Source organism: Neolamprologus brichardi, chromosome 7, assembly GCF_056152115.1.
Source record: "Neolamprologus brichardi isolate AB-2024 chromosome 7, ASM5615211v1, whole genome shotgun sequence".
Taxonomy (NCBI): domain Eukaryota; kingdom Metazoa; phylum Chordata; class Actinopteri; order Cichliformes; family Cichlidae; genus Neolamprologus; species Neolamprologus brichardi.
Genome location: NC_142110.1, coordinates 57,754,906 through 58,043,263, shown reverse-complemented (window position 1 = coordinate 58,043,263; position 288,358 = coordinate 57,754,906). Strand labels below are relative to the sequence as shown.

The following is a 288,358-nucleotide window of genomic DNA, read 5'->3' as shown; positions in this document are numbered from 1 at the left end:
AAGAAGCATACACACATATTTAAGGCGTTATTTTATACAGTTCAAGATCCCCGTGCTGGGCAAACAGGTTTTGAAGCTGTTTGAGCTAAGATTTTCAAGTTATTCACATAATGAAAACCTATACTTTGTTTCGGACGAGTTCCCCATTCAAATGCATGTAATCGTAGGAAACGCACTGTCTTGACGAAAAAAAGCGTTTTTGTACAACTTCATATAAATAGCTGTAAGTTTTGATAGACGACTCAGACACACATATTTAAGGCGTTATCTTATACAGTTCAAGATCCCCGTGCTGGGCAAACAGGATTTGAAGCTGTTTGAGCTAAGATTTTCAAGTTATTCACATAATGAAAACCTATACTTTGTTTCGGGCGAGTTCCCCATTCAAATGCATGTAATCGTAGGAAACGCACTGTCTTGACGAAATAAAGCGTTTTTGTACAACTTCATATAAATAGCTGTAAGTCTTGATAGACGACTCAGACACACATATTTAAGGCGTTATCTTATACAGTTCAAGATCCCCGTGCTGGGCAAACAGGTTTTGAAGCTGTTTGAGCTAAGATTTTCAAGTTATTCACATAATGAAAACCTATACTTTGTTTCGGACGAGTTCCCCATTCAAATGCATGTAATCGTAGGAAACGCACTGTCTTGACGAAATAAAGCGTTTATACAACTTCATATAAATAGCTGTAAGTCTTGATAGAAGAAGCATACACACATATTTACAGCGTTATCTTATACAGTTGAAGATCCCCGTGCTGGGCAAACAGGTTTTGAAGCTGTTTGAGCTAAGATTTTCAAGTTATTCACATAATGAAAACCTATACTTTGTTTCGGACGAGTTCCCCATTCAAATGCATGTAATCGTAGGAAACGCACTGTCTTGACGAAATTAAGCGTTTTTGTACAACTTCTATCAAGACTTAGCTGTAAGTCTTGATAGAAGAAGCATACACACATATTTAAGGCGTTATCTTATACAGTTCAAGATCCCCGTGCTGGGCAAACAGGTTTTGAAGCTGTTTGAGCTAAGATTTTCAAGTTATTCACATAATGAAAACCTATACATTGTTTCGGACGATTTCCCCATTCAAATGCATGTAATCGTAGGAAACGCACTGTCTTGACGAAATAAAGCGTTTATACAACTTCATATAAATAGCTGTAAGTCTTGATAGAAGAAGCATACACACATATTTAAGGCGTTATCTTATACAGTTCAAGATCCCCGTGCTGGGCAAACAGGTTTTGAAGCCGTTTGAGCTAAGATTTTCAAGTTATTCACATAATGAAAACCTATACTTTGTTTCGGGCGAGTTCCCCATTCAAATGCATGTAATCGTAGGAAACGCACTGTCTTGACGAAATAAAGCGTTTTTGTACAACTTCATATAAATAGCTGTAAGTTTTGATAGACGACTCAGACACACATATTTAAGGCGTTATCTTATACAGTTCAAGGTCCCCGTGCTGGGCAAACATGTTTTGAAGCTGTTTGAGCTAAGATTTTCAAGTTATTCACATAATGAAAACCTATACTTTGTTTCGGGCGAGTTCCCCATTCAAATGCATGTAATCGTAGGAAACGCACTGTCTTGACGAAATAAAGCGTTTTTGTACAACTTCATATAAATAGCTGTAAGTCTTGATAGACGACTCAGACACACATATTTAAGGCGTTATCTTATACAGTTCAAGATCCCCGTGCTGGGCAAAGAGGTTTTGAAGCTGTTTGAGCTAAGATTTTCAAGTTATTCACATAATGAAAACCTATACTTTGTTTCGGGCGAGTTCCCCATTCAAATGCATGTAATCATAGGAAACGCACTGTCTTGACGAAATAAAGCGTTTTTGTACAACTTCATATAAATAGCTGTAAGTCTTGATAGAAGAAGCATACACACATATTTAAGGCGTTATCTTATACAGTTCAAGATCCCCGTGCTGGGCAAACAGGTTTTGAAGCTGTTTGAGCTAAGATTTTCAAGTTATTCACATAATGAAAACCTATACTTTGTTTCGGACGAGTTTCCCATTCAAATGCATGTAATCGTAGGAAACGCACTGTCTTGACGAAAAAAAGCGTTTTTGTACAACTTCATATAAATAGCTGTAAGTTTTGATAGACGACTCAGACACACATATTTAAGGCGTTATCTTATACAGTTCAAGATCCCCGTGCTGGGCAAACAGGATTTGAAGCTGTTTGAGCTAAGATTTTCAAGTTATTCACATAATGAAAACCTATACTTTGTTTCGGACGAGTTCCCCATTCAAATGCATGTAATCGTAGGAAACGCACTGTCTTGACGAAATAAAGCTTTTTTGTACAACTTCATATAAATAGCTGTAAGTCTTGATAGAAGAAGCATACACACATATTTAAGGCGTTATCTTATACAGTTCAAGATCCCCGTGCTGGGCAAACAGGTTTTGAAGCTGTTTGAGCTAAGATTTTCAAGTTATTCACATAATGAAAACCTATACTTTGTTTCGGGCGAGTTCCCCATTCAAATGCATGTAATCGTAGGAAACGCACTGTCTTGACGAAATAAAGCGTTTTTGTACAACTTCATATAAATAGCTGTAAGTCTTGATAGACGACTCAGACACACATATTTAAGGCGTTATCTTATACAGTTCAAGATCCCCGTGCTGGGCAAACAGGTTTTGAAGCTGTTTGAGCTAAGATTTTCAAGTTATTCACATAATGAAAACCTATACTTTGTTTCGGACGAGTTCCCCATTCAAATGCATGTAATCGTAGGAAACGCACTGTCTTGACGAAATAAAGCGTTTATACAACTTCATATAAATAGCTGTAAGTCTTGATAGAAGAAGCATACACACATATTTACAGCGTTATCTTATACAGTTGAAGATCCCCGTGCTGGGCAAACAGGTTTTGAAGCTGTTTGAGCTAAGATTTTCAAGTTATTCACATAATGAAAACCTATACTTTGTTTCGGGCGAGTTCCCCATTCAAATGCATGTAATCGTAGGAAACGCACTGTCTTGACGAAATAAAGCGTTTTTGTACAACTTCATATAAATAGCTGTAAGTTTTGATAGACGACTCAGACACATATATTTAAGGCGTTATCTTATACAGTTCAAGATCCCCGTGCTGGGCAAAAAGGTTTTGAAGCTGTTTGAGCTAAGATTTTCAAGTTATTCACATAATGAAAACCTATACTTTGTTTCGGACGAGTTCCCCATTCAAATGCATGTAATCGTAGGAAACGCACTGTCTTGAAGAAATAAAGCGTTTTTGTACAACTTCATAAAAATAGCTGTAAGTCTTGATAGAAGAAGCATACACACATATTTAAGGCGTTATTTTATACAGTTCAAGATCCCCGTGCTGGGCAAACAGGTTTTGAAGCTGTTTGAGCTAAGATTTTCAAGTTATTCACATAATGAAAACCTATACTTTGTTTCGGACGAGTTCCCCATTCAAATGCATGTAATCGTAGGAAACGCACTGTCTTGACGAAATAAAGCGTTTATACAACTTCATATAAATAGCTGTAAGTCTTGATAGAAGAAGCATACACACATATTTACAGCGTTATCTTATACAGTTGAAGATCCCCGTGCTGGGCAAACAGGTTTTGAAGCTGTTTGAGCTAAGATTTTCAAGTTATTCACATAATGAAACCCTATACTTTGTTTCGGACGAGTTCCCCATTCAAATGCATGTAATCGTAGGAAACGCACTGGCTTGACGAAATAAAGCGTTTTTGTACAACTTCATATAAATAGCTGTAAGTCTTGATAGAAGAAGCATACACACATATTTACAGCGTTATCTTATACAGTTGAAGATCCCCGTGCTGGGCAAACAGGTTTTGAAGCTGTTTGAGCTAAGATTTTCAAGTTATTCACATAATGAAAACCTATACTTTGTTTCGGACGAGTTCCCCATTCAAATGCATGTAATCGTAGGAAACGCACTGTCTTGACGAAATTAAGCGTTTTTGTACAACTTCTATCAAGACTTAGCTGTAAGTCTTGATAGAAGAAGCATACACACATATTTACGGCGTTATCTTATACAGTTCAAGATCCCCGTGCTGGGCAAACAGGTTTTGAAGCTGTTTGAGCTAAGATTTTCAAGTTATTCACATAATGAAAACCTATACTTTGTTTCGGGCGAGTTCCCCATTCAAATGCATGTAATCGTAGGAAACGCACTGTCTTGACGAAATAAAGCGTTTTTGTACAACTTCATAAAAATAGCTGTAAGTCTTGATAGAAGAAGCATACACACATATTTAAGGCGTTATCTTATACAGTTCAAGATCCCCGTGCTGGGCAAACAGGTTTTGAAGCTGTTTGAGCTAAGATTTTCAAGTTATTCACATAATGAAAACCTATACTTTGTTTCGGGCGAGTTCCCCATTCAAATGCATGTAATCGTAGGAAACGCACTGTCTTGACGAAATAAAGCGTTTTTTTACAACTTCATATAAATAGCTGTAAGTTTTGATAGACGACTCAGACACACATATTTAAGGCGTTATCTTATACAGTTGAAGATCCCCGTGCTGGGCAAACAGGTTTTGAAGCTGTTTGAGCTAAGATTTTCAAGTTATTCACATAATGAAAACCTATACTTTGTTTCGGGCGAGTTCCCCATTCAAATGCATGTAATCGTAGGAAACGCACTGTCTTGACGAAATAAAGCGTTTATACAACTTCATATAAATAGCTGTAAGTCTTGATAGAAGAAGCATACACACATATTTACAGCGTTATCTTATACAGTTGAAGATCCCCGTGCTGGGCAAACAGGTTTTGAAGCTGTTTGAGCTAAGATTTTCAAGTTATTCACATAATGAAACCCTATACTTTGTTTCGGACGAGTTCCCCATTCAAATGCATGTAATCGTAGGAAACGCACTGGCTTGACGAAATAAAGCGTTTTTGTACAACTTCATATAAATAGCTGTAAGTCTTGATAGAAGAAGCATACACACATATTTACAGCGTTATCTTATACAGTTGAAGATCCCCGTGCTGGGCAAACAGGTTTTGAAGCTGTTTGAGCTAAGATTTTCAAGTTATTCACATAATGAAAACCTATACTTTGTTTCGGACGAGTTCCCCATTCAAATGCATGTAATCGTAGGAAACGCACTGTCTTGACGAAATTAAGCGTTTTTGTACAACTTCTATCAAGACTTAGCTGTAAGTCTTGATAGAAGAAGCATACACACATATTTACGGCGTTATCTTATACAGTTCAAGATCCCCGTGCTGGGCAAACAGGTTTTGAAGCTGTTTGAGCTAAGATTTTCAAGTTATTCACATAATGAAAACCTATACTTTGTTTCGGGCGAGTTCCCCATTCAAATGCATGTAATCGTAGGAAACGCACTGTCTTGACGAAATAAAGCGTTTTTGTACAACTTCATAAAAATAGCTGTAAGTCTTGATAGAAGAAGCATACACACATATTTAAGGCGTTATCTTATACAGTTCAAGATCCCCGTGCTGGGCAAACAGGTTTTGAAGCTGTTTGAGCTAAGATTTTCAAGTTATTCACATAATGAAAACCTATACTTTGTTTCGGGCGAGTTCCCCATTCAAATGCATGTAATCGTAGGAAACGCACTGTCTTGACGAAATAAAGCGTTTTTTTACAACTTCATATAAATAGCTGTAAGTTTTGATAGACGACTCAGACACACATATTTAAGGCGTTATCTTATACAGTTGAAGATCCCCGTGCTGGGCAAACAGGTTTTGAAGCTGTTTGAGCTAAGATTTTCAAGTTATTCACATAATGAAAACCTATACTTTGTTTCGGGCGAGTTCCCCATTCAAATGCATGTAATCGTAGGAAACGCACTGTCTTGACGAAATAAAGCGTTTATACAACTTCATATAAATAGCTGTAAGTCTTGATAGAAGAAGCATACACACATATTTAAGGCGTTATCTTATACAGTTCAAGATCCCCGTGCTGGGCAAACAGGTTTTGAAGCTGTTTGAGCTAAGATTTTCAAGTTATTCACATAATGAAAACCTATACTTTGTTTCGGGCGAGTTCCCCATTCAAATGCATGTAATCGTAGGAAACGCACTGTCTTGATGAAATAAAGCGTTTTTGTACAACTTCATATAAATAGCTGTAAGTTTTGATAGACGACTCAGACACACATATTTAAGGCGTTATCTTATACAGTTCAAGATCCCCGTGCTGGGCAAACAGGTTTTGAAGCTGTTTGAGCTAAGATTTTCAAGTTATTCACATAATAAAAACCTATACTTTGTTTCGGACGAGTTCCCCATTCAAATGCATGTAATCGTAGGAAACGCACTGTCTTGACGAAATAAAGCGTTTATACAACTTCATATAAATAGCTGTAAGTCTTGATAGAAGAAGCATACACACATATTTAAGGCGTTATCTTATACAGTTCAAGATCCCCGTGCTGGGCAAACAGGTTTTGAAGCTGTTTGAGCTAAGATTTTCAAGTTATTCACATAATGAAAACCTATACTTTGTTTCGGACGAGTTCCCCATTCAAATGCATGTAATCGTAGGAAACGCACTGTCTTGACGAAATAAAGCGTTTATACAACTTCATATAAATAGCTGTAAGTCTTGATAGAAGAAGCATACACACATATTTACGGCGTTATCTTATACAGTTCAAGATCCCCGTGCTGGGCAAACAGGTTTTGAAGCTGTTTGAGCTAAGATTTTCAAGTTATTCACATAATGAAAACCTATACTTTGTTTCGGGCGAGTTCCCCATTCAAATGCATGTAATCGTAGGAAACGCACTGTCTTGACGAAATAAAGCGTTTTTGTACAACTTCATATAAATAGCTGTAAGTTTTGATAGACGACTCAGACACACATATTTAAGGCGTTATCTTATACAGTTCAAGATCCCCGTGCTGGGCAAACAGGTTTTGAAGCTGTTTGAGCTAAGATTTTCAAGTTATTCACATAATGAAAACCTATACTTTGTTTCGGGCGAGTTCCCCATTCAAATGCATGTAATCGTAGGAAACGCACTGTCTTGACGAAATAAAGCTTTTTTGAACAACTTCATATAAATAGCTGTAAGTTTTGATAGACGACTCAGACACACATATTTAAGGCGTTATCTTATACAGTTCAAGATCCCCGTGCTGGGCAAACAGGTTTTGAAGCTGTTTGAGCTAAGATTTTCAAGTTATTCACATAATGAAAACCTATACTTTGTTTCGGACGAGTTCCCCATTCAAATGCATGTAATCGTAGGAAACGCACTGTCTTGACGAAATAAAGCGTTTATACAACTTCATATAAATAGCTGTAAGTCTTGATAGAAGAAGCATACACACATATTTACGGCGTTATCTTATACAGTTCAAGATCCCCGTGCTGGGCAAACAGGTTTTGAAGCTGTTTGAGCTAAGATTTTCAAGTTATTCACATAATGAAAACCTATACTTTGTTTCGGACGAGTTCCCCATTCAAATGCATGTAATCGTAGGAAACGCACTGTCTTGACGAAATAAAGCGTTTTTGTACAACTTCATATAAATAGCTGTAAGTCTTGATAGAAGAAGCATACACACATATTTAAGGCGTTATCTTATACAGTTCAAGATCCCCATGCTGGGCAAACAGGTTTTGAAGCTGTTTGAGCTAAGATTTTCAAGTTATTCACATAATGAAAACCTATACTTTGTTTCGGACGAGTTCCCCATTCAAATGCATGTAATCGTAGGAAACGCACTGTCTTGACGAAATAAAGCGCTTATACAACTTCATATAAATAGCTGTAAGTCTTGATAGAGGAAGCATACACACATATTTAAGGCGTTATCTTATACAGTTCAAGATCCCCATGCTGGGCAAACAGGTTTTGAAGCTGTTTGAGCTAAGATTTTCAAGTTATTCACATAATGAAAACCTATACTTTGTTTCGGACGAGTTCCCCATTCAAATGCATGTAATCGTAGGAAACGCACTGTCTTGACGAAATAAAGCGCTTATACAACTTCATATAAATAGCTGTAAGTCTTGATAGAAGAAGCATACACACATATTTAAGGCGTTATCTTATACAGTTCAAGATCCCCGTGCTGGGCAAACAGGTTTTGAAGCTGTTTGAGCTACGATTTTCAAGTTATTCACATAATGAAAACCTATACTTTGTTTCGGACGAGTTCCCCATTCAAATGCATGTAATCGTAGGAAACGCACTGTCTTGACGAAATAAAGCGTTTATACAACTTCATATAAATAGCTGTAAGTCTTGATAGAAGAAGCATACACACATATTTAAGGCGTTATCTTATACAGTTCAAGATCCCCGTGCTGGGCAAACAGGTTTTGAAGCTGTTTGAGCTAAGATTTTCAAGTTATTCACATAATGAAAACCTATACTTTGTTTCGGGCGACTTCCCCATTCAAATGCATGTAATCGTAGGAAACGCACTGTCTTGACGAAATAAAGCGTTTATACAACTTCATATAAATAGCTGTAAGTCTTGATAGAAGAAGCATACACACATATTTAAGGCGTTATCTTATACAGTTCAAGATCCCCGTGCTGGGCAAACAGGTTTTGAAGCTGTTTGAGCTAAGATTTTCAAGTTATTCACATAATGAAAACCTATACTTTGTTTCGGGCGAGTTCCCCATTCAAATGCATGTAATCGTAGGAAACGCACTGTCTTGACGAAATAAAGCGTTTGTACAACTTCATATAAATAGCTGTAAGTTTTGATAGACGACTAAGACACACATATTTAAGGCGTTATCTTATACAGTTCAAGATCCCCGTGCTGGGCAAAAAGGTTTTGAAGCTGTTTGAGCTAAGATTTTCAAGTTATTCACATAATGAAAACCTATACTTTGTTTCGGACGAGTTCCCCATTCAAATGCATGTAATCGTAGGAAACGCACTGTCTTGACGAAATAAAGCGTTTTTGTACAACTTCTATCAAGACTTAGCTGTAAGTCTTGATAGAAGAAGCATACACACATATTTACGGCGTTATCTTATAGAGTTCAAGATCCCCGTGCTGGGCAAACAGGTTTTGAAGCTGTTTGAGCTAAGATTTTCAAGTTATTCACATAATGAAAACCTATACTTTGTTTCGGGCGAGTTCCCCATTCAAATGCATGTAATCGTAGGAAACGCACTGTCTTGACGAAATAAAGCGTTTTTGTACAACTTCATATAAATAGCTGTAAGTTTTGATAGACGACTCAGACACACATATTTAAGGCGTTATCTTATACAGTTCAAGATCCCCGTGCTGGGCAAACAGGTTTTGAAGCTGTTTGAGCTAAGATTTTAAAGTTATTCACATAATGAAAACCTATAAATTGTTTCGGGCGAGTTCCCCATTAAAATGCATGTAATCGTAGGAAACGCACTGTCTTGAAGAAATAAAGCGTTTTTGTACAACTTCATAAAAATAGCTGTAAGTCTTGATAGAAGAAGCATACACACATATTTAAGGCGTTATTTTATACAGTTCAAGATCCCCGTGCTGGGCAAACAGGTTTTGAAGCTGTTTGAGCTAAGATTTTCAAGTTATTCACATAATGAAAACCTATACTTTGTTTCGGCCGAATTCCCCCATTCAAATGCATGTAATCGTAGGAAACGCACTGGCTTGACGAAATAAAGCGTTTTTGTACAACTTCATATAAATAGCTGTAAGTCTTGATAGAAGAAGCATACACACATATTTAAGGCGTTATCTTATACAGTTCAAGATCCCCGTGCTGGGCAAACAGGTTTTGAAGCTGTTTGAGCTAAGATTTTCAAGTTATTCACATAATGAAAACCTATACTTTGTTTCGGACGAGTTCCCCATTCAAATGCATGTAATCGTAGGAAACGCACTGTCTTGACGAAATAAAGCGTTTATACAACTTCATATAAATAGCTGTAAGTCTTGATAGAAGAAGCATACACACATATTTAAGGCGTTATCTTATACAGTTCAAGATCCCCGTGCTGGGCAAACAGGTTTTGAAGCTGTTTGAGCTAAGATTTTCAAGTTATTCACATAATGAAAACCTATACTTTGTTTCGGGCGAGTTCCCCATTCAAATGCATGTAATCGTAGGAAACGCACTGTCTTGACAAAATAAAGCGTTTATACAACTTCATATAAATAGCTGTAAGTTTTGATAGACGACTCAGACACACATATTTAAGGCGTTATCTTATACAGTTCAAGATCCCCGTGCTGGGCAAACAGGTTTTGAAGCTGTTTGAGCTAAGATTTTCAAGTTATTCACATAATGAAAACCTATACTTTGTTTCGGGCGAGTTCCCCATTCAAATGCATGTAATCGTAGGAAACGCACTGTCTTGACGAAATAAAGCGTTTATACAACTTCATATAAATAGCTGTAAGTTTTGATAGACGACTCAGACACACATATTTAAGGCGTTATCTTATACAGTTCAAGATCCCCGTGCTGGGCAAAAAGGTTTTGAAGCTGTTTGAGCTAAGATTTTCAAGTTATTCACATAATGAAAACCTATACTTTGTTTCGGGCGAGTTCCCCATTCAAATGCATGTAATCGTAGGAAACGCACTGTCTTGACGAAATAAAGCGTTTATACAACTTCATATAAATAGCTGTAAGTTTTGATAGACGACTCAGACACACATATTTAAGGCGTTATCTTATACAGTTCAAGATCCCCGTGCTGGGCAAACAGGTTTTGAAGCTGTTTGAGCTAAGATTTTCAAGTTATTCACATAATGAAAACCTATACTTTGTTTCGGGCGAGTTCCCCATTCAAATGCATGTAATCGTAGGAAACGCACTGTCTTGACGAAATAAAGCGTTTTTGTACAACTTCATATAAATAGCTGTAAGTTTTGATAGACGACTCAGACACACATATTTACGGCGTTATCTTATACAGTTCAAGATCCCCGTGCTGGGCAAAAAGGTTTTGAAGCTGTTTGAGCTAAGATTTTCAAGTTATTCACATAATGAAAACCTATACTTTGTTTCGGACGAGTTCCCCATTCAAATGCATGTAATCGTAGGAAACGCACTGTCTTGAAGAAATAAAGCGTTTTTGTACAACTTCATAAAAATAGCTTTAAGTCTTGATAGAAGAAGCATACACACATATTTAAGGCGTTATTTTATACAGTTCAAGATCCCCGTGCTGGGCAAACAGGTTTTGAAGCTGTTTGAGCTAAGATTTTCAAGTTATTCACATAATGAAAACCTATACTTTGTTTCGGACGAGTTCCCCATTCAAATGCATGTAATCGTAGGAAACGCACTGTCTTGACGAAATAAAGCGTTTATACAACTTCATATAAATAGCTGTAAGTCTTGATAGAAGAAGCATACACACATATTTAAGGCGTTATCTTATACAGTTCAAGATCCCCGTGCTGGGCAAACAGGTTTTGAAGCTGTTTGAGCTAAGATTTTCAAGTTATTCACATAATGAAAACCTATACTTTGTTTCGGACGAGTTCCCCATTCAAATGCATGTAATCGTAGGAAACGCACTGTCTTGACGAAATAAAGCGTTTATACAACTTCATATAAATAGCTGTAAGTCTTGATAGAAGAAGCATACACACATATTTACAGCGTTATCTTATACAGTTGAAGATCCCCGTGCTGGGCAAACAGGTTTTGAAGCTGTTTGAGCTAAGATTTTCAAGTTATTCACATAATGAAAACCTATACTTTGTTTCGGGCGAGTTCCCCATTCAAATGCATGTAATCATAGGAAACGCACTGTCTTGACGAAATAAAGCGTTTTTGTACAACTTCATATAAATAGCTGTAAGTCTTGATAGACGACTCAGACACACATATTTAAGGCGTTATCTTATACAGTTCAAGATCCCCGTGCTGGGCAAAAAGGTTTTGAAGCTGTTTGAGCTAAGATTTTAAAGTTATTCACATAATGAAAACCTATACTTTGTTTCGGACGAGTTCCCCATTCAAATGCATGTAATCGTAGGAAACGCACTGTCTTGAAGAAATAAAGCGTTTTTGTACAACTTCATAAAAATAGCTGTAAGTCTTGATAGAAGAAGCATACACACATATTTAAGGCGTTATTTTATACAGTTCAAGATCCCCGTGCTGGGCAAACAGGTTTTGAAGCTGTTTGAGCTAAGATTTTCAAGTTATTCACATAATGAAAACCTATACTTTGTTTCGGACGAGTTCCCCATTCAAATGCATGTAATCGTAGGAAACGCAGTCTTGACGAAATAAAGCGTTTATACAACTTCATATAAATAGCTGTAAGTCTTGATAGAAGAAGCATACACACATATTTACAGCGTTATCTTATACAGTTGAAGATCCCCGTGCTGGGCAAACAGGTTTTGAAGCTGTTTGAGCTAAGATTTTCAAGTTATTCACATAATGAAACCCTATACTTTGTTTCGGACGAGTTCCCCATTCAAATGCATGTAATCGTAGGAAACGCACTGGCTTGACGAAATAAAGCGTTTTTGTACAACTTCATATAAATAGCTGTAAGTCTTGATAGAAGAAGCATACACACATATTTTCAGCGTTATCTTATACAGTTGAAGATCCCCGTGCTGGGCAAACAGGTTTTGAAGCTGTTTGAGCTAAGATTTTCAAGTTATTCACATAATGAAAACCTATACTTTGTTTCGGACGAGTTCCCCATTCAAATGCATGTAATCGTAGGAAACGCACTGTCTTGACGAAATAAAGCGTTTATACAACTTCATATAAATAGCTGTAAGTCTTGATAGAAGAAGCATACACACATATTTAAGGCGTTATCTTATACAGTTCAAGATCCCCGTGCTGGGCAAACAGGTTTTGAAGCTGTTTGAGCTACGATTTTCAAGTTATTCACATAATGAAAACCTATACTTTGTTTCGGACGAGTTCCCCATTCAAATGCATGTAATCGTAGGAAACGCACTGTCTTGACGAAATAAAGCGTTTATACAACTTCATATAAATAGCTGTAAGTCTTGATAGAAGAAGCATACACACATATTTAAGGCGTTATCTTATACAGTTCAAGATCCCCGTGCTGGGCAAACAGGTTTTGAAGCTGTTTGAGCTAAGATTTTCAAGTTATTCACATAATGAAAACCTATACTTTGTTTCGGACGACTTCCCCATTCAAATGCATGTAATCGTAGGAAACGCACTGTCTTGACGAAATAAAGCGTTTATACAACTTCATATAAATAGCTGTAAGTCTTGATAGAAGAAGCATACACACATATTTAAGGCGTTATCTTATACAGTTCAAGATCCCCGTGCTGGGCAAACAGGTTTTGAAGCTGTTTGAGCTAAGATTTTCAAGTTATTCACATAATGAAAACCTATACTTTGTTTCGGGCGAGTTCCCCATTCAAATGCATGTAATCGTAGGAAACGCACTGTCTTGACGAAATAAAGCGTTTGTACAACTTCATATAAATAGCTGTAAGTTTTGATAGACGACTAAGACACACATATTTAAGGCGTTATCTTATACAGTTCAAGATCCCCGTGCTGGGCAAAAAGGTTTTGAAGCTGTTTGAGCTAAGATTTTCAAGTTATTCACATAATGAAAACCTATACTTTGTTTCGGACGAGTTCCCCATTCAAATGCATGTAATCGTAGGAAACGCACTGTCTTGACGAAATAAAGCGTTTTTGTACAACTTCTATCAAGACTTAGCTGTAAGTCTTGATAGAAGAAGCATACACACATATTTACGGCGTTATCTTATAGAGTTCAAGATCCCCGTGCTGGGCAAACAGGTTTTGAAGCTGTTTGAGCTAAGATTTTCAAGTTATTCACATAATGAAAACCTATACTTTGTTTCGGGCGAGTTCCCCATTCAAATGCATGTAATCGTAGGAAACGCACTGTCTTGACGAAATAAAGCGTTTTTGTACAACTTCATATAAATAGCTGTAAGTTTTGATAGACGACTCAGACACACATATTTAAGGCGTTATCTTATACAGTTCAAGATCCCCGTGCTGGGCAAACAGGTTTTGAAGCTGTTTGAGCTAAGATTTTAAAGTTATTCACATAATGAAAACCTATACATTGTTTCGGGCGAGTTCCCCATTAAAATGCATGTAATCGTAGGAAACGCACTGTCTTGAAGAAATAAAGCGTTTTTGTACAACTTCATAAAAATAGCTGTAAGTCTTGATAGAAGAAGCATACACACATATTTAAGGCGTTATTTTATACAGTTCAAGATCCCCGTGCTGGGCAAACAGGTTTTGAAGCTGTTTGAGCTAAGATTTTCAAGTTATTCACATAATGAAAACCTATACTTTGTTTCGGACGAGTTCCCCATTCAAATGCATGTAATCGTAGGAAACGCACTGGCTTGACGAAATAAAGCGTTTTTGTACAACTTCATATAAATAGCTGTAAGTCTTGATAGAAGAAGCATACACACATATTTAAGGCGTTATCTTATACAGTTCAAGATCCCCGTGCTGGGCAAACAGGTTTTGAAGCTGTTTGAGCTAAGATTTTCAAGTTATTCACATAATGAAAACCTATACTTTGTTTCGGGCGAGTTCCCCATTCAAATGCATGTAATCGTAGGAAACGCACTGTCTTGACGAAATAAAGCGTTTGTACAACTTCATATAAATAGCTGTAAGTTTTGATAGACGACTAAGACACACATATTTAAGGCGTTATCTTATACAGTTCAAGATCCCCGTGCTGGGCAAAAAGGTTTTGAAGCTGTTTGAGCTAAGATTTTCAAGTTATTCACATAATGAAAACCTATACTTTGTTTCGGACGAGTTCCCCATTCAAATGCATGTAATCGTAGGAAACGCACTGTCTTGACGAAATAAAGCGTTTTTGTACAACTTCTATCAAGACTTAGCTGTAAGTCTTGATAGAAGAAGCATACACACATATTTACGGCGTTATCTTATAGAGTTCAAGATCCCCGTGCTGGGCAAACAGGTTTTGAAGCTGTTTGAGCTAAGATTTTCAAGTTATTCACATAATGAAAACCTATACTTTGTTTCGGGCGAGTTCCCCATTCAAATGCATGTAATCGTAGGAAACGCACTGTCTTGACGAAATAAAGCGTTTTTGTACAACTTCATATAAATAGCTGTAAGTTTTGATAGACGACTCAGACACACATATTTAAGGCGTTATCTTATACAGTTCAAGATCCCCGTGCTGGGCAAACAGGTTTTGAAGCTGTTTGAGCTAAGATTTTAAAGTTATTCACATAATGAAAACCTATAAATTGTTTCGGGCGAGTTCCCCATTAAAATGCATGTAATCGTAGGAAACGCACTGTCTTGAAGAAATAAAGCGTTTTTGTACAACTTCATAAAAATAGCTGTAAGTCTTGATAGAAGAAGCATACACACATATTTAAGGCGTTATTTTATACAGTTCAAGATCCCCGTGCTGGGCAAACAGGTTTTGAAGCTGTTTGAGCTAAGATTTTCAAGTTATTCACATAATGAAAACCTATACTTTGTTTCGGCCGAATTCCCCCATTCAAATGCATGTAATCGTAGGAAACGCACTGGCTTGACGAAATAAAGCGTTTTTGTACAACTTCATATAAATAGCTGTAAGTCTTGATAGAAGAAGCATACACACATATTTAAGGCGTTATCTTATACAGTTCAAGATCCCCGTGCTGGGCAAACAGGTTTTGAAGCTGTTTGAGCTAAGATTTTCAAGTTATTCACATAATGAAAACCTATACTTTGTTTCGGACGAGTTCCCCATTCAAATGCATGTAATCGTAGGAAACGCACTGTCTTGACGAAATAAAGCGTTTATACAACTTCATATAAATAGCTGTAAGTCTTGATAGAAGAAGCATACACACATATTTAAGGCGTTATCTTATACAGTTCAAGATCCCCGTGCTGGGCAAACAGGTTTTGAAGCTGTTTGAGCTAAGATTTTCAAGTTATTCACATAATGAAAACCTATACTTTGTTTCGGGCGAGTTCCCCATTCAAATGCATGTAATCGTAGGAAACGCACTGTCTTGACAAAATAAAGCGTTTATACAACTTCATATAAATAGCTGTAGGTTTTGATAGACGACTCAGACACACATATTTAAGGCGTTATCTTATACAGTTCAAGATCCCCGTGCTGGGCAAACAGGTTTTGAAGCTGTTTGAGCTAAGATTTTCAAGTTATTCACATAATGAAAACCTATACTTTGTTTCGGGCGAGTTCCCCATTCAAATGCATGTAATCGTAGGAAACGCACTGTCTTGACGAAATAAAGCGTTTATACAACTTCATATAAATAGCTGTAAGTTTTGATAGACGACTCAGACACACATATTTAAGGCGTTATCTTATACAGTTCAAGATCCCCGTGCTGGGCAAAAAGGTTTTGAAGCTGTTTGAGCTAAGATTTTCAAGTTATTCACATAATGAAAACCTATACTTTGTTTCGGGCGAGTTCCCCATTCAAATGCATGTAATCGTAGGAAACGCACTGTCTTGACGAAATAAAGCGTTTATACAACTTCAGATAAATAGCTGTAAGTTTTGATAGACGACTCAGACACACATATTTAAGGCGTTATCTTATACAGTTCAAGATCCCCGTGCTGGGCAAACAGGTTTTGAAGCTGTTTGAGCTAAGATTTTCAAGTTATTCACATAATGAAAACCTATACTTTGTTTCGGGCGAGTTCCCCATTCAAATGCATGTAATCGTAGGAAACGCACTGTCTTGACGAAATAAAGCGTTTTTGTACAACTTCATATAAATAGCTGTAAGTTTTGATAGACGACTCAGACACACATATTTACGGCGTTATCTTATACAGTTCAAGATCCCCGTGCTGGGCAAAAAGGTTTTGAAGCTGTTTGAGCTAAGATTTTCAAGTTATTCACATAATGAAAACCTATACTTTGTTTCGGACGAGTTCCCCATTCAAATGCATGTAATCGTAGGAAACGCACTGTCTTGAAGAAATAAAGCGTTTTTGTACAACTTCATAAAAATAGCTTTAAGTCTTGATAGAAGAAGCATACACACATATTTAAGGCGTTATTTTATACAGTTCAAGATCCCCGTGCTGGGCAAACAGGTTTTGAAGCTGTTTGAGCTAAGATTTTCAAGTTATTCACATAATGAAAACCTATACTTTGTTTCGGACGAGTTCCCCATTCAAATGCATGTAATCGTAGGAAACGCACTGTCTTGACGAAATAAAGCGTTTATACAACTTCATATAAATAGCTGTAAGTCTTGATAGAAGAAGCATACACACATATTTAAGGCGTTATCTTATACAGTTCAAGATCCCCGTGCTGGGCAAACAGGTTTTGAAGCTGTTTGAGCTAAGATTTTCAAGTTATTCACATAATGAAAACCTATACTTTGTTTCGGACGAGTTCCCCATTCAAATGCATGTAATCGTAGGAAACGCACTGTCTTGACGAAATAAAGCGTTTATACAACTTCATATAAATAGCTGTAAGTCTTGATAGAAGAAGCATACACACATATTTACAGCGTTATCTTATACAGTTGAAGATCCCCGTGCTGGGCAAACAGGTTTTGAAGCTGTTTGAGCTAAGATTTTCAAGTTATTCACATAATGAAAACCTATACTTTGTTTCGGGCGAGTTCCCCATTCAAATGCATGTAATCATAGGAAACGCACTGTCTTGACGAAATAAAGCGTTTTTGTACAACTTCATATAAATAGCTGTAAGTCTTGATAGACGACTCAGACACACATATTTAAGGCGTTATCTTATACAGTTCAAGATCCCCGTGCTGGGCAAAAAGGTTTTGAAGCTGTTTGAGCTAAGATTTTAAAGTTATTCACATAATGAAAACCTATACTTTGTTTCGGACGAGTTCCCCATTCAAATGCATGTAATCGTAGGAAACGCACTGTCTTGAAGAAATAAAGCGTTTTTGTACAACTTCATAAAAATAGCTGTAAGTCTTGATAGAAGAAGCATACACACATATTTAAGGCGTTATTTTATACAGTTCAAGATCCCCGTGCTGGGCAAACAGGTTTTGAAGCTGTTTGAGCTAAGATTTTCAAGTTATTCACATAATGAAAACCTATACTTTGTTTCGGACGAGTTCCCCATTCAAATGCATGTAATCGTAGGAAACGCACTGTCTTGACGAAATAAAGCGTTTATACAACTTCATATAAATAGCTGTAAGTCTTGATAGAAGAAGCATACACACATATTTACAGCGTTATCTTATACAGTTGAAGATCCCCGTGCTGGGCAAACAGGTTTTGAAGCTGTTTGAGCTAAGATTTTCAAGTTATTCACATAATGAAACCCTATACTTTGTTTCGGACGAGTTCCCCATTCAAATGCATGTAATCGTAGGAAACGCACTGGCTTGACGAAATAAAGCGTTTTTGTACAACTTCATATAAATAGCTGTAAGTCTTGATAGAAGAAGCATACACACATATTTACAGCGTTATCTTATACAGTTGAAGATCCCCGTGCTGGGCAAACAGGTTTTGAAGCTGTTTGAGCTAAGATTTTCAAGTTATTCACATAATGAAAACCTATACTTTGTTTCGGACGAGTTCCCCATTCAAATGCATGTAATCGTAGGAAACGCACTGTCTTGACGAAATAAAGCGTTTATACAACTTCATATAAATAGCTGTAAGTCTTGATAGAAGAAGCATACACACATATTTAAGGCGTTATCTTATACAGTTCAAGATCCCCGTGCTGGGCAAACAGGTTTTGAAGCTGTTTGAGCTACGATTTTCAAGTTATTCACATAATGAAAACCTATACTTTGTTTCGGACGAGTTCCCCATTCAAATGCATGTAATCGTAGGAAACGCACTGTCTTGACGAAATAAAGCGTTTATACAACTTCATATAAATAGCTGTAAGTCTTGATAGAAGAAGCATACACACATATTTAAGGCGTTATCTTATACAGTTCAAGATCCCCGTGCTGGGCAAACAGGTTTTGAAGCTGTTTGAGCTAAGATTTTCAAGTTATTCACATAATGAAAACCTATACTTTGTTTCGGACGACTTCCCCATTCAAATGCATGTAATCGTAGGAAACGCACTGTCTTGACGAAATAAAGCGTTTATACAACTTCATATAAATAGCTGTAAGTCTTGATAGAAGAAGCATACACACATATTTAAGGCGTTATCTTATACAGTTCAAGATCCCCGTGCTGGGCAAACAGGTTTTGAAGCTGTTTGAGCTAAGATTTTCAAGTTATTCACATAATGAAAACCTATACTTTGTTTCGGGCGAGTTCCCCATTCAAATGCATGTAATCGTAGGAAACGCACTGTCTTGACGAAATAAAGCGTTTGTACAACTTCATATAAATAGCTGTAAGTTTTGATAGACGACTAAGACACACATATTTAAGGCGTTATCTTATACAGTTCAAGATCCCCGTGCTGGGCAAAAAGGTTTTGAAGCTGTTTGAGCTAAGATTTTCAAGTTATTCACATAATGAAAACCTATACTTTGTTTCGGACGAGTTCCCCATTCAAATGCATGTAATCGTAGGAAACGCACTGTCTTGACGAAATAAAGCGTTTTTGTACAACTTCTATCAAGACTTAGCTGTAAGTCTTGATAGAAGAAGCATACACACATATTTACGGCGTTATCTTATAGAGTTCAAGATCCCCGTGCTGGGCAAACAGGTTTTGAAGCTGTTTGAGCTAAGATTTTCAAGTTATTCACATAATGAAAACCTATACTTTGTTTCGGGCGAGTTCCCCATTCAAATGCATGTAATCGTAGGAAACGCACTGTCTTGACGAAATAAAGCGTTTTTGTACAACTTCATATAAATAGCTGTAAGTTTTGATAGACGACTCAGACACACATATTTAAGGCGTTATCTTATACAGTTCAAGATCCCCGTGCTGGGCAAACAGGTTTTGAAGCTGTTTGAGCTAAGATTTTCAAGTTATTCACATAATGAAAACCTATACATTGTTTCGGGCGAGTTCCCCATTAAAATGCATGTAATCGTAGGAAACGCACTGTCTTGAAGAAATAAAGCGTTTTTGTACAACTTCATAAAAATAGCTGTAAGTCTTGATAGAAGAAGCATACACACATATTTAAGGCGTTATTTTATACAGTTCAAGATCCCCGTGCTGGGCAAACAGGTTTTGAAGCTGTTTGAGCTAAGATTTTCAAGTTATTCACATAATGAAAACCTATACTTTGTTTCGGACGAGTTCCCCATTCAAATGCATGTAATCGTAGGAAACGCACTGGCTTGACGAAATAAAGCGTTTTTGTACAACTTCATATAAATAGCTGTAAGTCTTGATAGAAGAAGCATACACACATATTTAAGGCGTTATCTTATACAGTTCAAGATCCCCGTGCTGGGCAAACAGGTTTTGAAGCTGTTTGAGCTAAGATTTTCAAGTTATTCACATAATGAAAACCTATACTTTGTTTCGGACGAGTTCCCCATTCAAATGCATGTAATCGTAGGAAACGCACTGTCTTGACGAAATAAAGCGTTTATACAACTTCATATAAATAGCTGTAAGTCTTGATAGAAGAAGCATACACACATATTTAAGGCGTTATCTTATACAGTTCAAGATCCCCGTGCTGGGCAAACAGGTTTTGAAGCTGTTTGAGCTAAGATTTTCAAGTTATTCACATAATGAAAACCTATACTTTGTTTCGGGCGAGTTCCCCATTCAAATGCATGTAATCGTAGGAAACGCACTGTCTTGACGAAATAAAGCGTTTATACAACTTCATATAAATAGCTGTAAGTTTTGATAGACGACTCAGACACACATATTTAAGGCGTTATCTTATACAGTTCAAGATCCCCGTGCTGGGCAAACAGGTTTTGAAGCTGTTTGAGCTAAGATTTTCAAGTTATTCACATAATGAAAACCTATACTTTGTTTCGGGCGAGTTCCCCATTCAAATGCATGTAATCGTAGGAAACGCACTGTCTTGACGAAATAAAGCGTTTATACAACTTCATATAAATAGCTGTAAGTTTTGATAGACGACTCAGACACACATATTTAAGGCGTTATCTTATACAGTTCAAGATCCCCGTGCTGGGCAAAAAGGTTTTGAAGCTGTTTGAGCTAAGATTTTCAAGTTATTCACATAATGAAAACCTATACTTTGTTTCGGGCGAGTTCCCCATTCAAATGCATGTAATCGTAGGAAACGCACTGTCTTGACGAAATAAAGCGTTTATACAACTTCATATAAATAGCTGTAAGTTTTGATAGACGACTCAGACACACATATTTAAGGCGTTATCTTATACAGTTCAAGATCCCCGTGCTGGGCAAACAGGTTTTGAAGCTGTTTGAGCTAAGATTTTCAAGTTATTCACATAATGAAAACCTATACTTTGTTTCGGGCGAGTTCCCCATTCAAATGCATGTAATCGTAGGAAACGCACTGTCTTGACGAAATAAAGCGTTTTTGTACAACTTCATATAAATAGCTGTAAGTTTTGATAGACGACTCAGACACACATATTTACGGCGTTATCTTATACAGTTCAAGATCCCCGTGCTGGGCAAAAAGGTTTTGAAGCTGTTTGAGCTAAGATTTTCAAGTTATTCACATAATGAAAACCTATACTTTGTTTCGGACGAGTTCCCCATTCAAATGCATGTAATCGTAGGAAACGCACTGTCTTGAAGAAATAAAGCGTTTTTGTACAACTTCATAAAAATAGCTTTAAGTCTTGATAGAAGAAGCATACACACATATTTAAGGCGTTATTTTATACAGTTCAAGATCCCCGTGCTGGGCAAACAGGTTTTGAAGCTGTTTGAGCTAAGATTTTCAAGTTATTCACATAATGAAAACCTATACTTTGTTTCGGACGAGTTCCCCATTCAAATGCATGTAATCGTAGGAAACGCACTGTCTTGACGAAATAAAGCGTTTATACAACTTCATATAAATAGCTGTAAGTCTTGATAGAAGAAGCATACACACATATTTACAGCGTTATCTTATACAGTTGAAGATCCCCGTGCTGGGCAAACAGGTTTTGAAGCTGTTTGAGCTAAGATTTTCAAGTTATTCACATAATGAAAACCTATACTTTGTTTCGGGCGAGTTCCCCATTCAAATGCATGTAATCATAGGAAACGCACTGTCTTGACGAAATAAAGCGTTTTTGTACAACTTCATATAAATAGCTGTAAGTCTTGATAGACGACTCAGACACACATATTTAAGGCGTTATCTTATACAGTTCAAGATCCCCGTGCTGGGCAAAAAGGTTTTGAAGCTGTTTGAGCTAAGATTTTAAAGTTATTCACATAATGAAAACCTATACTTTGTTTCGGACGAGTTCCCCATTCAAATGCATGTAATCGTAGGAAACGCACTGTCTTGAAGAAATAAAGCGTTTTTGTACAACTTCATAAAAATAGCTGTAAGTCTTGATAGAAGAAGCATACACACATATTTAAGGCGTTATTTTATACAGTTCAAGATCCCCGTGCTGGGCAAACAGGTTTTGAAGCTGTTTGAGCTAAGATTTTCAAGTTATTCACATAATGAAAACCTATACTTTGTTTCGGACGAGTTCCCCATTCAAATGCATGTAATCGTAGGAAACGCACTGTCTTGACGAAATAAAGCGTTTATACAACTTCATATAAATAGCTGTAAGTCTTGATAGAAGAAGCATACACACATATTTACAGCGTTATCTTATACAGTTGAAGATCCCCGTGCTGGGCAAACAGGTTTTGAAGCTGTTTGAGCTAAGATTTTCAAGTTATTCACATAATGAAACCCTATACTTTGTTTCGGACGAGTTCCCCATTCAAATGCATGTAATCGTAGGAAACGCACTGGCTTGACGAAATAAAGCGTTTTTGTACAACTTCATATAAATAGCTGTAAGTCTTGATAGAAGAAGCATACACACATATTTACAGCGTTATCTTATACAGTTGAAGATCCCCGTGCTGGGCAAACAGGTTTTGAAGCTGTTTGAGCTAAGATTTTCAAGTTATTCACATAATGAAAACCTATACTTTGTTTCGGACGAGTTCCCCATTCAAATGCATGTAATCGTAGGAAACGCACTGTCTTGACGAAATAAAGCGTTTATACAACTTCATATAAATAGCTGTAAGTCTTGATAGAAGAAGCATACACACATATTTAAGGCGTTATCTTATACAGTTCAAGATCCCCGTGCTGGGCAAACAGGTTTTGAAGCTGTTTGAGCTAAGATTTTCAAGTTATTCACATAATGAAAACCTATACTTTGTTTCGGACGAGTTCCCCATTCAAATGCATGTAATCGTAGGAAACGCACTGTCTTGACGAAATTAAGCGTTTTTGTACAACTTCTATCAAGACTTAGCTGTAAGTCTTGATAGAAGAAGCATACACACATATTTACGGCGTTATCTTATACAGTTGAAGATCCCCGTGCTGGGCAAACAGGTTTTGAAGCTGTTTGAGCTAAGATTTTCAAGTTATTCACATAATGAAAACCTATACTTTGTTTCGGGCGAGTTCCCCATTCAAATGCATGTAATCGTAGGAAACGCACTGTCTTGACGAAATAAAGCGTTTTTGTACAACTTCATAAAAATAGCTGTAAGTCTTGATAGAAGAAGCATACACACATATTTAAGGCGTTATCTTATACAGTTCAAGATCCCCGTGCTGGGCAAACAGGTTTTGAAGCTGTTTGAGCTAAGATTTTCAAGTTATTCTCATAATGAAAACCTATACTTTGTTTCGGGCGAGTTCCCCATTCAAATGCATGTAATCGTAGGAAACGCACTGTCTTGACGAAATAAAGCGTTTTTGTACAACTTCATATAAATAGCTGTAAGTTTTGATAGACGACTCAGACACACATATTTAAGGCGTTATCTTATACAGTTGAAGATCCCCGTGCTGGGCAAACAGGTTTTGAAGCTTTTTGAGCTAAGATTTTCAAGTTATTCACATAATGAAAACCTATACTTTGTTTCGGGCGAGTTCCCCATTCAAATGCATGTAATCGTAGGAAACGCACTGTCTTGACGAAATAAAGCGTTTTTGTACAACTTCATAAAAATAGCTGTAAGTCTTGATAGAAGAAGCATACACACATATTTAAGGCGTTATCTTATACAGTTCAAGATCCCCGTGCTGGGCAAACAGGTTTTGAAGCTGTTTGAGCTAAGATTTTCAAGTTATTCACATAATGAAAACCTATACTTTGTTTCGGGCGAGTTCCCCATTCAAATGCATGTAATCGTAGGAAACGCACTGTCTTGACGAAATAAAGCGTTTTTTTACAACTTCATATAAATAGCTGTAAGTTTTGATAGACGACTCAGACACACATATTTAAGGCGTTATCTTATACAGTTGAAGATCCCCGTGCTGGGCAAACAGGTTTTGAAGCTGTTTGAGCTAAGATTTTCAAGTTATTCACATAATGAAAACCTATACTTTGTTTCGGGCGAGTTCCCCATTCAAATGCATGTAATCGTAGGAAACGCACTGTCTTGACGAAATAAAGCGTTTATACAAGTTCATATAAATAGCTGTAAGTCTTGATAGAAGAAGCATACACACATATTTAAGGCGTTATCTTATACAGTTCAAGATCCCCGTGCTGGGCAAACAGGTTTTGAAGCTGTTTGAGCTAAGATTTTCAAGTTATTCACATAATGAAAACCTATACTTTGTTTCGGGCGAGTTCCCCATTCAAATGCATGTAATCGTAGGAAACGCACTGTCTTGATGAAATAAAGCGTTTTTGTACAACTTCATATAAATAGCTGTAAGTTTTGATAGACGACTCAGACACACATATTTAAGGCGTTATCTTATACAGTTCAAGATCCCCGTGCTGGGCAAACAGGTTTTGAAGCTGTTTGAGCTAAGATTTTCAAGTTATTCACATAATAAAAACCTATACTTTGTTTCGGACGAGTTCCCCATTCAAATGCATGTAATCGTAGGAAACGCACTGTCTTGACGAAATAAAGCGTTTATACAACTTCATATAAATAGCTGTAAGTCTTGATAGAAGAAGCATACACACATATTTAAGGCGTTATCTTATACAGTTCAAGATCCCCGTGCTGGGCAAACAGGTTTTGAAGCTGTTTGAGCTAAGATTTTCAAGTTATTCACATAATGAAAACCTATACTTTGTTTCGGACGAGTTCCCCATTCAAATGCATGTAATCGTAGGAAACGCACTGTCTTGACGAAATAAAGCGTTTATACAACTTCATATAAATAGCTGTAAGTCTTGATAGAAGAAGCATACACACATATTTACGGCGTTATCTTATACAGTTCAAGATCCCCGTGCTGGGCAAACAGGTTTTGAAGCTGTTTGAGCTAAGATTTTCAAGTTATTCACATAATGAAAACCTATACTTTGTTTCGGGCGAGTTCCCCATTCAAATGCATGTAATCGTAGGAAACGCACTGTCTTGACGAAATAAAGCGTTTTTGTACAACTTCATATAAATAGCTGTAAGTTTTGATAGACGACTCAGACACACATATTTAAGGCGTTATCTTATACAGTTCAAGATCCCCGTGCTGGGCAAACAGGTTTTGAAGCTGTTTGAGCTAAGATTTTCAAGTTATTCACATAATGAAAACCTATACTTTGTTTCGGGCGAGTTCCCCATTCAAATGCATGTAATCGTAGGAAACGCACTGTCTTGACGAAATAAAGCGTTTTTGTACAACTTCATATAAATAGCTGTAAGTTTTGATAGACGACTCAGACACACATATGTACGGCGTTATCTTATACAGTTCAAGATCCCCGTGCTGGGCAAACAGGTTTTGAAGCTGTTTGAGCTAAGATTTTCAAGTTATTCACATAATGAAAACCTATACTTTGTTTCGGGCGAGTTCCCCATTCAAATGCATGTAATCGTAGGAAACGCACTGTCTTGACGAAATAAAGCGTTTATACAACTTCATATAAATAGCTGTAAGTCTTGATAGAAGAAGCATACACACATATTTAAGGCGTTATCTTATACAGTTCAAGATCCCCGTGCTGGGCAAACAGGTTTTGAAGCTGTTTGAGCTAAGATTTTCAAGTTATTCACATAATGAAAACCTATACTTTGTTTCGGGCGAGTTCCGCATTCAAATGCATGTAATCGTAGGAAACGCACTGTCTTGACGAAATTAAGCGTTTTTGTACAACTTCTATCAAGACTTAGCTGTAAGTCTTGATAGAAGAAGCATACACACATATTTACGGCGTTATCTTATACAGTTGAAGATCCCCGTGCTGGGCAAACAGGTTTTGAAGCTGTTTGAGCTAAGATTTTCAAGTTATTCACATAATGAAAACCTATACTTTGTTTCGGGCGAGTTCCCCATTCAAATGCATGTAATCGTAGGAAACGCACTGTCTTGACGAAATAAAGCGTTTTTGTACAACTTCATAAAAATAGCTGTAAGTCTTGATAGAAGAAGCATACACACATATTTAAGGCGTTATCTTATACAGTTCAAGATCCCCGTGCTGGGCAAACAGGTTTTGAAGCTGTTTGAGCTAAGATTTTCAAGTTATTCTCATAATGAAAACCTATACTTTGTTTCGGGCGAGTTCCCCATTCAAATGCATGTAATCGTAGGAAACGCACTGTCTTGACGAAATAAAGCGTTTTTGTACAACTTCATATAAATAGCTGTAAGTTTTGATAGACGACTCAGACACACATATTTAAGGCGTTATCTTATACAGTTGAAGATCCCCGTGCTGGGCAAACAGGTTTTGAAGCTTTTTGAGCTAAGATTTTCAAGTTATTCACATAATGAAAACCTATACTTTGTTTCGGGCGAGTTCCCCATTCAAATGCATGTAATCGTAGGAAACGCACTGTCTTGACGAAATAAAGCGTTTTTGTACAACTTCATAAAAATAGCTGTAAGTCTTGATAGAAGAAGCATACACACATATTTAAGGCGTTATCTTATACAGTTCAAGATCCCCGTGCTGGGCAAACAGGTTTTGAAGCTGTTTGAGCTAAGATTTTCAAGTTATTCACATAATGAAAACCTATACTTTGTTTCGGGCGAGTTCCCCATTCAAATGCATGTAATCGTAGGAAACGCACTGTCTTGACGAAATAAAGCGTTTTTTTACAACTTCATATAAATAGCTGTAAGTTTTGATAGACGACTCAGACACACATATTTAAGGCGTTATCTTATACAGTTGAAGATCCCCGTGCTGGGCAAACAGGTTTTGAAGCTGTTTGAGCTAAGATTTTCAAGTTATTCACATAATGAAAACCTATACTTTGTTTCGGGCGAGTTCCCCATTCAAATGCATGTAATCGTAGGAAACGCACTGTCTTGACGAAATAAAGCGTTTATACAAGTTCATATAAATAGCTGTAAGTCTTGATAGAAGAAGCATACACACATATTTAAGGCGTTATCTTATACAGTTCAAGATCCCCGTGCTGGGCAAACAGGTTTTGAAGCTGTTTGAGCTAAGATTTTCAAGTTATTCACATAATGAAAACCTATACTTTGTTTCGGGCGAGTTCCCCATTCAAATGCATGTAATCGTAGGAAACGCACTGTCTTGATGAAATAAAGCGTTTTTGTACAACTTCATATAAATAGCTGTAAGTTTTGATAGACGACTCAGACACACATATTTAAGGCGTTATCTTATACAGTTCAAGATCCCCGTGCTGGGCAAACAGGTTTTGAAGCTGTTTGAGCTAAGATTTTCAAGTTATTCACATAATAAAAACCTATACTTTGTTTCGGACGAGTTCCCCATTCAAATGCATGTAATCGTAGGAAACGCACTGTCTTGACGAAATAAAGCGTTTATACAACTTCATATAAATAGCTGTAAGTCTTGATAGAAGAAGCATACACACATATTTAAGGCGTTATCTTATACAGTTCAAGATCCCCGTGCTGGGCAAACAGGTTTTGAAGCTGTTTGAGCTAAGATTTTCAAGTTATTCACATAATGAAAACCTATACTTTGTTTCGGACGAGTTCCCCATTCAAATGCATGTAATCGTAGGAAACGCACTGTCTTGACGAAATAAAGCGTTTATACAACTTCATATAAATAGCTGTAAGTCTTGATAGAAGAAGCATACACACATATTTACGGCGTTATCTTATACAGTTCAAGATCCCCGTGCTGGGCAAACAGGTTTTGAAGCTGTTTGAGCTAAGATTTTCAAGTTATTCACATAATGAAAACCTATACTTTGTTTCGGGCGAGTTCCCCATTCAAATGCATGTAATCGTAGGAAACGCACTGTCTTGACGAAATAAAGCGTTTTTGTACAACTTCATATAAATAGCTGTAAGTTTTGATAGACGACTCAGACACACATATTTAAGGCGTTATCTTATACAGTTCAAGATCCCCGTGCTGGGCAAACAGGTTTTGAAGCTGTTTGAGCTAAGATTTTCAAGTTATTCACATAATGAAAACCTATACTTTGTTTCGGGCGAGTTCCCCATTCAAATGCATGTAATCGTAGGAAACGCACTGTCTTGACGAAATAAAGCGTTTTTGTACAACTTCATATAAATAGCTGTAAGTTTTGATAGACGACTCAGACACACATATGTACGGCGTTATCTTATACAGTTCAAGATCCCCGTGCTGGGCAAACAGGTTTTGAAGCTGTTTGAGCTAAGATTTTCAAGTTATTCACATAATGAAAACCTATACTTTGTTTCGGGCGAGTTCCCCATTCAAATGCATGTAATCGTAGGAAACGCACTGTCTTGACGAAATAAAGCGTTTATACAACTTCATATAAATAGCTGTAAGTCTTGATAGAAGAAGCATACACACATATTTAAGGCGTTATCTTATACAGTTCAAGATCCCCGTGCTGGGCAAACAGGTTTTGAAGCTGTTTGAGCTAAGATTTTAAAGTTATTCACATAATGAAAACCTAGACTTTGTTTCGGGCGAGTTCCCCATTCAAATGCATGTAATCGTAGGAAACGCACTGTCTTGACGAAATAAAGCGTTTTTGTACAACTTCATAAAAATAGCTGTAAGTCTTGATAGAAGAAGCATACACACATATTTAAGGCGTTATCTTATACAGTTGAAGATCCCCGTGCTGGGCAAACAGGTTTTGAAGCTGTTTGAGCTAAGATTTTCAAGTTATTCACATAATGAAAACCTATACTTTGTTTCGGGCGAGTTCCGCATTCAAATGCATGTAATCGTAGGAAACGCACTGTCTTGACGAAATAAAGCGTTTATACAACTTCATATAAATAGCTGTAAGTCTTGATAGAAGAAGCATACACACATATTTACGGCGTTATCTTATACAGTTCAAGATCCCCGTGCTGGGCAAACAGGTTTTGAAGCTGTTTGAGCTAAGATTTTCAAGTTATTCACATAATGAAAACCTATACTTTGTTTCGGGCGAGTTCCCCATTCAAATGCATGTAATCGTAGGAAACGCACTGTCTTGACGAAATAAAGCTTTTATACAACTTCATATAAATAGCTGTAAGTCTTGATAGAAGAAGCATACACGCATATTTAAGGCGTTATCTTATACAGTTCAAGATCCCCGTGCTGGGCAAACAGGTTTTGAAGCTGTTTGAGCTAAGATTTTCAAGTTATTCACATAATGAAAACCTATACTTTGTTTCGGGCGAGTTCCCCTTTCAAATGCATGTAATCGTAGGAAACGCACTGTCTTGACGAAATAAAGCGTTTTTGTACAACTTCATAAAAATAGCTGTAAGTCTTGATAGAAGAAGCATACACACATATTTAAGGCGTTATCTTATACAGTTGAAGATCCCCGTGCTGGGCAAACAGGTTTTGAAGCTGTTTGAGCTAAGATTTTCAAGTTATTCACATAATGAAAACCTATACTTTGTTTCGGGCGAGTTCCCCATTCAAATGCATGTAATCGTAGGAAACGCACTGTCTTGACGAAATAAAGCGTTTATACAACTTCATATAAATAGCTGTAAGTCTTGATAGAAGAAGCATACACACATATTTAAGGCGTTATCTTATACAGTTCAAGATCCCCGTGCTGGGCAAACAGGTTTTGAAGCTGTTTGAGCTAAGATTTTCAAGTTATTCACATAATGAAAACCTATACTTTGTTTCGGGCGAGTTCCCCATTCAAATGCATGTAATCGTAGGAAACGCACTGTCTTGACGAAATAAAGCGTTTATACAACTTCATATAAATAGCTGTAAGTCTTGATAGAAGAAGCATACACACATATTTAAGGCGTTATCTTATACAGTTCAAGATCCCCGTGCTGGGCAAACAGGTTTTGAAGCTGTTTGAGCTAAGATTTTCAAGTTATTCACATAATGAAAACCTATACTTTGTTTAGGGCGAGTTCCCCATTCAAATGCATGTAATCGTAGGAAACGCACTGTCTTGACGAAATAAAGCGTTTACACAACTTCATATAAATAGCTGTAAGTCTTGATAGAAGAAGCATACACACATATTTAAGGCGTTATCTTATACAGTTCAAGATCCCCGTGCTGGGCAAACAGGTTTTGAAGCTGTTTGAGCTAAGATTTTCAAGTTATTCACATAATGAAAACCTATACTTTGTTTCGGGCGAGTTCCCCATTCAAATGCATGTAATCGTAGGAAACACACTGTCTTGACGAAATAAAGCGTTTTTGTACAACTTCATATAAATAGCTGTAAGTTTTGATAGACGACTCAGACACACATATTTAAGGCGTTATCTTATACAGTTCAAGATCCCCGTGCTGGGCAAACAGGTTTTGAAGCTGTTTGAGCTAAGATTTTCAAGTTATTCACATAATGAAAACCTATACTTTGTTTCGGACGAGTTCCCCATTCAAATGCATGTAATCGTAGGAAACGCACTGTCTTGACGAAATAAAGCGTTTTTGTACAACTTCATATAAATAGCTGTAAGTTTTGATAGAAGAAGCATACACACATATTTAAGGCGTTATCTTATACAGTTCAAGATCCCCGTGCTGGGCAAACAGGTTTTGAAGCTGTTTGAGCTAAGATTTTCAAGTTATTCACATTATGAAAACCTATACTTTGTTTCGGGCGAGTTCCCCATTCAAATGCATGTAATCGTAGGAAACGCACTGTCTTGACGAAATAAAGCGTTTATACAACTTCATATAAATAGCTGTAAGTCTTGATAGAAGAAGCATACACACATATTTAAGGCGTTATCTTATACAGTTGAAGATCCCCGTGCTGGGCAAACAGGTTTTGAAGCTGTTTGAGCTAAGATTTTCAAGTTATTCAAATAATGAAAACCTATACTTTGTTTCGGACGAGTTCCCCATTCAAATGCATGTAATCGTAGGAAACGCACTGTCTTGACGAAATAAAGCGTTTTTGTACAACTTCATAAAAATAGCTGTAAGTCTTGATAGAAGAAGCATACACACATATTTAAGGCGTTATCTTATACAGTTGAAGATCCCCGTGCTGGGCAAACAGGTTTTGAAGCTGTTTGAGCTAAGATTTTCAAGTTATTCACATAATGAAAACCTATACTTTGTTTCGGGCGAGTTCCCCATTCAAATGCATGTAATCGTAGGAAACGCACTGTCTTGACGAAATAAAGCGTTTATACAACTTCATATAAATAGCTGTAAGTCTTGATAGAAGAAGCATACACACATATTTAAGGCGTTATCTTATACAGTTCAAGATCCCCGTGCTGGGCAAACAGGTTTTGAAGCTGTTTGAGCTAAGATTTTCAAGTTATTCACATAATGAAAACCTATACTTTGTTTCGGACGAGTTCCCCATTCAAATGCATGTAATCGTAGGAAACGCACTGTCTTGACGAAATAAAGCGTTTATACAACTTCATAAAAATAGCTGTAAGTCTTGATAGAAGAAGCATACACACATATTTACGGCGTTATCTTATACAATTCAAGATCCCCGTGCTGGGCAAACAGGTTTTGAAGCTGTTTGAGCCAAGATTTTCAAGTTATTCACATAATGAAAACCTATACTTTGTTTCGGCCGATTTCCCCCATTCAAATGCATGTAATCGTAGGACACGCACTGTCTTGACGAAATAAAGCGTTTTGTACAACTTCATAAAAATAGCTGTAAGTCTTGATAGAAGAAGCATACACACATATTTACGGCGTTATCTTATACAGTTCAAGATCCCCGTGCTGGGCAAACAGGTTTTGAAGCTGTTTGAGCCAAGATTTTTTAAGTTATTCACTAAATGAAAACCTAAACTTTGTTTTGGGCGCATTCCCCCATTCAAATGCATGTAATCGTACGAAATGCACTGTCTTGACGAAATAAAGCGTTTTTGTACAACTTCATAAAAATAGCTGTAAGTCTTGAGAGAAGAGTCAGACACACATATTTACGGCGTTATCTTATACAATTCAAGATCCCCGTGCTGGGCAAACAGGTTTTGAAGCTGTTTGAGCCAAGATTTTCAAGTTATTCACATAATGAAAACCTATACTTTGTTTCGGCAAAATTCCCCCATTCAAATGCATGTAATCGTAGGAAACGCACTGTCTTGACGAAATAAAGCGTTTTTGTACAACTTCATAAAAATAGCTGTAAGTCTTCATAGAAGAGTCAGACACACATATTTACAGCGTTATCTTATACAGTTCAAGATCCCCGTGCTGGGCAAACAGGTTTTGAAGCTGTTTGAGCTAAGATTTTCAAGTTATTCACATAATGAAAACCTATACTTTGTTTCGGCAAAATTCCCCCATTCAAATGCATGTAATCGTAGGAAACGCACTGTCTTGACGAAATAAAGCGTTTTTGTACAACTTCATATAAATAGCTGTAAGTCTTGATAGAAGAAGCATACAAACCTATTTGTGGCTTTCTCTGATACAGTTCAAGATCCCTGTGCTGGGCAAACAGGGTTTGAAGCTGTTTGAGCTAAGATTTTCAAGTTATTCACATAATGAAAACCTATACTTTGTTTCGCCAAAATTCCGACATTCAAATGAATGTAATCGTAGAAAACGCACTGGCTTGACGAAATAAAACGTTTTTGTACAACTTCATAGCTGTAAGTCTTGATAGAAGAGTCAGACACACATATTTAAGGCGTTATTTTATACTATTCTAGATCCCCGTGCTGGGCAAACAGGTTTTGAAACTGTTTGAGCTAAGATTTTCAAGTTATTCACATAATGAAAACCTATACTTTGTTTCGGGCGAATTCCCCCATTCAAATGCATGTAATCGTAGGAAACGCAGTCTTGACGAAATAAAGCGTTTTTGTACAACTTCATATAAATAGCTGTAAGTTTTGATAGAAGAAGCATACACACATATTTAAGGCGTTATCTTATACAGTTCAAGATCCCCGTGCTGGGCAAACAGGTTTTCAAGCTGTTTGAGCTAAGATTTTCAAGTTATTCACATAATGAAAACCTATACTTTGTTTCGGCCGAATTCCCCCATTCAAATGCATGTAATCGTAGGAAACGCACTGTCTTGACTAAATAAAGTGTTTTTGTACAACTTCATATAAAGAGCTGTAAGTCTTGATAGAAGAAGCATACACACATATTTGTGGCTTTCTCTAATACAATTAAGATTCCCGTGCTGGGCAAACAGGTTTTGAAGCTGTTTGAGCTAAGATTTTCAAGTTATTCACATAATGAAAACCTATACTTTGTTTCGGCCGAATTCCCCCATTCAAATGCATGTAATCGTAGGAAACGCACTGTCTTGACGAAATAAAGCGTTTTTGTACAACTTCATATAAATAGCTGTAAGTTTTGATTGAAGACTCAGACACACATATTTACGGCGTTATCTTATAGAATTTGTTACGGATTCAAATATTGGGGATGGATACAAGAGGAAAACCAAAAATAACCGCACTGGTCCAGCCGGGTCAAGTCAAACAATGATTTAATGAACACACGCGTGGTGATGGACACCATACAGCAGACAGCATCAGATCTCAAAATGGTGGAGCCTTGATCAAACTCTTATAGCCTCTAGTGGCCCCCACCTAATCATAAAAGCCTAAACATTCACATTCTTTCTCACACAGCGCCTAAGCTACGACCTTGGCTCCCTGTTTATCTGCTCCTGCTGAGATGGGGCAGTATGCTCTGTTCTCTTCTAACCAGACAAATAAGGCGATGACTTTCTGTGAACAGTATTTTCTTATAACTCAGCAGTATAATGCATCATAAAACAATATCATACATTCACAATAAATCAACAGTCTAATGTAATGCAAATCAGTTTACCAAATGTAATAGTTATCACCTTCTTCTAATTCAGGAGCATAATGCAAACTAAAACTACATAATAATTCACAATCTTTAATTAGGGGTCTAACATGGCATAAAATAATATTATAATCCGACAATTCCCCCTGATGAGCTCTTTAGACTTAAAGAGCTCACTTACACCCTGCAATCCAGTGTTGCTGGGTTCATTTCTCCTTACTCCTGAGGCCTTTTGTCCCCCTGTTGGGTGAACCATATGTGAGATGACCTCTGTGTTTGCGCAGTTCAGATGCAAGAAAAACTTTTATTACAACAACAATAGTAGGTACAGATGACACTCCCATCACTCCCCAGTTCTCCCACAGCTTTATTTCGGTGCTACCTTATACCCTCCAAACGTACTCGGACTAGAACCTCTGTCCGAGGAGCTTTTAACCTTTATTTTATTGCTGTAGGCACCAGTGTCTTCCAGTCGGGTGATCCTCTGCTCTTCTTTCTTCAACATCAGGGGTTAGACAACCCTTCAGTCGTTGCACAGATCAGGGGATTATTCTGCCCCGATTTCAAACAATGATCTGTGTATTCTGAGGTTCCCCAGAAAAAGGAACAGAAACGTGTTCCCCTTATGACCAAGAGCCTCTCGAACGTCGTTGGTCTGGTGTTCCTGGATTTCCGCCAACCCCTTCATGGTTATTGCTGTGTTTATGGGATCCATCCTTTTGAGGTGACTTAGCTGGAGCCCAAAATGCCATGACACTTGAACCCAGTTGATGTTTCCGCAGTCACCGTGTCTGTCTCTGCTGCCAAGGATCCTCGTATATCTGTGACCTCGTCTGGTGTCTGTTCCTTTCTCTGTAAGAGACAGAAAACCAAAACACCTCTCTTCCTAGCTCTAACAATCTAATGTTGCTGTCTACTGATCTTTTGGTGGTTCAGAATTTGTTTAGAACATTCAGAATGTCCCAAGGACTTATCCTAATTTAGTGTATGTGTGTGTAAGCGTGTTTGCATTTAGCCTGCTGCACTCAAGGCATTTCCTACACTTTATCAGTCCGGACTATCGCCGAACGAAGCTTATGACCTTCAAAAAACCGAGTGCCAGCTCATTATAAGCACATTTGCAAGGTATGTATAAAAATGATTAAAACCACTCATTCTAATAAAAGACATAAAAAACAAATTAGCCATTTCTAATTCTAACATGTGTCAATTCAACGAAGCTAGAAAATTAAAAGAACAGGTTAGTGACCTCGTATCTTAGAAAGTATCAAACTTTCTCCTATCCAGTGTCGTTGCTCCAATCTTGTTATCCTGTGTTAGGGAATGAAATCAATTTAATTGTCATGTTAGATCTGTTCAACTCCTGGCTCCGCCCAGAGCCTGCGTCTTCACAATCGTCTACAAACAAAACCTGTATTAATATAAACTTCACTTCAACATAAACTTGTTGACTACTTTTAACACCTGTAAATAGAAGATTAACATTAAGTTATAACAATCACTGTAATACAAATATTAATATAATGTCAATAGCTTCAATAAATGTTCAATGGAATGCCTGTTATATGATTCTGATGTAACAATAATGCTGATGCTACAATAACAGTAAAACACCCCCTTTATATCCCGTACTGACCACAGCAGGGGCATCTATATTTTGATTCAGCCATGAATCCAGCTCACCTGATTCATCACTGAGCCCCACCGGCACTGGCATCTGACAGGGTGGTGCTGCATATTCTTCCTTTAATGTCACTATTTTCAATCTGCTAATTAGAGTGCTTAAACATGAAGTAGACTACGTCCACTACAAGTCAATACAACTGTGAATGTGGCCAATTATCAATCTATTACCAATCAATAACAAACGACAGCTTTTATTTTATGCATGCTTTTAGTCAACCACTCACCCAGAGGATCTTCAATCCCAGAAAATTCCTTCTCCTCATTTAATAAGTCTGTCCTCCTTCCATGCCCTGGTAACTGGTCCATCCAGAGCCATATCATCTTGAAATATACATACAACAAGCCAAACCACACCTTGGTCACACCAACCCTTTTCCGCCCTGAAGATGTCCAACGCCATCTTAGTCTGGACTGTCAAAGGTGACTTTAACGCTGACTGTTCCGACAATCCATTCCTGGTCAGATTAGCCAATCCCTGCACACTGGAATAAACATAATCAACATGATCAACATTTTTCCTGTGTGTTATTTCACCATCTTATTGATTCCAACGCTCCATCCTTATGTGGTTTGCTACATTATGTTTATCTAGAACTCCACTCTGTCTCTAAATGTTTGAAGAATTTTTCATATTTGGGGTCAAGTTTTAAGAATTTGACCATACGTGAAATTAATGATGTTATCACCCCCATCGGGGCTTACCTTTCCCACTTCTGATGATATTCCTCCCTATTCTTTGCAAGTACCCCCTTTTGGTGGCGAGAAACTGTTGGTGTGGTCAAGTGGGCGCTGTAAACACAAAAGCTCAGGACAGAACAGTTATCAGTCATGTACTTCATACAAAATTAGCATATATTGAATTTCATATTGATCCTCTGAGTGTAATGGTACATTTTAATTTGAATTTATCAAAGCTAAACACAATAATTTTTCTTTATTTTGCTCTTGTTCTTGTGCAGCACCACATCTCAGCACATGCCCCTGTCAGTTCTATCCTACTTTTCTAAATTATTGACTATTTCAATGAAGAACCTAAATGACGTGGACCAGTGTTTGTCATTACATATCTCTATTTTGAATGTGACAAGTCTATCATTCCCCTGTTATTCATAGACACCAATAGAGTTTTTTGCTTTTTTCTCTATCAAAATTAATTGGCTTTTTTACAGTGGCCTGCTATGGTTAATAATAACATGTTCAGTCTTGAGTGAAATCAAAGCTTCTCTTCACTTTAGCATTTAACATTCCCAACAATATAATATGATGCATTAATCGAAACACAGCTAATAAAACACAATTTTCTTGATGCAAACATCAGTAACTCAAAATTAGCAACCAAAGGGTTAAGTCTGCAGTTCACACTCATGTGAAGCTACAGCCTCCCCCTTTAGTCTCTCTCATCCTTCTACTCCTGCAAAAACAAAACAAAGCGAGACAAAACATCCACCCTTCTTTTACAGGCTGGGTGAATTGTTTGTGGACATTTACTAATCCTAAAGTCGGTACCGTTCTTGTCTCAGTATCAAGTCAGTTAAAACTTTTAGCCGTCAGTCCATCACAGTCCAGTCACATGCATACATTCACACACATTCATACCAGATATTGCTGATAATGGAGTCTCACACGCAACCTATTCGAGGCTCCATCACCAGCAAGATGACGTCATCATTTTAAAGGAAAACAGTTCCTTGTTTTTTGGACTGGATTGACTCGCTGCAATCCTTTTAGGCTCAGGACTTCTCATGTGATCAATGTCCCATATAAGTGAATTTCTCCAGAGCCCATTATAATCATGGAGAAAAATACTTTGCAACTGTTTTCAGTAAGAATGTTTTATAGCGCGAGAAGAGGTTCTGGCAAACCGTCAGGCGTCTCAGGAGGGGAAAGCGGTGCTCTACCTGCACTGTGTATAGTGCTGGCGGAGCGCTGCTGACGTCGACTGAGAAAATTGTCAGGCGGTGGAAGGAATACTTCGAGGACCTCCTTAATCCCACTGACGCGTCTTCCGAGGAGGAAGCAGAGTCTGGGGATGAGGGGAATGACCCGCCAATTTCCGGGGGCGAGGTCACTGAGGCAGTTAAACAACTCCTTGGTGGCAGAGCCCCTGGTGTTGATGAGGTCCGCCCCGAGTTCCTGAAGGCTCTGGACGTTGTAGGGCTGTCCTGGCTGACACGCCTCTGCAATGTTGCGTGGAGATCAGGGGCAGTACCCGTGGATTGGCAGACCGGGGTGGTGGTCTCCATCTTTAAGAAGGGGGACCGGAGGGTGTGTTCCAACTACAGGGGGATCACACTCCTCAGCCTCCCCGGGAAAGTCTATGCCAGGGTGCTGGAAAGGAGAGTTCGTCCGTTAGTCGAACCTCTGATGCAGGAGGAACAATGCGGTTTTCGTCCTGGTCGCGGAACACTGGACCAGCTCTTCATCCTCTCGAGGATACTTGAGGGGGCATGGGAGTTTGCCCAACCAGTCTACATGTGTTTTGTGGACTTGGAGAAGGCATTCGACCGTGTCCCTCGGGGTGTCCTGTGGGAGGTGTTGTGGGAGTATGGGGTGTCTGGCCCATTGCTACGGGCCATTCGATCCCTATACAACCGTTGCAAGAGCTTGGTTCGCATTGCAGTAATGCAGACGCTGCACCGGTCCGTCGTGGTGAAGAGGGAGCTGAGTGTAAAAGCGAAGCTCTCAATTTACCAGTCGATCTACGTCCCTACCCTCACCTATGGCCACGAGCTGTGGGTAGTGACCGAAAGGACGAGATCGCGGATACAAGCGGCGGAAATGAGCTTCCTCCGAAGGATGGCTGGCATCTCCCTTAGAGATAGGGTGAGAAGTTCGGCCATCCGGGAGGGGCTCAGAGTAGAGCCGCTGCTCCTCCACATCGAAAGGAGCCAGCTGAGGTGGTTTGGGCATCTGACAAGGATGCCTCCTGGGCGCCTCCTGGGTGAGGTGTTCCAGGCATGTCCCACCGGGAGGAGGCCCCGGGGCAGACCCAGGACACGCTGGAGAGATTATATCTCTCGGCTGGCCTGGGAACGCCTTGGTGTTCCCCCGGATGAGCTGGAGGAGGTGGCTGGGGAGAGGGAGGTCTGGGCCTCTTTGCTTAGGCTGCTGCCCCCGCGACCCGGCCCTGGATAAAGCGGATGAAGATGGATGGATGGATGGATGGATGTTTTATAGCGCTTTAAAGTTCAATCTCTCAGGCCTGGATTAAAGAGCTGATTTGTTAAATCAGGAACTCACAAAATACCAAAATATCACCACCGGTGGATCACTCCTCTCAGATGTTCTTATTTCAGTGCACTGTAACAAAAGCAAAAACAAACGTAACCAATAAAATACTCATATAATAACAAATACTGGGGCCAATTAGAAACATGTCCAAGCATAAAACCATCTTTCTCTCTCTTAGAGAGAAAACAATCCAAACCTCACTGATAAAATAACCCTAGTGTTAAGCAAAACCCAAAATCAACCAAAACTTCACCAGAAAGTTTTTCTCTTTCCCGGGACAATATTGTGTAGGCATACAGGTACCGTAACTCCTTTTTGCACTGACAAAAAACATGTTGGACTTATTTGATTCAATCGTGGACACTAGTTGCACACAAATGTTTTGCTTTGGTAGAAACTTAAACAACTGAGTTAAATCAACACAACCTTTTCATATTCAGTAAACCTGTGCATTTTGAGTTCATAAAACACGATTGAAACATGTTCTGATGGAGTAAGTTGAGCTCCTGGAATATTTTAATTCTTCACAATTCTGTCATTTTATTTCAACACTATTCAATAACTTTTATCCAAATTCTACTTGGTCCCTTAAATACTACATGTTGTCTTCATATTGCATACGGTTCAACAAAGTCTAAATTCTGGTTACCATAAAAATTGAATGGGTCTACACCAACTACCAGCCTCCTATCTTTATCCTGGTTGCAGGAGGGCTGGGAAATAACCCTGAAGTGATAGGTTACGAGGCAGGGTGCACCCCGAACAGGTCACCAGTCTATCACCTAGAAACAAACAACCATTTACACTTACATTCACGGATAATTTAGAATCATCAATTAACCTAGCTCTAACAGCTGCATGACTTTTCACTGTGGCAGGAAACCAGAATACCCAGAGAGAAACCACTGCAAACTAGCCAGACTGTGGACTTGCACCCAGGACCTTCTTACTGTGGAGCAACAGCACTCACCAGCATGCCAACAATGTAGGAAATACAGGGAAGCTATGATTTCCTGTTGAATTTTGTACAGATCTTTAAAGCCTGAGGCAATTGTGTTAAATACACGTGGGATGCTTACGTAAATCCAAGGGCTGGCCCTCTTTTCTTTTTCTTTTTTTTCATTTATTTATTTTTTAGTGTGTTCCTCCTTCAATTAAATCTCAATCACAAAAATGTGGCGCTCCGAAATAAGGCTCACACCGTTAATTCATCATTTTCACTCTGTACCACTGCTCCTTATCAGGCTGTGTGAAGCACAGTAAACAATTCAGTCGAGGCCTTGAGCCATAAACAGACATCACTCACAGACATTGTTTTCATAACCAAACTGCTTTAGACCCTGTCCCCTAAATCTACACAAATGCCCTCTGGGTGACATGAAATGCATTTAACCAATTAACAATCAATGGCTTCTTGTTGTTGTAACAAATTCTGTATTTGGAGGTTTGTGTGCAGCATTTTGCGTATCAGCATAGCATTTGTTAGTAAAGCATTCTTCATTGCATCAGCGTATGTGTGTATCACTCTTCACTGCACAAACATGTGTATGTGTGTATGTGTGTGTGGATCACTTCTCAGTGAATTGAATCAGCATTTCGATTTGTGTGCGTGTGTGTGTGTCATTTCTCAGTCAATCAACAAGTGCATATGTGTTCATATGTGTGTTTCTCTTGATTCTGAGTCAGTGTATGTAGATGTGTGTGTTTGTGTGTGTGTTTGTGTTCATCACTTTCCTGTTCTGGTGTTCTGGGTAAACCATGGCCTGAAGCGTGCTCTGGGGTCCTGCCTCCCCCTTTTCAGTCCGTTTGGGTCCATTGGTGCTGCTGCCCAAAGTTCTCTCCATACTGGTTCTGGCCCCAATTGAGGCAGTCCTTTTCTCCAGTGTCCTGCATCTTCTCCTTGTCCAGCTCCTCCTGAACTTGACCCTTTTTGCTTCTGTAGGTCCTTCAGGGTTTGCTCCTGTGTTGGAGCTTCTCGTCAGGTTTGGCAACCTCCTGCTCCAGCAAGCTCCGGCCTGATTTCAAGTCTTGTATCTGGGACTCTAAGCCTGACTGATGGGTTCGATTAGCTCCTCCTGAGCCATGCTCAGTTTCTGCTCTGATGTCTTGAGCTCTCACTGAGGGCAGAAACCTCAGAGTCTTTTCCGTACACGTCAGATTGAAGCTTATTGATGTTTTCCTTGCTTTGCTCCACGGCCTTCTGCAGCTCTGCTGTTCGTCTCTTCTCAGAGGTCAGCTCCTGGCTGAGCCCCGACACCTGTGCCTTCAGCTTATGTTCTTCTGCTGCTTTTGTCCAATCTGAGGTGCCTCCTGACCTCAGTTACTCCTCGTGTCTCTGGCACGCCCTTTTTGCTGCCCGATCATCCGTGTTAGTCCGTCACTGTCCTGCACAGTTTTAATGCAGAGTTGTTAAGGTCAGCATTCTTTTGCTCGGCCTCACTTTTCATCCGGGCTTAATAGGCGTCTCGTCACAGCTCTGTCAGCTGAAGCTGTCTGGAAATCTCCCCCGTATAGTGAAACGGGCCTTGGATTTAACGTTCTCCGTCTCCGCTGCATGAGATCTTTTTCCTGCAGCACTGTTGACATTCTCAGGCTGTTGTTGTGAGTCCAGCTGCTGTAGCATTTGGTCAGGGTCACATCAAAGATGGTAGAGGGGAGAGCAGGAGTCCAGGTCAGCCTCGGCTTTCCGGGCCGACAAAGCAGCCTGTAATTAAGCATAAAGAGAAAAAACAAAAACAAAACAAAAACAGACGAACAGGAAAATGATGTTGTTTTGGCTGTGTTACTCAGAGAGGGGCCAGGCCCTGTGTCAGCCTTCTCCCCCCCTTTTTTTTGTTTTTTCTCACTATATAATCAACTCATAACCCACCAAGTTGACAGGACAACACAGGTACACGTTAAAATTCTTAAGATCATGTTTAATAATTCAAAAAAGGAATTTTATTTCATTCAGTAATCACTTATATTAATCAATCAGAAGACAACATGTCACAATTCGACTCTTTTAACCACTAAATTTATTATTTCATCACTGGTTTTGTCATACCAGTGTCTGTCTTTTTGAAGTCAAGTTGTTGTCCTGCAACCCAGAGAGTTTATTTGTTAGTAGTGGATAAACTTTATCATTTAACAACAGGTGTATGTTAAGTTTCGCTGCTTTAACCTTGCTGGAAATCTTCACGTGTTCATGAGTGTAAGCCGTTTCTTCATTGCATGTGTGTGCGTTTGTGGGTGGGTTATTTTAACTTTTTTCTCAAACAAGGCATTTCTCTAATTGTGTGTTTTTAATTTTGTTTCCCAAATTTGGATTTCCCACCTTAAATAACAGCATTCCATGTCTTCAGCCAGGAATTAGAGCTTGCTTGTGAGATTCAGGGACACATGGTGCCAAAAACAATTCAGTGAAAAACTTGCCTGAAAATTTCCAATGACGGTAACCGATAACTGGAGGAGAAGATGTCCTTTAAGCTTCTTTTTCGGGTGGGGACAAAGTGAGAGGTCAAACTGTTAAATTTTGAGCCAGAGCTTGGCCTGTCTGTCGTCCCAATTTTGTTAATCTATCCTTTTGCTGCTGTACTCCAGGTTGAGAGAAATCCACCTGTATTAAGAGACTAAAACATTCATTTACTATTTTTCTTAAAACATCCATTTGGTTCATCTGCCTAGATTTTACTCTCTCTCTTGGTGCATAGTTCACACAGTCAGGCAGTTGCCTTTTATGGGCATGCATATTTCCGGTCACTCACCCCCAGCAGCTGCAACGCCGTCTCTCCTATATCAAAACTCAGCCAAACATTAAACATTCACCGTAGTCATTCAAAACTTTATTTGTAATATTATAATCAGCAAAATCAGCGTTTTAATAACAGGCATGTATCATTGTTTGCAAATCATACTTATAAAACTCAATAACACGCTAAACAGGAAGTCCTCTGTGGGCTTCACAGCAGCCACCTCATTTGCATGTTCACACACTATCTAAAAATAGCTCGCAGCACTGCAGCGCGCTGTCGTCACACACAGCCTCGTTTCACACTCAACTCTCTATTTTATTTTACACAGACGTCTTTTATTTACACTCACTCTCAGGCCTGAAAGTTTTAGCGCCTACACAATTTTGACAAATTTAAGTTAACGGGTCCAACCGAAGAAAGTCCAACTTTTTTGTAATCAATTAACCAGTATCAGACTCTAACTGTATCTGGCCTCATCTCTAAAATCCCTAAGTCAATTTAAAAGTGTCCAACACCCAAGGTCCAACCTTTGCTGCCCAAAAAAGCACAGATAAGGAGCCTCTAACTCCTAGCTTGTTCCAGGATGCCCTGTACCCCACAGTCAAGCCAACTGAACAGACCCTGTTCGCCGACAGGTCAAGGTCGCGCGTCCGCGGCCAGGAGGGAGCGTAACCTCCGGGCTATGCGCTTTTTAACAGTCCAACTGTCGTTCTTAAAAAATTTATAATGATTTGAAACAACAGTCAACACACTAAGACAAGAGTGTGACTGAGGCCGGTCCAACCATGACCAATGGGGACTTTAACCCACTAAATGACCAATTTCCTATCCAACTAAATTATCTCAGCAGTCCAACTGCTATTTATTATCACTCAGCAGTCCAACTGCTATTTATTACCATTATTTCAACTTCAATTCTCATGAGATTTTTCATCAACATCAAAACAGACACTCACCGGCAACTTTTACTGAATAGACATTTAATTTTATCGTCCAATTCAGCACACCGGATAAAATCAACAGGCCTGTGCCTACCTCTTTTATAAAGGCGCCTGTCCACTCAGTTCGATTGCCGGATAATGTCTGCCCGTCTGACCACCTCGGACCGTCCAAGCCTCCAAAACTTCCACCCCAATACCACAGGACGAGCCCCCAAAACTGTTACGGATTCAAATATTGGGGATGGATACAAGAGGAAAACCAAAAATAACCACACTGGTCCGGCCAGGTCAAGTCAAACGATGATTTAATGAACACACGCGTGGGAGATGGACACCATACAGCAGACAGCATCAGATCTCAAAATGGTGGAGCCTTGATCAAACTCTTATAGCCTCTAGTGGCCCCCACCTAATCATAAAAGCCTAAACATTCACATTCTTTCTCACACAGCGCCTAAGCTACGACCTTGGCTCCCTGTTTATCTGCTCCTGCTGAGATGGGGCAGTATGCTCTGTTCTCTTCTAACCAGACAAATAAGGCGATGACTTTCTGTGAACAGTATTTTCTTATAACTCAGCAGTATAATGCATCATAAAACAAAATCATACATTCACAATAAATTAACAGTCTAATGTAATGCAAATCAGTTTACCAAATGTAATAGTTATCACCTTCTTCTAATTCAGGAGCATAATGCAAACTAAAACTACATAATAATTCACAATCTTTAATTAGGGGTCTAACATGGCATAAAATAATATAATAATCCGACTATTCCTGTAAAAAAGCTGTAAGTCTTGATAGAAGAAGCATACACACATATTTGTGGCTTTCTCTTATACAATTCAAGATCCCCGTGCTGGGCAAACAGGTTTTGAAGCTGTTTGAGCTAAGATTTTCAAGTTAATCACAAAATGAAAACTTATAATTTTTTTTCGTGTGAGAAAAGCACTGGCCGTGGTGTAATGTGGATGGTTTTAGCCAGCAGCAAAGGCCCTGGTGTAATGTGGATGGTATCAGCCAGTAACACAGGTCCTGTTGTAATGTGGATGGCCTTAGCTAACACCACTGGCTCTGGTGAAATGTGCATGATATCGGCGCATGTAACAGTGAGAAACGCACTGTCTTGGCGAAAGAAAGCGTTTTTGTACAAGTTCATGAATATACTTGAAACTTTTGATAGAAGTATCAGATACACATATTTATCATCTTATACAGTTCAAGATCCCCGTGCTGGGCAAACAGGTTTTGAAGCTGTTTGAGCTAAGATTTTCAAGTTATTCACATAATGAAAACCTATACTTTGTTTTGGGCGAATTCCCCCATCCAAATGCATGTAATCGTAGGAAACGCACTGTCTTGACGAAATAAAGCGTTTTTGTACAACTTCATATAAATGGCTGTAAGTCTTGATAGAAGAAGCATATACACATATTTGTGGCTTTCTCTTATACAATTCAAGATCCCCGTGCTGGGCAAACAGGTTTTGAAGCTGTTTGAGCTAAGATTTTCAAGTTAATCACAAAATGAAAACTTATAATTTTTTTTCGTGTGAGAAAAGCACTGGCCGTGGTGTAATGTGGATGGAATCAACCAGCAGCAAAGGCCCTGGTGTAATGTGGATGGTATCAGCCAGTAACACAGGTCCTGTTGTAATGTGGATGGCCTTAGCTAACACCACTGGCTCTGGTGAAATGTGCATGTAACAGTGGGAAAAGCACTGTCTTGGCGAAAGAAAGCGTTTTTGTACAAGTTCATGCATATAGTTGTAACTTTTCATAGAAGTATCAGATGCACATATTTATCATCTTATAGAATTCAAGATCCCCGTGTTGAGCAAAAAGGTTTTAAAGCTGTTTGAGCTAAGATTTTCAAGTTAATCACAAAATGAAAACTTATAATTTTTTTTCGTGTGAGAAAAGCACTGCCCGTTGTGAAATGTGGATGGTATCAGCCAGCAACGCAGGCCCTGGTGAAATGTAGTTGGCCTCAGCCAGTAACACAGGTCCTGTTGTAATGTGGATGGCCTCATCTAACAACACTGTCCCTGGTGAAATATGGATGGTATTGGTCAGCACCACACGCCCTGGTGTAATGTGGATGGGCTTAGCTAACACCACTGGCTCTGGTGAAATGTGCATGATATCGGCGCATGTAACAGTGAGAAACGCACTGTCTTGGCGAAAGAAAGCGTTTTTGTACAAGTTCATGAATATACTTGAAACTTTTCATAGAAGTATCAGATACACATATTTATCATCTTATAGAATTCAATATCCCCGTGTTGAGCAAAAAGGTTTTAAAGCTGTTCGAGCTAAGATTTTCAAGTTAATCACAAGATGAAAACGTATCATTTTTTTTCGTGCGAGAAAAGCACTGGCCGTGGTGTAATGTGGATGGTTTTAGCCAGCAGCAAAGGCCCTGGTGTAATGTGGATGGTATCAGCCATTAACACAGGTCCTGTTGTAATGTGGATGGCCTCATCTAACACCACTGGCTCTGGTGAAATGTGGATGGCCTTAGCTAACACCACTGGCTCTGGTGAAATGTGCATGATATCGGCGCATGTAACAGTGACAAAACGCACTGTCTTGGAGAAAGAAAGCGTTTTTGTACAAGTTCATGAATATACTTGAAACTTTTGATAGAAGTATCAGATACACATATTTATCATCTTATAGAATTCAATATCCCCGTGTTGAGCAAAAAGGTTTTAAAGCTGTTCGAGCTAAGATTTTCAAGTTAATCACAAGATGAAAACGTATCATTTTTTCTCGTGTGAGAAAAGCACTGGCCGTGGTGTAATGTGGATGGAATCAGCCAACAGCAAAGGCCCTGGTGAAATGTAGTTGGCCTCAGCCAGCAGCAAAGGCCCTGGTGAAATGTCAATGGCCTTTGCCAAAGTTTTGGTAGATCTCGGGTTTATAATAGCAGCACCATTAACGAGACTGGGCCAGCTCTGTCTTAACGTGGCGACTCTGTTTATTGCCAAGCTGCATGAACCACTGAATTAGTCCTTACCATAACATCCCCCCTTCTGAGTACATTATAAACTATAATGTTTTCTGTATTAATCCACTTTTATGTCAATACTGAAATCACTGCAACTTAACTTTTAACTGAATACTCCAAGGCTGTTACATTAACTCAAATCTGTAACAAATATTTATTGCCTTTGTATATAACTATTATTTTATTTAACTGTGTGAACTTATTCTAACTATGAAGGTTGTTGGTTCAGTCTTGGTCCCTTATAGTGTCATGAGATGGCTCCTGTTTCGACGTAGAAGCCCCCTCGGGGTCTCAACAAGGTAAGACCGTGGCGTATCTGCTCTGCCTGATATAGTCCCATTTGTTTTCATGTCTGTGATCCAAACTTGATTTATGGGTGTAGTCCAGTGAAGTCTTGTGCTCTGTGTCTGTTGTTGAACCATTTCCACTGTTTTTCTCTCTCCTTCCCTTCTCTCTCACTCAGTTTAGTGATGTTTGTCCAACCTGGGTTGAGGAAGGATGGAAGTATGGGAACTGTGGTACGAAGTTTTCTCCCCATCAGAAGCTCTGCAGGGCTATGTCCATTGGCAAGCGGTGTGGTGCGATATGCCATGAGAGCGAGATATGGGTCTGTAGAAGGCTCTTTACTGTTCTCACTGCTCTTTCAGCCTCACTATTGCTCTGAGGGAATCTCGGGCTGGAAGTGGTGTGGGCAAAGCCCCACTCTGTAGCAAACTTTTGGAAGTGTTCTGAGGAGAATTGTGGGCCATTATCCGACCTTAACTTTGTTGGTATGCTGTGGCGTGCGAATATGGACTTTAAGTGGTCAATCACTGCTGCTGATGTGGTACAGGACAGCTTAGCTATTTCTATGTATCGTGAGAAATAGTCCACTGCAACCAAATACTGGCGTTACTCCACTCAAAAAGATCAGCACCAACTAACTCCCACGGCCGTGTAGGAAACTCAGTTGGCGTGAGTGTTTATCTTGGTTTCTTTGTCACCTTTGCACATGACTCACATTCTGCTACCAGTTGTTGTAGTTGAGAGCTCAGTCCTGTCCACCATACCAACTGCTTGGCTCGTTCCCTGGACTTTACAATGCCCTGGTGACCTGTGTGCAGTCGTGTCAAAATATCTTTTTGTAATATCTTTGGAATAACTATACGCATACCTTTTAGGAGAAGTTCATTTTCAACAGTCAGGTCCCCTGCATGCTGGTGGTATGGGAAACATGGACCTGGTATTTTGAGTTTGTCCGGCCAGCCATTCTTGCAGTAGAGTTTGATTTGTTTTAGTGTTTCATCTTTGTCTTGCTGCTCTCTTATTTGTTGTAGTCTTTCCTCTGTTGCAGGAAGGCCTGAAATCACCTCATGTGCATACAGGTCCATTTCGTCTCTTAATGTCTCGTCACCAGGGTTTTAATAGTTTTGCAATTTTCATTAGTTTTTATTTTTATTTAGTTTTGACTTCAGATTTTCAATTTTATATCAGTTTTAATTCGTTTTTTTACCAATTGTTTGCTAGTTTAGTTTAGTTTTGATTAGTTTCAGTTATAGTTTTAGTTGTGTTTGCAATAATTAAGTGTAACAAAATCCCAGGTTCATCATATCAGTCATTCTCTTCTGCTTATCCTTGGGTATGTTGCTATTCCAGCTACCATACCCTGCACCCTGGACAGGTCGCCTGTCTGTCGCAGGGCTAACACGCAGAGACAGACAGCTCACATTCCCACCTATGGGTTCTTTAAATAAATAAATAAAGGCAGATGAACAACCATTGATACCAGGCAACTATAAAATGTATATCTTGGCCCCAATGAGACTATTAACTCTCGCAGCACCGGATGTTCGTAATTTTGGTTCAAGTGAATTGATAAACATTTTGAAGGTAATTGACTCACACAGTTGTGTAGATATCCCCGTCCTGTTGTCTCGGGATGCATCACGCTGCCTTGCCTGGGGTTAGCTTCTGTTTTCTGGGGATGAGGGTTGAGTGTGCTCCCTTACCTTCTCAAGGTAAGCTAGGTTAGCCTTCTTGTGTTAGCTTTTCAAGTGCACTTTAAGGTTTGTGGGATTTTTTTCCCTTTAGAAATGTCCCTCATAATTTGTCTGTTTCCACTACAAGACACTTGCTTTATCCAAAACACAGTCATATTCAAAGTAATCCCAAATTGGACTCTGGCGCTTTCTTCCGACTTTTCCTGACATGATTCTGCGCGTGGACGGAGCAGCAACACAGACGACTCGACTAACGTACTGCCACCTGCTGGCATAATGAGACACAGCAAGAAAAAAATCTGTAAACTAAACTTCATTTTCACCCTTGACTATTGTATGACACGCATACAACAATGAAAACTAAACACATTTTTGCTATAAATTCAGTTAATTTTAGTTAGTTTTGTGAACACTCATTCCAGTTTTAGTTCTGTCTCAACATGGAACTCAATGCCTATAAGAAAATCAGACAATCGCTCACATGCCCAGGTTATGGCTAATGCTTCCTTCTCTATTTGAGCATACCTTTGTTCTGTGGGGGTTAATGCTCCTGAAGCGAAGGCCATTGGCTTGGTTGTGTCATCCTCTTGTTTCTGAAGTAGCACCGCTCCCAGTCCATAGGAGGATGCATCAGCTGATACTGTTGTTTGTGCTTTGGGGTTGTAGAGTGCAAAGTTTGGTGGTTTACTAAGTTCTGACTTAATGTTGTTTAACGCTGTTTGTTGAGCCTCACTCCAACACCACATGTTTTTGGTACTGAGTAGTTCTCTCAACGGCTTTGTTTTCTCTGCTAAGTGGGGAAGGTACTTGCCTAGATGATTAACCATTCCTAGGAATCATCTCACTCCACCCACAATCGGTGGGTGCCTCCATGTTGCTGACCGCTTTCACTTTTTCTGGGTCTGCTTTGACGCCTGTGTCAATGATCTGTCCGAGGAACTTGATTGAGGTCTTTGCAAACTCACATTTCTCACTTTTCAATGTCACCCCTGCTTTTGTGAGCCGTTCGAGGACTGCGACCAGTCTCTTGTCGTGCTGGGCCTGTGTGTCAGCATAAACCAGAATGTCATCCATTTGGCAGACAACTCCGTTCAGCCACTCCAAAAGCTGAGACATTCGTTTTTGAAAATGCTCAGGGGCTGAGGATATGCCGAAACAGAGTCTATTGAAAGAGTACCTTCCGAATGGTGTGATGAAGGTTGTGAGAAGAGCTGACTGCTTGGACAAAGGTATTTGCAAAAACCCTGAGTTAGAATCAAGTTTTGAGAACAACTTTGCGCCCTCTAGCTGTCCTAGGGTGTGCTCAACTGATGAACATGTGTCTTTCTCTTTTCACAGAATTGTTCAGTTTGGTCAAGTCCACGCACACACGCACTTCATCTCTGTTTGGTTTGGGTAGTGGAACCATTCCTGCACACCAGTCAATAGGCTGCTCTACTCTGGAGATTACCCCTAACTCTACCATATGAGCAAGCTCTCTTTTGACTTTGGGCAACAGGGAAAGCAGGGCCCTTCTTGGGGTTGACAGGGCAAATGGTTTAGCGTCTGCTTTAAGCTCAATTTTGTATTCCCCCTCCATTCGGCCTAACCCCCTGAATAGTTTTGGAAACTGCATTTTTACTGCTTCTACTCTGGCCACTAACCCAAGTGCTACACATGCTGAGCGGCTAAGTAACCCTTGCGTCAGGTCTGCTACTACGTACACAGGCTGTACTGTAGTTTTGCTTGGAGTGCTCAGGGTAGCAGTAAATTTCCCTCTAACTGCTAATGGAGACATTCCCGCCCCATACAGTTTCAATAAACCTGTCTGCAGTCTCTCCTGCATGGTGTAATGTGGATGGCCTCAGCCAGCAACACAGGCCCTTTTTTTGTGGATGGCATCAGCCAGCAACACAGGCTCTGTTTAAATATAGTTGGCCTCAGCTAGCAACACAGGCCCTGGTGAAATGTAGATGGTGAAATGTAGTTGGCCTCAGCCAGTAGCACAGGCGCTGGTGTCATGTGGATGGCATCAGCCACCAACACAGGCCCTGGTGAAATGTAGTTGGCCCAATCCAGAAGCACAGGACCTGGTGTGGTGATGATGACCTCAAAGGAAACACTGGCTCTGGTGTAATGTGGATAGCCACAGCCAACACCACCTACATTGTTTCGGGCGAGTTCCCCATTCAAATGCATATAATAGTGAGAAACGCACTGTCATGGCGAAATAAAGCGTTGTACAACTTCATATAAATAGCTGTAATTTTTGATAGAAGAGTCAGACACACATATTTATGGCTTTATCTTATAGAATTCAATATCCCCGTGCTGGGCAAACAGGTTTTGCAGCTGTTTGAGCTAAGATTGTCAAGTTATTCACAAAATTAAAACTCTGACACTGTAACGTTGACATTATAATACAAAATCTGTTCCACTTAGAGCCATGCACACCTCCTGAGTTTTTCCAGCGATTTTACATTGGAGCGGTAAGATCCAAATTTCCTTTGACCATTTCATTCTTTGCAAGCAGTCAGATGAAAATCCACCTGAAACTCTTCAAATAATCAGTATAATGTCCTTAACCATGTAAAATCTGTCATAGGCACCATACAGGGCTTGCTTTGTGGCAGGTGAATCGGCAGTTATCTGGCTGGCATTCAAGCTCTAAAGCTTTTACCCTGGCCTTGCTTCCACCTCAAACTCCCAAGGTCTTAGCCAAAGTTTCCACTTGGAGTACCTCTGGGAGCAGTCTGACCAGGCAGAGGAGGTAGAAGCTCCACATTATCTTAACTGACTTTGATGGCATGAACTTGGTCACCTCATTGTATTTTGTGTGATGCTCAAGCTGTCCAGGCTGATTTCCATCTACATTGGCAGTATACACCTTATAGTAACTTTTTACTAGATGGCCACTGTGCAGCAGTCACACACTGCTCTTTACTTAGTAGCCATCAGTACAGCAAACTAACCTGTTTATCCTGTACTAACCCAGAGGATCTTCCTTTTAAATAATAAAGTCTACCTCAGTCTGCAGCATTTTTCACAAAAACAATGATTGACTTTAACAGATTGATTTAAAAAGAGAACTTATATGTGAGCTTTGCACACTGAGAAATCCAACCTCTCGTCCTCTCATTTGCTGTCTTTCTTATCTTTCTCCATCTCTGAGTTGAGTTAGCATTCTTTCTTTTCTCCCCCAGTGAAATACAGCAGCAGGACTTTTAGTTAACAAAACACTGTGACGAACTGCACATGAACAGTTGTACTGGATGATATTATACAAATTAAAGAGACATACACGTTATGGGAGTGATTTATTCCATGATGCAGGTTGAGTGCACTATGCTTCCTGAAAAGAACACAGTTGTTTTTAATTGCAAAACCAAAAGATCGAACAAACCAGAGAAAAATGAAAGGATAGAATCGTGGTTATAATTACACTGCTGTGTTACACTGTGCCACCATATGTGAAACTCCTTGACTACTACACTGGAACATCATAACTCCCATTTTCCCCTGTGTTTAAGGGGACATTGATACAAAGATGACACATCACTAGAAAACTAAGAACAAAAATATGAGCAGAATATGTACAAAAGATGAATCAAACCAGGAGGAGTGAACACGATCTGCTGCATCAAATACAAGATGGACCAAAGGGTGGTGACAAGGCCGTTCAAAGACCTCTTGACACATCTGTAGACTTGTTCAGCTGCTGTCTGGTGCATTGTGACAGCAACTGCTCACATTAGTTCAATTAAAAAAAAACATAAAATGACTGTCAAAAGGTAACAGAAACACTCATTTGTGTTTTACATGTGCTGGAAAAGAAAAACTGACAGTATATCAAAAATATCCATCTACATTGCTGTCACTGTGTAACTGTGAGCATCTTTATAAGACAAGAAAATTATTTCCAGTTAACAATAAAGACAGTGAAATATCCCTACTCATGACATTATAATGAAAATACCCAAAATGTAAAGCAGGCAATGATGCTGAGGAAAGTGGAAACAGTGAGATGTTGTTCAAACCTGGGAAACTCTGTGGCAGGAAACTCCAGAAAAAGACGGGTAAAAAAAGTGACGTATTTTGGTATTAGTGTAAAACACACACACAAAGGGGATATTTACAAAGAGTAAATCACCGATCATATTTACACATTTAAAATGAACCAAACTTTTAAGGAGACGTGATTCCACCACAAGCTTTGCCTAATATAGGCTGATTCAATAAAATATATCAACTACAGCTTCCCTCCAATGACGGCAACCTTTGTCTCCAGGGGGTCTGCTCTGACCCAGAAAGTGTTAGGACGGGGATGAGGACAAGGAGAAAGGGCTGTACTGTTTCCAGAAATAACTAAATAACAGGAAATGTCACTGAGCAGATCTGCGTCTGCTGTTTCAGGCACCATGGGACAGACAAAGGTGAAACTGATCAGAAACATCACAGACCACACATCTGTAAATTTTGTTACTTTTAAACAGGAACACATGGAGATGAATGTTTTTTTCTTTTTGTTAAATAAACAAAGCTGTGTGTACATACAGTATATTCCAAAGAAGCTGAGCTGTAAGAGTACTTGTCAGTGGAGATTTCAAAAAGTGCAACACTGCCCTCTTGTGTTTGCATGTGTACACCCATCACATGCAAATTCACAAGGGTTTATATCACATCCTACATTCCATTGAGATTATTATTGCCATTGAAGAGAGGAGCAGAATGATAACTGTGTGTGTGTGTGTGTGTGTGTGTGTGTGTGTGGGGGGGGGGGGGGGGGTGCGCAACAATAATGGAGGGGAACAATGCAAACTACGTTTAGTGCTCACAAATCATTTTAGCACACCGGTCTCTGGTGGTTTCAACTATCTCTCTGACTGTCAGTATCAGTGGAAACCAGTCTTGTGAGACATGCTTGCCGATTGTACCTGTGTTATCAGACAGACAGTGTACAGATGAGCCTTCAAACTGAGCCACTGGCCCTTGTGTCCAGGGTCTCCAGGGCTGGCACAAAAAAAGGGGTGAGTCCCAACACCATGGTCAGCCAGTTCCCCAAAATAATTAACACAATACCCAGAAGCAGGAGAGTGGAAGTGTCCATGGAAGAGTGGAGTGACCTGACAGAGGAGGAGGAGAGGGAAAATCTAAAGACGAGAGAAGGAAAAAGGCAGAGTGGAGTCCCTGTGCTCATTAGCCAGCTCGGCTCGCCTCAACTAGCTCTTCAGCATTACCATGGTGGCCATCAGCTGGTCTGCTAACTGTGTAGCTCTCTGCAGTTCATGTTTAGGACCACACCCGAATGAGTGCCTAGTAAAAAAGAGAAAAAAGAAAATGAGAGATGCTAAAGAGACATGAAAAATATACATAAAACACATATGTAAGCCCACTTACAATTATGTAAAAGTGTTATATATGACATAAAGCAATGTATAGTATTAGACGGTGTCCTGTGACATACAGTTCTGACTGTGAGCATAACACCAAAACTTCCAAAATGTACCATTTCACAAAAAAGCAGAAAAAATAGTAAAGCACATAATTATATAATTACAATGTAATTTGCCTTCTTGGATAGTAAACTTGATTTAATGCTATGGTTGATTAATTGTTTGAATAATTCTGGACTTCATTAAGAATTCCAGCATGCTGGCTCAAAATTGGGTATAAAAACACAAATTACGTTTAAGTTTTTCCCTTCAAAAATCATTAGTTGTTCCACATGCTCTAATCAGTAAAGTTCCCATATATATTTCTTTATACTGTTAAATAGAACTCACAGGACCAAGTTGGCCAGTTGCAATTTGCTAATCTCAGTGTCTTTCTTAAGCACTCCTAGTAGACCAAACCCTCACAGGATCTACATGCTGACAGGGATTTTTATACAATTTGCTTTATTACATGAAACAGAGGTAAAAAAAAATAAAAGATTCTAAACTTATATAACAGAACACAATCAGGCTTTAAAATTAAGAATGATTTACTTTTGTCACAATGATAGTCGTGACAAAGATAGTTTAATATGTAGATATACAAAGAATGTACTTATTATTGACAGGAAAGAAAAATGATTACTTTAATAGTGACCGCCATTAACAATCCACTATATCTATGATCACAAAGCAATTCATTACCATCATAACCATAGCCATCATATTGTTTTGTTGTTGCATTGTATTTTATGAAAAACCTTGTCATAAAATTTATAGAAATTATTATATAGAGACATCAGGTCATGTATGATAAAATTAAAAAATTTTTGGCAAGAGTACAAGTATAACTCAGTAACACTAACATTTCAGATTCCTTAGGCATTATGTAGTGCAAAAATTGCTGAATGACATGCAATATGATTAGCTGTGCTTGTTGATGACCATGAAATGCTATGTGACTACTTTAGAAGCAACGATAATAAACCTCAAAGAACTGCAATGGCAGTAAAAATAACAAAAAGGGGGAAGTCCTTCAGTACCTTGGTGTGTGTTAGCTGCTGGTGTTAGTGGCTTGGGTTTAGTAGCAGTGGTTAGTAGTAGTCCTTATTAGGGAACGGAAGGCGGGGCTACCTCCTGCGTTACCTAGAGTCTGTGAGTCCAGGTCGTCATCGATGTACTCCTCACCCTGGATGATTTGCTGAGTGTCCTCACTGTGATTGACAGGGCTGATCATCTCCTGCTCCTTTACACTGTGCATCTGGGCGTAGTTGTGGGTGCATGGAAGCTTCCTGAAAAACAATGGGGGATATGCATCCTCAGGCCTAAGCCAAGGACTGTGGGATTTGTTGTTTTTGTAAGACGGGGCTGTATAGTCTTCCATTGCGTTCTTTAAGTGACTTTTTGTGGATATTTGTGTTAGGGACACAAGGAGGTGCTGCTGGTGGGTTACTGATGTGACAAGAAGCATGCACAATGTGAATTTTCATTCAACTGTTTAGGGTTGGGTGGTATGACTTCAAACATCATGAGGTGTATGCAACCATCAAGGAATATGATATTTTTATTAAAATAGCTGGTGGTAGCTAAAGATACTGGACAGATGGATACATTTTAGTTCATGCACATCATTACAAAATTTCAATATTGTAGCAATCTAACTTAAGGGATGTTTCAATTTGCGTCACTTACTTTGGTATGGAACCTGAACATTTGATGGATTTCCACACTATCCACAATGGATTTTAAATAGTCAGGTTACAATTAAAATTCAGATTTTCAGCTTTAATTGAGGACGTTTAACAGAAGTATTACATTTATTGTGTAGGAGTTAAAGCCATATTTAGACACAGTCCTTCCGTTTTAGAGGCTTAGAAAATCCAGGGTGATTTCACCAGATGCTGTGTGGTGTATCTCTTGAGATACTCCACTTAGACTTTAGCTGCCTTCAGTTACTGCTTGTAAGTGGGTCTCTCTGCATTCAGTTATGTATTCAGTAACTGAAAACACATTCAATTGGGATGAGTTCAGATGACTGAAACGGGCACCTTTTCTTCACCTTGAAAACTTTTCGTGAATTTTTGTAGTATGCTTTGGGTCATTTGTACAGTGAAGCACTGTCTGTTTTGAAGAAAGTAGCCCAGTACACTTCAGAATTCACTCTACTACTTGTACTACTATCGGCAGTCATATCATCAATAAACACTCGGTTCCACTGGCAGCCATACATGACCATGGAGTAACACTGCCGCCATCATAGTTGAGAGATAATGTCGTATGAACTTTACAGGCTCCTTTAGATATTTTTTGGCAAAGTCAAAATGGCTTCACCATTAGTGTGTAACCAGTGGTTTGCACCTTATTGTAAACCTGCTGTATTTCATTCAAGTGTAAAATTTTGTAGACTCTAACAATGATATGCCTAACGAAGAAGGCATGAAGAGGGTTCTTAACCAAGGAAAGAATTCTGTGACTGTCTTCCATAGCCACAACAGTGCTTCTGAGCTGGCCGTTGGATTCTTTCTTTTTCTTCTTTTTTAAGAAATGCACTGCCAAAACTATAGTCTAAGGTTTTAACTCACAGCCACTTCCATGGACATCTCTTTAGAGCCCATTTTGAGAGTTACAGTCAACAGACATGCAAATTCAACACTCGGACTTTATCAGGATTTTTCTGCTTAATTTATCATGGAATAATGAAAGAATAGCCCTCACCTAGCTTGTGAAGCTGAAAGTCTGCATTTCAATTACATCTTAATTGTTTCATTTACAATCCACTGCAGTGGTGCACAGAGGCAATATTACAAATATTATGTTACTGTACAAAACTACTGACTTTAGAGCTAACCTCATGAGTTTTTCTTTCAATGTTTGATTTCCATTCTTTGTCAGGTTTTTTTGTGCCTACGTCGTTAAGGTGACAGCACTGTAAAATACATGACTCACCTTTTGAACTTATAGAGGATAAAGGCGCCAGTAGCAATAAGACCAATGAGGAAAATGACAGCTAGAGTCCAAACACCGGCACTTCCAGCTGCTCCATGGTAGCCTGGATTGATGAGCACACAGTAAAGAATGCATCACATTTCTACAATCAAAGGTCAAAAAGGGCATCAGGTGAAAACACAGCAGAGCACAACACCAACAGGCCCGGATGCAGGAAAAAGAAAGGCCCAGGAGTCAAACCAAAGACTAAGCTGGTGATGCTAAATGCAATTATAGAGAAAGCAGGTATATTATTTATCAACGCACCATTCTCTGCCTCTGTAGCTGTTGAGTCTTTAGTAATATAACCTAGTTCTTGGAAATAAACCAATAGGATGCAATTATCATTTAAAATACTGTATACATTTACAAACTTCACTTAATATGTACTGAAGTGCAAAATACATGTACCAAAATATACCTGCATTTGGGTCAGCTAGCATCACGAGCACCTGTAGGCCTCCTCGTATCACAAAGCTGACGTTGTTGTCGTTGAAGACCTGAATGATGGCTGGAATACGCTAAAGATGAGATTAAGTGTATTAAATGTAACTGATGTTACTTATAAAAAACAAACTTGCTAGTCTGTGTCTCCACAGAGTAAAACATGCCACCACCCGTGTTGAGGCATTGGATATGTTTATTATCATTGATTACATACCTTATCTACAAACAAGCTTCTCTTGGCTGGTTTGGTGTCCAGTGGGAGAACATACAGGTTGGCAGTGGTGGGGAGACCTGGTTTGACCACAGTAACTAGGGAATTCTGAGGTACACCTGTAATCTGGGGCCACAAGTTGAAAATGCCAGTCATGTCTTAAATCTACACTAATCCAATAACTGTATAATTCATATCCTACAGTGTTTAGTGTTAATCAGCAAAGGTTAGCATGCTAACTATGATTATATTATTATTATGTGATTATAACAGACAGACAAGTATTACATTATCTAACAGTAATACTTTTATGTTTTGTATTTTTATAGGAGTACCAGACATTCGACTGGACTGTGCGCTATGAAAAGACAAGAAGTTTTGCGTGACACTACCATCCATTCTCTTTAAAGACCTACCTTAGCCAGTATTTTGGTGACCACCTGGCCAATGTCATCTCTCCACTCTGGGATATTTGGATTGAATCTGTCTAGGTTTCTGCTGAAGCTCAGAGGGATGACTTGGAAGTTATCTGCAGGAGCAGTCAACAAGCATCATGGCTATGATTCAAATTGATCAAATAAAACATAAAATATTATTTTAGCAAATAAATAAAATTAAAAAGAAACTGCAAATACCTACACATTACGCTGTTTGGACTGATGTGTAACACCTTGGTGGGAACATATGTGGTAAAGAAATCAGTCTGCCTATCCATATGTGTATTTTTTTGCATGAACTAATAGAAGTAGTGTAGCTTGTTGAGAAGCAGCATTTCAAATATGTATAAAACTGTGTACAAAAATCACAAAATAATTTGAGCAACATAATGAAACCAAAGCGAAAAGCTAGTTAAAATGTACTTGAGTTCAGACAGTAAAAAAATCAGAGTTAAACTAAAATAAACTCAATATCTTCAAATATTAAAGCTTGCTTATAAATAAAACAAGCACATCTCTTTGTCAAATGAATTCTAACTTGCTAACATTGATACACAAGCAATAAAATCATGAGATCATACAATATTTTCCAAAGATGGAAAAATGTCAATTCAATTTTATTTGTACAGCGCCAAATCTCAACAACAGTCACCTCAAGGCGCTTTATATTGTAAGGCAGACCCTACAATAACAGGCAGCAAATTTGTCCCTGTTTGTCTCAGTGACTCATAGACCAGGAATAGCTTTTATGGTTTGACTTTACTATCCTAACTCTGAAAAATGTAAGAATGTTGAAAGCTCACTCTCAACAGTAGAAGCCAAGATGTGGTTGAAAGCTATGAGAAAAAGCCTACAGTAGGACAAAGATCTGAATTCAATTTTTTTCAGATTTTTCTTAACTACCTTATCCAAAAGAAAGAATGAACATGTGCATTAAATTTAACAGCATTGTTTATGTTAGCAAGAATGAATGACCTCTCTGCACTGAATCATACTTGTTATTACAGTTTTTCTCGATTGCTTAAACACTATCTTTTGAACTCAAATTTCAAAACCATAATGCTATTTTTCAAAAAGCACACCCATTTCCCTGAACTATAAACACAGGGGAATTTAGTGTAGGGGAATACCCTGCTTTAATACATGAGTCAGATTTGGTGAACTGTTACTGGAAAACTGTACACACAAATCCCTTTGATTTTCAGTGCTTACACCATGTGGTCATTTTGAAAGCACTAGCATTCAATGATGTTGACTTAAGTCAGCACAGCTTGAGCTCAATTAGTGGAAACACTAAGAGTCAAAATGTATCACACACCAATCAGAAACTTTAAGGGCCAAAGTCAGCTCATCCAGGTTTGAAAGGTCGAGGAGGCAGAGGAGAAGGAGGTCTACGACAACAGCGACAAGGAAGGGGAAGAGCTAGGGCAAGGAGACAAGCGGTCTTGGATGAATTTCGAGCCACTTTAGTTGACTGTGTCCTTGTTTACGGTATGACTATGAGGGAGGCTGGGCAACGAGTACAGCCAAATTTGAGTCGCTTCACTGTTGCCTCTATCATCAGAACCTTCAGGGAGGAAAACAGGTAGGTGTAAGACTGTTCTGTACAATAACTTCAGTAACTTTTGAGTTACTGAACTCAAGTTTTTTGAGTTTCAGTATGTTTCCATTTTTGTCCTGAAAAAGGATATTTGACAGTTACAGTAAATGAGTGCTTCTATTTTTTTGTAGGACACAGAGGGGACCACCTGGTGGAGGCCGGTTAAATTGTCAGAGGAGCAAGAGAGGGAGCTTGTAAACATGGAAGATGCCACTAATGTAGTCCCCCTGCGAGGAGGAGATTGATTGAGGATGATCATAATTTTCGAGGGATAAATGCCATCAGCCTCTCCATATTGAACACATCCTCCGAAAGAACCAATTCCAGATGAAACTGGCATACATTGGTTCTTTTGAATGATAGTCTGAAAGAGTGAAAAACCAACAAGTGAGTTCTGATATTGTATGAAGTATTGTGTTACATCACAGCATGATAGTTTATGCTGCCATTTGTGCACTCTTAAACTGTGGTTCAGGGTAACTCTATTGTTAGTCAAGTTTTAACCTGACCAAAAGGAGGAGCATTGGTTGTGTCTTTTGTCTTCATCATGTGAAAAGGTTTTTGAGGGGAAGAACCACAAGCAACATGACTTGCCAGTTCTGGAAATATTGTTTTTAATTTATGGCACCAATGTGTAAGACTATGTTGTAGTGTGTGTGTTTGAGGCCTTGTGTGTTATGTCTGTGGGCAAAATTTGGTTTTTCAGCAAGTGAATGGTTTTGAGTGTAGAGCTTCATTTTGACCTGAAAATACGATGTTTGGGAAATTGGGTGAGATGTTATGGATTTGTGTTTACTGTTTTGAGAATACGAGGCATAGTTTCGAGAAATGAAACTACTCGAGAAATAGTGTAATCTCTGGCTCTCTTCCACAACATGTCTTTGATCCTGTCCTCCTTCTCTCTCCCCAACCAATCGTGGCAGATAACCGCCCCACCCTGAGCTTGGTCATATGGGGTTGGGTTTTTCTCTGTATGTATTATTGTAGGGTCACCCTGACAATAGTGCCTTGAAATGACTGTTGTTGTGATTTGCCGCTGTATAAATAAAATTGAATTGAAGAATTGAATTAAAATGAATATTGTAATTCTATTCCTGGCCAACAGACAAATGTAACTTTCTCAGAACCTTTGATATAATAACTTCTTTCTCTTCACCTCTTAGCACATACAAACATACGTTACCGTAAACTCGGACAGTTCTTGTGTCCTGCACCATGGATCGGCTGTTTGTGGCCTGTACCGTGACTGAGACTTTGCCTGTTCCTGGGAAACGAGTCAAAAGGTTGTTCTGCAGAGTCAGGATGGGCTGCAGGAAAAATTCACAGTATTAGTGATAAAAACATCTGGAACACCCGGAAAAACAAAAAAATGGAGGTCTGGAGGTCAGAAATATTCAGAACATTTTTTGGTTTATTTAATAAACCTATGCAATATGAAACTTACTATTACTACTAGACTATTTTAATTCATTGCTATAGTCACTGGTCCACAAATTTGCTCATAGCTTAAATTAAAATTGGTATTGCAATTGTTCCAAGTGAGGAACCCTAACAAGAAACCCCCCATATTGTACTCTGGGTCCAGCAACCAATAGCAAGAAGGCAGTGCACAATGTAACTAGTTAATACTAGTTACATTGTGCTACACAAATTTTGGTCTCTTTATCACTGTAAAAAGTAACTGAAAAGTTTATACATATCAGAACATAATAAAAATCATCTGTTCTTTACCAGGTCTTAAAATTAAATAAATAAAACTTCAGGCAAAGTACAAAACATTTCCTATAATGCTGTGTCATTGTTTATCGAACAAAACCTTATCCAAAATGCACAATCAGAGTGTCAAATTTAAGTACACCCTTACTAGTTCCTTGGGAATTAAAAAGATAAGTAGCTATGGGGGGCTGCTAATTAAATGCATGTCCTTAATTTAATTCGGGAACCCAACCACGGCCACAAAATCAGAATTTTTTGGCAGTTTTCTGGTCTGGAGGAAGAAGTGGAATAAATTCAAGACATTCTTCCTAGTGGTAGAGATCTTGGGAAATTCACCCCAAGGTTACAGTGCAATGCTCAGAGAAAATGCAAAAACCACCAAAACAACCAACCAAGCAAAAAAAACCAATCCAAGAACTACATCTCAGACTCTACAGGCCTCAGCTACCATGTTAAATTCAAGATTTAGAAAAAGACTGAACAAGTACAGTGTGTCTGGAAGGGTTCCCAGGAGAAAGCCTCTTTCTAGAAAGCAGCACTCATTATCTTTGCAAAATTTTATCTGAACAAACTACAACACTTCAGCAACTGTGTTGTTTGGCCATAATGCATAATACATAAAAATCAAACATTTCAGCACAAACACCTCATACCAATTGTCAAGTTGACAATTAGGTGATTCTTTGGGCTCATTATACAGCAACTTGGCTTAGGCACCATGTAGTGTGCTGCTGGTATTATTTATTATTGTTTGCTGGGTTTTTTGTTGTTGCTACGGTATTTATATGTAGAATGGGAGGCAGAGCCTTCAGCTTGCAGGTCCCTCTTCTATGGAACCAGCTCTCAGTTTAGATCTTAATATCAGTCTTAGAGATTTCTTTTTTTTTGATGAAGTTTTAGTTTAGTTTCCTGCATCAGGCCTAAAGTGCTGGGGAGTGCTTCTCATGACACACTGTTTCTTCCTCTTAATCACCACTTTTCACGTTTCTGTTTGTACACCACTCTGTATTCAATCCTTAGTTACTTAGCTGAACTAATGCAATTTTAATGGAATTCCACTTATTTTACAGTTAGAAATGAATTTATAAATGAATGACAATTGAAGTTTTTCTTTTACCTGCATGCTGTCTCCTATCCACCAGTAAAAGACAGTCAGGTTGGCCTCACTGGGAAGGACAGTAGCAGTGAGATTGACCTCATGGTTTCTCCCAGCAATGGGAACCACTTCTAGGTGTACTTCCTGTAGAGGGGCTACAAGAAATGAAATTCTATTTAAATAATAAGAAAAGGTCAGACTCTACAGGCCTCAGCTACCATGTTAAATATTAAAGTTTGTGTCAGTAGAATTAGAACATTACTAACTGACAAATAAGAAGTGAAAAATGAAGTGAGATTCAGAACGGTCTCCAGCATATTTGGCAAAGCTAGACAGATCTGAGAGGAGCGAACCAATTGGCAAAAGATGATTTCGTCACGTTTTTTCCCTGCTAGGTATTAATAGGAATTCAGGACAAATGAGTATGGATGTTTGTGACAGGCAGTGTGAGCTTCAGTGATGAGACATCAGCAAAAACTCCACCTCCAAGAAAAAAAATACATTTTAGAGGCTGTCTAATTAAAAGACAAGGAAGTTCACCAGGAAACCCAACCTGTGACCTGGATGTACATGGTAGCCTCATCGTGTCCAGCCATATTCTCAGCCTTCACTTTGACCTTGTAAATGCCTGGATTTTCATAACGGTGCTGGATGGGTTCATCAGTCACAGTCAGGTTCTGGTAAATTGCCCGTACCCCATCACCAAGATCCACCTGATACTTGGTGCTGCTGGTGTCACCCTGTTAAAGAAAGATAATGTTCAACAAACTGAAACCGAATAAATGAGGAAAAAGCAAAAAGAAAACAACTTTTGTCCTACCTGCTCCTGGTGGACAGTGAATGTGATGTCATCCCCAGGTGCCACAGCCAGCATCTGCCCTTTTATGCCAACTCGTAATCCTTTAGGGGTGAGCAGGGGGCAGTTGTGCTTTTTAGAGCTCTGCTGCTTGTTTGGCTCCCCTTCACATGAGTTAGATATCATCTTCCTGTAGCTGAAACACAGCAGAGGACAGAGTGTGAAGTCAGGCGTGCACTCTTACTGTAAGCAAGATTAGAGAGTGAATAACAATGCTGGTAGGTGTGAACTTGAGACAGACCCAGTGCTGGACATGTAGGTCTGTCCTAGGTGGCAGTCTTCAGGTGGTGAATCTGGATCATACCAGAAGTCAGCAATGCAGCGGTCAGTTTCCATGTGTGATCGCTCGAATCCATAATCACTACAAAGACATTTCAGCATCATAAAAATTAATAACTGTTCACTAAGCAAGAAAGTTATGCTGGTCTGAGCAAATACTTGAAAAAGTAAAGGCCTCAAAGATAACACAGCATGAAGTACAGGGTGGGCCATTTATATGGATACACCGTAATAACATGGGAATGGTTGGTGATACTAAAGTCCTGTTTGTGGCACATTAGTATATGTGAGGGGGCAAACTCCTCAAGATGGGTGGTGACCATGGTGGCCATTTAGACGTCGGCCATCTTGGATACAACTTTTGTTTTTTCAATAGGAAGAGGGCCATGTGACGCATCAAACCATTGACTGTAGAAAACATGGACGACACGACAGCTCCCCAAAAATGAAGCCAAAACGTCTCTATCGCCCCCTGGTGTCTGGCTGCAGTATAGGTCATAAACCCCGCCTCCTCCATGTTAGCGGATGGGACTGGGGTCAGACTAAAATTAATTAATTCTCCTTAGATAATTTTTTTCCAAAGATTTTCTTTTGTTTTTAATAGTTCTCATCACGCTGATTGATGTTCAAGGGGTCTCCTTTCCCATAAGTTTGATTCTAATTCCTACCGCGGTGATGTTAAATTGGGGTGAAACGTCATCATAAGAGCTTTGACTGACAGCTGCAGTCACGGAGAAACTTGCGTATCTCTGTTCACGAATAGCAGATCGAGCGTTGGCTCTGAGAGGACGCCCAGCGTTTATGCTACGAAAACACGACCGAGTGTTTTAACCTGACAGCCTGAGGTGTTCTTCAGTAAACTGGACTATCCGACAGAAGGACCCGAGGCCCCGCTGCACTTTTTCGGTAAGTTAAACGTGTTTGTAAGCTAATCCGTAACTACCGTCCTTAGCTAACTCCTGAGACCTAGCTAGCTAAAATGAGCACTCGACTGTCAGGGTTCGTTTAGCTGTGCAGGTGAATGAATTTACTAAAGAAATCAAGAGAAACGCTCCGGGCTGCTCAAGTCACTAACAGTGTTGGGGAGTAACGGAATACATGTACCGCCGTTACGTATTTAAAATACAAAATATGAGTAACTGTATTCCGTTACAGTTACCGTTTAAAAAGGTGGTATTTAGAATACAGTTACTTTGTTGAAATAAATGGATTACACGGCGGTACTTCCCTGTTTCATATTGTCGCAGGTCAAGACTGTTTGGGTTTTTTTTGACAGCTACGGTCTGTCGTTCCAGGTGGCAGCGTTACGGTTGCCATGGTTACAGGGTGACGCTGTCTCTCTCTCTCTGTGTTTCCTGGGTGCCTTTTTGTTGTTGTTGTGCTAAGCTAATAGGCAGAATGCTACAGGCATAGCTCTAAAGAATGTAGTTTTCCTCCGAAACAATAAGTTCCGTTGGAGCAGCCTTTCAACGCCTCTCTCTGTCTCTCCAAGCAAACTTGACCCAGACAACAAAGTAAAGCTATTTTTCGGCTACGAGACCAACATATTGGTCAGAGGTCCCTTTACTATGGTTCGGAGCCGCGGACCTTCAGTAACAGTAATAAATCACAGCAATAGTACATTCACGTAGTTGTAAACAGCATGATAATATAAAAGTAATCCAAAGTATTCAGAATACGTTACTCTCATTGAGTAACGTAACGGAATACGTTACAGAATACATTTTGGGACATGTATTCTGTAATGGAATACATTTTAAAAGTAACCTTCCCAACACTGGTCACTAATTACTGTTACTGTACTTTTATTACAAGTATTATACTGTAAAAGCAACAGGCTGCACCCTGCTTCAGCTCCTGTGCAGAGCTGAATATTAAATATATGCAAACAACACCATGTTTTCAGTCTCTTGCCACATCTGTAAAGACAGTAACATTTTTTTTTTAAAAGCTTATACTTCAGTAGCTCTTCATTAATCAGGAACTATGGATTAAAGTACTGTAGTGTACTGTAATACTGAAAAAAATGTAAGAGAAGAACTTCAGATCCTGAGTGTGTGAGGACAGAAGAATCAGCTTTATTTCAATATTGAGGGATAAAATTTATATCTGAGTTTGTGATGATCTGTTGTCTTTGTGATTACAGGAGCTGCCCTCAGATTCAGACCTCAGCACCATCGAGTGACAGCAGACAGATCATCCAACATGTTCACATGTTAACTGCAAAATGAACTGATGAAAACAGTACAAAGGTTAAAGTATCACACGTGCTGTAGTGAAAGCTGCAGCTGTTTTATTGATAAAGTTAAAGACAAAAAAACAAAAGGATTAATCACTCATGTAACTGTGTCACTATATATCAGCATTAACAGGACCTCAGTTTGGTGTTTCACAAAGCTGCTGATCTCAGACCTGCACAGCTTCCGTTTTAAACACTTGATGTACTCAGCTGCATGAAGAGCATATGAGATTTTGTCTAACACAATTAAATAAAACCTGATGAAGGTCAAAGGTCGTCACTTGTATGTTGAACTTGTCATCTGGAATTTATTCCGTTTTTTTTTTTTTTTTTTTTTTTTTTTTTTACACAGTGTGTTATTTACCATAAAGTGATTCATTTTATGAGTTATTCATACCAGAGTAACCAGAGAGGATCACATATTTTTAAATATATAACTTTCTACAGGACTGAATATAATATCTTTATGTAAAAGTCCGGAGCCTCTGGGAGTATCTGAGTATTTATAACATTACACAAAGCAAAGGTCTCATCACAGTGTTGATGAAATGCTGGGTTTATCCATCTCCTGGGGCGGGCCTACAGAGGAGTGCTGAAGATTTCCCTGTGAGGGAGCTGCTGGTGAAGATCATGAGTCCTGCTTGATCCATGCCATGAGCTTCAGTCTTCCTGGTGTTTCTTAAATGATGCCTCTTACAGCGGGTCAACAGAACTTATGGCACAGGACAGCTGTGATGAAAGAAAGGGAAGAAGTTTCTCCAAACCTCTGGACCCAGGAAACCCAGCTTGGTCCTGATGGTCTCCCTCACTAGTTTCTCTCCAGGGTGAATGTAGCTGTTGATATAATATGATATACAATTAAAAATATAAATAATAAATAATATATATATTATTTATTTATTTTATTTATTTATTTTATATATAATATACAATTAAAAGAACAAATTAGACTACACTACTGAAACCTGCTGCTGTTTTTAAAGTCTCCATGTTACCAGGCTGTAGAGATTTAAACAGTTTTAGATCCATGACACTCACAGTCTTATGTTAAAATCTCAAAGGACAGCATTATATTTTTGATATTAACAGTAACTCTGGGCCTCTGTAGAGTGTGCAGCTGATCTCATCGCTGTCTAAAAATGGATAAAAAAAAAACATAAGTGTTGAAGACTATAAGAGTAGCAGGTGTGTAGCATCGCTAACTAGCTAGCAACAAGCCTCCAACACAGTGCGTATGCTAGCGGCTAATCTAACTAACGAATTAACAACAGAGTGATTTTAGAACTATAAGATGATAAGCTGTGTGTCTTTTTTATAACAGTGACATGGTTGTATTTACCTTAAATAAACGAGTCGTCAGTCGCGGTAAACCAGCAAAAAACTCGAGCAGCCGGGCTACGTAAAAAGTGTAGAGGGGCGTGTTTGCGGTCACGTCCAGCGGGTGTGTGGGCGGGAGCGTTACACAGTCGCTCCACCTCAAGTCACTACTGCGCAGACTCTGGCTCCAAATTTGCAAGATGGCAGCCTCCACAAGCGGGGTATTTTGGCTTCATTTTTGCACAATGTTAGGAGGTGGGGTCGCGTCGTCCATGTTTTCTACAGTCAATGCATCAAACTTATTGGTAATGTCACAAGAAAAACAATGGTGTGCTTGGTTTCAACGTAACCTTATTCTTTCATGAGTTATTTACAAGTTTCTCTTTGTTCACAGCCATTGACATGTCGAAGAGTTAACACGTGAGGAGCGGATCGAAATTGTGTGGCCGACCTCCAAATGGCCACCATGGTCACCACCCATCTTGAGGAGTTTGCCCCCTCACATATACTAATGTGCCACAAACAGAACTTTAATATCACCAACCATTCCCATGTTATTACGGTGTTTTCCATATAAATGGCCCACCCTGTAATGTGCACAGTGTCCTTTATTTGCATTTATAAACAATACATTTGCTTTTGTTTCCACATGTTATGCATTCTACTTTCAGATACAATAATAGAGGAAATATGATGTAATCTGAAATCAGTTCAGTGCATATTTACCAGTTGTAGTCTTTCTCAGTACACTTTGTTTGTTGGTCAGAGCTGATGTGTAGCTTTTTCCTTTTATGCAGAATGCAGTGTCCTTCCTCTTCCTGAACGTCCGCTCCTGGCCCATAATGCACTTTTCCTCCTAAGGGTGATAAAATCCATGTGCACACTCGGTAGCCACTTATATGTTTGTACAATCTGATACAACCAAACACAGCTCGAGAGCCGTGACCTTAGAAATAGATCATTTCACTTGGAAACTTCAAAAAGCTAGAATCTATAACACAGCTTAAATCATGTGAATGTGCTGCATCTCTGTGTGAGTCCGTGTGCATTACCTTCTGATCTGTAAACTGCCAGGAGTCATAATCAGACTCAGTGCACTGACGGGGAAAAGACTGCCTAAAGTCCACTTTCACCAGCTCCCAGTCTGACCTATAGCTGATGTGGCCAAACACACTGCAAGAAAACACACACACACACACACACGCAGTATAATGAAAAAAGCCTTTTTTTGTCGGCACAAAGGAAAGTCTGAACATCAGGCTTTTTTCATTTTTTAGCATCAACACCTGAATGGTAAAGACAGCATATTTCCTTAATGTTCTGCTTGTTTGATAAAACATTAACAACGTTCTTGCTTCTAGCTGTTTGTTAGATTCTTTCCTCTGTGTTTCCTCAGAGTCACTGAGTTGCACTCACTTACACACCTGACACAAACAGCAGCAACTTCATTAATTATTCTAAGACTGGTAATTCACAACATGTACTTTTCTAAAACACAGAGTGGCAGTTTTAAAATGTAAGTATTTATTTTACAGCATTATTGTGGCATTATTATTGTATGATGCAAGGGGCAACACTGAGATAATCTTTACCTAAACCATCTTGCAGCTTTACAAATGGATTGTATCTCTATTGGGAATGTAGCTCAAGTGATAAAGCCTTTTAGCAAAGTCACAGTTCCCCATCCTTTCCAGTAGATGGTGGTGTTCTACAGGAAATCACAGGTGATGCGCCATATTCCCATTACTAAACTCAGCTGTTTAATCTGTGTGTGTCTGTTAGAACATTTTTAAGCATACTGATGTGACTCAAATCAGTGACTCTGACATATGTTATTGGCTATCACTTTGTTGGAGTGCCGTGCAAGCAAGACTAATGTTGTCTTTACCAGCATCGTTAAAAGGTAGTGACAGATGTCTCGGCTGCAGATTCACATATGCTGATGTTCCACTTTTTACCTCTGTTGTTCTTCTTGCTCTAACTTGTTTGACTTGGTCAAATATGGATTATCCTGCTTCTTAAATTTGGAGGATTTTCAAAGCAATTGTCTGATTTTAAATTATTCCATGCTGTGTGGTACAGACTGTCAAAAAAGTTTGGATTTCAGTTTTGCTAAGGTAAAATTTGAAGTCTTATTTAGTAACAATTAGCAGGATCTGTGCTAATATTAGCTGATAGCTTACGAGATCACCCTCCTGATCAAATATGGTAACCTCTGACTCCAAAATAACGACATGGCAGCTGCCCAAAAATACTTGAGTCTTTAATCTAATAAGTAGCTACATACCATCCATCTTTGTATACAGTCTATGATCACAATACGCCAATTTCAAAATTCTGAAAACCACCTATGGAGGACAAGGAGAAGATCCTGCCTTAGTAATGTGGATGAACGCATGTTTAACATTTCCATCCGTGAGTCTTATCTAGATTTTGTAAACAACATTTTGCTGGGTCACTGCAAACCTTTCAGTGTAATTTATAAAAAAAAATGTTTATTGCTTTATTTGTGCATTAATTCCCACCAGCTGTGGAGTTAATTTAGTTATTTCTTTGTCTACTTTTGAATGGGCGCTCCAGAGCATTAACACTTCTGTTAGTGGACAAACAAGAGTCCAATCAGCTCAGTGAACACAAATCAAAACTCATTAACAGCTCCCTTTGTTAACCAAACAGAGCTAAGTAGGAGAAAACACATGTTTGTACATTGTTTTCAGGAGAGTTTTGTTGCAGAATGTGATTAGATACAAACCAGTGATGTGGTTTTCTATTATGTTTCTTACAAGTGGTTTAGAAGCAGCAGAATGAGGTGATTTCATGATCTCACAAAGCAGTATGTGCAGTAGAAACCCCCCTGTGCTGTCCTGATATTTGACTGGGTGTTATTAGTATGAGTGGTGGACGAGCTCTACTCCCCACCTGTCCTTGGTGCTAAGTCACTGTTCAAAGACTTCATTACGGGATGGCAGCCTCCGCCATCAAAAATCGAAACTCCGTGGCAAGGAAATAGACCCTGGCTAATCTATCAGACATGAGCTGCCCTCAACACCCTTCCTTGGCCGCCGACCCTATCTCGCTGGAGTCAGCTGGATGGCACATATATATATGTGTGTATGTGTGTGTGCGTGTGTGCGTATGAGTGTGCCTCAGCCCAGAGGCTGTGTGCCTGACATATCTGATAATGGTGAGTGAGCTTGAATGTTCGATCTCTCCTCCTCGTGTGTGTGTGCCTGCGCGTGTATCTGTGCGTGTGTGTGACAATCTCTTTGCCCTTCTCAGCAGATTACTGCTAGGAGTGAGTCTTATCTGTGTGCCAAGGTCTGGGGTCTAAGATGATGTGACAAGTGTCACTCCTGCTAACTTAGAGATGGAGAGATTTGGAGAGAGTGAGAGAGAGCGAGAGAGAGAGAGCGAGAGAGAGCAAGAGAAGACAGACTTTACGCCTAAAAAGATATGAACGCCTGACATCTGCACCTAAAGCTACCTGCAGTTGATATTCAGTACTCATAGAGTGAGAAGCCAAAGAAATCAAGAACTGTAGTTGTACCAGTTTTCAAGAACAAAAGAGTTATAGTAATTACAGACTGATGAAGATGATACCGATAAGCTATGAATCTGTTGATGGTAGATGTAATATTTTCTTTGACAGTGCTGATCAGGAAGTACAGAAAAGGTCAGAAGGTTTTGCAAAATGTTTTTGAGGATTTCGAGAAACAATATGATAGGTTGCCAAGAACTATGCTACAGCATTAGGAAGTCAGGATTGGCAGAAAAGTACGTGAGGCTAGGACATGAATGAGGACAGTGAGACAGGTGGAATTACAAACAGGTACTGGCTCTGACCCCCTTCTTGTTTACAACAGTGATAGACAAGCTGACAGATGCAATCAGGCAGGAGTCTTTGTGGATAAAGATGTTCACAGTTAACACTGTGATTGTGTAGGGAGGAGTAGGTGGGAGAGCCTGGAAAGGTGGAGGGATACGTTGGAGAGAAGAGGAGTGAAAGTCAGAAGAAGCAATGTGAATGAGAAAGTCTGACAATACAAGGAGCAGAGGTAGTGAAGATGGACAGTTTCAACTAATATGAGGCTGATGCTCAGATTTTTGTTGGGAGAGACCAAATGGACAGTATTAGAAATTAGTATATTAGAGAGACAGCTCAGGTTGAGTACTTTGAAGACAATGTTAGAGAGGCAAATAATGAGATAGTAAAGAGTTTGGAGAAATAATATATGCATTATATGTATAATATATATATATAATGCTGTATATCAAGCTGCCAGGCAGAAGAAAATAAGAGCGACCACAGAGGAGGTCCATGGACCTAGTGAAGGAGGACAAGCAGAGGGTTAGTGTAAAAGATGAGGATGCAGGGGATGTGGTGAGACAGAGGAAGGTGATTAGGCTGTGTTAAAGTGTAAAGGTTCCAGGCATTGGTTTAGCTCACTGGGATGAGCAGGCGGCCACAGGCCGTTTGGCTGAGAGTGGCAAATCCGAATCTGAAGCCGACCCTTGTTCATACAATACTGTCTTTCAAGCCGTATATAAAGAAATGAGGGCTTATGGCTCAAGACTTATGCACAGCACCGTAGACGCTAACTAAGCTGCCTGTACTGCTGTACTAGTCTAAGCCTGCTCAGGATGTGTTCACAAATACTTAGCAGACTATAGGAGTAATATGTCAGCAGGTGAGTATGTAGGGGTCCTCTGTCCCCATCATTCTCTGCTTTAATGTGAAACTGAAGAGAAACTAGGTGCCCCTCTCCAAAAAGGGGGACTGCTTTATTGGAAAAGAAAAATGAGCTCCTTTAAATGTACTCTATTACCCGGTAGACCTTTCAGACAACTTATTAAAAACGTATACGAGTACAGGAAGAGTTAAGGGTACAATAAAAGGTAAATTGTAGGAGATGTATTTAAATTCTTCTCCACAACGCTGAATAGATATGGAATATGAGAGAATATATTGTCAGCTACATAAATGAAAGTTAGAATTTGTATTTTTTTTTTTTTTTTTTTTTTTTTTTTTTTTTTTTTTAAAAAGGCACCTAAAATTTCAGACCCTTTTCAGTTAATTTAACTGAACAGTGTGTTTTATCTCTGTGAAGGTTCTCAGTCATCCAGGTCATCGTAGTCAAAGGATGAGCGTCAAAGAAAAGCGTCTGGACTTCTTTAAGTTACTTGAAGACGTTTCACCTCTCATCCGAGAAGCTTCTTCAGTTCTAAGGTCAAATGGTGGAGAGTCCCAGATATAAACCTGGTGGGAGTGTCCCCCCACAGAGGGACAAAAGGACCCCCTGATGATCCTCTAATCGCCTGAGCCAAGGTGTGGAACTGGGTGTGGGTCCCAATCAGCTGTCCATCTGCATCTTAAGGATAAAGGACACTCTTTCGAGGATGCCAATGTTCACATTTTGGACAGAGAGGACAGATGGTTTGAAAGAGGAGTGAAAGAAGCCATCTATGTCCACTGTGAGCGACCATCTTTGAACAGAGGCGGTGGTTTACGACACCAACTCTCTGCCATCTATAATCCAGTTTTGAGATCCCTTCCCAGATGCCTTAACGCCCACTCACACCCTGGGCCATCTGACCTCAGGAATTCGCATGATAAGGTGGGGCCAGGTTTCACAATGAACTCACCCGAAACTCTGGCTGATTGGGACCCTCACCCAGTTCCACACCTTGGCTCAGGCGATTAGAGGATCATCAGGGGGTCCTTTTGTCCCTCTGTGGGGGGAGACTCCCACCAGGTTTATATCTGGGACTCCCCACCATTTGACCTTAGAACTGAAGAAGCTTCTCGGATGAGAGGCGAAACGTCTTCAAGTAACTTAAAGAAGTCCAGACGCTTTTCTTTGCAAGCTCCTTTGACCAGTGTGTTTTATCATTCTGGCAGAAGCACTGAAATTGAAATTTTCACTCACGTCATGACCAGGGTCTCATCTCCTGGCTCACTCAGAAGTCCATCGACGAACACAGAGGTGCTTGTAAAGTTGTGAATGTTCCACGTCCGTCCTTCATCAATACTGAACCTGAGGGAAAGGATGAAGTGTTCAGAATCACCAAGACAGAAGCAGAGACTCATGAAACTGTATTCAGATATAACAAAAGAGCCTTGCCCTGATGTCAGCAAATGAAATCTTAAATAACAATCAAAACACTAGAAATCAACATTAGACTTATCATTTGGTACTTCTAATGTTGATTTCATTTGGTACTTAATGAATTTAGATTGTGTTGCCCTTTATACTGTCTGTGCGTGATTAGCACAACTAGCTAAATGCTGAATACCTAGTGGATCACAGAAAACTGGTGTATCCACTTCATGGTGTAAATTCAGTTTATTTTCAGTACAGTTTCTCACATTGTCCCTCTGTTTGGTTCAGAAAGCTATCAGACGTTAAGGTAACTTTTTTAGCTCATAGCTAGCTTGTAGCTATTGTTTGCCATTGTTTACGGGCCTGGAAGACTCACTGAAATTATTAGGTTTTTAAACCAACTGCAATATGGATACAATTATTTATCAGATACTAAATTTTATTTACCGTTAGAATCAATACAGAGCACATGTACTGTTTTATATTTGAAATGTAGCTCTGTTAAAACATTTCTGAATTAAAGTATTATTGTCTTTTGAGATAAAACAACATTACATATGTGTAATTTATTTTTGAAAGTAATCCCATAAAACTTTGGCAAAGCCATGGAAATATGGTTATGATCGACTACCTAACATTCATATTAGTTAAACAATACTTTGTTTGCAGAGTCTTGACATGTTTTCTATGTGGGATAACTGGATACTGCACACATTCTTACCAACAAAATGCTTATTTTATAATGTCTGAAATCTCTTGGACAAGAATTTTGGAATGGCTTAAGAAACACAAGGCAAAAAGTGGATTGCAAAATGTTTGATATTCTAAACATGGGAGCAGCTAGGTGCTTTCCATAGCTATGGTCTTTCACCAGAATTATCTTAGTGAGATAATAAGGTGGCTGTAGCTTAGGAGGCAGAGCAGATCATCTGCTAGTCAGAAGGTTGGTTCTTTAATCCAAGGCTGCCAGACAAGATACTGAATCACACAATGAGTGAGGAGTTTGAACTTTAGATTAAAAAAAAAAACAACCCAAAAGCTTATGCAGTAGAAAACTGTTCAATTTAAAACTGGTTAATATGAGATGAGGGTGTACCTTTTGATTTCCTTCATGTTCACTTCAATTCGATTTTATCTATATAGGGTTATAGACAACAATAGTTGCCTCAAGGCATGCCATGTTGTAAAAACCCTACAATAATAGATACCCCCTCATAAGCAAACTCTTGTGACAGTGGGACAGAAAACGAAATTTTTAACATAATGAAATATACGTTTACAACAGATATTTTTAGTAGGTTAAATGAAACATCATTCGAAAGTCATGGAAATTCATTGGTAAAAATTTGTATAAGAACTGTGTAATTTGTTTTTTAAAACTATGTAGTGCGAAAATGCACATACATAACAAAGTTGGATCACTGAAGTTGTATATACATAGAAAATTGACAAAATACAGCATTCATTGCTAATTAAGTGCTTTTTTTTAAAAATGCTTTTAGTCATAATGAGATCCTTTTTTGTGAAACTCAAGTGTCTGTTATTCAAGTTTTCTTTAGTCCTGTCTAAAATGAGGTTTGTGAAGCAAGCAAGAAGAGCCATCTGCCCAGCTTTATTCACTGTGCCGACAACTCCTGCCGTCAACAGTGGCAGCAGTACTGAATAAGTGTGACTGTGTGATGGAGAGGGATCAATGTTGAATCGAGCAGTGTGTGGCTCGCTCTGCGGGCTGTGTTTTAACGATGTCCTAACAAGGAGTGCAATAAGATAATCACTGGGTAAACAGGCACTGTGAAAGAAAAACAGAATGGATATACAAAGCCATCAAAGCTAGGCCTTGCTAGGCCTTTTTATGCGTCAAACAAAGGGTTCTCTAATCTAACAGTGTTTGAAACCACTTTCCAAAGGCAGAATCAGTTACGTCTTGAGCCTTTGATGAATTGATGAACCAAGGAGTGCTGAGGTGTGAATGTAAGCAGGCTATGAATTTCACTCAGACTCTGTCCCTTCATTTCTACTCACGACTTCTTGTAACATCTGTACAACCAAGCGCAACATCATGAAAGACTTCTGACAGTCCAAGTTTTATTATCTACAGGACAAAGACACTAATGGGCACCACCAAGAGAGTTCTTGGCATTAGAACAAGAAAGCAGAATAAAACTGCCAAGGGGACGGTTCGTCCAAATTCCTTGCCTCCGAGTTTGGTCATTTGGATTAACTATAAAAACATTTGCCCTTCAAAGTGATCAGACAGCAGATCACAGGTAATTCGAGGCATGCTGAGACCCTAAAAGTCTTTCACCAGAATGATTTTGTCATTTATTAGTAATAATGGTATGAGTGATATGGATGAGTGAATAGTAAATGAGGCGCTAAAGGCTCTTTTAGACTTTGGTTCATTTGACCGAGGAAAGAAAAAAGACATTCTTATCTAACAAAACACATAGTTACATAAAATGAGACATAACGCAGTGGCTAGACCAGTTTTAGTGCCATCATCCTGCATGATCAGTACTTATCATAGTAACTAAATATGATATATGCAAATAGCATGAACTGCTTTTTGTCAGCTTTCTATACGTATAAATACAATCCCCTAAAGACCATGGAAACTTTGACCAGATGGCAACTGATGATGGACTCGTTGAGCAATAATGCCTTTTTTTTTTTCTTTTAGAGTTATACTTTATATAATAAAGAGCTTTCATTATATCTGTGTGGCCTGGCTTAACCTCACAGAGACAAAGAAGCAAAGCTGATAAAAAACAATGGGTAGAAAGGAGAAAGACCCTCTACTCTCCTGGCAGAGGTCCGAAAGATCTTCTAGGAATCACTCAACCATCCATATCTGTTGCTCTCTAAGACTCTCAGTGTAAGTTACCACACCACCTTACCCCAGTAAGAAGAAAACCTCTTTTATTGTACAGAAAATCCAGGGTTAACCCTGAAGTTACCCGAATAAGTGAAAATTCTGCTCCCTCATTCACCAAACTAATTAATTAATAACTAATTAATTATCTCGTTTCCATCTTTTAGTAACCAGAGGTTTCCTCCTGTTAAAAGGGAATTTTCCTTTCTACTGTTGCCAAAGTGCTTGCTCATAGGAGGTGATATATTTGGGTTTTTCTCTGTATGTATTATTATAGGGTCCACCTTACAATATAAAGCATCTTGAGGCGACTGTTGTTGTGATTAGCATTGGTTGTAGAGATAATGCTGTAATCAGAGAGATTAGCTAGGCAAACTTATAATTACTTCTTATGTCACACTCCAACGTTTATGCCATTCCTTGAGTGCTATAAAGAAATCAAAATCAAGAGCAGTCATAAATCTTAAATGTACATAACATTCCTATACAGGCAGTGTACTAGGGAGGCATCTCATTTCTCAGCCTGCTGCCTTTTCATAATTAGCTGATATGAATGCCTTGTGAGAGCTACAGAGTGTAAAAAAAAAAAAACTCCTTCAAGTTTGAGTGAGTGTATGAGGAGCTGGGGAATTATCGGAAATGATTTGAGGGAGTGTGTGTGTGTGCAGTCACTTATAAAAGTCGAGATGCACTCTTCAAGTGTCTGTGAAATGGCATGGCTTTGATGCACACAGTTGTAGCTATCTTACTTAGCTTGGGAACATGGTGTAATCATTTTGGAGAGTCAAAGGCACTACAGAATCTGGGAACAAGTCATATTTTCGGGATTTGGAAAGATAGTATGGAGTGTATACATTTGGAGGACTTTGTAAAGAAGCATTTCAGGTCAAGAACAGTTCTTAATATACAAGTACTGACAACCTACCCAGTCCTCCACCTATACTTGTTTACTAATATGTTTTTCCTTTTCTTGCCATTATACACTTTTTTGTCATCTTTGCTTGCTGTGTGTGATAGGTTAAACCAGGCCACAGACTTACTGAAAGCTCTTTAATATAAAAGGAATACATTACCCCTAAAAGAAAAAAACAATCACATTACTTCCCTAATGTGAAGTAAAATAAAATATATTCCAGTTTTTACGACTAATGACTACCTTCTAAAGCAGTTAATAGGTTCACATTAAACTATGAACTCTAATACCAAGGTTCAAAAGAAAACGTACTAAGATTAAAAAAAAAAACAATGGGACTGGACAAAATCATAATGTTGTCTCTCACATGTACACAGAAGAAATACTTATCCTCAAGAGTTTCACTTCTAGGTAAAAAAGGTTAATAATAAATCTTAATAGTGACGCTTATAAATACAACTTACACTTTCCAATACATCACTGTTCAGAATGCCAGATGACATACAAAGTAGAAAAGACACCATTCAAAGGCTGACCACGAACTGCAGTGTCCCAGGTTTTAGGATCATTTTTCAGGGTGCACTGGATATGCAATTTATAGCACAGCAAAGTACTGTGGATATAGAGAAAGGCTGCATACTAATGTATAACGGCTAAAAATGTGTTTTGTGTGTGGTATAAAAATGTTGTCGTTGATAATTCTTCATAATGCAATCAGTAATTTTGTTTATAAAGGGCAGTATTTTCCAACTTTTTGGACCCACAGCACATATTTCACATTAGAAAAACCACACCACCAAACAAAAATGTAACAAAAAACATATTGATAATTTTCTCATGCGCACCAGGTATAGCGGAATTGGCTTGGTTTATCCTCAGTATACCTTTTTACTTTCTTCTGACCACTACTCAAACATTGATATAGGCGTTCTTATATATGCAGCTAGCATGCTGAAAAGGCAAGTGTTTTTAGTTGTCTCTGGGTCTCTGTTCTCCATACCTCATGAACACCTAATATGCATTACATGCATTACACCAAGTCAGCAAAATATTCAGATTCTCCACATTTCCAGGGCATTGAAAAGTGGAATGCTGTCAAAGCTGTTTGCCTTTCTGAATAATGCACAATCACCCCTTTGATATCTGGGTTTAGGCTATAGGAACGTGGGCCTGTCACTCCAAACTCTCCAGATGTTTACACCTGAAAAGAACCCCTTGCTGTCACTTTTAAATACAGTAGCCAACTTTAATTTTCTAACTTGTAGGGTTAATCATTTGCAGGGGCAATATTTTTACTTCAACCACATAACAAAGTATTTTTCAGAGCCTAAACCTAACCAGGTGTAGTGTTACTTGGACTATCAACAAAATATGAATAAAAACCAAAGCAAGCAAAGTTTAAATACACAGCTACAAAAAGGATACAAAATAAGATGTACTGCACTAATCCACTAATGCCAGTGCTGCTTCATCTATTATTCATGCGCACGATATTTCAGCATTCAAGGCACATATGCAAAGGGTATATCTGGCACCTCTTTAAAGACATTCGTATCAGAATGTCAACAGGTTGGCAGTAACTGATGCTTTGGGAGGGATCACCTAAAATAATATAGGAATAAAACCAAACTTTCATGGAAACAAGTCTCAACTACAAAAAAGAAAGGAATAACCTTTAGACCTTTATTATAACATTGCTAGTTAATATGGTTAAGTGGCATGCATTATTTTTCCATTGAAGGTATGATTGATTATAATAAACTAGTTTGCAAAGAGTAAACTTTGTTGACTGTGTTTGTGATTTGGCACTATACCAATAAAACTTAAAATTGGAAAATTGAACAATAATGTTTAGTGTGTGGCTCTCACTCTTAGTACTATTACATAGACGTGAAAGTGAGAATTTTGGGGGGTCATGGAATTCATTTCTGACTCCAGAACAAACTATACAATAGGAGTGAGTTTTGGAAGTAAGAAATATCAGATTACATTATGGTGATTTTACATAATGAAGTGGTAATAATGAACATTCACACTTCTATTACTTAAGAAGTTCCCTTTTTACCCAAGCCAAAGTGAGGGAAGAATGTCAAGGACTCTGTTCCTATCCGAAAAGTCATTTGATTTAAATTTGTGATAAATGCTTTTCTTTTTTTTCCTGAGCACTTTCTTATCTATGCGCCCTCATTATTTGATCCTTATTTATTAAGGTCAGTGAGATATTATCTTGCTGAGGTAGAAACTGTATTTGTGGACTAAGGGGAAGGAGAGAGAATCGTTTTAAAAAATTCAAGGTACCGTACCAGAAATCGAAACTTTTTCAAAATCTACAAGTATGCAATTATACTAAGCAACAATTATATAAGAAATGCACCCAAAACATAATACTTTGGAGGGGATGTTACATTTTCAAAAACAGTATAAACATCTCAATTCAAAGTCTGTATAACAATGATCGCATGGCATTTTGAACATCCACTGACTGACTCTACATTGGAGTTAGTGTTTCTTTACTGTTACTCATTTTTACTTTTGTCTCCCGTTGATTTAACATTTCCTTGATTACTTAGTTTTTTTTCCCATTTTGTCAGTCATGCATATAAAACTAGGGCTACAATTAAAAGCATACTTATTGATTGACTGTCACGGGCTTCTAACGGATGATCACTGCTATCAGTGAATTTCAGAATAAATCATTCCATTAATTTTCATTATATTGATTATAACTGATTTTGGTGACACTAAAAGCCTTTAATAAGAAGCCAATCATGAAAAAAATCCCACTCCATTAAACAATATCTTACAGCAGCAGCAGCAGTAAGCATTACTGTCTTTGTAATCTTACTTGAGTATCTTGAGGGGAATCGAGGTATCTTTGATGGCAACGATGACACCACCGTGGTCCAGATACAGGATATGATGCTCCTCCTCAAACACCTTTCAAAAGCAACATGTTTAGAAATAACAAAAGGCATGACAGTCACAGGCTAATAAACAATTTGAAATGATAGATATAATATACTTTATCCTCTCAGATTCTCCTCAGTGGAAAGCTGAAATGGTGAGGTCAGAATGGGAAGAGTGAAGCAGTATAAAAGAAGAATTAAAAGAGAGGATGTGTACCTGTCTCCACGTCTTTCCGCAGTCTGAAGAGATATACATTTCTTCCTTATACTCTACTAGCTTGGAACCCAGGTTACCTGAAGGCACAATGAGGAATGGAGAATTTTATCAGGCATGAAGTGACCCTTCATGTGGGGCAGGCAACACTAACGGATTCAAACTGTGTTAGGGATGCTAGAAAGGGAATAACTGAAGAGACAAAGTCACAAAGGTTGAGCACTCCTCTTGAGAACTTTTTATTGCTGTGTGTGGTTTTTGTTTGTTTGTTTTTTACATTTGGCCAAAAGGAGAGAATATGTTTGAATTCTGAATCTGCCAAAATTAGCTAAGATATAAAAAATGATTTATCTCTTTCTCTGATCAAAGCTGGAGGGGTATATTTGAATATTGGAATAGATTTTCTGATTTAGTAAAGTTACGCTTTAAACCCAAATATCTTAAGGGTTTAGAGTTTGTACTTCTTTTGTAAATTAAAATGTAGTTACAATGTGTGTGCTTCAGTAACACATCACTAACTTTAATAACTTCTTTGGTAATGTTGTTGCTATAAAGTTTCCAGACAACCAGTGAAGACCCCAACAGGTTATACAGACGTATGATGTATGTCTTGTGAAAAATTAATTTAGCCAATGAAGATGTCACCCACTGGTTTCTGGACTAATTCGGAAGGTTAAAGGTTAGTTTTTGGTTATTTTTTTCAGATATCAGTGGAAGAGTGCTGGAGAAGTGGGCAGCCCTGGTACCTCCTAAATAAGAGTCCACTTATTTAGGAGCCAGGTTAAGGCAGGTACTTAAGGGGCCAGGATGTCTCCTTCTCCAGGCCTCTGTCATCTTCCCCCAACCTATGAGGATCATACACGATTCCAGTAAGGACCCGAGGTGGTATAACGTAGGCTATGGTTGTAGGGCCATACACAGTCCAAAATCAACCAGAATCAGGTTTGCCTCGGGAATTTGGTTGAAGCATGGTGGGTGAGTATTAAGTGTGTGAATGGGAATGTGCAAATGTATCCCATAGTACCACTTAAATTAAATATAAGTGCAAAACAATGACTACAACTATGCCTTCCAGTATGCATCCACTGATTCTAAGTACAGATTGGACAGAATAATAAGTTAGTGGGGCAATATCTGATGGTGTGCTCTGAATGCTGATGTGAGGTCATGTGATACTGTAGAGAGGGACACTTGTGTTGGTGAAGAGAACACCAGTTGCTGGTGGTGAAGAGCTGCTGGGAAATGGCTTTTCAGGCAGCCCATTACAAACCCGTACCTGGCCTGTAAACTATGAAAAGAATAGGCCTGATTTTACTGGCCGGGCATTTGGAGGGATGTGTGCTAGTGTTGCCTATCCTGTCCTGAATGCCAGCTGGTTAATCCAGTGGCTATGCCAAAATCACCTCACCACCTCCTAACCCTCATGGAAGTCCCAGTCAAGTGTATTATTATGAACTTCATGGTGCCATTTCACCAGAGTGCACATTTATATTATTTTGTGCTATTTTTGGTGGATTATGCTACTCCACTATGTTGCTATGAGGGATGTGGCATGGCCACTCACTGTTTCAGGTCATCTTCTGCATCAGAATCAGAGCAGGGTACACTGTTCGTATCACACAAGGTAAGAGCTTTATTACAGGGGACCAAGTCAATTCAAATGAAATTATTCTGCTCTACATAAATAGACAAGAGCCTATTTAGGTCACACATATTCCCAAGTGGGGAATGTTTATTATGAAGTTGTGTGAACTGACAGAGGCAGAGCAACTTAGATTTACCACTTCAACTTCCTAAAAGCATGGAAGAAGGCGAAGCTTGTGTCTCTGGTGAGCTAGGTGAACGTGCTTCCCTGTGATAACCATCTCTCACCGGCTGAGAGTGCATATATAGCTAAGTTGCAACTGAGCTATATCTGATGCGTTTTTTTCTCTGGGGCCAGGTTGCACTAACCTCATAAAGTATATTTTGGTAACTTTCCCAAGGCTGTCAGTTCAGTTACAACCCTATAGGCTGCAAAAACACCAAAGCAAAATGGTTCTCAAAGAATTGAAGGCAATGCTGGAGATGGGGGCATATAAGAGTCACTCAGTTTCTGATATAGTCCCATTGTTCTTGTTGTGGTTGTCTAAGGGTGGTCCTAGCTGGAGAGCATGGCACACCTTGATGCAGCTCAGTGTCCTGCGGTAACTGTGGGCAGGGATAGCTCAGTAGGTAGAGTGGTGGCCCCATGATCGGAAGGTCGGGGGTTCGATTCCCCTGGACAGCTACCCTGAGGTACCCCTGAGCAAGGTACCGTCCCTACACACTGCTCGCCGGGCACCCAATGGCTGCCCACTGCTTCACTGAGTGAATGGGTGAATGCAGAGAGGAATTTCCCCACAGGGATCAATAAAGTACACTTTCTTTCTTTTCTATATAAATAAAATTCAATTCAAAAACTATACTGTGTGTCTTTGTTTCTGTGAGAGTTTTTCTTTTTTTTAAGCAGAAATGGGCTCAAAAGTATGACTTAAATGGCTTGTTTTCTCTTTTTCACAAACAGACACAGGCAGCTTACTCACTGACTTAATTTCATTTTCAAGCCTTTTTTGCTTTCTGTCAGCAATGCCCCCACAAAGACAAATATAGTAAAGTATCCAATAAATAAAATTGCTGGCAGTTCAGTAAACTCCACCTTGTGTAAAAGTCCCCAGGCATGAAGCAGTGTGGCAGCAGTTTTATACTCCACCACTGCACAGACAGAAAGGAGCAGCCAAAGCTTTTCCCTATTTTAGTGTATTTTTTCTCTGGAGGAAAGGGGTTTTCTTGCCTAACCATGCAAACTCTTTACATAAATACTGTGCAAAAATCTTGAGCCACACCTTATTTCTTTATATTTTGATAGGAAAATGGGAAATGTGTTCAGTTGTAACAAACTTTATTCACCTTTATTCTTCAGCACAGCCCGTACTCTCTTAGGCAAGCTTTCTTTTTGTCATTCCTTTAAGTTGTCTTCAGGAATAGTTCTCCTTGATTCTTGAAGGACATTCCAAAGATCCTTTTGAGATAGTGGCTGCTTTTTCTCTGTTCTCTGCTAAGATGACCCCACACTGATTCAATTACATTGAGATCTTAGCACTGGGGAGGCCAATACATGACTGGTAACGTTTCATTGTGGTTTTTTTATAATTAGGTATGTTTTTACTGCATTGGCAGTTTGTTTGGAATCATTGTTACACTGAACAATATAGCCATCTGTGATGGTTTGGTACTGAATTTCAGTCAGTGGTGTTGGAGATCTTGTCAAACCTGATGAACTTATGAATACAGAAAACACTTGTCAGATTTCGATCTGGCTTGCAATATCAAAAGTGCCTGGAAAGCAATTGGCTAATGGCTAATGGCCAATCATTTTTCAGCCCGATAATTATCCCAAACCCACTTCCAATGCTGTAAAAATATACCTGGATAGAAAAACGCACAGTTGAACACTATCACACATGGAACCCAGAACTTAAAATTACTGAAGCAGTGTGGGAAAGGAAAAAAAAGGCAGCTAACATCCTTGGAGAGTTTAGGCTGTGCTGAAGAATAAAGGTGGTCATCTCGAATCTTGACTTTCAAGCTAGACACAATTGTACAAACTCTGGGTTTTGCCTTTTACATTATATTTACATGATATTGTATTTGTACAGGTTTCAACAGATCGCTACATTGGCAAATGAAGACTCAAGACTTTTCCATTGAATGGATGGCATAGATAGACTTTTCCATCTCACTGTATATTAGGGGCTTGCTATTGTACTGCTTCCATGTCACTCTACCCATCCTCCTCATTCACACCAGCCCTTTGCATGACCTCCTTCACAGCATCAGCGAATCTTCTCTTTGATCTTCTTCTCTTCCTCCTGCCTGGCAGACCCATATTTAATATTCTTTGTCCAGTATATCCACTATCCCTCCTCTGCACATGTCCAAACCATCTCAGCCTTGGCTCTCTGTCTTTGTCAACCTGAGCTGTCCCTCTGATACACCGATCTACTCTGATATACCATAAGTTTTGGGCTATAAGGCGCTACTTTTTGCACAAGCTTTGAACCCTGCGGCTTGTAGTCAGGTGCGGCTTTTCTATGGATCATGATTTTTGTGATATTGTAAGACGATTGTTTTGGTTGTTCCGCTGTTGTACAGCACTACGTTGCCTGGCGGAAGGGCATGTGATCAGACACACAAGAGTACAAGGGTACAAGAGTGGTACGCTGGTCACATGTCCGTCCGCCAGGCAACGTAGTGCCGTATGAAGTAGCACGAAAAACAAACTTGATTAGCAAGGCTCTCAGCGAGGGAAATAGAGCTGCTGCACGTACCCTTGGTATAAACGATTCAATGGTGAGACGCTGGAAACGCCAGTGTAACAAACTAGCTCAGTCCAAAAAGACGAAAAAAGCTTTCAGAGGAAATAAGAGCAGATGGCTTAAACTTGAAGACTGTATTAAAGACTGGGTGAACACACAGAGAGCAAACGGGCGAGGTGTTTCAACTGTGCAGATCTGACTAAAAGCCAAAACACTCGCCAACGAAATTAAGATTTCAGAGGAGGGCCATCCTGGTGTCACAGATTTATGAAATGAAAAGGACTGTCCATCAGGGCGACTGTGTGTCAGCAACTCCCTCCCGACTACGCAGAGAAAATAACAAACTTCCGCAAATTCACACTAAGAAATAAAAACAAATGTATTCCATCGGACCGGATGAGATCATAAACATGGATGAAGTGCCGTTGACGTTTGACCTGTTAATAAGCAAGGTGAATCAACCATCACGGTGAGAACCACTGGCCATGAGAGAACAAATTTCATTTGTGTGCTGGTCTGCACAGCATCAGGGTTTAAACTTCTGTCAATGGTGATTTTTAAGTGAATGACTATGCCAATAGAAGAGATCCCGAGCGGCATCTCTGTTAAAGTCAACAAGAAAAGGTGGATGGTGGAAAGCGTAATGAAGGAGTGGCTGCAAGAGTGCTATGGGAAGCGACCTGGAGGATACTTTCGCCAAAAAAAGCGTTGCTTGTTTTGGACAGCATGAGGGCCCATATCACAGATTCTGTGAAAGCAGCCATTAAGAGCACAAACTCGATTCCAGCTGTGATTCCTGGAGGCACAATGAAGCACCTGCAGCCACTCGACACAAGTGTGAATCGTGCGTTCAAAGTAGCACTACGCGTTCAGTGGGAGGCGTGGATGATGAGCGGCGATAAATCATTCACCAAAACTGGTTGCATGCGAAGAGCAAGTTTTGCCCAAGGCTGTCAATGGATTCTGACAGCGTGGAGAAGTGTGAAAACAACCACGATCACCAACAGATTTTGAAGGGCTGGACTGCTGCGTGATGGAGAGGGAAACACCGCCATGGCCCTTCAGAGGGTGTTCAACTCCAACACTGACAACGAGGATTTCTTTGGTTTTGAAAGCGACAACGAAGGAGAGAAGCGGAGAGTGGATGACGAAGCCATCCTAAGCCTGTTCGTTTCCGACACTGGAGAAGAGGACTTTGGTGGTTTTAGTGCGCAGGAAGAAGAGAAAGATGGTGGTGAATGACTGACTCTTCTTCTTGTTAAAGCCGTGTTACTGCACCTGAGCCTAAAAGGTAGGCCGAATCTATTTTTCTGGTGTGCTGTAGGTTATTGTTATACACTACATTTGTTACTCGTTTATAAAGCACAGTACATGTTTCGTACTTGTAATTACCTGTACTTGTATATATACGTAAAAAGTTGTGCAAATATGTACCGGTAACTTGTTTTTCAAAATATTAAGGGATGTGTTCCCAAACAGCCATCTCTTTCCTGACAATCCCCTTTGTGCATATTCTCTTACATATGGTAAGTAAACATTAAAACACCTGTGCCTTTCAGTCAGGTGCGGCTAATGTATGTACAAAACAGAATTTTCCCCTGATTTTAGCTTGTGCGGCTAATATTCAGGTGCGCTTTGTAGTCCGGAAAATACAGTACTCATTTCTAATCTTGTTTATCCTGGTTACTCTCAATGAAAATCTCTTACCTGCTCCCTACTCTCACTATAGATCAAAATGTTGTCTTCAAAAATCGTAGTCCACAGAGACTCCTGCCAGACCCCAACCTGACTCAGACCTCAATCACCACAGAAAACAAGAAGGGGCACACATCTAATCCTGGATTTAATACCACAGCCACCTTGAACCCCTCTGTAATTCCTATGACACATTTTGCCATTGTTTTGCTGTTCTCATACATCTCCTGCACCACCCTCACATACTTCTCTGCAAATCCCAACTTCCTCTCAGCACCCTATACACTTTCTCTAAATCTACAAAGACACAGCCAACCCCTCTAGAAAACTCAAGAAACAAAATAAATAAAGTGAAAACCAGAGGAGGAAGCTCATAAAAAAATACATAAATAAAAATAGGTTTACTTACCAGCACCCATAATAAGACCTGGAGCAGAGTCTTTGGTGTGGACAGTCCCAGACACATAGGGGTTGTCTGCCCAGCGCAAGTGGAGGTGGAGGTGACAGTCCGGCTGCAGAGGAGACACATGTAGAAAGAACTTAGGAAGCACTCAGATCCACCCACCAAAACAATGTTCAATGTCGCCCAAAGTACTTAGAGTAAAATAGTGGGTCTACTGAATACACTCGCTCAGCAATATTTAATGAGTCTTACGACAGAGATACCTGATTATCCCACTGCAAACTCATCTCAGTTCAAAAGGGTTTTAGTTCGGTTAATCAAACTGTATTTGTGACAGATATTTAATGTATGATAATTTATTTCAAATATGAGAATCAGAGTGGAGAGTCACCAGTGCAAACGTTAGGCATTTTATGAATTACATTTCCACTTGTTGCTTCAAACCCTAATGCCAAGGATTTTGACTGCAGTTTCAATAGAAATGTATTGTTTTGCACAAAAGATTGTCATGAACTGTTTCTGATAATATATCAAAAACCAGTGTTTGCAAACAGCTGGAAAGCAAGTTTGATCTATAAGAACCTGAAGACTTGTTGGTTGCATCAGATCATTACTCACCAAGATCCATCTCTGTTTTATGAATTACAAACAGTATATTACATCACTTTGGCTCATTCCAAAATAGGGTTTTCAGTATGTTTTCTCATAGATTTCAAAGCAGTGAAGACAAATTATTGGTTAGGTAGCACAGGACATATTCTTCAGCAGTGTAAGTTAAGTACCATCAGAGGTGTAGTGCTGTTTGTCTAAACACTGTTTTAAAAAAAAACTGTTTTACAACTACTCTTTCAAGAATTTCTGAAATAAAAAGGCGGCTGGCGATTGGCCTATAATTAACTAAAACAGCTAGGTCAAGTGCTGGCTTTTTAAGTAATGGTTTAATTTTTGCCACCTTAAAAGCCTGTGGCATGTAGCATGTTACACTGATCACATTTAAGATCGACGCAATCATTAATGGTAGGAGTTTTATAGGAACGGGGTTTAAGAATGGGAACAAATTAACCTTTTATATCCTATGTAATTTTGCCAGTGTCTGGCTATATGTGCTTTGTGCGGAATTGCTCAATAAATATATAAAAATCTTTTAGCATCTGCACATTTCTTTGTGGTGCTTCATGGAGCACGCAAACTACAACACACCGCATTCCGAAACGATAAACCTCTCCTGTGTATAGAGGTCATTTCTCTTAACCAGTCTCTGTCAGGTAATGGCTACAGCTGACAGCACGTGCCTGTTACACTGACACATAGATAGTAGATGGTACATCTGCTATCTGGCTTTGTCTATCTCTGTGAGTTGTGATGTCAGTGAGGCAATACATGTGATGTCAGCTTTTGAAATAAAGCCGCCTCTCTGACTGATAGATGTAAAAACTGGAATCCAGGCAAGGTAATTCTGTTGAGGTATGGAAGAGGCTAAAGGGAAGAGAGGTCAATATCAGAGCGACCAACCACATGCGTGCATGGCTCAGAGATGGTAAATGAGTCTCAAACTGATATCTGTGTCCTACCTCCAGATGTGTCAGCTGACTGAAGCGATGGTTCAAATAAAAGAACAGACTCACACCCCCTCTATCTCCCTGCGAGGTATGATGTATGGATATCAGACTGCGGGTGACTCATTGCTCTTTGCTGACTAGCCTACCCCTGCAGCAGCAACTTTGACAAGATGGATGGAAAAGCTAGGAGGGCATCTCAAACACATCCTTCAATGTACAACACTCATCCGTCCTTCGCTTACTTTATGCTTACACTCTGAACAACCTAGTCAACAGGTCTGAACAGTCCGATTGATTGCTGCTTGTGCAAGACTGCATCTGCACTTCAGTTTATAGATACAAAGTCTAAACCAAGTGTCTACTACTATGTACAATATGCATGACTATGTGCAGTACTAACGTACTCTGTAAAAATCTGTATTGAGTACAGACTAGTTTGGTTAGAAGGGTGCTTACCGCTTTGCAACTGACGGGTTTGCCATTCATGTCAGTGGTAGGTGGGGCCAAGGGTTCCCAGTCACGTCCTTTGTTGTAAGTTATTACAGTTGCCACTCTTCCATCAATTTTCTGGTTTGCCAAGAAGACTCCTTTGATTCCACGTACCTGACAGAATGAGATAGATTTTTCATAGCTTGGGTTAATTTTGCAAAAAGTTATTTCTGTTGCCCTTTTAAATAAATCTTTGAACATGATGCAAGTCATTTTGAAAAAAAAATGTGGTATATATGTAACTACTGCTTAATCTTCTGTCAGCTGCTCCCTCTAGGGCAGTGGTGGGGAAACTCCAGGCCTCAAGGGCTGGTTCATTACTTGGCCTCTGGAGAACTTCAAGACATGTTGAGGAGGTAATTTAACCATTTAAATTAGCTGTGTTGGGTCAAGGACACATCTAAAACCTGCAGGACACCAGCCGTCGAGGCCTGGAGTTCCCCTACACCTGCTATAGGGGTTACCGCAGCAGATCATCTCATCCTATCCCTAGAAGGTCACCCCGAATGACAATCTTAATATATTCTACCATCTCTATCTCTGCCTCCTGTCTTTTTATTAATGTCATCATCTCCAAAACATACATCATACTAGGTCTCAGTACCCTCTTACAAGTCTTTCCTTTCATTGTGTTGATGCATGCTCAATCATCCAGGTAAGGAAATCCCCCAAAACTGATTCTGGATGATCATGTTTACTGTAAACCAACACATACATATCAGTATGTAAGATTTGATCATTATCATCCACTGGAGCACAAACTGGGTGTCATCAGGGCTATACAACACAGAGTGAACACAATCCCCACGGATACAGCAGCCAGGGAAGCAAGAATCACTTGGATGTGCGAGGAAACATTTTTCCCACTGAAAAATTTACGTCCAGATGAACAGAATCAACTTTATGGGCTTTCCTTTCATTCTTGCTACCTGTCACAGAACAAGAATTTATGTTAACTACTAAAACAAAATGTGACACAGATGCTAAAATAAAGACAAAGTTGTAAATTCAATCAGCTGACTGACAGCAGCTTAACATTGGCTAATACTAAGCTAGAGGTCATGTAAAACAAATTAGGCTGTATTAGCCAAACTCTTGTATGTAGTTCAACAAGCAAAGGGAATGTTCTCTTCCAGCTGAGTCATTCAGTAGAACACATGTAGTATGGGATATCTCGCAGGATCTTTTTGGTGAAGTGGAAGTAGATCTTTTTGCTTCGCTCACTGCCCCTACTTCTCCATAACCATGGTTTTAATAGTTTTGCAATTTTCATTAGTTTTTATTTTTATTTAGTTTTGACTTCAGATTTTCAATTTTATATCAGTTTTAATTAGTTTTTACCAATTGTTTGCTAGTTTAGTTTTTATTTTTTTGAAAATCCTTAGTTTCAGTTTAGTTTTGATTAGTTTCAGTTATAGTTTTAGTTGTGTTTGCAATAATTAAGTGTAACAAAATCCCATTTTCATCATATCAGTCATTCTGCTTATCCTTGGGTATGTTGCTATATCAGCTACCATACTGCACCCTGGACAGGTCGCCTGTCTGTCGCAGGGCTAACAAGCAGAGACAGACAACTCACATTCCCACCTATGGGTTCTTTAAATAAATAAATAAATAAATAAAGGCAGATGAACAACCATTGATACCAGGCAACTATAAAATGTATATCTTGGCCCCAATGAGACTATTAACTCTCGCAGCACCGGGTGTTCGTAATTTTGGTTCAAGTGAATTGATAAACTTTTTGAAGGTAATTGACTCACACAGTTGTGTAGATATCCCCGTCCTGTTGTCTCGGGATGCATCACGCTGCCTTGCCTGGGGTTAGCTTCTGTTTTCTGGGGATGAGGGTTGAGTGTGCTCCCTTACCTTCTCAAGGTAAGCTAGGTTAGCCTTCTTGTGTGAGCTTTTCAAGTGCACTTTAAGGTTTGTGGGATTTTTTTCCCTTTAGAAATGTCCCTCATAATTTGTCTGTTTCCACTACAAGACACTTGCTTTATCCAAAACACAGTCATATTCAAAGTAATCCCAAATTGGACTCTGGCTCCCGACTTTTCCTGACATGATTCTGCGCGTGGACGGAGCAGCTACACAGACGACTCGACTAACGTGCTGCCACCTGCTGGCATAATGAGACACAGCAAGAAAAAAATCTGGAAACTAAACTTCATTTTCACCCTTGACTCTTGTATGACACGCACACATCAATGAAAACTAAACACATTTTTGCTATAAATTCAGTTCATTTTAGTTAGTTTTGTGAACACTCATTATAGTTTTAGTTAGTTTTCCTTTTTTGTTTTTATTTTTATTTCCGTTAACGAAAATGTTTTTTCACTTCTAGTTTTCGTTATTTCGTTAGTTTTCGTTAACGATAATAACCTTGTCCATAACCAACTATTATTGCACTGGATGAATGCGGTAGCGCATGTTCCTTGACATGTTCCTGTATGCCTTTCCCCCAAAGGAAATGATACCAGTAATTCAAGAAAGAGTGTCTCAGCAGTGCCTCTCAGATTCTAGTGGCCCCTTGGTGACCAGCAAAGCTGTAGTATGCAGAGATAATCAGTGTGTTGGCAGTGAGGCCGTCCTCTCTGCAAGACCTCCTCTCTCAGGTCGGAGGGGAGGTGATTCATCCATGCTCAGTACTATGGCAGCTGCATACTTGCCTGTTGAGAGGTCAAACTTGGTAACCAGGTCTTCACCCAAATGTGGTGGCAAAAATTTAGAGTGCTGGGGCTTCATATACTAGAGGCTTGTATGCATACAAACAACAGAACTTTGAGCAATGGAGCCAGAACCGACGCATTCTCCCATTCCAGTGATCTATTGTGGATGTTTTAAAATTCCTGCAGGAACTGCTGGATAAAGGTCTTACCTTTTCTATCATTACATTTTTTTGACATCTATATGTGCTAATCATAATTGCTTTAATGGGGGTCACGGCAGGTATACAGCGCACCAACTGAATCTTTAAGTCTGTATATATGAAGTTCCTTTCATATAAGACCGCGTTGCTTCTTGCTTTGGGTTCTACAAAGCCAGTGGGTGACATTCATGCTTTGCCTTCTTGCACACAGTTTTCTGTTGGCCTCAGAGTTATACTATGTACGAATGTAACATTTACCTAAGGTTATTCCTGTGGCTTGTAGCTCTGTGAAATTTGAGCTTCTGAGTTTTTGCTTCCTTCCTTTGGCTTCTGAGGAGCAGAGGAGGCTGCTTTTCCTCTGTCTGGTGTGAGTACTGAATATATACATTGACTGCACTCAGAATGTGTGTTTATCTGACCAGTTTATTGCCTGTTTTGCTAATCCAGCCAGTAGTAGAGCTCTGTCTAAACAGAAGCTCTCCCAGTGGATTATGAAGCCTTACTGGCATAACGCTCCAAGAGTCTCTCTTTGCCTCGGGGTGTGAGAGCACATTTTATTTATTATTATTGTATTATTTTAGGTATTTATTCTGTTATGTTGCCCGGTCTTATAATAGAATACACCTTGAGGCGACTGATGATTTGGGGCTAAATAAATAACGCTGAATTGAATATGAGGTAATGAATGAGAATTGGGAAATTCAGGAGCTCTTGTTAAAGGGGTCATTGTGGATGATATTTATGCTGCAGCTAGTTGGTCATCACTGCAAACATGTTCAATTCTATCACTTAGAAGTGATCGCTCATTCATTACCTTATTTTGTCCTTTCTGCTTAGTCTACAATGCACTAGGTCCCACTTAGGTCTGGTGGCTGCTTTCCGGGGCTTTATATATTTCCCACACTATATGTGTTGTAGTAAGTAAAATGACTGAAAAGGAACAAAGTGTGATGTCTGTAACTTCTGTTCCCTCAAGGAGCAGAATGAGGTACACTTTCAGGATACTCCTCTGTGTAGCATAGCTCAGTGAAGGGCAGCTACAAAACTGAGGGATGACTGCGATGACAGGGTTGTGCAAGTCTGGGAAGAGCTGTGCATATGTCATCACATCATCTGCCTTAAAGGTGTGAATACAGGTGTCTTTAGCCAGGGCATGCAGGGGTGTGATAACCCACAATATACAGTATGTGTTTTACCTCATTGATGTCCTACAAGGAACAGAAGCTATAGACATTAACACTTTGATTTATTGCTTTTTTATGTGTGCTAGTTCTGTTTTTAATATTACCAGTACTGGTTTTATGTTGTAATCTAGATAAAGGAATCCAAAACTGGAATTTAACGTAACTTTGAATTCCAGAGTCTGAGTCATAATATCAAATAGAATATGCCGTTTAACCATCATTAGGGTTTAAACCACTGGACTGTCAAAGTTTAGTTCTGTCATGGTCCTGGGTCGGTGACCCAGCGCTTTAAGTTTATTATCATCATTTTTCTAGTTTATTCTGATTTTGTATTTGTTCTTAGGGTTTGAGTTGTGTGTTTTTTATCATCCCTACCTGTGTCTCTCCTCTGTGTTCTGTTCGGGTCCCCAGTTGGTAGTGTAAAACAGTCTGTGAGTTTCCTGTTTTACTTTGTAGGTTTGTGTCTCGTTATGTCCATTAGTTCCAGCTGTGTCCCCGCCTGTCTGCCATTTCCTAATTACCTGGTGTGTGTATTTATACTGCGTGTCTGCCTGTGCTCCTCGTCGTGTCGTCTGTGTTCATTCCCTATGTTTCTCTACGTCTCCCTGTTCTGCCATCCTCATCTGCCATCTCTGAGTTTCTCCCGCTGACCTTATGTTCCAGGTTTGTTTGTTAGTTTCACCCAGTTTAGGTTTATGTTCAGTCCTGCCCTCACTTCTGTTATTTTCACTGTAAATAAACCTCCACTCGCATCTCCATCACCGTCTGCATCTTGGGTCCTCATTTATTCATCACACGACTGCTGCCTCAGTCGTGACAAGTTTACAGAAATCAATATCTACTGCTTAGTTTTTGTGGCTGTGATATTGTTAGCTTTAGGTTCTGAAGATAAAATATAAAAGACTGAAACAATAATGAACAAAAACATTTAGACCAAGCCAGGCAGCATGTCAGATATGTCTGCTTCTATAGCCTTCCTCAGCTCTCAGTGGCACTGATGTTCACACAAGAGAAACAAATCGTTTAAATCAAAGTACATAAGCCTGCCTGTATTCTCTTTGTACTTCTGGCTTCCTGTCTGTATTTTATAGTCCTTCTGCTTCAATCTGTCTTTATTCATCCCACATATATTGTTCACCTCTCTATCTATATCTACAGCCTGTGACGAAAGCGCAGCCCAGAGCAAGGGATGACACATGAGAAGGAGGAGATGATCCACTGCCTATTCTTTCCCCTCTAACGCTCCCTCTCTCTTTCTTCCTCCACCCTTTGTGTCACGTCTTCTGTGCCCATTTATCTGGAGAAATTGGCAAAAGACTCAGGACATACACAAATGAACAACTGCATAGCATAGCTGCCTTGTAATGTGAAAGTTTTCCTGGCATGCTTAATGTGGAGAAGAGTAAGGAATTAACGTTTAACTTGGGTTTATATGTCCCCTGATCACTCAATATGGGTTAGAAGTGCTGTCCAGAAAAAATGACCCAGTTTCCTAAGCTTTGTAGCTTTGCCTGCCACCACCATGACCTGGGCTGGAAAACAGTTTGATTAAAAGATCCAAACGGGGTTTGGAAGATTCAGAGTCAAGAAACTGGTGTTTAGTTTAGAAAGGAAACAACAGAGAGACTTTTGAAGTAAGAAACTAATTTGAACACTCGTTTCTCACAACAAAAAGTTAAAGTGCTTCCTAACATTCACATTACTCTTTTCTACTTGAAACTTTGCGCATGTTCAGGTCAATGAACATGCGCAAGGATATGGTTAACAATATTCTCTGTTTTTCTTGTACTGATTGTGTATTATAATCAGAGATGGGCAGTAACGCGATTAACTGTAATCCGATTACTTTTTTCAAGTAACGAGTAAAGTAAGGGATTACTATTGCAAAAACGGTAATTAGATTACCGTTACTTTCCCGTAGGAACGCTGCGTTACTGCGTTACTAAAACCGTGATTTTCTTGCGAGAATGTCTCATGACAGTGACGTAAGCGAGTGTGATGTTCGTGACAACAGCTGTGTGCAGATCAACAATGGATCATATATCGAGTGCAGAGAGAGTATGAGCGTGCAGCGTTTAAAGCGTGGAAGTACTGACCTTATTTTGAGTTTGATTCCGTAAAAAGTGACAAAAACATTAGTGTCCGCTGTGCGTGGGAAGAAAACTTCTTTTTACAGCGAAAAAACCCCTAAACTTCCAAACAAGCACCGAGTAGCTACGACGTAATGAGAAACTCACAGAGAAACTGCGGTATCCTTCCACTGACCGCTGCAGCACACCTGCACCAGGATAAACCTCCGCCTACTCTACTCCTGCTTTACAGGTGAAAGTAGAGCAAAAGGACCGCTAGTCTTTGACTTTATTTATTTTCTGCTGTGTTTTACTTGCATCTGAAAGAGTGAGTGTAAACACAAAAAAATAAATAAATTAAAATATATATTATGTGCTGGAATGTGCAGAAAATAGGTTTAAATGTTAAACTAATTTCTTCAAGTCAGAGAATGGTGCATATAATTAAAATTTTGCTTCATGCATAAAGTTAAAAGATTAAAACTAACAAAACAAGTTTTAAAAAGAGACTTTTCCATTTGATTACATTTTGTATGATGATTATGTAGAAAAAGTAGAATTGGGCTGAAAGATCTATCACTTTATCACCTATTCAGGTTGTAAATCATGTTTTTAAAAAGTAACTAAGTAACTAAGTAATTAATTACTTTTGAAAATAAGTAATCAGTAAAGTAACGGGATTACTTTTTTGGGGAAGTAATCAGTAATTAATTACTGATTACTTTTTTCAAGTAACTTGACCAACACTGATTATAATACAGTTGCTAACAGTGTTGCCCAGGCTTTGGATGTTATTTCATTAGAGAAATAATAGCAATTTGACAAGTAAATCACTTTTAAACTGTTTTGAGTCGTTGTGCCTTAAAATTACCACCCCATCTTACCTCCAGAATGTCAATGAGAACATTCTCCTCTGGCTGCTTGGTGCTGCGAACATTTTCCAGGACGATGGAGTAGTAGACGCCTTCGGGATCTGACTGGTACAGGTTGTGTGTGTCTGACTGGTACCACTCCTGGAGGGCGAGGAAGACCTGGTTCTCATCTGTGCTCACTATCTGAACATCCTAGAGAATGAAACAGAAAAATTAGTGCTCTTGGGAGTGAAACAAGAGAAAAGAAGTGTAAAAGAAGGAAACTGAATAAAGAGAATAAAGGGGATGGAATAACAAAGTAAGCTCAGAGAAAGAAAAGAGAAAATAAGGTAATAATGACAGATAATGAATACAAGAGAAATGACTGACAAAGAAAATGAAAGCAAGTAATGACAGATGGAGAGAAGACAGAAAAAAGAAACTGAATAAAGAAAAGAAAGGAGAGTGAGAATAGATAAATCAGTAACAGAAGCGAGTGTAATTCATAGAACTTTGACAGTGATTTGCAGCAAGCCAGGGAACATAATCGGATAAATACAAATGTAGAGTGAGGAAAAAACTCAATAGAAAACGGGGGAGATGACGAATAAGGGTTCTACCCACTGAACACTGTTTCCTGGAGTGTAGAATACCGTTAGGTGTATCTGACAAAGCTCTTGAGACTCTGATGAAAATGGTTTCATCACTCATGAAAGACTGTAATGAAGGATCAAAGAGCAATTCAGCACTTTCTCTCTATTAGTGATTACATTAACATAACATTTGGAGATGAAGCCAAGAAGGTGTGTCTATAATCACTGACACTCTTCCATCTTGTTTATGAAAAACACTCAAGCTCAATTACCCTTAGATTTATGGTGGTGGTTCCAAGTAATAGCAATATTGAAAGCCATATGCTGATCTTCATATTCATAAAGGTACTCTTTCTGAGTCACTCAGCAGCTTTCTGCAAATTGCCACAATGCTGATTATGGACGGATGCTGTCTGAGGACCCATGGTGACACATTTGAAAGGACTGGGTACCTTTTAGCTTAATTTTTTACTGTGCAGAATTAACATTGTGACCTGAAAACCACTAATGCTTCCCTGAAAGTAAAAAAAGCTGTTCGATTTTTGAATCCAACAGAACTGTGAGCAATAAAAGACTTAACTTAAACACTTGTAAACACAAAGCTTTTAAACAGGACACATGGTATGGTCTTATAAGAGACTTGAGTCTTTTGCCATTTATGGCAATGTCAGCACACCTATTGTACCACAGTGTGAGATTGGTGCAAAAGTGTTAAGCAGCTTATTAAATACAGCCGTATTTGTTACTCTGGGAATGGGAAGAGAATGTTTGTATATAAAGAATTATTCTTCTTTTATTTATTAAGGAACAAAGGTTAGCCAAGCCTACCTGGCCAAGTGTGGAAAATGCAATTGTATTGCATTTGTAAGCAGTGCCTGTCTTGTGAAATCTAAAAATTGATATTAGTTCAAATGTAGCTGTTATGGTTGTTGATATGGCTAGGAGACGCTGCCTGTGGGAGAATGCTGTGTTTTCCCTTTCCCCCTTCCTGTCCCGTCTTTCAGGTTCTGGGTGCCGCAGCTGAGTAGCGTTACGGCTCGTTAGCCACGGGATCAAACTGTGGGCCTTCCAGTGATTGGTTTATGCGCGGTTACACTCTTTTCCCGTGTTCTTCCACTATTCCGAGATAAGGTTGCACCTCTGGCCAGTGGCTACCCCGGGCTAAAGGGGACAGGGCGTAACAGTAGCACAGTGAACACAGTCTCTCTCCTTTCATCTCAAACAGCATTCTGTCCCACAGCCCCTCACCTTTTTGCATCTATCCTTCAAATCACTGCCAACTTGTGGCTGCAGTTGACTATTGACAGTGCAAGCAGTCTCGACTCTGCTTTACTAAGGGGGCATCGGAATCTGTGTTTGGCCAGATTCAGGTGCGTGTCCATATCCCATTAAGAATGGCTTTAACTTTTCAAGTTCAAATGCAAGCAGCGTTTTGTGGCTGTTTGTGCATGGTGGACAAATCTCCCCTCTTTGATGGGGAATTAATGGGAAACAGAGATGATGCCTCTGCTTTCACTGTTCTGAGGGAACAGTGAAAACAGTTACCAGAACAGAACTAGGACTAGCAATTAAACAAGCACACAACGATACCTCAGCTTTCTTTGTACTAACCATCTTGGTCAACATGTGTGATGCAGATGAGTTGGGAGTAGTGTGAAAAGCACATCAGCAAGAAAAGCCTTGATGGTGGAGGGAAACCATCAGCTCCTGCTAAATCCTTCTTTATAAAACAGTCAATTTAAACAAATAAGGGGGTTTCCAAATACAACATCTTGTATTTGTTTACAATTCCATATTCACACTTATCAATGTCACACAATGCTTAAACCTATTAATTCAGATGTCATTTTAAAAATGCTATAAATACATTTATGCTTTTTAAAATTAAGATTTAGGTCTTTTTCTGAGCTAAATAGTGATACCCTACTGAAGCTTAAAGAGAATATAAAGTATTTAAAATGGGCTCAGTTTCAAACTTCTGCAAATAGACTAATGTGACTAATGGGGAATATTTTTCTGCAGGAGTACTTTTACTTTTTGAACCTGAAATCCCAAACTTTTGTGTCTTGAGGTGTTGTCATAATGTTTTCCTACTTTGGCTTGATAAATGGCTCTGAAAGAATTAAACAGGCAACTCATTCCAACTCTAAATTAATGAGGCATACAGCAAAGTACAAGCTCTTTTTTATTGAGACACATAAGATTGGTGTCTGTGTGAAATTGGCTGTGTGTTAGTTGGACAGAGACTATCTACGAAGTGCAACATCAAACGGCACAATACCTAAATATTCAACTGTAACTTCACTTTTTCTGTATACAGCCCATCTCTGCTGGTTCCATCTGTCCCCAGTTACTTCCCCGTGTCCTTTTTAGTCCTGGCTTTGCCTCACAGTCCTCGTCTAGATTTCTGTCATTTGTCTATTGGACTTTGAGTTCTTCTGGACTGTCTTATATGCTTTTTCAGCTCAGTTAGGTTTGTTTTTGTTGTCATTCTTATTCCTGCCAGTGTCTGTTAACTCAAACCAAATTAGTCTTTATTAACATCTACAGACTTCTGGCACTGCTCATGCATTAACATGAGAGACTGCTGCTCAAATTACACAAGACTGTGGCAATGGCAATCAGTAAGTTGAACATTTAACCATCAAACAATGTCAAAATGCCTAATCAGCAAATCAAGTTGCCAACACTCAACCAAAAACCATCAAAGAATATAACTATTATATGATGAAAGTAGAACATCGTTTGTTATGCTGCACGTTCCAGGCAGATATATTGTCATTCCTGTATAACACATTACCATGCAACACTGCCTCTAAATGAAAAAATAAATGAGCAGTCTTCATAATGACACCATCATGTTTCAGTTCAAACACAAATATTCCACCTCATTTACTTCTCCTTGCATCTTCAACTCCATATACCTTTTCTCTCTTTCTTCTTCTATTCCAGTCCTCCATTAAAGCCCTGCGCTGCAGCCTGTTTTTGGCTGACAGTTCATCTGAGGCAGCAGTATGGAGCTTGGGAGGAGTTGGAACTGAAAAATGTCTAAACTTTAGCTTCAGATGCCTTTTTAACATTCAGAGATAGTCCTCCACCTACCAGAGGGACTAAAAAAACAACACAAAAAGAAGAAAAAAACAATCATACAACAACATCAAGGACTGGTGGGGTGACAATGTAAATATATGCAGACAGTATTCATGGAAATGCTTGGGTGGAAGACCTCAATTTAGTGGCCAAAGAGAGTAGGAAGGAAAAGAATATCCTGTGACTCAACTCAGGAATCGGATGTGATAAAGATGGAAAAAAGCACTGTTGTCTCAATATAGGTAATGGTTATTAAAAAGGGAAACACATGAGCATATTTAATGGCCTGAGATACTATGTTCCACATTTCTTTTCATCAATAAATCCTTATTGTAACAAGGATACATGCAATCTTAATTGTCTTTTAAATTTTTAACACAAAAACAAAAAGCAGAATTGGTGAACAAAAAAAAAAAAAAAGCCCAAAAGCCTCTTTTAAAAAAAGAAAAGGAAAAAAAAGATGGTTACGAAACAGATTGTACCAGAGAGGCATCAATTACAATTCTCTTGGATATTCCCATCTCTCCCCCCCCCCCCCCCCCTTTTTTTTTAATGCGAGATCTGCTGATAGAAACAAAAAAATAATTTCTTAAGTATGTAGACGAAAAATGTACATTTTTTCACTGTAAATTTTTAGTTTCATCATAATTAAACTTTGCGATTTTCCCCAAACTACAGTAATTTATAGGATCTTTTTGCAAATAACTGAAAAGAGGAGCAAATACTAAACTGAAAATGTATTGGTGTACATCTACAATTACCTGCAATATTTTACATTCTCTAAATAAGGGGCAGACAGAAATGAGGCAGGTCAAATTTTCTTGCGTTTCACGCATGCGCAGTACTGGAACATAAGCGTTTTTGGTCGTTTCAATGTGGGCACACAACTCTGTGAAAATGATTGAAAACACTAGTGTGGACGCGTAGCGTTTTCAGACGAACGCTGTTTTCAAATCTATCCAGGCTAGTGTGGATGTAGCCTTAGTGGGTTACCATGTGGCTGTGAGTGTCCTTTCTACACTCACATGCTTGATTTGCCTGCCTGATTGTGTGAGGCTGATCTGCCAGTCAACGATCAAGAATTCTGGAAATTGGCAGATTCTGGTCCCTTGTGGTGGGTGAAACTCTTGAAGTGGCAACCACTAGAGCTGAAAAATGAAGCAATTATGGAACTAATAGTTTCTCAGGTTCCCACTTGAGGCTTGTACTCATAGACTCCCATGTAAAAAAAAAAAAAAAAAAAAAAACCCAAAAAACAAAACACAGCCCCCCCCCTCCATTAAAAAAAACATTATCTGCTTAATATGTACAGTAAAACCTCTTTACTCTAAGCTAGTAAAATACCTGAAGATTTTCATGAAATTAAATCTGCCATACGCTATAATATTAAAGTTCATTTGATGATCTGAACATTTTAGAGTAATAAATATGAAACTAGAAGGCAAAAATTTCATGAGAAATTTTAAGTGTGCCTATGCCGCTGCTAATCAGTGTAGTTTGCCATTCATACGGCTACAGAGAGCAAAACTCAGCAGAGCACCCATTCTCCACCATGAACTATGGTAAAAACAAACACCGCTCGCTCCTGACAGATGACAGCTTACAGTTTTGTGTAAAGATGAGGTGACTTCGTACAGCCCCGATTTGCAGACGCTGTGCACAGAGGTTCATGAGCAGAAGTCCCATTGTACCACGGCAGACCCGACAATGTTTGCGTTCATGCAAACATTGTCGGGTCTGCCGTGGTACAATGGGACTTCTGCTTTGAAGCATTACGTTATGGACCACTTTTCACACATGGTTGGTGTACCCACACAGCCGACTGTAGCTTTTCAACTCACAGCCCAACACACACCCAAAAAACAGCCGAGAGAGCACAGACTTTACACCCGCGGGTCCACCTCCCCTGCAGCGGCACTGCAGACCACGCCCCGCCACACACATCAAACACGTAAAATAAATATTTATGCACTTTTGCATTCACTTTTTGTTTTTTGTTATTTTTACACAGTGTTCTGAATGATTAACAATGGTCTACAGCCAATCTTGTGTATTGTTATACAAATTTTGGTTGTAAGATTCAGATAACTATTTAATAAAAGCTAAATATTTTATATGAGAGTAAGAAAGAAAAGTACATCTTTGTGTCCCCCTTTCCCTGTTAATGCCCTACCTGGCCCTCTGGCAAAAACTTTGCTAGATCCGCCCCTGCACAGTTACCAGCTGTTAGCTACACAAAAAAGGAGCTTGGTGTTATTTGTCTCTCAGAAATAGTTCATAACTTCCCTTCAACTCATTAATGTCACCTAAAAGGTAAACCTGTTTCTCCATCACCAGTTCAGCTCTGATGATTCAGTAAGGACATCTCATGGTTAGGACCAGCCCTTTTTTCAGCTGTGGCTCCAGCAAACATCAGCTGATACTAGAAATTAAATCAAATGAATTCTAACAACAGCTGATCAAGCTTAAACATGCTGCTGTTGTTTAGCGATAAACAAACAAGAGAGAAAAGCTGATCATTGATCAGTTTCATGATTGAAGTTTCAACAGGCGAGAGAATGACAGGGGAGGCTGTCATAAAGTTCAACATCAATAACTTAGCACACACACAGCTGTATAGAAACTCTGTCGTGTAACTGATTGTAAAAAGTCCGCACAACAAAAATAAACTACACCTAAACTCGGTTTATATCTGACCCAAATAGAGTGCAGCTCATAACTTCTTACCTGAAATTCAGTTAACCTGACGCAGCTGCCTTGGGTCTGCTTCTCCTGCCTTCAATTCCCCTGATCCATGGCTGCCATCTGTTTGAGCTCTGCGTTAGCCACCACCGGTCGATCGGCGGCTGCCTCGCTGCCTCTTGTGTGTCTTTTTCCCGCATGTCCTTTCTGTCATACACCGGTGGCTAGCTGCCCTTTGTTGGAGCTCCGCGTTAGCCACCACCAAACAACTCAGTTATTTTTCCCACATTGACCAGCATCTGGACAACCATCTTTCACTGTTTATACCGTTACTAAAATGAATAAATGAATCATCGGCCCATATAAACGAAAAATAGACTATTTGTGAACGATGGGGGGTGAAACAATTGTGAGCCGCCTGACTGAAAGCCAAGCTGCGCTAGCCGTGCTAGCTAGCTAGCCGTGCTAGCCAGCTAGCCGTGCTAGCCAGCTAGCCGTGCTAGCCAGCTAGCAGCAACATCGTAAGATAACGGTTGCTAATATGGGATGTCTTGATAAAACGAGCAGATATTAGAAGTTTAGACAGCTACATTCTCGCCTGAAAATATCTTAAAGGTTATTTTTTGACCTAGAAACACGAATAAGAGGAATATAAAAACGAGGTGGCAGCCGCAATTGTTTCACTCGGTAGAGGCATGCTATGAATTGTGGGATATGGAGTTTTCCACCAAGCATACACCCTTTCGCTTACCGTAAGAATTCAATGGTTCACGCAACCTTAAAAATTCCAATGGCTCATGAAAGCAGCGATGCTGTGCGCGCCGTTGATATTGTCGTCATTACGGTAATCCAAATAAGGGTAGACAGGCCGTACCACTCCCGGCATACCACTAGAGAGAGCCAACACACCACAAATGTGTTGTGTTGGCAAAGTGTCCCAATTTGCACTAAAATCTAAATATTTAAAAAACTATAAAAGTCATAAACACCAAAAGTCATAGCATACTAGTACAGATCCAGCCACACAAAATGATATAACATATGTAACCCTTGTCTCAAAACTGTGGGACAGATAAGTGTGGGAAAATTTTCACGAAAATATATTAATATTTAAAAACTATAAAAGTCATAAACACCAAAAATCATAGCACACCATTCCAGATCCAGCCGCACAAGATGTTATAACATATGTGAACCTTGTCTCAAAACTGTGGGGCGAGTTACGCGTTGTAATTTTAGGCGGAAGATTGAGAATAAGAATAATAAATCTGAAGAATAGTAATAAGTGTGCCTCTTGGCATAGGCACACTTAATAATAAATCCGAGGAATAGTAATAAGTGTGCCTCTTGGCATAGGCACACTTAAAAAAGGAAGGAAGAGGGAAAATATTCTTTCACAGCAGTGTATTTCACCGTGTACTTGATCCAAACTCAGCACAGTGCTAATAACACTAGAAAGGCAAAGGCAGAACACTATAATGAGAAGGTGCAGAATGTAAAGCTCAATTTACATTTACATTTACACATGAAAGAAAACTGTCTGGGTGCACATCCTGAAAAATCTACCAACCCTGTGTGGAGCAAAAACAAACCACAAGAATGAGTGAAAATAAGGATCCCCTGACTTTAAATTGCACACACTAGCAGAAGGACGCATAGAATAAAATGAGGAAATTGTAAAAGTGAAAGATGTTTTCGTACATCTTGTTTTACATTTAGGTGAAAGAGACAGCAGGTTTTAATGTTATCAGACAACATTCACTATTAAAGGCATACATACAAGACTGACCATCAATCATCTCACTCTTGCATATCCTAACAGTCCTTTGTTTTGGATTTTCACAGTGACTTATGCATTGTGTGCTCTGACTGCCTTGCTTCAGCCGTGCCTCCTAAAAGTTTTGTTTCCATACGTTGATGTTCACAGTCTATAGTAAAAGTACAGTAACAGAAAAAGAGAAAAAGGTTTAACAGTAATCACTTATAATCATGTAGCCAGGATTGGTGTACAAGCCTGTGACCACAGTGACTACATGGATCACTGAGAACAATAGCTGAGAAGTCTTACAAAGGCAGGACAACCATGTTGGTCATGTTACACTTGCCAAATACGTCATTCCTTGATTTTTTTCCTTGTCTTACCTTTTCAGGCAGCCATTCAGAAACATACAACAGGAGCTCTAAATGGTTACCATTGTGATGAAGTACACTATAGTGCCAAAAGGATTCACTCAAATATCCAAATAATTGAATTCAGGTGTTTCAATCACTGCCATGGCCACAGTTGAATAAAATCAAGCAGCTATGGACTGATTCTTATATAGCGCTTTGCTATTCTCCCAGACTAATCAAAGCGCTCTACACAACGTCCCACATTCACTTTCTTCTAAGCTTTTAGTGCCTCCTAGCTAACATTCATACTCCAATGGATGGATCGGAGAGCAACTTGAGGTTAGTATCTTGCACAAGAATACTTGGCATGGCCTGCTGTACTTCCTGAGCTACAGCCACCCAGCAGCTAGGCATACGCTCAGAAGCGTAGTGGTCACATACAATCACAGAGTGGGGTCAGCAGATGCACAATCCCTCCTCTCACCTCACCTAACACATCTTCCCCCTTTCTTCCTCCTTTCTCTTTGACCAACAGTACCATAGTTTCCACTGGCACCCTGTTGGCCATCAGGGGAGATTTATAAACTTCTATTACTTATGCCAGTTCTCAGTACTCCTGCCGGTGGCTCATGTACAATTATTTCAGACATCTTTCTGACAGATTATACTCCATCACCGTCCCATTTCCTACAGTAACATCACTGAGCCTTGGTCAGAATGGTGCGAGGAACGTCTTGCTCATTTAATTAACGAAAAAAAAAAAAAAAAAGGACAACATCTGATGCCAGATTTCCCCCGGCAGTCAGCTGTGACATAATAGCCTCTTCAGTGGGCTCACCCTCTCTCAGCAGCTTTGAGCTCATTTCCTTTCACACTCTAACAGATCCCATTAATCACATTAAAATCCCCATCATGCCCCGTGGACATTACTGAATTCAGTAAAGAGGTCTTTGATACAGTCGGCCCACACATTTCAGCTTTCTAAAAGATTTAACTGCTTTAAGATCTCATCCAGCTGTCTTACACATACCTCTTAAAGATAAAATCAATTCTTAGTAATTATAAGCACTCACTCAAAATGCTTTCAGGTCAAGCTTTTATTTCCAAATACTGAAAAATTAGCTGTCATGGGTCACAGAGTTTTGACTGTTGTCTGATGTGAAAAAGTCAGATTATTTTTTAAGATATTATTTTTATTATGTACTGCTTCTTCACTGCAGCATTCTGCCTCTGCAGCAGAAGACACCCTTGCAATCCTGAAATGTGGTATCGACAGCCACAAGTGTTTCTTTGGACTTCTGGCTTCACAATGCCATTGACAGCTCCTGAGATTGTTTGATTTTCATTTTATTCAACTCAGCTTGTATCTGGTAATACAGATGCACATAGGATTCTTATACATCCTATTCTGTCCCCTGCGTGCGTGGTTCTGTTACACAAAGTGACAGATAGCTAAACATATGCAGCAGGCACTGAAAGCGTTAAATGATGAGTCAGACGTGGAAGTAAAGTTGAGGGCTGTTTACTTGTTTGTCTTCACCAATGTACATCTTACAGTGCTTTCCCAGAACTTGTGAAACTACAAAAATACAAAAAAGAAATATGCTCAATGAAAATAAAGAATTATGCACAAGCCAAGCCACAGAAAAATTCACTTGACCGTAGTCTCCAAGCTAACCACTAGGAGATGCTAAAATGCTCAATGTGCACATAACATCCCATTTAACAGACTTTAAGTCTCGCACCCTCTCATATCTAAAGACATTAGAGTCATAATAAACTATTCATATATCATATAATGAGAAATTTATAAGAAGAAAAACTGGAATAATGGAGCAGCAGCACAAGGACGTTTAGCCCACAGCTGACCTTGTGTTTGGAATAGGTGGTTCTGACAGTTATTTGTCTAGAAAACCCTATGCTGGCAACAACAGCGTGAACCTTGAACTCATGGACATCACCAGATGCTGGGTTTCCTCCTTTTTTTATGTTCTGCCAGGCCTTTACTGCAGCTACTTTCAGTTGCTCTTTGTTTGTTGGCCTTTCTGTCAGAAGTTTAGTCTTCAACAAGTGAAATACTCAGTTGGGTTGAGATGGGGTGACTGACCTAGCCAATCAAGAAATTTCCACTTCTTTGCTTTAATAAACTCCTGGGATGCTTTGGCCATATATTTTAGGTCATTGTCCATCTGTATTATAAAACACTGCCCAATCAATTTGACTGCACTTAGCTGGATTTGAGCAGACAGTTTGTCTTACCTCAGAATCCACTCCGCTGCTTCTGTCCTGTGTTACATCATCAATAAACACTAGTGTCCCAGTGCCACTGGCAGCCATGCACACCCAAGTCAGCAGACTGCTTCCGTAGGACCTACTAGGCACCAACAAGACATTGTCTGGTCAATGATACACTGATAGTTAAACAAAGTGTTAAAATACCCAGAAACATGATCACATACCGAGTGGCCAGAGGAGATGGAAGCAGAGCAAAAAGGGAAAATTATTACCTGTGATTTCGCACCCCAGAAAGGTGTGTGTGTGTGTGTGGTTGTGTGTGTGTGGTTAATCCATCACTTGGGTCAGGTCTCACAGGGCAGAGTAAAACTGCTTTCTCTGATGGCCTCTGCATTTTTTATCTGCCAACCTTTCAATTATTCACAGTGGAAAAACATGGAAACACTTCCCCTTACTCACACACACACTTTCTCCTCATCTTCCCCCTTCAGTCTCTCTCTCACCATCCCTCTCGCCTGTCTGTTTCTTTGCCCTGACACCCCACCCCATGTCGCTCGACCTAAAAGCTTCGCAAAGCGTGACCTATCTGCTCACCCAAGTAAGAGGACACATGTAGAGAGACAGAGGGAGCGATGAGCATGAGTGTAACTAGGGCATATTTTATCTAAACAGATACTTACACACTTATACACAAACTAATTTATCCACTGGCTTCCCATTACAGCAGATCCCCAGATGTGTGTGTGTGTGTTTGTCTGTGTAATTCAATTCCTTTCACCTTAAGGATCACGGAAATTGTGGAGCTCTTGGTGCTGAAGTAGCCAGACAATTCAGGTTATAAGATTTCTGTAAGTGGTGGGCTTAGTAAAAGTAAATCTGAGAGTATGTGGGGATGTATTTTACGTATTTGTGTTGCTAAACACCTTGCATAAGATTATCAGTGACAGACTAACAATCGCAGTGTCTGGCTAAAAGGGCTTAGTTTAAAGCCAAGAAAAATAAATAAATAAAAACAAAAATCTTGAAAGTTTTCCTCAGGCTTACCATGCAATCAGATGAGTTCAATAGCACTCTGGCAAGTGTCACACTAAAATGGTCCCCTGTGCAGCTGATGCTGACAGCAAAGGCTCCAATACTGGCCTGTATTGAAGTGGAGCTCATTTATCCTCTCTGGCTACATGAGTGACATAAGATGCTGCTGGATCAATGCTGAGGTGTGAATATTTTATGGGGGTTATCATGTATCAGGGCAGTTCCAGGATGAATTTGAGTGCAGGTAGTGTACGAACACTTGAGACCAACAAAGAAGTGGAACATATTGGTACAAGGGGTTTGATTTTAAAAGTTTTGAATCCACAGAGTTAGGAACATGAAATTTCACACTAAACCCTTTGTATGGGGAATGGGACACATTTACAGTATATCATTCTACCATGCCTGCCTGTGTCTGAACAGATAATAACCAGCGTTGGGCAAGTTACTTTAAAATAGTAACTTAGTTACATTACTAGTTACTTCTATCAAAAGTAACTCAGTTACTTCGAGTTACTCGTTACTTTCAAAGTAACTAGTTACTAGGGAAAGTAACTTTGGTTTTACTCAGAATTCTCTTGTAAATGTGTTGCTTCCATAACTTTGCCAGTCTTCTAGCTTGCTTACTTGCCACAAGTACACAGTGCCACCTACCAATAGAAAGGAAAAGATAATGTGCATATTTCCACGAGAGAAATCCCACGCCTGGACCATCACTGACTGCTGCCATGATTCTAGCCTACGTCACAGCGTCATGTGCGCCTTTTACATCCAACACAAAAACTGCAGTCGTGGTGCTTTGATTGTACTCAGAACTCAGAAATTCTGCCTTCTGAATAGGAAGATGTAGGCAACACCAGACTGCAGATGAGCTGCATACAGGGCTGGACTGGGACAGAAAATTGGCCCGGGCATTTTGACTAGAGACCGGCCCACCATTATAGGAAAAATCATAAAGCCTTTGAATGAAAACAAACATTGTTGTGACAGTGATGTACACTGTCTTGATGGTATATATGCATCAATCTATCAATCGTTTGTTGTAAGATTCAGATAATTATTTTTTAAAAGCTAGACATTTTAAATGAGAATAAGAAAGAAAAGTATTTCCTTGTGCCCCCCTTTCCCTGTTAACCCTTTAAGACCGACCATAGAACCAAGTCCGCCAGAGCTTATATTATATTTTTACATGGTGTAGTGCCATTTTTGGGAGCATTTCAAGTTGCTATACATCAATACAACCATTACAGCCTAGATGTTAATAATATGTATGAATTAAGTGCATAGTGATTACATAAATTGCAAAAAAGTGCAATAAACTAAAAAAAATTGAAAATCGTTTTTGTTTTTTTAACATATATTTCTAGTTAGAGAAATTTAAGAGGCTTATCCCTCAAAACTGTAAATACAAAAAAGTTGCACAAAATAGTTTCCCACCACAGGAAATTTATTTTGAGTGCCTTCATAGTTTTATTTTTGAAATACATCAATTTTTATACACTGCAGGAAAAACGAAAATAAATATTATAGTGCAAATTTGCAAAAAAGCAGCATGTGCATCAAAATAAACTATTTCCAGCAGTGCAATATGAGTCCTAAGCATCCCAGAAACGACACAAAGTCATAAAGTCAAACATAACTTTTAAAAACACCAGTATAGGCTCATTGAGGCCCGGACGGTAAAAAACTACATTTCCCGCGAAAATGACGTCACTTCCGGTTTTGGGCAGGTCATGGCGGACATGCGATAGTTCGCGCTGACGTCTAATCCAATGTAGGAAGTGTTATGAACAGCTGATCGGATCGGCAAAGCGTGTTTCTGGAATATTATGTTTTTGTTGCTGCAAGCGCTTTTTATGCAGTTTTTGCAAAGCTATATGTGGAAGGAAACTGTGACCTAGAATAAGCTGATGGCATAAGATGCAAGTACAACTCCTCAGGTTTCATATGCAAAAAAAATTATTGCGCTAGCTCATGTGGTTGCAGAGCTACCGGGATTTAAAAATAGTTACGCAAAACAGAGCGTGCCCGCTCCGACCGGTTTTAAAGGGTTAATGCCCTACCTGGCCCCCCTGGCAAAACTTTGCTAGATCCGCCCCTGCACAGTTACCAGCTGTCAGCTACCTAAAAAAGGATCCTGGTGTTATTTGTCTCTCAGAAACAGTTCATAACTTCCCTTCAACTCATTCATGTCACCTAAAAAGTAAACCTGTTTCTCCATCACCTGTTCAGCTCTGATGATTCAGTAAGGACATCCCCTGGTTTCATCTTCATGTTTCCCTCTCCCCAGATAACCAAACCGATATCATGACCAGCAGGGGGAGAGAATGAGAGAAGAAGAGGCAGCTGTGCAGCAAAGACACAGAATAACTCCAGCTTTGTGTCTTTTTCAATGTAGCTGAATTACGGGACAAACTGTTCCTTTTCACCTCAATAAGAAACGCGTAATATTTTCTCTGAATACCAGACGGGACGATTGGCAACAAAATAAAGTTCAACATCATTAACGTCATAGCACCCACCCAGCTGTATAGAAACTCCGTCATGCTAGCTAGTACGCAGTATGGAAAAAGTCAGAATAACAAAAATAAACTCCACCTAAACTTGGTTTATATCTGACCCAGATAGACTGCAGGTAATGACTTCTTACCTGAAGTTCAGTTCACACTTGAACCGGCGGCCGTCTCGGGTCTCTTTTCCTTCTGTGTCCCCTTTCCCTCATCCACCTGCTGGCCTCCACCACTTGCTAATGTTACTGAATCTGTGGAAGCTCTGCGATAGCCACCACACGAAGTAACGAGTAACGACCCTATCTAAATCCCAGTAACGACTAACGCGTTCCTGATTTTGGCATAATAACTAGTTACCGTGCTTGTTACAATGTCACAATAATAACGTAGTTACTGTAACGCGTTACTTAATAACGCGTTAGTCCCAACACTGATAATAACAGAACTTGGAAATAATGGACCTTCCATGATTCTCAGTTACCTGCAACAGTCTGTGGACTTTCTATTTCAAGGATACACAATGGATTTCAGCAAAAAATCCAAAGAATGTGATGGTTCAAATGCATTGCTTGTCTACTCCGGGCATCAGTGAGAATATTATTAGCTTAGAAATTTAGTACAGCGCAGCATGATACAGACTTGAACATAAATTATACATTAAGATATAAAAAAATAAAAATACACACATATAGTGTTTTGATAGTGAAAAGATTACCAAGCAGTAGATGAGGCCAATGAGACTGACCTAGTTAGTCACATGGCTGTTTTCAAATCCTCAGTTATAGGATAAAACATAGTAACGTATGTGTAATGTGAAAGGGTACTTCAAGAGTACTTCACCAGTAAATCAAGTAATCACACAGCAAATAAGTATAAGTAATGTGGTGTGTACAAGGAGTGGTAGGCCAGTCTGGTCTAATTTAATGAACTCACATAAGTGAGTATCCCAAACTTTTCTGGTACTCTGGTCTTATTTAAATTCATCATTTCCAAGTAAATGTTGTAACCATGTGTGCTGATGCACGGGTATATATGGTGTACGCTAGTCCCTCAAATATTGTACAAGATACAATAACAATAGTGCGGGGCTCTAGCGATGGAGCTGTGTATCATGAAATACTGTTGTGAACCTGGTCACACATGGAATGTGAGCATAAGTGTGCGCAAATATCAGAATACAAACTGCAGTTCACTTAATGGTGTGGGTTTCATCAGTAATGACTTTACAGAACCTACACATTTAATGTCAAAAGTAAAAATAAATCTGATTCCATTGAATTCTTGTAATTATTCTTAGCTAAACAACTATAAATGAAAGTGTTCAAAACACTGATCCCTGAGGGATGCGTGCATAATTCAGACTGAGAAGTCTTTCAGGGAGCAAACTGTGTCAACCTTAAATCAATATTAGCAAAAGATGCACCAATTTTCTCGTCCATTACCTTTGGTAAGGCATACTTAGGAAACCTCATCTGGACAAATTCATTCCGTCGGTAGGACACATAGTGCTTGGTCCGATTGCCTGTGGTGACCTGGGAAATAAGCAAAAACAACAGCAACAGGATGAATAACACAGTCTAACAGTTCTACAGTTATAATATAGTCAAACAGTTTTAAATTTTTTATAGACATACGACCCAGAAGTATATTACTTTAAAGGGAAAGCTGCTGAATGCACTGAGATCAAAAACGAGGCAAGAGTGGAACAGAAAACAATTTGAGTGACACAGCATCAAGAGACATATTAAGGCTGAATTCATCCAGTCATTTAAATATTGTCCTGCAGAAAAACAGAATCAAGTGTTCAACATCTGCAAATGTCCAGCTGACTAATTGTGGAGGTGGAGGTGCACAGTTCACCATCTGTTGCCGGTGACTCACCCTGTGCAGATAGATAAATGCAAAGAAACTCCTGCGCATTGCACAGACCTTGGGATTCAACTCACAAATGGGTAAAAGGCTGAATCATGCCGCCTTCCCGCTGAGTGCTCAGACGATGAGAAAGCTCACATAGCACGAACCAGAATACTCAAACAGGTGATTCTACAGTTTAGCAGAGGAAGTTGGGAGAAAAGAGACCGCACTGGTGACTGACAGTGGATTGGAACAAGAGCTGAATGTGTCATATCCCAAGTGACGGGCTCAGAAACGAGTGAACCATGTTCTGAAACACACTCCCTGCCAGGTGAGCAGCACTGAAACTCCTTTTTTTGTTTGTCTTAAAAAAAAACATTTTTTCTTTTGTCAAAATAAAAAGGAAAGGTTTATAACTTTGCATTCAGTGCTTCTATTTTTGACTTTGCCTTTTTTCCCTTCTTCATGGAGATGTCAGTCTCTGTCATCTGAGTTCAGACTGAGCTGTGATTATTGCCATTGCTTGTGATTAAAAGGAGCAGGTGAGTTCCACTTTTCTTTAATGATAAGCATTGCAGAGGGATCAAACAAAAAAAGCCATTTTTAAAAAATGAGAACTACTGAAGAAAGTGTCATGGACTGAGGTTTCAAAAGGAATCACTTTAAAGGACGGCTGGCAGAGTGGGATGAGAGCTGCATTCTCAGCTCTGACTCTGCATATTTATGTAGTGCCTTAATGTTGGAAAAGTACCCCGAAGATCTGTTTATACCATTAAGATTTTTTTTTTTTTTTGGACAAAATTTATACAAAGAGCCAGAGTTTCTTGTTTTTGTGAAACTTGTGTGAATAGCTTAATGTCAGAGGTTCAGTACTTCATTGCAAATCAATAAACTTGTCCGTTTCAGAAAGAAATGTTTTGGGTGAACCCCCAGCAGCTGAAAGGATTAGGACTGCAGGCTGCCAGTTGTTAAAAACGGCTTCACTTAAAATAACAAACAGGAAACCAGCAAACTAAATGAAACCCAAAATCATAATAAAAGAACCGAGCACAGTAAGGAACATGTAAACAAGAAGTTACTAAACAACAACCAACCAACTGAAGGAAGGGTTAAAACAAACAGGTGAACTTAGTGAACAATGAAGGGCTTTAAAAAACTGAAAACCTCACGGGAAATGTTCACCACATAACAGCACACTGAAAGGAGAAAGAAATCAAAAAAAAAAAAAAAATCAAAAGACTGACAAAGCACAAGAAAAGCTGGCAATGCAAGTGACAAGATGTATTTGGTCTATCATCACCTCCAGTTTTTTTCTTTGTCTATATGTACCTTGTTTTAGTTTCTATACTCAGTATAGAGACTTGTGTTTAGGTATCATAATCCACAACACACTTTTTACATTAATTCTCAAAGTGTGGAGCTCTGAAAACTAATTTTCCAAAAGGTATTCCATTATTTGCTGTTCTGGACACTTTCAAATCTACATAGTTATTCAGTTAGGTTTGAGATTATTCTAATTAGGAACTCATAGATTAAAGGTGACCAGTCAGAGCACTTTGTATTGTACTGTATTGTACTGTATTGTACTTGATGCATGCTCAATCATCCAGGTAAGTCGATCACAAAAGGTTGATTCTGTTCATCTGGACGTAGCGTTTTCAGTGGAAGAAACGTTTCATCATTCATCCAAGTGACTTCTTCAGTCTCAGTTGACTGCAGGTTTCCCCAACCGTATAAACACTACATTTGCACAATAACTGAAACCATCTTTTGCCATCTTACAAAGCTGTGATTGCAGCCATTCCCCAACTCTCTCTGTTAATGGTACTTATGGCCTTTGATCAATGGGCTTTGATCAGTTGTTGATCAATGGTTATGATAATTTTCATATTAATGATCAAGGAACAGACCTCACCTTATAAAGTTGGGGATGAAAGTATCAACAATTACTTTAAAGGGAAAGTGACACATGCAGTAAATGTTCGCACATCTACATCACTCACAGAACTGCCAGGTGTTGGGTTTCATTATAGGTAAACAAGTCAGAACTGCTAGTAAAGATTTTCCCATTTACCATTGACAGCAAGGTATTGTTCTTCAAACCTGATATCTGTATGTAATGCTTGAAATATTAGGAGGATTATCCCTTAAGGACAATGGGCCAGTCTACAGTGACCTGATGAGTTTTCATTCTTCTCACAGATGCAAACACTCATGCACACATAACTTTACACATAGGGGGACAACACCCAGAGAGAGCAACTTTGTCCCACTGTGGAGATTGTCCTCTACCATACCAGCTCATGTCTATTCTCCATGCAAATAGAATTGAACTATTGGCCACTGCAGAGTGTGCAGTACTGTACTGCATGGCAAATCAATTATAGACAAGATTAATTCCGCACACTATCACGAATAGAAATTCTTTTTCCATTTCAAGTGACAGCACTGTATGTTATCTGGGCAGCAAGAGTTTATCAGTAAAACAGACATAAAGCTGCAAATTCAGCTGTAAGCGCAAACACAGCTGCAACTGAATAGATACACTGACAGATACAACATACACAAATGCTGAAAGAGAAATAACTGGGGAGATGCAGGTTTTTGTTTTGTTTTTTAAAAAAAAAAAAACTTGCTCAGCTTTTCCTTACTAGTATTATGTATATAGAACTATCTCATAGTATAAGACTTTAACTTTGTTGTTTATTGCTTTTTTATTGTAGACTGTAGTAATTTTATTCTTTTATTCTGCTGATTTAATGCAACAGTTTCTCTCGTGAGATCATTAAAAGTATCTATCTACAGAGTGCTGGAAAGTAAATGCAACAAAAGCCACAGTATAGGTGCCTCTGCCTCGACCCTTGGAGGCTGCCTAGATTTTGGGTCCACTTTAGAGACGTACAGTACAAAGAATGTATCAGTCAGGTGACAAGTTTTGTTTCTGGCAAAAAAAGAGGAAGAAAATAGAAGTTTTCACTATTTCACTAAGCTCGGGAACAGATCATAATATCAATCATAATTTTTTCCTAAGACCTATGCTTAACCTGAAATCTCCATTTGACTGTAATGCAGACTATGTGATTATAATTCTGATAACACTCTAGCTTAAAATAATGTTTAAGCTTGGCTAAGCTATGCAATTTATCAGTATCACATCTTGAACACCCTGTGATAAGAAAAATACTAGCTTGAGAAAAATGTATTGTTCATTTTTTAATCCATCTATAAAATGATGGCCTCTACGGTTGACTGACCAACGGATAATCCTCCTTTTGAAGTTCAGTTACTGTTTTCTAGCTCACCCCTGCATTTCCTGTCTCATGTTTTCCATATCATATAGCTTAGTGGTCAGGTTGCTGTTTGCATGTTCTTCCCATGTCTTTGTGGGTTCTCTCCAGGTACTCTGGCTTCCTTCCACAGTCCAAAGGGTTATTGAGTGATTCTAAATTGCCCATAAGTGTGAATGTGAATCCACATGGTTGTCTGTCTCTCTGTGTTAGCCCTGAAACCTGTTTGCGGTTGCAGGGCTGGAATAGGGTCCTGAATTCCTGAATTGGACAGGCAGAGGAGAACAGATGGACTATATGATCATGCAAATGCATAGGTGTACACATTTCCTCTCCCACAACACAAATAGTATTTATTAAATGTGTACAAAATGCTGTCTACTGTGTGAAAAGCTGAACGAGTTCAAATAGAACAAAGACAAAACAATAACCTGCAACACGAGACATTAAAATAGAATTTGAAACCATCAGAGGAGCAATTCCTGTCTTCTCATTAATGCAGCAGTCAGATGTAATGTTGAGAATATTAGGTGCTGTGGAATCTAACAAATGCATCAGACAAAATGGAGTGGGTACGTGACAGGATTTAAAATTTAGTTTGAATAGAGTGGCAGTAGTCTGGAATATGAGAGAAGACAAGTGACATTTATATAGCACAGTGTTTCAAAGTGTAAAATAAAAACATTCATGCACATGTATTCCTCTTTTACCTTGACAAATACGTAGTCATCCTGCACCAGCAGCGAGTTGCGATCAATTTTTCCAAGGAACTGTGCCGTCACCATTTTGTCCGAGCAGTTCTGAATGAGGCAGGTGACATACAAGTAGCCTGGAGTGACATGGACAGCAACAGGACAGGAAACAGTGACACAGTCAGGAAACAGGAAGGGATAATTACTGCTGGAAATTTTAAACAAAACACATTGGCATTCTAGAATATCCTGTTAATAATTGCAATGAATCTTTGTAATTTCTGCCCCCACACCCTTGAACAGATCCAGGCAGATCATGGACCCTCTCTGTGCCTTGCTCTGCCTGACGTCTCTTTCTGTTAAAAGTTCTTCCTTCCCACTGTCACAAAGGGCTTGCTTACCAGATGGTTGGTTTTCACTTTTGTTGGCCCATAAAGTCACTCAACTGGACTATTTTGAATACACATTATAAAACTGAATGAAATATAGTGTAAAATATTTTTTATTATGAGGTCTCAGCTAATATTTGATGTGTTTAAATGTGTTGTAAAAATAAAGTAACTTAACTTGAGTAGGTTGAATATTCACAGAGTTTTATGATTATTCAAACAGCATTCACAGTAATGGTACTTGTACTGTACATTGAAGCTAAATACAACTATAGCTTTTAGCTGACATAATAAAAGCGGTGTAATCTATGTTAAGTAGAGAAAGTAAAAGAGAAAAGGCTCAAGAATGGGGAAAAAATAGGATAGAATACAATAGAAACTAGAAAGCGAAAATTTCAGAAGAAATTTTAAGTGTGCCTATGCCGCTGCTAATCATTGTAGTTTGCCATTCATACGGCTACAGAGAGCAAAACTCAGCAGAGCAGCCATTCTCCACCATGAACTATGGTAAAAACAAACACCGCTCGCGCCTCACAGATGGCAGCTTACAGTTTTGTGTAAAGATGAGGTGACTTCGTACAGCCCTGATTTGCAGACGCTGTGCACAGAGGTTCATGAGCAGAAGTCCCATTGTACCACGGCAGACCCGACAATGTTTGCATGAACACGCTTTGTAGCATTACTTTATTGACCACTTTTCACACATGGTTGCTGTACCCACACAGCTGGCTGTAGCTTTTCATCTCACAGCCCGACACACACCAAAAAAAAACCAGCCGAGAGAGCACAGACTTTACGCCCGAGAGGCGTGACTGCATATGCCGCTCAGGTGGGTCCACCTCCCCTGCAGCGGCACTGCAGACCACGCCCTGCCACACACATCAAACACGTAAAATAAATATTTATGCACTTTTGCATTCACTTTTTGTTATTTTTACACAGTGTTCTGAATGATTAACAATGGTCTACAGCCAATCTTGTGTATTATTATACAAACTTTGGTTGTAAGATTCAGATAACTATTTAATAAAAGCTAAATATTTTATATGAGAGTAAGAAAGAAAAGTATTTCTTTGTGTCCCCCTTTCCCTGTTAATGCCCTACCTGGCCCCCTGGCAAAAGCTTTGCTAGATCCGCCCCTGCACAGTTACCAGCTGTCAGCTACACAGAAAAGGATATTAGTGTTATTCATCTCTCAGAAACAGTTCATAACTTCCCTTCAACTCATTCATGTCACCTAAAAGGTAAACCTGTTTCTCCATCACCAGTTCAGCTCTGATGATTCAGTAAGGACATTTCCTGGTTTGGACCAGCCCTTTTTTTCAGCTGTGGCTCCAGCAAACATCAGCTGATACTAGAAATTAAATCAAATGAATTCTAACAACAGCTGATCAACCTTAAACGTGCTGCTGTTGTTTAGCGCAATAAACAAACAAGAGAGAAAAGCCGATCATTGATCAGTTTCATGACTGAAGTTTCAACAAGCGAGTGATTGACAGGAGAGGCTGTCATAAAGTTCAACATCAGTAACTTAGTGTGCACACAGCTGTATAGAAACTCCCTCGTGCTAGATAGCATTCAGTAGAGTTATTGTAAGTGATTATAAAAAGTCAGCACAACGAAAATAAACTACACCTAAACTCGGTTTATATCTGACCCAAATAGAGTGCAGTTCATAACTTCTTACCTGAAATTCAGTTCACCTCACGCTCCTGCCTTTGGTTTCCCCTATCCACAATTGAGCTCCATGTTAGCCACCACCGGTCAATCGGCGGCCGCCTCGCCGCCTCGTATGTCTCTTTCCCCGCATGTTCTTTCTGTCAGGGCTAGCTGCCCTTTTTTGGAGCTCCGCGTTAGCCACCACCAAACAACTCAGTTATTTTTCCCACATCGACCAGCATCTGGACAACCACCTTTCACTGTTTATACCGTTACTAAAATGAATAAATGAATTATCGGCCCATATAAACGAAAAATAAGTCCAGCTGAGAAACAGTCTCTTGCCAAGCGATCGGGTGGTGAAACGAGTGTCAGCCGCCTCACTGTAAGCCAAGCCCGGGTGCTTTTTAGCGAAGAGACGCTAGCCGCGCTAGCCGCAACATCATAAGAGCTCTGTTGCTAATATGGGATGTTTTGACAAAACGAGCAGATATTTGTGGTTTACACACCTACATTCTCGCCTGAAAATATCTTAAAAGTTTATTTTGTGACCTAGAAACAGTAATAAAAGCAATATATTAAACGAAGTGGTGGCCGCCATTGTTTGAGTCGGTAGAGGCGTGCTATGAATTGTGGGATATGGAGCGTTCCACCAAGCATACACCCTTGCAGTTACCGTAACTATCCATCGAACCGCGCAACCTTAAAAATTCCAATGGTTCCTGTAAGCAGCGACGCTGTGCGCGCCATTGATATTGTCGTCATTACGGTAATGCAAATACGGGTAGACAAGCCATACCACTCCCAACATACCACTAGAGAGAGCCAACACACCACAAATGAAGTTTGAACTTTGTTTCAGTGGGACCAAAAGATGGAGCCAACACACCACAAATGAACTTTGTTTCTATGGGGCCAAAAGTTGAATCTTTCTCATGGGCCTAGAAATGGGCCTAAATTTGCACTAAAATCTAAATATTTAAAAAACTATAAAAGTCATAAACACCAAAAGTCATAGCATACTAGTCCAGACCCAGCCGCACAAAATGATATAACATATGTAACCCTTGTCTCAAAACTGTGTGGCACATAAGCGCGGGAAAATTTTCACTAAAATATTAATATTTAAAAAACTATAAAAGTCATAAACACCAAAAGTCATAGCACACCATTCCAGATCCAGCCGCACAAAATTATATAACATATGTGAACCTTAATAAATACGAGGAATAGTAATAAGTGTGCCTCTTGGCACAGGCACACTTGATAATAAATCCGAGGAATAGTAATAAGTGTGCCTCTTGGCACAGGCACACTTAATAATAAATCCGACGAATAGTAATAAGTGCTTGTGTGTGTGTGTGAGTATTTTCTCTATGCCAAGAGGCATAGGCACACTTAATAAATCCGACGAATAGTAATAAGTAATAAGTAATAAGTGTACCTCTTGGCATAGGCACACTTAATAAATCCGAGGAATAGTAATAAGTGTGCCTCTTGGCATAGGCATACTTAATAAGCATAAACTGAAGACTGCAGCTTCTGCTTTTCTGTGGCTGGCTGTTAGAGGGAGTGGAAGAAAATGTATGAGACGAAAAACTAGGCGAAAAGAAAAATGGAGACATCATTTTCCAGACTCTATAAGATATGACAGCTTCCCCATAGACATACAGTCGTTCTAGGATCCAAATGGCCAGGAGGGATTACCCTCACACAGGCACACAGAGAGGCTAGCGCATGGTGCAAAGCTCAACCACTATTGAATTTCAACCAGCAGCTGCATCAGCAGCATCGACTCCTGAAATTCAGCCGCTATGTTCCCCCCAAAGGTGACAAGCTGGCAATAGAGAAAATACTCACACACACACACACAACTTCACACTCTCAAGCCTGCATCCACACATGTGCGAGGTTAGCAGTTCAGATGCACTGGCTGAACCCACATTTATGGTTTGACCTTCAATGGATTACATCAGACACTTGGAAATAAGTTAAAAGTATCAGCTCAGATATAACTTCGAGCTTATCAGCATCTGAAGTGAATTAGACATTCATCAAACTGACCTTGATCTTTCAAAAATACAGCCTCTTACAGGACTCACTGAAACTTCAAATCACCAACTGGCAAACAGAATTTATGCTTACTTCTCACACATTTAACATTAAAAAATAGATGATAGAAAATAGATTCAAAGAATTTCACACATAACTTTGGAGGTACTAACAATTACTACGACCAGATAATGAAACAAAGGTCTTCAAGCTACTTCACGGCAGGCAACTTAAACTGTGTGTCACATATATCAGTGGTGCTTCTGCCCTGCATCAGTGCCTTCTGTTTCAGTTCATCCACCAACCTCCACCAAAGCTCAAGGAGAATCACTCCCTCGTTTCTGCGAGAGGCCTGGGAGCCTGAAGGTCTTGCACAGTATCTTTCCATTTCCCAAGACTGTGCGGTTCTGCACAGATATCTCAGATGTCATTCCTGGAATCTGCTGATCTGCTGGGTCACTGCTCCAAGTGTTCCAGTTACTATGTGGACCAGTGTTGCCTAAACCTTCCAAATTGTCTCTAGCTCCTCTCTCAGCCCTGGTATTTGCATTTTCTTTTCATTCTTCTTGTGTTTCTTGTTCCTGATGTTGCTATCACTTGGTATCGCTACATCTAACACTATGACTGTCTTCCTCTGCTTGTCCACCACTACTATTTCTTGGTTGGTTACCCATCACCCGTTTGTCTGTCTGTATGTGGAAGTTCCACACAATATTACCTTAGTCAAAATGAGATATGCCCTCAAAGGAGGTTGAGAATGACCAATATATATACACACACATATACACACATATACACACACATATACATACATATATATACATATACACACACATATACATACACATATACACACATATACATACATATATATACATATATATATATATATATATATATGACATACATACATACATATATACATACATACATATATACATACATACATATATATACACATATACATACACACATATATATATATATATATATATATATATATATATATATATATATGACAGAGAGAGGACGACTCTTTCTCCATGTCCTTTGCTCAACAGAATGGACTACACAGAATGGATATTAATCTACCTGGTTTACAAATTCATAAAAGACAGTTTTACAGATGTCTGTGTTTTAATGCACCATATCAAGTCACCTTCATTCACATGTGGTACATCCTATCTTCTTTATATTGATGTCTTTTACTACTTCTTTTCTAAAGTATTATCTTAGTAGAATAAAATCAACATACAACTACATAAAAGAAAATTCAAATCAGTTCAGCCTCAGGATGACGCAACTTCATATCACATGACTGAGTCAATTCTTTTCATCAGCACTGTACTTTTCCTCCTCTGCTTTGTCTTTGTTCAGGAGGTGTGTGGTCTAATAAATGGAGTGGCTAATTTATTGAAAAGCCCAGACATTTAATCAAAGCGGCATACGGTGGAGAACTCATTAAAAAACTATTAGATTGGACTAAGTGTTCAATTCCAGCTTGTGGCACACTCATTTCTTCATGCCACTTGCTGTCCTCACATACCTGCAACTACACTCACATGCTGAAATTGGGTGGTATGACGAGGAAAACAGCAACAGGGAAACAGGGCATAGCTAACGGGATATTATTGAGACTGTGGTGCTTATTTAAAAAAATACAGAAAGCAATACATGTGATACTTGTAGAGACATGTACACATTTACAGTACTCCTAACATTACAGCGTCAATATGTGCATGAACAAGATACTCTCATGCTTTCTTGCCCTTCAATCTCCCTAATGACAAACTAATATACAAAGACACACTGCCAGCTAGCATCTCTGTGCACACATGGCTCATCCATCAATCGACCACCCCATCTCCTAGGAGACTTTCCTCCCACCCCTCCAGCCCTTCTCAAACATCAGACAGCAGTCCTGGGAGCTGAGGGCAGGGCCACAGTTCCTCATCTCTCCTGTGTCCTTTTTGGTAGCATGCCACTGTTTAACCTTGGCCATGCTACGCATGACAGGGTTGGAGCAGAGGATTTGGGGGAACAGGGTGAACAGATTGGTTTAGCATGCCTGATCGCTCCAGCCTTCCTCAACTATCTATCTGGGCACAGAAGCAAGGAGAGGAAGAGGGAGGAGAATGAGAAAGATGAGGCCATGTGCCCCAGGAAGAGCTCCCGTAACTGGGCAGTCAGCCCAGACAGACAGCCTCTCATCTTCACTATCCACAAACACAGGGAGCTTTGTTCAGCCCGACAGATTTCACAATGCAGGCAGCATCTTTCTGTGTGTGGGTTAAAAGATTGCTCGTCTCCTCCTCAAGAGGTTCAGATTTTAATGGCCATTTATAAAAGGGAGGTTTATTGAGAATGGAACAGCAAATATAATAAACACATCCTTCATTGCGCCCTTCAGAGTCTGCCACTCCTATCTGACTTTGCCTGCTCAGGTTTATTTAGAGGTTATAGTTTAGAATTTAGGATTATAGTTTGGGAGACTGAGAGAAGATGAAGTCAAGATGTGAATAAAGAATCTGAACATTTGGCACCTTCATTGACAAATGCACAATGTCAAATACACATTTCTATTACCCTCTTGGCCCTGTATGTGGAGGTGTTCGCCTGTCACTCAGGAGATATGATAATCCAAATTCACTGGTGTTGCCCTGAGGGACCCCGAGTATTTAGCTTATCCATTAATTCCCCACTGACCCCTCACACATAAACACTACCAACACTCCCACACCAAGGTCATTCGGTCATCTCTTCTTTTACTTGCTTTTACATTGTAGTGCTAGCGCTGCCTGGATAGGTAAAACACATTATCCTCTACCTCAAGAGTTCTTAAAGAGAAGTTGATCCTCATGTCATAGTTGAACTGAATGAGGCATCAGTCATATCTGGCAAGGATATTTCAAGAAACAAAATTCATTACCATCAATCCGGCATAGGGCCATATTGGCCTGTGCAAATCCAAATCACTCCTTACAGATTTACTAAAAAGGCACAGTGACAGTTTTGCTTTGATTGTCATGTGACCTAAGATTGGTTACGCCTTTGACTTTGAATCCTTAGTTAATATATATATCTGAGTTTGAGTTTCTGTTTAGGTATTTCTGTACTCTATTGCATGAAGTTTTAATTCTTATTTTTTGAGGTTTAGATTTTTGAGGGTTTTTTTTTAGGATCTCTGCCTGGGTTTTATAAGCTTTTCAATTTTCTAATATTATTTCTAGTGCTGTCAATAGATTAAAAATATTTCACTAAATAATCTCACAATTTTCTGTAATTAATCACGATTAATAGCAATTACTTGGTCAATAGCAATAGCAATTCAAAGAGTATTTAAATCATCTTTTAACACAGGTTATTTTCTGTGAAACTTTTTTAAAAACCTACATACTAATAGGTAAGTATACACTAATATATAATATATATTAGTGCTGTCAAACAATTAAAATGTTTAATCAGATTCATCACAGGTTACAGTGTATTAATTTTGATTAATCACAATTGAATATCATTCATTTTTATTCTATATTAATCGCATTTCATTTTGCATGAGCAAACAGACTCGAAAAAAGGGAGAATGTACGCACTTAACATGCTTATTAAAAATCTTGAACATTTCATGTTAACAAAAAACTACAAAAATGTAAACATTTATCCTCTCTCTCTGTCACTCTTGGGGAGGCACTTCAAATCCTTGAAACGAGAAACCAAAGCTATGTAAAGTGCGTGTTCTCAACGATATTAATAGGTCTGCAGTTTGTTGCAATCCACTTGGCAATTGTGTCAGTCAACATGTCTGAGGTAGACTTACTGAGTCCCCGATTCTCCGTGAGTGGTTAGCCAAAGTCCTAGCAGCATCCCCGGCTAACATAGGCTTCACGTCAGTGTGATATTTTAAGCTGGAAGTGCTTCGGTGAAAAGAAAATTCCTTCTTGCACATTTTGCATAATACTTTATGTCGGTTGACTGTTCCGTCTTGTTATTTCTTTAATACTCAAATTTCCATTGAGAGGTCCAATGTGCGTTTATCATCTTCCATATTGAGTTGATTGGTTCAGCTGCCCATATGCGCATGTGCGAAGGTAACTATTTGGACACACTACCCGAAATGCATTGACAGAAACATATCAGGGATTTTGAGTCATTCTGCACTCCAGATGCGTTAATTGCGTTAAAAAACTTTTATCGCGTTGACCGTGATGGCAGATGAATTTGCGTTAACATGTTAATTTTCACAGCACTAATTATTTCCTTTTGGTTTTACCTTAAGGCTATTATTAATTCTGTCCTTCCCTGAATTCAGAGTGAGTTTTCTTGTGCCTTTAGTTGGGTTCTTTGTTATTTTAACAGTTTAAAATTAGTTGTCTCTTGTGTCTTCCTTTAAGCTTTACTTCATCCCCTGTGATTGTCTTGATTACTGTCACCTATGTCTCATTACCCTCCTGTTTCCAGTTAAAGTGTATATATAGTCCTGTGCTTCTCCTTAGTCTTGTCTGTAGTCTTTATCTTCCTCTGTGTGCTCTTAGTTTTGCCTGTTTCCCTGCAAAGACCTTAGAGTTCTGCTTGTATTCGGATTTGGCTGTAGGCATTGCATTCAACCTAATAAAGGTTCACCTTTTTGTTTAAAATCCTGTATTTTGGTCCTCTACCCATCAGCTTGTGATAGTGCCAGTTAATGTATTTTAATAACATGCTTTTAAACCCAAGTAAGAATACACCTGGTAGCATTTCAAATTTCAAGTCTCTTTGCTGATTAGCTGTTTGCTATTAGTAGTATAAAATTGGACCAAAGCTAAACCTTGTGCTTTATTTTACCTCTAGATTTATATCAACTTATAGAAATTCTAATAAAGTTTGATCTTCTTTGACCAAGTGCTAATATTATAACAAGATGAGTGGGCTAGTGGAAGATCACTGCACCTCCACTTGTATCTTGCATCTCCATGTGCACCAGATCAGGATCCACATCCACGCCAGATACAGACCTGGAACACAGAAGACAATCATGTCAGATGTACATCAGACTTCAAGCTTAAAACCACATATGACTAGTCCAAGCAACACTGCAGTAAAGCACAGTCAATACAATATGTTTTTTTAATAATAACAATTTGTCACTTTAATGTTTTTAGAATTTTACTTACATATTTCCTTTTTTTACATTTTCTAATTTTAATATTGGAGCAAGACAGAAAATATGGAGAAATAAAACATGGAACAAATGGCATGACCACACAAATTCGCTGCATTCTGTCAAATGATGTGTGTTTTAGATGTTCACATAACATAGTGAACCCAGGAAAACATTTTTATTCATGACTCAAACCTGTTAGGGTGGTGGATGGACATGGATGTAAATGTAGAAACATTTAAGTTTGAGTGTATCATTTTAAATATGTATCATTTAAATTAAAAATCAAAGGTTAAGAAATGCTTTCCACTGTTTTTATGGAATTACCAATGTTATATGTCTAGGTTTGCAGGGGAAGACCATCTAGAACTAAACCATTCAATCATAATTTTAGACAACATGTACACGTTGATTTCTACGCTAATTTTATTTTAGCCAATCCAGACAAAGCCCCTCCCACTACCCTGAATTTGATAGGCAGAAAATGTATGGCTGGATGGATAACATGTTATAATGTACAGTCACTGTCCACAACCCCTTTTTTCACTGTTCAGCACTTCCTGGAAAATGCACTTATCCTAACTCATGTTAATGTAGTATACTTTAAAACCATCAAAATGTTCATATGCTCCTTTTTAAAAGCACACGGATGTATACAAAAGTGCATTTGCTCTGTCTGCCCTTCAGTGAGTGGTAAACTAAACAGTTCATCTGATTAGAACTGCATAATGTAGTCTGTAAAATATCCCCCTGGCCAGTAAAGACACAGTGGAGATTTAAAACCTTGTTACTTTTCCTATAAAGAGACTTTATAAGCAATTAGCAGACTGTGAGGGGAAGGGGAAGCAAGGTAGGAAAAGAGTTATGAGGGGTAAGGAATATCAGTCATATTGTAGGTAAAGAGAGAGGACGCTTCAGAAAAAACACGTGAAACAATTTACTTAAAAAAAATCGTATGTATTACTTTAAATAAGTTAAACATTAATAAGTAATAAATAAGTCACATTTCTTTCAGCATTAGAATAATTATCACTCACTGCTTGTTTTTCGTTGCTGGGATGATACACATACGTCTCATACTCTATACATGGTGCAGGTAAAATATATATTTCTTATTTAAAAAATTATTAAAAGTATTCTAAAACTTATTTGGTCGTACTAAATGCAAATGACATTTCAAAATTTTGCCAACGGTACGTTATTGTTTGTGCAATACATAAAACTTAACTTGATTGAATGGAATAAAGTGGTCATTAATAGCCAATTCAAAATCAAGTCTATTGTCTATCATCCAGAAAGTCTTTTCTGTTTTACAAAAACAGCTGCCAACAAATGTGGTTCATCTACAAAACCAAGTTTGCTTCTGGGCTCAGTCCAGTTACTACTAGTCAGATGTCTATGGAATGGGTTATACCCCATCGTACAAATATAAGAGGTCACCACAATTTAAACAGTGGATGATGAAAAGCGACTGCAGAGACAAGAAGAAGAGAACTCATTATCCATCTGTTAGCCTGATATCAGAAAGAATGTTCAGCTTGTTAAGGGGCATATGAAGGAATGACTGGCAGCAGAGACTGTGATGAAATGTCAGTAATATATAGTGATTTATACCAATGACAGTTAAGCTTTTCTAATAGAGCAACTGAAGTGACCACAGCTTAGAGTAGGGGGTCCATTTCAGCTTATCACAGCGGTAAAGAGAATATAGGAGAACTACTTATGTAAGCCTTAGAATGGGACTAGGGACCAACTATCAGCTACAAAACAGCACGTCCATATTTACCTTCAGTATGGTATTGTGTCCACTTTAACAGATTTCTTTTTAAAGACTGACTTTTACCCTGGACAGCAGAGTATCCAAGAAAGGAGGGACAGAGTGCAATAACATGGAGTATGTCCAGAAGCAGAATCAAACCTGGATCCCTGGAGTAGCCTTTCAGCATATAGTTCACCTGTTTAATCCACTTTAATAGTTTTCCATTGGCATGTACCTCAATGTAATTTATTTTGCGTTGACACCAATGCACAGCAATGCCGAAATACTCCTTTTGCCAGGTTTTAGGATGTTCCTCCTCTTGTTAGTCTCCAATCAGGATTTAAGCAAACACTGGGCATTTGAAATGTCCTTATCAATAGCTAATTCTTTGTCTACCTGACATTTGCAGTTTTTTTAAAACTTTCTGTATTTATTTTTACTGTATATATACTTTAAGGTTCTGGACCTGATCAAGAGTCTTGCTGCTTGTTCCCATCTATTAGAAAACCCATGAGCAAACGTCCCATGTCCTCCTTGACCTATCTTGGAAACTTGCATGTTTCTTTGGATAGAAGTGTCAGCTCCAAGCATGCAATGTGAATTCAGACTGAAGGTGAATTTGCACTTTGAGAAATGTTACCCCTCGGCCATCTAGTTAATGATTTCAATGGACTGAATGGCTTTAATAAATAAATGCTCAATAAATGCTTCTCTGCCATTTCTCTGCCACCAGGAGGAGGCCCTGGGGCAGACCCAGTATATACTGGAGAGATTATATCTCTTGGCTAGCCTGGGAATACCTTGGTGTTCCCCCAGACAAGCTGGAGGAGGTGGCCAGGGAGAGAGAGCTTCTCTGCATAGGCTGCTGCCCCTGGGACCCAGCCCCGGATAAACGGAAGAAGATGATGGATGGATGGTATTCATATTTCTTTTATCTCAATTCCAGTTAAACTGAGGTTCCAGTACTCAGCCCAGGCAGTTTCCCTAAGGAGGTTAGTTAGTCCATCTCCCCTGTCACCAGTAAATCAAATCAAATCATCTGCTAAAAACCTCTGCATCATTTTTTTTTTTTTTTACCAACTCCTAAATTTTGAAAGTCACATCTCAAAGCTCGTCCATTCTTGTATCCTTCAACTCAGAAATATTGTGAAAATCAAATCTTTACTGTCATTCAATCATCTTGAACTTTCAGGACGCATTTTAATCTTGCTCCTGCCTTAATTATTGCAATTTACTATCACCAACTGGTGCAGAACATAGCACCAAGGCTACTAACAAAAACTAGCTGGGGGCCACCCCTGCTTATGTAGCAGAGCTTGTAAGATTTTAATCAATGCAGCCGGCCTCTCCGATCGTCTAACCAGGGTCTCCTAACTGATTGAGCCTTTGACATTGTTGTACCCAAACTGTGGAACAGCCTTCCTCAGACTATTAAAACAGCAGATTCTGTTATTTGTTTTAAAACAACTGCTGAAAACTCATTTTTTATAGGTTAGTGTTTCCTTAATCTTTTCACATTTTTTGGCCATAGTTTGCAACCATGCATGCATGTATGTGTGTATGATGGAACAAAAGTGCGTGTCTGTTTTTGTGTCTGTATGTTCAAACAGTCAAAGGAGCTTGCAAAGAAAAGCGTCTGGACTTCTTTAAGTTACTTGAAGACGTTTCACCTCTCAACCGAGAGGCTTCTTCAGTTCTAAGGTCAAATGGTGGAGAGTCCCAGATATAAACCTGGTGGGAGTGTCCCCCCACAGAGGGACAAAAGGACCCCCTGATGATCCTCTAATCGCCTGAGCCAAGGTGTGGAACTGGTTGTATTTGAAATTTCAAATACAACGAAGGCTATTACAGACAAAAACATGGCTGTGCCATGGGCTCCCCCGTGTCACCTATTGTAGCCAACCTTTACATGGAGGAAGTGGAAAGGAAGGCTCTTGGCTCTTTCAAATGAAGAGTACCCAGCCACTGGTACAGATATGTAGACGACACCTGGGTCAAAATCAAGACACAAGAAGTGGAATCCTTCACTGCGCACATCAACGCTGTGGATAAAAACATCAAGTTCACCAGGGAAGACACAAAGGACGACTGTTTGCCTTTCCTGGACTGCGCTGTGCACATAGAAGAGAATGGCAACCTCAACATCGAAGTTTACCGGAAGCCCACACACACGGACCAGTACCTCCTGTTTGACTCCCATCACCCTCTGGAACACAAACTTGGAGTAATTAGGACCCTACACCACCGGGCAGAACATGTTCCCTCTAAGCCTGAAGGGAAAAAGAAGGAACACACACATGTAAAGGAAGCACTCAAAACGTGCGGCTATCCTAAATGGGCGTTTTTAAAGTCAGCAAAGAGGCACAGAAAAGAAGATCAGACACCAGCGAGGGAGGATAAGAAGGACAGACGCAACAACATTGTCATCCCCTATGTAGCCGGTGTATCAGAAAAACTCAAGGTTTTCTCCAAGCATGACATCCCGGTGTACTTCAGACCCAGCAACACACTCAGACAAAAACTGGTTCACCCGAAAGACAAAACGCCAAAACACAGACTTAACAATGTGGTGTATGCTGTACAGTGCAGCGAGGAATGCCCAGACCTCTACATTGGAGAGACCAAACAGCCACTTCACAAGCGCATGGCACAACACAGAAGAGCCACCTCCACAGGACAAGACTCAGCTGTCCATCTGCATCTTAAGGATAAAGGACACTCTTTCGAGGATGCCAATGTTCACATTTTGGACAGAGAGGACAGATGGTTTGAAAGAGGAGTGAAAGAAGCCATCTATGTCCATTGTGAGCGACCATCTTTGAACAGAGGCGGTGGTTTACGACACCAACTCTCTGCCATCTATAATCCAGTTTTGAGATCCCTTCCCAGACGCCTTAACGCCCACTCACACCCTGGGCCATCTGACCTCAGGAAATCGCATGATAAGGTGGGGCCAGGTTTCACAATGAACTCACCCGAAACTCTGGCTGATTGGGACCCACACCCAGTTCCACACCTTGGCTCAGGCGATTAGAGGATCATCAGGGGGTTCTTTTGTCCCTCTGTGGGGGGACACTCCCACCAGGTTTATATCTGGGACTCTCCACCATTTGACCTTAGAACTGAAGAAGCCTCTCGGATGAGAGGTGAAACGTCTTCAAGTAACTTAAAGAAGTCCAGACGCTTTTCTTTGCAAGCTCCTTTGACTACGATGACCTGGATGACTGAGAACCTTCACAGACATATGTTCAAACATGTACACTTATCTTCTGTACATATATATCTCTGTTTTGAAAAGTGCTATACAAATAAATTATTATTATTATTATTATTATTATACAAGCTGTTTTCTTCACCTATTCTTAAACATTTTACTTTTTTTTTTAGTTGTCAGCCTTGCAATGTCAGTTCAATTTCAATAAACAGCTTTTTCATTTTATTGAGAATGACAAACACAAAGTTTACAACCTAGCATCACAAAAACAAGGTCCACTGGAACACATTTTGCTAGACCAGCCTAAAGGCAGATTAATTTTAATGTGATATTTTTTGTGTGATTTATGTGCACTTGCTGGAAGACTTCTGGTCTCTGCTATTCCTGTTATAGCTGATATGCCTGGCTAAATTCAGATCCCAAAACTCTAACAACATGCATTTACAGTGTGTATGTATGTAAAACCTTAGCCACATATATAAACTTTTGAATGGAGGACCACAATCTTTATGATATTAGTGGTATGGAGCTCAGTCAATAATCAATACAAGTCAATCAATCAAACAAAAAACAAAACAAAACAAATAAACTAAAAAAAATAAAACCAATAAAGCCAAGGACCAAGCTTTGTAAAGATCAAAGTAAAAGTTTCGTAAAGACCAACTGACGCAATAGGCCACTGGCTATATGATGGCACTTGGCGAGGGGTATTAAGTCAAGTGGTCAGCAATTTTTTGCCAGTTTAATCTGCTCTTATATTGTATGGTTAAATGGTCACTCTGTTTTCCAGGTGTTTCTGAGTAAATATTGGATGGGTAGCCAATATTTAAAGGTTTAAGCCATTTTTCATGGTTTCCAAAATATGAATTTGGAAAACAAGTCCATAACTTGTGCCACTATTAAGTCAAAACCAAATGTTATTCACAGAAAAAAAAAATGTTTAATCCACAAGTTACAGTAAGAATTACATAATATAGCTCTCATTGCAGGGGTCTCTCACTCTTACTTGAGTATGTAACTTAGGTCTAAAAAAGGAAGCACTTAGGGTGTTTCTCTTCCTATATGGCACCCCTTCCACAAGCTCTCAATTTTTACATTGCAGAGAGGATGATTTGTGAGTTAGCACTGGTGGTATAAATCATAGTTGCTCGGGTGTGTGAACCAGCTCATTTAATATTTGCAAAGAGAGGAAACACACTAACAGGAACTTTAAAAGATGGGAAAGAGGGACTCAATAGTATTTGAATGCTGCACATTTGAACTTATAATTTTACAATAATGCCTATTTTACATGAATGAGTAACATGAAGCTTAATTCAGATGGGAGAAAATGGTAAAAGAGAACAGATGAATGGAAGAATGAAAAAGGAGATAAAATATGAAGACTAGAGTTAGGAGGAGACTTACTGGAAGATATATGATCGTGAAAGCTGTGAAATATATACAATAAGAGTCATTTACTTTCTTCTGCTTTCTGTTTCTCTCTGGGATGAGATGACAGCCTTATTATAAAACACTCTGTAGTAATTTCCCACAACTTTGACCCCTGTGCATTACAACCAATGTGAGCATTGAAAGGATAGGAAACACCTGACCTTGAAAAGATTCCTATCCAAGCAGGTTTTTCAGGTTTGCTTCTGAGCAAAGTTTCTTTTTTTAAGTATATTGCCTCACACCAGCTCTACTAATCTTTTGAAGGTTGTTTACCTTGGTTAACTTTAATAGATTAATGATTGTTAAGATAGGAATCCACAGTTTTCATACAAAATGCAATGCATAGTTGTACTTGGGATGTAAATTACCCCTCTCGTCTAAGTTGTTGCATTTGCTAAAAAGTTTGTTTTATCCCTGGTGGGAGTCATTTTCACATATTTATTAACTCTTAAAAGAAAAATCTGCAGCTCTTAGTAAATGAAACAGGATGCCTCCTTCCTGCTATCTGGAGATTTATGTATAAAAGAAGATGGTGCTCTGCAGGAAAACCGAAAAATCTACCATCACAGCAACCTCTCTCTCTCTACCTCTTGGTGTGTTTGCTTGTTGCTCTGTGTATATGTGTCTGCTTACTCCACGTTACTTTAGGGGGGCAGGATCCTCCTGGGATCTCAGCCCTCGCCCTGATGTGCCTCAAGCAATCAAGCACCTGTGAATCAGCTGGCAATCAGCTGACTGCTATTTAAGCTGGGACCTGACATTCAGTCTTGCCCATCTGTAAGTCTCTTTCATCGTTGTTAGCACAAAGATTTCAAATGTTAGCTGCGGTTACCTGTGGAGAGTGTTTTGCATGGCTGAGAGAAGAGATTCTGTCCTGGGAACACTGGAGATCAGATGCTGGATTTAGTAAATACAAGACTTTTGAACTAAGAACTGCTGAAAGACTTTTATAAATAGCACAACTCTCCTGCACTGTAAATAAAGTCACTGCTTTTGATGTTATGTCATTGATTTCATAATAAATATTAAAGCTGGTCAAATAATACCAGTGAAAGCCATTTAAAACTATTTAGATTGTTCTATGAGAGAGAGCGAGAGAGAAACACACACACACACACACACACACCTGGTCTTGCACCCACCTCCTCCCCCCTCTCCACCACTTGGCAATGGCCAAAATGATTATTTTTTTATGTTTGTCTAATGTTAATCCACCAATGTTGTTGGTTGTTCAAGCTCTTTAAATGAAATTATATTATTAATGTTAAAATATAATTTTGTTGTTTTTCATTCATATTTTGTTTCATTTTCATCGAATTTAATGTTTTACAATATAAAACAGAAGAAAATTTTAAAGCATATTAATATTAAATTTGCATTTTCTGAACAGAACATTTTGTGCTTGAATGCTTGATTAATTTCTGATAAATCCAGTCTGCCAGCTCAAATGTGGGTATAAAATGTGAATTTAGTTTGAAATTCCTCCTCATTTTAAAATGGGAACATGCAGAGAGCTCTTTGAAAAGGGAATAGTCTACATTGAAGCACTTTGTGATGCTGTGATGGTCTTTGAGACAAATAGAGCAAGACTTCAAGTGTTCTCACAGTGTGGTCAAGTGTGCTTTGGAGTCTGGCCCTTACAGAATGCAGGAAGAGGAAGAAATGAAAGCTGACTGAAGCATATCTCAGGCACCTTAAGACTTTAAGTAGTATAGACAGAAGGAGGACCACTGCTGCTTCAGGCAGCAAAAGAGGTAAATGTTTTTAGATCATATTCTAAGAAAGTCTCCAGACTGACCATAAGCAAATGACTGAATGAACAAGGCTGAAGGGAAACTTAACTTCTAAGAAGCCATTATCTGTGCAATGTGACAAATTGCACAGATTGCAAACATCCACAAAAATTTGGATGCTAGCATAATATAATGAACGAAAAATTCTAGCAAATCACCTTGGTTCATCAAGATGTAGACTGAAATGGATTGCTTATGGGTTTATATACCAACAAGAGAATGACCCAAAACATATTTCAAAACTGTGCACAAACTATGTGAAAAAGGAATCTAGAGAACTAGAACTGTTGGACTGGCCAAGTCTAAGTCCAAACTTGAAAAATATTGAGCAGATTTGAGATTTGGTGGATTCGACGACAGGTTGGACAAAAGTTCCATTGGGAAACTTTGTGGGACGAACCAAAAACTATTTGTTTTTGACAGATTTTTAAAATATGTATTTTCCTGTTTTTATGACAGGTGGTTATCTATCCATCCAGCACATAACAGCAGGGTGCAAGATGCTAGCAGGCAGAGCATACATGGAACGCCATTAACCAAGTGATTTGCATAGTATACAGGAATGCCTGTGCCAGGTATAGCAAGGATGTTCCAAAGTCAAAATGGGATTTGCATTCTCAACGACCAAGGTAAGTTTCTGTGGAACTTCCAGATACAGACGGACAAACCGGACATGGTAGTGGTGTACAAGCAGAGGAAGACAGTCATAGTGACAGATGTAGCGATACTGAATGACAGCAACATCAGGAAGAAGGAACACGAGAAGTTGGAGAAATACTAAGGGCTCAGAGAAGAGCTCCAGAAGATGTGGAGGGCAAAGGTAACAGTGGTCCCAGTGGTAAACGGATTACTTGGTGCAGTGAACCCCAAGCTGGGCAAGTGGCTCCAGCAGATCCAGGAACAACTGAGATCTCTGTCTAGAAGAGCAAAGTCCTACACTGTAAAAAAAAATCCTAATATAAAAGTATTTTACTGTGTATTTTACAGTTTTGTTCTGTTCTTCTAGAATATCATTAAATTTACATAAATGGACTGTGATTTCACATTTCAAATGTAAATTAACGTAAAATCACTGTAATGTAATATAACAATTTCCTTGTTGTCTAAATGTATTTGTCTGTACATATATGCATATTTAGATTGTTAAAATACATTCACAAATGTATCATGATTTCACAAATATTTGTCCGTTATTTGAAAGATTGAACTGTTAAATTCAAATGTAATGCTATGGAAAAATATATAAAATCATCATTGATCACAATATTTTTCTACAGAATACAGAGTAAGTATGTATCTGTCAAGGTAAACAGGATAAGGTTCATCACAATCACCATCTTATGTTGGCATATTAAAATTATACATAAACTGATGTGGATGTCATTTCTTCTTCAACTGAAGGGCAAAATATAAAATTAAGGGAACAATTGTAATAATTCATATACTTAACATTTTCTAATCTTTACATTCTTTTTTAGATAGTTTCGTTTGGGGTCTAGTATTTGACTTCTGTGGAGCAGCTGTAGCCCATTAGAGTTAATTGGCAAGTTTTAAAAATGTTAGTAAGTGTAATTTTTTACGAAGCCCCATCTTCTCATCTTTATACTAATGTAACCCCCAGTTCTGCGCTTAATGAGTATTACTACTTTCAAAGAGACTTTTCTATTCTGGCGCCATAGGTTCTTATTGGATTGTGTATAATTTAAAACCTGAAATGAATGACAATCTCATGGACTCAAACAAAGGACATGTCTTTGTGCTTGTCCTGTTAGGTCACTCTGTAGCATTTGATACTGTTGATCACAATATTTTTCAACATAAATTTAGATTAAACTGTTACTCTCTACTAAAATTGTATTAAAGAAAATACATTCCAATGGTTTAAATTGTATGTACCTGATTTCGTTCATGTAAACTCATAGTCTTCTCCACAAAGTTTGTCATGGAGTTCCACAGGGTTCTGTGCTGGGATCCATACTTTTATATTATACATGCGTCCCTTAGAGAATATTATCAGAAAACACTGCATACATTTTTATTGCTACGTAGATAATACCCAGTATGATTCATTTGCGAAGCCAGATGACACAAGTCATATACTTTGGCTACTGGCATATTTTAAAGACATAAGGATGTCCCATAATTTCCTTCCAATATTCAGACAAAACTGAGGTTATTATATGTTTAATTGCATTCTGAATCTGGTTGGCATTACCATACCAGGATGTTTCTTCTGCACGATATTTCTGTCTTATATCTGCATTCATTATTTTTATGCTGGACTATTGTTTTTTTATCATTATCAGGTCATTCTTAAAGTTCACTAAGCCCCCAATTAATCCACAATGCTGTTGCCAGAGTACTGACAGGGATGATAAAGTGAGTTCATTCTTGTCCAATATTAGCTTCTCTTCAGCGGCACCCAGTTAAATCCTTCAAATAGAGCCTTCAACTTTCAGGAGGCCTCCTTCCTGTGGAACCAGCTTCCAGTTTGTTTTCAGGAGACATACAGACTCTCTACTTTTAAGAAAAACTTTCCTTTTTGATAAAGCTAACAGTTAAGGCTAGACATATGACCCGTTATGTAGCTATAGGATCAAAGTCCTAAGAGACTTGATGCAATGAACTAAGCAGTTCTTCACCATTCAGCTCTCACTCTCCCCACATGTTTATATACCAGTGGAGCCATATAACTACTTTTTAACTTTTTTTGATAGATAGCAGAGATTCCCTGAGCCCTGGCTCTGCCAGAGGTTGTCCTTTCTACAACTGCAAACTTGTCTAGGGGTTGCTTGATTGTTGAGGTTTTCTCCAGAATAATGTAGGGTTCTTACCTTACAATGTGACTGTTATTGTGATTTGGTACTAAATTGAACTTAAGTGAACTGAAATAACCTTAAGCAGTTCAAATTTTCTTTTCGTCTGTGTTTATTATAGCCTTCAACACCCATCTCAAAGTAAATTCAAAATAAAGTCCTTGTACTTGTATTTTCATTCCTCTCTTCCTTAACTTATTGGGGTTAGCCAAAACACTGACATATGTTCAAGAACCAGTATTAATCATCTTTGCACAAGAAACAGAAAATGTTTTGTTTGGTTGCAACCTTAATTCTCACAGTTTCTAAAACTATATATCAGTGAAGAAGTTATCAGAGGCCTGTAGAGCAAACCTAGAGACTGAGTCAGGCAAGTGTGGTACTGTCAGGTTTATCCTTTGGTTTTCAGGGTAAACACAAAGGTTATCTTCTTAATGGGTACACCGCCATGGTAAGATATGCTGCAGGCCTAATGTGCTCTGGTGCATGTTATCCTTTAGAAAAGACACGAACATATACAAAACCACAACATAATGACCAATCAGTTCTTTCCAACAAAATCCCTAGAACTTCAGCATTTAGGTAGTAGAAAGGACTGTAGTTCTAGAGATAGTATTTGTCTTTATCTGACAAGCATCAGTAAGAAATGGAGATTCTTGGGGAACAACGTCATTCCCTTCTTTTTCCTTCCATGTGTAAACAAGTTTAAATCACACATTCTTATGTACCAACTTGCAGATGTATTATCTGTTTAACGTCTTTCAATATTTTAATATAGTCTCTTCATTCGTAAATTATACTGCTTTGCTGCAAGTAGACTAGTCCATGTCTATGATTAATCAAATTGCACAGTTTTATGTGACCATACTCATAAAAAGAATGGGAGAATCTGGGTTGACTGATCCACCTTCAGTTACTGATGTTGCTGATGTTTGGATAAGTGACTGGAAATAAGAAAAAGATATCTTGGGTATCATGAACTTGCTTAGTAATGCTGGCCTCAGCTATGACACAAACACAGCTGCATTCTTGGTATTTTATCCATCAAATTTTATAAAATTAAGTTTGACTGACCAGAAAACTCTGTCCTTTGTGACCCTCTCCTGCAGTAATGTCCACTTGCGGCCCAGATCTGCTGAAGCAAAGAGCTGGACAAAAAAACAAAAAAACCCCACACAATTAGACAGAAAAAAAGCACAATTTTCATGTAGCATAATGTATCTCCAGATTATTGCCAGCTGTTTATTTTACAATGGAGGTCACTATAGAAAATTATTCATCCAATCAAGATACTACATTTCATACTTCAGCACATTAAAACTGAGCTCACATATTAATCATAACAGGTTTGGCAGCAGTGTGTGTGTCAGCGTGACAAGGTGTGTGCACACGCACACGCACACACACACACACACACACACACACACCTTGCACTTTCTCATTCTGCTCAGCTCCTGCCTATCTCACTCATGGTCATCGGAAAATAAATGTAATCAGTAACAACAAGCTAATCCTAAAGCACATTCTTTTGTCGCTGTGAAAAAGAGAAATGAAGGTTGACCTTGATGTAAATATGTGTCTGCCCTCACAAACCGTAATTTGAAAATGCTGCTCTGCATCCTCACATCATTCTCCAGCTAAATTATTTTTTTGTTCTGTTTGAATGGATTCCTCGTTTCCATCTGCAGCCTGCCCATATGGAACAGATTAAAACCTAATTGAATTTCCTGCTTAATTATGTGTAAATTATTGAAGTGGAGGAGGAGTTGAGCCAATTCAAGCTTATTAACTATTCAAACTTATGTCTCACCTACTTAAATATCTTGAGCTTTATTTCCATTTTGGTTTCCAGGGTCTTTTTATTTAAGCCCAAACGCCACTTTTTACATTGGGTTTTAATTCAGTCGGTGCAAAAAATAAGGACTTTGATGAATACGAGTAGTTGTTTGGTGGTTTGTGCAACAAAACAAAATGAAATTACATTTTGTTGATCTTGACAGATTGATAAAGTGTTAATTTATTAGTTTTTAAAAAGGTATTATCCAAAAAAATGAATTCATAACATACAGATAAGTACAAAGACTGTGGCAGATAAACTAAACTAAACAAACTGCCCTTTAATTCAATATTTTTAGTGTATGATTGGTGAATTACCCAGGTGTGGTGGTAGACAACAACGTGAAATATAGCTGTGCTGTCTCCAAAAGTACCTGGATGATTACCTGGATGAATACCTTACCTGTATGATTGAGCATGCATCAAGACATAGCTGTGCTGTTTCCACATAGGCGACTACAGTCAACTAACATAATATCATAAAATAAAATACTTTGCTCTCTACGACAAAAATATCGCTATCTGCACTTTGGGCTTCCGACCTTTGTATATCACTGCCAGATCAGGTATACTACCTTTCACTACCTTTGTGTTATCACCATAAATGACTGGAACGTGGTGAAGATAATTTGTTGTTGCTGTTTCACACCAGTGGTGCTGTTAACATTAGCTTTGCTCAGAATTGGCCATTCCACATGGGTCCCCAAGTGATACATCTTTAAATTCCTTGGCTCTGCTTTGATCCCCTAACTGAAGCTACTGCTATAAAACAGTCAAATGCAGTGAGATGAACATCTCTCATTGCTTATTAATAAATCTGTTGATTGAGTGTTTCTAACCTACATGAGAAAGCAGCATTTTTGACCAACACTATTTTCATCTTGCAGGTTTTCTACAGTGCTGCAGGCTTGAATGTCTTATCCACTGAATCATCTCATCTCTCGGCAAAAAGACATAAGTAATTCATTGGACAGCAATACGATGCCCTGGCTTTCGTGTTGGCTCAGACTGGAGTGACATGTTACAACTATGAAAGCAATTAACTTAAGCAGGATGAAAAACAACAGTGTGTGACATAAAAAGCCATGTAGCTGAATTATTATCTGCTCTACAAGTGTGCATTGACGGTCATTAACCAGCACCTCAGGATCTTCCATCATAGTTTAATTGTTTCTGTTTACTGTTAATTGTTTTTAATGGTAGTGAAACTAAAAAAATATATAATGAAAAGGTTTTACATAAAATCTATATTAATCTATATTAATTGCACATAAAGTGAAATGTTTATCTTTATATGCCTGTTTTGTTTTAATTTGGGTGATTGTGGCTTTTGCTGTTCAAAATTAAAAAGTATTTGAGATAATGGATTATCTTGACTTAATATTTCCTTCTAAATTTGAGTAAATTATGTGTGTATCTCAGTCTAGTCGAGTGCAAGCAACTACATTCGAAGCTGCAGACTTGACAATTGTCCAGATGACCTTCACTGCCCCATCCACAAGGACAGTAAGCCCCATAAGGTCATTGCTGAATGTCTAGTCATTCGCTGAGTGCTGCATAGAATGTATGGAAAATTGGAAAGGATGAGTGGGGTAGGGAGAGGTGCACAAGAAACAGGGATAACTGCAGCCATTAGATGTTTGCTGAGAAAAGTCAGTGCAAGATCTGACAGCAACGTAATAAATATACATATTTAAACTTTTACCTTAAAAATAAAATTTGAAGCAAAAGTTTTACATTCAGATTTCTATATACAAATAGATTTGTGGGTTATTTATAATTAAAAACGTTGTTTTATGATATATGTTTTTATTTCTTCTTAGAACTTGCCAAAGGGTTTCCAACTAGAAGCCAAGTGTGACTACACTATATCGTCACTTTGGATATGGTTATTAGTGTGAATGCTTGTAAAAGCATTCACAGTATTGTTCTTCTAATCTTTATTAGTGTGAATGCTTGTAAAAGCATTCACAGTATTGTTGTTGTAATCTTTCTTATTAGTGTGAATGCTTGAAAAGCATTCACAGTATTGTTGTTGTAATCTTTCTTATTAGTGTGAATGCTTGTAAAAGCATTCACAGTATTGTTCTTCTAATCTTTATTCTTCTATTTTATTCTTCTATTTTATTATTATTATATATTCCGTACGTTTTTTGTAGTCCTACTCCTTCAAAACCGTTCAACTTAGAAAAACCATTCAAACACCGTTAGATTCCTCTTCTTTTGGACATGACTGCTTCTATTTTCCTAATTTTTAACATTTATATTTTTAATTTTATTCAACTTTTTTCAACAAAAATTTCCCATGTATTTCAATGGGGAGACCCTTCAAATCCTCATTCAACTTACTCATTTTTAAACTCTTACTACTTCCACATACGTTGACATAGAGCCACCATTCAAACTTTAAAACGAAGACAAGACATTCAACTATTCAACTTGTATTTATCTTTTCAATATCTATTATACTTTTTCTTCAGTTCCAGTTTAAGTTTCATGATGTTTTTTCAGCCGTTTCAGAGTTTATAATGGGTGTGTATGGGACGGAATGTTGGCACTAGAGTGAGACAGCTCAACTGCTAGAGTGAGAGGAGCGAAAAAATTAATCTTAAAATGTTTTTTAAAACTGCTGCTGTGTCCGCAGCGTTTGCTCTACAGGTCTGATTTTACCCTCATAACGTAGCCATCGCTGTCCTCTTTCATCCAATGTGTTTATTATAGTAATAGGTGTTATGGTTCTTTCATAAATGTCACCGATGCACAGCCTCCTCCCTCCAACTCTTCCATAGACTCTAATGTTAAAATGGCTCAGAAAGTTTGTCTGAAAATCAGAAGTACAGGCTGTCTTTACACTGTCACCACGTCCATATAATAAACTCCACAGGCATGAAAACTGAGAATTCAGTAGACTAGACATTGCTGGTGCTCACAGTGAAAAAATTTTGTCAATACGACTTGTACTTTTCATTTGGGAACAATTTGTTTGGGGCTGACTTTTCTGTTCATTTTAAGCAGCAAAAGTGAGGCGCATGTCTGTGTGCGTGTCACACCTGCCTGCCTAACGAGCTCTGCCTGCCACTCTGCCAAGATTCATCTTAAACACTTCTCTTTCAACTGCTTCTGTTTCCACAGTGTTTGCTCTACAGCCATCATTTTACCCTCAAAACGTCGCCATCGTTGTTCTCTTTCCAACACTGTGTCTTTCAAAGCTCAGACATTTAAAATTTTTAAACTGTGTGGATCCAAGTGGAGGGATCACATTTTAGTCATTCAGCGATTCAAAGAATATGAACTTTTAATATTCATTCAGATGTTTTCTTACTATAAAGTTTCTTTTCTCATTACTTAGGTTTTTCTAATTTACATTTAAAACATTTTCAGCTATTTTCCAACTACTTCTGTGTGGATGTCAGCTATCATAAGTTCAGCACTTTTGTTTTCAGGCGAAAATTTCTGTATTTTTCATCTCATTCAAAATCTTTAACTTAAATTCAGCAATTAATTCATTTCAATGCATACATTCAGATTCAAGCATTCACACTGCAGTTTCTTCAGAAAATGCACTTTCTAGTTATTAGTGTGAATGCTTGTAAAAGCATTCACAGTATTGTTCTTCTGTTTCTTTATTATTAGTGTGAATGCTTGTAAAAGCATTCACAGTATTGTTCTTCTAATCTTTATTATTAGTGTGAATGCTTGTAAAAGCATTCACAGTATTGTTCTTCTACATCTTTATTCTATTTTTTTTTTATTATTATATGTTCCGTACGTTTTTTGTACTCTATCTCCTTCAAAACCGTTCAACTTAGAAAAACCATTCAAACACCATTAGATTCCTCTTCTTTTGGACATGACTGCTTCTATTTTTCTCATTTTTAACATTTATATTTTTAATTTTATTCAACTTTTTTCAACAAAAATTTCCCATGTATTTCAATGGGGAGACACTTCAAATCCTCATTAAACATACTCATTTTTCAAATCTAACTACTTCCACATACATTGACATAGAGCCACCATTCAAACTTTAAAACGAAGCCAAGACATTCAACTATTCAACTTGTATTTATCTTTTCAATATCTGTCATACTTTTTCTTCAGTTCCAGTTTAAGTTTCATGATGTTTTTTCAGCCGTTTCAGAGTTTATAATGAGTGTGTATGGGACGGAATGTTGGGGCTAGAGTGAGACAGCTGACCTGCTAGAGTGAGAGGAGCGAAAAAATTAATCTTAAAATTTTTTTTTAAAACTGCTGCTGTGTCCGCAGCGTTTGCTCTACAGGTATGATTTTACCCTCAAAACGTAGCCATCGCTGTCCTCTTTCTTCCAATGTATTTACTATTGTACTAGGTGTTATGGTTCTTTCATAAATGTCACCAATGCACAGCCTCCTCCCTCCAACTCTTCCATAGACTCTAATGTTAAAATGGCTCAGGAGGTTCGTTTGAAAATCAGAAGAGCATGGTGTCTTTCCACTGTCACCACGTCCATATAATAAACTCCACAGGCATGAAAACTGAGAATTCAGTAGACCAGACATTGCTGCCGCTCACGGTGAAAGAATTTTGTCAATACGACCTGTACTTTTCATTTGGGAACGATTTGTTTCGGGCTGACTTTTCTGTTCATTTTAAGCAGCAAAAGTGAGGTGCATGTGTGTCCGTGTATGTAGGGAGCCATTGGGTGCAGTCACTATAGCAACCAGGCTCACACCTGCCTGCCTAACGAGCTCTCTCTCACTGTGCCAAGATTCATCTTAATAAACACTTCTCTTTCAACTGCTGCTGTGTCCACAGTGTTTGCTCATCAGCCATCATTTTACCCTCAAAACGTCGCCATCATTGTTCTCTGTCCAACACCGTGTCTTTAAAAGCTCAGAGATGTTTTTAAACTGTGTGGATCCAAGTGGAGGGATCACATTTTAGTCATTCAGTGATTCAAAGAATATGAACTTTTAATATTCATTCAGATGTTTTCTGACTCTAAATTTTCTTTTCTCATTTCTTAGGTTTTTCTAATTTACATTTTAAACATTTTCAGCTATTTTCCAACTACTTCTGTGTGGATGTCAGCTATCATAAGTTCAGCACTTTTGTTTTCAGGCAAAAATTTCTGTATTTTTCATCTCATTCAAAATCTTTAACTTAAATTCAGCAATTAATTCATTTCAGTGCATACATTCAGATTCAAGCATTCACACTGCAGTTTCTTCAGAAAATGCACTTTCTAGTTATTATTATTAGTGTGAATGCTTGTAAAAGCATTCACAGTATTGTTCTTCTACATCTTTATTCTATTTTTTTTTTATTATTATATATTCCGTACGTTTTTTGTACTCTATCTCCTTCAAAACCGTTCAACTTAGAAAAACCATTCAAAGACCATTAGATTCCTCTTCTTTTGGACATCACTGCTTCTATTTTTCTCATTTTTAACATTTATATTTTTAATTTTATTCAACTTTTTTCATCAAAAATTTCCCATGTATTTCAATGGGAGAATCTTCAAATTTTCATTAAACTTATTCATTTTTCAAATCTAACTACTTCCACATACATTGACGTAGAGCCACCATTCAAACTTTAAAACGAAGACAAGACATTCAACTATTCAACTTGTATTTATCTTTTCATTATCTATTATACTTTTTCTTCAGTTCCAGTTTAAGTTTCATGATGTTTTTTCACCCGTTTCAGAGTTTATAATGGGTGTGTATGGGACGGAATGTTGCTGCTAGAGTGAGACAGCTCAACTGCTAGAGTGAGAGGAGGGGGGGAATTAATCTTAAAATCTTTTCTTAAAACTGCTGCAGTGTCCGCAGCGTTTGCTCTACCGCCATCATTTTACCCTCAAAATGTAGCCATCGCTGTCCTCTTTCATCCAATGTGTTTATTATTGTACTAGGTGTTATGGTTCTTTCATAATTGTCACCAATGCACAGCCTCCTCCTTCCAACTCTTCCATAGACTCTAATGTTAAAATGGCTCAGAAAGTTTGTCTGAAAATCAGAAGTACAGGCTGTCTTTACACTGTCACCACGTCCATATAATAAACTCCACAGCCATGATAACTGAGAATTTGGTAGACTGGACATTGCTGGTGCTCACAGTGAAAGAATTTTGTCAATACGACCTTTACTTTTTATTTGGGAAGGATTTGTTTCTGGCTGACTTTTCTGTTCATTTTAAGCATCAAAAGTGAGGCGCATGTCTGTGTCCGTGTGTAGGGAGCCATTGGGTGCAGTCACTATAGCAACCAGGCTCACACCTGACTGCCTAACGAGCTCTCTCTCACTCTGCCATGATTCATCTTAAACACTTCTCTTTCAACTGCTGCTGTGTCCACAGTGTTTGCTCTACAGCCATCATTTTACCCTCAAAACATCGCCATCGTTGTTCTCTGCCCAACACTGTGTCTTTAAAAGCTCAGAGATGTAAACTTTTTAAACTGTGAGGATCCAAGTGGAGGGATCACATTTCAGTCATTCAGTCATTCAAAGAATATTAACTTTTAAAATTTAAAATTCATTCAGATGTTTTCTGACTCTAAATTTCCTTTTCTCATTTCTTAGGTTTTTCTAATTTACAATTAAAACATTTTCAGTTGTTTTCCAACTTCTTCTGTGTGGATGTCAGCTTTTAGCAGTTCAGAATTTTTTTTTTTCAGGTTAAAATTTCTGTATTTTTCCTCTCATTCAACATTTTTAACTTAAAATTCAGCAATTAATTCATTTCAGTGCATACATTCAGATTTAAGCATTCACACTGCAGTTTCTTCAGAAAATGCACTTTCTAGTTATTATTATTGTGTGGATGCTTTAAGGCATCCACACTATTGTTTTCCTGTTTCTCTTTATTCTTTATACTTTATTATTATTATTATTATTATTATTATTCTAGTTGCCACTTTTTGTACTTTTTTTGGCACTTAACTACTTCCACAATTTTCAGCCGATTTTCACCGTTCAAATTTTAAACTATTCTGCTATTTCTGCTAATTCCAGCTATGACTTTTGCTATTTTTTGCTATTATACTTTTTAAAATATTAAGCTTTTTTCCTTTAATTTGTCCCATTGAAATGAATGGAAAACTTCCAAAATTCTGCTAAAACTTGCTTGTTTTTGAAACTTAACTACTTCCTCATACTTTCACCTAGAACAACCATTCAAACTTTAAAATGTTCACAAATTATTGGGCTATTCATGTATGATTCAGCTTTTTCATATCTGTTACCATTTTCATCTTATCCCTCTTCAAGTTTTGAGTTTCATCTTTGTGATTTTTCACAAAATACATGGGTTGTTATGGTTGCTATGCAGTTGGTTCTAAGTGAGCTGCTGTACCTTTGGCAATTTTCTCTTCATGTCCGAACAACTTCTTGCTACTTGCTCAATTTTCACTCAACTTCCACAAATTATACATCAAAATGTAGGTATTTTTGCTGGCTTTCAGAAAATGTCACTATCATTGTTGTGGAATTTATAGAATTTTGGCAAATCTCCTCAGACCAACACAAACTCTGAAAACTCTCTATAGAAAGTCAATGGAGAGTTTGTTCAAATTCACCGCTTGATTTCTGTAATGAGAGGCATATTCGAATTGCCATATCTCCTTAACGAAGCGAAGTCGAGACATGAGGCTTGTGCCAATATATCTTCAGACACTCCTGATGCTCACAATTCAAGAATTTTTTTCTCACCTATTACCATTTGGCCACGAATTACGTTTGTTTGAGGGTAGGAAATTCGTCCCTCGCTCAGATTTCTTCAGCTTTCAAACTCTGGAAATGAGCCACTTTTTTCTCTCGTCATATCTTTTTTTTGGATTTCCACAAAGACCTGAAAATTGCCATGGTTGTTCACCAAAGCCTGCTGTCTCTTACGGTGAAAGAATGATATCGATGCTCCAAACAGATTTAGAGTTAGAAAGTATTGTTTGAGGGCAAGTCAAGGCAGTTTTCGCTTCGCCTCTACTCAGTTATGGTGCATTAGAAGTCAAATATCTTTAATAATTCATATTTTAATGATAAATTGTGAACACTTGAAGATTCCCCCATCTCTTCTGAACAAAACGGTGTAAGAATGATCGTTCTAGCCCCTACGGTTAGGAAATTATAGCCATTTGTTTGGAGGGTAGTCGTCACAATGAGAAATAGACTGCAAAAATCCTGTCTCTCTGCTGCGTGTGTAAAAACGGCTGCACCTGTTTTGGCGGGAAAATGAACACAGCCTCTCTGATTGGTGGATTCAAATCCAGCAGCTCCCAGGCTGCTTGACTGATCTACAAAGTTGCTTCTCTCTCTTTCTGTGTGTGTTATAGTATTTCTAAATTATAGTATTTCTGCTTTTTATAGTATTACTGCTTTTTGTACTATTTCTGCTTAATATAGTATTTCTGCTAAATCATAGCATTTCTGCTTTTTATAATATTTCTGCTTTTTATAGTATTTGTGCTAAATTATAGTATTTCTGCTTTTTATACTATTACTGCTTTTTGTACTATTTCTGCTTAATATAGTATTTCTGCTAAATTATAGTATTTCTGCTTTTTATAGTATTTCTGCTAAATTGTAGTATTTCTGCTTTTTATAGTATTTCTGCTAAATTATAGTATTTCTGCTTTTTATACTATTTGTGCTAAAACATAATATTTCTACTAAATGTAGTATTTATGCTTAATCATACTATTTCTATATATTACTGCCAGGTCCCCAGGCGGCCAATCCTCTGTGAGGACTGAGACATTTAGCCCTGAAATTTACATATCAGGGCCTGCATGGCTTCCCAGCCAGCCAATCATATCTGAGTTCTGCCGTTTCTTCTCTCGTCATATCTCCGCGACGGTTGTACAAAGAGCAATGAAAATCGCAGTCAAAGTACACCAAAGTACGCTGATTCACCCAGTACAAGAATTATGCTTCTAGTCCACCTATTTTTGAGTTACACGACGTTTTGTAACTCCAAAAATCGGCATTTTTCGCCTCTCACCGCGATCTAATTCTGACTGCTCATGACCCTGTTTTCCAAGTACCCGGTCTCTTTCCCAGTGGCGCAGTTGGTAGTGACATGGGTCTACAAGCCAAAGGGCGTAGGTTCGATTCCACCTAGGTCAACATGTTTTTTCCCTACAAATTAATACACTATCACAGACCAGTAATTCATATTCATCATTTATTACAATTCTGCAAACTTTTATGATTTTACCAGCTTTTCTAATATGGCCCTCACATTCTTGTTAACACTCAATGGCACAAATACTGTTCCCTTTAGGCTCTGTGTATGTGTGTGTGTGTATCAATATTTCTCCCATTTTAAAGTATTACTCCTCCATAATTGTATTTCTGTTAAATCAAAGTACTTTTACTACATCTTAGTACTTCTGCTCAATCATAGTATTTCTGCTAAATCATAGTATTTTTGCCAAATCCTGGTTTTTGTGCCAAATCATAACATTTGTGTTATGTTATAGTATTACTACTAAGTGGAGGAATTTCTGTCATGTTACAGTATATGTGCTGATTACAGTATTTCTGCTAAATCATAGTATTTCTACTATATTATATTTTTCTTTCTAAATATAGCATTTCTGCTATATAATTGTATTTCTGCTATGTTATAATATTTGTGCTAAACCAGAGTATTTGTGCTGAAACATAGTATTTCTGCCAAATGATAGTATTTCTGTCAAATTATAGTATTTGTGCTAAAACATAGTATTTCTACTATATTATATTTTTCTTTCTAAATATAGCATTTCTGCTATATAATTGTATTTCTGCTATGTTATAATATTTGTGTTAAACCAGAGTATTTGTGCTGAAACATAGTATTTCTGCCAAATGATAATATTTCTGTCAAATTATAGTATTTGTGCTAAAACATACTATTAATTCAAAATTACAATATTCATAGTTCATCACAGTGTCTCTGGTAAATCACAGTATTTCTGCTATGTTGTACTATTTTTCTAAATCATAGTGTTTCTGTAATGTTTAAGTATTTTTGGCTAAATATATTCTTTCTGTTATCTTATACTATTTCTCCTAAATTCTTGTATATTTGAGAAGTTATCATGTTTCTGCTAAGTTACAATATTTCTGCCAAGTTCTGCTACGCTATTGTATTTCTGCCAAGTATTATGTTTCCTCTAAGTTATTACTTTTTAGCAAAGTTCCTTTGCTTCTGCAAATTTTTTACAATTTCTGCAACTTTTCAGCTTTTTCAGCTAGTTTTTGCAGACAGCTTCAGCTTTAAAGCATCCACACTGCATTTTCGCAGGAAATGCAAATTTTTCTAGTTATTAGTGTGAATGCTTGTAAAAGCATTCACAGTATTGTTCTTCTACATATTTATTATTATATTTTATTCTTCCGTACGTTTTTTGAAGTCCTACTCCTTCAAAACCGTTCAACTTAGAAAAACCATTCAAACACCGTTAGATCCCTCTTCTTTTGGACGTGACTGCTTCTATTTTTCTCATTTTTAACATTTATATTTTTAATTTTATTCAACTTTTTTCAACAAAAATTTCCCATGTATTTCAATGGGGAGACCCTTCAAATCCTCATTCAACTTACTCATTTTTAAACTCTTACTACTTCCACATACATTGATATAGAGCCACCATTCAAACTTTAAAACGAAGCCAAGACATTCAACTATTCAACTTGTATTTATCTTTTCAATATCTATTATACTTTTTCTTCAGTTCCAGTTTAAGTTTCATGATGTTTTTTCAGCCGTTTCAGAGTTTATAATGAGTGTGTATGGGACGGAATGTTGCCGCTAGAGTGAGACAGCTCAACTGCTAGAGTGAGAGGAGCGAAAAAATTAATCTTAAAATCTTTTTTAAAAACTGCTGCTGTGTCCGCAGCGTTTGCTCTACAGGAATGATTTTACCCTCAAAACGTAGCCATCGCTGTCCTCTTTCATCCAATGTGTTTATTATAGTAATAGGTGTTATGGTTCTTTCATAAATGTCACCGATGCACAGCCTCCTCCCTCCAACTCTTCCATAGACTCTAATGTTAAAATGGCCCAGAAGGTTCGTTTGAAAATCAGAAGAGCATGGTGTCTTTACACTGTCACCACGTCTATATAATAAACTCCACAGGCATGAAAACTGAGAATTTGGTAGACTAGACATTGCTGGTGCTCACGGTGAAAGAAATTTGTCAATACGACCTGTACTTTTCATTTGGGAACGATTTGTTTCGGCCTGAGTTTTCTGTTCATTTTAAGCATCAAAAGTGAGGCGCATGTCTGTCTGTGTGTGTAGGGAGCCATTGGGTGCAGTCACTATAGCAACCAGGCTCACACCTGCCTGCCTAAGGAGCTCTCTCTCACTGTGCCAAGATTCATCTTAATAAACACTTCTCTTTCAACTGCTGCTGTGTCCACAGTGTTTGCTCATCAGCCATCATTTTACCCTCAAAACGTCGCCATCGTTGTTCTCTTTCCAACACTGTGTCTTTCAAAGCTCAGACATTTAAAATTTTTAAACTGTGTGGATCCAAGTGGAGGGATCACATTTTAGTCATTCAGTGATTCAAAGAATATGAACTTTTAATATTCATTCAGATGTTTTCTGACTCTAAATTTCATTTTCTCATTTCTTAGGTTTTTCTAATTTACAATTAAAACATTTTCAGCTATTTTCCAACTTCTTCTGTGTGGATGTCAGCTTTTAGCAGTTCAGCACTTTTGTTTTCAGGCGAAGATTTTTGTATTTTTCATCTCATTCAAAATTTTTAACTTAAATTCAGCAATTAATTCATTTCAGTGCATACATTCAGATTCAAGCATTCACACTGCAGTTTCTTCAGAAAATGCACTTTCTAGTTAGTGTGAATGCTTGAAAAGCATTCACAGTATTGTTCTTCTAATCTTTATTATTATTATATTTTATTATCTATTCCGTACGTTTTTTGTAGTCCTACTCCTTCAAAACCGTTCAACTTAGAAAAACCATTCAAACACCGTTAGATTCCTCTTCTTTTGGACATCACTGCTTCTATTTTTCTCATTTTTAACATTTATATTTTTAATTTTATTCAACTTTTTTCAACAAAAATTTCCCATGTATTTCAATGGGGAGACCCTTCAAATCCTCATTCAACTTACTCATTTTTAAACTCTTACTACTTCCACACACGTTGACATAGAGCCACCATTCAAACTTTAAAACGAAGACAAGACATTCAACTATTCAACCTGTATTTATCTTTTCAATATCTATTATACTTTTTCTTCAGTTCCAGTTTAAGTTTCATGATGTTTTTTCAGCCGTTTCAGAGTTTATAATGGGTGTGTATGGGACGGAATGTTGGCGCTAGAGTGAGACAGCTCAACTGCTAGAGTGAGAGGAGCAAAAAAATTAATCTTAAAATCTTTTTTAAAACTGCTGCTGTGTCCGCAGCGTTTGATCTACAGGTCTGATTTTACCCTCAAAACGTAGCCATCGCTGTCCTCTTTCATCCAATGTGTTTATTATTGTAATAGGTGTTATGGTTCTTTCATAAATGTCACCGATGCACAGCCTCCTCCCTCCAACTCTTCCATAGACTCTAATGTTAAAATGGCTCAGAAAGTTCGTTTGAAAACCAGAAGTACAGGCTGTTTTTACACTGTCACCACGTCCATATAATAAACTCCACAGGCATGAAAACTGAGAATTCAGTAGACCAGACATTGCTGCCACTCACGGTGAAAGAATTTTGTCGATACGACATGGACTTTTCATTTGGGAACGATTTGTTTCGAGCTGACGTTTCTGGTCATTTTAAGCAGCAAAAGTGAGGCGCATGTCTGTGTGCCTGTGTATGGAGCCATTGGGTGCAGTCACTATAGCAAGAAGGCTCACACCTGCCTGCTTAACGAGCTCTCTCTCACTGTGCCAAGAGTAAACCTAAAAATGTCTGCTGCATCTAAGCAGTTGTAGTAAGATTAACGTTTTCAATAGGTACAATAAGACAGATTTCACAGGGTTTTGCCACAGATTAATAGTTTGTCAGTAGTTAGTATTTGCCAACTAAGTACAGCATTGTAATTGGCCTGTTAAATTCAAGCTTATTGTTTAGTGGTGGACTTGTCTTCTGCACACAGGTTTTTCAGAGCTGGGCAGTTGGAGTCAGTTGATGACTTTAAAATCATCTTTTCTGACTGGATAATTAAAGCTCACAGCATTTACCTGTCTGTAGTTGATTTTCCCACATAACTAACGTTTAACTAATCTAATCTCATTTAATGTCTCTGTTTATAGTCTGTATAGTTTATCTACCCACTAACACACTTAAAGTAGTCTTAAAATAAAAACCACAAAACAGTTCAAGATGAAATACTTTTTATTTGCTCATCTAATGCCAGTTGCCCTCTTTTTCTGTATGTCACTCATTCGCTTATACTCGGGCAAAAAGTACCAATTTGTACACTTATGAGTCTAGTGTATATTTTCCCTCTTTCTCTCTATGTCTCACACACATAGACCAACACACAGACACGTATATACTCATTATTGCTGTTCAAACTGATGGTCAAATTTCCAAGCACCACCTGAACGCCTCATCTTTTTTTAACCCATCACTGGACCAACTGTCCTCATTCCGCTTTCATCACTGCTGTGGTAAGTACAATATACTCAGTAGTGCACTGTTTTATTTTTATGATGGTAAAAATACATGTTTGACATTTAAACCCACATATCAAGTCCAACAGAGTTCAACAGAGTTCGAAGAATAAAGAAAGAAAAAAAAGAATAACCTTCGCTATCATTTATATAGGTTTATGACGTTTTACTGTTAGCAGCAGTGCTAACGCTAGCTTCAATGCTAACGCTAGCTATAGTGCTAACACTAGCCTTAGCAGTTGTTAACTGACAAAAAGAATATTCCTGTGATATATTCCTGTGATATGTCTTGGCGGTCAGTGAGACAAAAGTAACAAATGAGCTTTATTATTGCCATTGTGGCTCAGTTTTAACAGTAAGAGTGCTAGCGCTAGCAGTAGCACTAATGCTAGAAGCAGTGCTAATGCTAGCAGCAGTGCTAACGCTAGCAGGAATGCTAATGCTAGCAGGAATGCTAACGCTAGCTGCAGTGCTAATACTAACTGAAGTGCTAATGCTAGCCGGAATGCTAGCGCTAGCAGCAATGCTAAGGCTAGTAACAGTCTAACAGTAGCCTTACATAAGTGGCTATAGAGATTGAAAATGTGACGTCATTCAAGGGTAAAACTGCAAAGAATTCTGGGAACTCGTGGCAAGAGGTACTAGCGCACGCAGGCTTTCAATTGAAATCAGTTACACAGCGATAAAAAGAAACACAAAAAACTGTCAAGAAGCTGTTGTATTATTAACTGCAAAAGCCGGTCGCATGACAGCCACGGGAAGCCGACGGGTAAAGAGATCGTTTTTTTATCGGATTACGTCGTTGAAAAGAAATTCTTCGAGCCATGTTTCCGAAGTAAAAAGAGGCGACGGATGGCCTGGATTACAGCCATTCAAAGACCAAATATAACGTCCCAGAACACTTCAGCTCACAGGTTAGTTTGCTCCTAACATTTCCACAAAGGTCAGTCTTCTGTTGTAGTTAATACTTCATTTTTTATAACATAATTAGTAATATAGGTTACAAGCAAGTCTGGTGCTGAACAGAAATTGTGGTGCTATGCTCATTTGTTTATTGTGCATAAATAGTGAATTGTCCTGACACAATATTGCGTTTCGCTTCATTTATTACCATGGTACATTGACAAAAACATATACTTTTATTCACAGGATAAAACAGGTTTTTTGTATCACTAATTGCCCAGTACGATTACAGCATACAGTATTATTGTCACTGCTACATTTCTGTAATGCGAACCAGAAATTATTTCCACTACTAATTAATTACCGTTGAGCTCAAAGGTCCTATTAATAAACGGTTAACGAATGTGTATTTATGAAGACGATTTGTGAGACTGGTAAACTTATGATACGTACGATGGTCTTTCGTTCTACACGGTGCATTTCAAGCTCCTGTACCCATCCGTCGGTAAACTGTACCTGGGCTTGTTGCAGTGACCTGAAGTTACTAAACTTCATGAGTGTATGCACTCACTCCAAGAACCGTATGATTATAAATATGAGCGTGGTGAAAGTTGGGCAGCACGCTGACGTATTTTGTCCACTCTGTGTGCTCGTAAGGGTATAAACCTTTCACTCCTTTGATTTTTTTCCTCGTATCTTTTCTTTGACTTTTCATCAAGTCTGTCTTTGTATAGACTGGCATTGTTCTCCTTCGTTTTGTACATAACTTTTTTGGGGGGCAAAGAAAAAGCAAGAAGGTATTGGAACCGGAGAATGAACGTTTTGCGGTGCTGCAAATGCTTGCATTTGATGCGGTACTTGGATTTTTTGCCACGAGTTACCGGCATGCAATGCACGAAAGTCACGTGGTCTGTCAATCTCTATACTTAAGTTAATTAGTTTGAATTATAAAATGGCTGCTGTATCAGCTGGTGTGCTATATTACTCTATAATTACCCTGCTGACTATAAGTTCAGTGTATCATGTCGTGTGGGCTTTGTATTTATGTTAGTCTGATAAAACTGTACAGACAACTAACATATTACTTCTCGTCTTACACTTTCAGGAACCTGACTGACACCTGTGCTTTGCCTGGTAGGTGTGCACATACTGTAAGAGAAGTAGACCAAAATAAAAAAATAATCTGACTAATATAAGCTGTAAAGTGATGGGTTCAAACTTTGTGCTAGACCTTTTAAACACAATTTTATAATAAATACACATAAGTGCAGCTTAACAATTGGGCTAAAATATTTTTTTCGTACATTTTTGTAGTCACACTACATGTGATTAGTTAATGATTCACTCAATCATATTTGTATTTAAAAATAGTATTGCTGAATTTAATTAAATATTTATTCTTTTAAAAAGTGCCCAATTATGCAACTTTTTGCACATGGCAGCCAACAACAGTTTAGCTTGAATATTTGTTTTGTCCTTTATTTAGTAGTCACAATTAGTTCAAACAATTACCATGTGATTTCATTTTAATAAACTTATTATTTTTTCTTCTTTTTTGTTCACAGTGTGCAGAAGAAGAACAAGGACCAGATTTCCAGTCTTCTCTCTCACATCCCAACCCCCCAACCCCTCTATCCTCTGTCCTACTCCACCTGTTGTCTCTGCCTTCTTTCCATCTGTATTTCACCCTGTGGTTTGTGCGAAATTGTGCCAAACTAAGAATCCTATTGCGGTTTGATTTAAAGCCGTGTCTCTCCTGCTCTGTCTGTTCTCTCTGCTAAATTTTCTCTCTACCTGTTTTTCACTCTTGGCTTGCTGCTGAAAAACGCCAAGCCAATAAAACAATAAAGAGTGCATATTTTGCCTCAACCTAAGAACAAAGAAAACTCTAATTCACGGCTTGATTGTGATTTCCAATCCGTGTCTCTCCTGCTCTGTCTGTTCTCTCTTCTAAATTTTCTCTCTACCTGTTTTTCACTCTTGGCTTGCTGCTGAAAAACGCCAAGCCATTAAAGCAATAAAGAGTGCATATATTGCCTCTACCTAAGAACAAACTGAACAAAGAAAACTCTAATTCACGGTGTGATTGTGATTTCCTAGCCGTGTCTCTCCTGCTCTGTCTGTTCTCTCTTCTAAATTTTCTCTCTACCTGTTTTTCATTCTGGGTTTGCTGCTAAGTTGTGCCAAGCCAATAAAGAGAGTGCATAATATTCTCTCAACTGAAGAACAAACTGTCAAACAAAGGCAACTGTTTCAGACAAATAAAAACTGAAATATAAAAACAAAGACAACATCTCCTGGTGTGTGCCACTCTTATCTTGTGAACATATTTTCTAAAGACTAAGAAACACTTGCAGGTGTGTGAAAATGCCAAGGAAGCAGAAAAAGTCACAAGCTGCAAAACAACGCTGGAAGAAGTTCCATGAGTTTCACAGTGTACCAATATGTGAACAGGCTGAGTTTGATTTTCCTCAGAGCTCTGCAGAAGACAGTGTGTCTACAAAGACCAATTCTGATAGTGTTAAACAGGCAGGTCAACATGTTCCTGCACATGTACAACAGGTATCTTATGCTGATGCTGTAAAGAGTGGACTGCAGCATGAATTTAGTGAACAACATGAGGTGTCAAGTGACCCACAGGTGGGTTATGCTGATTTTTTGAAAAGAGGCTGTCACAGTGATGTGGCAGGACCATCTCATGCAGAAAGAGTGAACCTTGAAAATCAGCCCTCTGTTATACATGTCTGTGCATCTCACAGCCAGACACATCCTAAATATGGAGACTCCAGAAACCACCAGTGCACATGTAACTCACTCACGTTTCTAGCTTTCCTTCATGAGAATGAAAATATGACTACAGCTGACCTTAATCTGGTCTTGGATAAAGGTGATGTGATGTACAAAGAGGCCAAGAAAAGATTTCCTAAAAATATTCATTTGGCAACCGATGAGCTGCCAGACAAAGTTTATGCTCGCAGATCTATGTATCATGTCGACATGACACAGCCTTCCCGGTATGGGACATTTGAAGAACCTCCAGAGGAAGCAGTAGATACCTTTCTCAGCTTAGAAGCAGGACTGAGCTGCCTGTTGTCAGATGTGCAGTATGCCTTACTGATTATGAGTGGATTGTGTATTGCAGTGTTCAGATCCACATCAGGCAAATATGGTTTCTTTGATCCACACTCTAGAACACCCAGTGGTCTTCCTCTACCACTATGGTCACGCAATCGTGGTACAGCTGTGATGCTGAAATTCACACTACTCAGTGACATGATTAAGAGGCTACAAGATTCTTATGAAATGATGGAGATATCACCCTCTTGTAACTATGAGCTTAAGCCTGTGCAGTTCTACAACATGAGCACAGTCAACCTGAGTGATACTATCACAGACACAGTCTGCAGACCAGCAGCTGCCACTGCTGTGGCACCTACTCACTCTGATACAACTGTTGATGAAGCAAACTCCTCTACTCCAAGGAGAAACACAACCAGTGGTCTGACTGAGAACATCTTTTGTCAAATGTCCATTTGTACGCCACCAGTGAAACAAAAAGAAGTCCACATGACTCAGTTCACATCATATGAAGATCAGAATAAACCACCTAATAGACCAACTGAAGAACTATGCAGTGAATTAAATTTCTTTCCATCGAATGATGCTTTTTCATTTCAATCAAATGCTGCAATAAAAAATGTTGCTGCCTGTGATATTTCTGATATAGTTTTACAAAAACTGAAAAAAGTTAATAAACAACAAAGGAAAAAAATGAGAAGAAGATTAATGGCATCAGAGAAACCCAGAAATCAGAGAAAAGAAAACCAAAAAAGGAAAGAACAACAAAAGTATGCTTCAAATAAAGAGTACAAAGAAAAGAAAAAATCTTGCACAAGCGAGGCATATAAAAACAATCCTGAAGTCAGACAGAAAAAACAACAGTATATGAAAAGACGTTATTGTGAGAATGATGAATTCAGAACGAAACAAAAACAATATGTTAAAAGACGTTTTTCTGAGAATGCTACAGTTAGAAAGAAACAACAACAATATATTAAAAGACGCTATTGTGATGATGCTGAATTTAGAAAAAAACAAAAAAACTACATCACTAAAAGGTATCAAGAAAGCCCAGAATTCAGAGAGAGACAGAGATCTCGAGTGACTCAGCGTTATGCAAATGACAACACCTTCAGAGTAAGACACAGACAACTGATGAACCAACTAATGCGAGACAGGTATCAAAGTAATCTTGCATTCAGGATTATGCACAACATGAGATGTGCAATGAAAATAAAAAGGAAATACAGATGGGTGAACAGACAAACCCAGGAGAGTGACAACAGTGTGATCAAAGAGGCCATATCTGTGTTCAAATCACAAATCAAAGCTGGCCCATCATACCCATGTACTGTGTGTTTCAAGGCTTCATTTCCAAACCAAGTGCGACCCTGCAGAAGGTCAAATTATGTGAAAAACCCACATGTGGTTGCAACATGTTTGACGGGAAGGTTTGTTCATGTTTGTGAGGAAAACTGCAGAAATGAGCAGTGCAATGTGCCTGATGAGAGAAAGAGAGAGTGGATTTGTCACACCTGCCACGATCATCTTAAAAATGGATCCATGCCAGCACTTGCTGTTGCCAATAAACTGGATCTTGCTGATATTCCACCAGAACTGTCTGATCTCAACATACTGGAGAGACATCTCATAGCCAAGTGCATACCATTTGCCAAGATTATTCCTCTTCCCAAAGGCAGACAAAGAGCAATTAGAGGGAATGTGGTCTGTGTCCCATCAGAGGTACAGGAAACTGTTGAAGCACTACCTCGATTGAGAATTAATTCTCAGGTGATGAGAGTAAAACTGAAGAGACGCTTGTCTTACAAAGGTCATCAGCTGTTTCAGACTGTAAGCTGGTCTAAACTTGTGCAAGCACTGCATAAACTCAAGCAGATTCATCCACAGTATAAGGATGTGAGCATCAGAGATGATGCTGAGCTGTGTGATCCAACACTTCCTGATGAAGATGAGGATGATGATGATGATGAAAAGATGAATGAGGACGATTATGATGAGGCTGATTTAATGGAAATTGACATCTGTGAGAAAAATGCACTGAGTGAAGCACAAAATAAAAATGAACAGGACATTGACATGTTACCCTGTGATAGTGAACAATCACATGAACAGATGAGAGATGATTCAGAGCAAGCAGATGGACTGACTAATGGTGGTTTTGCACTCGAGTCCTGTTTGCAGCCCCCTGATGTGGCTGAGGAGATATTATGTTTCAGTGAAGGAATCTACTCTGTTGCTCCTGCAGAGAGAAACAATCCAATAAGTTTTTTCAAAACACCTAAACTGGAGGCCATGGCCTTCCCCGTGCAGTTTCCTACAGGCCAAAACACACTTGATGAAAGAAGGCTGATCAAAGTATCCCCCAGTGGGTATTTCAAATCAAGACTTTTCTGCATTGATGATCGTTTTGCCAAAGACACAAACTATTTGTTCTTTGCACAGTTTGTGACTGAAATACACTTGGCTACTTCCAGCATGACAATACAGTTAAGGAAGGCAAAGCCTCTGACCAGAGATGGGAGAAAAATAACCTCAGGCATGTTACAAGATAAACATGAGGTGGAGAAACTGGTGAGAAATAAAGACGCAGTGAGATTCATGCAGCCTCTGAGAGGAACCCCAGCCTATTGGGAGAAAACAACAAGAGATCTTTTTGCCATGATCAGACAGTTGGGAACTCCCACATTCTTTTGCACATTTTCAGCTGCTGAAATGCGCTGGCCTGAAGTGATTGAGGCAATAACAAGGCAGCAAGGTGAACAAGTCAATTTTGAAGGACTCGACTGGTCGGAAAAATGTGACATCCTGAGAAGCAATCCTGTCACAACAATGCGCATGTTTGACAAAAGAGTTGAAGCATTATTCAGAGATTTACTCTTATCTCCTGCAGAGCCACTTGGCAAAGTCATTGACTACTTTTACAGAGTTGAGTTTCAGCACAGAGGAAGCCCACACATACACTGTCTCCTGTGGGTAGAAGGTGCTCCTGTGTTTGAGGAGGATGATGAGCAAACTGTTGTGGATTTTATAAACAAATACATCACAGCTCAGCTGCCTGATCCACATAAACAACCTGAACTGTACAAGAAAGTAACAGAAGTGCAAAAACATAGTAAGAACCACACAAAGACGTGCTTTAGGAGTTTAAGCTCCGGGTGCCGTTTTGGTTTTCCTAAACCACCCTGCAATGAGACAATGATCACAAGACCCAGTGAGGATGATGCACTGGAAGTAGAAACAGCAAAGAACAAGCTCAGACCACTGAACCAGCTGCTGAATGAGCCTGAAACTGCTTCCATGAGTTTAGAGCAGCTCTTGGCAAGATGCAAGTTGACACATGCAGAATATGAGAGATACCTGAATAAAATGAACACAAGGAGTACGATCATACTAAAGCGTGATCCAAAAGACTCTTGGATAAACGGCTATAATCCACATCTGCTTGAAGCCTGGAACAGTAATATCGACATAAGCTTTGTTTTAGATGCTTTCGGCGCTGCAAATTATTTAATGAAATATATATCAAAAAAAGAGGGCGGGCTATCTGAGTACCTGAAAACTGTCATTGAGAACTCCCATAAGGACAGTGTAAATGAGTGCGATGAAATGAGAGCCGTCATGCAGGCATATTCAAAGAAGCGAGAGATCAGTGCACAGGAGTGTGTTGCTCGTGCATGTGGTCTTCACATGAAGCAATGTTCACGTGCTGTAATATTCATACCAACTGATGATAATCCTGTGAAAATGAGTCGTCCCCTGTCAGTTCTGGACAACACAACACCCGAGTCTTCCAATGTTTGGATGACATCTTTGAATGACAAATACAAAGCCAGACCTGAAACACCAGAGTATGAGGAGATGTGCATGGCAGACTTTGCTGCTACTTGCAGGATTGTCTATGGCCAACAGACAAAAGGTAAAGATGTTTTGCCCCTTCTCAATGAGATAGGATTTGTGCAAAGGCGCAAAAACGATAAGCCTGCTATCATCAGATTTCACCGCTGCTCACAAGAAAAACATCCAGAGCAATATTACGGAAGACTGCTTAAACTTTACCTTCCTCATCGTTCAGACCACGAACTGAAAACACCATCGTTGCCAACCTATCAGGCTTTCTATGGTGCTGGCTGTGTACAGGTACCAGGTACTGACCATCTTGAGTACGTGCAACGCATTGTCAAAAGAAACAGAGAAAAATATGAGAAAAACAGTGAGGAGATCGAGAGCGCTGTTGAGGAATATGAGCAGAACAGAGGTGTGACTGACGAATGGTGTAATCTGGCACCTGAATCAGATCTCGTAAGGTTGCCACTTGTTGAACAAGAAAGAGAGCGAGACAATGAAAATGAACAGGAAGATGTGCCCGACTACAGCCGTCAGGCTGATGCTTCAACAGAAGTCAGAGCCATCAGGGAACCCCCTGCTATTGATCCTACATTGTTACGTCAGATGTTTCAGGATCTGAATAAGAAGCAAGCCTGCATATTTTATGCAGTTAGAGACTGGTGCATTAAAAGAGTCTGTGCTCTAAATCCAGAGCAGTTTTTCTTTTATATTAATGGTGGTGCAGGAACAGGAAAGTCACATCTTATCAAATGCATCTACTCAGAAGCATCTAAGATACTGAGCAAAGTACCCAGATATGCAGACGACGTTGACATATCAAAACCCACTGTCCTGTTAACTGCTTTCACTGGGACTGCAGCATTTAACATTTCTGGAACAACACTGCATTCTCTACTCAAGCTGCCTAGAAGCTTAAAACCTCCCATTCAGGGACTTGGCAATCAGCTAGATGAAGTCAGATCAGAACTTTTGAATGCTGAAATAATCGTCATTGACGAAGTGTCTATGGTGTCAAGACATCTCTTTGCCTACGTAGATGCAAGACTCAAACAGATCAAAGGGACTCGGAGACCCTTTGGAGGCATGTCAGTCATTGCTGTTGGAGACTTCTATCAGCTACCCCCAGTGCGACAGTCTAAACCTCTCTGTGTGCACGACCCGGCCGAGATCGACCTGTGGCGGGAGCATTTTCAGATGATCACTCTGACTGAGATTATGCGTCAGAAAGATGATGTTGTCTTTGCTGAGATGCTGAACAGAATTCGTGTGAAAGGAAAGTTGGATGAGCTTTGCGAAGCAGATAGAGATTTGTTGTCAGAGACCATAACTGAACCAGCCCTTTGTCCGACTGATGCATTGCACATTTTTGCAACTAATAAAGAAGTGGATGCACACAACTCTTCAACACTGGCTCTGCTCCATACTCATATCATTGACATCCATGCAGATGATTATAGAAAAGATCCTAGAACTGGCAGAATGGCACTTCAAGACAGACCATTGAAAGGAGGTAAAAACGAGTTACCAGACACACTGAAAGTTGCAGAAGGAGCTTGTGTCATGCTCACCAGAAACATTGACATACAAAATGGTTTGGTTAATGGAGCTTTTGGAAAACTACTTAGAGTAGTTTACTCTGAAAACGATCAACACATCATCAAGCTTGGACTTAAAATGGATAATGAGACATCTGGAAAGAATAACCGCACACCAGCAGACGACATGGTGTACATTGAGAGAGCTGAAGAGAATCTGAAGCAGAAAGGAGTGGTACGAAGACAGTTCCCAGTGAAGCTGGCCTTTGCATGTACAATACATAAGGTACAGGGTATGACAACCACATCAGCTGTTGTCTCTCTTAAGAGCATTTTTGAGCCCGGCATGGCCTACGTAGCTGTCAGTAGAGTGACGTCTCTCAGTGGACTGTATCTTCTTGATATGGAGGAGAAAAAAATATTCACCAACCCAGAAATCACTGCAGCGCTTGAGAACATGAGACAAGCCAACCTTGATGACATGATGCCTCTTCTACACGTGAGACAAACACTGAGCAGGTCAGACGTTTTCACCATTGTTCATCATAATACAGAGGGACTGCCAGCTCACATTAATGACATCAAGAGTCACCATGAATTGTGTCTAGCAGATGTTTTGTGCCTAACAGAAACACACCTGCGGGGCTCTTTTGTCGCAGAGAGTCTCCACTTGGAAAATTACAATTTGTTTAAACGCAACAGACACCTGTCCTACACAAACTTTCCCCAAATGGCAAACAGAAGTGGTGGTGGAGTTGCTGTTTATGTGAAAAGTGACATTCAAGTGCATGAAAAACAGTACATCCATAATGTAACTGACCTTGAATTTCTGGCTTTAAAGGTTGAAGCACCAGTCAGTGCACTGATTGCAGTTGTGTACAGACCTCCAGACTACACTCTGAGGCCATTCCTGAAAAACCTGGTAAGCCTATTAGACTCATTGGAGATCATGGACTGTCATCCCATCATAGTTTGTGGTGATTTTAATGAGAATGTTTTATCCAGTGCAAACAAACCAATCCTGGAGCTGTTTGAGTCTAGGGGATACGCACAGGTTATCACTGCCCCTACCACAGAAAAGAACACACTGCTTGACCTAATTTTCATTTCTCAGCCAGAGCGATGTCTCCATTCTGGAGTCATGAAGACCTACCATAGTTACCATGACCCTGTATACTGTGTATTGTCCTGTGACGATTCATGATCTAGATCTTTGAATACAGTAAGTAATTTCTATATTTTTGAATGACATAAGAAAGTAGAGCGATATTTAAAAGTTGGCTTAAGAAAAAACGCCCTGCATTGCAGTATAATGTTTGAATTGTTTACATAAAATACAATTAAATGAATTAAGTAATGATATCAGTAAAAGATGACAATTTTATTTATTACAGAAAATCTAAAAATCACCTACAGTAATCTATGAATGTCAGAAAAATCAAATATACCAGTTTAAAACGAACAGTGTAGGCATATCCTCTCTGCAGCCAGGCTTCAAAATCCTGCCAGGCTGCCCCAGTCTCACTGTGGCTGGGAGGGAGGGAGGGTGGACCAGAGGATTGCCCAAACAACACATAAATGTTCAACAGCTTCTTTGTTGTTTCTGGGAGAACAACACAGACTAAAGGTTTAAAATACCTAATTACAGCAATAATGACAGTTAAGCCACTTTATGTGTGCCTATATTTTAAAATACTATTTACAAAAATGTTATTGATTTTGGTTTTTTATAATCTTTAAACTTTTTCAAAAGTATATGATTATATTTTTGGACAAATCTTACAATGAAACATACATTTTTATGAGCTTTTATCATGTTTCAGCCAGTGCATTTATCAGGGTGGGTCTGGGTCGGGGATGATAAATGCACTGGCTGATAAATGCACACTTCTGGCCAGAAGTGTTTCAGCAGTGTCACATATGTACTACATATGTGACACTTGCTTTCTGTTACCAGCTGATACCCTACATTTGTATAGACATTGGATCTTGTGAGGCTGGGGAGTTGAGTGGGTAGGTGGGAGTTGAGTGGGGGGGGGGGGGGTTCGGTGGGAGGTTGTTAGGTTTTTGTTTTTTTGTTTTTTTTAAGAGAGACACAGTCCTCCTGTGTCTTCTTCAAGCTTAAAAGCGTAAAATCCAACAGTGTGAAGCACATAGCAGCCAGAAACTGTAATGCCACAGATCAGAGAGGCTTCATCATCACCATCTTCATTGCCGTACGACCAGAGTGTGAGACTTCACATCTGGAGCACAGGAGAAATTCTGTGATAAGTCCTCCTTCTAGCTTGTCCCACAAGCAGTCGGTGAGATTTACTCGCATCAAAAAGGGTTAATGACATAATTTCCATGAAAACATGTATTAATTTTTTGTAACGTGTTTAAATTGTGTTTTCACCTGACCTTAAGAGTGTTAGAGTGTATTGTAATGTCTATACTCAGGTGTTTCCCTCTGTGGTCCATCCCCTTCAGAGCTGAGACACTCAGGACTGAACAGACTGCACAGTTTCTGCGACTGAACCTCCAAAACACCTTCTTTGAAACCACACATGACAGAAGGGCTTCATATTTGCAGCAGCACTACTACAGGTATTCAGTTTATTACAGGATGTGTTTGTTTCTTAGGACCAGCTCTAAGTGCACACTACCTAACATATACACCTTTCTGTTCATTACAAACCAACTACTCTGGATCATATGGCCAGTTGGCAGGAATGTTGCTGCAGGAAAACATCCCTGGAGATCACCATCATTGTCAGACTGACTGTGCCTCCTCCGTGCAGTGTCAAGAGCCTCCCTAAATGAGTGTGTAAGTTAACATTTTCATTATTTTATTCCCTTTGACAAGACAAGTATCACTGATATTTACATTTACAACTACATATGTTCCTGTTTTCTGCTCTTCTTTCAAGGCCTCAGCTATCCTGCTTCTGTGCTGCTTGCCACACATCAAACACTGGCTGGATGACAGGGAGGATCCACTCTGAAGTCACTGGACATGATGAGGATCATCTGGGACTTTATAGTTTCACAGAAACGTTGTGCTCTTTGATTACAGGTTTTAAATGGACATAATGACTGCCTCTCTCTGATCAACAGGCTAAAGGATTGTTTTCATTATTAGTGCTCTGTACAGTGTATGCTTATTTACTATTTCAACACAGAGCAAACCATTATTTATTTATTTAACATATTTTTATTTTGTTTTAATGTTTAATTAACTGTGGGGATTTTTTCAAGTGGGCACTTGGGATGTCATATGACCAGAAATGTGGTAACTGGAATTCAACAGTATGGAAAAAAAATTTGCTAAAAACAAAACACACACAAAAACCCCAAGAGAACTCAAATTCATTCCATGTAATCCAATCTAAAACATTTTTAAACTGCTGAACAGCAAAACAAACAGTGTTTAAAAAACAAAAACAAAACAGTGTTAACAGAATGATTATGATGAGTTTTTACCAAAGTTTCAGGTCACATGGCACACCTAGTGTGTAGTGTGGGGTATCAGCTGGTAAGTATAGGTTTTTTCATATTCAGATGGATAAAGCCTTGTGTATAATAATTAGTCATAAACACAACTCAAAGGCAGGGACTTACTGAGATAACTAAATTTGGGACTTTGTGTCTGAGCCCAGGTTAAAACACTGTGTAAAAAAGCATTTAGTGGCATGGCTGAACTATGCTGTAAACTAATGATACTTATTTATCCATGTTCACAAAAAGGACTAATGTGTTTATTTGATTATTTGTATGTGTTAAACTGTGTCACCACCTTAGGCTTTCATTTGAATTTACTCAAAAATCTCTATACAGTTCTCTTTTACCATTGTGTGGACTCTGCATTCCACAGCATGTCTTTTATACTGTCTTCCTTCTCTCACCCCAACCGGTCGCAGCAGATGGCCGCCCCTCCCTGAGCCTGGTTCTGCCGGAGGTTTCTTCCTGTTAAAAGGGAGTTTTTCCTTCCCACTGTCGCCAAAGTGCTTGCTCATAGGGGGTCATATGATTGTTGGGCTTTTCTCTGTATCTATGAAGCGCCTTGAGGCGACATTTGTTGTGATTTGGCGCTATATAAATAAAATTGAATTGAATTGAATTGAATTGTTTACATTAAAACACAAAAAAGAATGAGTAATAAAAAGATGTGTAGACAGATCAGTAGATTAAGTAGACTGATAGAAACAGCTGTTCAGCCATGTTCTAAGAAACCAACACAATTTAAAGGTTCAGGATTGTGGTTTTAAAAGTTTTCATGTATTTCATATGTTGCTTAATATTTTTATTTAGTTATTTAATTTAGTTATTTTTATTTATTCTACTAGTCCTTTTCAGAAAGGAGCTGTAAAATATGACTTAAGATTTTTATGTTATTTTTTTATGACATACAAAACAAATTGATGTATATAATACTATTAAACATAATATACACAATATGTCTGAAAAACATTATGCTGCATATTAAAGTTTGTATTTTCTCCAGAATGTTTGTTCATCTTTTAAGTTCATTTCAACAAATTTGTTTTTACATTTATTTTTAATAAGTTATTTTTTTATGAATTGGAGATTTATAATACATAATTCCACTCTTTAAGTGATTAGAAGAATATAAACTTTTAATATTAATTCAGAGGTTTTCTGACTCTAAATTTTCTTTTGTCAATACTCATCTTTTTCTAAAGTTCAGCTATTTTCCAAATTCTTCCTTTGTGTAAACGTCAGCTTTTAGCAGTTCAGCACTTTTGTTTTCAGGTTAAAAATTCATTTTTTTAATCTCATTCAACATTTTTAACTTAAAATTCAGCAATTAATTCATTTCAGTGCATACATTCAGATTCAAGCATTCACACTGCAGTTTCTTCAGAAAATGCACTTTCTAGTTAGTGTGAATGCTTGAAAAGCATTCACAGTATTGTTCTTCTACATCTTTATTAGTGTGAATGCTTGTAAAAGCATTCACAGTATTGTTCTTCTAATCTTTATTAGTGTGAATGCTTGTAAAAGCATTCACAGTATTGTTCTTCTAATCTTTATTCTTCTATTTTATTATTATTATTATATATTCCGTACGTTTTTTGTAGTCCTACTCCTTCAAAACCGTTCAACTTAGAAAAACCATTCAAACACCGTTAGATTCCTCTTCTTTTGGACATGACTGCTTCTATTTTTCTCATTTTTAACATTTATATTTTTAATTTTATTCAACTTTTTTCAACAAAAATTTCCCATGTATTTCAATGGGGAGACCCTTCAAATCCTCATTCAACTTACTCATTTTTAAACTCTTACTACTTCCACATACGTTGACATAGAGCCACCATTCAAACTTTAAAACGAAGCCAAGACATTCAACTATTCAACTTGTATTTATCTTTTCAATATCTATTATACTTTTTCTTCAGTTCCAGTTTAAGTTTCATGATGTTTTTTCAGCCGTTTCAGAGTTTATAATGGGAGTGTATGGGACGGAATGTTGCCGCTAGAGTGAGACAGATCAACTGCTAGAGTGAGAGGAGCGAAAAAATTAATCTTAAAATCTTTTTTAAAACTGCTGCTGTGTCCGCAGCGTTTGCTCTACAGGTATGATTTTACCCTCAAAACGTAGCCATCGCTGTCCTCTTTCATCCAATGTGTTTACTATTGTACTAGGTGTTATGGTTCTTTCATAAATGTCACCAATGCACAGCCTCCTCCCTCCAACTCTTCCATAGACTCTAATGTTAAAATGGCTCAGAAGGTTCGTTTGAAAATCAGAAGAGCATGGTGTCTTTACACTGTCACCACGTCTATATAATAAACTCCACAGGCATGAAAACTGAGAATTTGGTAGACTAGACATTGCTGGTGCTGACGGTGAAAGAATTTTGTCAATACGACCTGTACTTTTCATTTGGGAAGGATTTGTTTCGGCCTGACTTTTCAGTTCATTTTAAGCATCAAAAGTGAGGCGCATGTCTGTCTGTGTATGTAGGGAGCCATTGGGTGCAGTCACTATAGCAACCAGGCTCACACCTGCCTGCCTAACGAGCTCTCTCTCACTCTGCCAAGATTCATCTTAATAAACCCTTCTCTTTCAACTGCTGCTGTGTCCACAGTGTTTGCTCTACAGCCATCATTTTACCCTCAAAACGTCGCCATCATTGTTCTCTGTCCAACACCGTGTCTTTAAAAGCTCAGAGATGTAAAGTTTTTAAACTGTGTGGATCCAAGTGGAGAGATCACATTTTAGTCATTCAGTGATTCAAAGAATATGAACTTTTAATATTCATTCAGATGTTTTCTGACTCTAAATTTCCTTTTCTCATTACTTAGGTTTTTCTAATTCACAATTAAAACATTTTTAGCTATTTTCCAACTTCTTCTGTGTGAATGTCAGCTTTTAGCAGTTCAGCACTTTTGTTTTCAGGCGAAAATTTCTGTATTTTTCATATCATTCAAAATTTTTAACTTAAATTCAGCAATTAATTCATTTCAGTGCATACATTCAGATTCAAGCATTCACACTGCAGTTTCTTCAGAAAATGCACTTTCTAGTTATTATTATATTTTATTATCTATTCCGTACGTTTTTTGTAGTGTGACTCCTTCAAAACCGTTCAACTTAGAAAAACCATTCAAACACCGTTAGATTCCTCTTCTTTTGGACATGACTGCTTCTATTTTTCTCATTTTTAACATTTATATTTTTAATTTTATTCAACTTTTTTCAACAAAAATTTCCCATGTATTTCAATGGAGAGACCCTTCAAATTCTCATTCAACTTACTCCTCTTTAAACTGTATCTACTTCCACATACGTTGACATAGAGCCACCATTCAAACTTTAAAACGAAGACAAGACATTCAACTATTCAAATTGTATTTATCTTTTTAATATCTATTATACTTTTTCTTCATTTCCTGTTTAAGTTTCATGATGTTTTTTCACCCGTTTCAGAGTTTATAATGGGTGTGTATGGGACGGAATGTTGCCGCTAGAGTGAGACAGCTCAACTGCTAGAGTGAGAGGAGCGAAAAAATTAATCTTAAAATCTTTTTTTAAAACTGCTGCTGTGTCCGCAGCGTTTGCTCTACAGGTATGATTTTACCCTCAAAACGTAGCCATCGCTGTCCTCTTTCATCCAATGTGTTTATTATAGTAATAGGTGTTATGGTTCTTTCATAAATGTCACCGATGCACAGCCTCCTCCCTCCAACTCTTCCATAGACTCTAATGTTAAAATGGCTCAGAAGGTTTGTTTGAAAATCAGAAGAGCATGGTGTCTTTCCACTGTCACCACGTCCATATAATAAACTCCACAGGCATGAAAACTGAGAATTTGGTAGACTAGACATTGCTGGTGCTCACGGTGAAAGAATTTTGTCAATACGACTTGTACTTTTCATTTGGGAACGATTTGTTTCGGCCAGACTTTTCTGTTCATTTTAAGCATCAAAAGTGAGGCGCATGTCTGTGTGTGTGTAGGGAGCCATTGGGTGCAGTCCCTATAGCAACCAGGCTCACACCTGCCTGCCTAACGAGCTCTCTCTCACTCTGCCAAGATTCATCTTAAACACTTTTCTTTCAACTGCTGCTGTGTCCACAGTGTTTGCTCATCAGCCATCATTTTACCCTCAAAACGTCGCCATCATTGTTCTGTCCAACACCGTGTCTTTAAAAGCTCAGAGATGTAAAGTTTTTAAACTGTGTGGATCCAAGTGGAGGGATCACATTTTAGTCATTCAGTGATTCAAAGAATATGAACTTTTAATATTCATTCAGATGTTATCTGACTCTAAATTGTGTTTTCTCATTTCTTAGGTTTTTCTAATTTACAATTAAAACATTTTCAGCTCTTTTCCAACTTCTTCTGTGTGGATGTCAGCTTTTAGCAGTTCAGCACTTTTGTTTTCAGGTTAAAATTTCTGTATTTTTCATCTCATTCAACATTTTTAACTTAAAATTCAGCAATTAATTCATTTCAGTGCATACATTCAGATTCAAGCATTCACACTGCAGTTTCTTCAGAAAATGCACTTTCTAGTTATTAGTGTGAATGCTTGTAAAAGCATTCACAGTATTGTTCTTCTGTTTCTTTATTATTATTATATTTTATTCTGTATTCCGTACGTTTTTTGAAGTCCTACTCGTTCAAAACCGTTCAACTTAGAAAAACCATTCAAACACCGTTAGATTCCTCTTCTTTTGGACATGACTGCTTCTATTTTTCTCATTTTTAACATTTATATTTTTAATTTTATTCAACTTTTTTCAACAAAAATTTCCCATGTATTTCAATGGGGAGACCCTTCAAATCCTCATTCAACTTACTCATTTTTAAACTCTTACTACTTCCACATACATTGACATAGAGCAACCATTCAAACTTTAAAACGAAGACAAGACATTCAACTATTCAACTTGTATTTATCTTTTCAATATCTATTATACTTTTTCTTCAGTTCCAGTTTAAGTTTCATGATGTTTTTTCAGCCGTTTCAGAGTTTATAATGGGTGTGTATGGGACGGAATGTTGGGGCTAGAGTGAGAAAGCTCAACTGCTAGAGTGAGAGGAGCGAAAAAATTAATCTTAAAATCTTTTTTAAAAACTGCTGCTGTGTCCGCAGCGTTTGCTCTACAGGTATGATTTTACCCTCAAAACGTAGCCACCGCTGTCCTCTTTCATCCAATGTGTTTACTATTGTACTAGGTGTTATGGTTCTTTCATAAATGTCACCAATGCACAGCCTCCTCCCTCCAACTCTTCCATAGACTCTAATGTTAAAATGGCTCAGAAGGTTCGTTTGAAAATCAGAAGAGCATGGTGTCTTTCCACTGTCACCACATCTATATAATAAACTCCACAGGCATGAAAACTGAGAATTTGGTAGACTAGACATTGCTGGTGCTCACGGTGAAAGAATTTTGTCAATACGACCTGTACTTTTCATTTGGGAAGGATTTGTTTCGGCCTGACTTTTCTGTTCATTTTAAGCATCAAAAGTGAGGCGCATGTCTGTCTGTGTGTGTAGGGAGCCATTGGGTGCAGTCACTATAACAACCAGGCTCACACCTGCCTGCCTAACGAGCTCTCTCTCACTGTGCCAAGATTCATCTTAATAAATACTTCTCTTTCAACTGCTGCTGTGTCCACAGTGTTTGCTCATCAGCCATCATTTTACCCTCAAAACATCGCCATTATTGTTCTCTGTCCAACACCGTGTCTTTCAAAGCTCAGATGTAAACCTTGTAAACTGTGTGGATCCAAGTGGAGGGATCACATTTTAATCATTCAGTGATTCAAAGAATATGAACTTTTAATATTCATTCAGATGTTTTCTGACTCTAAATTTCCTTTTCTCATTTCTTAGGTCTTTGTAATTTACATTTAAAACATTTTCAGCTGTTTTCCAACTTCTTCTGTGTGGATTTCAGCTTTTAGCAGTTCAGCACTTTTGTTTTCAGGCGAAAATTTCTGTATTTTTCATCTCATTCAACATTTTTAACTTAAAATTCAGCAATTAATTCATTTCAGTGCATACATTCAGATTCAAGCATTCACACTGCAGTTTCTTCAGAAAATGCACTTTCTAGTTATATTTTATTCTGTATTCCGTACGTTTTTTGAAGTCCTACTCCTTCAAAACCGTTCAACTTAGAAAAACCATTCAAACACCGTTAGATCCCTCTTCTTTTGGACATGACTGCTTCTATTTTTCTCATTTTTAACATTTATATTTTTAATTTTATTCAACTTTTTTCAACAAAAATTTCCCATGTATTTCAATGGGGAGACCCTTCAAATCCTCATTCAACTTACTCATTTTTCAACTCTTACTACTTCCACATACATTGACATAGAGCCACCATTCAAACTTTAAAACGAAGCCAAGACATTCAACTATTCAACTTGTATTTATCTTTTCAATATCTATTATACTTTTTCTTCAGTTCCAGTTTAAGTTTCATGCTGTTTTTTCAGCCGTTTCAGAGTTTATAATGGGTGTGTATGGGACGGAATGTTGGCGCTAGAGTGAGACAGCTCAACTGCTAGAGTGAGAGGAGCGACAAAATTAATCTTCAAATCTTTTTTAAAACTGCTGCTGTGTCCGCAGCGTTTGCTCTACAGGTATGATTTTACCCTCAAAACGTAGCCATCGCTGTCCTCTTTCATCCAATGTGTTTATTATAGTAATAGGTGTTATGGTTCTTTCATAAATGTCACCGATGCACAGCCTCCTCCCTCCAACTCTTCCATAGACTCTAATGTTAAAATGGCTAAGAAAGTTCGTTTGAAAACCAGAAGTACAGGCTGTCTTTACACTGTCACCACGTCCATATAATAAACTCCACAGGCATGAAAACTGAGAATTATGTAGACTAGACATTGCTGGTGCTTACGGTGAAAGAATTTTGTCGATACAACGTGTACTTTTCATTTGGGAAGAATTTGTTTGGGGCTGACTTTTCTGTTCATTTTAAGCAGCAAAAGTGAGGTGCATGTCTGTATGCCTGTGTATGGAGCCATTGGGTGAAGTCACTACAGCAACTAGGCTCACACCTGCCTGCCTAACGAGCTCTGTCTCACTCTGCCAAGATTCATCTTAAACACTTCTCTTTGAACGACTTCTGTGTCCACAGTGTTTGCTCTACAGCCATCATTTTACCCTCAAAACGTAGCCATCATTCTTCTCTTTCCAACACCGTGTCTTTGAAAGCTCAGAGATGTAAACTTTCTAAACTGTGTGGATCCAAGTGGAGGGATCACATTTAAGTCATTCAGTGATTCAAAGAATATGAACTTTTAATATTCATTCAGATGTTTTCTGACTCTAAATTTTTTTTCTCATTACTTAGGTTTTTCTAATTTACATTTAAAACATTTTCAGCTATTTTCCAACTTCTTCTGTGTAAATGTCAGCTTTTAGCAGTTCAGCACTTTTGTTTTCAGGCGAAAATTTCTGTATTTTTTTATCCCATTCAAAATTTTTAACTTAAAATTCAGCAATTAATTCATTTCAGTGCATACATTCAGATTCAAGCATTCACACTGCAGTTTCTTCAGAAAATGCACTTTCTAGTTATTATATTTTATTCTTCCGTACGTTTTTTGGAATCCTACTCCTTCAAAACCGTTCAACTTAGAAAAACCATTCAAACACCGTTAGATTCCTCTTCTTTTGGACATCACTGCTTCTATTTTTCTCATTTTTAACATTTATATTTTTAATTTTATTCAACTTTTTTCAACAAAAATTTCCCATGTATTTCAATGGGGAGACCCTTCAAATCCTCATTCAACTTACTCATTTTTAAACTCTTACTACTTCCACACACGTTGACATAGAGCCACCATTCAAACTTTAAAACGAAGACAAGACATTCAACTATTCAACCTGTATTTATCTTTTCAATATCTATTATACTTTTTCTTCAGTTCCAGTTTAAGTTTCATGATGTTTTTTCAGCCGTTTCAGAGTTTATAATGGGTGTGTATGGGACGGAATGTTGGCGCTAGAGTGAGACAGCTCAACTGCTAGAGTGAGAGGAGCAAAAAAATTAATCTTAAAATCTTTTTTAAAACTGCTGCTGTGTCCGCAGCGTTTGATCTACAGGTCTGATTTTACCCTCAAAACGTAGCCATCGCTGTCCTCTTTCATCCAATGTGTTTATTATTGTAATAGGTGTTATGGTTCTTTCATAAATGTCACCGATGCACAGCCTCCTCCCTCCAACTCTTCCATAGACTCTAATGTTAAAATGGCTCAGAAAGTTCGTTTGAAAACCAGAAGTACAGGCTGTTTTTACACTGTCACCACGTCCATATAATAAACTCCACAGGCATGAAAACTGAGAATTCAGTAGACCAGACATTGCTGCCACTCACGGTGAAAGAATTTTGTCGATACGACATGGACTTTTCATTTGGGAACGATTTGTTTCGAGCTGACGTTTCTGGTCATTTTAAGCAGCAAAAGTGAGGCGCATGTCTGTGTGCCTGTGTATGGAGCCATTGGGTGCAGTCACTATAGCAAGAAGGCTCACACCTGCCTGCTTAACGAGCTCTCTCTCACTGTGCCAAGAGTAAACCTAAAAATGTCTGCTGCATCTAAGCAGTTGTAGTAAGATTAACGTTTTCAATAGGTACAATAAGACAGATTTCACAGGGTTTTGCCACAGATTAATAGTTTGTCAGTAGTTAGTATTTGCCAACTAAGTACAGCATTGTAATTGGCCTGTTAAATTCAAGCTTATTGTTTAGTGGTGGACTTGTCTTCTGCACACAGGTTTTTCAGAGCTGGGCAGTTGGAGTCAGTTGATGACTTTAAAATCATCTTTTCTGACTGGATAATTAAAGCTCACAGCATTTACCTGTCTGTAGTTGATTTTCCCACATAACTAACGTTTAACTAATCTAATCTCATTTAATGTCTCTGTTTATAGTCTGTATAGTTTATCTACCCACTAACACACTTAAAGTAGTCTTAAAATAAAAACCACAAAACAGTTCAAGATGAAATACTTTTTATTTGCTCATCTAATGCCAGTTGCCCTCTTTTTCTGTATGTCACTCATTCGCTTATACTCGGGCAAAAAGTACCAATTTGTACACTTATGAGTCTAGTGTATATTTTCCCTCTTTCTCTCTATGTCTCACACACATAGACCAACACACAGACACGTATATACTCATTATTGCTGTTCAAACTGATGGTCAAATTTCCAAGCACCACCTGAACGCCTCATCTTTTTTTAACCCATCACTGGACCAACTGTCCTCATTCCGCTTTCATCACTGCTGTGGTAAGTACAATATACTCAGTAGTGCACTGTTTTATTTTTATGATGGTAAAAATACATGTTTGACATTTAAACCCACATATCAAGTCCAACAGAGTTCAACAGAGTTCGAAGAATAAAGAAAGAAAAAAAAGAATAACCTTCGCTATCATTTATATAGGTTTATGACGTTTTACTGTTAGCAGCAGTGCTAACGCTAGCTTCAATGCTAACGCTAGCTATAGTGCTAACACTAGCCTTAGCAGTTGTTAACTGACAAAAAGAATATTCCTGTGATATATTCCTGTGATATGTCTTGGCGGTCAGTGAGACAAAAGTAACAAATGAGCTTTATTATTGCCATTGTGGCTCAGTTTTAACAGTAAGAGTGCTAGCGCTAGCAGTAGCACTAATGCTAGAAGCAGTGCTAATGCTAGCAGCAGTGCTAACGCTAGCAGGAATGCTAATGCTAGCAGGAATGCTAACGCTAGCTGCAGTGCTAATACTAACTGAAGTGCTAATGCTAGCCGGAATGCTAGCGCTAGCAGCAATGCTAAGGCTAGTAACAGTCTAACAGTAGCCTTACATAAGTGGCTATAGAGATTGAAAATGTGACGTCATTCAAGGGTAAAACTGCAAAGAATTCTGGGAACTCGTGGCAAGAGGTACTAGCGCACGCAGGCTTTCAATTGAAATCAGTTACACAGCGATAAAAAGAAACACAAAAAACTGTCAAGAAGCTGTTGTATTATTAACTGCAAAAGCCGGTCGCATGACAGCCACGGGAAGCCGACGGGTAAAGAGATCGTTTTTTTATCGGATTACGTCGTTGAAAAGAAATTCTTCGAGCCATGTTTCCGAAGTAAAAAGAGGCGACGGATGGCCTGGATTACAGCCATTCAAAGACCAAATATAACGTCCCAGAACACTTCAGCTCACAGGTTAGTTTGCTCCTAACATTTCCACAAAGGTCAGTCTTCTGTTGTAGTTAATACTTCATTTTTTATAACATAATTAGTAATATAGGTTACAAGCAAGTCTGGTGCTGAACAGAAATTGTGGTGCTATGCTCATTTGTTTATTGTGCATAAATAGTGAATTGTCCTGACACAATATTGCGTTTCGCTTCATTTATTACCATGGTACATTGACAAAAACATATACTTTTATTCACAGGATAAAACAGGTTTTTTGTATCACTAATTGCCCAGTACGATTACAGCATACAGTATTATTGTCACTGCTACATTTCTGTAATGCGAACCAGAAATTATTTCCACTACTAATTAATTACCGTTGAGCTCAAAGGTCCTATTAATAAACGGTTAACGAATGTGTATTTATGAAGACGATTTGTGAGACTGGTAAACTTATGATACGTACGATGGTCTTTCGTTCTACACGGTGCATTTCAAGCTCCTGTACCCATCCGTCGGTAAACTGTACCTGGGCTTGTTGCAGTGACCTGAAGTTACTAAACTTCATGAGTGTATGCACTCACTCCAAGAACCGTATGATTATAAATATGAGCGTGGTGAAAGTTGGGCAGCACGCTGACGTATTTTGTCCACTCTGTGTGCTCGTAAGGGTATAAACCTTTCACTCCTTTGATTTTTTTCCTCGTATCTTTTCTTTGACTTTTCATCAAGTCTGTCTTTGTATAGACTGGCATTGTTCTCCTTCGTTTTGTACATAACTTTTTTGGGGGGCAAAGAAAAAGCAAGAAGGTATTGGAACCGGAGAATGAACGTTTTGCGGTGCTGCAAATGCTTGCATTTGATGCGGTACTTGGATTTTTTGCCACGAGTTACCGGCATGCAATGCGCGAAAGTCACGTGGTCTGTCAATCTCTATACTTAAGTTAATTAGTTTGAATTATAAAATGGCTGCTGTATCAGCTGGTGTGCTATATTACTCTATAATTACCCTGCTGACTATAAGTTCAGTGTATCATGTCGTGTGGGCTTTGTATTTATGTTAGTCTGATAAAACTGTACAGACAACTAACATATTACTTCTCGTCTTACACTTTCAGGAACCTGACTGACACCTGTGCTTTGCCTGGTAGGTGTGCACATACTGTAAGAGAAGTAGACCAAAATAAAAAAATAATCTGACTAATATAAGCTGTAAAGTGATGGGTTCAAACTTTGTGCTAGACCTTTTAAACACAATTTTATAATAAATACACATAAGTGCAGCTTAACAATTGGGCTAAAATATTTTTTTCGTACATTTTTGTAGTCACACTACATGTGATTAGTTAATGATTCACTCAATCATATTTGTATTTAAAAATAGTATTGCTGAATTTAATTAAATATTTATTCTTTTAAAAAGTGCCCAATTATGCAACTTTTTGCACATGGCAGCCAACAACAGTTTAGCTTGAATATTTGTTTTGTCCTTTATTTAGTAGTCACAATTAGTTCAAACAATTACCATGTGATTTCATTTTAATAAACTTATTATTTTTTCTTCTTTTTTGTTCACAGTGTGCAGAAGAAGAACAAGGACCAGATTTCCAGTCTTCTCTCTCACATCCCAACCCCCCAACCCCTCTATCCTCTGTCCTACTCCACCTGTTGTCTCTGCCTTCTTTCCATCTGTATTTCACCCTGTGGTTTGTGCGAAATTGTGCCAAACTAAGAATCCTATTGCGGTTTGATTTAAAGCCGTGTCTCTCCTGCTCTGTCTGTTCTCTCTGCTAAATTTTCTCTCTACCTGTTTTTCACTCTTGGCTTGCTGCTGAAAAACGCCAAGCCAATAAAACAATAAAGAGTGCATATTTTGCCTCAACCTAAGAACAAAGAAAACTCTAATTCACGGCTTGATTGTGATTTCCAATCCGTGTCTCTCCTGCTCTGTCTGTTCTCTCTTCTAAATTTTCTCTCTACCTGTTTTTCACTCTTGGCTTGCTGCTGAAAAACGCCAAGCCATTAAAGCAATAAAGAGTGCATATATTGCCTCTACCTAAGAACAAACTGAACAAAGAAAACTCTAATTCACGGTGTGATTGTGATTTCCTAGCCGTGTCTCTCCTGCTCTGTCTGTTCTCTCTTCTAAATTTTCTCTCTACCTGTTTTTCATTCTGGGTTTGCTGCTAAGTTGTGCCAAGCCAATAAAGAGAGTGCATAATATTCTCTCAACTGAAGAACAAACTGTCAAACAAAGGCAACTGTTTCAGACAAATAAAAACTGAAATATAAAAACAAAGACAACATCTCCTGGTGTGTGCCACTCTTATCTTGTGAACATATTTTCTAAAGACTAAGAAACACTTGCAGGTGTGTGAAAATGCCAAGGAAGCAGAAAAAGTCACAAGCTGCAAAACAACGCTGGAAGAAGTTCCATGAGTTTCACAGTGTACCAATATGTGAACAGGCTGAGTTTGATTTTCCTCAGAGCTCTGCAGAAGACAGTGTGTCTACAAAGACCAATTCTGATAGTGTTAAACAGGCAGGTCAACATGTTCCTGCACATGTACAACAGGTATCTTATGCTGATGCTGTAAAGAGTGGACTGCAGCATGAATTTAGTGAACAACATGAGGTGTCAAGTGACCCACAGGTGGGTTATGCTGATTTTTTGAAAAGAGGCTGTCACAGTGATGTGGCAGGACCATCTCATGCAGAAAGAGTGAACCTTGAAAATCAGCCCTCTGTTATACATGTCTGTGCATCTCACAGCCAGACACATCCTAAATATGGAGACTCCAGAAACCACCAGTGCACATGTAACTCACTCACGTTTCTAGCTTTCCTTCATGAGAATGAAAATATGACTACAGCTGACCTTAATCTGGTCTTGGATAAAGGTGATGTGATGTACAAAGAGGCCAAGAAAAGATTTCCTAAAAATATTCATTTGGCAACCGATGAGCTGCCAGACAAAGTTTATGCTCGCAGATCTATGTATCATGTCGACATGACACAGCCTTCCCGGTATGGGACATTTGAAGAACCTCCAGAGGAAGCAGTAGATACCTTTCTCAGCTTAGAAGCAGGACTGAGCTGCCTGTTGTCAGATGTGCAGTATGCCTTACTGATTATGAGTGGATTGTGTATTGCAGTGTTCAGATCCACATCAGGCAAATATGGTTTCTTTGATCCACACTCTAGAACACCCAGTGGTCTTCCTCTACCACTATGGTCACGCAATCGTGGTACAGCTGTGATGCTGAAATTCACACTACTCAGTGACATGATTAAGAGGCTACAAGATTCTTATGAAATGATGGAGATATCACCCTCTTGTAACTATGAGCTTAAGCCTGTGCAGTTCTACAACATGAGCACAGTCAACCTGAGTGATACTATCACAGACACAGTCTGCAGACCAGCAGCTGCCACTGCTGTGGCACCTACTCACTCTGATACAACTGTTGATGAAGCAAACTCCTCTACTCCAAGGAGAAACACAACCAGTGGTCTGACTGAGAACATCTTTTGTCAAATGTCCATTTGTACGCCACCAGTGAAACAAAAAGAAGTCCACATGACTCAGTTCACATCATATGAAGATCAGAATAAACCACCTAATAGACCAACTGAAGAACTATGCAGTGAATTAAATTTCTTTCCATCGAATGATGCTTTTTCATTTCAATCAAATGCTGCAATAAAAAATGTTGCTGCCTGTGATATTTCTGATATAGTTTTACAAAAACTGAAAAAAGTTAATAAACAACAAAGGAAAAAAATGAGAAGAAGATTAATGGCATCAGAGAAACCCAGAAATCAGAGAAAAGAAAACCAAAAAAGGAAAGAACAACAAAAGTATGCTTCAAATAAAGAGTACAAAGAAAAGAAAAAATCTTGCACAAGCGAGGCATATAAAAACAATCCTGAAGTCAGACAGAAAAAACAACAGTATATGAAAAGACGTTATTGTGAGAATGATGAATTCAGAACGAAACAAAAACAATATGTTAAAAGACGTTTTTCTGAGAATGCTACAGTTAGAAAGAAACAACAACAATATATTAAAAGACGCTATTGTGATGATGCTGAATTTAGAAAAAAACAAAAAAACTACATCACTAAAAGGTATCAAGAAAGCCCAGAATTCAGAGAGAGACAGAGATCTCGAGTGACTCAGCGTTATGCAAATGACAACACCTTCAGAGTAAGACACAGACAACTGATGAACCAACTAATGCGAGACAGGTATCAAAGTAATCTTGCATTCAGGATTATGCACAACATGAGATGTGCAATGAAAATAAAAAGGAAATACAGATGGGTGAACAGACAAACCCAGGAGAGTGACAACAGTGTGATCAAAGAGGCCATATCTGTGTTCAAATCACAAATCAAAGCTGGCCCATCATACCCATGTACTGTGTGTTTCAAGGCTTCATTTCCAAACCAAGTGCGACCCTGCAGAAGGTCAAATTATGTGAAAAACCCACATGTGGTTGCAACATGTTTGACGGGAAGGTTTGTTCATGTTTGTGAGGAAAACTGCAGAAATGAGCAGTGCAATGTGCCTGATGAGAGAAAGAGAGAGTGGATTTGTCACACCTGCCACGATCATCTTAAAAATGGATCCATGCCAGCACTTGCTGTTGCCAATAAACTGGATCTTGCTGATATTCCACCAGAACTGTCTGATCTCAACATACTGGAGAGACATCTCATAGCCAAGTGCATACCATTTGCCAAGATTATTCCTCTTCCCAAAGGCAGACAAAGAGCAATTAGAGGGAATGTGGTCTGTGTCCCATCAGAGGTACAGGAAACTGTTGAAGCACTACCTCGATTGAGAATTAATTCTCAGGTGATGAGAGTAAAACTGAAGAGACGCTTGTCTTACAAAGGTCATCAGCTGTTTCAGACTGTAAGCTGGTCTAAACTTGTGCAAGCACTGCATAAACTCAAGCAGATTCATCCACAGTATAAGGATGTGAGCATCAGAGATGATGCTGAGCTGTGTGATCCAACACTTCCTGATGAAGATGAGGATGATGATGATGATGAAAAGATGAATGAGGACGATTATGATGAGGCTGATTTAATGGAAATTGACATCTGTGAGAAAAATGCACTGAGTGAAGCACAAAATAAAAATGAACAGGACATTGACATGTTACCCTGTGATAGTGAACAATCACATGAACAGATGAGAGATGATTCAGAGCAAGCAGATGGACTGACTAATGGTGGTTTTGCACTCGAGTCCTGTTTGCAGCCCCCTGATGTGGCTGAGGAGATATTATGTTTCAGTGAAGGAATCTACTCTGTTGCTCCTGCAGAGAGAAACAATCCAATAAGTTTTTTCAAAACACCTAAACTGGAGGCCATGGCCTTCCCCGTGCAGTTTCCTACAGGCCAAAACACACTTGATGAAAGAAGGCTGATCAAAGTATCCCCCAGTGGGTATTTCAAATCAAGACTTTTCTGCATTGATGATCGTTTTGCCAAAGACACAAACTATTTGTTCTTTGCACAGTTTGTGACTGAAATACACTTGGCTACTTCCAGCATGACAATACAGTTAAGGAAGGCAAAGCCTCTGACCAGAGATGGGAGAAAAATAACCTCAGGCATGTTACAAGATAAACATGAGGTGGAGAAACTGGTGAGAAATAAAGACGCAGTGAGATTCATGCAGCCTCTGAGAGGAACCCCAGCCTATTGGGAGAAAACAACAAGAGATCTTTTTGCCATGATCAGACAGTTGGGAACTCCCACATTCTTTTGCACATTTTCAGCTGCTGAAATGCGCTGGCCTGAAGTGATTGAGGCAATAACAAGGCAGCAAGGTGAACAAGTCAATTTTGAAGGACTCGACTGGTCGGAAAAATGTGACATCCTGAGAAGCAATCCTGTCACAACAATGCGCATGTTTGACAAAAGAGTTGAAGCATTATTCAGAGATTTACTCTTATCTCCTGCAGAGCCACTTGGCAAAGTCATTGACTACTTTTACAGAGTTGAGTTTCAGCACAGAGGAAGCCCACACATACACTGTCTCCTGTGGGTAGAAGGTGCTCCTGTGTTTGAGGAGGATGATGAGCAAACTGTTGTGGATTTTATAAACAAATACATCACAGCTCAGCTGCCTGATCCACATAAACAACCTGAACTGTACAAGAAAGTAACAGAAGTGCAAAAACATAGTAAGAACCACACAAAGACGTGCTTTAGGAGTTTAAGCTCCGGGTGCCGTTTTGGTTTTCCTAAACCACCCTGCAATGAGACAATGATCACAAGACCCAGTGAGGATGATGCACTGGAAGTAGAAACAGCAAAGAACAAGCTCAGACCACTGAACCAGCTGCTGAATGAGCCTGAAACTGCTTCCATGAGTTTAGAGCAGCTCTTGGCAAGATGCAAGTTGACACATGCAGAATATGAGAGATACCTGAATAAAATGAACACAAGGAGTACGATCATACTAAAGCGTGATCCAAAAGACTCTTGGATAAACGGCTATAATCCACATCTGCTTGAAGCCTGGAACAGTAATATCGACATAAGCTTTGTTTTAGATGCTTTCGGCGCTGCAAATTATTTAATGAAATATATATCAAAAAAAGAGGGCGGGCTATCTGAGTACCTGAAAACTGTCATTGAGAACTCCCATAAGGACAGTGTAAATGAGTGCGATGAAATGAGAGCCGTCATGCAGGCATATTCAAAGAAGCGAGAGATCAGTGCACAGGAGTGTGTTGCTCGTGCATGTGGTCTTCACATGAAGCAATGTTCACGTGCTGTAATATTCATACCAACTGATGATAATCCTGTGAAAATGAGTCGTCCCCTGTCAGTTCTGGACAACACAACACCCGAGTCTTCCAATGTTTGGATGACATCTTTGAATGACAAATACAAAGCCAGACCTGAAACACCAGAGTATGAGGAGATGTGCATGGCAGACTTTGCTGCTACTTGCAGGATTGTCTATGGCCAACAGACAAAAGGTAAAGATGTTTTGCCCCTTCTCAATGAGATAGGATTTGTGCAAAGGCGCAAAAACGATAAGCCTGCTATCATCAGATTTCACCGCTGCTCACAAGAAAAACATCCAGAGCAATATTACGGAAGACTGCTTAAACTTTACCTTCCTCATCGTTCAGACCACGAACTGAAAACACCATCGTTGCCAACCTATCAGGCTTTCTATGGTGCTGGCTGTGTACAGGTACCAGGTACTGACCATCTTGAGTACGTGCAACGCATTGTCAAAAGAAACAGAGAAAAATATGAGAAAAACAGTGAGGAGATCGAGAGCGCTGTTGAGGAATATGAGCAGAACAGAGGTGTGACTGACGAATGGTGTAATCTGGCACCTGAATCAGATCTCGTAAGGTTGCCACTTGTTGAACAAGAAAGAGAGCGAGACAATGAAAATGAACAGGAAGATGTGCCCGACTACAGCCGTCAGGCTGATGCTTCAACAGAAGTCAGAGCCATCAGGGAACCCCCTGCTATTGATCCTACATTGTTACGTCAGATGTTTCAGGATCTGAATAAGAAGCAAGCCTGCATATTTTATGCAGTTAGAGACTGGTGCATTAAAAGAGTCTGTGCTCTAAATCCAGAGCAGTTTTTCTTTTATATTAATGGTGGTGCAGGAACAGGAAAGTCACATCTTATCAAATGCATCTACTCAGAAGCATCTAAGATACTGAGCAAAGTACCCAGATATGCAGACGACGTTGACATATCAAAACCCACTGTCCTGTTAACTGCTTTCACTGGGACTGCAGCATTTAACATTTCTGGAACAACACTGCATTCTCTACTCAAGCTGCCTAGAAGCTTAAAACCTCCCATTCAGGGACTTGGCAATCAGCTAGATGAAGTCAGATCAGAACTTTTGAATGCTGAAATAATCGTCATTGACGAAGTGTCTATGGTGTCAAGACATCTCTTTGCCTACGTAGATGCAAGACTCAAACAGATCAAAGGGACTCGGAGACCCTTTGGAGGCATGTCAGTCATTGCTGTTGGAGACTTCTATCAGCTACCCCCAGTGCGACAGTCTAAACCTCTCTGTGTGCACGACCCGGCCGAGATCGACCTGTGGCGGGAGCATTTTCAGATGATCACTCTGACTGAGATTATGCGTCAGAAAGATGATGTTGTCTTTGCTGAGATGCTGAACAGAATTCGTGTGAAAGGAAAGTTGGATGAGCTTTGCGAAGCAGATAGAGATTTGTTGTCAGAGACCATAACTGAACCAGCCCTTTGTCCGACTGATGCATTGCACATTTTTGCAACTAATAAAGAAGTGGATGCACACAACTCTTCAACACTGGCTCTGCTCCATACTCATATCATTGACATCCATGCAGATGATTATAGAAAAGATCCTAGAACTGGCAGAATGGCACTTCAAGACAGACCATTGAAAGGAGGTAAAAACGAGTTACCAGACACACTGAAAGTTGCAGAAGGAGCTTGTGTCATGCTCACCAGAAACATTGACATACAAAATGGTTTGGTTAATGGAGCTTTTGGAAAACTACTTAGAGTAGTTTACTCTGAAAACGATCAACACATCATCAAGCTTGGACTTAAAATGGATAATGAGACATCTGGAAAGAATAACCGCACACCAGCAGACGACATGGTGTACATTGAGAGAGCTGAAGAGAATCTGAAGCAGAAAGGAGTGGTACGAAGACAGTTCCCAGTGAAGCTGGCCTTTGCATGTACAATACATAAGGTACAGGGTATGACAACCACATCAGCTGTTGTCTCTCTTAAGAGCATTTTTGAGCCCGGCATGGCCTACGTAGCTGTCAGTAGAGTGACGTCTCTCAGTGGACTGTATCTTCTTGATATGGAGGAGAAAAAAATATTCACCAACCCAGAAATCACTGCAGCGCTTGAGAACATGAGACAAGCCAACCTTGATGACATGATGCCTCTTCTACACGTGAGACAAACACTGAGCAGGTCAGACGTTTTCACCATTGTTCATCATAATACAGAGGGACTGCCAGCTCACATTAATGACATCAAGAGTCACCATGAATTGTGTCTAGCAGATGTTTTGTGCCTAACAGAAACACACCTGCGGGGCTCTTTTGTCGCAGAGAGTCTCCACTTGGAAAATTACAATTTGTTTAAACGCAACAGACACCTGTCCTACACAAACTTTCCCCAAATGGCAAACAGAAGTGGTGGTGGAGTTGCTGTTTATGTGAAAAGTGACATTCAAGTGCATGAAAAACAGTACATCCATAATGTAACTGACCTTGAATTTCTGGCTTTAAAGGTTGAAGCACCAGTCAGTGCACTGATTGCAGTTGTGTACAGACCTCCAGACTACACTCTGAGGCCATTCCTGAAAAACCTGGTAAGCCTATTAGACTCATTGGAGATCATGGACTGTCATCCCATCATAGTTTGTGGTGATTTTAATGAGAATGTTTTATCCAGTGCAAACAAACCAATCCTGGAGCTGTTTGAGTCTAGGGGATACGCACAGGTTATCACTGCCCCTACCACAGAAAAGAACACACTGCTTGACCTAATTTTCATTTCTCAGCCAGAGCGATGTCTCCATTCTGGAGTCATGAAGACCTACCATAGTTACCATGACCCTGTATACTGTGTATTGTCCTGTGACGATTCATGATCTAGATCTTTGAATACAGTAAGTAATTTCTATATTTTTGAATGACATAAGAAAGTAGAGCGATATTTAAAAGTTGGCTTAAGAAAAAACGCCCTGCATTGCAGTATAATGTTTGAATTGTTTACATAAAATACAATTAAATGAATTAAGTAATGATATCAGTAAAAGATGACAATTTTATTTATTACAGAAAATCTAAAAATCACCTACAGTAATCTATGAATGTCAGAAAAATCAAATATACCAGTTTAAAACGAACAGTGTAGGCATATCCTCTCTGCAGCCAGGCTTCAAAATCCTGCCAGGCTGCCCCAGTCTCACTGTGGCTGGGAGGGAGGGAGGGTGGACCAGAGGATTGCCCAAACAACACATAAATGTTCAACAGCTTCTTTGTTGTTTCTGGGAGAACAACACAGACTAAAGGTTTAAAATACCTAATTACAGCAATAATGACAGTTAAGCCACTTTATGTGTGCCTATATTTTAAAATACTATTTACAAAAATGTTATTGATTTTGGTTTTTTATAATCTTTAAACTTTTTCAAAAGTATATGATTATATTTTTGGACAAATCTTACAATGAAACATACATTTTTATGAGCTTTTATCATGTTTCAGCCAGTGCATTTATCAGGGTGGGTCTGGGTCGGGGATGATAAATGCACTGGCTGATAAATGCACACTTCTGGCCAGAAGTGTTTCAGCAGTGTCACATATGTACTACATATGTGACACTTGCTTTCTGTTACCAGCTGATACCCTACATTTGTATAGACATTGGATCTTGTGAGGCTGGGGAGTTGAGTGGGTAGGTGGGAGTTGAGTGGGGGGGGGGGGTTCGGTGGGAGGTTGTTAGGTTTTTGTTTTTTTGTTTTTTTTAAGAGAGACACAGTCCTCCTGTGTCTTCTTCAAGCTTAAAAGCGTAAAATCCAACAGTGTGAAGCACATAGCAGCCAGAAACTGTAATGCCACAGATCAGAGAGGCTTCATCATCACCATCTTCATTGCCGTACGACCAGAGTGTGAGACTTCACATCTGGAGCACAGGAGAAATTCTGTGATAAGTCCTCCTTCTAGCTTGTCCCACAAGCAGTCGGTGAGATTTACTCGCATCAAAAAGGGTTAATGACATAATTTCCATGAAAACATGTATTAATTTTTTGTAACGTGTTTAAATTGTGTTTTCACCTGACCTTAAGAGTGTTAGAGTGTATTGTAATGTCTATACTCAGGTGTTTCCCTCTGTGGTCCATCCCCTTCAGAGCTGAGACACTCAGGACTGAACAGACTGCACAGTTTCTGCGACTGAACCTCCAAAACACCTTCTTTGAAACCACACATGACAGAAGGGCTTCATATTTGCAGCAGCACTACTACAGGTATTCAGTTTATTACAGGATGTGTTTGTTTCTTAGGACCAGCTCTAAGTGCACACTACCTAACATATACACCTTTCTGTTCATTACAAACCAACTACTCTGGATCATATGGCCAGTTGGCAGGAATGTTGCTGCAGGAAAACATCCCTGGAGATCACCATCATTGTCAGACTGACTGTGCCTCCTCCGTGCAGTGTCAAGAGCCTCCCTAAATGAGTGTGTAAGTTAACATTTTCATTATTTTATTCCCTTTGACAAGACAAGTATCACTGATATTTACATTTACAACTACATATGTTCCTGTTTTCTGCTCTTCTTTCAAGGCCTCAGCTATCCTGCTTCTGTGCTGCTTGCCACACATCAAACACTGGCTGGATGACAGGGAGGATCCACTCTGAAGTCACTGGACATGATGAGGATCATCTGGGACTTTATAGTTTCACAGAAACGTTGTGCTCTTTGATTACAGGTTTTAAATGGACATAATGACTGCCTCTCTCTGATCAACAGGCTAAAGGATTGTTTTCATTATTAGTGCTCTGTACAGTGTATGCTTATTTACTATTTCAACACAGAGCAAACCATTATTTATTTATTTAACATATTTTTATTTTGTTTTAATGTTTAATTAACTGTGGGGATTTTTTCAAGTGGGCACTTGGGATGTCATATGACCAGAAATGTGGTAACTGGAATTCAACAGTATGGAAAAAAAATTTGCTAAAAACAAAACACACACAAAAACCCCAAGAGAACTCAAATTCATTCCATGTAATCCAATCTAAAACATTTTTAAACTGCTGAACAGCAAAACAAACAGTGTTTAAAAAACAAAAACAAAACAGTGTTAACAGAATGATTATGATGAGTTTTTACCAAAGTTTCAGGTCACATGGCACACCTAGTGTGTAGTGTGGGGTATCAGCTGGTAAGTATAGGTTTTTTCATATTCAGATGGATAAAGCCTTGTGTATAATAATTAGTCATAAACACAACTCAAAGGCAGGGACTTACTGAGATAACTAAATTTGGGACTTTGTGTCTGAGCCCAGGTTAAAACACTGTGTAAAAAAGCATTTAGTGGCATGGCTGAACTATGCTGTAAACTAATGATACTTATTTATCCATGTTCACAAAAAGGACTAATGTGTTTATTTGATTATTTGTATGTGTTAAACTGTGTCACCACCTTAGGCTTTCATTTGAATTTACTCAAAAATCTCTATACAGTTCTCTTTTACCATTGTGTGGACTCTGCATTCCACAGCATGTCTTTTATACTGTCTTCCTTCTCTCACCCCAACCGGTCGCAGCAGATGGCCGCCCCTCCCTGAGCCTGGTTCTGCCGGAGGTTTCTTCCTGTTAAAAGGGAGTTTTTCCTTCCCACTGTCGCCAAAGTGCTTGCTCATAGGGGGTCATATGATTGTTGGGCTTTTCTCTGTATCTATGAAGCGCCTTGAGGCGACATTTGTTGTGATTTGGCGCTATATAAATAAAATTGAATTGAATTGAATTGAATTGTTTACATTAAAACACAAAAAAGAATGAGTAATAAAAAGATGTGTAGACAGATCAGTAGATTAAGTAGACTGATAGAAACAGCTGTTCAGCCATGTTCTAAGAAACCAACACAATTTAAAGGTTCAGGATTGTGGTTTTAAAAGTTTTCATGTATTTCATATGTTGCTTAATATTTTTATTTAGTTATTTAATTTAGTTATTTTTATTTATTCTACTAGTCCTTTTCAGAAAGGAGCTGTAAAATATGACTTAAGATTTTTATGTTATTTTTTTATGACATACAAAACAAATTGATGTATATAATACTATTAAACATAATATACACAATATGTCTGAAAAACATTATGCTGCATATTAAAGTTTGTATTTTCTCCAGAATGTTTGTTCATCTTTTAAGTTCATTTCAACAAATTTGTTTTTACATTTATTTTTAATAAGTTATTTTTTTATGAATTGGAGATTTATAATACATAATTCCACTCTTTAAGTGATTAGAAGAATATAAACTTTTAATATTAATTCAGAGGTTTTCTGACTCTAAATTTTCTTTTGTCAATACTCATCTTTTTCTAAAGTTCAGCTATTTTCCAAATTCTTCCTTTGTGTAAACGTCAGCTTTTAGCAGTTCAGCACTTTTGTTTTCAGGTTAAAAATTCATTTTTTTAATCTCATTCAACATTTTTAACTTAAAATTCAGCAATTAATTCATTTCAGTGCATACATTCAGATTCAAGCATTCACACTGCAGTTTCTTCAGAAAATGCACTTTCTAGTTATTATTATATTTTATTATCTATTCCGTACGTTTTTTGTAGTCCTACTCCTTCAAAACCGTTCAACTTAGAAAAACCATTCAAACACCGTTAGATTCCTCTTCTTTTGGACATGACTGCTTCTATTTTTCTCATTTTTAACATTTATATTTTTAATTTTATTCAACTTTTTTCAACAAAAATTTCCCATGTATTTCAATGGGGAGACCCTTCAAATCCTCATTCAACTTACTCATTTTTAAACTCTTACTACTTCCACATACGTTGACATAGAGCCACCATTCAAACTTTAAAACGAAGACAAGACATTCAACTATTCAACTTGTATTTATCTTTTCAATATCTATTATACTTTTTCTTCAGTTCCAGTTTAAGTTTCATGATGTTTTTTCACCCGTTTCAGAGTTTATAATGGGTGTGTATGGGACGGAATGTTGGGGCTAGAGTGAGACAGCTGACCTGCTAGAGTGAGAGGAGCGAAAAAATTAATCTTAAAATCTTTTTTTAAAACTGCTGCTGTGTCCGCAGCGTTTGCTCTACAGGTATGATTTTACCCTCAAAACGTAGCCATCGTTGTCCTCTTTCTTCCAATGTGTTTACTATTGTACTAGGTGTTATGGTTCTTTCATAAATGTCACCAATGCACAGCCTCCTCCCTCCAACTCTTCCATAGACTCTAATGTTAAAATGGCTCAGGAGGTTCGTTTGAAAATCAGAAGAGCATGGGTTCTTTCCACTGTCACCACGTCCATATAATAAACTCCACAGGCATGAAAACTGAGAATTCAGTAGACCAGACATTGTTGCCGCTCACGGTGAAAGAATTTTGTCAATACGACCTGTACTTTTCATTTGGGAAGGATTTGTTTCGGCCTGACTTTTCTGTTCATTTTAAGCAGCAAAAGTGAGGCGCATGTCTGTGTGCGTGTCACACCTGCCTGCCTAACGAGCTCTGCCTGCCACTCTGCCAAGATTCATCTTAAACACTTCTCTTTCAACTGCTGCTATGTCCACAGTGTTTGCTCTACAGCCATCATTTTACCCTCAAAACGTCGCCATCGTTGTTCTCTATCCAACAGCGTGTCTTTCAAAGCTCAGAGATGTAAACTTTTTAAACTGTGTGGATCCAAGTGGAGGGATCACATTTTAGTCATTCAGTGATTCAAAGAATATGAACTTTTAATATTCATTCAGATGTTTTCTGACTCTAAATTTCCTTTTCTCATTACTTAGGTTTTTCTAATTTACATTTAAAACATTTTCAGCTATTTTCCAACTTTTTCTGCGTAAACGTCAGCTATCATAAGTTCTGCACTTTTGTTTTCAGGTTAAATTCTGTTTTGTTTTGTTTTTTTATTTCATTCAAACTTTTTAATTTAAAATTCAGCAATTAATTCATTTCAGTGCATACATTCAGATTCAAGCATTCACACTGCAGTTTCTTCAGAAAATGCACTTTCTAGTTAGTGTGAATGCTTGAAAAGCATTCACAGTATTGTTCTTCTACATCTTTATTAGTGTGAATGCTTGAAAAGCATTCACAGTATTGTTGTTGTAATCTTTATTCTATTTTATTATTATTATTATAGATTCCGTACGTTTTTTGTATTCTATCTCCTTCAAAACCGTTCAACTTAGAAAAACCATTCAAACACCGTTAGATTCCTCTTCTTTTGGACATGACTGCTTCTTTTTTTCTCATTTTTAACATTTATTTTTTTAATTTTATTCAACTTTTTTCAACAAAAATTTCCCATGTATTTCAATGGGGAGACCCTTCAAATCCTCATTCAACTTACTCATTTTTCAAATCTAACTACTTCCACATACATTGACATAGAGCCACCATTCAAACTTTAAAACGAAGCCAAGACATTCAACTATTCAACTTGTATTTATCTTTTCAATATCTATTATACTTTTTTTTCAGTTCCAGTTTAAGTTTCATGATGTTTTTTCAGCCGTTTCAGAGTTTATAATGGGTGTGTATGGGACGGAATGTTGGCGCTAGAGTGAGACAGCTCAACTGCTAGAGTGAGAAGAGGGGGGCAATTTATCTTAAAATATTTTTTTAAAACTGCAGCTGTGTCCACAGCGTTTGCTCTATAGACATCATTTTACCCTCAAAACGTAGCCATCGCTGTCCTCTTTCATCCAATGTGTTTACTATTGTAATAGGTGTTATGGTTCTTTCATAAATGTCACCAATGCACAGCCTCCTCCCTCCAACTCTTCCATAGACTCTAATGTTAAAATGGCTCAGAAGGTTCGTTTGAAAACCAGAAGTACAGGCTGTCTTTACACTGTCACCACGTCAATATAATAAACTCCACCGGCATGAAAACTGAGAATTTGGTAGACTGGACATTGCTGGCGCTCACGGTGAAAGAATTTTGTCAATACGACCTGTACTTTTCTTTTGGGAACGATTTGTTTCGGCCTGACTTTTCTGTTCATTTTAAGCAGCAAAAGTGAGGCGCATGTCTGTGTGCTTGTGTATGGAGCCATTGGGTGCAGTCACTATAGTAACCAGGCTCACACCTGCCTGCTTAACGAGCTCTCTCTCACTCTGCCAAGATTAAACCTAAAAATGTCTGTTGCATCTAAGCAGTTGTAGTAAGATTAACTTTTTCAATAGGTACAATAAGACAGATTTGACAGTGTTTTGCCACAGATTAATAGTTATATGCCAACTAAGTAGAGCATTGTGATTGGCCTGTTAAATTCAAGCTTATTGTTTAATGGTGGACTTGTCTTCTGCACACAGGTTTTTTAGATCTGGGCAGTTGGAGTCAGTTGATGACTTTAAAATAATCTTTTCTGACTGGATAATTAAAGCTCACAGCATTTACCTGTCTGTAGTTGATCTTCCCACATTTTAACTAACTTTTAACTAATCTGATCTCATTTAATGTCTCTGTTTATAGTCTGTATAGTTTATCCCCCCACTACTACGCTTAAAGTAGTCTTAAAATAAAACCCACAAAACAGTTAAAGATGATATACTTTTTATTTGCTCATTTAATGCCAGTTGCCCTCTTTCTCTGTTTGTCACTCATTTGCTTATACTCAGGCAAAAAGTACCAATTTGTACACTGATGAGTCTAGTGTATTTTTCCCCCTCTTTCTCTCTATGTGTCACACACACACAGACCAACACACAGACATGTATATGCTCATTATTGCTGTTTTAACTGATGGTCAAATTTCCAAGCACCACCTGAACGCCTCATTTGTTTTTAACCCATCACGGGACCAACTGTTGTCATTCCGCTTTGCTCTCTGCTGTGGTAAGTACAAAACACTCAGTACTGCACTGTTTTATTTTTATTATGGTAAAAATACATGTTTGACAATTAAACTCACATAACAAGTCCTTTTAAAGTTCAACAGAGTTTAAACAATAAAGAAAGCAGAAAAAAAGAATAACCTTCACTATTATTTATATAGGTTTATGACATTTTGCTGTTAGCAGCAGTGCTAATGCTAGCGTCAATGCTAATGCTAGCAACAATGCTAATACTAGCCATAGTGCTAACACTAGCCTTAGCGGTTGTTAACTGTCAAAAAGAGTATTCCTGTGATATTCCTGTGATAGTTATTGGCAGTCAGTGAGACAAAAGTAACAAATGAGCTTCATTATTGCTACTGTGGCTCAGTTTTAACAGTAAGAGTGTTAAATGGAATTCAGGAATGCTAGCGCTAGCAGCAATGCTAACGCTAGCAGCAATGCTAGCGCTAGCAGCAATGCTAACGCTAGCAGCAATGCTAACGCTAGCAGCAATGCTAGCGCTAGCAGCAATCCTAAGGCTAGCAGCAATGCTAAGGCTAGCAGCAGTCTAACAGTAGCCTTAATAAGTGGAAATAGAGATTGAAAATGTGACGTCATTCAAGGGTAAAACCGCAAAGAATTCTGGGAACTCGTGGCAAGAGGTACTAGCGCACGCAGGCTTTCAATTGAAATCAGTTACACAGCGATAAAAAGAAACAAAAAACTGTCAAGAAGCTGTTGTATTATTAACTGCAATAGCCGGTCGCATGACAGCCACGGGAAGCCGACGGGTTTATCGGATTACGTCGTTGAAGAGAAATTATTCGAGCCATGTTTCTGAAGTAAAAAGAGGCGACAGATGGCCTGGATTGCAGCCATTCAAAGACCAAATATAACGTCCCAGAACACTCCAGCTCACAGGTTAGTCTGCTCCAAGCATTTCCACAAAGGTCAGTGTTTTGTAGTAGTTAATACGTCATTTTTCATAACATAATTGGTGATATAGGTTACAAGCAAGTCTGGCGCTGAACAGAAATTGTGGCGCTATGCTATCACTAATTGCCCAGTACGATTACAGCATACAATATTATTGTCACTGCTACATTTCTGTAATGCGAACCAGAAATTATTTCCACTACTAATTAATTACCGTTGAGCTCAAAGGTCCTATTAATAAACGGTTAACGAATGTGTATTTATGAAGACGATTTGTGAGACTGGTAAACTTATGATACGTACGATGGTCTTTCGTTCTACACGGTGCATTTCATGGTCCTGTACCCATCCGTCGGTAAACTGTTGCTGGGCTTGTTGCAGTGACCTGAAGTTACTGAACTTCATGAGTGTATGCACTCACTCCAAGAACCGTATGATTATAAATATGAGCGTGGTGAAAGTTGGGCAGCACGCTAACGTCTTTTGTCCACTCTGTGTGCTCGTAAGGGTCTAACCCTTTCACTCCTTTGATTTTTTCCTTGTATCTTTTCTTTGCCTTTTCATCAAGTCTGTCTTTGTACGGACCGGAATTGTTCTCCTTCGTTTTGTACATAACTTTTTTGGGGGGCAAAGAAAAAGCAAGAAGGTATTCGAACCGGAGAATGAACGTTTTGCGGTGCTGCAAATGCTTGCATTTGATGCGGTACTTGGATTGTTTTGCCACGAGTTACTGGCATGCAATGCGCGAAAGTCACGTGGTCTGTCAATCTCTATACTTCAGTTAATTAGTTTGAATTATAAAATGGCTGCTGTGTCAGCTGGTGTGCTATATTACTCTATAATTACCCTGCTGACTATAAGTTGAGTGTACCACGTCGTGTGGGCTTTGTATTTCTGTTGATAGTCTGATAATACTGTACAGACAACTAACATATTATTTCTCGTCTTACACTTTCAGGAACCTGACTGACATCTGTGCTTTGCCTGGTAGGTGTGCACATACTGCAAGAGAAGTAGACCAAAATAAAAAGATAATCTGACTAATATAAGCTGTAAAGTGATGAGTTCAAACTTTGTGCTAGACCTTTCAAACACAATATTATAATAAATACACATAATTGCAGCTTAACAATTGGGCTAAAATATTTTTTTCGTACATTTTTGTTGTCACATTACATGTGATTAGTTAATGATTCACTCAATCATATTTGTATTTAAAAATATTATTGCTGAATTTAATTAAATAATTATTCTTTTAAAAAATACCCAATTATGCAACTTTTTGCACATGGCAGCCGACAACAGTTTAGCTTGAATATTTGTTTTGTCCTTTATTTAGTAGTCACAATTAGTTCATACAATTACCATGTGGTATCATTTTAATAAAATTATTTTTTTGTGGTTTTTTGTTCACAGTGTGCAGAAGAAGAACAAGGACCAGATCTCCAGTCTTCTCTCTCACATCCCAACCCCCCAACCCCTCTATCCTCTGTCCTGCTCCACCTGTTGTCTCTGCCTTCTTTCCATCTGTATTTCACTCTGTGGTTTGTGCGAAATTGTGCCAAACCAAGAATCTTATTGCGGTTTGATTTCAAAGCCGTGTCTCTCCTGCTCTGCCTGTTCTCTCTGCTAAATTTTCTCTCTACCTGTTTTTCACTCTTGGCTTGCTGCTGAAAAACGCCAAGCCAATAAAACAATAAAGAGTGCATATTTTGCCTCAACCTGAGAACAAACTGAACAAACAAAGAAAACTCTAATTCACGGTTTGATTGTGATTTCCTAGCCGTGTCTCTCCTGCTCTGTCTGTTCTCTCTTCTAAATTTTCTCTCTACCTGTTTTTCACTCTTGGCTTGCTGCTGAAAAACGCCAAGCCATTAAAGCAATAAAGAGTGCATATATTGCCTCTACCCTGAGAATAAACTGAACAAACAGAGAAAACTCTAATTTACGGTTTGATTGTGATTTCCCAGCCGTGTCTTTCCTGCTCTGTCTGTTCTCTCTTCTAAATTTTCTCTCTACCTGTTTTTCATTCTGGGCTTGCTGCTAAGTTGTGCCAAGCCAATAAAGAGAGTGCATAATATTCTCTTGACTGAAGAATAAACTGTCAAACAAAGACAACTGTTTTAGAAAAATAAAAACTGAAATATAAAGACAAAAACATCTCCTGGTGTGTGTGAACATATAGAAAAAGGTGTGTAAAAATGCCAAAGAAGCAGAAAAAGTCACAAGCAGCAAAACAACGCTGGAAGAACTTTCATGAGTTTCACAAAGTACCAACATGTGAACAAGCTGAGTGTGATTTTCCTCAGACCTGTGCAGAAGACAGTGTGTCTACAAAGACCAATGCTGATGGTGTCAAACAGGCAGGTCAACATGTTCCTGCACATGTACAACAGGTATCCTATGCGGATGCTGTAAAGATTGGATTGCAGCATGAATTTAATGAACGACATGAGGTTTCAAGTGCCCCACAGGTGGGTTATGTTGATATTGTAAAAAGTTGCCGTCACAGTGATGTGGCAGGACCGTCTCATGCAGAAAAAGTGAACTTTGAAAACCAGCCCTCTGTAACACATGTCTGTGCATCTCACAGCCAGGCACATCCTAAATATGGAGACTCCAGAAACAGTCAGTGCACATGTAACTCACTCACATTTCTTGCTTTCCTTCATGAGAATGAAAACATGTCTACAGTTGACCTTAATCTGGTCTTGGATAAAGGTGATGTGATGTACAAAGAGGCCAAGAAAAGATTTCCTAAAAATATTCATTTGGCAACCGATGAGCTGCCAGACAAAGTTGATGCTCGCAGGTCTATGTATCATGTCGACATGACACAGCCTTCCCGGTATGGGACATTTGAAGAACCTCCAGAGGAAGCAGTAGATACCTTTCTCAGCTTAGAAGCAGGACTGAGCTGCCTGTTGTCAGATGTGCAGTATGCCTTACTGATTATGAGTGGATTGTGTATCGCAGTGTTCAGATCCACATCAGGCAAATATGGGTTCTTTGACCCACACCCCAGAACACCCAGTGGTCTTCCTCTAGCACTATGGTCACGCAATCGTGGTACAGCTGTGATGCTGAAATTCACACTCCTCAGTGACATGATTAAGAGGCTCCAAGATTCTTATGAAATGATGGAGATATCACCTTCTTGTACCTATGAACTGAAGCCTGTGCAATTCTACAGTATGAGCACAGTCAACCTGAGTGATAGTATCACAGACACAGTCTGCAGACCAACAGCTGCCACTGCTGTGGGACCTACTGACTCTGATACAACTGTTGATGAAGCAAACTCCTCTACTCCAAGGAGAAACACAACCACTGATCTGACTGAGAACATCTTTTGTCAAATGTCCATTTGTACGCCACTGGTGAAACAAAAAGAAGTCCACATGACTCAGTTCACATCATATGAAGATCAGAATGAACCTCCTAATATACCAACTGAAGAACTATGCAGTGAATTAAGTTTCCTTCCATCGAGGGATGCTTTTTCATGTCAATCAAATGCTGCAATAAAAAATGTTGCTGCCTGTGACCTTTCTGATATAGTTTTACAAAAACTGAAAAAGGTTAATAAACAACAAAGGCACAAAATGAAAAGAAGATTAATGGCATCAGAGAAACCCAGAAATCAGAGAAAAGAAAACCAAAAAAGGAAAGAACGACAAAAGTATGCTTCAAATAAAGATTACAAAGAAAAGAAAAAATCTTGCACAAGCGAGGCATATAAAAACAATCCTGAAGTTAGACAGAAAAAACAACAGTATGTTAAAAGACGTTACTGTGAGAATGCAGAATTCAGACAGAAACAACAACAGTATGTTAAAAGACGTTACTGTGAGAATGCAGAATTCAGACAGAAACAACAACAGTATGTTAAAAGACGTTACTGTGAGAATGCAGAATTCAGACAGAAACAACAACAGTATGTTAAAAGACGTTACTGTGAGAATGCAGAATTCAGACAGAAACAACAACAGTATGTTAAAAGACGTTACTGTGAGAATGCTAAAGTTAGACAAAAACAAAAACAATATATTAAAAGACGTTACTATGAGAATACTGATTTCAGAGAGGAGAAAAAAAGCTACATCACTAAAAGGTATCGAGAAAACTTAGAATTCAGAGAGACACACAAACAACTGATGAAACAACTAATGCGAGACAGGTATCAAAGTAATCTTGCATTCAGGATTATGCACAACATGAGATGTGCAATGAAAATAAAAAGGAAATACAGATGGGTGAACAGACAAACCCAAGAGAGTGACAACAGTGTGATCAAAGAGGCCATATCTGTGTTCAAATCACAAATCAAAGCTGGCCCATCATACCCATGTACTGTATGCTTCAAGGCTTCATTTCCAAACCAAGTGCGACCCTGCAGAAGGTCAAATTATGTGAAAAACCCACATGTGGTTGCAACATGTTTGACGGGAAGGTTTGTTCATGTTTGTGAGGAAAACTGCAGAAATGAGCAGTGCAATGTGCCTGATGAGAGAAAGAGAGAGTGGATTTGTCACACCTGCCACAATCATCTTAAAAATGGATCCATGCCAGCCCTTGCTGTTGCCAATAAACTGGATCTTGCTGATATTCCACCAGAACTGTCTGATCTCAACATACTGGAGAGACATCTCATAGCCAAGTGCATACCATTTGCCAAGATTATTCCTCTTCCCAAAGGCAGACAAAGAGCAATTAGAGGGAATGTGGTCTGTGTCCCATCAGAGGTCCAGGAAACTGTTGAAGCACTTCCTCGATTGAGAATTAATTCTCAGGTGATGAGAGTAAAACTGAAGAGACGCTTGTCTTACAAAGGTCATCAGCTGTTTCAGACTGTAAGCTGGTCTAAACTTCTGCAAGCACTGCATAAACTCAAGCAGATTCATCCACAGTATAAGGATGTGAGCATCAGAGATGATGCTGAGCTCTGTGATCCAACACTTCCTGATGAAGATGATGATGATGAGGAGGATGATAATGAAAACATGAATGAGGACGATTATGATGAGGCTGATTTAATGGAAATTGACAGCTGTGAGAAAAATGCACTGAGTGTAGCACAAAATAACAATGAACAGAATATTGACATGTTACCCTGTGAAGGTGAACAACCACATGAACAGATGAGAGATGATTCAGAGCAAGCAGATGGACTGACTAATGGTGGTTTTGCACTCGAGTCCTGTTTGCAGCCCCCTGATGTGGCTGAGGAGATATTATGTTTCAGTGAAGGAATCTACTCTGTTGCTCCTGCAGAGAGAAACAATCCAATAAGTTTTTTCAAAACACCTAAACTGGAGGCCATGGCCTTCCCTGTGCAGTTTCCTACAGGCCAAAACACACTTGATGAAAGAAGGCTGATCAAAGTATCCCCCAGTGGGTATTTCAAATCAAGACTTTTCTGCATTGATGATCGTTTTGCCAAAGACACAAACTATTTGTTCTTTGCACAGTTTGTGACTGAAATACACTTGGCTACTTCCAGCATGACAATACAGTTAAGGAAGGCAAAGCCTCTGACCAGAGATGGGAGAAAAATAACCTCAGGCATGTTACAGGATAAACACGAGGTGGAGAAACTGGTGAGAAATAAAGATGCAGTGAGATTCATGCAGCCTCTGAGAGGAACCCCAGCCTATTGGGAGAAAACAACAAGAGATCTTTTTGCCATGATCAGACAGTTGGGAACTCCCACATTCTTTTGCACATTTTCAGCTGCTGAAATGCGCTGGCCTGAAGTGATTGAGGCAATAACAAGGCAGCAAGGTGATCAAGTCAATTTTGAAGGACTCGACTGGTCAGCAAAATGTGACATCCTGAGAAGCAATCCTGTCACAACAATGCGCATGTTTGACAAGAGAGTTGAAGCATTATTCAGAGATTTACTCTTATCTCCTGCAGAGCCACTTGGCAAAGTCATTGACTACTTTTACAGAGTTGAGTTTCAGCACAGAGGAAGCCCACACATACACTGTCTCCTGTGGGTAGAAGGTGCTCCTGTGTTTGAGGAGGATGATGAGCAAACTGTTGTTGATTTTATAAACAAATACATCACAGCTCAGCTGCCTGATCCACATAAACAACCTGAACTGTACAAGAAAGTAACAGAAGTGCAAAAACATAGTAAGAACCACACAAAGACGTGCTTTAGGAGTTTAAGCTCCGGGTGCCGTTTTGGTTTTCCCAAACCACCCTGCAATGAGACAATGATCACAAGACCCAGTGAGGATGATGAACTGGAAGTAGAAACAGCAAAGAACAAGCTCAGACCACTGAACCAGCTGCTGAATGAGCCTGAAACTGCTTCCATGAGTTTAGAGCAGCTCTTGGCAAGATGCAAGTTGACACATGCAGAATATGAGAGATACCTGAATAAAATGAACACAAGGAGTACGATCATACTAAAGCGTGATCCAAAAGACTCTTGGATAAACGGCTATAATCCACATCTGCTTGAAGCCTGGAACAGTAATATCGACATAAGCTTTGTTTTAGATGCTTTCGGCGCTGCAAATTATTTAATGAAATATATATCAAAAAAAGAGGGCGGGCTATCTGAGTACCTGAAAACTGTCATTGAGAACTCCCATAAGGACAGTGTAAATGAGTGCGATGAAATGAGAGCCGTCATGCAGGCATATTCAAAGAAGCGAGAGATCAGTGCACAGGAGTGTGTTGCTCGTGCATGTGGTCTTCACATGAAGCAATGTTCACGTGCTGTAATATTCATACCAACTGATGATAATCCTGTGAAAATGAGTCGTCCCCTGTCAGTTCTGGACAACACAACACCCGAGTCTTCCAATGTTTGGATGACATCTTTGAATGACAAATACAAAGCCAGACCTGAAACACCAGAGTATGAGGAGATGTGCATGGCAGACTTTGCTGCTACTTGCAGGATTGTCTATGGCCAACAGACAAAAGGTAAAGATGTTTTGCCCCTTCTCAATGAGATAGGATTTGTGCAAAGGCGCAAAAACGATAAGCCTGCTATCATCAGATTTCACCGCTGCTCACAAGAAAAACATCCAGAGCAATATTACGGAAGACTGCTTAAACTTTACCTTCCTCATCGTTCAGACCACGAACTGAAAACACCATCGTTGCCAACCTATCAGGCTTTCTATGGTGCTGGCTGTGTACAGCTACCAGGTACTGACCATCTTGAGTACGTGCAACACATTGTCAAAAGAAACAGAGAAAAATATGAGAAAAACAGTGAGGAGATCGAGAGCGCTGTTGAGGAATATGAGCAGAACAGAGGTGTGACTGACGAATGGTGTAATCTGGCACCTGAATCAGATCTCGTAAGGTTGCCACTTGTTGAACAAGAAAGAGAGCAAGACAATGAAAATGAACAGGAAGATGTGCCCGACTACAGCCGTCAGGCTGATGCTTCAACAGAAGTCAGAGCCATCAGGGAACCCCCTGCTATTGATCCTACATTGTTACGTCAGATGTTTCAGAATCTGAATAAGAAGCAAGCCTGCATATTTTATGCAGTTAGAGACTGGTGCATTAAAAGAGTCTGTGCTCTAAATCCAGAGCAGTTTTTCTTTTATATTAATGGTGGTGCAGGAACAGGAAAGTCACATCTTATCAAATGCATCTACTCAGAAGCATCTAAGATACTGAGCAAAATGCCCAGATATGCAGACGATGTTGACATATCAAAACCCACTGTCCTGTTAACTGCTTTCACTGGGACTGCAGCATTTAACATTTCTGGAACAACACTGCATTCTCTTCTCAAGCTACCTAGAAGCTTAAAACCTCCCATTCAGGGACTTGGCAATCAGCTGGATGAAGTCAGATCAGAACTTTTGAATGCTGAAATAATCGTCATTGACGAAGTGTCTATGGTGTCAAGACATCTCTTTGCATATGTAGATGCAAGACTCAAACAGATCAAAGGGACTCGGAGACCCTTTGGAGGCATGTCAGTCATTGCTGTCGGAGACTTCTATCAGTTACCCCCAGTGCGACAGTCTAAACCTCTCTGTGTGCACGACCCGTCCGAGATCGACCTGTGGCGGGAGCATTTTCAAATGATCACTCTGACTGAGATTATGCGTCAGAAAGATGATGTTGTCTTTGCTGAGATGCTGAACAGAATTCGTGTGAAAGGAAAGTTGGATGAGCTTTGCGAAGCAGATAGAGATTTGTTGTCAGAGGCCATAACTGAACCAGCTTCTTGTCCGACTGATGCGTTGCACATTTTTGCAACTAATAAAGAAGTGGATGCACACAACTCTTCAACACTGGCTCTGCTCCATACTCATATCATTGACATCCATGCAGATGATTATAGAAAAGATCCTAGAACTGGCAGAATGGCACTTCAAGACAGACCATTGAAAGGAGGTAAAAACGAGTTACCAGACACACTGAAAGTTGCAGAAGGAGCTCGTGTCATGCTCACCAGAAACATTGACATACAAAATGGTTTGGTTAATGGAGCTTTTGGAAAACTACTTAGAGTAGTTTACTCTGAAAATGACCAACACATCATCAAGCTTGGACTTAAAATGGATAATGAGACATCTGGAAAGAATAACCGCACACCAGCAGACGACATGGTGTACATTGAGAGAGCAGAAGAGAATCTGAAGCAGAAAGGAGTGGTACGAAGACAGTTCCCAGTGAAGCTGGCCTTTGCATGTACAATACATAAGGTACAGGGTATGACAACCACATCAGCTGTTGTCTCTCTTAAGAGCATTTTTGAGCCCGGCATGGCCTACGTAGCTGTCAGTAGAGTGACATCTCTCAGTGGACTGTATCTTCTTGATATGGAGGAGAAAAAAATATTCACCAACCCAGAAATCACTGCAGCGCTTGAGAACATGAGACAAGCCAACCTTGATGACATGATGCCTCTTCTACACGTGAGACAAACACTGAGCAGGTCAGACGTTTTCACCATTGTTCATCACAATACAGAGGGACTGCCAGCTCACATTAATGACATCAAGAGTCACCATGAATTGTGTCTAGCAGATGTTTTGTGCCTAACAGAAACACACCTGCGGGGCTCTTTTGTCGCAGAGAGTCTCCACTTGGAAAATTACAATTTGTTTAAACGTAACAGACACCTGTCCTACACAAACTTTCCCCAAATGGCAAACAGAAGTGGTGGCGGAGTTGCTGTTTATGTGAAAAGTGACATTCAAGTGCATGAAAAACAGTACATCCATAATGTAACTGACCTTGAATTTCTGGCTTTAAAGGTTGACGCACCAGTCAGTGCACTGATTGCAGTTGTATACAGACCTCCAGACTACACTCTGAGGCCATTCCTGAAAAACCTGGTAAGCCTATTAGACTCATTGGAGATCATGGACTGTCATCCCATCATAGTTTGTGGTGATTTTAATGAGAATGTTTTATCCAGTGCAAACAAACCAATCCTGGAGCTGTTTGAGTCTAGGGGATACGCACAGGTCATCACTGCCCCTACCACAGAAAAGAACACACTGCTTGACCTAATTTTCATTTCTCAGCCAGAGCGATGTCTCCATTCTGGAGTCATGAAGACCTACCATAGTTACCATGACCCTGTATACTGTGTATTGTCCTGTGACGATTCATGATCTAGATCTTTGAATACAGTAAGTAATTTCTATATTTTTGAATGACATAAGAAAGTAGAGCGATATTTAAAAGTTGGCTTAAGAAAAAACGCCCTGCAGTGCAGTATAATGTTTGAATTCTTTTACATAAAATACAATTAAATGAATTAAGTAATGATATCAGTAAAAGATGACAATTTTATTTATTACAGAAAATCTAAAAATCACCTACAGTAATCTATGAATGTCAGAAAAATCAAATATACCAGTTTAAAACGAACAGTGTAGGCATATCCTCTCTGCAGCCAGGCTTCAAAATCCTGCCAGGCTGCCCCAGTCTCACTGTGGCTGGGAGGGAGGGAGGGTGGACCAGAGGATTGCCCAAACAACGCATATATGTTCAACAGCTTCTTCGTTGTTTCTGGGAGAACAACACAGACTAAAGGTTTAAAATACCTAATTACAGCAATAATGACAGTTAAGCCACTTTATGTGTGCCTTTATTTTAAAATACTATTTACAAAAATGTTATTGATTTTGGTTTTTTATAATCTTTAAACTTTTTCAAAAGTATATGATTATATTTTTGGACAAATCTTACAATGAAACATACATTTTTATGAGCTTTTATCATGTTTCAGCCAGTGCATTTATCAGGGTGGGTCTGGGTCTGGGATGATAAATGCACTGGCTGATAAATGCACACTTCTGGCCAGAAGTGTTTCAGCAGTGTCACATATGTACTACATATGTGACACTTGCTCTCTGTTACCAGCTGATACCCTACATTTGTATAGACATTGGATCTTGTGAGGCTGGGGAGTTGAGTGGGTAGGTGGGAGTTGAGTGGGGAGGGGGGGGGGGGGGGGGGGTTCGGTGGGAGGTTGTTAGGTTTTTGTTTTTTTGTTTTTTTTTAAGAGAGACACAGTCCTCCTGTGTCTTCTTCAAGCTTAAAAGCGTAAAATCCAACAGTGTGAAGCACATAGCAGCCAGAAACTGTAATGCCACAGATCAGAGAGGCTTCATCATCACCATCTTCATTGCCGTACGACCAGAGTGTGAGACTTCACATCTGGAGCACAGGAGACATTCTGTGATAAGTCTTCCTTCTAGCTTGTCCCACAAGCAGTCGGTGAGATTTACTCGCATCAAAAAGGGTTAATGACATAATTTCCATGAAAACATGTATTAATTTTTTGTAACGTGTTTAAATTGTGTTTTCACCTGACCTTAGGAGTGTAGATTGTAATGTCTGTACTCAGGTGTTTCCCTCTGTGGTCCATCCCCTTCAGAGCTGAGACACTCAGGACTGAACAGACTGCACAGTTTCTGTGACTGAGCCTCCAAAACACCTTCTTTGAAACCACACATGACAGAAGGGCTTCATATTTGCAGCAGCACTACTACAGGTATTCAGTTTATTACAGGATGTGTTTGTTTCTTAAGACCAGCTCTAAGTGCACACTACCTAACATATACACCTTTCTGTTCATTACAAACCAACTATTCTGGATCATATGGCCAGTTGGCAGGAATGTTGCTGCAGGAAAACATCCCTGGAGATCACCATCATTGTCAGACTGACTGTGCCTCCTCTGTGCAGTGTCAAGAGCCTCCCTAAATGAGTGTGTAAGTTAACATTTTCATTATTTTATTCCCTTTGACAAGACAAGTATCACTGATATTTACATTTACAACTACATATGTTCCTGTTTTCTGCTCTTCGTTTAAAGGCCTCAGCTATCCTGCTTCTGTGCTGCTTGCCACACATCAAACACTGGCTGGATGACAGGGAGGATCCACTCTGAAGTCACTGGACATGATGAGGATCATCTGGGACTTTATAGTTTCACAGAAACGTTGTGCTCTTTGATTACAGGTTTTAAATGGACATAATGACTGCCTCTCTCTGATCAACAGGCTAAAGGATTGTGTTCATTATTAGAGCTCTGTAGAATGTATGCTTATTTACTATTTCAACACAGAGCAAACCTTTATTTATTTATTTAACATATTTTTATTTGTTTTAATGTTGAATTAACTGTGGGGATTTTTTCAAGTGGGCACTCGGGATGTCATATGACCAGAAATGTGGTAACTGGAATTCAACAGTATGGGAAAAAAATTTGCTAAGAACAAAACACACACAAAAACCCCAAGAGAACTCAAATTCATTCCATGTAATCCAATCTAAAACATCTTAAACTGCTGAACAGCAAAACAAACAGTGTTTTATTTTTTTTAAAATAAAAACAGTGTTAACAGAATGATTATGATGAGTTTTTACCAAAGTTTCAGGTCACATGGCACACCTAGTGTGTAGTGTGGGGTATCAGCTGGTAAGTATAGGTTTTTTCATATTCAGATGGATAAAGCCTTGTGTATAATAATTAGTCATAAACACAACTCAAAGGCAGGGACTTACTGAGATAACTAAATTTGGGACTTTGTGTCTGAGCCCAGGCTAAAACACTGTGTAAAAAAGCATTTAGTGGCATGGCTGAACTATGCTGTAAACTAATGATACTTATTTATCCATGTTCACAAAAAGGACTAATGTGTTTATTTGATTATTTGTATGTGTTAAACTGTGTCACCACCTTAGGCTTTCATTTGAATTTACTCAAAAATCTCTATACAGTTCTCTTTTACCATTGTGTGGACTCTGCATTCCACAGCATGTCTTTTATCCTGTCTTCCTTCTCTCACCCCAACCGGTCGCAGCAGATGGCCGCCCCTCCCTGAGCCTGGTTCTGCTGGAGGTTTCTTCCTGTTAAAAGGGAGTTTTTCCTTCCCACTGTCGCCAAAGTGCTTGCTCATAGGGGGTCATATGATTGTTGGGCTTTTCTCTGTATCTATGAAGCGCCTTGAGGCGACATTTGTTGTGATTTGGCGCTATATAAATAAAATTGAATTGAATTGAATTGAATTGTTTACATTAAAACACAAAAAAGAATGAGTAATAAAAAGATGTGTAGACAGATCAGTAGATTAAGTAGATTGATAGAAACAGCTGTTCAGCCATGTTCTAAGAAACCAACACAATTTAAAGGTTCAGGATTGTGGTTTTAAAAGTTTTCATGTATTTCATATGTTGCTTAATATTTTTATTTAGTTATTTAATTTAGTTATTTTTATTTATTCTACTATTCCTTTTCAGAAAGGAGCTGTAAATTATGACTTAAGATTTTTATGTTATTTTTTTATGACATACAAAACAAATTGATGTATATAATACTATTAAACATAATATACACAATATGTCTGAAAAACATTATGCTGTATATTAAAGTTTGTATTTTCTCCAGAATGTTTGTTCATCTTTTAAGTTCATTTCAACAAATTTGTTTTTACATTTATTTTTAATAAGTTATTTTTTTATGAATTGGAGATTTATAATACATAATTCCACTCTTTAAGTGATTAGAAGAATATAAACTTTTAATATTAATTCAGAGGTTTTCTGACTCTAAATTTTCTTTTGTCAATACTCATCTTTTTCTAATGTTCAGCTATTTTCCAAATTCTTCCTTTGTGTAAACGTCAGATTTTAGCAGTTCAGCACTTTTGTTTTCAGGTTAAAAATTCATTTTTTTAATCTCATTCAACATTTTTAACTTAATTTCATCAATTAATTCATTTCAGTGCATACATTCAGATTCAAGCATTCACACTGCAGTTTCTTCAGAAAATGCACTTTCTAGTTATTATTATATTTTATTATCTATTCCGTACGTTTTTTGTAGTCCTACTCCTTCAAAACCGTTCAACTTAGAAAAACCATTCAAACACCGTTAGATTCCTCTTCTTTTGGACATGACTGCTTCTATTTTTCTCATTTTTAACATTTATATTTTTAATTTTATTCAACTTTTTTCAACAAAAATTTCCCATGTATTTCAATGGGGAGACCCTTCAAATCCTCATTCAACTTACTCATTTTTAAACTCTTACTACTTCCACATACGTTGACATAGAGCCACCATTCAAACTTTAAAACGAAGACAAGACATTCAACTATTCAACTTGTATTTATCTTTTCAATATCTATTACACTTTTTCTTCAGTTCCAGTTTAAGTTTCATGATGTTTTTTCACCCGTTTCAGAGTTTATAATGGGTGTGTATGGGACGGAATGTTGGGGCTAGAGTGAGACAGCTGACCTGCTAGAGTGAGAGGAGCGAAAAAATTAATCTTAAAATCTTTTTTTAAAACTGCTGCTGTGTCCGCAGCGTTTGCTCTACAGGTATGATTTTACCCTCAAAACGTAGCCATCGTTGTCCTCTTTCTTCCAATGTGTTTACTATTGTACTAGGTGTTATGGTTCTCTCATAAATGTCACCAATGCACAGCCTCCTCCCTCCAACTCTTCCATAGACTCTAATGTTAAAATGGCTCAGGAGGTTCGTTTGAAAATCAGAAGAGCATGGGTTCTTTCCACTGTCACCACGTCCATATAATAAACTCCACAGGCATGAAAACTGAGAATTCAGTAGACCAGACATTGTTGCCGCTCACGGTGAAAGAATTTTGTCAATACGACCTGTACTTTTCATTTGGGAAGGATTTGTTTCGGCCTGACTTTTCTGTTCATTTTAAGCAGCAAAAGTGAGGCGCATGTCTGTGTGCGTGTCACACCTGCCTGCCTAACGAGCTCTGCCTGCCACTCTGCCAAGATTCATCTTAAACACTTCTCTTTCAACTGCTGCTATGTCCACAGTGTTTGCTCTACAGCCATCATTTTACCCTCAAAACGTCGCCATCGTTGTTCTCTATCCAACAGCGTGTCTTTCAAAGCTCAGAGATGTAAACTTTTTAAACTGTGTGGATCCAAGTGGAGGGATCACATTTTAGTCATTCAGTGATTCAAAGAATATGAACTTTTAATATTCATTCAGATGTTTTCTGACTCTAAATTTCCTTTTCTCATTACTTAGGTTTTTCTAATTTACATTTAAAACATTTTCAGCTATTTTCCAACTTTTTCTGCGTAAACGTCAGCTATCATAAGTTCTGCACTTTTGTTTTCAGGTTAAATTCTGTTTTGTTTTGTTTTTTTATTTCATTCAAACTTTTTAATTTAAAATTCAGCAATTAATTCATTTCAGTGCATACATTCAGATTCAAGCATTCACACTGCAGTTTCTTCAGAAAATGCACTTTCTAGTTATATTTTATTATCTATTCCGTACGTTTTTTGTAGTCCGACTCCTTCAAAACCGTTCAACTTAGAAAAACCATTCAAACACCGTTAGATTCCTCTTCTTTTGGACATGACTGCTTCTATTTTTCTCATTTTTAACATTTATATTTTTAATTTTATTCAACTTTTTTCAACAAAAATTTCCCATGTATTTCAATGGAGAGACCCTTCAAATTCTCATTCAACTTACTCCTCTTTAAACTGTATCTACTTCCACATACGTTGACATAGAGCCACCATTCAAACTTTAAAACGAAGACAAGACATTCAACTATTCAACTTGTATTTATCTTTTCAATATCTATTATACTTTTTCTTCAGTTCCAGTTTAAGTTTCATGATGTTTTTTCACCCGTTTCAGAGTTTATAATGGGTGTGTATGGGACGGAATGTTGGGGCTAGAGTGAGACAGCTCAACTGCTAGAGTGAGAGGAGCAAAAAAATTAATCTTAAAATCTTTTTTTAAAACTGCTGCTGTGTCCGCAGCGTTTGCTCTACAGGTCTGATTTTACCCTCAAAACGTAGCCATCGCTGTCCTCTTTCATCCAATGTGTTTACTATTGTACTAGGTGTTATGGTTCTTTCATAAATGTCACCAATGCACAGCCTCCTCCCTCCAACTCTTCCATAGACTCTAATGTTAAAATGGCTCAGAAGGTTCGTTTGAAAATCAGAAGAGCATGGTGTCTTTACACTGTCACCACGTCTATATAATAAACTCCACAGCCATGAAAACTGAGAATTTGGTAGACTGGACATTGCTGGTGCTCACAGTGAAAGAATTTTGTCAATACGACCTGTACTTTTCATTTGGGAACGATTTTTTTCGGCCTGACTTTTCTGTTCATTTTAAGCATCAAAAGTGAGGCGCATGTCTGTCTGTGTGTGTAGGGAGCCATTGGGTGCAGTCACTATAGCAACCAGGCTCACACCTGCCTGCCTAACGAGCTCCGTCTCACTCTGCCAAGATTCATCTTAAACACTTCTCTTTTAACTGCTGCTGTGTCCACAGTGTTTGCTCATCAGCCATCATTTTACCCTCAAAACGTCGCCATCATTGTTCTCTGTCCAACACCGTGTCTTTAAAAGCTCAGAGATGTAAACTTTTTAAACTGTGTGGATCCAAGTGGAGGGATAACATTTTAGTTATTCAGTGATTCAAAGACTATGAACTTTTAATATTCATTCAGATGTTTTCTGACTCTAAATTTTATTTTCTCATTTCTTAGGTTTTTTTCATTTACATTTAAAACATTTTCAGCTATTTTCCAACTTCTTCTGTGTAAATGTCAGCTTTTAGCAGTTCAGCACTTTGGTTTTCAGGTTCAAAATTCAGTTTTTTCATCCCATTCAAAATTTTTAACTTAAAATTCAGCAATTAATTCATTTCAGTGCATACATTCAGATTCAAGCATTCACACTGCAGTTTCTTCAGAAAATGCACTTTCTAGTTATTAGTGTGAATGCTTGTAAAAGCATTCACAGTATTGTTCTTCTACATCTTTATTCTATTTTTTTTTTATTATTATATATTCCGTACGTTTTTTGTACTCTATCTCCTTCAAAACCGTTCAACTTAGAAAAACCATTCAAAGACCATTAGATTCCTCTTCTTTTGGACATGACTGCTTCTATTTTTCTCATTTTTAACATTTATATTTTTAATTTTATTCAACTTTTTTCAACAAAAATTTCCCATGTATTTCAATGGGAGAGTCTTCAAATTTTCATTCAACTTACTCATTTTTCAAATCTAACTACTTCCACATACATTGACATAGAGCCACCATTCAAACTTTAAAACAAAGACAAGACATTCAACTATTCAACTTGTATTTATCTTTTCAATATCTGTCATACTTTTTCTTCAGTTCCAGTTTAAGTTTCATCCTTTTTTTCAGCCATTTCAGAGTTTATAATGGGTGTGTATGGGACGGAATGTTGGCGCTAGAGTGAGACAGCTCAACTGCTAGAGTGAGAGGAGGGGGGGAATTAATCTTAAAACCTTTTCTTAAAACTGCTGCTGTGTCCGCAGCGTTTGCTCTACAGGTATGGTTTTACCCTCAAAACGTAGCCATCGCTGTCCTCTTTCATCTAATGTGTTTATTATTGTAATAGGTGTTATGGTTCTTTCATAAATGTCACCAATGCACAGCCTCCTCCCTCCAACTCTTCCATAGACTCTAATGTTAAAATGGCTCAGAAAGTTTGTCTGAAAATCAGAAGTACAGGCTGCCTTTACACTGTCACCACGTCCATATAATAAACTCCACAGGCATGAAAACTGAGAATTCGGTAGACTAGACATTGCTGGTGCTCACGGTGAAAGAATTTTGTCAATACCACCTGTACTTTTCATTTGGGAACGATTTGTTTCGGCCTGACTTTTCTGTTCATTTTAAGCATCAAAAGTGAGGCGCATGTCTGTCTGTGTGTGTAGGGAGCCATTGGGTGCAGTCACTATAGCAACCAGGCTCACACCTGCCTGCCTAACGAGCTCTCTCTCACTCTGCCAAGATTCATCTTAATAAACACTTCTCTTTCAACTGCTGCTGTGTCCACAGTGTTTGCTCATCAGCCATCATTTTACCCTCAAAACGTCACCATCATTGTTCTCTGTCCAACACCGTGTCTTTAAAAGCTCAGAGATGTAAACTTTTTAAACTGTGTGGATCCAAGTGGAGGGATCACATTTTAGTCATTCAGTGATTCAAAGAATATGAACTTTTAATATTCATTCAGATGTTTTCTGACTCTAAATTTCCTTTTCTCATTTCTTAGGTTTTTCTAATTCACAATTAAAACATTTTTAGCTATTTTCCAAATTCTTCTGTGTGAATGTCAGCTTTTAGCAGTTCAGCACTTTTGTTTTCAGGCGAAGATTTCTGTATTTTTCATCTCATTCAAAATTTTTAACTTAAATTCAGCAATTAATTCATTTCAGTGCATACATTCAGATTCAAGCATTCACACTGCAGTTTCTTCAGAAAATGCACTTTCTAGTTAGTGTGAATGCTTGTAAAAGCATTCACAGTATTGTTCTTCTACATATTTATTATTATATTTTATTCTTCCGTACGTTTTTTGAAGTCCTACTCCTTCAAAACCGTTCAACTTAGAAAAACCATTCAAACACCGTTAGATTCCTCTTCTTTTGGACATGACTGCTTCTATTTTTCTCATTTTTAACATTTATATTTTTAATTTTATTCAACTTTTTTCAACAAAAATTTCCCATGTATTTCAATGGGGAGACCCTTCAAATCCTCATTCAACTTACTCATTTTTAAACTCTTACTACTTCCACATACGTTGACATAGAGCCACCATTCAAACTTTAAAACGAAGACAAGACATTCAACTATTCAACTTGTATTTATCTTTTCAATATCTATTACACTTTTTCTTCAGTTCCAGTTTAAGTTTCATGATGTTTTTTCAGCCGTTTCAGAGTTTATAATGGGTGTGTATGGGACGGAATGTTGGCGCTAGAGTGAGACAGCTCAACTGCTAGAGTGAGAGGAGCGAAAAAATTAATCTTAAAATCTTTTTTTAAAACTGCTGCTGTGTCCGCAGCGTTTGCTCTACAGGTATGATTTTACCCTCAAAACGTAGCCATCGCTGTCCACTTTCATCCAATGTGTTTACTATTGTACTAGGTGTTATGGTTCTTTCATAAATGTCACCAATGCACAGCCTCCTCCCTCCAACCCTTCCATAGACTCTAATGTTAAAATGGCTCAGGAGGTTCGTTTGAAAATCAGAAGAGCATGGGTTCTTTCCACTGTCACCACGTCCATATAATAAACTCCACAGGCATGAAAACTGAGAATTCAGTAGACCAGACATTGCTGCCACTCACGGTGAAAGAATTTTGTCAATACGACCTGTACTTTTTATTTGGGAACGATTTGTTTCGGGCTGACTTTTCTGTTCATTTTAAGCAGCAAAAGTGAGGCGCATGTCTGTGTGTGTGTAGGGAGCCATTGGGTGCAGTCCCTATAGCAACCAGGCTCACACCTGCCTGCCTAACGAGCTCTCTCTCACTCTGCCAAGATTCATCTTAAACACTTTTCTTTCAACTGCTGCTGTGTCCACAGTGTTTGCTCATCAGCCATCATTTTACCCTCAAAACGTCACCATCATTGTTCTCTGTCCAACACCGTGTCTTTAAAAGCTCAGAGATGTAAAGTTTTTAAACTGTGTGGATCCAAGTGGAGGGATCACATTTTAGTCATTCAGTGATTCAAAGAATATGAACTTTTAATATTCATTAAGATGTTATCTGACTCTAAATTGTGTTTTCTCATTTCTTAGGTTTTTCTAATTTACAATTAAAACATTTTCAGCTCTTTTCCAACTTCTTCTGTGTGGATGTCAGCTTTTAGCAGTTCAGCACTTTTGTTTTCAGGTTAAAATTTCTGTATTTTTCATCTCATTCAACATTTTTAACTTAAAATTCAGCAATTAATTCATTTCAGTGCATACATTCAGATTCAAGCATTCACACTGCAGTTTCTTCAGAAAATGCACTTTCTAGTTATATTTTATTCTTCCGTACGTTTTTTGGAATCCTACTCCTTCAAAACCGTTCAACTTAGAAAAACCATTCAAACACTGTTAGATTCCTCTTCTTTTGGACATCACTGCTTCTATTTTTCTCATTTTTAACATTTACATTTTAAATTTTATTCAACTTTTTTCAACAAAAATTTCCCATGTATTTCAATGGGGAGACCCTTCAAATCCTCATTCAACTTACTCATTTTTAAACTCTTACTACTTCCACACACATTGACATAGAGCCACCATTCAAACTTTAAAATGAAGACAAGACATTCAACTATTCAACTTGTATTTATCTTTTCAATATCTATTATACTTTTTCTTCAGTTCCAGTTTAAGTTTCATGATGTTTTTTCAGCCGTTTCAGAGTTTATAATGGGTGTGTATGGGACGGAATGTTGGCGCTAGAGTGAGACAGCTCAACTGCTAGAGTGAGAGGAGCAAAAAAATTAATCTTAAAATCTTTTTTAAAACTGCTGCTGTGTCCGCAGCGTTTGCTCTACAGGTCTGGTTTTACCCTCAAAACGTAGCCACCGCTGTCCTCTTTCATCCAATGTGTTTATTATTGTAATAGGTGTTATGGTTCTTTCATAAATGTCACCGATGCACAGCCTGCTCCCTCCAACTCTTCCATAGACTCTAATGTTAAAATGGCTCAGAAAGTTCGTTTGAAAACCAGAAGTACAGGCTGTCTTTACACTGTCACCACGTCCATATAATAAACTCCACAGGCATGAAAACTGAGAATTATGTAGACTAGACATTGCTGGTGCTCACGGTGAAAGAATTTTGTCGATACGACGTGTACTTTTCATTTGGGAAGGATTTGTTTGGGGCTGACTTTTCTGTTCATTTTAAGCAGCAAAAGTGAGGTGCATGTCTGTGTGCCTGTGTATGGAGCCATTGGGTGCAGTCATTACAGCAGCCAGGCTCACACCTGCCTGCTTAACGAGCTCTGTCTCACTCTGCCAAGAATAATCTTAAACACTTCTCTTTGAACGACTTCTGTGTCCACAGTGTTTGCTCTACAGCCATCATTTTACCCTCAAAACGTAGCCATCATTCTTCTCTTTCCAACACCGTGTCTTTGAAAGCTCAGAGATGTAAACTTTTTAAACTGTGTGGATCCAAGTGGAGGGATCACATTTTAGTCATTCAGTGATTCAAAGAATATGAACTTTTAATATTCATTCAGATGTTTTCTGACTCTAAATTTCATTTTCTCATTTCTTAGGTCTTTAATTTACATTTAAAACATTTTCAGCTGTTTTCCAACTTCTTCTGTGTGGATTTCAGCTTTTAGCAGCTCAGCACTTTTGTTTTCAGGCGAAAATTTCTGTATTTTTCATCTCATTCAACATTTTTAACTTAAATTCAGCAATTAATACATTCAGATTCAAGCATTCACACTGCAGTTTCTTCAGAAAATGCACTTTCTAGTTGTTTAATTCATTTCACTTTAATTCAAGAATTACAGAACAGCATTACTGTGGTATGAAAAAACAACATATGACGTTTTTTTTCTGAGTTTAGTTGTAAATCTTGAGATATAATGCGCTGCTGCACCACAAAAGATTTGGTAACGTAACACCAACGATAACTCCTTGTGCATTTATTTCAGCTACAGAATCAACAATTTCTTTTATGTTTGTGTCTACAACCCACCCTGCCCTCCTTGCAATAGGCCAGCAGCTTGTCTTCTTCCTTGGGGTGGAAGATGAGCGTGTCAGGTGTGAAGTCGATGGACTGCCGCTGGAAGGAGGAACCTTCATCTGTGCTGATAAACAGCATTTGATCTCGTTCATTTATAGAGGAACCCACCAGAATTACCTGTAAGAGATGATAGAGAGAACAGCGAAGAAGAAAAGAAAGAAAAAGAAGAAAAAAGAAGGTCACAGGTGATACGGTCCAAAGCATCCTGCAACATATTTGGTGCCAAGTCAGCAGTCTGTTGAAAATATCCTCCTCATATCAGTACTTGTCCATGTTAATTCGCCTGTATGCACTGAAAACCTGATAAATATGAATGCATTCACTGCCATGCATGCACATTCATTCAAGGCCATCCTCTGGGACAGAAAAACTTTCCATCAACCTTACAGGCGGCTTAAACCATGGCAACACTCTATTGATTATCTATTCAGACTTTTATAGCTCATAAAGTGAAAACATTAAATACAGGGGACACCAGGAACTGCCAACCCACCAATCACAATTATGTCCCAGACACTTGCAATAAGTGTCCCAATAGGGGAAATCGATAGGAACTAATGAACCAGTCATGTTCATTAACAGTGCGTGAGAGGTGGGAAGCTATCCCATGAGGGTTTTTGGTTGTTTACAGCAACTCCTTATAAAAAGTGTCCTCAGTCAGAGAAATGCAATAAAGTAACTTGCTGATAGCTGTAATGTTACTTAACACATGTTTCAGCAAAGATTAATGGATGCAAACCAGAGATATAATTTTAATGACAAGGATATTCAACATGTAATGGCTATTTAAAAAAATAAGTATTATGTGTGGGCAGAAACAATTGAGCAAGCAAATAAATCAACTCAAAGGAAATTGTCAAGGTACTGCAAATGCTTTTAATTCTTATTTTAAGACTGCATGCTTTTGCCCACGTACACAGAAAGAGAAAAAAAATCCCTTTTTAATGCCTATATTCCTCCTTCACTTCCAAAAGAACCTTAATATCCAACATTGCCGAAAGCAATTTGTATTCAATTGTATATTTAATAGTGTTTTCAAAGGTTACAGTAGCTCCTTCTAGAGGGAGTTCAGTACTTTAGTATTAGAAAGGAAAAGCTTCATATTTGTATGCTTATCCTTGGGTAAATTTATTACACAAACCTGGACGCAATATGCCTCTTACACAGCATGTTTGGCTCATCAAAGCAGGGAAAGTACAGTTTTAATAATGTTCACTTCAGTGTCCCAGTAGGCCAAGAAACTTATGGGTTATCTGCCTGGTCTGGATTTCTTTCAGCGCCTTGTGTTACAGAAGATACTTTTAGTAATTTTTGAATAACCAGTCCATCGATCTCTTTGGTCAAAAATCAGTCACACCTGCTGGAGAGCATCCACACACTTGATGCTTTGACAACTAGACCTAAACTCAGAAATCGAATGGTTCCTTTAAATTGCCAGAAAACAAAAAACAGCAGGAAGGATGGGTTTTTTTCAGCAGGAAGCCAAAAAAAACCCAAAAAGATCAAATAAAACTAGAAAGCGAAAATTTCAGAAGAAATTTTAAGTGTGCCTATGCCGCTGCTAATCAGTGTAGTTTGCCATTCATACGGCTACAGAGAGCAAAACTCAGCAGAGCAGCCATTCTCCACCATGAACTATGGTAAAAACAAACACCGCTCGCGCCTCACAGATGACAGCTTACAGTTTTGTGTAAAGATGAGGTGACTTCGTACAGCCCTGATTTGCAGACGCTGTGCACAGAGGTTCATGAGCAGAAGTCCCATTGTACCACGGCAGACCCGACAATGTTTGCATGAACACGCTTTGAAGCATTACGTTATGGACCACTTTTCACACATGGTTGCTGTACCCACACAGCTGGCTGTAGCTTTTCATCTCACAGCCCGACACACACCAAAAAAACCAGCCGAGAGAGCACAGACTTTACGCCCGAGAGGCGTGATTGCAGATGCCGCTCAGGTGGGTCCACCTCCCCTGCAGCGGCACTGCAGACCACGCCCCGCCACACACATCAAACACGTAAAATAAATATTTATGCACTTTTGCATTCACTTTTTGTTTTTTGTTATTTTTACACAGTGTTCTGTGCTTAGAAAGTAATCCAAAATGCTGCAGCAAGAGTACTGACAGGGACTAGAAAGAGAGAGCATATTTCTCCTGTTTTGGCTTCCCTTCATTGGCTTCCTGTTAAATCCAGAATTAAATTCAAAATCCTGCTCCTCACATACAAGGTCTTAAATAATCAGGCCCCATCTTATCTTAATGACCTTATAGTACCATATTACCCTATTAGAGCACTTCGCTCCCGCTCTGCAGGCCTACTTGTTGTTCCTAGAGTATTTAAAAGTAGAATGGGAGGGAGAGCCTTCAGTTTTCAGGCCCCTCTTCTGTGGAACCAGCTTCCAGTTTGGATTCGGGAGACAGACACTATCTCTACTTTTAAGATTAGGCTTAAAACTTTCCTTTTTGCTAAAGCATATAGTTAGGGCTGGACCAGGTGACCCTGAATCCTCCCTTAGTTATGCTGCAATAGATGTAGATGTCTATTCTAAGCGCCTTGAGGCGACATTTGTTGTGATTTGGCGCTATATAAATAAAATTGAATTGAATTGTTCTGAATGATTAACAATGGTCTACAGCCAATCTTGTGTATTGTTATACAAACTTTGGTTGTAAGATTCAGATAACTATTTAATAAAGGCTAAATATTTTATATGAGAGTAAGAAAGAAAACTATATCTTTGTGCCCCCCTTTCCCTGTTAATGCCCTACCTGGCCCCCTGGCAAAAGCTTTGCTAGATCCGCCCCTGAACAGTTACCAGCTGTCAGCTACACAGAAAAGGAGCTTGGTGTTATTTGTCTCTCAGAAACAGTTCATAACTTCCCTTCAACTCATTCATGTCACCTAAAAGGTAAACCCGTTTCTCCATCACCAGTTCAGCTCTGATGATTCAGTAAGGACATCTCATGGTTAGGACCAGCCCTTTTTTCAGCTGTGGCTCTAGCAAACATCAGCTGATACTAGAAATTAAAATCAAATGAATGCTAACAACAGCTGATCAACCTTAAACATGCTGCTGTTGTTTAGCACGATAAACAAACGAGAGAAAAGCTGATCATTGATCAGTTTCATGATTGAAGTTTCAACAGGCGAGAGAATGACAGGGGAGGCTGTCATAAAGTTCAACATCCGTCATGCTGTAAAAACTGATTGTAACTGATTGTAAAAAGTCAGCACAACGAAAATAAACTACACCTAAACTCGGTTTATATCTGACCCAAATAGAGTGCAGTTCATAACTTCTTACCTAAAATTCAGTTCACCTCATGGTCTGACCGGCAGCCGCCTGCGGTTTCCCTGATCCATGATTGAGCTCCGCGTTAGCCACCACCGGTTGATCAGCGGCCGCCTCGCCGCCTCATAAGTCTCTTTCCCCGCATACAAGGGGAAAGAGACATACACCGGTGGCTAGCTGCCCTCTGTTGTAGCTCCGCGTTAGCCACCACCAAACAACTCAGTTATTTTTCCCACATCGACCAGCATCATCGGCCCATATAAACGAAAAATAAGTCCACTGAGACACAGACTGTTTGTGAGCGATCGGGGAGGTGAAAGGAGTTAGAGCCGGCTCACTGTAAGCGAAGCCCGGGTGCTTTTTAGCGAAGGGTCGCTAGCTAGCCGGCTAGCAGCAACACGTAAGAGAACTGTTGCTAATATGCCTTGTCTTGATAAAACAAGCAGCTATTTGAAGTTTACACACCTACATTCTCACCTGAAAATATCTTAAAAGTTTATTTTGTGACCTAGAAACACTAATAAAAGACATATAAAACGAAGTGGTGGCCGCCATTGTTTGACTCTGTAGAGGCGTGCTAAGAATTGTGGGATATGGAGTTTTCCACCAAACATACACCCTTGCGGTTACAGTAACTATTCAATGGTTCGCGCAACCTTAAAAATTCCAATGGTTCCTGAAAGCAGCGACGCTGTGCGCGCCGTTGATATTGTCGTCATTATGGTAATCCAAATACGGGTAGACAGTACCACTCCCGACATACCACTAGAGAGAGCCAACACACCATAAATGAAGTTTGAAATCTGTTCCTATGGGGCCAAAAGTTGAATCTTTCTCATCGGCCTAGGAATGGGCCAAAATTTTCACTAAAATATTAATATTTAAAAAACTATAAAAGTCATAAACACCAAAAGTCATAGTACACCATTCCAGATCCAGCTGCACAAAATGATATAACATATGTGGACCTTGTCTCAAAACTGTGGGGCGAGTTTCACTGCAAAATTTCAGGCGGAAAAAGGAAAATAATAATAAGAATAATAAATCCGAGGAATAGTAATAAGTGTGCCTCTTGGCATAGGCACACTTAATAAAAAGTATACTGTACAAGTTTAAAGCTCTTTAGGGCAGTGATTACACAAAATCTTGAGAGAGTACTTGAGAGATTTCTGTCTCCCTATCAAAGCAGGTAGGGCTTAACCTGGAAATTTCATGTTACATATTTGCTTCTAGAAGAGCATTGCTCATGTTCACAGAAATCTACTCCAGTAGTATTTCCTCTTTGTCCTTGCTGTCGATCTTTTCTTTTATTATCCTTTAATCCAACCTCTGTTTTGTTTTTATCTAAAGAAACACAAAGCTGGTGTAAAACCAGTGGCTATGTCCATCTTTTATACTGTCCATTTCTAGAAAAAGAAAAAAATTATTACTACTTTTATAGCTAAACTAACACTGTGCTATTTTATTCTTTGTCCATATTTAATATGTTCAGTGATTTGTATTATGTATGCCTATTTTCTGAACACAATTCTGGCAAATCTTCATCTGTCATTTCTTTTTATTGTCATCAGAACAGCTTCAATATCACAAAAGCCCTTACCCTAAACCTATAACTTCTTGATGCATGCTCAACTTTTCTCCCACAAATATGCTAGGTCCAGATGAACAGAATCAACTTTTGGAGACTAAACCTATAACCATAACCTAATTGTAAACCTGACGCTAAAACTTGAGGGGACTGGGATTTTGGTCCCCTTAAGGGCTGTTGGTCCCCACAAAGATGTCTAAACACATGCACACACACACACAATCCCTATTAGGATTCTCATCATGACTTCAATTAAGGAGTGTGTGTAGAATAACACATCTTTCTGGGTTGATACTTGAGAACTGTGTGTGAGTTGGGTGTAACTTCCGTTAGCACCACAGTCAATTAAAAGCCTGGTGTTTGTTTTGCAGGCAGAGCATGGTCAGCAAGGAAGAGGAGTAGAATGATGATGTTAGCACAGCAGGAAAGAAGACTTTATTTCTTATAATACAGTTAATTTAGAAAATGTCAGCATAGCATGGTTATATCTTGACCTGGGATTTGCTCAGTGTATTTGTTGTTTACAGCTGAAAAGCTCCACTGAAAAGCTCAAGTTCACCCTGTGGATGTAGGAAGTCAGCAAACAATTACTATCCTTAATTTCTACCAAAATGACCATCACTGCTCCCAATCTCATATTTACATGTTTACAAAGTCTTTTGGCTTCTATGGTATAAAGCCTGATGACAGCTGTTTTGGCACACACTTCTCACTGTGGTTTTGCCTCATGTCCCTGTGGGGCAGGTCCATCAATCGGTCAGCCCTCCTGTGCCAACATGTCATCATTTAAAGGATGTCACTCTGTTTAACCTAGTTGAGCTCAGACAGACACTGAACATCCTCAGGACACACACGTACACAGTCCCACCTCACATATACACATCATATGAACAAATGGAGACAAATGTACAGTGAGATGACAAATGCTTGAAAAAGAAGCATAAAGGTGTACCGGATCTTATGAATATGATTGTGTCAGTTGGTGAAGTTGCATAATCTCACCCAAAACAACCTGAAACTTGCTACTCAGAGGTACTGAGTACTATAAGCTTAGCAAAAAACAAAAAAAAAGTTACAAATAAATAAACAATAAAAATCTGTACTACCACAAAGGTCATGTTCTTGATGTGTTTGCATTTTTAACTAGGTTTCTGTCATGGTCCTGGGTTGGTGACCCAGCGCTTTGAGTTTATGATTATTATTTTCTAGTTTATTCTGATTTTGTATTAGTTCTTGGGGTTTGGTTGTCATGTTTATTTTCCCTACCTGTGTCTCCCTCTGTGCTCTGTACGGGTCCTCGAGTTTTGTGTTGTAAAACAGTCTGTGTGTTTCCTGTTTTACTTTGTAGGTCTGTGTCTCGTTATGCCCATTAGTTCCAGCTGTGTCCCTTCCTGTGTGCCATTCCCTTGATTGCTGCTATGTGTATTTAGTGTCTGTGTCTTCCCCTACTCCAGGGGCGTCGAACTCCAGGCCTCGAGGGCCGGTGTCCTGCAGGTTTTAGATCTCACCCTGGGTCAACACACCTGAATCACATGATTAGTTCATTACCAGGCCTCTGGAGAACATCAAGACATGTTGAAGAGGTAATTTAGCTATTTAAATCAGCTGTGTTGGATCAAGGACACATCTAAAACCTCCAGGACACCGGCCCCCTAGTGTTTCTGTCATGAATCAATTTGAGGCAGGCAGGCAAGCAGGAGTGGTGGACCCAAAATGCAGAACTCAGACACGGAAGTGAAACTTAAAGCGCAGCTTTATTGCTGGGAAAAACCTCGTACTAACTAAACTCACCAAAAGACAAACAAAAGTCTGAACAGAGGAACCAAGGACTGAAACACTGGAAAAGAAACACTAAACTGGAGCAGGAGACTAAACACTAGGAACATAGAAGCAGAACACACAGCTAGTAGAGGTAAGAGGATGAACAGACGTTAACGACACGACACCGAGTAGGGGAAGACACAGACACTAAATACACATAGCAGCAATCAAGGGAATGGCACACAGGAGGGGACACAGCTGGAACTAATGGGCATAACGAGACACAGACCTACAAAGTAAAACAGGAAACACACAGACTGTTTTACAACACAAAACTCGAGGACCCGTACAGAGCACAGAGGGAGACACAGGTAGGGAAAATAAACACGACAACCAAACCCCAAGAACTAATACAAAATCAGAATAAACTCAAAAATAATAATCATAAACTCAAAGCGCTGGGTCACCGACCCAGGACCATGACAGTTTCTGTAGTTTTAGCAACAGTGAAACACAGATCATCATGCAACGAAGCTAAACACAATTATACTTTTAGATAGTATTTTTAATTATTTGTTTTTTATGAAATGCTTTTCATTCAGTCTTCAAATTTGTTTGCTTGCTTGTTTGTTTTTGTCACAATGTCCACTACTAAGCCTATGGAAGCTTTTGACTAACCTTGATGTCATCAGATTCTTTTTTTTTTTTTGTCATCAGAGATTTAAATGAAAATGCACTGTTTAACTGAAAGTATCTGTTTGCACAGGAGGTGTTGGCTGTTAGTAGTCAGGCTGAGGAGGGGAAATGCTGCTCAATTGCATCATGGGACTAGAAACAGAATGAGAGCGTTTTTGAAATCTAGTAGGAGACACACACAGCGCTTTGAGTGCTCAGACAGAGTAGAAAAGCGCTATATAAGAACAAGTCCATTTACCATTACCATTTACACACTGAGGACTCAAAGTTGAGATATATCTAAGTTTAAAGTGTATTACTAAATCACTTGAGAAATCTTTGCAGTTCCATTTGATTGTACGGGTCTTTTTGAGACCTTAGGTGAAAGGAGTTTAAAATTAAATTCAAAACCTTAGCCAAAAAAATAAACCTTTTCTATTCTATGCACTATTGTGAGTTGTGCATTTCATGTGGTACTTAAACGTCTTGTAACCCCTCCATATTCATGCATTGTTCCCTTATTGGGTTTCAACCTGGGAAACTCAAAATGGGACAAAATTGCTAAAACAAATCTTAAAATTGTTTTATCTTTTATTATTCACCACAGAAAATAATGTAGGAGTTTGTAAAAGGTGAGTGTGCCACTGATGCACTAATCCTCATGGCGCAGTAACCTGACTTACCAACAAGTGGCAGTCTTGTCAAAGTGTAGGCTTGGAGGAATGCCTTCAAATCTTTACAGAGTTGAAACTGAGCTTGACTAACCAACTGACAGATAAGAAGGTGAACTTTTCAGTGAGGCTTCAAAAATGGGATTGGGGGAGGGCAGACAGACAATTCCTTTCGCCCAAGTTATGATCCTCCACAATCAAAGGACTTTGATACATTCTTCCTTCATAACGATTTCCTCCGAGTCATAGCTCAAGCTTAGCAAAGCACAGTGCTCCTATTGTGCATGGCAGATAAAAGCAGACTCTAAACTTCCTGTGTCTGCTCTGGAGACTGCTGGGGTGTGACACATTAAGGGGACTTATTGGAACAAAACTCAGCTCTTTTTAATCTGCAAAACGGCTTAAACACCAGTGTGGCTTTGGGAAGAGCTTGCGTAATCTGTGCGATGTTTGATAATCTTTCGATCACAGTTGCTCAGATTATAGAGCTGATACTCTCTGATGTGTGTCAACAATGATCAGTTCCCGCTGTCAATTATAAAACAGCACAATCTTCTTGCCAGCTTAAAACAGCTTATAAAAGAGTGCTGGTGTGCAGTTGGAACATGAACAACATGGAGGTCTATGCCCAGAGAAGAATGAGAATGTGCATTTGTTTTTCATGACACATCTTTGAACAGCTGAAGGGTTTTATGGCTGCAGGCTGATATGGCTGATGAAAACCTCAAGTTTGAGGAATGGAGAAAGCTTTTGCATGATACAAGCACACCGGCACAAATGCACACCTATGCAAATGAATTGTGTACTTACTGTACATGTGCACAGAAAAATGAGAGAAGTCGATGAAGGATACCTTTTGAATTGTTATTTTGCAAATATTATTCTATATTTATTGTTTTTTTCTTGTTTCTTCCACAGGTTAGGTACACAGTTGTGAAAGTAATAAATCAATGAAGGAATCTGTTTTTGCAGATTCAGCACAGAGACTCCACGCCATGTTCAAGGTAATTATCTCAAAAATAGCTTTCAGTAGCCTTGTTATCCTTATATTCAGCCTGCTATCTATAATTCACAATATATTTGTTTCTTGTAACTTTGTTATGAACTCGTAGGAAAGATTCAATGGCCTGCCATGTAGCCATGTTTTGGAAAACTGTAAGTGAACCTTCCCAGATTTCAGCAATGAGTGACAGACAGATATAAAAGAAGATAAACCTAATAAGTTAGGACCTAGTCTTATAAATCAGAATGTTTCTTTGTTATTAACATCTGGGTCAACACACATAAACATACCCATACACATGCATACTAGTGCAGTTCCTGCTACAGTTCCTTTCCACTCAATTACATATATAAATTGCTTGAGTTCTAGCTTCCACTGGGAGAGAGGGCCCCATGTGACCACAGCTTACTGAGCCATAGTCTGTTAGGAAGACCTGGGAGGGGAACGCAGCATGGGAGGCCAGAGGATATCACCAGACAGCAAAACAAGTTTCAGAAGATGCTCAGTTAGTCCTTCCCTTTAGTCTTGTGGTGGTTATTAAACTAAACAAGGATGGATGGAAGTTTTGATCAGACAACCACCTTTTATTTATGACATGAGTCTCCCTCGTGCCCTACCTAAAGTACTGCACATCTCTGTTGTACCATCTTAGTTTAAGATTTGTTTGCAGTGTATTTCAGGATTGTTTCATATCATCAATGAAACAAATCCTCTTCAGGTAGTTCTTGTCATATCAAAATATAGTCATGCTATTTGGACAAAGTGTAAAATCAAGGTCATCTTGCTGAAGTGGTTTGCATAAAGACCAAACAGCCATTTAATTTGAATGAATTAGCAGGGCATATAGTGCCTGAATACCTATAATAATGTTCTTTTTGTGGAGGATTAGGACAAAGAACATGAGAGGCTCATTTTAAAGCCTAGAGTAGTTTGAAAGTTTGAGTATTGTATGTCTGTTTGATCATTTCAAACATTTTTAACTTTCTAGAAGACTGAAAAAGCAGTGTTACCTTAAAAAAAACTGTTTTGACTCCAATCTCAGTAACTCAGCAACAAGCTATGAAATGACCTTGAGTTGAGACAGTTTTGCCCGAGGTCAAGATTGTAGCTTCAAACTCCACTTCTGTCTAAACCCAATAAAAACTATGACATTTCTTATTGAGTTAGAGGGGCAAAAACAATTTTTATGATACTATTTGGTCTTATATTCACTTTTATAATATCTTCCACTGTGGTAATTCCACTAGTTTCAATTGTGGTTTCAACTTTGTCAATATTTTTCAATCAGTCCTCAAGCAAGTTAATCCATAATGTTGAATGGATATTGTATCACTTCAATATTCATTCCCAGTACAATCAGTTTCAAATTTAAAGACTTAGCAAAAGCCTCTTGCTCAGAAGCCAGTCCTGACTCTTTCCAGCATTTTTGTCACTGCACTTCTCTAAGGTGAGGTGAGAAGTGGTTAGAATGGGGAATCAGAAAGCCAAACATGAACAACACATTGTCGGAGGTGTCAGAGATAGAGGTGTGAGAGGTCTGGCAGTGTGTTTTTTGGCCAGCTTTGCGACAGTGTGACAGTCCGACAGTCCATTAGCTTCCTCCCAGGCAGCTGCATTTGTGTTACAATGGAGGTGACCAGTTTCAGCAAAGTCCCACATCTTGGCTTGAGTTCAGATGAAAACACACACACACTCACACACTGAGGGTGTGGAAAATCACCAGTCTGAGAGGACCAGTAGTTGAGAGCATGAAGTTCAAATGCATATTCTTTATACCAAACTTTACAACCTAATGCACTGAAAAAATAATATTGAGAGGCTGGCAGGGGCTGTAAATGTGACAGGAAACACACCCAAGTTTTTTTTTTTAAATACAATGACAAATAATGTGATTAAAGTAATGCATTAGTAAGTAATGCATTACTTTAATCACAATACATTTTTTTAGTAACGCAGTAATGTAATGTGTTTTTGCTGCACACTAGCCCTATCTTCAGTCCTTTTCAGTTCATGTGCTGGAGGGAGGACAGTGGTGCAACAGTCTACATCTTTTAAGTGGAGTGGAGATGAACATTACTTTTATTTTTATTGTGCAAAAACATCTGTACAGTCTCAAGCTAATGCAAAGCTATCCAAGAACCCAGAATGATGTTAAAGTTAAGTGTATGCTAACACTAGCCAAGCAGCTTGGCCTACTCTTCAGCAGCTAACAAAGATAGTAATGAGTAGTCATGCTGGGAACACTGTAGCCTCCATTTCTCTCTGTACATAATTCAAGAGCAGAATAACTGTGGCGATCACTTTGAAGTCTCCTTGGGCTCTTTCAGCTGTGTTGTGTTGTTGGTTTTGTATGTCTGTCCTCTGTCCAATGCAGGGATGTGCATTGGTGTGTGGAACAAGTAAAGTGTACTATAGTAATTTCTTTCCAGTGATGACCTGAACACTGGTGATAATTAGTAAAAGAGTCATCAGATTTATATTCATTGATTTTCTCATCATGTAAATGTACTTAAAGTCTACTGTCGAATGCTACAGTTTGTAATGCTAGTCCTTGTGAGTTCAGCATACAGACACTTGAACCTGTTGCTGCAGGTTCCAGTTAGAGTGCTGACCCACCAACTCACAGTGTTGGTGGGTCAGACAAGAACAAGGACTACCGTCTGAAGCTGCTGTCCAACACTGTGGATTCCCAGTCTGTCAGATTCATGATGCAGGTCAATACTGATTTTACTCCTTATGGGGAGTTGATTTATGATTTTATGATTTTACTTATGGGGTGGCTGTGGCTCAGGTGGTAGAGCAGATCAGCTACTGACTGGAAGGTTGGTGGTTCGATCCTTGGCTTCCCCAGTCTGCATGTCAAGTATTCTTGGGCAAGATACTAACCCCAAGTTGCTCTCCGATGCATCCACTGGAGTGTGAATGCTTAGATTGCACTTAAGTACAGTTCCTTCTGTACATTGTATGAGTGGGTGTGAATGAGGCATGTTGTATACAGCACTTTGAATGCTCTGGGAGAGTAGAAAAGCGTTATATAAGAATCAGTCCATTTACTCCGAGTTTTGCTTTGAGTTAGCTGGACAAAACGGTCTCAAACAGGTTTACAGGTTCTTTGAAATATGAATGTATATGAATGAAAGCACTTAGACAATGAAAAAAGCGCTTGTATGAATGGGGTAAATCAGCCATGTTGTATAAATCAATCTTACTGCTCCAATAGAGTAGAAAGGTGCTACGTAATAACCAGTCTGTCTGTGAAGGTTCTCAGGTAATAACCAGTCCTTTGCCATTTAACCCACATTTGCTCATAATTTATGTATATTTCTCTCTATTCATTCACTGATGCAGACATGCATTAATATATAAAAATATTTAAAAAAAAAAAGTTTTAGAAACAAGCTTACTGTCATATATACCAAAATTCATGGATTTTAACACAGTTAAAACTATGTTTCTATTTGATTTGATCAATGTGTACTTTATCAGTGTGCCCACCTAAGAAAACATTTGATCCACTGCTGGCCTAAATAACCACTGTTTATACTTTTTAATACTGTCTATTTAATTATGTGCAAACTGTGTGAAATGAACGGGGGATGCACACCAAAAGTTTAAACTGACATAACGTGAGATGTAATTTTCATGCAGAACCAGGTGTAATCCTACCTCTAACCCTTTTAAAAAGATTGTTTGAAATGGCTGTCAAAGATACATTTTTTTAATTGCTTTGCTTGCTTGTTGTCATGTCAGTAAATAATATTTTACAATTAAAATGAAAAAGAAAGTGGCAATTCCAGTATGTGTGTGGTAACTCTGAGATTGACACAGGTAGATACAGTGCAGAATGATGTGGGTTTGTTTCGTGTGGGGCATGTAACTGCCTGTCCCAGATTCAGCCCTGTAGCTTCTCCCTCTATTTGAAGCCTCCCAGAGCACAGAGATTGGGACTGACATAGGCCTTGATATACTCTTCTCCCTTTTTGTGTGATTTTTTTTTTTTTTTTTTTCTTTTTTCTGTTCTACAGCAGCTTTTGCTAGCAGGGCTGGACTGGGACAAAAAATCGGCCCGGGCATTTTGACTAGAGACCGGCCCACCAGGTATTATAGGAAAAATCATAAAGCCTTTGAATGAAAACAAACGCTGTTGTGACAGTGATGTACACTGTTTTGATGGTATATGTATGATTTCTATACGTTGTACATCAGATAAAAACTTTGGTTGTAAGATTCAGATAATTATTTAATAAAAGCTAAATATTTTAAATGAGAATAAGAAAGAAAAGTATTTCTTTGTGCCCCCCTCTCCCTGTTAATGCCCCACCTGCCCCCCTGGCAAAGCTTTGCTAGACCCGCCCCTGCACAGTTACCAGCTGTCAGCTACACAAAAAGGATCCTGGTGTTATTTTTCTCTCAGAAATGGTTCATAACTTCCCTTCAACTCTTTCATGTCACCTAAAAGGTAAACCTGTTTCTCCATCACCTGTTCAGCTCTGATGATTCAGTAAGGACATCTCCTGGTTTCATCTTCATGTTTCCCTCTCACCAGATAACCAAACCGACATCATGACCAGCAGCTTTACAGCTGTGGCTCCAGCAAACATCAGCTGATACTAGAAATTAATATTAAATAAATTCTAACAACAGCTGATCAAGCTTAAACAGCTGTTGTTTAGCGCGACAGCCGCTGGTTTTCTCTTTCTGGCGCAAAGTGGGCGATAAACAAGCAATAGAGAAAAGCCGATCAGCTGATCATTGATCAGTTTCACGATTGAATGAGAGAAGAGACGGCTGACAGCGTAAAGACAGAGGAAAAACTCCAGCTTTGTGTCTTTTTCCATTGTAGCTGAAGTACGGGACAAACTGTGTTCATTTTCAGCTTAATATGTCTGCGTAATATTTTCTCTGAATGCGGGACGATTCCGTTTTTTAGGGGATGGTTGGCAACTCTAATAACTAAACTTATCAATAAAATAAAGTTCACTATCAGTAACATAGCACCCACCCAGCTGTAGAAACTCCGTCATGCTAGCTAGTACGCAGTACAAGTTATTGTAACTGACGGTAAAAGGTCAGCACAACAAAAATAAACTCCACCTAAACTTGGTTTATATCTGACCCAGACAGACTGCAGGTCATAACTTCTTACCTGAAGTTCAGTTCACCTGACACTCGGACCGGCAGCCGCCTCGGGTCTCTCCTCCTCCTGCCTCACCTTTCCCTCATCCACCTGGCCTCTTGTGGCAGCTCTGCCATAGCCACCAAACAACTGAGTTATTTTTACACATCTGCCAGCATCTGGCCAATCCACCACCTTTCATTGTTTATACTGTTATAAAAATAAATAAATTAAAAAAAAAAAAAAATCATCGGCCCATAAAAACGAAAAATCACCATCGGGCCGGTATGCCCGATGGCTAGTCCAGCTATGTTTGCTAGTATGAATATGTCTGAAAATTTACCTACAAATTAGATGCATAATAGGTGTGAATCTATAGTTTGGCTATATTAAAAAACAGTTTTCCAAAACAATAGACAAAGACATCCTCATAGCCATCATTGTCTCAGAATGCAGGATCTATATTTGCCTTTGTCTTTGTACAGCTCTGAAGTGAACACACATTATCTAAAAAACATTTAAATAGGCTGACTCCAGCAACTGAATCTTAAAGCAAGAGAGAAACTTCAGTGTTGGGCATGGAAACAGTAGTTTCACATCCTTCAAATCCCCACTAAAGACCAATATAATATCCATCCATCCATCCATCCATCTTCATCCGCTTTATCCGGGGCCGGGTCGCGGGGGCAGCAGCCTAAGCAAAGAGGCCCAGACCTCCCTCTCCCCAGCCACCTCCTCCAGCTCATCCGGGGGAACACCAAGGCGTTCCCAGGCCAGCCGAGAGATATAATCTCTCCAGCGTGTCCTGGGTCTGCCCCGGGGCCTCCTCCCGGTGGGACATGCCTGGAACACCTCACCCAGGAGGCGCCCAGGGGGCATCCTTACCAGATGCCCAAACCACCTCAGCTGGCTCCTTTCGATGTGGAGCAGCAGCGGCTCTACTCTGAGCCCCTCCCGGATAGCCGAACTTCTCACCCCATCTCTAAGGGAGATGCCAGCCACCCTTCGGAGGAAGCTCATTTCCGCCGCTTGTATCCGCGATCTCGTCCTTTCGGTCACTACCCACAGCTCGTGGCCATAGGTGAGGGTAGGGACGTAGATCGACCGGTAAATTGAGAGCTTCGCTTTTACACTCAGCTCCCTCTTCACCACGACGGACCGGTGCAGCGTCTGCATTACTGCAGCCGCAGCCCCAATCCGTCTGTCGATCTCCGGCTCCCTTCTCCCATCACTCGCGAACAAGACCCCGAGATACTTGAACTCCTCCACTTGGGGCAGGACCTCATCCCCGACCCGGAGTGGGCACTCCACCCTTTTCCGGCTGAGAACCATGGCCTCAGATTTGGAGGTGCTGATCCTCATTCCCGCTGCTTCACACTCGGCTGCGAACCGCTCCAGTGCGAGCTGGAGGCCCTCACCCGATGAAGCCAACAGAACCACATCATCCGCAAAGATCACAGATGAGATCCTGAGGCCACCAAAGCGAAAGCCCTCCGCCACTTGGCTGCGCCTAGAAATCCTGTCCATAAAAATTATGAACAGAACCGGTGACAAAGGGCAGCCCTGGCGGAGCCCATCACCCACCGGGAACGAGTCCGACTTATTGCCGGCAATGCGAACCAAGCTCTTGCAAAGGTTGTATAGGGATCGAATGGCCCGTAGCAATGGGCCAGACACCCCATACTCCCGCAACACCTCCCACAGGACACCCCGAGGGACACGGTCGAATGCCTTCTCAAAGTCCACAAAACACATGTAAACTGGTTGGGCAAACTCCCATGCACCCTCAAGTATCCTCGAGAGGATGAAGAGCTGGTCCAGTGTTCCGCGACCAGGACGAAAACCGCATTGTTCCTCCTGCATCAGAGGTTCGACTAGCGGACGAACTCTCCTTTCCAGCACCCTGGCATAGACTTTCCTGGGGAGGCTGAGGAGTGTGATCCCCCTGTAGTTGGAACACACCCTCCGGTTCCCCTTCTTAAAGATGGGGACCACCACCCCGGTCTGCCAATCCACGGGTACTGCCCCTGATCTCCACGCAACATTGCAGAGGCGTGTCAACCAGGACAGCCCTACAACGTCCAGAGCCTTCAGGAACTCGGGGCGGACCTCATCAACACCAGGGGCTCTGCCACCAAGGAGTTGTTTAACTGCCTCAGTGACCTCGCCCCCAGAAATTGGCGGGTCATTCCCCTCATCCCCAGACTCTGCTTCCTCCTCGGAAGACGCGTCAGTGGGATTAAGGAGGTCCTCGAAGTATTCCTTCTACCGCCTGACAATTTTCTCAGTCGACGTCAGCAGCGCTCCGCCAGCACTATACACAGTGCAGGTAGAGCACCGCTTTCCCCTCCTGAGACGCCTGACGGTTTGCCAGAACCTCTTCGAGGCAGTCCGAAAGTCTTTTTCCATGGCCTCTCCGAACTCCTCCCACACCCGAGTTTTTGCTTCAGCCACTGCCCGAGCCGCATTCCGCTTGGCCTGTCGATACCTGTCGGCTGCCTCCGGAGTCCCACAGGCTAACCAAGCCCGATAGGACTCCTTCTTCTGCCTGGTGGCTCCCTTCACCTCTGGTGTCCACCATTTGGTTCGGGGATTACTACCACGGCAGGCACCAACCACCTTGCGGCCGCAGCTCAATGCAGCAGCTTCGGCAATGTTGCCCAACATCCAGGCCGTGCTGCTGCCCAATATAATATCATTCAAGGTTTTGTAGACAACATACAAGACATTTCCATTTGGTCAAATTATAGGTAGGCTGTGTAAAATCTCATCAACAGATGTCAGGAGATTGCAGATTCCAGTCATATGAATTTCGTTTTCTTAGTTCTCCCAATTGAAGACAATCCTAGCAGCACTGGCTGCTGTACTACAAACAACTCTGGCGACCTTCATCTGTAATGAGTGTAGGACGTCAGCCTGTTGTTTACCTCAGCTGGTGTCCATGTGTATTTACTCTGGAGTGAGCTGTACAACTTAATGAAAGCAGTCTGATATGAGTTGATGAGTCAGTGAAGCTCACTTCAAGATCACTGTCCGATGACGGTGATACTAAGGGGAGTTGTTGAGGATATATATTATATAACCTGCATGGATACATTTATTCCTTCAATTTGCAAAAAGTCCCCCTTCATAAAGGATTTCAAACATGACTAATTGCTTTATAATGGTTTACTCATTCTTTATCGATCAGTTATCAAAGAACAAGTTCTGCATTGACAGATTGAGGAAAATCCCTGACATTTATCATTTTCCTTCAGAAACTCACTTCAGACTACATCAGAGTGAAAAACAGAAGCTTAACTTGAAAAGGCATTCATTGTTAGAAATTTTAACTGATTTGAAAACACCATTGTCTCAGCACCATTACATTTCTCTTCTTTTTACATTTTCTCTGACTGCATGATGCTCTTTTTACCTCAGCTGTTTCCTGTCTTTCTATGTCATTTTCCTCCTCACTTTTGGATCCGTGTACCTTTAGTGTTCTCCCAGTATCGCCTTCTTCTCCCTGACTCACTGTTGATGATAGACAGCAGGTCTAAGCTCTCCATTAGAAGTTGGAGACAATGATCAAACCTCGGGAAAGCTCTCTCTCCTTTTTTAATTACATTCCTCTGTCAAGTAAAAAGAAGAAAAGAGAGCGAGAGGGAGGAGAGGAACCTCTGAGCAATTATTCTAGACTTAATTACATAAAGTGAAAAAAAAAATCCTTCCTGCCTGAAGCTGTGAGAGAGAGAGGTCTTCACTGTATTCCACACCTGAAAGACTTCCGTTACTGATGACTGCCATTCAGATGCCAACCACCTACACACGCAGAGTCCTGACAAAATTATTTTCCTGACTTCTTTATTTTTTGCATTTTTGTTACACTTTAAATATTTCATATCATCAAACAAATTGTAATATTAGAAGCTATTTTACAAGAATTGGCCCTATGGGATTTAGCCCAAAATGTAACAACTACGTGCAACATCTGAATCTCACCAAAAGAACTTCTTTTTCAAACAGAAGTTACTGAAAAACATTTTCAGTGATAATTATGGACAGATGCAGTAGTGTGGTTTTCTGCAGCTGCCTTGGTTTCCTCTCACTTCTAAAGGTTATTTTGCGATTCTAAATTGGCCATGAGGGTGGGCGTGAGATGGATAATATAAAGCAGAAGATGAATCAAGTGAATGGTCATTGGTATTTTTGGCCAGACAAGCAAAATAAAGTAAATAAAGGTGAAAGATTAAGGGAAAGCTAACCTATTAAAATAAGTTTTCAGCAGATGTTTAAAACTGTTTAAAATAACAGAATCACCTGATTGATTGAGGAAGGCTGTTCCACAGTTTGGATGCTACAGCCTCACAAGCACGATCACCTCTGGTTTTAAAATCAGAGCGACAGTCAGTTAGGAGACCCTGGTTAGAAAATCAGAAACAGGCTGCATGAATAAGGTCTCAGAAGCTCTGCTATATAAGCAGGGAACTGTCCATGTAGAGCCTTATATGTCAATAATAATAAAATTTTATTGAATAAAAAAGTAAAATAATAAAGTGTATTCTGAATTTCAATGGAATGAAACATGTCAGCACACTCTCAACTGTAACGGGGTAAAAAGGTCACCCGAAACCTCTCTTCCAGTTTATTCTTCCTTACAACCATCAAGAATATGAGGCGGTGCTGAGCCTTTTCCACCACAGATGTTATATTAGCTGACCAAAGACCCTCAGAGATATGACTCCATCATAAGTTGATGTGGAGAGGGGTTGGGTAACTCTGTGCCTCCATGATGACGTTTTGATTTGTTTCCTATAGATACTCCAGTTATGAGCCCCAATAAATTGGTGCCATTCACAAGTTTTATTTATTATTTTATTGCATTGAAGTAGCAGCATGGTGGCACGGTGGTTAGCACTGTTGCCGCACAGCATGCTCTGCCCGTGTTTGCATGGGTTCTTTCTGGGTACTCCGGCTTCCTCGTACAGTCCAAAGACTTGCAGTTAGTGGGGATAGGTTAATTAATCAATCCAAATTGCCTATAGGTGTGTGTGTGTGAGTGCGAATGGTCGTCTGTCTCTGTGTGTTAGCCCTGCAACAGACTGGTGACCTGTCCGAACATAAGAAGTGAACTTATAATAATTTCTGAGCCACTGCTTTGTTAGAAACTATTACACAGAGCGGCCAAAGCACTTGGCAAAGCAGACCTGGCTAAAACGATGCTTTTCGCATGCTGAATAAATCATTTCCATATGGTTTAATTAAATCCTTGAGTACATCGAATAAAATGTCAGATTTAGCTGTTTCTCTGCTCAAAATACAATATCATATGAGTTCATACTGCAGGCAGAAATACAATATACATGTTTTAAACTTTGAAAACATTCAGAGCAGATTATAACTATTACATTACTGTTTGCTGCTTTTCAACCATCAAGCCATTCAACAGTTTTGATTGTTTCCATATAAGAAAACTGGACTCTTTGGCACCGCTATAGATAGAAAATGATCAACTCAGTCATTTAACCATTTTCTTGCTTCCTATTTCTAGTATTGTGGAATGTTTGCTAGAATTTCTGTTTAAAACCACACTGATAAAAACAGTTTTTCTATGATCAATTAATACAATCTAAAAAAAACTGCTGTAATCTGCTCAAGGTTCAGACTAGAGCCTGTCCCAGGACACTTTCGGCAAAAGGTGGCATGAAAAGCTTCTATGTCTATCACACAAATGCATAAACAGACAAACACTTTCACACTCTGCCTCAGCCAGGCATTAAATTCAACCTTCTGGCTGTCAGGTGACTTTGCAAAACCACTGAGCCACTCTGAGCAAATTCCCTCCTGTTTAATTCCAGCGATGCTGAAAACAAACCCCACAACCTCATCATCAAAAGTAATGCAGCCACAAGAAATAATTCTGCTCTCTATTTTTCATTACTGCAATCATTTGCGAACAACAAGAGCTGTGACAAGATTGAAAGAGGGCATCTCATTTCCAGTTTCAGTTGGTTCGTCTTGAAAAGTTAGTTTTGAAAACAGTTTTCTGTAGTAATTTTTGTAGGATGTGTTAATGTAAGTCCTGGAGACTCAAGACTTTAGCTGAGAGACAACTTAAAGCCGGACATTTCCACCAGGTTAAACTGTGAAATTGCTCCCTTTATTTACTAATGTTAAAATGATAACGTGAAAACATTGCCTTATGAACTTAAAATGCATCTACTTTGCATTTTCTCTAAAGAAAAATGGCCATATATATATTTCAACAACATGTTATTGATGTTTGCTTCCAGGCAGCAGTGTTAAATTTTCCAACTTACTTTTGAAATGAGCTACTGTCATTGATCACACACTACCTAATTTGTAGCATTATAGTACAATAGTTGTGACACAGCATTCTATTCAATGACGCAACATAAGTCAAATATAAGCACAAAAGTAGACTAACTAGTCTTGATGCCTTCTTAATCATCCAGGAAAGTAAATCTCCAAAAGTTGATTCTGTTCATCTGGACGTAGCGTTTTGTGGGAGAAACGTTTCGTCACTCATCCAAGTGACTTCTTCAGTCTCAGCTGACTGCAGGTTTCCCCAAATCTTATAAACAGTACATTTGCACAATGACAGAGTAACATAGTGTACGCTGTTAAGTGCCAGGAGGATTGCCAGGATTTATACAGTGGGGCAAAAAAGTATTTAGTCAGCCACCGATTGTGCAAGTTCCCCCACTTAAAATGATGACAGAGGTCAGTGTCATGGTCCTGGGTCGGTGACCCAGCGCTTTCGGTTGATGATTATCACTTTCTAGTTTATTCTGTTTTGTATTGGTGGTTGGGGTTTGGTTGTGTTTATTTTCCCTACCTGCGTCTCCCTCGGTGCTCTGTTCATGTCCCCGTGTTGTTATGTAAAACAGTCTGTGTGTTTCCTGTTTTACTTTGTAGGGTTGTCTCGTTATGTCCATTAGTTCCAGCTGTGTCCCCGCCTGTCTGCCATTACCCGATTACCCTGTGTGTGTGTATATATAGTGGGTGTCGGTCTGTGTTCGTTGTCGCGTCGTCTGTGTTTCATGGTGTCCTGTTCCTCGTCTGCGTCTCTCTGCCACTCACCTCGTTCGTATGATCTCCGGTTTGTTATTTAGCTCACCCAGTTTAGGTTTATGTTCTGTCCTGCCCTCAGTTGTGTTATTTGTGCACTGTAAATAAACCCTCACTCATATCACCATATCGGCTGTCTGCATTTTGGGTCCTCCTTTTCCTCCACACCACACGGCTCACCCCGCCAGCCGTGACAGTACGACGCGACCAAACATGGACCCAGCAGCATCCGCACCTTCCCAGGAGTTTCGGGAGGAATTGATTGACTCCGTTTCGAGGTTAGTTAACCTATGGCTTGAGCATGAGGGGGAGGAATTTCACCGCGCTGTAGAAGCCAGGCTACAGCAGCTTATTTCTGCTCACCCCTGGCTACTGGATTCTCTTCACCCGCTCGCACAGGACTTCATTCTGCACGAACTTCACCTTCACCCTCCAGCTGCTACCGCTTCCCGACCCAGCCCGGCGGTGAATGTGTTGCACTGCCCGCCGGGGAATCTGCGGCCCGGCCCGCCGGATGTGGAATTACCCGGCCGGTCGGAGCTATCCTCAAGAAAGAAGCGACGTTCACGCCGCCGACGCCCATCGCCACAGCCGGGCCCCGAGAGTTCTGAGTTGCCGGCTGTGGTGAGTGGAAAAGGCACTCTTTCTGTTTCGCCTGAACCTGTGACTGTTTGTACCGGGGCTGTGTTTTTTGAGCCAGCTGCCCAGCCGGTAGCTCGGTTAGCTGCCCAGCAACCACTAGCTCAGTTAGCCGCTCAGTCGTCACCTCCGTCACATTCAGCCTCACGACCCATAGCCCAGTCATTACCACAGCCAGACCGACTACAAACTACGTTGCAGTCCATAGCCCGGTCAATAGCTCAGTTGGTAGAAGACTCATCAGCTCAGCCACCAATTCAGCCATCATCTTCACCAACTCCTCCTGTACAACCAGCTAGGCCAATTCAATCTGAAAGAAACTATTGTTCACCCATCTGTTCCAGGCAGAGAGACAAACCACACAATCCTGCAAACGTTCCTCAAGAGCTGGCCAGTTCTGAGACTGAGACGCACTCCAGGGCCTCCCCAGAGGCTGGGTTTCAGCCCCCAGCAGACTCTGGACCCCTGGAGGTAAAGAAGCCAGCTGAGGACTGCACCCGGCTGTCGCTGCCTGAGCTGAGTCAATGCTCGGTGCAGCTGCGGTCAGCCTTGTGTTTGCCAGAGGCCACCGTGCCTGCTGGTTCTGTTCTGCGCCCGCCAGAGGTCCCCGCGCCTGCTGGTTCTGTTCTGCGCCCGCCAGAGGTCCCCGCGCCTGCTGGTTCTGTTCTGCGCCCGCCAGAGGTCCCCGCGCCTACTGGTTCTGTTCTGCGCCCGCCAGAGGTCCCCGCGCCTGCTGGTTCTGTTCTGCGCCCGCCAGAGGTCCCCGCACCTGCTGGTTCTGTTCTGTTCCTGCCAGAGGCCCGTGTGCCTGCTGGTTCTGATTTGTTCCTGCCAGAGGCCACCGTGCCTGCTGGTTCTGTTCTGCGCCCGCCAGAGGTCTCCGCGCCTGCTGGTTCTGTTCTGTGCCCGCCAAAGGTCCCCGCGCCTGCTGGTTCTGTTCTGCGCCTGCCAGGGGCCCCTGTGCCCGATGGTCCTGAGACTGTTCTCGCTGGAGGGCCCGAGGAGCCCGTCCAGCCTCCTGTCCCGTCCGCTGGAGGGCCCGAGGAGCCCGTCCAGCCGCCTGTCTCGTCCGCTGGAGGGCCCGAGGAGCCCGTCCAGCCGCCTGTCTCGTCCGCTGGAGGGCCCGAGGAGCCCGTCCAGCCGCCTGTCTCGTCCGCTGGAGGGCCCGAGGAGCCCGTCCAGTCCCAAGACTCGTCAGCTGGAGGTTCAGGAGAACCCAGCCAGCTTCCTGCCTCGTCAGCTGGAGGGCCTGAGGAACCTGTCCAGTCTTCTGCTTCGTCAGCTGGAGGGCCCGAGGAGCCCGTCCAGCCGCCAGCTGCAGCCTCCGTGTCTTCATCCTCGCCAGCTGCAGCCTCCGTGTCTTCATCCTCGCCAGCTGCAGCCTCCGTGTCTTCATCCTCGCCAGCTGCAGCCTCCGTGTCTTCATCCTCGCCAGCTGCAGCCTCAGCTTCACCCACGCCGTCGCCTGGTCCAGCTCTGGCTTCGCCGTCGCCTGGTCCAGCTCCGGCTTCGCCGTCGCCTGGTCCAGCTCCGGCTTCGCCGTCGCCTGGTCCAGCCTCTGCATCCGCGTCGCCTGGTCCAGCCTCTGCATCCGCGTCGCCTGGTCCAGCCTCTGCATCCGCGTCGCCTGGTCCAGCCTCTGCATCCGCGTCGCCTGGTCCAGCCTCTGCATCCGCGTCGCCTGGTCCAGCCTCTGCATCCGCCTCGCCTGGTCCAGCCTCAGCATCCGCCTCGCCTGGTCCAGCCTCAGCATCCGCCTCGCCTGGTCCAGCCTCAGCATCCGCCTCGCCTGGTCCAGCCTCAGCATCCGCCTCGCCTGGTCCAGCCTCAGCATCCGCCTCGCCTGGTCCAGCCTCAGCATCCGCCTCGCCTGGTGCTGCAGGGGCCACGCGACCTTCAGGTCCCGAACTGCCGCCTCGACATCGGCGGTCATCTGCCAGGCCGCTTGTTGGGCGTCATCGTCGCTATGGACGTCCTCCCAAACGCCGCCGCTACCTTCCGCGCGGCCGGCTTCCGGACTTGTGTCGCCACCGCCGTTGCTGTCCGCACGGTCGGCCGCCTGAACTGTTTCCCCGTCGCCGCCGCTGCCGTGTGCACGGTCGGCCGCCTGACCTGTTTCGCCGCCGTTGCTGTCCGCACGGTCGGCCGCCTGAACTGTTTCCCCGTTGCTGTCCGCACGGTCGGCCGCCTGAACTGTTTCCACTTCGCCGCAGCTGCCTCCCGCGCGGTCGGCTTTTGGACCTGAATTGTCAGCCTCCGGGCCGGCCTCCTGAACTTTGTTTTGGGACCCTGTTCGGGAACTCCAGTGTGTGATGTGTTTTGGACAATTCGTTTGGCCCACTGGAGCTTGTTTTTTTTTGTTTGGTTGTGGTCCCTCCGTCCTGGACCCCCCGCCGCCCGCCCTGGGTTGGTCGTCTGTTTTTGTTTTGGGCTGTCTGGAGCCAGCCCTTGGAGGGGGGGTACTGTCATGGTCCTGGGTCGGTGACCCAGCGCTTTCGGTTGATGATTATCACTTTCTAGTTTATTCTGTTTTGTATTGGTGGTTGGGGTTTGGTTGTGTTTATTTTCCCTACCTGCGTCTCCCTCGGTGCTCTGTTCATGTCCCCGTGTTGTTATGTAAAACAGTCTGTGTGTTTCCTGTTTTACTTTGTAGGGTTGTCTCGTTATGTCCATTAGTTCCAGCTGTGTCCCCGCCTGTCTGCCATTACCCGATTACCCTGTGTGTGTGTATATATAGTGGGTGTCGGTCTGTGTTCGTTGTCGCGTCGTCTGTGTTTCATGGTGTCCTGTTCCTCGTCTGCGTCTCTCTGCCACTCACCTCGTTCGTATGATCTCCGGTTTGTTATTTAGCTCACCCAGTTTAGGTTTATGTTCTGTCCTGCCCTCAGTTGTGTTATTTGTGCACTGTAAATAAACCCTCACTCATATCACCATATCGGCTGTCTGCATTTTGGGTCCTCCTTTTCCTCCACACCACACGGCTCACCCCGCCAGCCGTGACAGTCAGTAATTTGCACCAGAGGTACACTTCAACTGTGAGAGACAGAATGTGAAAAAAAAAAAAAAATCCATGAATTCACATGGTAGGATTTGTAAAGAATTTATTCGTAAATCAGGGTGGAAAATAAGTATTTGGTCAATAACAAAAATACAACTCAATACTTTGTAACATAACCTTTGTTGGCAATAACAGAGGTCAAACGTTTACTATAGGTCTTTACCAGGTTTGCACACACAGTAGCTGGTATTTTGGCCCATTCCTCCATGCAGATCTTCTCAAGAGCAGTGATGTTTTGGGGCTGTCGCCGAGCAACACGGACTTTCAACTCCCGCCACAGATTTTCTATGGGGTTGAGGTCTGGAGACTGGCTAGGCCACTCCAGGACTTTCAAATGCTTCCTACGGAGCCACTCCTTTGTTGCCCGGGCGGTGTGTTTTGGATCATTGTCATGTTGGAAGACCCAGCCTCGTTTCATCTTCAAAGTTCTCACTGATGGAAGGAGGTTTTGGCTCAAAATCTCACGATACTTGGCCCCATTCATTCTGTCCTTAACACGGATCAGTCGTCCTGTCCCCTTGGCAGAAAAACAGCCCCATAGCATGATGTTTCCACCCCCATGCTTCACAGTAGGTATGGTGTTCTTGGGATGCAACTCAGTATTCTTCTTCCTCCAAACACGACGAGTTGAGTTTATACCAAAAAGTTCTACTTTGGTTTCATCTGACCACATGACATTCTCCCAATCCTCTGCTGTATCATCCATGTGCTCTCTGGCAAACTTCAGACGGGCCTGGACATGCACTGGCTTCAGCAGCGGAACACGTCTGGCACTGCGGGATTTGATTCCCTGCCGTTGTAGTGTGTTACTGATGGTGACCTTTGTTACTTTGGTCCCAGCTCTCTGCAGGTCATTCACCAGGTCCCCCCGTGTGGTTCTGGGATCTTTGCTCACCGTTCTCATGATCATTTTGACCCCACGGGATGAGATCTTGCGTGGAGCCCCAGATCGAGGGAGATTATCAGTGGTCTTGTATGTCTTCCATTTTCTGATGATTGCTCCCACAGTTGATTTTTTCACACCAAGCTGCTTGCCTATTGTAGATTCACTCTTCCCAGTCTGGTGCAGGTCTACAATTCTTTTCCTGGTGTCCTTCGAAAGCTCTTTGGTCTTGGCCATGGCGGAGTTTGGAGTCTGACTGGTTGAGGCTGTGGACAGGTGTCTTTTATACAGATGATGAGGTCAAACAGGTGCCATTCATACAGGTAACGAGTGGGGGACAGAAAAGCTTCTTACAGAAGACGTTACAGGTCTGTGAGAGCCAGGGATTTTCCTTGTTTGAGGTGACCAAATACTTATTTTCCACCCTGATTTACGAATAAATTCTTTACAAATCCTACCATGTGAATTCATGGATTTTTTTTTTCACATTCTGTCTCTCACAGTTGAAGTGTACCTCTGGTGCAAATTACTGACCTCTGTCATCATTTTAAGTGGGGGAACTTGCACAATCGGTGGCTGACTAAATACTTTTTTGCCCCACTGTACATCTTTGGCTACCAAGACTGTATTTTATTTTACTTTAATTTATTTTGGTTAAGTAATGGTTAGGTAATACTCTCTGCTTGCCTTTTCATAAAACTAACCACTTGCCACTGCACTAAACATGAAACAAAGGAACACGAATAATAAGATAATCATAAATAAATTCAAAAAATAAAAATACAATACCTAAAATATCTAAACTATGGAGAAAAAACATTTAAAAATCAAATTTAAATATATTAAATAAGAACATAATGAATCCAAGGGATCATGGCAATAACAGTGTGAACTAAGTCATTATTGCAAAGTGGTTATTTACTCTTGCGTTTGTTGACGTGACTGACTGCGGTAGACATTGGTAGACCTGTCTTACTTTGGTTTCATAACAGGGATGTAAGATACAATATCATTGTGCCTGAGGGGTTAAGGATTATGTTGCTGTTGAGGGACACATGAAAAACAAGAAATGCCCCAGGTACATTAAAAGCAAACACTTTTAATGCACAACATAACCGAGAGCTGTATGAAGGGGAGGAAAAAGTTACCAAGTCACTTTGGGGTATTGACATTAAAAGTGGCCAGTTTGTCAGCTGCTGCACCACTGAGGTCAACTGGCTAACCATCACCGCCTGGAACTGCCACAAACACTTAGGATTGTGTCCTGAACAGAGTGTTAGAGACACTCACCGAGAAAACAACAGAAAGGGTTGCCTTGACCTTGCAAACCCGTGGTGGCAGCAGTAGAAAATACTCAGAAGACTAAAAGCAGAGCAGCACAACTTTGGAAAGTGACTATCAGGTAGTAATATGAAGATTAAGAAAAACTTTTCAAATCAATTATCTCCACCACGCAAGTGCCCTGCAACACTGTTGTGAAATAATTGAGCTAATGGGTTTTTGTTCCCACGCATATGGTATCAAACCTCTCTCCAGCAATTAAGATCATTATCCGCCCTTGTGTTCTTGTTTAAGCACATTTCGGGTCCATTTCGCTAACTCACGGGTTGAGATCAGATTGAATTTAAAGCTCAAAACCTACTGTGTACTTTCAACCCTGTTAAAACACATCAGGTGACCACAGGAGCCCGTCCAGCCTCCTGTCCCGTCCGCTGGAGGGCCCGAGGAGCCCGTCCAGCCGCCTGTCTCGTCCGCTGGAGGGCCCGAGGAGCCCGTCCAGCCGCCTGTCTCGTCCGCTGGAGGGCCCGAGGAGCCCGTCCAGCCGCCTGTCTCGTCCGCTGGAGGGCCCGAGGAGCCCGTCCAGCCGCCTGTCTCGTCCGCTGGAGGGCCCGAGGAGCCCGTCCAGTCCCAAGACTCGTCAGCTGGAGGTTCAGGAGAACCCAGCCAGCTTCCTGCCTCGTCAGCTGGAGGGCCTGAGGAACCTGTCCAGTCTTCTGCTTCGTCAGCTGGAGGGCCCGAGGAGCCCGTCCAGCCGCCAGCTGCAGCCTCCGTGTCTTCATCCTCGCCAGCTGCAGCCTCCGTGTCTTCATCCTCGCCAGCTGCAGCCTCCGTGTCTTCATCCTCGCCAGCTGCAGCCTCAGCTTCACCCACGCCGTCGCCTGGTCCAGCTCTGGCTTCGCCGTCGCCTGGTCCAGCTCTGGCTTCGCCGTCGCCTGGTCCAGCTCCGGCTTCGCCGTCGCCTGGTCCAGCCTCTGCATCCGCGTCGCCTGGTCCAGCCTCTGCATCCGCGTCGCCTGGTCCAGCCTCTGCATCCGCGTCGCCTGGTCCAGCCTCTGCATCCGCGTCGCCTGGTCCAGCCTCTGCATCCGCGTCGCCTGGTCCAGCCTCTGCATCCGCGTCGCCTGGTCCAGCCTCTGCATCCGCCTCGCCTGGTCCAGCCTCAGCATCCGCCTCGCCTGGTCCAGCCTCAGCATCCGCCTCGCCTGGTCCAGCCTCAGCATCCGCCTCGCCTGGTCCAGCCTCAGCATCCGCCTCGCCTGGTCCAGCCTCAGCATCCGCCTCGCCTGGTGCTGCAGGGGCCACGCGACCTTCAGGTCCCGAACTGCCGCCTCGACATCGGCGGTCATCTGCCAGGCCGCTTGTTGGGCGTCATCGTCGCTATGGACGTCCTCCCAAACGCCGCCGCTACCTTCCGCGCGGCCGGCTTCCGGACTTGTGTCGCCACCGCCGTTGCTGTCCGCACGGTCGGCCGCCTGAACTGTTTCCCCGTCGCCGCCGCTGCCGTGTGCACGGTCGGCCGCCTGACCTGTTTCGCCGCCGTTGCTGTCCGCACGGTCGGCCGCCTGAACTGTTTCCCCGTTGCTGTCCGCACGGTCGGCCGCCTGAACTGTTTCCACTTCGCCGCAGCTGCCTCCCGCGCGGTCGGCTTTTGGACCTGAATTGTCAGCCTCCGGGCCGGCCTCCTGAACTTTGTTTTGGGACCCTGTTCGGGAACTCCAGTGTGTGATGTGTTTTGGACAATTCGTTTGGCCCACTGGAGCTTGTTTTTTTTGTTTGGTTGTGGTCCCTCCGTCCTGGACCCCCCGCCGCCCGCCCTGGGTTGGTCGTCTGTTTTTGTTTTGGGCTGTCTGGAGCCAGCCCTTGGAGGGGGGGTACTGTCATGGTCCTGGGTCGGTGACCCAGCGCTTTCGGTTGATGATTATCACTTTCTAGTTTATTCTGTTTTGTATTGGTGGTTGGGGTTTGGTTGTGTTTATTTTCCCTACCTGCGTCTCCCTCGGTGCTCTGTTCATGTCCCCGTGTTGTTATGTAAAACAGTCTGTGTGTTTCCTGTTTTACTTTGTAGGGTTGTCTCGTTATGTCCATTAGTTCCAGCTGTGTCCCCGCCTGTCTGCCATTACCCGATTACCCTGTGTGTGTGTATATATAGTGGGTGTCGGTCTGTGTTCGTTGTCGCGTCGTCTGTGTTTCATGGTGTCCTGTTCCTCGTCTGCGTCTCTCTGCCACTCACCTCGTTCGTATGATCTCCGGTTTGTTATTTAGCTCACCCAGTTTAGGTTTATGTTCTGTCCTGCCCTCAGTTGTGTTATTTGTGCACTGTAAATAAACCCTCACTCATATCACCATATCGGCTGTCTGCATTTTGGGTCCTCCTTTTCCTCCACACCACACGGCTCACCCCGCCAGCCGTGACAGTCAGTAATTTGCACCAGAGGTACACTTCAACTGTGAGAGACAGAATGTGAAAAAAAAAAAAAAATCCATGAATTCACATGGTAGGATTTGTAAAGAATTTATTCGTAAATCAGGGTGGAAAATAAGTATTTGGTCAATAACAAAAATACAACTCAATACTTTGTAACATAACCTTTGTTGGCAATAACAGAGGTCAAACGTTTACTATAGGTCTTTACCAGGTTTGCACACACAGTAGCTGGTATTTTGGCCCATTCCTCCATGCAGATCTTCTCAAGAGCAGTGATGTTTTGGGGCTGTCGCCGAGCAACACGGACTTTCAACTCCCGCCACAGATTTTCTATGGGGTTGAGGTCTGGAGACTGGCTAGGCCACTCCAGGACTTTCAAATGCTTCCTACGGAGCCACTCCTTTGTTGCCCGGGCGGTGTGTTTTGGATCATTGTCATGTTGGAAGACCCAGCCTCGTTTCATCTTCAAAGTTCTCACTGATGGAAGGAGGTTTTGGCTCAAAATCTCACGATACTTGGCCCCATTCATTCTGTCCTTAACACGGATCAGTCGTCCTGTCCCCTTGGCAGAAAAACAGCCCCATAGCATGATGTTTCCACCCCCATGCTTCACAGTAGGTATGGTGTTCTTGGGATGCAACTCAGTATTCTTCTTCCTCCAAACACGACGAGTTGAGTTTATACCAAAAAGTTCTACTTTGGTTTCATCTGACCACATGACATTCTCCCAATCCTCTGCTGTATCATCCATGTGCTCTCTGGCAAACTTCAGACGGGCCTGGACATGCACTGGCTTCAGCAGCGGAACACGTCTGGCACTGCGGGATTTGATTCCCTGCCGTTGTAGTGTGTTACTGATGGTGACCTTTGTTACTTTGGTCCCAGCTCTCTGCAGGTCATTCACCAGGTCCCCCCGTGTGGTTCTGGGATCTTTGCTCACCGTTCTCATGATCATTTTGACCCCACGGGATGAGATCTTGCGTGGAGCCCCAGATCGAGGGAGATTATCAGTGGTCTTGTATGTCTTCCATTTTCTGATGATTGCTCCCACAGTTGATTTTTTCACACCAAGCTGCTTGCCTATTGTAGATTCACTCTTCCCAGTCTGGTGCAGGTCTACAATTCTTTTCCTGGTGTCCTTCGAAAGCTCTTTGGTCTTGGCCATGGCGGAGTTTGGAGTCTGACTGGTTGAGGCTGTGGACAGGTGTCTTTTATACAGATGATGAGGTCAAACAGGTGCCATTCATACAGGTAACGAGTGGGGGACAGAAAAGCTTCTTACAGAAGACGTTACAGGTCTGTGAGAGCCAGGGATTTTCCTTGTTTGAGGTGACCAAATACTTATTTTCCACCCTGATTTACGAATAAATTCTTTACAAATCCTACCATGTGAATTCATGGATTTTTTTTTTCACATTCTGTCTCTCACAGTTGAAGTGTACCTCTGGTGCAAATTACTGACCTCTGTCATCATTTTAAGTGGGGGAACTTGCACAATCGGTGGCTGACTAAATACTTTTTTGCCCCACTGTACATCTTTGGCTACCAAGACTGTATTTTATTTTACTTTAATTTATTTTGGTTAAGTAATGGTTAGGTAATACTCTCTGCTTGCCTTTTCATAAAACTAACCACTTGCCACTGCACTAAACATGAAACAAAGGAACACGAATAATAAGATAATCATAAATAAATTCAAAAAATAAAAATACAATACCTAAAATATCTAAACTATGGAGAAAAAACATTTAAAAATCAAATTTAAATATATTAAATAAGAACATAATGAATCCAAGGGATCATGGCAATAACAGTGTGAACTAAGTCATTATTGCAAAGTGGTTATTTACTCTTGCGTTTGTTGACGTGACTGACTGCGGTAGACATTGGTAGACCTGTCTTACTTTGGTTTCATAACAGGGATGTAAGATACAATATCATTGTGCCTGAGGGGTTAAGGATTATGTTGCTGTTGAGGGACACATGAAAAACAAGAAATGCCCCAGGTACATTAAAAGCAAACACTTTTAATGCACAACATAACCGAGAGCTGTATGAAGGGGAGGAAAAAGTTACCAAGTCACTTTGGGGTATTGACATTAAAAGTGGCCAGTTTGTCAGCTGCTGCACCACTGAGGTCAACTGGCTAACCATCACCGCCTGGAACTGCCACAAACACTTAGGATTGTGTCCTGAACAGAGTGTTAGAGACACTCACCGAGAAAACAACAGAAAGGGTTGCCTTGACCTTGCAAACCCGTGGTGGCAGCAGTAGAAAATACTCAGAAGACTAAAAGCAGAGCAGCACAACTTTGGAAAGTGACTATCAGGTAGTAATATGAAGATTAAGAAAAACTTGTTATAAAGACCATAGAGAAGAGATGTAACTACCTGAGACTTGATGACGTGTTCTCGATTCATTGTATTCTCGAATGCTGACGTTAAGTTATGCAAGCTCTACAGAATATTTATGCCTTTTTGGTGAGGGTGCAAAGGCAAAGCATGTACACGTTGCAATCAATAAATTTCTTTCAGTTTTCTTTGAATTCAGCGTGTAGATATTCCTGTTCTGTGGTCATTGCTGTAATAAATTTGCATCTTTTATAATTTAGCACATTGTCAGTAGATCACCCACAGACATTTTCACTCCAATTGGCGCATGTTTGCAATTGCGACAACACGCTTATTAGCCACACTTGGTAAATCTCTAGCTATAAACCGTAGCAGGGCTCAGGAGAACTAAAGTTTAATGATCACTCTCTGTGGGCAGATCACTTCTTTTTATAGTCAAGTGAACTTTGATGCCGACCTCAAGATTAATTTGCTAATTAGCTTGATTGATGCTAGAGAAGCAGAAAAGATTCAGTTACAAAGATGAAGGGAGATGAATGGAAGCCGAAAGACCGAGAGACAGCCGATGGGTTACAGCAGACGGACCTCTGCACTGCCCTGACCGACACAATTAAAAACATTATGCTGCCAAGACCCTCTCACGCGGCACACACACTAGTCTGCCAGACCTGCCCTGACAGCTTCGCCTGGCAAAATTCAATTACCACTTATCACCAGTGACAGGGGGCATCACTCTGACTGGCATACATATATTCCTGGTGCTGGACACACAAGAGAAGTCTAGCTTGGTGAAAGCAGGGTCAGTAAATCACAACATGGCAATGTACAGCACAGAGTGGAATAACAGTCAACACAGTGGTAAATGAAGTAACACAACAATGACTTCTGAATATTCTGAATATCATTTTAGTACACGTTTGCCAAGACCTAAATAACTTTCCTCAGAACTGGATGACAGTTATGTTCAGGTTTAGACGTGTATATGGTGTGGCCCTTTTGAAAACTCTTGAATGCATGGTTAGTTAAAAACCTGGGAGACTGTTACAGAAGCCAAGTTATTACAGCCATTCATAAACACCTACCAACAAGGACTCAAGGTAGTCTATGTGTACCCCAGTGTTTCCTAAACATAGACTTTATCTTTGTGGGCTACCCAGATATATTTGCAGTCATATAGTATAATTTTCTATTTATTGTTCTTTTCCCCCCTCACCTCAGCTCTCATGGCACATAATATATTGATGCCTACTTATAGGTGTCTTTTGGTGGTGATATCGACTGGTGAGCGGGTTTGATTTTAGAGACTTAAAAAGTCTGGATTGGGAGGTTGAAAAGGTGATGATGGGTTGTTGTTGTTTCATTTGCTGCAGAAGTCAGATGGTCAAGCTAGGAGTGACATCACTCAGAGATCATCACTGCTACGTTGGGCAGAAAAGACCTTCTGGATCTCAAGGGAATAAAAAAGTAGAGTTTAAAGTATAGTAATAGTATTTCTTAATAATACAACTCAAGACGTTTTCAGTGTGGTGTCATTAAATCTGGTTCAATTTGTCCTGTTGAAGACTGAAAGACGCTGCATTTATTTTTGCTTTCTTTCCTATTTTTTTTCTTTGTGTGTGTAAAGGGGGTGGGGGGTGGGGGGTAGTTTCTGCTTGTATTTCTGTAAAAGTCACCACACACCAGTGGGCACTCCTCCACAGAAAGAGCCCTTGGTAAACCACTAAATATGCAAATATTCCCTGCTGAGGAGGCTGGTATCGTGAATTATCCATATTTGCATCATATTTCTATTACCATCCATCACTTATTGCTACATTCTAAGATGAAGCATAAGTTCGGTCAACTGTGTTCTCTGCATAAATTTGAAAGCAAAGCGAAAAAAACAAAACAAAAATAAGCAGGTGTGTGAGTTTTTAGTAATAAACACCTTGTTTTCCTAAACGGTTAAATTGCAGTGGCTGAAGGTTTTCCAAAGCAGTTCATTTTGTAAGAACTTCAACAATATCTCAGCTACTTAAAGTACAAATTGCTCTTTTCTACCACAAGGTCAATTATCCATGCTATAAGAGCTCTCAGAATGAAATGGCCACAGCTCTCAATAAGTGGAGTACTCTTGTGGTCACCTGATGTGTTTTAACAGGGTTGAAAGTACACAGTAGGTTTTGAGCTTTAAATTCAATCTGATCTCAACCCGTGAGTTAGCGAAATGGACCCGAAATGTGCTTAAACAAGAACACAAGGGCGGATAATGATCTTAATTGCTGGAGAGAGGTTTGATACCATATGCGTGGGAACAAAAACCCATTAGCTCAATTATTTCACAACAGTGTTGCAGGGCACTTGCGTGGTGGAGATAATTGATTTGAACAGATATGGAGTATTTAATTGACAGTGTTTTGGGAAATTTGACAAGAACTGTTTTTTACAAGAGAAAATAAGAGATTTCACAGTAGAATCAAGACAATTATTTTATGTGATTTACCCCCTTTAGACAGCTGAAACACAAGGGGAACAGTGCACTAAGAAGTGCAAGGCATCCACTGAACACTTTATTCCAGGAAGTGCCCCAGATATTTTACATCATTGCTTTCCATGCTTTCACTTTTCTCTCCTCCTTTCAATTCTCCTTTTTTCTTAATAAACACTTAATAACCCAACTAAACCTAACTTAAGCACTTAAAAAGGAAACATCACAATGCCCTTTCCCCTAAATCTGCTTTACATAAGCAGTAGCAGTACAATGCTCACATCAAGCAGCGCTTGTTACCAAGCTTAAATTCTTGGCCCTGATCACTCTGGCAGCAATCTCCCTGTTTCCCTTCTGATTGCACTGGGTACCGGGCTGAATGTTCATACCTCAACATCCAAAGAAGAGCTTTAGAATTTTTTCGTTGAATTAATTTTAATTGTTAGGTTCTCAAAATAAACCTTAGACTCCAACGTTAGAACAGGCTTTCCCCTGCGGTATGCCATGTAATAAATACTCACAAACAAACTGGTGGCTGTTGCAACTTATATCTCAAAATATATAGTTTCAAAACACACGACGCTCAGCTAAAAACACTTCACACAAGTCGAGTTTCCTGAGATTTACAGAATTTACAGAAAATGCACTATTTTGGAATATATATCGTTATCGGGATATGAGATCCTGGTGATATCGCACAGCCCTAGTAGTATAAGCAGTGTGTTGGTCAATGGTAATTATCATCTGTCAAAACATCTTGTGAGGTTCCAACAGTGTGTAAGGACAGACACCATGAGAACACCAGGGTAGTCCAGGACATGTTGCAAAGACAAATCACTTGACATAAATAGTGTAAAAATGTTTTGTTTTGTTTTTTTTAATTTAATGTGCTGAAAAGAAAACGAATAATGTAAAGCAGAATAGCTTTCTTCATATTAGTAAATAATAAGATTTACTTTATATATTGGATCACTGGAGCGTTTGCAGCATGCGTTTCCGTTTCTGTTCAAATCTGAAATTCAGGCTGAAATAAAAAGGCTAAAGGCATGCAAAATGCACTATCCTGACAGCTTCTGGAAAATATTCCACATACTCTTCACCTCAGTTTATACCATTATTTCTAATATCCTGAACAGACTGGAACTTACAATCGATTTTATGAATAAGCAGTTGGAAAAAGTGAGCTTGACATCCTGTAGAGTAAATTTAACAGGCAGCGAAGAAGCAGCTGGTCAGGTCTATCTAACTGTGCAGTTTACTTTCTTTTAAAATTTCCAAAAAGTTTAGACGAGGAGGCATATCTGCACATACCACAGTTATTAAATAAAATAAGACAGAATGTTAGATTTCCAAGGTCACCCTCTAGCAGATCATTACATGAGGGAACCTTTTAAGAAAACAAGCGCGTCCATGCTCACAGGTGTACACACGGGTGATCACACACACAAACTACACCCTTTTTGGCTCCTACCTCAATGCACACTGTGCTGTCGATCTTACGTGCTGCACAATAATGTTTAATATTTAGTATTTACTGTCATATTCCCATATATCATTGTGATGTTGTTTATTGTATTACTCTCGTTTTCTTCTGCTTGTTTTCTTTTTTCTTTCTCAACAGGTGATCCAGGTGATCGATACATGTATTTTTTTTTCTTTTTTTTTTTTTTTTTTTGCTTATTCTGTTTTTTGCCCTTCTCCCCCGTCCCTCTTCTCAACTGTTTTTCTTTCCCTCTTTCTTTCTCCCTTTTCTTTCCCCCAGTCAAGTCTGTCCCGTATTCAGCAAGTGAAAATAAAATAAAGAATAAAAGGTGAATCAAATGGACCATTACGGCAAAGCTGGGATGGTCAATTTGGTAAAGAAAATCCGTTGGGCATCTTTCTTCGCCTTTAGACAATAATTCTGATGGCAAAAGAGCCAAACGGGACAGGCAAAAAAAAAAAAAAAAAAAAAAAAAAAGATTTCCAAGGTTTTGCTTTCACTCTCTGGCAGGATACACTCTAAATAAAAAACACACAAAAAAAAGGAAAAGAAAGAAAGAAAATACATAACTTCTTGCAAAAAACAAAAATCATGGATTTGCTACAAAGCCATTTATTATTATGGGTTATGGTCTAAGGTAGCATTTTACAAACCTATAAATGTCAACTGCTCTCCAGAATACACCTCTGTAAAAGAGGAAAAGTAGCCTCATATTTAATTGCAAACAAGCAGAACTAACATTTTATTATGTACAGTATACCTGTTCAAATCTAAAAGCAGGTTGTATGGCCCTTCATATTGTGTTGGAGGAAGTTTCACTGCTGAAGTTAAAAAAAAAAAAAAAAAAAAAAAGGAAAACTAAACAAAAAATAACCAGGACTAAAAAGTGAAAGGACTCAGAGCTCTCAGACTGTCTGTGCAGAATCCTAACCACACGATATGACCACATTTGTAGTAAGCATTTTGCCACGGATAAGTCAAGTGTGTATATGTTAGTTTAGGATGAAGATATTGCTGTAAGTTAAGTGTTTGGAGAGTATAAAACATGTGCTATAGTACAGTGTAGAAACTAACATTAACACAGTCTGGGAGAGTGCAGCGGATTGCTACCACAGTTTCCACAAGCTTTCTTACAGCTAACTCAAAACGGTGTGGTAAATATGTAAAACTCTTGTGGTAAAATGATATCTCTTGCAAAATCTAATATGTTTAGACAGCTAAATGCATTTTGTTAGCACTTCAGATCTCAGCTGGATGTTTTCACCTCCAGTGCTGTGGTTTTTAAAGGATAGCTCCTGCTCTGCCTTCATGGTTGATGACAGAAAAATCAAAAAAGGACTTGGTTGCTGGTAACTCATCTGCATTGGAGGGTTGATCTGAATCAGTGTGCTTGCATGCTAGCAAAGCATGTGGAATAAAGAGATGAAAATGAAGATGAAAAATATGCTTCTTGTTGCAGTCATGGCACAAGCTGTTACTGAGCTATACTGTAGACTGAGGTATTGATTCAGACTTCATTAAGCTGTACCAGAGACAGATCTGGTAAAAACACATCTGAAATCTGTCAACTGTAGACTTTGATGCAGTTAATAAATGTGTTTTTTTTTGTTGGATTAAACTGTTAATCCAGGGTACAGAAACAAAATGAAAGACATACCACTGAAGAGAAACCAGATCTATATGAATATGAACCAAAGTGCATTGGAGAAGGCTATGACAGTGAGAAGATGGAGATTCATTCCCAGCCACAAATGGCCTGTATTAAGAGGTGTATCAGTAAGGAAAGGGTGGCTTGGTTGGGTCATTAATGTCTGCAGGAGTGCAAAAATAAACACAGACAAGAAGAGAACTAACCAAGCATTTAGGAAACCATCTCTTCATAGAAAAAACACAAAACATCTTCCACTGAGAATCTGGTACATGTGTATAGATGTGCTGCAGTCTGTGGGCATTAAGACATTATAAGAAGATATTTCACCCCTCTGTCCAATAGAAGAACTTCAGTTTTAAGACAGAAGTATCTTAAAACTGCTTATCTACAGCAGCTCTCTTCTCTTGTTAACTCAACTCCAGCAATTTAGCTCTGCCACACAAAAAAACCCCAAAACCACTGCTGAAGTGAGTAGTGACCAAATACCAGCTACGTTGGGCACAAACACCACTGTTTACATAAATACAAGCCTTCTTGCTGAAAGCAATTGCAGACTTTCCCCATTAAAAATAATTTCTTTTCAGTAAGCAGGGACTCTGATGTGCTCAGTGAGTGTTTGGTGACTAATCTTCACTTGGGAAGAGGAATTATTTCCAAAATTTCCATTGAAAGACCGGAATTTCAGCCAAAGTAAGATTAGTCATCATCGGTTTGTCTGTCAAAGTTAAACATGTCCCTTGAGGACTATGTACTGTAAATGAACTGGTTCTTATGTAGGACTTTTCTACTGTGCTGGAACACTGAAAATATATCATGAAACCATTCATGAAAATTCACACTCTGATGACTGCATCAGAGAGCACACATGGACAGAATATAGAAATATATGGAAATAAACGTTTACTTTAAACAGTGTACAGTACATAGTTTTCTAGAGTAAATATAGTTGGACAGTAACGTGTAAACACTGAATTTTGTAAATTCCACTTATCTTTGATTTGCCACAATCAAACAACACACACACACTTATTTTGATATCTTAGTGAGGACATCTAATTTGCATAATGCTTTCTCTAGCCGATTACCCTAACCCTAGGCAATAAAAATGAATGCCTAACCCTTACCCTGAACCTAACTATAACCCCATTGTAACCCTGATACTAAAACCACATTTTGAGTGTCAAAAATGCCTTCGAACTCATGAGGACAGGCACTTTTATCCTCATAAGTGACTGTTGGTCCCCACAAAGATGTCTAAACAGGTAAACACACACATACACAAAACAACAAATTTTTTTTTCCACTTGGAGTGACTATAAAACTGCTACATAATCATCTGGTCTGGTCCATTTACCTCCCTATTTTCACCAACTGTCATTTAAATGCCTCTGAGTGACTTTTTGCCAGGTGAGAGTGAGCACAGCCTACAACATTTTTTAGCTGATCTTTGTTTACCAAACTTTGTCTTAACCAACCACCTTTTTGCAGTTCTTATTTGTTATGTGTCAACAAATAAGAAAGGTGGAACAACTCTGACATGAGTCACTGACCACACTGCTCAAATCCAAAGTTTGGATGGCATGCTGTCTTCACTCCTTCCTTTTCTTAGTACCACTTTTTGGCTGTGGTTTATTTGGTAATTAATAATTCGCTACACTGATGGACTACTATTAGGATCAAAGAAAAAGAAATTGGTGCATAGTTAATGGTTAACAGATTGTCTGTCATTTGTCGGAAATGACAGAGGCAAAGATCAAGGTTAGGATACAAGTTTTTCCATCATGCTCCACTGGCATCAATATTTTAATTTATAAATTCAAGAGGAAAATGTATACTGTATTAGATTTTAGTTCACAAGATAGAGCTTTGACGTAAATATACAGTGGAACATTTGGTAATTTGGAGGGGTGCTGCTACCTTCTGAGCCCCAGGGCATTTCCCCAGCACTGTCAGGGGATGTCATAAATTTCATTTATGAACAGTTATTATTAAATTAATTACAGTTATAATGAGCAGATTCATGTAAATTTGTTTATGACAGACATTGAGGAGTTCATATCCTCAAACAGTGTAAGCCAGGCTAATATTTGTCTGGTCTTGACTGCAGCCACAAAGGTGAAATTCTGCAGTATTGCTGTTGCGACTACTCCTGCTCCTGACCGTATTTAACCTGTCATTGTTGTTTTCCTTGTCCTGCTCTTCTCACTCAATGACTTTGAGCTGCATTTCTCCTTCTGCAACTGGCCTGTGAGCCACCCATGCCATGTTACCAGTTCAAACCTCTGGACAACGAGACAAAAAACTGCTTTTTCTGGGCCAGTTAAAGCAAAAGTAGCCTGGCTGAGAATAAATTGAAGCTATGAGCATATCTGAGAGGTAAAAGAACAATGCACCTTTGCCTTAAAGTTTAAATTTAGATGCTGAAATGGTTGCATGCAACAGTAAGTCAAGACTTAAAAGATCAGAATTATTAGAAATATCTGCAGAAACTGGGCTTTCCAGTAAAGACCCTGTTGAGACCTAACAATAAAATTCAAATTTTTCTTTCCTCCACACGTAGAACTTTACAAGAACAGGCTTGCTGCAAGACCATCAGTGTATGAAACGCTCCATTTTGCCTCTCTATGCCGGCCCAGGTTTTATCCAGCAGCAGACAAAAACTCCTGGCCTCACTATGAGGCAGCCAGACAAAGAGGAGAGGAGAGCGAGTGGGAGTCAATGAAGTGATATTTAGTCTGGGTGTTTGTTTTGTGTTGGCTCTGACCGGAGCTTGGATGACTTACTGGAACCCAACCACACAGTGAGTTTATTACAAAGGTGAAGGGACAGTATGAGGGAAAGAGAGGTAAAGTGAGAGGGCGAAGGAGACAGAGACAGACTGGTAACACTTTATAATGAGAATGTCAGACCTAATCAGAATTCATACACTGACCTATGCTAAATTAACACAGCTCTCGATCGCTGTTACTGCATGCAAAAGTAGATAAGATAAGTGTCTATTTATATAACGACGTGTATAGCACAAAGAATATTTCCAGTGAAATACGCCTTTCTGCTTTATTGATGGTGTGGCACAAATTAACAATCATGTATCATCCATCAAAAAGTTTTAACAGATGACTTACATGGATTTTTCCTGTGCAGGGCAGATCATTAAAAATATGAAAAAGGAGATTTCTTACAATTTCTTGTGATTGGTAAATGGTCCGAACTCTAAACAAAGCAATATCAAATTTTTCACCTTATTGCAGATTCAGGCAAAATAAGATAAAAAAAATAACAACAAAAAAGCCCTACAACCTATTAGCTTGTTTATAGGAAACTGCAGGTTGTGATTTCTAAGAATGCGAACAAGAATTGGTATGCACAAGTATGCATGAACAGCCTCTGGTCCATTCTGTTGCCAGCCAACAGCAACTCCTTGGAAACTCTTGCCACACAACTTTAGGCTGTCATCATGCCTTATGCTGAAGACTTTTTCTTTCCCTTGAATATACATACAACAAAACTGCATCAGGATGTTGACCAGTGCTTCATATTCCAGGTAAAACTAAAACACTGGGAATGGTTGCAGAATTAGAAATTGAGGGATTATGGGAAGGTGTTAATTTATAGCCGTATGTATAAATATATTAAATCTTTATTTCTAAATATTGTTTTGGTACCATTTTCTTTCCAATTTAAGTTGTTGAAACCCATGAAATGAATACGATTTATTTCTGTTATTAATTGATTAAAAACTGATGTGAAATAATTATTCTTTCATTTAGTGTGATATAGGATCCTAATGCTACTGCACTATCACCCAGTTCTGCAATAAAGTTTGGATGTTACATTTATGGTATGGTTTGTTGCCATCACATTTCTGTTTCATTAGTATGAGTTGTTCTAAGTCTGTAGGATGCAGTATCAGTATCTGATCTACCCTGTGTGTGGGCTTCCTGGCATGTGGGTGCTGTGGCTTTGAAAAGTGCTGTTCCTTGCAAGACGACTGTGTTAATATTCATGCTTCTTAGAGCATGTATGAGACCTTTGAAAGTTAGTGTGGTGAATTGATAACCTCTAAAACACAGGAGAAATGAAGATCTTGAAAATCCAAGCTATAACTAAGGAAAATTGAGCAAATGGGCCAATTAAAACACAGTATTATTGTAGTGTTGAGCACAACAAAAACACCATTAATGGTGGGCTCTCTGTCCTGGTTGTTGTGTCCTTGGGCAAGACACTTTACCCTACTGCCTACTGGTGTTGGCCAGAGGGGCCGATGGCGCGATATGGCAGCCTCGCTTCTGCCAGTCTGCCCCAGGGCAGCTGTGGCTACAACTGTAGCTTGCCTCCACCAGTGTGTGAATGCGAGAGTGAATGAATAATGGCATTGTAAAGCGCTTTGGGTGCCTTGAAAAGCGCTATAAATCCAATCCATTATTATTATTATCCAACTGTACGTATACAGTACGTACAATTTACATAAACTCTTTATTGGTATAAATCTCATCATAATTTTGGGCTTTTGATTATTTTTTTAACTATTATTTTTCCAGGGTGCGACAACCTCAGGCAAAATAATACATTTTAAAAACAAAACGTAGGTGCACAAATTTGAATTCATTTTGGGTTTTCTCTAATCCAGAAAAGATCTAAATTATACATACAAGCTCAAATGTTTCAACAGATTCACTTTTTACAAGACATGCTGACATAAAAAATATACTTTAATGTGACTATGTCCAATACCTATAAACTTTTCAGTAATGATCAGAATTGACTACAACTGGTAGTTTCTTGTTGCCAAAATAAAAGGGAATTATTTGACTGCACTCGTTGAACTGACCAATATGGAGAACAATGGGCACTAGTTAAGAAGTTCTCTTGGAACTTTCAAAACTGCAGACAACAATTGCATCCAAGTACAAGTTAGTTGAATGTGACTTTGCTAAGGTCTGAAAAAAGACTCGAGCTGTCACTCTCAGTCAAGAAAATTGGTTTGGATATACACAAACAACCCATGAACCACCAGGGCTCAAGCCTACGAAGAACTGGAAACTGCTGGAACACCAGCGTCACTGACTCTTCTACATTCAGATTTAAATGTATCAACCAAGAAAAAAACCTCTTGTTCCACAACTGACACCTTAAAGCTTGAGATTTTCAGATACCCAAATGGGAAAGCCACAATGTTTTATGATCAGATGTAACAACGGCCCAACTGTTTGGCCACAAAGACCAGAGGGACAGTTTTGAACAAAGGCAAAAATATTGCTGAGTCAAGGAGTTGATAGAAATAAAACAAATAAATGTCTCATTGATGTGAATAGTTAACACGTGCACATTTTAACAGGACCCCCAAAGAACAGACACAAAGGCAGATGAAACTGTCAACTTGTTGTACTGTGACTCTCACATCTGAATTAACACAAACAAATGAAATAAAATGAAATAAATGAAAATGCTGAGGATATTTTTTAATAACAACACACAATATCTCAGAGGCTCACTGCTCCTTATTCTGTTATGTTTTGCTGTAAGCAGGTGCCTTGTTGTTGTATTTTACTTTTGATAAACAGACAATTAGACCATACACTGATGCAGCTTCTACTTTCTAAAGGTTTGTGAGACAAGAATGGAAAACTGGAAGGCGATGGGAGGTAAAACTGACCTCTCTTCTTTCCTTTCAAAGGGCACCAGTGCAGTTTTTGAAAAAGTGGCTTTTCAGGACCATCTGTTTTTATTGACCCTTCATCCTTGACTTTGATAATGCTCCTCTGTCTCTCCTCTATATCTCCTGCTGCTGTTTCTCTATTTGTCCGCTTGTCCGGAATAATGAGGTAGCAGTGACAACATGCAGGTTAAGACGGCAGACAAGCAAAGCTGCCAATGTGACCAAATTGTCTTTGCACTGCTAATTTTATTCACTCACAAGTTGCCCCATGGGAAAGGAGAATATCTGTATCTTACTTCAACTTTTCCATTAGTAATGAGTTTGTGTCTCAGGCTCAGTGGCATCAAAGCTCAAAGCTATAGGTAGTGGCTGAGCAGGGACTAATTTATGTATCCACTTCAAAGTCCAGAGTTTAATTAGGTTTAATGAACATGGTTTCTAAACAAAAGGAAGAGAACGCAGAGCAGTGTTGTCGGAGGGTGCCGTCAAAAAAGTTTGTGAACAATGAATGGATTTAAACCAAAAGGATCGACACACTACAGCCTCACCCTTTAAGTCAAACAATTCAGGATTACACTGCGAGAAATGATCTTTTTAATGATATCTTTAATCAATTCATTATACTTTAAAGGGACGACGTATTCAAAGAACAAAAAATTCTTGAATTCTTTCATTTCATTTATCACAGTTTGCTATAGACACTTCGGTCTACGTATTCTTGGTCTCCTTGAATGTGGAAAATATCATATAAATGCAGAGTTGCGATAGCAGTGCTTTTTTCATATATAACTAAAGTGGAAGTTTGTCTGAGCTCACCTAAATTTACATTTTGTAGACAAGGAGCAGGACTTGTGACACCACAGTTACACGAGAATGAAACCTGGTGGCAAATGCTAAATTACACAAGTGTTACGTACAACACTGAGTTTGGTATATGTGACCAGAATAAGGCACGGCGGGACCACAGATCTTGAATTTGAGCCATCTTTATTCAGCACTTCTCACCACAACACACACCAACCCCTGAGTCCCCGCCTTTTAACATGGCGGGCGTGATTGCGGATGCCATCCGCACGGCACCGCAGACCGCACCCCACCACGCCCCACCACAGTATATTATGCAAGAGATGACAGACATGTTCACAGCCTAGTGTGTCAAATACTGATGCTTCTTCAGATGCTGTTGATGTCACTGGCATATAGGGTGGTTTCACATTTAAAGTTTGGGTAGATTAACATTGTTTTAATAGAAAATAGATTGAACGCCAAGTTTTCAATACATGTTATGTGTGGATTGCATTGTGTAATGACTTGTCCGTTTGTTTGGAAGCTCTTGTTTGCAGAGCTCTTATCTGGATTTTACAGAAATGTTTTTCTCGTGGCTGGGGAATAGATCTAAACAGAATCATTAGAACAAAGGACAGTTGTGCATTTTTAATTTTAACAAATTAAAATGTAAAATATGCAAAACACTGTGCAAAATAATGCACTGACATTTTTTTTACACGTGTACATGCACTATAAGTGAAAGCAACAAGTTTATGATGCCTTTCTGAGTTCTGTGAAAAGGTACCAGTAGAACAATATAAGGGAAGGTGAGTGTTTGAAAAACATTTCAGGAAACTGAAATGATGTGTTACTCATATTTCAAAGACTTACTAGATGTTTCTCTCCACCTACTACAGTGGTTCCCAAATGTTATGTTGAGATACACGGGTGTGATTTTTGTGACAACCATCACAATATGCAACTGTGAAGAATGAATTGTACTGGATTAGTACTTTTTACTGCATTTCAAAAGGTCGTACCATAAGCTACCAGTCTTATGATCTTTAGCTGAATAATCCTAACACAGCACCAAGGAAGCTAGATATGCACTTGGTAAATCAGCATCCCTTCTGAGAGAATTTAGCACTGGATCTGAACCAGAGGCTGCAAGACTGTTGGATTGTGTGAAATTACCCAATAAGGCATGTGGAATGGCAACACTTGAGGTGTCATGTTTGTTCAGATGCTGCAGAAGGTTTTTTCTGACCTAATACATGTAAGTTATCCCCCAGGATCATGTCTAAATTGAACTCAAGATAATGAAAGTTCTGAACTTGTTTTTATTGATAAAGGATATAGAGGAGTTGGTATCTGTCTCAGTATTTCTAGTTCGTTGTTCTGTGACTTCTAGTTCTTAGGTTTTGTTCCTGTGTCCCTATGTTCAGTGTCAAGTCCGTGCCTCTGTGCCTGTTGTGTGCTTCCTGTTTTATTTTCATAGTCCCTGTCCTGTGTGCAGTGTGTCTGGTTTTGCTTCCCCTTTTCTGGTTAGCTCTGATTTCTCCCAGCTGTGTTTCCCTCCTGTCTCCCATTCCCTGATTGAGCCAGTGTGTATTTTAGCCCTGTGTTTTCCTTGCTCTTTGCTGTGTTGTACCCTCACTTTGCTGTGTGTTCTCTTATCCTGGTCCTGGTTGGGTTTTCTGTCTCATGTTCCTTAGTTTTTAGTTTCTTGAGTCCACTGTAGTTTCTATTTCATGTTTAAGGTTTCTGATTTTTTTTTTTTTGTAAAGTTAACTTCTTGAAAAGTGTTTCCAAGGAATAAAGATTCATTTTGAGTTTAAGTCCCGTGTCTGAGAGTCCTGCGTTTGGGTCCTGTCTCCTTCCTGCTACACAGTACTCGACATGACACATCTGTCACACACACTTTGTAAGTAAGTTAACTCTAGTTTCCTCACACAGTCCAAAGGCAAGCACTTGGTGGAGTTAGGTTAACTGGAGATCTTAAACTGCACATAGGTGTGGCCCTGCAACAGGCTGGCGACCTGTGTGCGGCTCGATAGATGTATGGAACTAAGATTGTTTGTCAAATATGTTCACAGATTCTTTGCATATTTTACATTTTAGCTCAAACATATATAGCTGTAGTTTAGTGTGTTTCCTATGCAAATCTAACAGGCGGCAGTCTCAGAAAAATTACATATTAGTAGAAGCTCATGGAGGAGGTGTTTTAAAATAGGATTCTGGAGGTAAAATGGCCGGTTTCATAGAGAACCTGAACTAATGGGCTGCATACGGGGCTAGTAGATAGGAGGAAGCTGGGATAACGATAAGTTATCTAACACTATGCCAGAAGAGAAGAAAGAAATGAAGCATTTTTTCCCCATTTCAGTCCTTTTGCTGTGCTTCCCAGGGCTGTCACTACTGCTTTTTAAAATGTTCTACCATTTTATTTGTGGTTTAAGTTGGCTACACAGTTGTATTTAGATCATTTTGTCGTCATCTCTATTGGCACTCAAAGATCAAGGGAGCTGTACTATTTAACTCAGTATACCAGAGGCAACAGGCAATGGGAACAAGTTCCCATACACCATATAAACAATCTCAAAGCCCATTTAATCATCCCCGGGACTGCATGCCTCAGAATATGACTATAATAGACTGTGCACAATATTTTTCTGGTTTAGCTTTTCAATACCCTATAAGCAAAAAATAAATAGTATAAAAATAATGAATAAAACAGTGATTCTGACTGACTTGTGTATAACACTGTGTGCAGTGCGGCACATCCAAGCGTGGGCTAACACAATTAAAGCCTCTAGCACTCTGCCACAGTAAACAGTTGTTAGTGGATTACTGGGAATCAATAGCAAGTAGTGGTAAAAAAAACAAAACGGCATGCGTATGAGATGAAAACCTACAGGACTGCATCTACCTGCACTAGCATTATAAATAGCAACATACAGAAACAAAAATGGAAAAAGCCCTAGGTTTTTTAAATAAGAGGGCGTTTATTTAATTTGTTCAAAAGGCTGTTGTTGCTCCTCATCCCACCTCAGATGAGGAGCCTGGAGGAAAGCCACTTCTCTTTTGCCTCAAAAACAGCCAACTATGGTGGTTCTCAGATTAGAATTCCTTGTGGTGGTATTCTTTGGAGAACTTCCATGCACGTCCAGCTAGTGGGAGACTCCAAAGTATGCCGTGCCGAGCTCTTGCTGTAGGGATAAGGGATAAGCATCAGAAGGAACTGGAAAATCCTTCCTCAGAGAGGGATGCTCTGAATATCCTTCCTAACCTGCTGCGGCCACAAACGGTCCTCATATGTATGAAAGAAGGAAAATAAATGAGCATGCTTTTTGATGTGTTAAAAAAAAGCATGGATAGAGATAATTAAATTCTCTGCTGCAGTGGGTAGGTGGCCCCAAATTGGAAAAGTAACACAATCAGTCTTAGAGCCCCAAACTCCTATTATGTGATATCATGTGGACTTTTTCTGAAGATTTCGTGTGCACTGGTTCTGGACCTTCTACCATTATAACAAGGCCTGCATGTGCTTTTTGTTTTGCACAAGCATTGTAGTTCATTCAAAAGATGTTCAGTGAATGGCTTGTATGGCTCACAGCCGCTATTTAGAATTATATAGAACTCTATTGATAATGACTTTGTGTCCTTATTTGAACGTAGCTGTGAAAGGAACACGAGTCTCATCTTTAATTCAGGAATCACCAGCAGATTATTAAAAGTATGCTTTGTACAAACCCAAGCACTGTTGCATTTACATGCTGTACTAGTAAGGCCTTATAAGTGCAGTGTGAATTGTGCATAGCGTGCTAGTAAAGCATTACTGTAATAGAGAGGGACGGCGGCTGTTTGTCGCAGGAAATGTTTGCGACAGGCTGCCAACTCTTGGCCTTATGGCAATGTCTTCTTTTTGTCTTTTACTTGCACCTTGCATGTACCTTGGAGGGCTTGTTTTGTTGATACTGCTCCAGTTACCTTAAGTCACAAAAAGCAATCCCATTTTCTTGAATTTATTTCAAAGTCAAGGTGAAGCTCCCGGCATCCAGACAGTTCATAAGACTGGAGTGCTTGGATGTGTTTTCACAGTGCTGGTTCTGCCGCTTTTTATGTCCAATCCAATAAAGGCACTGCAAGCTGCTCATGGCTACAGCCAATACTAGCACAAAATGTTTTTCATCTGGACTTTGACAGTTTAGTCACTGCATAAAAGTATGAGGAACTGACTTCTGCAAGGAGATAAAGGACCTACTACGATGCTCTCTCTCCTCGGTCTATTAGGAAAGAAAACTAAAATAAAAAAACGTCATTAAGACCTCTTAGCTGTAGGCCATATCAGGTTGCAGACGTGAGATTAAGTGGGTGCTCTTCATATGCGACAAAACGCTCACACTGTGTGTGTGTGTGTGTGTGTGTGTGTGTGTGTTTGTGTGCGTGCTGCTTGGAGTCTCTTTTGTTACCCTCTCAGGCATGTTAGTAAGCTAAGCAGAGTGTAGTAAATTAGGTGAATGATGAGCATGAACAGTTGCACTGTGCCACTTCTTTAATCAGTCTAATTATTAGAATCACACTCAGACACTCTGCCAGTTTAGTTTGGCATTTTTTGTGGTCTATTGTTCTTTCAGTTATCGATTTTATTTTTGTACATTTTCCATTTGCTTCTTTTTCTTTTGAACTGACTTTGTATACCTTCTTCCAGATCTCATCTTTTCTTTGTATGCTTTTCTGTCTTTTTTTGTTCTGTCTCCTCTTCTGAGTCGTGTGCTTTTCTGTTCTTTTCTGTCCTTTTTTCCCACCGTGTGTCTTTTGCTAGCCTATGTTCTCTCCTCATGTCTTTGATTCCTCACCTCTCCTCTCTCATTATCTCCATCCCCATCTGTTTTCTTTCTCTCTTCTCACCTTCTTCTTCTTAAAACTTCTACTCTTCCGAACAATCTCCTGTCTTTTATCTTCTCATCTCCTCCTCTCATCTTTTGCACTATCCCATCTTCTTTCCTCCTCTTTCCTTTCTTTCATCTTTTGTCTTTCTCACCCTTTTTCCTTTCATTTCTCCTTTGTTCTTCTTTGTCTTCCCATTGCCCCTTGTCCACCCCCGCCCCTTTCTAACTCCTCTCATAAGTTCCTCTCGAAACCTCTCTGATTACCTCCGTGGGATCCATAAAGGGAATGGGGATGTGTGCTCAAGCTAATGATAATTAAATAGACTCATCATCAAACAGTCATTATGGCAGCTTGCCCCACCTGCCCTTGCTCAAAATGGCAGCTGACTGCCTGACACCAACCGTCTGTTGCAGATTTTAACAAAGAAGCACTCTTTCAACCTGCAAGTCCACTTTATTTGCACATGAAACTAGTGCACCGGGTCAGTTGCGTGTGTTAACTTTCACAGAAAGGCAAGGAGAGAAAATATAGCTTTATCAAAGAATGCTGTTTGAGATAAAAGAAAAGAGATAGCCTTACTTTGCTACATTTTAATAATTAGCTATTTGTAGATTAAAAAAAAGCCAAATAAAAAAGAATGTTTAAATAGACAAAGAAGTACAGTTTTTAAAATAATTCTGCAATGCAACACAAGCGTTTATAGATAGTGCATTTACATCCTCTTCATCAGAGTTCAAATTAAGTTAAATGCAATGAATGAAGATTTGGGAATTGAAACCTTAGCAAAGAATTGGAAATTAGCCTGTGCTGTAACCTGTATTAAGAATGTGAACACACCCTCCTGGCTAGCACACTTTAATGGGTTAGAGTAAACATATACCTGATACTGTCATGTGGAAAAAATGTACAAAGTCTTTTAACCTTAGGGCTTACATAGGAGTAATTAACATAAATTAATCTGATCCTTACCAGCTTCTAAAACTATTTAAATACTACCTCTGTGTTTTTTCTATGACTTTATAAGTAGCCTACATTGTTTTGAAGGAATTTTGTCCCACTCTTTACAGTGTTGTTGCAGTACACCGAGGTTTGCAGGCAGCTCTCGTGCTGCAGTATTTTGGGCTGAATTCTGGACTTTGTCCAGACTGTACCTTTCAGCCACCCTGCACTAAAGGTTATAAATGTCAATGCTCTGTATCAAAGGACTGAAAAGATGCTGAACTAATACCATATTACAGTAAAATACGACATTCATTTAAATTTTTAGATAAACGGTAAACAACAACAAATAGACAGCAATGAAAATGGAGGCCAATTAGGGTAAATGAGAAATAAATACCCCATTGTAATCTATGAGTGTGTTATCAATTAAATACCTTGCTTTCTTTTCAAGTAAGCTAAATGAAAGAATATAGAATGTATAGTAAGCCATCTCATTTACAAATGTCACTGAACCCATTTGTTCTTTAGGCAGTAAATTACTGTGTTTTGGAATTATGGTGAGAAAATGACTGATACTGAAGGCAAATTTTGTAAATTCTGCTCTTTAAGTCAAAGTCTTGGTGTTAGAAATTTCTACTATGTTTATTAATGACATTTAAGCCCATTAATTCACCTAAACCATCTATTTGATACTTCTTTACCAAGAGAAAGTTTGAACCCAGCGGTGTTGTTCAGCTAACTCGGATAAACCTGCATGCTGTAAAAAAAGAAATCAAACCAATTACGCCAAATAAGTCTGCGCAATCAAGTCCATTCAATTAGCTAGAAAAATACAGGTTGGAAGCCGTTGAAGTTAAATTAAGCAATGGTTTTACTTTCATTAAATTGTAGGCAAAGCAGTGACAGTGTGTTAATTAATTTGCTTTCATGAATTATGGAATTATGTGCACAACTGAATGAAAACAAAAGTGGAAAGAATAGAAATAAGAGAAAATAAGAAAATGTCTTGCATGGGTTTAATTGCATTTGCATACACTATCATCATAAGTTTTATAGAAAGCTAAGCAGAAACTATACCCCTCCAATCAATCAATCAATCAATCTGCAGCCATTCTTTACTGTAGAATTGTAAAATTTGGTCACTACTAAAGTTATCTCACTATTTACTATTAGCTGACTATCACAAGAAGCTGAAGAAGTTTTGGGAACCACTGATTTAACAAAAGTAGCAATAAATACTATGAAAATACCTCATTACACATAAATCTCCATCACTGCCAATTTCTACAGCAAGTATCAAAAATGAAAAGATTTATTCTACAGAAAAAATGTTTCTATGTGTTATATGGATCATTATTACTGCTGCAGATGTTTAAAGTTGCGCTTGTTTGAAACACTTTATATTCTGTTTAATCTACAGTAATGCATCATATTCATAATTCATAGTTTTGTAGTGTCTGTTAATTCCACAGCAGATATTAATCAGCTTAGAAGTATTAAATATAAATATATATATTTTAAAAATCACAGCTGAATTAAAAGCCTTGATCACTGTGTGATGTGTTTAGTATCAGCAAAACAACTGGTTAAATGTTGGTACACCAAATGATTTTTAGGAGATGTTTATTTGAAAGTGGTGACAGGATCTACACCTGTTCAACTTTCCTGTTTTATTAAACCAGACATGTCAGGAGTTCTGTTCTCCATCATTAAAACCCATTACTGATATGTTAAATGAGTTATTAAAGATTTGACAAGATTGACAAAGCTCATCTGTTATGATGATATATAAGAGTGCTTATTTACTCGCTCATGCTAGCTGTATTTTGACACAAAGCGCCGATAGTAACTGAGAAAGCAGAGCCAGTGGCAAATTGCTGAATCTCTCATTGGTCTCCATGTCAAAAGCCAGAGATTTTTCCACCATCTACATTGGCAAACAATCAGCTCCAAGCTCTTCTCTTAGCTCTTAGCTTAAAAAGCCATTGTTAATGGGACACAGACACAACCATCAGAATCAAATACATATTTTATTGGCTCGATAATCAAGCAGCATTAATTCTGCTTCCAGAGACAACTAAAGCCGCAAAATGGCACTGACGTAAAGGATGGATGCAAACAAGCATGACAGAGGCCGCTTACGGCCATACCACCCTGAGCACGCCGGATCTCGTTTGATCTCAGACGCTAAGCACGGTTGGGCTTGGTTAGTACTGGGATCGGAGACCGCCTGGGAATACCAGGTGCTGTAGTGGGTGGCTGTAGCTCAGGGGGTAGAGCAGGTCAGCTGCTAACTGGAAGGTTGGTGGTTTGATCCCAATCTGCTCCAGTCTGCATCTGAAGTATCCAAGATACTAACTATGTTGCCCTCCGATGCATCCATCAGCGTGTGAATGTGTATGAATGTTAGAAAGAACTTAAAGCTTAGAAAGAGTGCTTGTCTGAATGGGTGTAAATGAATTAGTTGTATAAAGCGCTTTGAGTGCTCAGAGTAGAAAAGCACTATATAAGAACCACTCATTTATGACAGAACATTGTTATAGTTAAAAGGAAAAAGACTGCTTTACGTTGGTATATTTTAATTTTTGTCTATTTTTAGATTCCACAAGATACTCACTGCTAGCCCTCCTCGCCCTTGCTTGATGGAAAACTGCTCCCATAACCTTTTGTTCCCCTAGTCTTGATTTTTCAGGGTTTCTAAAAATCATTTTTCCCTTAACCATTATTCCTTTTATTTCTCAGACCTCATCACTTCCTTGTATTCCACCTCAGCCTCTCCTTGCCCTTTTCTTTCTTTATTATATTCCTCTACTCCTGCGCCTTCATTGTGATTTGGACTACAGATTAATAGACACCCATGTTTTAATAAAGTCAGCCATGACCTCCTATCGGCCCCCTCCTGTCTGCTGGACCTCGAGGCTTATTGGAGAAGCGATAATAGGAAGATGAGAGAATGTGAGACAAGGTTTGAAAAGAGACGGGTGGTGATGGTGTGGGGGTGTCATTGTCATCTTGGAGGATTGTGACGGCTGCATAATGGAAGGGGAGGGAGGGCAAACAGACCAGACAAGGAGAGCAGGATGCGGTGTGCAATATGCAGGTTGGATACTGTATCTGTGTCAGGGTCAGCTCTCATTACAGCGCTGACCATAAGATGGCAAGCTCTGACCGTGTGTCCGTGTCAGTGAGGATGTCATTCAGGGAGTATCTGACACCTGCAACAATGAAGTTAGATTGTTATTACAGAAGTGGGGGTGGGTATTATGAGGAGAAGAGTGCGTTATGGATTATAAAAACAACCTTATGGTATACACAAGTAGCTCACATGAACCCACAATATCAAATCTTAACAGGCTCCATTCTTTACTGTTATTAGTGAACAAATGATTTCTAATAAGGGAACTACATCACATTTTCTCATCTCATTTCCTCCTCATGTGCTGCTCGCATGGCTTTCTAAAAATAACAACACAAGGAAAAAGACAATAAATGTAGACCCAGAGATAATGGTGGCACCAGGAGAAAGCACAAAGATCATAACAAAATATGTAAAAAAAAAAATCTAAAATATGTAAAGACTGTCCAACATTCACAAAGAGGTTTAGAATTCACCAAGAATATTGGTTCTGAATTTGCTGAGATTTCCATCACAACAGTGTAGTTTATTCATAAAAGTGTCAGTGATAAAGGTCAGTGGTTCTTTACAGAGGAGGATATCATCTGACCCATTCCCACCTTGATGGGTTACAAAGTGGGGACAGTGTCAGCAAAACAAAAGAACTGAAGAATAAAAAAATACATGGAGTGATAAATTCCCATTTTTATTGAAGCTCTGAGTCTGATTGTAACAGTATGAATCCACTGAGCCAATATCTCTTTAGTAATCAACCTAATAATCAGCCTTTGATGGCGGTAGTGGTGCAATTTGTTGAGAATCTCTTCTTGGTGCAAATTTTGTTCTTAATATCAAACACTTCAAATAATCATAACACGCAACCTCCTACATTGTTGTTATTCGTGGACATCTCTCAATGGCTACAAATTAAAATTATATTTGTCACATACACAGTACAGCATGTAGTGAAATGCTTTTGTCCGAGCTGTGGAAAGGCTGCAGACGTAGCCACACCATTCCAGTGCTTGGTTTTAGCATGGGGGGTCTAGCCTGGACCCTTACTGGATACCGGGATATCCAGTTGCTGCAGTCCACCATCTTCTAATGACTACTTCTAGCAGGATAATGTCACAACACAAGTCATCTAAACCTATTATACATCATGGTCATTTTCAGCATCTTTTTTTCACATTTTTATTCTTATGCAAGCTACTCTGCTTAAGTAGCTTAGAATATTTCAGTTTAAAATTCTTTTTAATCATATACATACACCACACAGATCTATAACCAACCCTTTACCACAGAAGAGACACCAAAAAGGTTTAGAATCACTATCTACACAGCATCAAGCAATGCTTATACTGAAAAGGAAAAGGCTTGACATAGATAACAGGATCATTAAGGTAATGTTAAAACCTAGTACAATGTGTACTAATACACTGTAAATTAGGGCTGCTCGATTATGGCAAAAATGATAATCACGATTATTTTCACTGAAATTGAGATCTCAATTATTTGACGATATTTATTTAACAATAACAATGTATTGAATAATGACTTTAAAGATTGTCAAAAAATAATATAAAATAGTGTGCAAATACTGATAACAATGCAAATGTTTGCAATATAAGAAATAAATGAAAAATGTAAACATCTATGTTTAGTGAACTTTGCAGTGTTGCTCTGTGGTGCAGCTACGACACTATAGCAAAGTTTACACACTATGTCTACTTGATCCACGTCTGACTCCGCGAACCCATAATGTTTCCACACCACTGAAGTTTTTTTTACCTCTTTTCAACCAACGGCAGTCACTCTCCTCTCCAAATAACTTCTGCTTAGCTTTCCGAGCTTCCCTCGGGTCCTCTTAATCAGCGGTCCCCAACCCCCGGGCCTCGGACCGGTACCGGTCCGTGAGTCGTTTGGTACCGGGCAGCGAGAGTTGAGGCTCAGGTGTGAAATGTATAGTTTTCAGCGTTATTTTGTTATCGTTTTTATCGTTTACTCGGTTTTCCTGGGTCTTTTCACGTGTGTTATGAATAAATTTTCTTTTTTTCGGTACCGGTACTAGTTTTATTCTGTTGTATTTATCCGCAACACCTTAAAGGCCGGTCCATGAAAATATTGTCGAGCATAAACCGGTCCGTGGCGCCTATAAGGTTGGAGAACGCTGCTCTTAATTGTTGTGACACTTGTTCGAAATGCAGAGAGGTGCGCTCGATTTGCCGCAGAGAGGTGCGCTCGATTTGCCGCAGAGAGGTGCGCTCGATTTGCCGCAGAGAGGTGCGCTCGATTTGCCGCAGAGAGGTGCGCTCGATTTGCCGCAGAGAGGTGCGCTCGATTTGCCGCAGAGAGGTGCGCTCGATTTGCCGCAGAGAGCAGCGCGAGAGTAAAGCACGAGGGAGGGGCTAATAATCGCTCAGTCATTTTTAATGATCCTTGAAAGCCCAGATCGTAATCGAGATTAAAATTTGATTAATTGAGCAGCCCTACTGTAAAGTTAATGGTATTTTTTAATGTAGAATCTCCACAACCTAAACTATTACATTATTTAAGTTAGTTGTTAGTAGCTGTTGTGTCAACTTTAAACAGAAGTTCACATTTACTACTAGGATGGCAATTTCATGGCAAAATGACGTAGATGCTCAGCATCCTTGCTTTTATAGGAAATAACCAGCATACAAGCAGTCGACAATCTGCTTAGGCAGAGTTTCCTATTTCAAAGAGACACATCGTAGACAAGTTGCACTCACTGGTGCAGATGGGCTCAGATTAACTCCAACATGTTGCCAATCTGTCTGCATTTATAGCTTGGATGGAAATTATTGGCAAACCTTTCCAGATTTGACTAAGAGTGATTACAATGAGTCCATGTTGGACCACAGTTGTTTGGAGACAGGTTGCCTCCTGTCATCCCAGCATCTGTATGTGAGAGACTGGAGGTAGAAATGAGTTTAAAATGAAGCAGCTTGGTAATAAAACATTCCTCAAATTAATAACTGATTTCTCATGGCATTTTTCCCACCTTGATTTCAGACTTGAACAGACAGTATCACTTATTTCCTGTCAAAAAGAAAAAACAAACCACCAACTTGCTGAATCAACTCCATGTTTCTTTTCATCTCCTTTTATCCACTCCTTCCTCTCGTGTCATTCATTCTCCTTCAACCAACATTTAGTCTATAAATACGAATTCCACTACATCTGTGTTGATCCCACAGTGAAGGCAATGTCAAGTTATCATTAAGTCACCCCTATATCCCAACACGCACACACGCGCACACACAAAACAACAACAACAACCACTCTACCATCACAGCCTGCTGTTACTGATACTGCTTGTTTTCAACTAAACAGGGAACAGTAGGGGGTAGGTGGTGAGGCATCCATGTGGGTTCAGACAAACACTCACCTATGTCTGGGAGTAGATACACAAGCCGACACCTTGACAGATACTTGAAAACAGAGGACACAAGTACATTTGCATAAACAGAGACATGGACTAACCACTAGCTGCCAGAACAGAGCAAAATTACACATACAAGCTCATAGAATGCACACGAACACTGTGGGGAAATCACAGTGATCAAAGGAAGCATCCCGTGGAGATTTCTTCAAAATGTGCATCAAGATGGCAGTCGGTTCCGCCTTCCTCTGATTGCAGTGAGCTCCTTAATGGCAGACCCGTTCTGCCATCCCCTTCAATGTTTTAAACCCCGGTCTACTTGACTCTATCATCCTCACCCTATTACTATGCTGTTAAAGATTTAAACTTGTGTTCAAAACCAGAGTATGTGAGGGTAATGGTAAGGGATTTTAGGGGTCGGCATATGCAAGCAAATCTTCCAGGGTTATATTTGGGGACAGATGATTTGAATAATGCCAAGATGTGTCGGTGAGAAAGAGATCCACACATTTTCAGCTAATGAGAAATCTAGAGGTATGTGACAGTGGGGAACATGCAAGAACTTATATGAGCATGGGCGGGACAGTGACTGGCGGCAACGCAAAGGGCTGAGTGTGACAGAACTATTTCACTGTTTGTTTTGGGGGGGGGGTTGATAATCAAATGATTTTGATGATGCAAGAAGCGTCTAAATAAATGTTTTCAGTTGCTTAAATTGCAGAGATTCTGTTGGAATTGCCATGACTACATCAGACCAGTGTTTCCTAAGATTATCTGGTTCCACCTGATTAGTACTCTTAGCGATCAGCGTGAGTAACGGGCAGAACAATTACATTCTCTTCCACTAGAGGGCAGTACAACTACCTGCTCTAATTTAATAGGTTGCCAACTGCCAGTAAAACAGAAGAAGATGAAGAAGAAATTACATAATAGTCATGCTGCTAGTGAGACAACGCAGCGCATAATAGCAATAAATAAGTATCTGAAAAGAAAAAGTAAGTCTGACCTGGGTCCTGGAGAAAATTCCGACCCAGATAAAGGCCCTAGCTTGAGTAGTGGTCAAAAGAATGCAAATAAGGTATACTGGGGACAAACCGAGCCAAGTCCGCTATGCTTGGTGCTTGGAAAATCATCAGTCTGCTTTTTGTAACATTTTTGTTTGTTGGTGTGCTGTGTGATTTTTCTAATGTCAAGTGTGTGCCGTGGAAAACACTGGATGCGACTACCATGAATTTCAAAGTTCCACTATTCAGTATATCTATATAAACACTACTGTCATTCTTTTTCCTCAGGTGGTTGACTACGCACAAAAGATTGATTTGTCCACATCTACTTAAGGAAATAATGTCATGAAAATGCCAAAAAAAAGTATATCTTCTTAATTTTCCATTTTGAGCTCTGCAGAAACATACTGGAATTTGGTAAATAGATTGGCAACAAAACTAGCAGGCCACAACAGCAAATTAATGCCATTATCTTATCTCAAACTTGATATACTAATCAAAAATGACTTTACTGATGGTAATCATTCATTTCAAACATCCATAGGTAATTGAGTTAAAATACAAAAGTCAACAATAAACATTTGGTGCCTTGAATACATAGCAAGCTTGTAGTTGTTCTTAACAGATCTTTTTTTTGTTTGTTTGTTTGAACACTATGCAATCCAACAAAAACAAAAGTGTTAAACTCATAAAACATTAAACTGTGAACTTGAATTTGTCTTCCTGCAACAATAATTTACATTGAAAGCCAAACGCATCCTTTCCCTTCAGGCATCAAGCAAAGACACCCACACTAGGCAACAACCTTTAATAAAATCAAAACTGATGTCAAGTTTTATATTTACTTCACAGCTATTTGGCTGTCACTTTCATATCAAGAGCAGTGAGTGTAGCAGTAGGTGACAGCTCTGTTACAGCACTCCTGTAACAGATTGAGAATGTATTATATAACGGTGAAGGATAAATAAAGATCAAGTAAAGTAGAAATAGAGAAAAAAATCCTCATATTTCCATAAGCATTAAAGATTAGCTGTTAGCTTCTTCTGGTTGAAAAGATGCCCATGTGTATCAACAGGAGAAAAAACAAACAGTATCTAAATTGATTTTTTACAACTAAAATGAAACTCAATCTGAGAAGATTTTTTAAGCTTGCCGCTGTATATCTCTTTAGCCTGTTCACTAGTGGCTGGATCAATGTGATATACGATCATAAATATTTCTGTAAGAGATACAGATGATAAAAGAACGGAAATCTTTCAGTGTTGACTGCTTAGTTCAACTGGCCCGCCAATCATGTATATGGGGATGTTTGCCTTCGGACACTGCTTACTCCATGTTTCCTAACCAAAGAGAAGATAAAATAACACAGATCCATCAAGCTTAGCTAAAGCTATAAGGAGAGGAACTGAATCCGTTTGTAATTGATCTTCCGAGTGGCAGGTACAATATACGTGATTGCTTCACTTAAAAAAAAAAATGCATTAAAAACCACATTGTAACTCTGGTCTACTTCTTGTCCACACATAGTGCAAACAAATTACAAAGGTGACAATCTCAAGTCATTTGTACTGACTCCTTTATTAGACAGTTTTGTCGACTTTCACCATGACCCATGAGTCCAATATGCACATGGGAAATAAATCAAAGCACACTTGTTTAAGTACCTGACTGTACCACTCTACAGCAGCATAATGCTCTTTAAAATATTGATTTTCATAGTTGAGATCATGTAGAAATGAGTGAATGCCAGCTGGAATTTCCTATTGAAGTCCCACTTTGTAAAAGGACTAGAGACACGTCAGCAAACTCTTGGCAGAATGGCTGCAAATCCATCACTGCTGACTGTTTACGTCAAGTTAAAATTCTTGTGAAAAGTGCATACTGTATCAGTGTTCCAGTTTCTGATGACGCGATTAACTCAGGGTTAACTTAATTGGAAGAATGCATGAATTCTGACAGGTATAATGTGTTTTCCTGTTTAATGAGAAGTGTCATATTTGGCATAAGTATGTGACTGGTCTAGTTAATTACAGGAAAACAAAAATATAAAATATAGGTAAGGGGTAATGTCAGATAATGATAGAAGGCAAATATTTACCTATCATTAGTCATCCTCAAACTTGTCAGGTGAAACAGATTGCAGTACTTCAGCATCATTGATACCCGTACAAGTTTATTTAAGTTCTCTTTCTTTGTAAGCTTGCCCTGTGTGAACAATATTATTATAATTTCGAATACTTGGACTTCTCCAGCCACCTTCTTTTGGGAAGAAGAATACTTACTTTAATTAAGTATGTAACTTTTTCATTAGCTTTTTATTGTAATCATGGCCATTGGAAAGAATTGCATTATTTAATGCCAATGAAAGCATGTGTTGTTTTGTGGCTTTGATAGCTGTCACTAGGGAGCCTTTATTAATTTGTAATGCCAGTGGTAAATTGGTAGAAATCCATAAGTGATGCAGCTGGACAGCTGCCTACTGAATACAGCAGCAAAGCTTTGGTCCTGCGCTGTAGCTGTTTATTGAGATGAGTCCAGCATATTTCTAGTCCTCAGTAATTCTGGTATAATCATGCAACAGAACAGAATTTAACTTCATAGAGCAGATGTATTATAAAAAACTAAATTACTTTCCACAAGAAACAAAGTAGTTTTTAATACTTTAGAAATCTAACAAAATATTTAAACAGAGATCAGACTGCACAAAACCCTTGGTGTTTCTCAGCAGTTCACGCACACAGTGCTCTTTAAGATCACAAATTAACTTTTTTTTAAAACTTTTTTGGATATATGAGTTAAAATACTGAAATATCTTTCAAAAGAATGCTAGTTAGATAACCGTCCAAATTATTGTTACCCATCCCTTTCTTTTACATGCCTCATATGTCGAACAGAAAAAATATGTATGATATATGAATTATGCTTGTGGCACAATAATAGTAACCTCTCCGGGTCATATGCTAAAAACATTTTTCTACTTAAACCTGTCACCCTATGAAACTAGGACTGGATCAACCATCAGAGCAATGCAGTCCTCCATTGTCCTTTTTAAAATATCATAAATTTGGCAGACTATATTTACTTAGTGAGCTGGCACAAGCTGTCATGACAGAAATACTTTAATAAAACATCATAATAAACTAGGCTTTCCCCAGATCAACACTACAGCATAAATAAATGGTATTTACTGTTGATGACATTTTCAAATTCAGGCTCATCAACATATATATTAAAAGTTCCTGGTTGGTGGATGTTGCTGAAAGTAAGCAGAGTAAGTGTATCACATCCTGCATGCTTGAAACATCATGGATCACTTCATTTAAAGGGATTTGCAGAGATTAAGGCAAACATCAGCAGAGAATAAGATGTTTATATATTTTACAGGCAGATGTGAACAAAACGACATGGTTTGTGTGCCGATATGCTAATTCAAATTATCCTCTGCTTGCCTGCTGTGAGGAGTACAATCCTATTCGACACGCGTGTGAGTGAATCACAGGTTTGCAAACACACGCACACAAACACACCTCACCAGCTGTACTGATACACACAGAAACATGAACACAAATGCACAAACACGACTAAATTCACGTCATTTTTGCTGCACCTGTGTTGTTATATCACAACAATAATTGAAATAACAAACACAACCAGCACATTTTGACTTTTTGTTCTACAAAAGACTGCCACACAGCAGCAGATTGTAGCTGTACTTGCCTTGAGGAACTGGATATGTTCGAACACATTCTGAATGCTGCTCAAAGGGTGGTGACGTCATAAAATCTAGGTTTATCTGCAAGATAACAATTGATTGCAAGACATATGGACATTATCTGCTTTTTCCTTCACGTTCAGTCCAGTCCTTGTACCTGTACATTTTCAGAGGAATGTCACTTAACACTGATCTATGAATCATTCGAGCTTAAAAAGGAACCAAACTCAAACTAGGACCAATAACTATTCATCACATGGCATATACCTCAATTTAAACTGCATCTTTTGGCAGGTCTTTATGTCAGGTCTATATGGTGTATCTGGACACAGTATGCAGTCTCTCTTTATATTCCAAACATTTTTGGTTTGAATCATTATCAATATATATAGAGGAGGTCAGGAAAGAGTGAGTGTCTCCAGTCATCTCTAAAACATAATGTGAGGTCTGTCAAGGTTTGGGGCTACATTTTGGCCAGTGCTAAATTGCTGCACTAACTTTCCACATTCCAAAATGTTTTTTAACTTAAACCAAGACATTAGTGGAGTTTTTTTTTTATATATGTCTTTATGGACGTTAATCCATAATAATATGGTGCTGCTAAATTACCAGAACTAAGACAGGTCAGCCGTTCTGTAAGGCACTTTTATAACATACAGTGGGGCAAAAAAGTATTTAGTCAGCCACCGATTGTGCAAGTTCCCCCACTTAAAATGATGACAGAGGTCAGTAATTTGCACCAGAGGTACACTTCAACTGTGAGAGACAGAATGTGAAAAAAAAAATCCATGAATTCACATGGTAGGATTTGTAAAGAATTTATTCGTAAATCAGGGTGGAAAATAAGTATTTGGTCAATAACAAAAATACAACTCAATACTTTGTAACATAACCTTTGTTGGCAATAACAGAGGTCAAACGTTTACTATAGGTCTTTACCAGGTTTGCACACACAGTAGCTGGTATTTTGGCCCATTCCTCCATGCAGATCTTCTCAAGAGCAGTGATGTTTTGGGGCTGTCGCCGAGCAACACGGACTTTCAACTCCCGCCACAGATTTTCTATGGGGTTGAGGTCTGGAGACTGGCTAGGCCACTCCAGGACTTTCAAATGCTTCTTACGGAGCCACTCCTTTGTTGCCCGGGCGGTGTGTTTTGGATCATTGTCATGTTGGAAGACCCAGCCTCGTTTCATCTTCAAAGTTCTCACTGATGGAAGGAGGTTTTGGCTCAAAATCGCACGATACTTGGCCCCATTCATTCTGTCCTTAACACGGATCAGTCGTCCTGTCCCCTTGGCAGAAAAACAGCCCCATAGCATGATGTTTCCACCCCCATGCTTCACAGTAGGTATGGTGTTCTTGGGATGCAACTCAGTATTCTTCTTCCTCCAAACACGACGAGTTGAGTTTATACCAAAAAGTTCTACTTTGGTTTCATCTGACCACATGACATTCTCCCAATCCTCTGCTGTATCATCCATGTGCTCTCTGGCAAACTTCAGACGGGCCTGGACATGCACTGGCTTCAGCAGCGGAACACGTCTGGCACTGCGGGATTTGATTCCCTGCCGTTGTAGTGTGTTACTGATGGTGACCTTTGTTACTTTGGTCCCAGCTCTCTGCAGGTCATTCACCAGGTCCCCCCGTGTGGTTCTGGGATCTTTGCTCACCGTTCTCATGATCATTTTGACCCCACGGGATGAGATCTTGCGTGGAGCCCCAGATCGAGGGGGATTATCAGTGGTCTTGTATGTCTTCCATTTTCTGATGATTGCTCCCACAGTTGATTTTTTCACACCAAGCTGCTTGCCTATTGTAGATTCACTCTTCCCAGTCTGGTGCAGGTCTACAATTCTTTTCCTGGTGTCCTTCGAAAGCTCTTTGGTCTTGGCCATGGCGGAGTTTGGAGTCTGACTGGTTGAGGCTGTGGACAGGTGTCTTTTATACAGATGATGAGGTCAAACAGGTGCCATTCATACAGGTAACGAGTGGGGGACAGAAAAGCTTCTTACAGAAGACGTTACAGGTCTGTGAGAGCCAGGGATTTTCCTTGTTTGAGGTGACCAAATACTTATTTTCCACCCTGATTTACGAATAAATTCTTTACAAATCCTACCATGTGAATTCATGGATTTTTTTTTCACATTCTGTCTCTCACAGTTGAAGTGTACCTCTGGTGCAAATTACTGACCTCTGTCATCATTTTAAGTGGGGGAACTTGCACAATCGGTGGCTGACTAAATACTTTTTTGCCCCACTGTACATTACTGCATAGCTACAGAATATACTCACTGCTTTATTGTTTTGTTAGTGTGATGCACATGAAAGGATCTAACATGGAATTCACTTTTGAATCTATAGAATTAATTGGTGTAATTATTAATTCACTAAGTCTCTAATAAACTAACAGCTGCAGTGCCTTTACATTCCTTATATTTTTCCAGGGTGGTATTTTTTCCACATTCTTCTTTGCTCTGTGCCTCTTTTCTCCTCCAATATAATTGCCCTAATTCACTGGTGCATCTTCAGTCCTGGTGTAAAATGTCAGCAATTGATTACTGTGGTAACAGGTCACAGCCATGGTGAGTGGCTGAGATTGGATGAAAGAAACAGACATCGATCGGGAGCTAAACAGCAGCACTGTCGAGAGCAAAAAGCTATTACAGTTAATCTGGTTTTACACACATGATGGTCTAAAAAAAAAAAAAAAAAAAAAACCTTAAAGGAGGAGAAGTTATATTAGAGTTCATAAATATTAATTCTTTAAAAATGAGCCTGTTTTTAAGTAGGATTCATAAACAGTATTTGTAGCTCAACAGCTAAATTGTTTATTTGTCAACAAAAAATATTTTGTTAAACTTTATGGAAGTTAAAACAGCTAAACTGTACTCAAAATAAGTTGATAAGCTATTTGTAAGCCCGACCTTCCAACAGGGCCTCCAGGGTTAAGCTCTGATAGCCAGTTTAACTTTGTAGTCAGTTCACTCAGACTTATGACTATTTGTCAGCCTGTAAAATTTAATGAGGCAAGCTCCGAAGAATGTTCTAACGGACTGGTGTGAAAAATAAAAATATCAGAAGGAAATTAAAAAGCTTAAATCTAAAAGCATTTAAATAAAATCAGAGAATTCTAAATATTCTGATAGCAGGCGTCTAAATTTTAATTGGCAAACCCAGAGATAATTTTGTTGATTGCAGATGCTGAAAGCATTTTGTTTGTTAAATAACAAATAAAATGCTCCAGGCAGCAGCTTATTACAAATCTGGCTAATTAAAATTAATTATGTCATTTAGCTAATGGCAATGATGCCTAAAATACTCTTATGCCTGTGCTGAGTGGAGATCAAATGAAACACCACTTTAAAACTTGCCATTTCTACATCTTTAATATATGAGAGACATATTGCTGACAAGTGACTTTTAAATGATTTAGCTGATTGGTTTTATTGGTTACTATTTATTGGCATTACATTTTTCAAAATCTCAAATTTTAGATTTAACTGCTTATTTTCAGTTAAATAACAAAAGACTTAAAGCTTTAAAGTATCTTTTATGTCATTATTTTATCAGATGTTAGAGGGTATTGACAGAACGTCCAATTCTCAAACAATGCTGTTTTTTGTTGCAATTTTAGTAGTACCATAAATCACACTGACCTACTGTGCTCCATGTTTCAGAGATTAGTCACCTGCCAATGCTAGGTCTGTTAGTCTCCTGCCCATTTTTAACACATTTAAATTGGTCTGTGACAAAGTGTCAAGGTTTTTAAACACACAACCTTTGGAATAATTGATCTTTGGGTCAAAAAAGAGAAAGAAAAGACTTGCATTTAGCTAGGAGAAGGTAGCAATTTAGAAGTGGAGCTGAGAGAATGATTTATCCTCCTTTAGTGGGAAAACTGTAACAAAACGCTACTTGCTGGTAGAAACAAACTGCCCCCTGGGTTAGTAAGGGAATAGCGAAAACCCCTTGGCTCAACAAGGCTTTAATATAACAACTCTCCCTTTCTGTTGTCTCTTTTGGAGTGCAGCAGAGTGTTCAAGGGCAATGATGGTTGATTCACCCTCCTGTTCTGCTCTAGTTGGGATGTGGTCAGAACAGATAGGCAACAGATAAAAGACAAAGCTTGAAGAGAAGGGAAACAGTGGTGGAGATTGTGGCTTTCTCCTTGACTGACCTGATCTATCTGTGTTAAAGCAAAGGACGCCAAACGGGCCCTCCCAGAATGTGGGCCAAACACTGTTCTGTATGAATACTGCTGAGGTTTTCTGTCATAACCTCCAGCAGACCAACAGAGCAAAAGGGAAAGGACACTGAGGATTTAGTGGATGTGCTTGTGAAGAAAGATAAGTGAATGAAAATGGGCAGAATTGATATGTTAATAAATTACTGTCTTACTGTGAGCAACAGCTTGCTAACTTTGATATAACCTACCACCAACCATTAACACCACAGCTTCTCTATAATGATCAAACATGGGTGCACATATCACATTACAATTTATTTTGGATTTTCTCTAATCGATATAGGGTCAAACTATACATACATCCCCACTAATATTTGGTTAAATGACCCTGAGTGAGTTTCACATTGAGCAGAAACTTTTGGTAGCTATCAACATGATTCTGGCATAATTCTGGCTATGATGATGCTTGGAGAGGACCATTCCAGAAGTTTAATGTTAGCCTGCCTTATACACTCCAAAATCATTTTTGATATATTTCGGATCACTGTACTTTTGGAACACCCAATTGTGTCTAAGTTTCACATGTCTAGCTGCTGATTTTTAAGGTGAAGTTGAAGAATTTGGAGGTAGTCCTCCTTCCAAATCATTCCACTCAATTTGTGCAGTGTACTACTACCACTGGCAGCAAAACATCCCCGCTTTAATCTCCATTGTCTGTGGTTCAGGAAAATGTGTGCGGTAGACAGGAGATGGGGGTTGGTGACTTTAGAGTGCCCTTTTGGTCTTACAGCAGGGAGCAAAATTTAAAAAAAAAAAAAAGCAAGACAGCAGTGGAGGATGGATGAGCAGTTGGACAGATAGATGGGGGGGAGGGATGGAATGAAGGATTACCAGCTAAGCGTTCAAACACCTGCTGAGTATGTAATTGGTGGGGAGGCAAAAGCACAGCCTTTTGCCTCGTTCAAGTCTGCCTAGACCCACTCTGTTTCCACTGCTGTGTACTCTCATCAAACCTGTCCTCTGGGGGGTTTATAGGTTTCTCAGTTGGGGCCAGACACATGGACCTTAAACTGCTCTAAAATAACAGGCACTCCTTTAAACTTACCTTTACAGACTTTGAGTCTTTGTCTCCTGTGTTTTTTGTTGTTGTTGTTTTTTTAGCCTTCAGTGAATACCAGAGTACATGATGAAATATCTGGTGTTGTTTGCAAGGTTTTCTTCCACAGAAAAACTGAATAAATTTTCATATACCATTTCCTTCCACAGAAATGGGCTGTCGTGGCCGGCTGTGTCTTGCACTGTGGAAATAACATAACCTAAGCTGGAAGCATTCCCTTATTTCTGACATGAGTTTGAATTAACATTTTACATTTTAGTGTTATTATTATCATTAATGGTAGTAATAGTAGTAGAAGTAGTAGTCCCCATAGTACTGCTAAAGAGATTTCTTGCAATCTGTAATACAATCTCAGTAAATAGTATTTTGGTCCTGTGATTTATGAAACATGGATGTCATTAGCACTCTGTTTTGAGGCCTCTTTAGCTTTTTTATTCTCTCTTTTTTAAAACATGATAGTTTTGCTTTACGTTTGTGAAAGAGACATATTTAAGACAGCATGTTTTGTTGCTTGATCAACAGGAAGAAAGAAAGGAGACAAAGTGGTACAGTCTTTGGAGAGATCTTTAACTCTGACTCGTAACAGCTACTGTAAAAGGCTGCGGGGGATACTGAAATATACAGGAAGTAGGCACAGAACCCAAAAACAGCTGGATATGAAAAAGAAAAGAAAAAATTGTGACAGTGATTTGTCTTTGTCTTCTCATTACACAAACAGAACGTTTAATCACATGTCACATACTTTTCCACAAGCTTGGTATGATGGTGCTGGGTTTGAATCTGGTCATGGGGTCTTTATCACTAAAGAGATATCCTTTATCTTCTTACTTTCCAAACAAATGTTAATTATGCTTCTGCGTCAGATCTACAGCGTAACTTATGCCATAACTGGAACCCCATTTTAACCATAGGGGCCACCTTCTATGAAATGCAACTACACGTCGGGCTGGGCAGGCCTTGAATGATGGTACTTAGGCAGTTTGTAGGGTCAGTGGAAGCAAGATGGAATACATGTGTATGAATGACAGAGACACAGATGGAAAGGGGGAGGAGTAGAGAAAGGGTGTGGGCAGATTTAGGGTAGGTAGAGTTTGAATACTTGGGGTCAACCATCCAAAGCGATGGACAGTGCACAAGCAAACGAAGAAGACAGTGTAAGGAAGGTGGGTTGGATGGAGTTGAGAATGAGGGGTGATTTATGCCAGAAGGATAGCAGCAAAAGTAAAAGGGAAGGTTTACAAGATGGCAGTGAGACCTGAGACAGAAGGCAGAGCTGGATGTGGTAGAAGAGAAGATATTCAGATTTTCATTGGAAGTGACCAGGAGAGGCAAGATTAAAAATGGTTTATCAAGAGGGGCAGATCAGCTTTGGAGACAAAGTTAAAAAGGCAAGGTTGAGGTGATATGGACATGTGCAGAAGAATGGATAAAGGATGTTGAAGATAGAGCTGACAGGCAGGAGGAAAAGAGAAAGACCACAGAGAAGATTCATAGATATAGTTCAGGACGATAGGCAGAGGTTTGTCTTGATGATTCTAGAGACAGGGTGACATGGAAGCAGATAATCTGCTATGGCAATGCCAAATCAAAAAGAAGGAGAAGAAGGAGAAAGCTTTGTCAACTGTTGGAGCAGGTATTATGGATATGTCTGAAAAACCATTATGTCTCTACACCTGGGATCAAATTCAAAGATGTCCACTTATCATACAGGGCAACAAAGCCTTCTAAAAGTAAAATACAATTATGCACATGCACACTATCACACAGGTTTATTCCAACTAAACAAACAGCATTGTTTGTTGTCCTGTGGTGAGCATTAGTATTCTCTGTAGCTCACACTGAGCAGGACACATCATCTGACAAATCCCCCTACACATTTCCGTCCCAGGAGGAGCTGGTGTCTAAATAAACATTACAACAGTCTCCATGGGGATTAGCCTAATGTGCAGCGATGTAGCACCAGTGATATGTCGCTTTAATTGTCCCCTAAATTAAACACGCAGCGGTTTATCTTCAAATCTCATAAATCTTATAATCCTTCCTCACTCTCCATTGCATTTTATCAATCAATGATGAAAAGCCCCCCTTAAATAATACTTCCTACTTGTGAATTTTCAAAGAGCGCTTCTCCTGCTTGCACCTATGCTCTCAACTTGAGCTAGTTTGTAAGACAAAGTGTATCTGATCACAAGTTTGCACACATGCCATTTTTCATCAGTGGAGGTAATTTATTAGCCAATTAGGAATGATGAAAGCACACAGTTCTGGAGTCAGTGATTACTGCCTCAGTGTAATAATGAAATTTATCATTCTTACTGAAAAGCCGAGAGGAAATGTTTCCTCTTATAAGCTACAAAGAAAATGCTAGAGGCTGGTAGGGGGGAATTGAAGCGACAATTATAACCATTAATTCCTTTCCTCCTACCCTGTAGACAGTATAATATTCAGTCTACATCACCTCAAAGGCGTTTCCCTTGCTGGGGACATGTGGCCAGACACAGGACCAGGAAAACAAATGACTCACGATCAGAATCCATTTGTGGGATTACTGATTAAAGGGCTCACCCTCATAGCTGGCAAAGATGTGAGGCCTCAAGGCCAGACTTTAGCCACTTCTTTACACTTTGTAACCAAGAAGACGTCCGGAAATTGGCAACAAAGGGCATGATAACCAGTGAAAGATTGGGACAAGTTTCTGAAATATCAAGACATGATGACACGATGAACACTGAAAAATTGCCCGTGTCAAGGCCTTTTCCAGATAACTAAAATTAAGAGTCTGCCTGGTGTTACTATGACCAGAATGGAATTGTTTTAGGTTTCATAAATTTGACATTTGACTTGTTTCATTACTATATTTTTTAATAAGAACACATTGTATTTGTTATGATCCAACACGTTCTCATCACAAAATGCTACATACTTCCAAGGCATGAGAGTGGGTTGGAATGAGTCTATAAATATAAGGTTATGGTTAAGGTTAGGCGTGGATAAGCTTAGGGTTTAGGTTCGGGTTAGGGCTGCAATAGAAAGCCGCGAAGCAAATAACAAGGGAAGTGCATAGAAAGCCACGCTTAAATTAAGAATCCGGAGCGCTCCATAAGGACGCGGAGGGGTACCTTTCGTGTTAATGTGCACCTCAGGCCGTTACATGTTGGGAACTACAATGCTCAGATCAGAACAACAGTTTCTTCAATGTGTTTTCTTTTATAAGATAAAGATTCTACTATAATACATAGAATATTAATAATTAACTCCTCAATCACGATGTCATAAGTCACTGGACACTGTGAACATCCACAGTCACCACTTCATGCATAATGGACCTTCCATGACCTTCCAAGCTATATAGTTTATGTCTTCCATATTTCCAACTATATCCATAATCACATACTGTGTATGCTACCATTGTATATAGTGTATTATCTTACTTCTTTTCATTGATTGTACTTACTTGTATTTTTGTATTTCCTTCATATATCTGTACCTGAGCTGAGGTGACGCAAAAATTTCCCCGTTGCGGGATCAATAAAGTCTTGTCTTATCTTATTATCCCAACAATCAGATGTCCCGCTATGAGGAAGCATTTGGCAACAGTGGGAAAATAAAAAGCAAAAATGAACTTCCTTTGAACAGGAAAAAACATCGGACAGAACAAAGCTCCGAGGGCCATCTGCCGTGGCCAGCTAAAGGAAGGGAGTCAGGACAAAAGATAGACGATGAATAGAAGAGAGCTTAAAAGTTAATTTATTCTTACACCTTTGCCGCTATGGGGGTACCTCTGTTGAGAATACTGAAAAATGAAGTATGATAAAGGTAGCAACATAGTGTTTTTTTATACTGTACATCATTAATTGTATTTGCCACACAAATATCCACATTATTAGTTACGCAATATAATGTCATTGACATAACTGCGGTATCTGTAACTCTATAACAGGCCCCAGGGCAGAGATTTTTTTGGAGCCCTTGTACAGCATTTCTCTCTCTCTGTCTCTCTCTCTCTCTCTCACACTCTCACACACACACACACACACACACACACACACACACACAATAACCACAGTCAGATGTAAGAGAAATGGATACATTTATCCAAACGTGCGATATAGACTCACATCGTATTCTCCAATGAGGTTACAACAAGCTTTTATGTTAAAGTAACATAAGACAAATGAAATTAAATGAGATGTCTGTGTATGAAACCAAATTCAGAAGCATTAACAGCAGGTCCTCACAAACTGCCTGTGGTCACTATACCAAACAGACACACTCATTTATAAAATTCAACATTCAAGCAGCTTCTAGGTCAATTACACATGAAGATATTGCAGTATAGATACATATTTTCAACATATAATTACCAACAATCTTTTAGTCCTTTGCACAAATAAATCTGTATTTTAGGTCTTCTGCTCAGCAAAGTCATTCACGAGACTGCTCAGATACGCAGTCTGCTCTCTTCTCTCCTTCCTCATTTGAGCACCACTTTGCTGCTTTGGATTACTGAAAATAATTTAACATGCGGTGCAACAACTAAATACACTAAGAGAGATTTTCAGAAAAAAAAAAAGGTGGCATGGTTTATGAACAAATGAGAGCAAGGTCAAGAAGTACAAGTAAAATATTTCCCAGCTTTGATCTTGGTCTGCCATCAAGTCTTTTTTTAAACAGTGGAGTATAAAATGATTGAGTGAATGTTTCCATAAAGAAAGTGTATAATGCATTAAAACAAGTTAGGCTTTGGTTCACAAGATACATAGAACCATGAATTAAAAATGTAGTGCAGGTCTTATTATCTGAAGTCAAACTTCTGGTGTATAAAAACTGTATATTCAGTATAAAGCTTTTTATGCATGCATTTCATATGCTTATTTTAGATACTCCAAATTTTCCATTTCTGCATTTCAGAGGCCATCTAGCTTACTTTATTGTAATCATATTAATTTAAACATGTCAAAAGGAAAAAGCTCAGTTCAGTAGTACTATGACCCACAACTGCAGGCCCAAACCCTGCCAGAACCTTTATCAAACTCTGGCATCTGCCATATTTATTTTTGACATCCGGGAATTTCCTATTTTTTCATGTTGCAGCATAAAATCAAACGTATATCAGCGGCTAAAAACATAAAGCAAAAAGATTTCCTTGAAACTCTTACCTGAGGAGAGTTGCAGAAGGTCAGGGACAGGGAAGACATGCAAGAAAGCAGAGACAAGGGAAAGAAAATCATTAGTCAAAGGTCAAACTGTGTATGAAATCTTCCATTTAGAAGCCTCCCTGTGACTTTAACACAGCACCTGTCACCCCGGTAGGAATGAATAGTATTTAGTAGGCAGACACGCAGATGCTGAAGGGCCTCACTTGAGCCCAATGAGCCTTGCATCACGAGTCAGCCCGCCTCAGTCATTAACCACTACTCCCATTTGTGAAAGGTCAATGAAGCAGCAATCCGTCCATCACGCATGCTATATTATGCCACACGTCCTTCACAGGCAGCCTACTTGATAGAACCCAAGATTTCACTGTGTATTTAAGCTAATGTCTTAAGTGGTGAGAGTGTAGAAGCGTTGAGACTTGAACAAGCATTTCCTCTGCATTTTTTCTGAACTCTCATATTCATACGGCCCCTGGGTAGAAGCAGCTATAAGCCAAAGAGAGGAGTATAACGCTATTCATCAGTGTAAGTGCTGAACACTCATGAGATGAAATCAGATGAGATACAAAGTGTACGAATGACTGGCGTGTATGCGTGTCTTGCTGTGAATCACTCTTCTTTTTTCTCTGCAGTCAAGCTGTTTCTGTTTAGATTCTTCTGTTTTTTTCCTGACAGCTTCTTTGCCACAGAGGGATGATATGACAAGGCAGGATTGAGAGGATAGACTCCTAAAGAGGTATGTGTCAAACAAAGAGGTATGGGAAAGGAAGATTTGCCAACAGAGGGATATTATTTAATAAAAAAGAAAGAAAGAAAGAAATGGGTTGGATATCTAGGCAAAAAGAGAATTGCCAGTGCTCACTCAGACTGACAATTCTTCCACATGGAAAATGAAGTGGAAGTGTCGTGACTCATACTCAGAATAACTCAGAGTCAAATCTCTATCTGTTCAGTTTGGTAACAAAACCTATCAGGAACATTGTTGGAAAACACATCTTTTTAGGTCCACCAAATTTGAATGTAGAATACTTTGAAATATTATTTAAGGGCTTAGAGGTTCTCAACAAACAAAACGGCAAATCCCACATCTTCAATTAATATAATTACAATGTAAACAAAGCTGAATTCCAGCACTCTACAGAAGGCATTTGTATTCATATTTATTTCCATGATATTTGAGAAAAGGATAGAATATGTGGAAAATACTCACATATGGCATAACCTTTTGAGTCACAACCCTGGATTTGTACATACTTTCTCATTGCCACAATACATGTTCACCCCTCCTTTGAACTGGAAGGTTTTTTCCCTATTATTTAATCAGACATGCCTAATACAGTTAGTATGAGGAGGTTTACATTTACTCAGTTTTGTGTTCAAGCACTGTATAGAGAAATATAAAGCACATTGTAAAACCAGTTCATTAAATACAATATTGTTTACATGTGATTTAGTGGTTCCTGTATAGATGTTTACATTTGTTTTCTACTACTACACTTTTAAAAAGGTACATATTGAGTGCTGGACTTAAATGTACAGCCGAGTGTGAAGTTGATGGGATGAGAATTAGTACCTGAAACTCAGGGGCCGTGGGTGCTGGTTAGAAAGGGGTTGGGAATGAGTTACTTTTTCAAAAGGAAAAGTTGAAATATTTCTGGATCTTGCTCATGAGTAAAGGAAACATGGAATGGGAGACTAACACATGGGCTGGTGAAGCAGCTTCATCTATTATTCAAAAGTGGCTCCGGTTGGTATTTTTGTTATCATTCTTTTGGTGTTTTTGTTGACATAACAGCGGCATGACAACAAACCCAAAAATGTGTATATAAAAAGAAGAAGGAAGCACTAAAAGTCAAATTGTTACTGGAACATTTTGATCCTACACATGGTCAAGGAATACATTTGTAAACAAGTTTTGATCCATATATTTGCTTTCTGCCACTGCATCACTGCTTCTAAATGCCAAAACATGCTGAAACATGATCTATCAGTAGTGCTCAGACTACCAGAGGATTCTAATGGCTAAAGCTTGATTAGAAATGCTTGATATTTAAACAAAGGACTTTGTTAGAGGTTAAGCAACTTCATGGATATTTATTTTTAGCAATGTGTTTTGACTCCCTGTTTTGTTGATGTTAGGAAGTAGGCGGCGGGGGGGTCAAATGTAACAACCAAATGGCCTCCTAAATAAAAGAACTTCCAGCTCTTCTTTGAAACAACGTTTGTCTTAATATATTTAATATTAAATAATAATAAGGCGGCACGGTGGTTAGCACTGTTGCCGCACAGCAAGAAGGTCCTGAGTTCAATTCCAACATCAGGCCGGGGTCTTTCTGTGTGGAGTTTGCATGTTCTCCCCGTGTTTGCGTGGGTTCCCTCCGGGTACTCCGGCTTCCTCCCACCGTCCAAAGACATGCAGCTTGTGGGGATAGGTTAATTGGAAAATCCAAATTGCCACTAGGTGTGAATGAATGTGAGTGCGAATGGTTGTCTGTCCCTGTGTGTTGGCCCTGCGACAGACTGGCGACCTGTCCAGGGTGTACCCCGCCTCTCGCCCTATGACAGTTGGGATAGGCTCCAGCGCCCCCCGCGACCCTGAAAAGGATAAGCGGAAGCGAATGGATGGATGGATGGATTAAATAATAATATATTTTATTATTTGTTGTTTTTGGAAATTCTGTTACTGGTTGGTTTGAATACCGACCAAGTATTCCTAATATTCCTGACCAAGCATTAGTATGTCATGATGTGGGAGTAATACGAAAAACAAAGATACTGATAAAAGGGACATTAGTGAGTAGTAACAGTTTCATTTTACTGTAAGTTGTCATCCACACAACATTTAAAAGACTCAGTCAGATGTCATATGACAGTTATATAAATGGACATTTTTATGAAGCTAAAAAAAGGGCTGGTGAAGGCAATAAGCCACTGTTATTCACCCAGACTAAGTTCACTAGAAGTTCACCATCAGTAGTCGTCACCTCCCTCCATTGCCCTCCCCTCTCTCCATCATTCCTGCTACTGCACCATTTCCCCTGGTCACATAACCTCTCACTAACAGCCTCATCCGTTCTGAAATATTTAACAAAACACAGCCACCACTTGCCCTCAAAAAGCCAAATGAAAAAAATATGGTCGTCTTTAGACGCATTTTATATCACAGTCACACAACAAAGTTTATATTCAAAGGCTTAAAATGACAATAAAAATATAGCATGTCCTTCTAAGGTTATGCATTGTTAAATAGCTCTCTCAGTTTAAATAACTGAATCAACACGCCAAGTGCTTCCTCATAGGGATCATTTAATTTTTTTATTATTTGTATTACTCTGTATTATTGTAGGGTCTTTACATTACAATACAATATAAAGCACCATGAGGCAACTGCTGTTGTGATTTGGCGCTATATACACTCATCCTCAAGCGTTGCCTGTCAACACAAAAACACAACACGTATGAGGCATTTGTCCCTGCATCTTCATTGAATATACATCTGAGTCCCAAAGCTTCTGCTGATTCAAATAGAAACCACATTGACAGAAAATGACTCAAACCAGGCTTAGCTACCTGCACCTCAGAAAAAAGAAACAGAAAATGCAAAAAGT

The 288,358-nt window shown here is 39.4% G+C and overlaps 6 protein-coding genes and 1 pseudogene across 23 annotated transcripts; 5 read left to right on the top strand and 2 right to left on the bottom strand.

The window, feature by feature from the left end:
* Positions 1-53,593: 53,593 nt before the first annotated feature.
* On the bottom strand, positions 53,594-216,738 carry LOC102784471 (VPS10 domain-containing receptor SorCS2-like). The gene is given in 26 exon segments (XM_087842721.1): positions 53,594-54,131; positions 55,397-55,542; positions 57,197-57,299; positions 57,657-57,756; positions 57,897-58,019; positions 58,310-58,422; positions 61,114-61,237; positions 62,764-62,897; positions 63,296-63,482; positions 63,563-63,734; positions 63,840-63,959; positions 68,160-68,187; positions 68,190-68,289; positions 68,486-68,606; positions 73,361-73,468; positions 80,165-80,256; positions 80,443-80,519; positions 86,881-86,983; positions 88,890-89,036; positions 95,929-96,108; positions 111,592-111,681; positions 116,001-116,119; positions 125,009-125,073; positions 137,310-137,383; positions 213,323-213,487; positions 216,709-216,738. Coding segments are annotated over 26 exon segments (2,874 nt in total). The 3' UTR covers positions 53,594-54,078.
* LOC148102253 (uncharacterized) lies at positions 153,511-165,635 on the top strand. Of its 7 annotated transcripts, none has more exons than XM_087843951.1 (6): positions 153,511-153,730; positions 154,162-161,577; positions 161,900-161,980; positions 163,528-163,644; positions 163,761-163,864; positions 163,968-165,635. In XM_087843951.1, exons 2-3 carry the CDS (start codon positions 154,964-154,966, stop codon positions 161,922-161,924), a joined length of 6,639 nt encoding a protein of 2,212 aa, XP_087700077.1. In that variant the 5' UTR covers positions 153,511-153,730; positions 154,162-154,963; the 3' UTR covers positions 161,925-161,980; positions 163,528-163,644; positions 163,761-163,864; positions 163,968-165,635. The 7 variants fall into 7 exon arrangements, with proteins under 7 accessions (XP_087700077.1, XP_087700075.1, XP_087700076.1 ...); XM_087843949.1 differs by adding an exon at positions 162,173-162,280 and having other exon boundaries at positions 154,162-161,980; positions 163,968-165,634; XM_087843950.1 differs by having other exon boundaries at positions 154,162-161,980; positions 163,968-165,634.
* Positions 174,624-187,796, top strand: LOC148102252 (uncharacterized). 7 transcript variants are annotated; one of them, XM_087843944.1, is made up of 6 exons: positions 174,624-175,882; positions 176,314-183,729; positions 184,052-184,132; positions 185,678-185,794; positions 185,911-186,014; positions 186,118-187,796. In XM_087843944.1, exons 2-3 carry the CDS (start codon positions 177,116-177,118, stop codon positions 184,074-184,076), a joined length of 6,639 nt encoding a protein of 2,212 aa, XP_087700070.1. In that variant the 5' UTR covers positions 174,624-175,882; positions 176,314-177,115; the 3' UTR covers positions 184,077-184,132; positions 185,678-185,794; positions 185,911-186,014; positions 186,118-187,796. The 7 variants fall into 7 exon arrangements, with proteins under 7 accessions (XP_087700070.1, XP_087700069.1, XP_087700068.1 ...); XM_087843943.1 differs by having other exon boundaries at positions 176,314-184,132; XM_087843942.1 differs by having other exon boundaries at positions 176,314-184,132; positions 184,325-185,794.
* Positions 191,230-205,198, top strand: LOC102787947 (uncharacterized). Of its 6 annotated transcripts, none has more exons than XM_087843938.1 (7): positions 191,230-191,378; positions 193,254-193,282; positions 193,712-201,224; positions 201,547-201,627; positions 203,181-203,297; positions 203,414-203,517; positions 203,622-205,198. In XM_087843938.1, exons 3-4 carry the CDS (start codon positions 194,497-194,499, stop codon positions 201,569-201,571), a joined length of 6,753 nt encoding a protein of 2,250 aa, XP_087700064.1. In that variant the 5' UTR covers positions 191,230-191,378; positions 193,254-193,282; positions 193,712-194,496; the 3' UTR covers positions 201,572-201,627; positions 203,181-203,297; positions 203,414-203,517; positions 203,622-205,198. The 6 variants fall into 6 exon arrangements, with proteins under 6 accessions (XP_087700064.1, XP_087700062.1, XP_087700063.1 ...); XM_087843936.1 differs by adding an exon at positions 201,820-201,927 and having other exon boundaries at positions 193,712-201,627; XM_087843937.1 differs by having other exon boundaries at positions 193,712-201,627.
* An 18,027-nt stretch (positions 216,739-234,765) lies between the features above and the next one.
* On the top strand, positions 234,766-236,457 carry LOC148102251 (uncharacterized; the record flags this gene model as incomplete). The annotated part of the gene is made up of 3 exons (XM_087842720.1): positions 234,766-235,755; positions 235,990-236,049; positions 236,290-236,457. Coding segments are annotated over exons 1-3 (1,218 nt in total), but the record flags the coding sequence as incomplete, so codon positions are not given.
* A 12-nt stretch (positions 236,458-236,469) lies between these two features.
* LOC148102250 (uncharacterized) lies at positions 236,470-240,091 on the bottom strand. Its single transcript, XM_087842719.1, has 3 exons — positions 240,055-240,091; positions 236,829-237,480; positions 236,470-236,473 (listed from the first exon to the last, which is right to left on the bottom strand). The coding sequence occupies exons 1-3, from the start codon at positions 240,089-240,091 to the stop codon at positions 236,470-236,472; spliced, it is 693 nt and encodes a 230-aa protein (XP_087698845.1).
* A 25,098-nt stretch (positions 240,092-265,189) lies between these two features.
* LOC118455088 (5S ribosomal RNA) lies at positions 265,190-265,308 on the top strand (annotated as a pseudogene).
* The last annotated feature ends 23,050 nt before the right edge of the window (positions 265,309-288,358 follow it).

Excerpts from the sequence above, each read along its gene's own strand:
- LOC148102253 (XM_087843947.1), top strand. The coding sequence starts at position 154,964 with ATGCCAAGGAAGCAGAAAAAGTCACAAGCTGCAAAACAACGCTGGAAG.
- LOC148102252 (XM_087843941.1), top strand. The coding sequence starts at position 177,116 with ATGCCAAGGAAGCAGAAAAAGTCACAAGCTGCAAAACAACGCTGGAAG.
- LOC102787947 (XM_087843934.1), top strand. The coding sequence starts at position 194,497 with ATGCCAAAGAAGCAGAAAAAGTCACAAGCAGCAAAACAACGCTGGAAG.
- LOC148102250 (XM_087842719.1), bottom strand. The coding sequence starts at position 240,091 with ATGTCTACCGCAGTCAGTCACGTCAACAAACGCAAGA. Across the intron at positions 237,481-240,054 it reads TCACGTCAACAAACGCAAGA|GGTCCCAAAACAAAGTTCAG; the intron begins GTAAATAACCAC and ends GTTCCCGAACAG.